This window comes from Bactrocera neohumeralis, chromosome 5 (assembly GCF_024586455.1).
Source record: "Bactrocera neohumeralis isolate Rockhampton chromosome 5, APGP_CSIRO_Bneo_wtdbg2-racon-allhic-juicebox.fasta_v2, whole genome shotgun sequence".
NCBI lineage: Eukaryota > Metazoa > Arthropoda > Insecta > Diptera > Tephritidae > Bactrocera > Bactrocera neohumeralis.
Genome location: NC_065922.1, coordinates 29,712,360 through 30,000,717, shown reverse-complemented (window position 1 = coordinate 30,000,717; position 288,358 = coordinate 29,712,360). Strand labels below are relative to the sequence as shown.

Here is a 288,358-nt window from a genome sequence, read left to right as displayed (position 1 = left end):
CTTCAAATGCGTTGTTCTCAATACTATAATATTTGAACTGGTGAGCACTATACAGGTTATTTTGGAAAAAAATTCCTTTTTTGTTAATTCAATTAATAAAGTTTTGATTAGGACATAGATTATGTATTAATGAAACTAGTTTTTTGTCCGATTGAATTTAGATTAGTCTCCAAGAATTATTTAAAATCATATTTTTTTCACGTCCCTGTCTAAACCTAAGCCCATGAATGAAAAACATTTAGGCGATAACTGCAATCATTAAGAAGCTAATTCTTCAGCAGAAATTTTCTCAATGTAATATTGTCGATAACGGAGAAGGAGCGAAACTCAACTACCTTCAAAAACTGAATCAGATACCGACATAATTAAAAAAAAGTCAAGTATAATATAAAATGGGAGAAGTTCAGAAATTACTTAGCATCTTATACGAAAACCTACTGCAGTTTCAATTAACGAAAAATACGCACATACATCATGAACTGATGCTGACTTAATTAGAAATTTGACTTCTTAGATTCTCAGAAACATGTCTTCTTATAAAACTCAAAATGTTGCGTAAACGATTCTTGCAAAACATTCTTATTAAGCCTCAACTATTTTGCGCCATCATATAGCAATAAATAACACCATTCATTTAATCATCGACGCAAGAGTATCAGCTGCTAGTATCAGGTGCTAAATAATAATGGCTGGCTCATAACATTTTATACAACATTGTAATTACAATTCGGCGCTGCCCAAAACATGTGATGTTTATAAAGTAAATACGAAAATAAAACGTGAACATCGACATAATTGATAATCCGAAATGAAATGAAAAAAAACAGATAAAATAAAACAAAAAGGGCAGCAAAAAAGAGCGTGATACGAAAAAACACAACAGAGTTCTTTGGGACAGCCGAAATACGGGGTGTGCCATTTTATGTGTTGGTAAATAAAAATCATTAGCTTTGAAAAACAAACATAAAAAAGTTTTTGGAGATGTTTATACTATAATATAAATATATTCGAAGAACCTGAAAATCGGTTACTCGCATATTCGATTAATAATATTAACCGATTAATAATGTTACGACTATTCGAATGGTTGTTCTACTGCGACTATTCGAATAGTTGCTCGGCTCCGAGTATTTGAATAAATTAACATTTTTTGAAAACCACACAGATAAAAATTTATAGACGTTGTAAGCTTACTATTCGAATAGTCGACAACCAACGGTTAAACGGATAGTCGAAAATGAGCAGTGAATTGAACGGTCGATGACTTACGGCTATCCGGATACTGCAAACCAAATATTATTATTCGAATAATGCCTTGCTCGGTTAATCCTGTTAGCCTATTAGTTGAGCTCTAGTTTGTACCATCCAACGTTCCCTTCTTAAATTTACGGTTAAAGGTATATTAAGTTCGCTGGAAAGCTTATTACTACTAGAAGGAGACGTTGGAGAAACTAAAAAAGTAAAATAAATGATCAGCGGAACGAGATGAGTTAATTTAGTCCTGTCCGTCTCTCTTTATATAACTGATGAACTGAACAGTTCCTAGTCTGACACATAGATGGTGATACTAGAATGAAATCCATATAATTTTTATGTAGTCCTAACCTACAAAAAGCGCGTGTATAAAATTCACAGCAACCGGATCATTAGTTTGTAAATTTTATCATTTTGAGTGAAGAAACTTTTGTTATTCTGAAAAAAATGTAAAAAAGGAATTTCGAGTGTTGATGAAATATCGCATTTTGAAGGGGGAATGTCCACCAAATCGTTTTGGATAACCGTAAAGTGAAGTTATTCAATATAGCAGACGCTTTAAAGATATAAACTGAAAGTGTACATCTTATCATTTACGAATATTAGGTTATGAGAAAGCTCTGTACAAAGTTGATGATTCAAAGCAGTGCTTGGAGATGTTCAAGCGTAATAAACCCGAGCTTCACGATGAACCCGCTCCAAAGCGTGGAAAAAAATAACAGTCGGCTGGCCGTGCCAGTGAAAATGACGGCAAATATTAATGAATTGGACTTTGAACTGCTTCTGAATGCACCGTATTGTCTAGATCTAGCCCTCAAAGATTATTCTCTGTTCTCAGATGTCAAAAGAAGGTCGCTGGGAAAAATTTTCGTCGAACCAAGAGGTGATCTCGGAAACTGAGGTCTATTCCGAAGCAAAAAGTACTTCAAAAACGGTATCGAAAAGTTGGAGAGCTGCTATAATCAGCATACATATGACTCTTGAATGGAGCTACTACTGTGATCAAATTGAAAAGGTGAATTTTGTCCATTTCATTTCCTTCAAAGTAATCCCCTCCCGCTGCACATTTATGCCAACGAGTTTTCCAGTCATCATAGCACTTGGAAAAATCCTCCATCACGATGGTCATCAGAGCCTTCTTGGATTCAGCTTTTATATCCTCAATTAAGTGGAAACTGTGTCCTCGTAGTGGTCATGTGAATTTGCTGAATAGCCAGAAGTTGCACAAAGGTAAATCAGGCGAATGCGGTGGTTGCGGCACGATATTAGTTGAAAATGTGGTGAAATGATAACGAATAACCAATATATTCAGACATAATAAAAAATCGAAGAATTCACTTTTAGACCCTCACAAAACGACGCGTATTTCAAATACTAGTGAATATTATGACGTGAAATTTAGCAGAGATGTCACTAACAGTACTAACAACTTACAGAAAAAATTACCTATTCGAGAAACACGCGAAGTATAAATTAAAAATTCTGGGTATTTTTCAAATGACCTGTTTTGTGAACTAGTTCTTCAGTTTTCGAGATATCGATCTGAAATTTGGCATACGTACTCCCTCTCTATGAAGCTGCTCATTCGTCGGAGCTATCGATATTGAACAACAAGCATGTTGGTGGTATTCAAATTGTTTTCTCTAAATCAAGATAAATATCTTCTTATGGGCTTTTGTGCTATTATAAATGCAAATCCCGAACCACTGAGCAACCCCAAGGGATATCAGTCGATATTACTAATTACTATTGATTATGATGTTTTGAACACCGTGGAGAAAAATTTTATCACTGGATTTCACGGGCGATACTCTGTATCTCCCTTTATCTGCGTACCCACCCTGTATGATTAACGAAATATTGATGTAATCCTTAAAGATATGTGCTGATAAGCATCTATTGAAACTGTAACATGAAAATTTATCACGAATTGTTGTGAGTAGAGCGATTATTGAGACGACAACACGAATGCAGGTCGCCTGACAGAATTGTCCGTTAATATTTTTTCTTTATTTCACGTCTGCTATTCGTTGTTATTTCCGAAATAAAAACAATTACACACTCGTATTACGTGACATTACTTTACGACGCTCGAATGTCAAAGTATTTGTATACTTATGGTATTTACTTATAAGTTATATTTGTACGTATACTTAAAAGGCTAATTGGTGTGGTGAAATGCGTATTTATTCTATCATACTTATTTTTATTTAGTCTGTAATACAAGTAGAAGTCGCATTTGATGAATGAATGCCAATTTGAAGCGTACTTCGAACACATTGGTTACAATATTTACAGCCGTATTCATATTTATAAACATAAGTTACAATATACGAACATTCTATGATTCTCGGCTTCTTATTGCATTGTGTGATTTTGTGAAATACTAAAAGGGAAGCCATTTTTCATTAACTTTAAGACGCCATTAACCGGTTACTTAGCATTATAACTTGATGCGGTGATTATATGTTTTCGTGTGTGTATGTGCGAGTATAATGTTGAATATTTGCCAATTAGCATATTTTAGTTACTACGACGCAGTTTATTACTGTGATAAAATAAAAAAAAAGATTCAAATATGATCTCTAAATAAACGAATTTATTGAAGAATATTAAAAGTTATATTGTTTCTTTCGGATAATCTTTTTAACCTTTGTTCAGTCGGAACTCCAGATGGAAATACTTTAGCAAAGATCATAGTAAGCTATCTGTTTCCAAATTTGAAAAATATGTTAAAGTAAGTCTCTCTTCTTGTAATAATTTCTGCTCCAACGAGAATTTCCAGCACAGATCTACTGAAAAGTTTGTAAAAGTGTGTAAAATGTTAAGAAGAATTTCCCAAAAATTTTCACTATTGATCTTTCTCGTCGTTTGAATCGCCCATCCTCCTCTGTATATAACGATACTATCGAAAAAGTTAAAGAAACAGTGCTTGAAACTCGAGTTGTTGGCAACAGATTGATAGCAGAGGATAGCAACATCTCTTGTGGATATACTCAACTCAAATTTTGTTTAATGTTTTGGGTATGAAACAGGTATAGTATAGATTGAAGCACTGAAGGGTATCCCAACCGAGGCTTATAAAAAGTGTATGGAATTCTATTAAGCTCTGGTAAGCTTGTATTGTATCAAGAGCCTACGAGTCACTTTAGATCAGATGTATTAAGATAGGCTTTGTTCCTAAGGCATTCGGGGTAACTTAAGCGGCATCGACACGTATTTGTATCCGACCAAGGAGTGCCAAGTTGACAGTGTTCCTCCAAATTAAGCAGGAATGTGTTCTGTCATTACAACAACTACATAAGCATAATGGAAAACTTAAAAATTATTTGTTTTATTTATAGCACCAAGAATAAGTTGATGAAATATGATAAATTTCTTTGCAGTTTTCTCGAGCAATCGGTTAAATATCTACTCTCTACCATATTTAGTGTAAAAAAGTCGCACTAATAAATTCCACTCAGTTCTCCATCACCCAATTAGAGCATTTTCCATACATATAAAAATGTTTAGACAAATTTGAGCCTTTCCTTTCCGCGCGATGGGCTAATTCAAATAAGACTTAAGTACATATTTCCGTAGAAACCATTTTCTTAAAACCCGTCATTAAGAATTTACCGACCACTTTTCTGCTGAACACAAGCGGATTTTGTATAAAAATAGAATCCTTCATTGCATTCATCATAAGAGTTCCGAGTACATTTGACCTAAATTTGTATGACCAAAATGCTTCATATTACAAATACATACTCAAACAACACACATGTTATGTAGTATACATTTGTGTAATGTAATTCGATATGTTCGCGATAAGGCTATCATTTCGCTCATTGAGACAAGTAAATTGGTGGAAAGCTCAGTTTTAACAAGAAAAATCAACAAGTCGAGTAGGCCAAAAGGGTATTAGTTATAAATAGATATGTATATGTATCTCAATAGTATGTGCATATATTTCGCTGTAACTCACACAAATACCAATAAATTCTGTTAAATTGGTTGAAACTTTTCGGAAAAGCCATTGAAACGGCTTAATAAAATACGCCAAGCACAAATATTTGCTCTTTTGATGACGAAATTTCCATCGAGCTGTCCAAAGTGTATATTTGCGTCGAGTTCTTTGCTTTTTTTGCTAGCTGTTTTGTTGGTCGCTGCGTTACGCTTATACGCTACAGTTGCTTGTATGCGCAAATCCCACAGGACACCTGTAAGCACATGCTGCGTCGCGCACTTCTGTCAACATTAGCTCAAAGTGATCCTTGTGCACACGCTGACAGCTGTTTGCGCGCGCTATGTTTACTTATTTGCATGCGTGCTTGTGCATATTTACGCTGTTACGCTTAGCATTGACATTTACCTTACGCCGTCATGGCGTATGAGTAATGCGAACTTTTAAATATTGCACTTAAGCACGACATTGACATCATCAACGGAGAGGATAAACAAAAAAGGAAAATAAAAAAATAAAATTCATAAAAAAAAATAAAAAATAGAAAAAAATAAAATAAAACAAAAACCAAAGCAAAAAAAATTAAAACAACAAAAATACTTAAATAAAAATCAATTATTGAATTTAAGCAAAAGAGAACTAGGTATTTAAAACTAAAAAAAAAACAGCTCTTCAGTATTTCAGTAAATTTTTTTGGAAATTATTTTTTTCAGAGTGTTTTGAAAATAATTTTTAAAATTTTTTTTGAAAATTATTTATTTTTTTTTTTTTTGAATATAATTTTTTCAAAGGGTTTTGAAAATAATTTTTAAATTTTTTACGAAAGTATTTTTTCAAATTATTTTAAGTAATTTTTTTTCCTTTGTCATCTTCATTCATTTATTTATTAGTTTAATTTTCGCTAATTAATTGACTTCATCCGACCTGTCAAAATCCTTATGAATGCGCAATACGTTAATATGAACATATCACTCAATTTCTCCAGCAGAGTGTGAAAATTATTTTCGTAATATATTGCGCGTGTATTCTTAACAACTAGTTGGCATGTTTGAGTAATGAACGAAGCGTTGAACTTTTAGTTGTAGTAAGGGTAAAATAGTTGTTTGTTAAATAACAATAATTTCCTTAGATGAAAATAGAAAAATAATAAAGAAATAGGGACTAAATAGTTGCAAAAGCAGCTCCCAAAAATTTTGAAATTTAAGCTTACATTATATAAAAAAGTTATACCCAAATATATGACAGAATTTAATCATTATTAATTAATAATACTAGATAAAGCAAAAACAAAAATTGTTAGCTTCGGCAGCACGGAAGTTATATTAATATTCTTCATGGTTGCAGTTCTTAAATGATAAAAGGGTATAAAATATCAGCCAGTTTGAACGGCAATTATATGCTATGGCGATCCGATCAGAAAAATTTCTTTAGAGAATGTAGCCAAGTCTTGAGCAGTTATCTTTGACAAATTTCATGACGACACTTTGTCAATTAAAAACTTTTTCCATACAAGCACTTGTTTTTTATTGATCAGCTTCTATGACAGCTATACGCTATAGTAATCCGATTTGGTCAATATCTTCAGAAATTGTAGCGTTGCCTTGCATAATAATTTGTGCCAAATTTCGTGAAGATAACTCGTCAAATAAAAAAAAATTCTATAGAAGAGATTATTTTTTATGGTAGCTATATGCTATAGTGGTTCGATAATGGCCGTTCGGACAAATGAACAACTTCTTGAAGAGAAAAAAATGTGTGAAAAATTTTAGAACGATAACTCAAAAGCTGAGGGATTAATACGCGTATATTTAGAATATAAAAAACATAGCAATAAAAACTTTAAAAGTAAACAAAATTCATCAATGGTAAAATGAAGATAAAATTTGATTAATTTTAAGTAAAAATTCAGCAAAAAAAGTTATTTTTATTCACTTCACTTTATAAGCAAATGAAGTCTAACTAAGTGCGTTTTCTGTGCTTATTTACTGCAAACCAGAAGGGCGAATCAATGAACTCATGCAAAGCACTTTATTTCCATTTATATATACATATATATAAATTATATACATACAATAAGTATCTGAAATTCGATATGCACATAGGTATGTATGTACATATAGTGTATAAAATATGCGATTATCTCTGACGACATTGAACGCAATGGGTATTTTGTCATTCTTTTGTCTTGAGCTCAGCGATAAATGTGTCAGCTTGAAGCCCTTTGGTGTACAAGCTTAATGCAGCTAATGGCTGGGTGTGTGCTTAATATTACACATACTTATACATTTATTTGTTGTTTAGCTAAGTGAGAATGATTAAAGCTCAGAGAAGCTGCTGAATTCGATGATTCGTAAGCAATTAGTTTGCTGGTTGAGTGACTTGCAAGCGAAAGTGAATTGGTTTGGTCTTTCATTTACGTCTTTAAAAGTTCAGTTTTTGCAAGACGTTTTCATTAAATGGCTGCAACAGAGTTTCTTAATTATTACGCAAAAATGCATTTATTTCAAAATTTTTCTTTCCAGTTTCCCTTTGAAGTGAAAGATTTTGTCAGAGTCAGATTTGAAAAGCAGTTACTAAGAGTGTCTCGTATGGTAGCAATGATTAACTTATAGTGCTAACTTCTGATTTTATATATTACCTGGAAAAATTAAAATAAAAGATCGCTCATTTTTTTGAAAAAATCAATTACAGTGGTGTAATGGTGGGTATATATAAAAGTGACTTAAAGGGTGTTAAAGGGTTATATTCGTTTGGGAATTTCAAAAAACTAATCGATACTTTTTGAATATGTGCAAATTTTTAACTTATTATTATTATTTTAATATTTTAACTTCTCTGATTGCCATTCACTTGGGAGTAAGGCTTATTGTCACGTATGGAGCGCTGCTTGGGTAACTAAGCCAAAGCATTTGAAGTCGTGTTGAAGTTTACACCGCTGCATTTAGTGACCAAACAGGTAGCAAAACATACCATGATGCTCATGGCGGCAGAGGATTTTGGCAAAGGGAAGATAATGTCGTCTCAACAAATGAAGATCCTAGGGAAAAACACACCACTGGCCCTTCTTTCATGGCCGGCTTTACGCGTAGGGTAAATTTTACATAGAAGTTTAGATTTACTCTCGGCAGTAAGGCGTAGTTAAATGATTCCACGCTTGACCTACTACTGAGGGGCATCAACTCCGAGTGGTACACTGACGTCTTGAAAACACCGGAAGACATTTTAGCAGACATTGCGGAACCGCATACCAAACTATTCATACATATGGGATGTTTTCCGAGTATTTCCCAAGCAGAAGTCTTTGCTATGAGTCAGTATGCAGAAATCAATCTCCGATCTCAGCTTATGAGGTCAAATTGCTTTTAGTGGAAGAGTTTATAGGAAGGCTGAACCGATTATCCGTTTTCAACCTGTTCTGGGCATAACGGGGTAGCGGGCAATAAGCTGGCCAATGAACCTGCTCTGTGGTAGAGTCTAGAATGATGGGGCCAAAAGCATGCGTTGCGGAACAAAGTCCGCCCCTGTGGCGCTTTATACAGGGCACTCAGGCTCAGGAAACACTTGTCCAACATAGGCATATTCTCTTGCGCAAACTCGCGGTTTTGGACATGGAACAGAAAATTCCAGAACACCTGATTTGAGATTGCCCAGCAATTTGTAGAAACGTAAACATATTTGAAGAAGAATTCACTTTTTTCTTAAAGAAAATATATGTGTGATGGGAGCTTTTTCTTCTCTCAGACCTCTAAAGAATGTTCAATGAAAAGAGAAGGATTTAGAGATTAGTATTCGATTTCTCTCAAAGGTAATTCGCTAACTACCATACATACATATATACATATTGTACTACAAATATGTTATTCAATTGTTTGAAAATATTTGAATAACCGATATATTGCCTCCACGGCGCAACATGTTGCGATAGCATATAAACACCACAACAACAAAAAATATTGCTTAAAACCTAACCTTAATTTAAAAACAGACAACTTCTAATATTTGTAAAGTAAAATGTTAATAAACCTCGCACCATTTCGCAGAAGTGTGAATTAACAAATTCGCTTCAACTGCTGGAAGCCATGAAATTTACCTGCAATTAGCACTAAATTAGTCGGTGAACAAATCAACAGTAATAAACTCAGAGAAGAGAAAAACAATAATAGCCAATATAGGAGTAAATCAGTGAACAGTTCATTGGACGTAAATTGGAAATGCACACAAAAGGTTTCTACTAAACACCAAAATACTTAATATAACACCAATACATACATATAAACAGAATAACCATAAAAAGTATATACAAGAATAAATACAGATGGAAATGCTTAGGTGTTTACAAATCAGTGGTTTTTGCCAAAAGTGAGTAAATAACTACAGTTATGCGTGCTTATCTGGCATTTCGAGGGCTTTGAGGTGACGAACGTTTTTTTGTGATTTTTTAATAATTTTATAAAATGTCAAAACACAGAAAATAAAGCAAATAAATCACTTAATCTGAAATTTGATTTTCAGAAATGATAAGTTCGGATGGGCATATGACCTTAGCAGTGACAGATATTTTAATAAAAATAAAAAATATTCATAAAAATATTTTCAATAAAAAAATTTTAATAACTAAGTATTTGATATTTTTTATCAAGTTTTTGGGTTCATCCAGAAATAGAATTCACTGAACTTTTTTTCGATATCGAAAAATTAATTATTGATGCTTATATACCATATAAAAGCTTCAAACAAAAAAAAAACATAAAAATTTTTCAAAAAAAAATTATTGTAAGTTTTAAAATTTATGATAGATTTTGTAAGTTGAAAATGAAATATTTGTCATTCAAAACGTCTCTATATAGTATATTTGTGTATATAGTGAGTATATACAAAACATATGTACATTTCGTATACATACTTCTCACATGCAGTGTAAATACATGTGTAAGCATTTATCACCTTCTCCCGCTTGCGATATTTGATTTTAATTTTAAAGGCTTTGTTGACGGAAATTATTTGCATATGTACGAATTCCACGCAAATACGAGTATATTGACGCTTATTGTTGTCGTTGTTGTTGTTGTTGTGATTTTTACCCACCACTTCACTACGTTATCACTTGTAGTGGCATGTAGTTTGGGTTTGCGCATAGCTCAGTCCGATAAACAGAAATGTGAACAATCAACTTGTCGGCTTGTATGCGATAACCTCAACAACGGTAAATTTGTATTAGGTCCGTCAGGGACATAACAGCATATGAAGTGGGCATAACAATTTGTAATCAATGCGTTTCGAATTTGGAATTTTCTTTTCACATGAATGGTGATGCTACATTTTGGGCCACCAGCGGCTGGTTGTTGTCGCTAACAACCGAGCAAACGCCTGACTTTTGCTTAACCCTTTCGGGTGGGTGGCAAAGAGAATGGTGGCAAATAAAGTAAAAAATCATTTCAATTTTAAAGAGTGAAGCCAAAAAATTATTGCAAATGGGTATGTTGTGCTACTGGCTAATAAAACTACTAGGTTTCTTCGAGTTATCCTATTTAATATTCGAAATATTTACTTTGAAATTTAGCATGAAGGCAGAAGAGCGATAGGAAATGATGCGCAGAGATTTTCTTCATATTTACTACCAATCAAAACATATTGTTATTTAGTTTATGTTAAGAAAACATCATAAAGTCAAGAAAATCAAGCAATGAAATAAGAATAAAAAAGTCGATATGTCTGACCGTGACCTGGAAAAAATATCAACGGATTTAATAATTTAGGTCTTTTATTCTGATATTCGAATCGATAAAAAGTTTTTTCCTAGATTGGTCTGGTGGTTTTTATTATACAAAAAAAAAGTGTGTAATGAGTTTGCTCGTAATTTTTATAGCCAATCGGAAAAGATGCGGTGATTAACAGAAAGTTTCAAGACCGGAGCATACTCTTGTTGAACCCCCAGAGGTGATCTAACGACTGATGCCCAGAGCATACTAAAATTATGGAGAAATACTTCTCCAGCCTGCTGAATGGCAGTGAAACCATAACACCCATTCCTCAATCGGTGACGATGGATCAAACGTTCCATTGCCCGACCATGAAGAAGTTCGAAATGCAATTACCCGTCTGTATGTACTACCCAATCCGCAAAAAGGGAGACTCTATAATCTGCTCTTACTACAATGGGATAAGTCTCCTAAAAATCTCATATAAGGTTTTATCAATCGTACTGTGTGAAAGATTATAACCTACCGCCAACAAACTGATTTAAGCAATACCAAAAGCTCCATCTGGATCGGGAAGGTCCCATCCGAGCTGTTCAATACCGGACGAGGTTTCAGACAAGGCGACTCTCTTTCGTGCAACTTCTGCAATCTGCTGTTGGAGAAAATAATTAGAGTTGCAAAACTAAATAGAGAAGGTAGGGGTCTATGTTATAATGAACACAAGTATTTAAGTGGCACAAAGGATTCAGTGAAGGTCATGATGTCATCGAAAACTTATCTGATGCTGGAATTTCATCGCCCATCCACCTCTGTTCATGATGATAATATTGATAAAGTTATAGAAAGATTGCTTAAAAATTGGCATTAGAAGAAGATCTCAACATCATGTTGGTAAATGGGTAAATCTTTTGGGTTTGAAGCATTATAATGCTAGACTGAAAAGACTTGAACTCTAGCATGATTGTGACTGTTTTTTTAGCCACGCTCAGTTACCGTATTCGCTATTGATTCTCTAAGACTTTTTTCTGCTTTCGAAACCGAAAAATCGAATTCGGGCAATGCGCCATGAGTCTGGTGAAAAAATCCTCCGTCGTGATGGCCCTCAGAGCCTTCTTCGATTCAGCTTTTATATCCTTAATTGAGTGGAAACGGTGTTCTCGTAGTTGTCATGTGAAGTTGCTGAATAGTCAGAAGTTACACGAAAGTAAATCAGGCAAATGCGATTTACCGATTCGAAAAACACGCGAAATATAAATTAAAAATTCACCTTTCAATTTGATCACAGTAGTATGGTAGATATCAAACTTCACATGAACTTAAGAAAAGTTGTACTAAAAAAGTTTTTATTCTTCGGTTACTCTTAACAATTTTTTGACAATCCCCGTTAGGTATATTACTAGTATGTTAAATATAAACTCTTCAAGCAGATCGGAAGGGGATGATCTTTCGACGGATTGACGGAAGCTGACAGACTTTGTATAGGTGGAATATAGAGAAATGGCCGAAATAAACTTGTTTTGTCAAGCTGATCATTAAACGGTATTATACTATATACCTCTACGTACTATATAACTCGATAAGTTTTATTATTGATTAGTTTTCGGTACATAAATTACTGTCCTTTGCTGCCCGTCGACGACTTTTAGCCCTTTCTAAAATCCACCTATCGTTATGTTAATTCGAAGAAGAGATAAGCATTGTAACTTAATTTATGATAAGTTCTGGAAGTCCTTCTGTTTGCTATTGGAGGTCAGACTGAACTAACTACAGCGGAAATTTTGTTCATCAATCATCGAAGTAACTTTCTTTTTTCGCATCAAATTCCAAGTTCTAGTAAATATGAATTCTATATTATGACAGACTTTTTTCGAGGAGGTAATTATTTAAATTATGAAGTTTTCAATGGGCAGCCGTGCTGTGTTTCTTGACCTTAGTCTTCGACTTATATTCAAAAGCTCCTTTTTAAAAAAGACAATATTATCACGGCATTAATATTCAGAGAGTGAAAAATATTTTTGAATCAGAGCTGTGTTTTTTTTTATATATTCTTGGCTATAAATTGAATATTATTAATTTAATTGAAATATTTTTACAAAAGGTTATTCATGTCAATACACAGGCCTTTCCATTGCACACTTTTTATTTGCAGCTCGGTCATTGTTAATTGTATAAAGTGTTGCAATGCAATCAATTCCATATCAAAGGCAGAATCTGACAGCGCCGAGTGATAGCAGCCACTCCCGAAGCCATCGAGGGGCAGTAAAAAGGAAGCAAATAAAGCAATATAAATGATCTACGGGCAAGTGAAGACACTCGGATATAACTGTATGGCAGATGGGTATGCATTTTATTGCTGCTTGTGTGCAGTTGCAAAGTAATTGTGGAGTGTAAAAGTGTGCAGAAAATTGTCGCAATAGTTTCAAATGGCAATTAATAAAAACTTTTTCATGAATAGAAATGTCAAAATGACAAAAAGAACACGAATAGATAGAAAAATGCGAGAGGGTAGTAAAAGTTTTGCAGCATTTCCGATGTGGGTGGTTATATATTTATGTGTGTAAAGCAGGAAAGGTACATAGGTGTGGTAAATTTCTATAGAGGGGTAGTAGATTACTTTCTCAGACTTACTACGTTGCAAGTATCAGACACATGAAGAGTAATTTTGTACCATACACACAGTAATTTAACGGCAAGAATTTACATTTTTGACATTCACACTGCATTTACAATAGTTTTTGGAGGCAATAGCAAAATATACCAAAAACACACAGTAAACTATAATCGTTGAACTAACATCAGGGAATATAAATTTAAATTTAACTCTCCTCTCCATTCACGTTTGAATATTCCCATTATTTGGTCAATTGCACGATACCGGCAAAAAAAAAATTATGTTCTTAAACCTGATAGATGGCGCTGGTGTCCAAACGATTTTATTATCTTTATATATAAAAAGTACGTGTCCCGTTGTTTGTCCGCAATGGACTCCTAAACTACTGAACCGATTTTAATAAAACTTAGCACACTTTGTCCAGTTCGAACCAACTTAGAAGATAGGATAGTAAAAACAATTCATAAATAACAAATACAGTGAATGTTTTATTAAATGGACGCTCTATTAAGCGGGCATCTCAATTGGCAATGCAAATTGTTGATGTTTATTAAGTAAAATCTATTAAGCGCACAACTCTATTAACCGGAGAGAAAAGCTGGATTTGTTAGGTTTTTCCAATGAAATTTATTTGTATGAACATATTCAAAATTATATCTCAATCCCTTGGATTCTTATACCGAAAAAAATCTTTTCTCCTTTATACGTAAATAAAATTATCACTGTATTGAATAGTTTATTATAATAGTATAATATTATATAGTATAAAATGTATACCACAGCAACGCAGCTCGGATCCCCTAGTTAAGTAATAAATTCCCAGACATATTTACGGACCGATTGAGCTCATGTTTATTAGATGGGGCTAAAAGCTAATGCGACTCTGTCAAATTTGATGCCATTAATTGACAGATAATGAATTTCCATAATAAGAACTTCCACTGAAAAGACATATTTTTGAAGGCTTGACTACGATTTTCATTGAATTTGATCTAATGTGTGCCATCGTTGATTCAGAAGAAAATATGTAATATATTAAGTTTTTACCCCTCTAAGTTCAAATATGCGCATAGTTTGTTTAATATACATATATAAAAAGTCTTAAAATATAGAATTTTTTTAGTTTAAATGCCGTCATTTTAAAATGTTATTGAACTTGACGTAGTGAATACAACACATAATGCAGGAATTCGACGAAAGTTTAAGAAAAACTTTGTCATCAATATATATGTTGGTAAATAACTTCTTACCCCTTTAAGTCCATGTATGATCATAATCCGGAAAAAGTATGTAGGAGGCCTTAAAATTTGAGCTCGCATGTTGTCATTTTAAAATGTCATTGACTTTGATATTGTGAATACCATAAATAATAGGGAAATTTGGAAAAAAATATAGGAATTTAAATTCTTGCCATAATCCGCGTTATATCCCTAAAAATTTACAGATTTTGAAATCATAGCTCGTCATTTTTAAATAATAAAAAATTGGACGGCAATATTGTCAAAATTATGACACGATTGTCATATATGTATGAACAAAAATCAATCAAAATATTACGTGATAATTGCAAATTTTCTATCCCGTATTAAATTCACTGCCGCACGATTATTTGCAACAAATACTATATACTTGTATTATGACGATGTAAACTTATGCAGAGGAATATACAACCATATATTGAATAATTACCCTGCTGACATTCTTCATTTTCTGTACAACTAATTTGAAACAGAAGTCTAAGTAGCCGGTTTGTCAGACTATCTGCTTTCCATATAGTAAGGTTATTACACATTAACTTCCTACGATACCTAGTGATCGATTTTGTCATATCAGGTTCAGTTATAACATGTTCGTACTAGCTAGTTCCAAAAGGATTAGTTGGGCATTTCAAATGTCAAACCACCTGAACTTTGACAGTTGACAGAGTTCGGGAGGTTTTGACGTTTAGCAATTGGAAAAGGGGGACGGTCAGATTGAAATTCTACCAAAAAATATGTAAACGGCAGATTGTGTTACCGCCGTTTCGTAAAAAGAGGCCGGAATATGAGGCGGCAACTCTTGGTTTTTGAACCACGATAAGCACCGTCACATACTGCATTGTATCTTCGTGAATTTTTTTAACAAATTTTCAACCTATATCGCGTCGCAACCACCGTATTCGCTTGCTTTAGCTCTGTCTGATTTCTGGCTATTCAGCAAACACAAACGACCGCTCCGGGAAAACCGTTTTGAGTCAATTGAAGACATTAAACGTTAATCGCCACACATATCGAAGACTATTCCAGAAATTGACTTTAACAACTGTTTCAAAGATACGAAAAAACGTCGACACAATGAGACCAAGAGGCATTACTTTGTGGGGAACGACATAGATTTTGAAGAAAACATAAATTTAGAATTTCGAAATTATGAACAACGTCTTAATATTTTCTCCTTATGTTAGTATATGCTCAGAAACAATACTAAAATGGATTTCCAAAAATTCGTGTAAAACTGGTGCTTTTTGGACCAGTCCTATTTGAATAAGAAAATTCAAGTTGTTAACTAGTATTTTTTCTGACTAATTTGCGCTCTCACAGCAGCGTTGTTGTGTAAAAAAGGTGTGTGCGTTAGCCTTGCCAAAGCAAACTTCAAATTCAAAAGCACAATTTGAACTTGCACATTTTGAAAAGGTTGCAAGGTTGCAGATGCAATACATTGATAAGCAATGCACAAACACGAAAAATAAATGCACACAATGCAATGAGCGTTTAAAGAAAAGATGAAAATAAATGCAACGAAATGAAAGCGTCGAGATTTTGAGCGAATGAGTGCGAGATATTAATGAATGTAACTTCTTCCCTTCTCATTTTTATTTTCATTAATCTCTTTTATGTCTGTGTTTTTGTATGTACTTAGTGGGAAATTGCCACATGGCAAATATTGGGTTTGTGTGCACTAAAGAATTTACTCAAACAGCGGAGGTTATACTTACATATATACACACACATCTAGTTAAATACTTGCAATCGTATGATGTGTGTGTATGTATGTGCACACTCATATTTAGACGCATATATAGACATTTTTATGTGCGAAAGATAAGCCGTTGATGGCAAGCGTCGCAAGTGCAAGTCACGCGTTTCACAGCGATTACCGTGCCACGGGCACGATGCAAGTTTGAGTTTGAGTTGTAGCTTAACAGGAAACTTTTAATTTAATTAATTTAACCACAATGGCACAATCAGTCGACTGCTGTTGCTACATACATGTGTATAAATGTGTGTGCATTTCTCAAGTAACTTAAAATTGAGTTGCATCACTGCAACATATTGCAACAGTTTATTTTACATGCACGAGTGCGGGAAGGTGACGCTTAAGCGCATCAAACGCTATTCAATTTGCCTCTTTACCCTTTCAGCGTTGCAACAGATGTATGCAGAAGTGTACTATTTACACACTTATACACTTTTATTCATTTATACATTAGGTGTGTTCGCTTTTTGAATCATTTACATATTGTTATTGTTTGTGTGTCCTTAAAAATATTTTAAAGTGAAAAAATCAATATTCAAAGTAAAAAGTTATTGGGCATATTTTCAGATCTATTACGAGTATATACAGTATATACAAGAAATATTATACCCAGAACAGGTTATGTTAAGTTTGCCACAAAGTTTATAACACTCAGAAGGAAATGTTGGAGATTCTATAAAGTTCCTAACAGGACAATTGAAAAGTCCCCGGCCTCTTACATATATGGCGTTACTAGAGTTAAATCTGTATGATTTTTAGTTAGTCTAAACCCTCAAAAAGCGCGTAATAAATTTGAGCTGTTGGATCACTAGTTTGTGATTTATATCAGCAACAACTTTTGTTATTGTAAAAAAATGGATAAAAAGGAACTTCCTGTGTTGATTAATATTGTTTTTTGAAAGAGAAAAATACTGTTGAAGCCAAGGTTTGGATTGATCAACATTGCTTGGACTCTATGCCAGGGTAATCGATCATTGAAGAGCGATATGCTATGTTTCGACGCGGGGAAATGAGCACCGAAGACGATGAACGCAGGTGACGCTCAACAGAGATTGTTACCGAAGAAAAAAAGAAGTTGTTCGAGATAGCAGGGACTTTAGAGATACCAACTGAACGTATACATTTGAAGGACAAAACCACCGAAAAAAAAAGAAATGCCATCTCCACCAAGGCAATACACCCTATTACAAGTCAGTGAAAACGATGGCGAAAATTCGTGAATTGAGTTTCGAATTGCTTTCGCATACACCATTTTATCAAAATCTGGATTCCATAGACTATTTATTGTCCGCAGATCTCAGAATAATGGTCGCTGGGAAGAAATTTTCATCGAATGAAGAGCTAATCGCCAAAACTGAGGCGTATATTGAAGTAAAGAACAAATCGAAAATTTGGAGGGTCGCTATAATCAGAGTATACCCTTGAAAGGTATATGTTGAATAAAAAACTGAATTTGAAGAGCATTCATTTTCCTACTTCATCCATAAAACAAAATATTTTTGAAATAGTTGGAAGCGAGATTCAAATTGTTCCATCTGATAATAAGAACAATATGGAAAACCGTTAGGCGGAGGATCTGCCCGTTACAATTAAGAGCTTATAATTGGATCGCCTTTCTGAGAGGTGTCCATCAACCAATTTTTCTGAGTACGAAGCGAAAAAAAAACATTTGGTTATTTTTGCCCACCCTAATATACATATGTAATTCATATACATATGTTGTTCGAGATGATTAAGAAGAAACCAGATTCTTCATAATTTCCTATTTCAATAGCTGTAGGAAAATTTTCTTCTAGCTCCCGAGACTCATTTAAGGTATTACATAGATTTACGAGTTTCAAAAAATGTAAAATTTTCTTACGTAAAATTCAAGTTGATCCGAGTAATAGTTTCGGAGATACGGCCTTGAGAACTTGTGCGCTAGAGGCTAGCTAGGCTAAGTGCGCCGTCTTTAAACGCGTTTTTCTCGAAACTGTGTTTTTGAAGTCGGTTGGCAAGATTTCTCGAGAACTACTCAACTGATCTTCATGAAATTTTACACAGGTCTTTGAGATACAATTCTTTAAGACTTGGATGACGAATTTTTTTTGAGTTACAACTATTTGAAACAAAATCTCGCGAAATTTCAGTGAAAATTTAATTTTTTTGAAAAAATGTCTGCCCAAAATCAAAATTTCAGTTTTTTTGCTAGTTCTATGTTAATAGAGTTTATATATTAAAATATGTATTTTTTTTACTTTAGATGATCCCGTAAAAAGTTATCCTGCCAACGCGGGCGCACATTTTTTCCGAGGGGTCCCCGGAAATGGCGTCGCAATGGCCGATTTTTAAACATTTTTTTTCCAAAAATTTTAGAATTTCATTGTTAATAGTGTATGTGTGTTACAATAAAAAATTCTAATAAAATATCTCATTTTTTATATTTGAAAAAAAATTTAGAAAAAAGGGTGTTTTTTTTAGCCCAGAAAGCCCTTAAAGTTAGTGTTTTTTCAACTCGATGAAACTTGAATAATACTGATGACTGAAATACTTTTTTAAACTTTACTTTTTTATAATATTTTCTGTACCTGAAACTCTGGCAACGACACCTTAAATCAATTGAAGCTATAAGTATAATTTCTGGATCTAAGGAATAATTCCTACAACAAGAGTCAAGGCCAAATTTAACGAGACGAAATTGACTACTTGAGCTTCTTATTTCAACAATAAAGCTTTTCGCACCCTAATGCACTTTCTCGTGCCCGTAGCTACTTTCTCTTCATTTTCTCATATGCAAAAATGCAGCAGCAACAATATAAGAGACATTTCCGACACATATACGCTCATATAAACTTGCACACAAATGCATGTGGTTTAGTTTCTTAGTTAAGTGGTTGCTTGGAAAAAATTCTTTTGAAAATTGCTTTAATTTTTTAACACTGTCACATTTATGATATATTACCGATGCTTTACAATATGACTTATAACGCGTGCACCTATGTAAATATGTATGGGTGAGAATACATGGAGGAAAGCATTTAACGTCTTCCTGTTTGATGTATGAGCAAGCGTGTGCGAGCAGACAGCTCTCTCGCTTAACTTACCTTAATTTATATGGGTGACCATGCATCAATGGATGATTGAAAATTTTTGCTGCTTGTCATGATTTTACTGAGCGATATGCATTTATAAGCGCGCAATTAATTGCTTTGATGGAGTGTAAAATGACCTTGACAAGGCTTTATTTGATTAATCTATCAAAATCTATCAAAAAAAATCGAAGACAATTGGAACAAAGATTATGAGGTATCGAGATGTGATCGTGATTTTGAGACTATAATCTGGAGCTATGAAAGTAGGTAGCTTGCTTATATCAGTAAAGAGTTTTTGGATTTTTGGGCTTTGAACTCTTTGCCATTTAGTACTAGACTTCAAGAGGACACCGCAGCTCCAACCCTTTTAAGTACCAGATACTTACTCTCATATGAGAGTTGCAATAATGGACTTGAACTGCGCTCAAAACTACTGAAGGAGTGCTTGACTACTTTATCGGTAGCATCAGGCTACTTTGCTATCCGACCGGCAAGATTACAATTATGCCGAGCGGAAATTGCCAAATATGTATGGAAGAATGCGAAGCGGTATTATCTAGGTACTTTTTTCTCAACTGTCCAGCATTTGAAGACTGAGATTCAAAAATTTTGATAGTCACACTTTCGGTGTACCGGGGGAAGTGGCTGGGGTTGATATTGGCTAATTTAAAAAGTTTGTGGAATGCTCGTTATATAAGAGTTTGGAACTCCATATACAGGAGTTATGGGTATTACAAAGAACCAGCGTTTACAGGTGTCTAACTCGTTGCCTGTTTTACCTTTGGACCTAACCTTATAACATTCAGTTTCTATTGGGGAGAGTAGGCTAAAACCATATCGTATTTAGCACATAAATATTTCGCTTGCTAAGGATTGCACAATTAAAAAACGAGATCTGGTTGCTAAATAACAAATTATTAACTTTTGGAAATGGCGATCCAAGTAGAGGTACTTTTTTCAATGTTTTATTTTTGAAAGATCATGCCTGAGCCTGAAGAACGTTTACAAATCTTTTAATTTTAATAAGCAATACGGTTTTTCGCGCGGTTCGCTCAACTTATGGTCAATATAATCGGCCCAATGAGCATATTCCATCACCCATCTAGAGAGCTAGCATTCATTATTGAATAATATTCGACCGATTAGACCACGCAGTGAAAAAAATAAAGCAGCCGTATGTGAGAGGAGACACGCGGAAATTCTGATGCATTTTACGTCGAGATCTTAAATTGAAAGCGTAGAAAATCCAGCTTGTGAAAGAAAAGAAGCCGCTCGAGCTTTCCAAGAGATATAGCTTAGCTCAATGAGCTCCTGAAGCCAAGAAGATGAGGCTGATCGATTTCCAACCAAATTTTGTTAAGCGTTGACTCCAATTTCTGGCTCAATGGGTATGTAAACAAGAAAAACGTCCGAATTTGAGACAAAGAGAAATCCAAGATACAAGAGATGCCATTTCATCCATAAAAAACAAGGGTTTGGTGTGGATTGTGGGCAAGTGGAATCATTGGTCCATATTTCTTCAAAAATGATGGCGGTGAGAACGTCACGCTACTTCCAACACGTCGCATCAATTAGTGGATTTATTGGAAGAGCACTTGGGTGAGCACACGATTTCACATTTTGGGCCTGCCGATTGGCCACCAAGGTCGTGTGATATCACACCGTTAGACCTTTTTCTGTGGTGATATATAAAATTTAAAGTCTAGGCGGACAATCCAGCTTCGATTCAGGCCTTGGAGCAAACCATCATGCGTGACATTCGCCAGTTACCAGTCGAAATGTTCGAACGAGTCTTCGAAAATTGGACTCAACGGATCGATCATCTGAAACGTAGCCGCGGCTAAAATTTGAAAGAGATAATCTTCAAAAAATAAATGCCGAAGAATTTTCTTTCGATTGGTAGTAAACATTTCCTAATAAATTTGAAGTTTCTGTGATGTTTATTGAATCTCGAAATGGTCCAAGTTTTAGTATAAATAATACATTGAGGCGAAAACTAAAATTTTTTTCTAAAAATTTAATGGTATATCTACCTTATATATATTTTTAAAAAGAAAGATTTTATAAATTGAAAAATCAAGAAAATTTGGAACAAAAGTACATTATGACTTAAAAATAATATTAGTGAAATTCTTCTAATGAATGTTTACACCTTTATCTTTGTAAGAAGTTACTTCGTCTTTTTTTATTCACTTCAATTGTTAATTTTCCCCGTTGATAAAATGAATATAACCCTTGTAAATGACAACATAAATATTTTTATGCAATGACTAATTGATTCTACAATACTTGAAAAAGCAAAAACAAAGAACATACCACTCTCACGAACAATAGCAGCTGATATGCTCGTCCATATGGAGTAAGCTACGTGTAGAAATCAAGCAACGCATAAAATAATAATAATAATGACATGAAACAATTTATTAGTGAATTTTTGTATCCAACCAACGCTCAATAAAATGTACGCCAAGGATTAGCGATAACAAGACGCAATAAAAACCCCTACACACCAACAACAATAAGAGCAACAACTTAAATAAACTCGCTTAGAGATACACGTTGAGCGTGTGGCATGGAAAGGGATTAATTGCATTTAATAAATTTTATTGACTTACAAGTGTAATGCTCCATTAGTTACGACTAAATATCGGCAGCTACAAACTACAACTATGAGTTGTATGAAACCGCATGAAATCTGGGCAGCAACAAAAGCAGTACAAATACAAAAACAATATAGAGAAAAAGTAAGAAAAATAAAATGCTTAATAGTTAATAAAAGCAAGCAAATCACAGAAAACACTAAACAATTGTGTAAACATTAGATTCAAAATAAATAAAGCCGAAAAAAGTCCAAAACAACAACAAAAGGCAGCACAGCAACGGACGAAGCCAAAAGCAGAAAGCGCATTAACGAAAACAACAAACGAAACGAGAGGAAAACAACGAAATGTTTTTGTGTCTATGCTCGTGTATATAGAAAGGAAGAGGAAGACATAATTCGTTTGCGAGGGAAATGCTGCAGTGCACAAGCATAGCCACACCTACACATATTAAAGGAAATAACAAAAGCAAAAGCTCAAAAAGGCGCAAAAGTAGCAAAAAGTTGGCTGCGCGAAAGCGTTCAGGTGAAGTGGTGGCGCTAATTCATGTTGCCTAATAAAGAGGATGGGCAAACATATACACGCAAACACATTCATATGCACGCGATTACATATATACATACATACAAACAAAAATTATGTACATATGTATATGTAGCATAAACATTGGTCACAAATCCGGAATGTTTGGTTAACGAATTTTATAGTTTCCACATTTTTGGTTTTGTGTAGGAAGAAATAATATTTACCCATGCCACTATTCCCCCTACGACAACTAGGTATTGCTGTTTTGAAAATATACTTTGGTGTACGGAAATCCTTCTTTTTCCATACAACATGTGATTAGTCACATACAAGGTGTATTGACAAATATACTTTGTTGCAAAATTAATTTGTTTTATTTTTATTTTTTTCTCATTTAAAGGGTTAGGCTAATCTCGGATATTCCGAAAATCCGAAACTTTTTTATTATTATATATGTACATACATTTTTTTTTAAATAAAATTTTGGTAATTTTTCATATCAAAAATTGAAAAAAATTTTCATAAGCCCGCAACTTTTCGAGAAATTGATAAAAAAGCTTAAAACTTAAGTATTTTACTAACATATATTGTTTAGTTAAAGTTTTTGGTTTTCTTTTGGATAACACGAGTTCCTGGAACTACATATAGAGCCCTTCTTGAAAACGGTAAAAAAAGGTAGAGAAAAGGTTCAGTACAACCCGTTTTGTATCAAAATGTCAAGAAAAATTTCATATGTTGAAATAACATTTAGTAATGACTGAAAAATAGAAACTCTATTCGTTTTTACTTACTCACAGAATAAATTGACAAAGTTATGCCTTTTCAAGGCTCTAGTCTGACCTAATCCCTTAAAAAGAGATCTTTCTATTTTAAAAATAATTGAAAACTATCACATTGGTAAGTTCAGTATATGTGACCCGGTCTACGAAAAGGGAAAAGGGAGCTAACGTGCGAAAACTAGTTTTCTGGGAAACAGCTGTTAAAAATCTCATCTTCCATCCGAATCAACTAAAAAGAAAATTGATTTTTTGACACCTAAGCCCCCTTTCCGTAGACCAGGTCACATATAACAAAGCAAATAATCACTATTTTCGACGTCTAAATCCATTCCCAAATCAACCGTTAGCTAGCTTGGAGTATAATTGTACGGTTATGTATATATAAATGTTCAAGATGACCAGATGCGTTGAGGTCCAGGTGACTATCCGTCTATCCGTCCGGCCGTACAAGTTGTAAATTCAGTAAAAATTGAGATATCTCGATGAAACTTGGTATATGGGTTCCTTAGTATAAAAAAGAAAATCGAGTTAATAGATGGGCGTAATCGAACCACTGCCATGCCAAAAAAATTTATTGAAAATGTATAAAATACCATAACTAATCACTAATTTAAGCAATAGAACTGTAATTTGGCACAGGGGATCGTAGTAGTGACGGACACCTCTGAGTTTAATTTGTTTAATATACATATCTCCTAAGCCGCTTAAGCTACAATAACCAAATTCGCTCACGATAAATCCCTTTAGCAGTCCCCGTCCACTCCTTATATAATGGTTCCGTTAAAAGCTAGTAAAAGTGCGATAGATCAATGACTAAATATGCCAGAGACATAGAATTTTACACTCGAGATGGTATGAGAGAGCTTTGTAAGAGCCTGGGTAGAAATTGAGTCATGGGTGTGGCATTGCACATTTTTTAGTGAAATCACATATCTCGGGACTCGACTAACCGATTTCGACTAAATTTAGGATATGACATTCAACTCATATTCCTATGTTGTAGTGTGAAAATGGACGAAATCGGATTACCTCCACACTTACTTCCCAAATATCACTTTCCATTACACAAATGAAGAAGCAATTAATATAATGGTATAAAACTTTACACGTATAATCTCTTTCGAATATTCCACCTTATGATCAAAAACTGTCCAAATCCAACTAAAACTGTTCAAGTCCCTAGTTACCGAATGATTGGACCCCAGTGCCTACAAGTATAATTGACTTTTGACCGCAAAGATCGGTCACTATATTAGATATATAGTTAAATTTCGAGAATAACCCTTTCCTGACAACAGTATGTCTGTATGGAAAATATGGGTTTAAACGGGTCAATATTTCCCTGAGCCCCCATATATCTAGTCTAAAGATTTCAGAACTTTCGGTTGACTTTATACTGTATATATTGGTCAATTTGGGATTGGATCATCTGATCGGTGTTTCACACTTTAAGGTTGGCATTGACTTTTGCAAGTTGCAAAAGTATTAAATGTTCGGTTTTTTGCTTCAATATTGGGAGTCAGCTCTTCTTGCATTTGACACTGATCCTCATCGTGCAGCGACTCCAATTCACCATCTTCGAAGGTTTTTGGCTTTTTTCACGCGAACGGTCATTAATATCGAAATCGGCGTCTTTGAAGCGATAAAACCTATCAAAACACTTAGTTTTACTTGGGATTGCACCTCCGTAAACTTTTTGGAGTTCGCAATGTGCTTCAGCCGCCGATTTCTTTGACTCACAGAGGCAAATCAACATTTCTCGCAAATGACGATTATTTGGCAAAAAATCAGATATATTGGGCAACCCAAAGTATGACACATACATAAATAATTAGTAACTTTGTTGGTGGAAACGTAATTAATTTTTCAACTGTCTACGTTAAGTTTATCACGTTTTGTATATATCAACATCGATCACCACTAACTGCTGGAGCCATCTATTGACAAACAGCGGGAACTTAGTCACGCATCAACAATAAAATAACACATATCATCACCTAAAATGCAAAATAATATAACATCAATTTTCATAAGTTAACAGGGAGCTCTCGGCAATAACAGGTAAATATCTTTTTGTTTTTAAAACGGCCTATCAATAGTTAATGGATTCATGAAATTTTAATGCCAAAGTAGTTTAAATGAATGCTCTAAAATGTAAAGTAATATTTATACCTAAATGCAAATATATTTATTTCATATATGTATATTTTATGGCAATTTTTTCCGCAACCGTTGGATGTTTAAAATAAAGTGAATAAAATCGCTAACCACAACTATGCAATATTGATACACGCGTGCTTTGAAATATTTTTAAAAACCTATAAGATAGTTTACACACACACATACATTGAGCACACGCGCAACTAGTTGTAAAATTATATATTTTACTTTTAATGCACGAGATTGCAGTCAATGTAAATCACATTTTGCAATTAATATAGAACACAATTTTTTGTTTGCGAATAATTTCCCTGTGCTGTTATACTCAACACACAACAACACAAATATTTGTGCGCAACTAATGCACCACATATGTATGTATGTATGCATAAATGCATGCATCAGCGAGTAAATTTGTTAATATGCACATATGTTAGAGGGTTTGTTTGGGCACATGTATATATGTATGTACGTTTGTAAATATGTATATATATATGTTTGTATACATGTATGTGGTATGTATGTATAGGTAAGTGTACTAGCTGCTGCTTATAATTCATTAGCTGTTCGTCTGTCCGTCATTTGTGCATTGCACGGACCGTATGAAATAGAAATGTAAACACACACACACATATATATATATACATACATTCCAGCTACTTAGCTCATTTTGCAATATGCAAATAAACTAACTGTCTGTCAATTTGCTATTTTGCAAACCCATTGCATTTCTAAACGTCACTTTGATATTTCTAAAATTTCTTCTGCCACGAAATGGCGCGCTGTCGCACTTCATTTGTACAAAATTAATAAAAGTAATGAAGTGAACTTCAAGTAATTAACGAAATTAAACTTCAAAAGCTTTTGGCTTTTGCCCACCATTTGTTGGTGTGTTTATTTAGCGAGCATATATGTATGCTTAGGTACGAACTTGTAGGCAAATATATACATTTATAGTTGGGTATGTAGTAAATGAAAGCCACTTACGCATTTTAATTGATCTGTTAATTCATTTTATGCGCCACTAACCATTCAGCAGCTGTGATTAATTAGCAGCAATTGAGTACGCGACAGTGGCCGCTTGCGTTGTGCTGTTTGTGTGTGCTGTTAAGTGTCTCACTGACAGCAACGCCCGTCGGTGCAAACGCCCGCGCGGCTGCCAGGCAACCTTGACACTGACTGTGGCTATGCGCGGTTGTTTTTGTTATTTTTTTTTTTTTTCAATTCCAAAATTTTTTTTTTCGTGCAATGTAAAGTATTTAATTGTATACACTAATTTATTTAACACTTTTAGGCATTAGTGGCTGCTACTATGTTTTTGGCACTGACACTTTACTTCGCTTGCTTCACTTGTGGAGAATACTCATACGCACAGGTGGCCGGCGCCGCATTTTTGAAACACACTTGTTGTGGGCGCGCACAAGTTGAAATAACGGAAGTGTATTGTAATATTTTAGTTAAGTAATAGTATGTTTAAATAATTTTGATGAGATTTTTATTTTTGAAAAAAAAAAAACAAAACAAAAAACAAAATTTTTTTTAATTTTATTTTTTCAAAAATTTGTTTAAAATAAATTTCACGTTTAACATTAACAACAAAAGTGTATTGGGATAATTTTTAATATAGTCACAGTATTTGAAAAAAATTTTGTTGTAATTTTTTTTCAAAATTGTATTTTTTCAATTTTTTTTTCCAACATTATTTTTGCTTTTGCGTTTTTGTTGTATATGCGTATGCGTATGCGTTTTTTATGTTTGCTTATTCAAAGTATACATTATTTTCAAAATTTATTTTTGTTCTAAATTTTATTTTGTTTAAAAAATTAAAAAAAAATGTAAATTTTTTTTAATTCTAAATTTTTTTTTAATTTTTTCACTGGAAACATCAAATAACGGAAGTGTATAGCAATAATTATTATTGCAGTCACAGTATTTTTTAATAATTGTAATGTAAATTATGCAATTTTTTTTTATTTTTCAAGAAAATATTTAAAAAAAATTATTCATACAATTTTTTATATATTTTTTCACTCGCAACACCAAATAACGGAAGTGTATCGCAATAATTATTAATAAAGTCACAATGTGTGTAAATTACATTCATACATATTTTTTCCAGATATTTTTTTGAAAAAAAAAAACAAAATTCAAAAAATAATTATTTCCACACTTATTTCAATTATTTAATTTTTGTATATTTTTTACATTTTTAACGCGCACACCTGCGTTCACACATTATATTTACAACTGCTTCCGCACGCATTTACACTTTTTACAAATTTTTTGCCGCTTGCACACACAACTGTTGCGTTGTTGCTGCTGTTTGCTTGCGCTGTTGTCAATTGCTCGTCACCGACTGTCGCCTGTGCGGTTTTTTGACTTTAGCACACAGTCGCTTTTACGCTTTTCAGGTTTGATTTTGTTGTGTTGATGCGCGTACTCGTCCCGTCGCGATGTGTTCCGGTCAACGCTTGAGTGCGAAATGTGCGCGCGCCTTTTTTCCGTCGCCTATGGTCCGTGTTTCGCTGCTTGTGCCGCCGGCAGCGACGCCGACCGCATAACACCAACACCAATGCCACCCACAAGCATTTGTTATTTGTTGTTTTGGTTGACCGCTGTAGCTCCTGCAGTAATTCCAGCCAGAGCGTCAGTCAAAGTCAACACAAACACCGTTGAGCTCATCCGCTCGCTTAGCGGCGCTTGCTGGGGTCAGTACACTGCTACTCTCGCTGTTAGCGCTGTGGCTGCTGGCGTGTGGTGAGAATTTCTGTTCTCACTAGGTTCGTTCTGAGTGTCGCACTTGATTTTTGCCATCACTGTACTTGCGTGTTATGGAATTTTCGATAGGGTTGATGAAAGCTGTAACGGCCGTGGATTTAATATCGATGTTTTTTTAATGTTGCCGGCAATATTAGTGCATTGAAATAAATGGTATGATGATATTAAGTTGGAATAAATCTCTGAAGAACTAGTTCCAGTGATTTTAAATATCAACAGTGAAAATTCTCCGGTATAAATAAAAAATCGGCCAATTAGAATAGCTCTTTGCACGTTGAGTAAAAGTAAAATTTAGTAAAATATTCACAACGTCTTATTTGATATATTATTTGATATTATATGATCAGGTTGTGAACATAATGAAAAATATATAATCGCATAAAAGAAAAAAAGACTAATGAGCTATTAAGGATTAAAGACAGAATTTATTTCGATGGTTACCTAATAGTCTATAAGGAACAAGCAATAAACATGTATAGGTTTTTAAGGACTTCAAAATACCGTCTGATCATATATACCATAAACAATAGACCTTAAATATAATTCTTGGAATAAATACAAACATTGACTTGTAAAAAGGTAAAAAAAAGGTTGTGGACTTGGCTAAATGTAAAGAAAAAGGTCAATGCCCTTACAAAGTGTAAAGGCTAGTGATTCTATAAAATGTAAGCAAAAGGTTCAATGAACCCAAATGTATACAAAGCTTTTTGAATTTTCTAAGTGTAAACAAAGGTTATGGACTTGGCTAAATGTAAACAAAAAGGTCAATCACCTCATGAAAGGTAAACAGAAGGGTCATTGTCCCACAAAATGTAAACAAAAAGGTCATTGACCGCACAAAGTATAAACAAAAGGGTCATGAACCCTATAAAACGTAAAAAACTTTCAGTGAACCCAAATGTAAACAAAGGTTTTTGACTTTTCTAAATGTAATCAATGGTTGTTGACTTGGATTAATGTAAACAAAAGGATCATTGACCTCACGAAATGTACACAGAGGGGTAAGTGACCCAATAAAATATAAATAAAAGGTTCAGTGAACCCAAATGTAAACAAAGGTCATTGGCTTTATAAAATTTAAAAAAAGGGTCACTGACCATAAATGTAAACAAAAGTCTGTTTAAAGAAACAGAGCTTGCAAATCATTGTGTTGGCATCAGAGCGATAGTAGAGGATATCAATTACATCCCTTAAGGATCAACTCAAGACATTTTGATTAATGTTTTGGATATGAAGCGTATCAATTCTAGACTTTTACCAAACAACAAAATTCTTTGTTGCAAAAATGGCGTCGAGTAGAGGTCGCAATAGAGATGGTTGACAACGTAACCGATGTCCCTAAATTCAACAAACATATCATTATTGAAGAATGCCTCGTCGAAAGCCTATATTAAGTATTAGCATGTTTGTATTGACTCTTAGGGAAAATATTAGTGAAAAAGAACTTTGAGAAGTGTAACATAGAGAATTCGAAAGTTCAGCTGTTAAGGCACATTTGGCTTAAAAAAATACATTTAAAAATTTAATAGTCATCGTAACTTCCACTTTTCTTGCTATCTTCCCCGTATTCAATACTATTCTTCAGCAAAATTAGAATTATAGGTTTAAGTGATTGCTATAGAAAAGAGTGCTAGCTTCTGATTTGATTACACATTCTAAAATCGACCCATGAAAGAATATAAGTGACTTAGCTAAGTATAAAAACACTGTCTCTCTTGAGTTAATTTCTAAAAAGAATGGTCGTTAGACGTTCACATATTGTTAAATTAATTTATAAACACGAAAGTTGCTCTTGAGTTGTAATCAAATATGCTTTACTACAACACATTTTATATGGGATTAAAGCTATGTTAAATTACTATACTTAGTCTCTTTAATAAGCAAGTTCTAAGTATTTTGTAAAAATTTTAAATTTCCAATATTTTTATATTTAACGGTCTTCACTTTCTTTAACACAAGCTTTTTCTATAAGCTCAAAGGAACTGTCCAACTTAACATTTGACTTTGAATTGAAGCGCACGAAGCTTTTTGGCTTGCTCTATTGTGCCCTTTTGTTTAGGATGTGGTGAATTAGTGGAGTCCTTCAAAGCTTATTTATGCTATGTTATTGCTCTGTGTAATTTATAAAGAAAAAGAGAAAAACTACATACGCATGTAAATGCACGAACAACCTGTTGATTCTTAAAGTTATCGGAGCATCCGTTGCCAGTGGTGAATTATATGTAATTTGATTGCAGTATTGCATGTAATAAATAAGTATGTAGAATGTCTGTACTCTTGTAACATGTGGTATGGTGTTGTTCACCATCTAATCGAGATGGCTATGTTGTATGTATGTATAAAATAAGAAGGATGATGAGACGTAGTGCAACTCGCTAACAATGCTATTCGTGTAAGGCTATGCCAGCTTGACAGAAACATTGCAAATAAGTATTTCGCTGTTAATGATTATGTTATTTGAATCGGCAACTGTATGAAAAATAACTGCAGAACATCACTGTAGCAATGATATAGTCGGCTACTTCTGAATTACTTTAAATACATCATTATCTTGTAATCACTCAACCAAACGCGACTTTAACCAAATTAAGTTGATCACTTTCTTATTATTTCACCATCGCACAATTGGTGTAGTATTGAACCAGACTCTAATCTCCTTTCTAAAGATCTTTGTGTGCGCAATAGGCAGGTCAAGAATAAACAAAGATATCGAAATAAAATTCAGCAAAAATATTGCTCCCAACATAAGATAAGTATTGCTATCCTAATCTAGTCCAAATGTGTTAGGAACTCCGTTTTTCTTGTTGACTTTATATCTAACTTATCGGTCGATTGGTATGATGTGTATTTAAGTAGCGCCTGAATTATAAAGTCCTATCATAATTTGCTCCAAAAAATAAGTGTTTCTCTGTTATTCGCAAGTGTATATCTACACCACATATTTTTGAACGACTTCTATAAGTATATACATACATAGAGTATATCGTCACCTGAAATGCAAAATAACATAACAACATTTTCGGAAATTTACAGTGGCAAGAATGAAACACGAAATAAAATGGAACATGAGTGAAAGAAAATTTTAATATTGGTTAAAACTGGTTTATATTTGACCGCAGAACGTGAAAATGTTGAACATATGTAATATTATGTATGTAATTCGAAGTAGTCAAGCGAAATCAATAATACACTCAATTTCGAATTTTTTGATGATACGTTATTTTGCATTTCAGGTGACGATATGTACTATATTCCAGCGATAATTAATATAAGTGCAACTTCTCTTATTTTTAGCTATTTTCAATGCCTTCTGTCATGCACTGAGTAATAATGCAAGTTCAAATATAAAACTTAGCAATCATTTATCAAATAACATGTTTGTTGTGAAGATAAAAAACAACAAAGATAACATATAACGTTTTATCTTTAGATAAATTTGATTAAATGCATATGACTTTTTGTAGGAATAAGAGTGGAAATGTATTTTTTGATGAATATTCAGTAGTTTAATAATAAATTACATTTGGATGTAAAAAATTTGAAGATTCTATTGGGCATTGTCTGTACTAATTTTCTATGGACATCGGGTTCAATTCCTATTCAACAGGCTTTTAAAAGTTGTTTAAGCTCGGAAACCGTTTTAAATTACATGCAATTCGCTTATATGTACCTTTGAAGCTAGTATGTCGCATAAATTTTCGATCTGGATTACAAGCGGGCCACACCAATAAATTGATTTCTTTGCCTTGAACTCACTCTTTCGCTTCCTTCGTGTCATGAATGACATTGTCTTGTTATAAAACGTACTCTGTTTCTACAATGTGTTCTATAAATGTAATTAACACATCGTCCAGCAACTCTGTAGACTTTTTTAAATTTTTCAATTTCCACAGCAGTTAGCGGTTTTCCCTTACCCATGTCTAGAACTTTTTTTAATTATCCAAATATCCAATTTGAGTTGTATATTATCATTACTTACTCTTATAATTAAAGAAAGTTGAAAAAGTTTGCAAAAAGTCAGACATAATGGTACTTTAGTAAAGATAAAACAACCAAAAAGTACGAAACAAAAAAATTAAAATTCCGCTATTTGAATGGAATCGACAGACAGAGCCGATGATGGGGTTCTGCATAAAGTGATATGCAAGCTTTAATTCAATATAATGTATTTACCACCAAGGGCGATATACCGATTGTAACGACCTTCCAACTTTCTGAAACTTTGTTTTTAGTATGAGTCTACTTAGGGTCTGAGAGTAGAAAATAGTCGCTGGTGACTGTAAAATTACAAGTGAGACTATCTTGTTACATTATATATTTATAATAAATTTTTGTCGGCTGGCTTGGTTAGATCTATCTACAAAATACACCCATTCAATATTATTTTCTTCCTCTCATAGAAACTGTACATAATTTTCAGGCTGTAACTCAATTAATAGCAATAGGCCTGATTTGGTTTTTAGCTTTTCGTCCCAGCGATAGAGCTGTTGAATTTTTTTATGCTGTAACCTGGGGCTTTAAGAGATCAAATTTTAGAGTATTGTCTCAATAAATTACATATGTATATTTAGTTGCTTAGGCTATATTTTTTTATCTTCCGAACAGATATTCTTTAAAAGTATTATCCTAGATTTAAGAGGATTTTCACTCCTAACAAACTTTCTATATATTTTAGTTCAAACAAAGAACACAAAATCACAATGTTTAGCAATGTTGAGAAGTAGAAAAGAAATACGAACTTCAGAATCATAAAAACTTAACGCCTTATCGACTAGGTAAACTCAGAACGCTTCTTCAATCTAAAAGGGTCTAGTGATCCATGGCTAGGAGTTTTGGGAATGGCAAAAGACCAGCGTTCACAGCTGTACAATTGGGATCCAGGATACCTTAGGATCGGGGATCAGCCCTCTAACCAAAGATTGCCTAAGAAATCTTTACTAATGGTACAGTTGGACATAAAATAATGATTTCATTAGGACATTTAGACAATGTTTTCAATAAAAGGAAGCCAGATGGTCCTATGCAAGTTTCGATATGAGTTTTTATACTTTTTGGAACAGTTATTCTTGATAAACAAGTCCCTTGAAAGGAAAGCAGCAAGAAATGAATCAACACCTCTTCAATAGACCAGCTCTCATATCTGTGTGAAACGGAATCAAACAGTTATTAGGGATTATGTGGCAGAATAGTCCAAATATTTGTGTAGCTACAACAACAATTTCGCATCGAAAATGTACACGTGAACGAATTGCACGCGGATAACGGTTAATCGGAGCGCCTACGCACTGTTTACACATACATAGAAAGAAATAAATCATACAAGTACGCATGTGCTCGCTAATCTTAAAAGCGTTTTATTTAATTGCGCATTAAAGTCGGCAGATAAAGATATGGAAATACACTTAACGCGGCCGCAACAAAGCGGTGATAAAGTGTGGCATGCACAGTGCGTGGAAATCCTACGCCCACGATCCAACTTAGCGCCTACATATGTACAAATGTCGTACACAAACCTACAGTTATGTGAAGTGGGCGGCCGGCAACGCTTGTGAAAGTGCAGAAAGGTGCTGCTGTGCTGCGTCCAACAAATGCCAGGGGTCTACGCTCGCATTGGCACGTACACAACGCACCGCCTGCGAGTGCCCAACCATGTACGGCGACAGTTTGAGAACCATTTAGACAGTCTATCTCCTAATTCAACGGATTCTCGCCGTCGACTGGAGCTTAATTATGCATTCAATGTGTGCACGCAGTTATAGCGCCCACCCGGTGACGGAAAGTTACAAATGCGCTTGACCAACGTGTAATTATTAAATATGTATACCATAGATATCTAATCTATGCACATAAGTACATACGTGCACGCGCGTCATTGCGCTCATCTTTGTTGGAAAATCAAGCTATTGGAATGTGTCTTGAAATTAGACCGGCATTGACCGTTTTCATTGACGTGAGAGATATATTTCGACCGGTGTGTGACGACTTCTTTCATATTCTTTTAGAATCAGCTGATCGAATACGTATAGATCATTCTTTGATTAAAAGAAGGTTTTAGTTGAATTTAATGGTTGTATTGATCTAACACCTTAAAACAATTAAAATAGACACCATAGTTATAAGTATGTAACGGATGATGAGTAGATGTACTTTTTTCAATGGTTTTTTTGTTTGACAAATCATAGTGAGTAGTGTCAAACTGCCATGTCATTTCAATATATTAGTTTTTTATAGAAATTATAAAAACTAAGGAAGGGCTAAGTTCGGTTATGACCGAACATTTCATACTCTTGCAACAGGCAAGGCCAGGGTGAGTTTTCGCCCCATTTTTTTCATTCTAAATACAAATGTTCACCGTTACAAAAAACGCACTCTCTTAATTAAGATAATCTGCATATTGACCAAAGTCACCGGGAAGCTCGAAAATCATTGTATTAGGTATATGGGAGCTAAGGAAAGTACTGACTCGATTCAACCCATTTTTGACATACAGACATATGTCAGATGGAATTTAAAATTGTGTTAAAGAGAAGTAGGCGTAGTTGCCGATTTTCTCATTGTCACATAGCAATGTGAGGGGAATATCCCGTACTAAATTGGTTGAAATCGGTCAGGTGAGTACAGAGATATGTGATTCCACCTAAAAGTGAGAGGTGCCATTCTCATAGTACAATTTTTACCGCCTATAAAGTCTTTTTACACCATATCGGGTATATAATTTAATGTCTCTGTCTGGTCGAAGCGATTTTTGACGTACTAATTTAAGATGAAAGTTCTTCCACACAAAAAATTTTGCATATTCCGGAACAAGTTATAGTTCAAAGATATCAAGTTTGGAGAATTTGGTGGGTGTAAGTAGTAGCACAATCCATTTAAACTACAAAAGCTTTCGGCGAGTCATTAAAGTCGTACGAGGCCTGGCATTATCCTGGTGGAACGCTACATCTTTTCTATTGATCAATTTTGGCCACTTATGTTTGAGTGCATCACTTACGTTGTCCAGCTGTTTACAATACACTTAAGAATTGATCGTAGTATTGTCGGTCAGAAGCTCAAAATAAGCGATACCTTTAAAATACCACAAAACAGACAGCATAACCTTTGTTTGGTGACTATCGGTCTTCGAAGCTGGTTCATTCTTTTATGACGATGATCACATTTTCGTAAACAACACAACTTTCGTCACCAGTAACAGTTCGCTTAAAAAATGGATCACTTCTTTGACGTTTGATAAGAAAGACACAGTCCTGAATACGACGAAGGAAATTTCATCCTATTAAAACATGAGGAACTTATAAGTCAAGCTTCGAAATTAATGCCAGATATGTGCTTGTGTATAGTCGCGTTAGACAAATTTATTTTTGAGCAATCCCTCGAGTTGATATTCGACGGCTTGATTCGACTAACGACTTTATTTAATTAACATGGGCGTCAAGAGTCATTGAATTATGTATCGCAGCATTCATCACCTTAAAATTTATGTTTTTAAAATTTCCTTTGATATTTCAATATACATAAAAATATTGCTATTGAAGCTTTAATCGATTTAATATAGACAAAGCCATGAGTAGTACAACTTGCCACAACTGAAAAATAATTATCACTTCATAGTTATAATTATATATGTAATTCTCACTAGACTTACATAGCTCAAAAGCCATAGAAAGGATATTACATTTTTTTTTCTAAGCAATAGCTAAAATTTTTTTGAATTGCCGTTGTATCAGCATGTCAGCAAAGTTACGTCGACAAAAAATAAATTTTATAGCCAATAACAGTTTAAGTTGCAATAAATCCATATGTGGGAACAAATGATTTTTTATCGCCAGTCAATATTTTTGTACTAGCATCAGCACAAATTTCACTTCACGCATATACAAAAGGTATGTATGTATTTAGCGGTATAGGATTTAGCATTTTTCGCAAATAATTTTTTGCAATTGAAAATAGACAAACAAAGAGGGCATTTCAATTGCATTCGGCAATAAATTAAGCCTCATGTTGTTGGGATCCAACGATTTGGTGAATTATTTGCAACATTCCAATGCCATTTTTATTGTGCTAGAAAATTATTGTCCATACTGTGACATTTGAACGAGGTCTACACATTTTTGTGCGGAAATACATTTGCATTTAATATCGAGTATACGCAGTGGTGTTTAAAGAGCAATTAGAGAAAAAGAAAATTATGTACTGAGTTATCAAAGAAATTTGGTAGCAGAGTGCGGTTGACATGATAAACCGCTAAATTTGCTACACCGATGCTATAATAGCCTTCACAAATCTGTTTTTAAAGCATAAAAGGGGATAAAAATAACTTTATCTTGAATTTGATGGGACAGTTTATATGACAGCTATAGCATATAGTGGACCGATTTGAATAATTTGTTTGTAGATTATAGTGTTGTATTGGAGAATAATCTATGTCAAATTTCGTAAAGATATCTTGTTAAATAAAAAGTTTTCCTTACAAGGACTTAATTTTGACCGGTCAGTTTGTATGACAGCTGCGTGCTATAGTGATCCGATCTAAATGATTTCTGCGGAGATTGAATTATTGCTTTAGATAACAATCTAGGACAAATTTCATTAGCATATCTCAACAAATGAAACATTTTTCCATAAAAGCGCTTCATTCCGATCCTCCAGTTTGTATGACAGCAGTTGTTTGTTCGGTAATAATTCAAAAACCTCGCAATAAACCTTGTCATTAAAGTATAATCAATAATTTAGTTCATTATTTCTTCACACCAACCTTCCTCAACCAAACATTACCTCATTTCCCAAACATATAAACGCACCCTCGTACTGAAAAATTGCAAATTCATCGCATTTTTCCTTCATTGGTGGCCATATATCATATCCACATATTAATATGTAACCAACTAATATCATGCATATGTACATACATATACATATGAATACTAATATTCGAACTTTAGCAATTTTTTTTTGTTTTTGAATAAAAATCAAAATATGCATAAATTTGAAACTAAATTCTTCGCATGCCCTAGGTGAAGCGACTACCTACAACCTTGATTTAATTTGAATTGTTTCTACGATTTGTGGGAGTGTCTATGTCGGCCACTTGAAGGTCTATTGGAAATTGTTTTTGTCACACATAATGTACACATCGGTGTTTTGAATGTCAATAATTATCCAAAAATCATATTATGCACGCGCCTACAGCAACAACAACCTTAAGCACCTGCCAAATGTTATTTTAACTATATACCCAAACATATGTTGTTGTTGTTGTACTTGTAAAAATGTCTATATTATTTATTAGCTACATTAGTAAGCAGATTAACAAATAGTAAGGGAAAGATAGTCGTCTAGTTCGTAATGGTTGCGAGAGATATCGGATTTTCTATGAGTTGCAAAAATTAAATCTTGATGTCTGTAGTATATTGCTGCCATACAAACTGAATTTTCGAAATCCGTTCGTCTGTCCGGCCGTGCAAGCGATAACTTGAGTAAAAATTAAGATACTTTAAAGAAATTTGGTACACGTGTTCTTTGGCTAACAAGTAAGGACAAGTTGTGGGTAATTGGACCACTGCCACGCCCACAAGATGTCATTAACCAAAAACGTAGAAAGTGTCACAACTAATCATCACAATAAGGTACAAGACTGTTATTTAGTACAACTAATTGCAACAGGAAAAGGCATTTATATTGTGGCAAAAAAGCGCTTGGAAATTGTAATTAAATTCCCGGGTAAATGTTTCAAATAAATGTATTTTGCTAAGTTGGTAGGACTGTCCTTAATTATTAAGCCAAATATGAGCACGATCTATCAACCAGATTGTTTACACCTCAGTAGTGTGTTGCGATTTTTACCATGGATAATGGTAAAAGAACTTGTCTCAAATTTTGTATTTCGAACCAAATTTCGTTTGCCGAATCGTTGAGAATGTTGGAAAAAGCTTACGGTGATTCAATTTTATCAAAAATATAAGCCTACGAGTAGTACAAAGCCTTCAAAGACGGTCGAGAGATCATTGAACACTTGCCTCGTTCTGGACGAACTTCGCCTCTTCAACTGAAGGAAATATCAAAGAAGTGAAATGATTGAAAATCGTTAAGAAAGTGTTAGAGAGACGGCTAGAGATCTCGACATGTCTCGCGAGACCGTTCGAAATATTTTGGTGGATATTTTGGGAACGAAACGCTTTCTTGCTCGACTCGTCCCGATAAAGCAGAATTTGTTTCATAAAGAGTACCGTAGACAGGTCTCTTTGGACATGCTTGATCGTGTGAATTCCGATCCTACATTCATGGCGAGCATTATAACTGCCGATAAGACATGGGTTTATGAGTTTGACATGCAAACAAGTCAACAATCGTCGGAGTGGAGGGGAAAAAATGAGCCAAAACCAAAATCAAAAATCAAGGTGATGCTCCTTGTTTTTTTCGAAGTTGGTTTTGTTCCGAAGGGACAAACTGTCAATGAGGAGTTCTATTTGACCGCGAAATCAATTAATGAATCCTTCACGATGATAATGCACCATCGCCTCGAGCCACGATTGTGATCGAATTTAAAGCCAAAAACACAATGAATACCAAAGATCATAAACCGTATTCACCAGATTTGGCTACGTGTGATTTTTTCTTGTTCCCCAAAGTGAAATTGCCGCTCCGTGGTACCCGTTTTCAGATAATCGAAGAGATAAAATAAAATTCGCTGCAGGAGCTGAAGGCCATCCCAAAAAGTGCTTGTGAAAAGTGTTACGAGGACTGGAAAAATTGTTGGCATAAGTGTATTACATCTGATGGGGATTACTTTGAAGGCGACAAAATAAATATTGATGAATAATTAAATATTTTGCGTTTTATTTACCATTTCCGGGTACACGTGAGTTAACTTGATAATTTTTAGGAAACGTGTTTTTGTAATTACGGAGCATATTTCTGCCTAATATGCATAAAATCGGATGAAAACTTGTCTTAGATACCATATAACTAACCAACATTATGTAACTGCAGGTATTTTCCCGGCGTTGATACGGTCAAATAGCAAGAGTACGAAATCTTCGGTTACACCCGAACTTTGACTTTATTATTTGCTTCTATTTAAATATTGTATAATTTTTTTCATAAAACCCGATGCGATAATTTATTTATATTGATAATTTTTTTCAACACTGTACATTCCTGAAAAATGCATTTTACTTTTTTGACTTATATTTCTCAGCTTTTAATGTGTTTTTTTACTTTTTCGGCTTAATGATTTTTTTTATATACATTTGCGTTTTGTTGTTGTATGCATTTTTTTACTTTAGTACTTTTGCAAAGACGGTTAAGCGTATAATACATTTGTATATTTGTATGTATATCATACATTACATGCTTTCATCACTTGTTAGTTTGCATTATACATACATATATGTGGGTGAGTAGATACGCACTAACATATGCATAATTGTACAAACACAGCTACATGACTGTTTGGGAGCTTTGTTTGGTCGGTCGTTATCATAATTGTTACGAGTTCATTATCGGCTTTCGGTGCATGATTTGAATATCAATACAGTTCATAATAAGTTATTGACTATATATATTTTTAAATTTATTTTTTGATGTTTGTGAATTATACTACTTGTACTAGAATAGCCAATATCCAAGAATAGTGATGATTCGAGTTGGGAATATTTATTTTGCATATTTTTTAAATTATTGTTTTTAAATATACATATATATAGTATATATTTCTAACTGTCAAGCGTGATTTTAATGATTTATTTTCGTAATCTTGAAACTACCACAAATTTAAGAAACAAATAATTCAAAATTTGTTGAAGATAAGAGCTCACTATTGTAGTCAGCTTAAAAAGAAATTTTCAAACTTATAAATTTTCAAATTGAGAATTGAGCCATCTCTCAACTTAGCAAGATAACAACACGTGGTGTAAAATAGCGTTATCTTTCTAAGGTTTAAATCACAATTTATCTTTGTATTTGGAAAAATTAAAATCAGAATCAGAATATATTATTTTTCCAAATTTAAATAAGAAAGTTTAAGTTTTGGGTTTGAGATTATCAAAGAAAAAAGGTGATTAATTTTAAATTAAATTATAATATTGTACAAACACCTTTGTATTTAACGAAAGTTTCGTTAAAATGCAAGCTTTTTATGTTCAAAGAAAGCTTTGATGAAAAGCCCAACTAAAGCTTAAGGTTCGCGTCGAAGCTTTTATAGTTGCAACAAATTCCCTAGAGATGGCGCGAGGCCGTGAAAAAGCCAACCCAAAACTTATGACTGAGCAAAAGCTTTTTCAGTGTCCTATAAATAATACTAAAGATGGCGCTTATATCGGACGCAAATGAACATCACATATATGTATATGTATGTCCCCCAGGCAATTCGTTAAAATGTGAGCTAACTAAAACACTTAACTCGAATATAGCTTAATATCGGAAAGATAGGGTACAAAATAGAGCTTGTATAAGCCTGAAGGCTCTCGGCCTTCCCGAACGACATCGTTTTGGTCTATTGGCTCTTGAAAAGTTCCGAGAAGATCCGACGTTTTCGACCCAAATTTTGTTCAGCGATGAGGCCCATTTCTGGATAAATGGAGATGTAACGCAAGCAATCGGAAGAGATTCAAGCGCAATTTCATCCAGAAACAAGTAAGGAAGGGCTAAGTTCGGGTGTCACCGAACATTTTATACTCTCGCATGGTAAAGTGATAATCGAAATTTCATTATCCGTCAGGCCCATTTTTTGAAAATGTATTTTTGTAAAGTTTTATTCCGCGTTAAGAAAAATTGAGAATTTCATTGAAATCGGTCTAGTAGTTGGAATATGGTTCTTTTGTGGAAGAGATTCAATTTTTAAAAAAGTGCAGCTTCCTTTTACCATTTCTTCCGTAAAATTTAGTGTTTCTGACGTTTTTGGTTAGTCGGTTAACCCACTTTTAGTGATTTTCAACATAACCTTTGTATGGGAGCTGGGCGTGGTTATTATCCGATTTCCTCCATTTTTGAACTGTATATGGAAATGCCTGAAGAAAACGACTTTATAGAGTTTGGTTGACATAGCTATAGTAGTTTCCGAGATATGTACAAACAACTTAGTAGGGGGCGGGGCCATGCCCACTTTTCCAAAACAATTGCGTCCAAAATGCCCCTCCCTAATGCGATCCTTTGTGCCAAGTTTCACTTTAATATCTTTATTTATAGCTTAGTTATGACACTTTATAGGTTTTCGGTTTCCGCCATTTTGTGGGCGTGGCAGTGGGCCGATTTTGCCCATCTTCGAACTTAACCTTCTTATGGAGCCAAGGAATACGTGTACAAAGTTTCATCATGATATCTCAATTTTACTCAAGTTACAGCTTGCACGGACGGGCGGACGGACAGACATCCGGGTTTCAACTCTACACGTCGCCCTGATCACTTTGGTATATATAACCCTATATCTGACTCTTTTAGTTTTAGGACTTACAAACATTTCGTTTGTGAACAAAACTATAATTTCGTTAGCAACATTGTTGCGAGAGTATAAAAACAAAATCGCGCAATGACAACCGACTGTTTGAAGCCTGAAATTGAAGCTCGTGATCGCGGTGACATTTGGTTTGAAGGTTTGAACAAGGTACCTCCCACACATCGCATCAATCAGTGGATTTATTGAGAGAACACTTCAGTGAGCAGTTAATTTCAGGTTTTGGCCACCAAGATCATGTGATATCACATAATTAGACTTTTTCCTGTGGGGATATGTCAAGTCTAAAGTCCATGCAAACAATTCCGCTTCTATTCAGGCCTTGGAGTAAAAAATCATATATGTCATGTTACCAGTAGAAATGCTCGAACGAATCATCGAAAACTGAACACAATGGATGGTGCATCTGAGGCGTAGGCGCGGCCAACATTTGAAAGAGGTAATCTTCAAAAAATAAATGTCAAAGAATGTTCTTTCGAATGATAACAAATATTCCCCATTCAATTTGAAGTTTCTATAATTTTTTATACCCTGAACAGGGTATATAATAGGGTTTCGAATATTTTTGTACGAACTTTTACAACAACCAAAGCGAAAAGTTCGGAGGTTTATATCCCAAATATTTAAAACGATTTGGCAAAATAAATTAAAAATTATAAAATATTTGTTTTAATTATTCGTAAATATAAATATGGCCAGCTGGCTAAAAATGTTATTAAGTAAAATAAGTTGTTAATTAATTGTATTAAAATAAAATATAAATAAATTTTTAATACAATGTTCGTATGAATTAAAACTCGATTGATATTTATAAAAATTAAAAAGAAAAATCATATATATATATTCGAAAGATTAAACTTACCCATTACTCTCGGAGCACGATTTCATATTACTTTGAGTTTTAAGACGCTGATTTATCTCTATCTTACGAATAGTTCCCTTCATGTTTAATTTTTATCAAATTTTGAATATTGTGTGTAAGGCATATAAATTTCTGGTCCCACTCCTTTTCAGTAAGCAAGCATTGACACTGTTATAAAAAAGGACAAATATCTAATTAGGGTTGCATTTTTGGATGAAAGTATTATTAATGTTAAACAAATAATTAGAAAAATTAAATAAAATCTCTCTTTAAAGTGGCGTTATTCTTATTTCTTTCGCAGTAGCTTAAGTAGCTCCTACTAAAATATTTTGAGATTTAGAAAGCGAGGTGTATCAAACTCTTTTATTTGAAGTTATAAACCATGGTTTGAGAATTATTGTTTATTAAGTACTTTTACTTTATTTACTGATATGTTAGCAGCAGTTACAGCTTAGTTTCCAATATTTTACAGGGTTGCTTTTAGCCTATAAAGTCACCTGTTATACAACACATAAATTTGTTAACAATAGACTTGAATACGATTCCAATAAACAACATTTTCATATAATAAAAAGATCCGCCGCGCCTGCCATCAAATGAACCACAATAATTATACGAAAATCTCTCACATGCAGCTCAATAAAACAGTTTCATTCTCTCTATCCGTCCGCCTTTCAGTGGTTCGACTTAAATACATGAAAATATAAGTGTCAAAAGTTTTATTGAATTATTGATTGACAGCTGCGGCGGGCGCGCGCAATGACAACGAAAAGGCTTATTTGACAGCCAAGCAAAGGTGGCGGCAGTTAAGTAAAGTAATCCGAAAATGGAAACGATTGATAAGCAGCATACAACTTTATGGTAGTAAAGCGGTATTGAAAGTGAGCAATGTGCCGGTGCAAGGAACTACAATGGCGCGAAAGGATATTGCCTTTGTGATTGACTCACAGACTGCTTTGATTGGTTGCCTGCCAAGTTGAATGCGTATTTATTTAACTTTTATGATATAACTTCCCAAAGGCTTAGAGAAAAAGCTGCTGATAGCCACAAGCATGCAGAAAACAATACAAAAGAAATTAAATATTGGCCAGCGGTTGCCAGCTTTTGAAATATTTCAATTGTTTTCGTATAACTGACTGACATTGATGACGATCGAAAACGTTTATGTTAATCACAAATGAAGGAAAGTTAAACAAAGTCAGTAAAGGAAGACTATACTGACAGACAAAGGCAACTTTGGTTAATGAATAACGAATAGAAAGCAGTTTTAATTATGCTTAATGGCTGTCGCTTTCTATTTGCTTTGAGAGGTACATAGCAGCACAGATTGACGACATATTGTACATGAATATAATAAAATATTTATTTAAGATTGAAGATCTACCTATAAACTATTCAGAGCTTCGGCTAAGGTCGGAATGAGATTTCCAAGCATATAATTGTTTGTTTATTGTGACTGAAATGCGAAATTAATTTATACTCGTAAAATCATACTAGAAGTAGGCCATGCTTAGTGCGAAAATACAAAAAAAGAAAATAAAAATGCTGAGGAAATAGTAATTTCACTGTTTGGGGACTTGGAAGAAAAGAAATTATTCGATTTTAATTGTAAACCGGATGCGGTTGAGTGAAGAAAGTGTAGCATATTTTAGAGATAAATACTATTGCCACTTGTAGCGAGTGTTTGAAAGCTTTTTCATCGGCGCCTAAAGGTATGCTACAGTTCCATACTGATACATTTCACAACCGGAAAAGAAAATTTTACTTCCTCCTGTGCTACAGATCCAGCACAGAAAAAACCCGCATCATTTTAGTGAAATTTGGTTTTGCTGCGTTGCTCTGATTAGCTAGAGTTGCAAATTGTAAGACATCGGAACCGGAAGTAGAGCTTACGTCAACCTTTTATAGTTATTTTTTTTTTGTTTTGAGTTACGTTCTGTAAGCTACTGGCAGCGAAGTAAGCTCTTAGTCTGAAGGAATCCTCCCTATTAGTCGCCTGTTATAAGCAGCATTTTATAATACTTAGTAAGTGCCCGGTTCTACACAATACCAGTGATTTTCGAAATACTATAGAACTGAACTTAAATGCGGCCCCAATATTGCCTTCCCTTGCAGAGAAGAGTGAGAACGGGACGAGGTGGGCAGGGACGCAGATATAAGCTTTTAAACGGATGAAACTTAGACTAGAGAATCAAGTGGAAGGTAGTGTCTTTTTAGCAAAATTATATATCAAGATGACTTCCCGTCTACAAGTCCACTGCATTGACATCCAAGCAGCAATCACCGCAATTAAAGAAAGCCTTCTTGTTCTGACAACAAGGAACATATTTAAAAACACCGATAGTCAAGCGGCTTTGAAATCACTAAAATTCCTTAGGGTTTCATCAAAAATAGTGAAGGTATGCCTTGATTTCTTAGTGGATTTAACCCCCTAATTTACGATAAAACTGCATTGAGTTCCAGAACATACTGACATCCATGGTAACTGTGAAGCAGATGAACTAGACAGAGCAGGCAGCACCCTGCAACTAGAATCCGAAAAAGTGGGAGTTTACTATATATGTACATATGTCACTGGATAATTGTATATATTTAATCGACAAACATTTTACAGATATAGATGAGTCTCGACGCACTCAATCAATAACATGCTCAACAAGCAGGCAAAGGTAGCATCAATGGAATATGGGCCGTGCCTGATGACTTTTGAAACTCAAAAGATTGACATAAGTCCTCTAATAGGAGTGCTAGCAAGTCACTGTCTAATTATAAGACTCGACAGCAGACTAGGAACACCATACAAAAAATATTTTAGGTGTCAGGAGGTAAAAGACGCAGAGACTAAAACATTTTCTATACGAATGCAAGGTTTTTTTATTTACTTTGTAGTAAAATTTTACCTGGAAGCTGGGATTGGTAGTTTTTTTAATAAAAACGTTGTAAATCTCTAAAAAGTAACTAAAATTAATTTATGTAGCCTAATGTTTTTCAGTCAGAAGTGGCTGCTTTTAAAGTAGCAGTAGATTTACAGGACCGAAGTGTAGTTTCGTTTAGTGAAGTTCGATAGCAGAGCGGCGATATTAGTGTTGAGCTCAGGTTAGTCAAGGAATGTCTGTCTGCACTAGAAATAGCATTGTCTTTATATTCGTTTGGGTGCCTGGTCATAGTAGAGTCGAAGGCACCATTGTCTCAATTATATCGAATTGGGAACGAGCTTGGTCTTCGTTGCTCACTTGCACTCTAACACTAGAACTATGAACCTCGAGTGCGCTTAGCAGGCGTTGATCGACGACCAGCTTATGTGCGACTAAGATGTTCTTCTAGCCTAGAGTAGAAATAGCTTTTACTGGATATTGTCCAATTGGCGGTCGCACGTAAATTGTCAAAGTTGTATGCAAGACGGCGGGGTGTAAACATCCAGGCACCTTCTCCTTCAGTGTCAAGCCTAAGCAAATCTGAGGCTGAAACATCTCGGCAGGCGTACTTTCGGCGAACAAACAGGGATAGCCGAAACTGACATTGATCGCCTCAACAAATCTGTGATCGGCTCAAAGTGCACAGGGGAGATCCAACTGAGATCTCACCTTTTAATATCGACTATATAACCTAACATTAGCTATGAATGTATTTCAGTCCCTCAGACTTTCTTCGCCAGAATAATTCTAATAAATTCCAATTCTGTGGTCCCCGAGAGCATTTTTGGTATCTTAATGGAAAACTGTAGCGGAACAAATTTTTTGAATTTTTGAATATTCTAGAATTAACGAAGTAGAAAAATGTTCTATAAATCAAAATTTAAACTCAGAAAATTAGTCAAACTACGGTGTGTGTTAAGTATTTTGACTTTATACTTACCTTTAGGCGTAAACAGACAAATATTGAGGATCTTTATCTTTAATCCAGCCACATTTGTATACTTCTGTCGCCAAAATAATCGCTTTTCGAAACCACCAATCTTGCGAAAGTGTTTCAAAAAATTTTGCAGGAACCTCCATTAAATGCAGCAAACGCCAATTTTTGATTTAAAATTTACATAAAAGTTCATAAAATTATTTTCATCACTAAAACTGAATTTTTATGTCTTGCAGTACAAACACAGATGCAGGTGAAGAGTTGATGATGATTTGAGTATGTTTCTTTTTGAATGCAGTAGATGAATATATGATCTTTTTTTTTTTGTAAATTTCAATATTCATGAATATATGAAAATTATAATGTTTTTTTAATAAGCTTGAAGTTCTAATTTATTTTATCGCGCACTAATTATAGTTTAAACAATTCTTGGAATATTCAAATATGTTTAGAACATTTTTCGGTATTATAGATTACTTATTATTTTTGTAAATTAATCACTGATATGATAGGTACTTTATTTCTTTGCTGTTTCCTTGGGTGCACCACCGCAAGCACCCTGTTGTTCCTCATCATCATCCGTCTGAGCTCCCGCTTCTTTCTTTTCTTTTACAACCTTAGCCGGAGCTGCTGCTGCTGCGCCAGTCTGACATTCAGCGTCTACTTTATACTTTTTAGTTTCCTTATTGAGCTCCTCTTTGGCCTCTTTCTCAGCGGCTACTTCAACATCCATTTTTTCTTGTGGTTTTTGTGCTGCTTGCTCGGCTGGTTTCTCAGCTGATTTCTCTGCTGCTTTCTCTGCCGGTTTCTCTGTTGATTTCTCTGCTGTTTGCTCTGCTGCTTTCTCTACTGCATGCTCTCCTGGTTTTTCTTCTATTTTTTCCAATGTTGCAGCCTCTTTCTTCACTTCACTAGCCTCTTTACTGGCGCCAGAACTTTGCGGTTTATCATCTTCGCGAAGATTTGTTTTACTCCCTTCTAGCGAAGTTCCTCTACTCCCTTCGTCAGGCATATCTGATTTAGATGCGCTTGTGACCTCTGCAGAAATATCTGCATAAACATCATCTTCTAAATTATCGGCACCGCTCATATCAATATATTCAATATCATCCAATTCGCTGAGCCTAGTTAATGGCGCCTTACTCCGGAGCGTGCCGAATTTATAGTGCACCACATGCTCATACAATTCGCCGGGTCTTAGTATAATGGATGGGAAGTGTTTCTGTTAAAATATAAGAAATTGGATTTCTATTTAATGAAGTGTAAGTGAAACGTTTAAAATAAATTTAAAAATTATGGATTTTTTTTTTGGAAACTGAGACGCTTTTGATAAACAGTCACACAAGTCTCTCAATAAAAAACAACAAACACAAAGCTGAAATAAATTAAAAAAATTGAAATTGCCGCCATTTTGCCAGCTTAAAGCTTATCGTTTTATACATTCGTAACGGTAAACTGTGATTGTTTATATGTTTTGTCTTGCTGCTTGTCAATTTTATTTAAGCCTTTTCATGTATGCCATTTCAGTTCGGCTCATTCCACTTGTAATCCGCTTTGTTAAACTTTAGCTGCGATTCTCTTTTACGGTCGCCTTGTCTAGCTGCGTTACAATGATCTGCTGAATAGCCTTTAATATCCTGTCTGTCTTTAGCGTATTATCCTTTCCTTTGACTTTCCGTCAATGTTTCGTTTGCTTTTGTCATTGTTGTATCCGTCTTGTCAGCTGTTTCTGTAGCTTCTGTGTTTACGAATTTCTTTTAATTTTCCCTCAGTTATACACATCCTCAGCATTCTTCCTGTGCCCACAGCCGCTTGTTTGCAAGCGCTTTCTTTGCCATTGTCAGTGTCAGTCACTGTCCGATACTTTGACATGGCGAAATGCTGGCATGCTGGGTGATATACATATGTATACAATGTTTGTGTTTGTATGCGTGTGTTTAATTGTAACCACTATTGAACTCACATGATTGGGTGCGTCGGGATACTTTTGTGTCTCCAGACAGAATGCGCCGTGCTTTTGGTAGGTGGCTTTATCTCTCCCCTTTAGGAGTTTCTGTGAAAAGAAAGTTCAAAACATGATTAAAAGAATATCAGAAGACCGCAAATGTTGCTGTTATAGAATTTATTTATGTGTATCTATATATTATTAATTACTATGTAAATAAATGAGCGGAGTTGTTAGATTATTAGATTAGATGCAAATAAAGAGAATATATGGTATGTAAGTATAAATAACGGAATGATTATTATATTGACATTGATGAAAATTATATAATCTGCCAGTCATGAATTCAGCCATTTCAGAAATGGAGACCATTTTTTACACATTTATGAAATTTGCCTATAAAGGAATTCAAATTTTGGATCTCTTTGACGACAGTAACATCTTATACTCACTGGGCTTTAATGACAGCAAACCCATAACAATTGAAAAAAGTGTAACTACAATATATTTCTAGTCTTATGAAATACTATTATGGTTGAGCTATATGAAGGTATCCACACTTGAGGCTCTCTAAAAATAATGATTAGTTACCACAATTGAGATTTGGACCTTTCCCCAAAACTGAAAAACCACCTTAAGGGCTACATCTATTTGTGAATTTCAAAAAAACGATTTGGTTTTGCAGATGTATAGAGTGTAGATACATATATTTGAGAACATTCTCCGAAAGTTAGAATTTAATCCGGCAAATAGTTTCGGAGATATGAGCGAAGTTATTTGTAAGTTAGGCTAAGCTTGAAATTTTCACACACTTTCCGTCGACATAACAGGCTTTTCAATAGGAACGCTAAAAAAAAGACCAATAGGGACAGCGAAAGACGTCATATTTTTCCCCGTTTTTTCGACATTTTTCTTCAGTAAGGTTTACCATTTCATTTCCAAAATTCGAAGTCAGTGGCTTCAAATTTAAGAGCGCTACGCCCAATTTATGGTCATAATCGTCCTCTAAGACCGAAAATTGAGCGTCTAGTGGAAAAAAGCAGAGTACAAAAAGTTCCCATGCTAGTGAGATAAAGAACTACTCGTAGTCTCGAGAATAAATAAATTAGTCTCTCACACGTCGTTCTCAAGCGTTGGGCATCTCACGTCGTTTAGGAGAATTTTACGAAAAGATCTGGGCCTACATCCTTACACGATCAGTTTGACGCAAGAACTGATTTATTGAATACCAAGTTTGGTGAACGTGTTATCTTCCGAAATGGCCCAGTCAATTGGCCGCCTCGGTCGTGCGATTTGACGTCAATAGACTATTTCCTGTGGAGCTATGTCAAGTCTATGGTCGATTTATGCTTGAAAACCGTCGAAAATTGGGTTCAGCGTTTCATACATCGAGTTTCATACATACAAACACTTTTATAGTGCTTTTATTGAAAACCCCGTTATTTGTTAGTTAGTGGTAGAAATAATAAAGTTCTTTATTATACTTTAGTTTTTTGTGATATAAACTCAACCAAAAGCGTTAAATGTAATCCTGGGGGTATATCAGGCAAACATCAATCCAAGGATGGGAAATCTCAATTTCATACTTGATTAATGAAAATAATTATAAAATTATACTATATTAAATTTTACCGCAAAGAGATGCTTTTATAAGAAAGATATTCTTTCTGAATTTCATTAAAATATCTTATATATTGACCGATATATGCGCTATAAAGTCAACCGGAAATTTATATTAGGTATATATGGGTTAAGGGACGTATTGATCCGATTTTACTAATTTTTGGTACAAGAGCATGCTGTTATCAAAGAAATATTTTCCCCGAATTTCAATACTAGACCTCTCAGATTGACAGATATGTTTGGTAAAGAATTAGCAATATGTACTGGCGTCCACATATTTGTGTTTGTGGCTTTGAAAAGTTATAGTCCAACTTCGACAGAAGACATTATTTGTACACAGTAGGCCGGGTCGATTTGTGGGGAGGAAAAAAAATGGCCCATTGCTCTATGAAAATCATATTCTAGGGATCAAAATAAGATACTTTGCCGAAGGAACCATACCTCTGAAACGAATTATGATGTCCCCCAATTTGGGTCGAACTTTTGGGTAGGGGCAAATTTTGAAATAGAATTGAAATTACCATTTCATTCTTATTACCTCTGAAAGTGAGGAGAACTAAAGCAATAACCACTATGGTATTTCAAAAAAAAAATAAGTGAAGTGACCATTCCAAATCAAAAAGTTTACAATGAATCCACGATCCTCTACACCGCAAGATGAAGCAACTACATCAACAACTATCGAAAACCCAATGAGTCATATACCCAAGCATGATGTTACTGTTTTTGGTGTGTCTACTGATTTGACTGATCTTAATTTACCAACCCATCTGGATATCTTGAGATATTATTTTACTTAAGCGAACCTGCTAAAACAGAACAAAAAAAAGTTTTCCCATAAATCATTCACTATTCAAGTTCAAGATAAGTTGATTGGAATTTGGGAAAAACTTGGTATGGAAATAATGCTGAAAAAAAGTGTATGTAATAAATTGAATAAATTGCTTGACAAGTATCAAGAGCAAATCAAGAGAAGAAACAACACCCAACAATTTACAGAGTATGTAAAATCTCTGGAAACAATTTTTTACATTGGAACATGTAAATGCGATTTGAAGGCAGCTCCATGTGCATGCGGCTGGGTTCCCGAACGCCTCAAAGAGTTCATGCACGATCAACATAATCAGAGAAGACTAACAATGAATGCATTTATGATGGAAACTGAAGAGCAAGGAGCAACGTCACCACCGGTTCAAGAAGATATGGATAGAAGTACAAGTTCACAATACACAGAGAGATACGATTGTTTTAACTTTGCCTTGGTATGTGACAGATTTGGTGTGCCTGACAGAGTAGCATCAGCATTGGGAACCGCTCTTTTGCAAGATTTTAAAATTAAAGATAAGCATGGGAAACCTCTCATCATGGATAAATCGAAAGTTCGCAGAGAAAAAGAGAAATGCAGACAAGAAGTGCTTCGCAAACGGTTAGAAGATACCAATTTGATAGCGTTTTAATTCGATAAGATGATACTATAACGATAGATAAAATTGATGAGAAGTATCATACTAGGATGGTAAAAGAACCTCATCTTGTTATTTTGAGAGAACCCAATTCTGAATTGATTGGTTGCGTAAGACTGAAACATGAAACCGCTCAATACAAAACAACCAAATTAAATGGTTTTTTCAACGATAAAAATATATCACTGGATACATTAATTGGAATATGCACTGACGGTGAGCCAACAAACACTGGCCCACACGGTGGAATTATACGACGATTCGAATTGCTGTTAAAAAGACCATTGCATTGGTTTGTTTGCCTTCTACACTTCAACGAACTTCCGTTTCGGCATTTGTTTGAAGCTTTGGATAAATCAACCAGCACTGGACCAAGATCGGCAACCGGAAAACTGAGCCGTCAAATCGGAACTTGTGAAACTCTTCCGGTAAGTTATTGCTATCACTCATTTATTATAATTGTCAACCATTTTTAATGATTTTATTATTATATATTTTTAGGTAATGGACGGCTTTCAGAAAATTGAGTTGCAAAATATGCCCCCTGCTCCAGAAAAAAAAGAATTTTCCACCGATTCGAAGTATTTATACGACATGGCCCATGCAATTTCTAGCGTCGTGGTTCCGGTGGATCTGGCTAACATCAAACCAGGGAAAATTGTACATTTTCGGTGGCTCACCAAGGCCGCTAGATTATTGCGATTATATGTGACAAAATCCAGATGCAAATTTTGTTTGTTGAATTTATAATTAAATGTTATGTGCCAATGTACGTTCAAATGTATTACAGCTCTGTCGTGTACGGGCATTATTTATCAAGTTCATTGGTTGATCACATCTAGAACCTCGCTTACGCAAAATTGTCAATCAAGTAATTAAAGATCTAATAATTTCATACTTGTTATCAATTAATGAAAATAATTATATCGAAATGTTATACTATATTAAATTTTACCGCAAAGAGATGCTTTTATAAGAAAGATATTCTTTTGACGATTTCATTAAAATATTTATATATTGACCGATATATCCAAAAATTCCATCACACATACAAGGAAAGACATATTCAATTGCTAGCTAGCGTTTCCAAATTTATATTAGAGGTATATGGCGACGGTTAGAGAGGGAAATTGCCCAGTATTGATCCGATTTTAAATTAATTTTTTCATTCACATATGTTGTGAATTATCAAGAGAAAAATATTTTTATAAATTTAAAAATAAAGAAAAACTAGACCTCTGAGATTGAAATGGTGATATGTTTGGTAAAGGGGAATTAGCAATATGTACTGGCGTCCACATATTTGTGTTTGTGGCTTTGAAAAGTTATAGTCCAACTTCGACAGAAGGCATTATTTGTGCACAGTTATCACTTCATTGAGGTTTGATTTCAATATTGCAAAGTGAAGGAATCAGATAGAATTTAAAAGCTTGTTATGTGGAAGGTAAGCGTGGTTGTCATACGATTTCACTCATTTTCATAGGGTGTGATATGAATATTTGGGTAACCTTAGACACCATATATGATTGAAATTGCTTTAGTACTTCCTAAGATATAGGATTTCAACTAAAGGTGGACGACGCCTGACCGATTGTCCCATTTTTGAAATTTTAGAAAAATAAATTTTATTTTTTAAAATTATTTTATTATTTAAAAAACCCCACTAAATAATTTTCTATGACCGTAAAGTGAAGTTGTTTGAGATAGCAGGCATTCTAAGGATAAACAGTTATACAAATCTTTCACGAAATTATTTTGGATGATCTTTTGACCAAAAGCAACGACGAGTTTGATTTGAGATAAGATGTTCAGGCGCAATAATTCTGCGTGTAGCCATCATTTATCCCGAAGGACATTCATATTTTCGACTGGAAAGTTTATGGTATATATTTTGGAATGCGCATGGAATAAATTTTATTGACTTCCTTGAAAATTTCACTTATATGGAAAGGACCGTTAATAGCGACTATTATTGGACCACATGAAAAACTAAACCACCGATAAACGGCCGAATTTGAAGAACAATAAAGTGGTGTTTCACCAAGACAATGCACCGTTTCACAAGTTAGTGAAAACGATGGCAAAAATCCATCCAGATCTGACTCCCAGCGACTATTTCCTGTTCTCAGATCTCAAAAGAATGCTTGCTGGGAAGAAATTTTCGTCGAATGAAGAGGTGATCGCCGAAACTGAGGCCTATTTTGAAGCAAAGGACAAATCGTACTACAAAAATGGTATAGAGTAATGAATCAAAGGTGAAGCAGAACAATATTGAATAAAAAAAAAGAATTTCGTCTAAAAAAAAATACTATTGTCCGTGGACTTTTCAGTTGACCTGTTAGTATTCCTAAAGACAGATACAAATAGATAAATCTGAGTTTAAGAATTGCAGCCGAGCCCGATGAAGAACAGGGCATTTGGAATGATAGTTTACAGGAAAAATACTACTTCATTTTCAATGATAATAATCGAATTTTATTAAAAAATCACCGAAAATAAAAATTTTTTACGATAATTACTATATAAAGCTGACACACATATCATATATTTTCGCAGCATATAAAAGTGACTGCAGGAAATCCACATGCGTGTAATGTACAAGGTGCGTTCCAAAGTAAAAAAAAAAAACAGAACAAATGGTTTTTTCGCAAAATCAATTTATTTTATTCAAAATAGTCTCCTTCTGCTTCAATACAGCTTTTTGCACGGTCCCAAAGCATGTCGAACGAGTGTTTTAGCTCGTTGGCCGGTATGGCCGCCAGTATACCGGTGCAAGCCTTTTGAATGGCCTCTACGTCTGCATAACGCTTTCCTTTCATGGGCAAATGCATTTTTCCGAAAAGGAAGAAGTCGCACGGTGCCGTATCAGGTGAATACGTGGAGTGGTTAATGGTTAAAATGTGATTTTTGGTCAAGTAATCGTCCTTCGAATGTTGGATTTCAATTTTTGGTGTCAGTCAATTCGTGCACACACCTTTCGTAAGCCCAAATGCTAGGTCAAAATGCGATAAATCGATGTTTTGGAGATGTTAAATTCCATTTCCATGAATTTCAATGATGATTTCGGCTGATTTTTGATGAATTCACGCACAGTTTCGATGGAATTTCCGGTGATCACGGATTTTGATTGGCCCACAGGTTGATCGTCATTTATGTCCTCACGACCACTTTGAAAACGTTGAAATCACTCGTGCACTCTGCTACGGAATAGGCAATCATCGCCATAAACTTGTTTCATCAATTGAAGTGTTTCGGTAAAAGTTTTACCAATTTCAAAACAAAATTCAATGCTGGCTCTTTGTTCGAAACTAATTTACGCAGCGATAACACAAACATACTGACACTTAAAACGCAATAACTTCACTTCCAATCAATAAAATGACATGAAATTCTCACTGAACAATCGGTAAAGATAGCAGATTCTAACGCACCAGTCGACACATAGATGACGCCACCAGGGGCGCTAGATTCAAAACGTCCTGTTTCCTTTGGAACACACCTTCTGTATCATATATTTTTCTGTAGGCTGTAGGAAATCAAAATTTACGTTATATAACATTGCAAATTTTTTTCTGCTTATTTCACATTTAATAGTAGCATACCATAGAAATTCGTGGGTCACGTGGTTTAATATCAAAATAATAGCAATCTAGTTTACACGTGCGAATTTATATTTAAACAAAAGACACGCTGTAAAAAAATATAAAAGTCTAGTTCTATGGACTAATCGATTTTTGATACATTTAAAATGAAATATGACGCAAATACGCTTAAATCATACCGGAGCAGTTGAGAAGTGTGTGATGTTTTGCATTTGCCCGGGAGCGACATCAAATGCACATTCTTATTAAAATTGTAAAAATCGGGAGTGGTATAAAAATATATAAATTTATTTAAAAATAAGTAAGGCAGAGCAAAGTTTGGGTGTAACCGAACATTTTATATTCTTGCAACTTGCAAGAATCAAAGTCCGAGAAATTCTTCTAAGAAAATATGGGAGTTGGGGGTGGCATTGACCCGATTTTATCTATTTTTGTCAGTAACACATATTAATAACATGCCACATACTAAAAGAATGTTCCGTGGGTTTCATTAAGGTATCTCACATACAATCACCAATCAGATGGAGTAAAGTCAGCCGGATGTTCGGAAATTTTGATATTAGTTATATTGGATCTAAGGGAAGCATTGTCCAGTTTCTACCTATTTTTGACATTCAGACATGCTATTCTTAGAAAAGGATGCTCTTCGAATTTCACTAACATATCTCACACATTGATGGATATTTTCGATACAAATTTTGTCATTTGGGAATTAGATCCAAATAGTCGGTGTGTGTGGCGGTTGAATTTGGGCAATTTTTGGTCCTAAGGTAGCAGACATCAGAGATTCTATCCGAGCAAAGTTTTATCCCGATAAATTTATTGGAACTTGTTTTGGACAATGGAAAGTGAATGAAACTGGTGGAAAGTAAATGGATTAAGGCATATAACAAGCAGGCATATTATCTTTAGAAATTTCTCTCCGCGACTCGTCTATTTTACAGCAGGGTAAATACTAGGGTCCATGTCGGATGGGTAACAGCCTTTCTGAAGCATAAACAAAACCGAACTTCACGCTGTCACTTACTACTCAAACTCCCCTCGTTTGCCAGTATGTGATGCTAGTACTCATACGACCTGGCGTACCAGCAATACAAATATGCACTACTAATGCATTTTCATTGTATTGAATGTTGGAGTGCTTGTAGACAGAGCAATAAAACTGTGGCCAAAAACTAAAAACAGATTGGAACAGCACTACTACGCTAGGTAAACGTACATAGGTATGTATGAATGTGAAAGTGTGCATGTAAAATGCACTCCAGTGAACGCTTACGACACGTACGGCTAGTCAGCATGCCACAGGCGGTAAAGCTGTCTAATAAATGCACATATATTCCATTTTATGAGTCACATATGCGGCTAGTTTTTGTTTTTGTGCGAATATGGTTGTAATATGTAATCTAAATGTGTATGTATGCGTGTATGTGTAAGGCGGTAACTGTCTGTTTTCGTATGATGTGCTTGGCGCTTGAACGCGCAAACTCTATTTGTGTGTGTGAGTTTTAGTTTGTATGTGTGTGTTTATATGTGCATGTATGTGTTTTCTTGTTTACGCAAGACACATGTTTTCCTAATGAATAACCCTGCAGCCGAGCAAACACGCATGCGAATACAAAAACAATGGGCCAGCGGAAAACAGTGCTTACGGGCAGAAAATAGAAAACCATTGGCTTAAGAAAAAAGTTAAGAAAAAACGTTAACGTTCGGCTGCACTAAAGCTGTAATACCCTTTACATGTGCATTTATTGTAGCATAAAATGGTATAAAATAGTCTTTAACTCGAGTTTGCTCAGTCAGTTTGTATGGTAGCTATATGCTATAGTGCTCCGATCCGTAAAATTTTTTGAGACTTTATACCACAGCCTTGGAGAATAATCCATGTCAAATTTTGTGCAGATATCATGTAAAATAAAATAGCTTTCCATACAAGGACATGTTTTTGATCGTTTAGTTTGTATGACAGCTATATGCTATATTTATTCGATCTGTATAATATACTGAGAGACTGCATAGCTGATTTGGAAAATAGTATGCGCCAAATTTCGTGAAGATATCTCGTAAAATAAAACAGTTTTCCATACAAGGGATTGATTCTGATCAGTCAGTTTATATGGCAGCTATATGTTATAGTGAGTCGATCTGAACAATTTCTTCACAGATTATATCTTTGCATTAAGCAATAATTCCAGTCAAATTTCGTAAAAATATCTCCATAAATAAAAAAGTTTTCCATACAAAGGATTGATTTTGATCGGTCAGTTTATATGCCATTGGCTCCGGCAAATGAGCAGTCTATTGAGTAGAGAAAAAGGTACATGTAATTTCAAATTGATATCTCAAAAACAGGACAGACAAACGAAAATGGTTAAGTCGACTCAGCTCGTTCCGCTCTGACGTTTCTTCTGGTTGCGACAAACTTTGTGGCAAACAGAACAACCGAACCAGAAGAGGGTTAAAGTTAGTGTTAAAAAAAAATAAAAATAAAAAAAACACAACAACTAAAAAAAAAAATGAGAGCACGCATAAAATCATGGTAGGTAGAGACTTGCTTGCAAAAGCGTTTTTCCTCATGCGGCTGCAGCAAAGGCCAACTGCAACTGGAAGTGTGCTGCTCGGTAACGGTATTGTTCTAATTTTCTTCGCATTTTATTGTATTTGGCTAGTTTTTCGACAATACTCCACGTGCTTGTGTGCGACCGAAGGCAAGAAAATGCGCTTGGGTGAGCGGCGAGTTCGGCGCTGCAGCATAAGCACGTGCCAGTCATAATAATGTCCACTTTTCAGCTAACAAAACTGTTTTGCTGCTCGACTGCATCAAGGCATCCTGTTGCACGCACGCCCGAGTACACACACACACACACACGCGCATAAAGGCAAGGCGGCAAGTAGCCACATGCATGAGCGACAAATGTGAAATAAAGTGCAGCGGAAACGGAAATTGTACCATTCCAATCATAAAATACGCTGTTGGCCTTCAAGAAGTGAGCGCGTACGAAAGACGGTGTGTACTTTCGGCTACAAAAACAACGCTAAATATTGCACCAAATGTGATTTCTATTACTCTGCGCTATGAAATTCACTTTGCAGTCGCTCAATTGAATTAATTTCAGAACGCGTTCTAATTGAATTTTAAGCGTAATTAGCGGCGTAAACATGTGTGCAGTTAAGAATGCAGTGCTGCATACAGAAATGCGCTGCATATACATAAGCTGGAGTTGATTTCAAAGGCAAATAAATATGAGTTTTCAATATTTTAAGAAGAATTTATGATAATATATGGACAAAGGTTGGCTATGGTTAAGCCTTTTAAGTATTAAGGCTGTTCCCAGATAAATAAGTGGGAATTGCACCACGACCTAAGGTCTATTGTGCCCTCTCCTAAATCATAACGACTCAGCGAGCCCCAGCATATTGATAAATTCCAATATACTTCTAGGTGGTATTGAGGCGATATGATCCCTATTTGGAAACATGAATGTAGGGGTTCTTTCTCCTGCGCCTACAGACTGCTGTGCAGTCAATTAGCACATTTTCGTGATTTTCAGACTCCATGTCGCAGAATGGCAATTGCACAAGACGCCCATGTTATATTAGCGCTTCTTGAGCTTACAATGGCCAATGTAAACAACGACAATTAGCTTGAGTTTGTTCCTTGCGATGTTGATTACATATTTAAACGTTGTAACCACCCATTAGCAATTTTATGTCTTGGAGTTGTTGCCAATACCTCTCGCTACCTATTCCTTCATCCTTGCCGAGCAGCTCTTGTATGATATGGCGATCAACCATAATGAAAGGTTGGGGACTTTGTGACCGGGCACCTATATAAGATGCACTGTTCAGCTGTTTTATATACTCCTGCAATAGTAGCGATTTGATCTCGTACGCAGAGATCGCCTTAAGTGCCGCCTGACTGTAGTTGAGGATAAATATACTTTCATTGCAATAGTTGCTGTGGAAGTTTATCTTTACTCTTTGACTTATAGCAAAGAGGCTTGGAAAATGGTCGGTAAGCTTCCCATAGGTATGGAGAGTTTGGTGCGTGGTCCTGCGATTCCTGCACCATTTTCCTTCCACGTTTTCGAACCGTCGGTGTACCATTTTATTGTACTATCCCTTAGCAGGCGAGTCGTTGCAGATTCGATAGTTGAAGTCCTATCGAAGTCTGCGATGCTTTCGAGGCCCAAGCCATCACTCCTTATGTGAGAGTTGGTGACACGACCATGGTGTACAACCACCGGATAATTGTTGTCTTGCAGCCCCAGGATTTACCAGCTAGCCGTTTGCAAAGCATAAGTGCCCCAAAGGTTAGGTTCCTGAGGCCAAAAAGGACCTCTTTCTAGTAAACAGGACGATGGTCGTCTTCAAATGGTTGATGTTCAGTCCAACCCCCCAACCCTTAGCAAGACCTAACCCTCTTTGTACTATACGAAACGAGTAGTTCGTCCAGGACAAGGTTCCATAAAAGGGTTAATAGCACTCCACTCTGTGGGTAGTCTCTTGTAGTGCCGAGACGAACTCTGGCAAGATTGAACGTGTCCATTGGCATCTGTGGATTATATTAGTATTGAAGGAAATTAAGCTTTCTATCATACAATTTATCGGAAGATGTGAATGCTGAGACTAAAGAAGCTGGGTATATGGATTGAAGAAATTCTTTCCTTTTTCATCTCAGAAAACTTAGTTCATGTTACCCAAAGGAAACTCTTAATAATTTTTTTCTGGAACCCAAGCATCGAAATCATTGGAGAAGAAGTGCAGTGAGCTTTTTCACGGATGAGTCGAAGCGAGAAGGGAAGGGGGTGTTTTTTCTAAGAACCACTATAGTGTTTTTTCAGCAGAAATGACTGCGATTAAGATAGTGGTATACGCTGAGCTCCGAACTCACTGCGACAGCAGAATAGCAATACTAACGTTGTACTCCCTCAAAGTGCGCTTAAAGCTCGTTAAGGAATGTTCGTCTTCACGATAAAAAAAAACAAACTACTCAATTATTAGACTCGTTTGAGGTCAATTCTAGTTAAATCGCTTTAAACTGCAAAACCGATGAGCTTGCAAGAAGGCATCCTTGTGTCAATTATATCGAATTGGAAACAAGTTTGACCTCTATAGTTCACTTGCGTTCTAGCAAGCGCTGGTCAACGACCAAGTTCTGTGCTATTGTGACCTCTTTTTGGCCTGGACCAGGAATTCCACTAAACTACTTGCTAGGTTCATCTTACAGTTTTCGTAGAAGTTCTCACTGGACTATATCCAACAGAAATTTATGCGGTTAGGTTAAAAGTCTTGTTGGACGCAAGTTGTCAAAGTTGTTGTTCAGTGTCCTATTTTAGCAAGTTAACGGAAGTTGAAACGTTTCGGTACTTACATTTTCGGTGGACTATGTAAGGCTTTTGTAACCGAATCGACCTTTTAACGTAGTTTATGAGGTTAGTTAATCTTATACTGATTTTCTACAAATATGCTTTTTTGGGCTTAAGAAAAATTTTCTTGAAGCAGTATTCTCATTATACAGTAATAACGAAAAATCTTTGTAAACAATAACCCTGTGTATATTAAGTGATCTATGCTACTTGCATCACTCAAAAGAGCACGTCGGAGACCTTACAAAGTATATATATATATATGCAGAAATGATCAGCGTAACATGCTGAGTCGATTTAACTATTTATGTCGATTTATGAACTAACGTTCCTCAGTGTTTGAGATATAGATCTGAAATTTTACAGAAGCCTTATTCCCTTGAAGAAGCTATTTATTTGAAGGAATTGCTGATATCGGACCACAATAGCACCTAACTGCCGTACAAACTGAATGATCGGATTCAAGTTTTTGTGTGGAAAACTTTTTCATATGACGAGATATCTTCATCAAATTTGGTATGAGTTATTGTTCATAGAAATAATGTAATATCGAAAGAAATTATTCAGATTAGCTCACTATAGCATATAGCTGCCATACAAACTGGCCGATCAAAATCAAGTTCTTGTAAGGATTTTTTTCGTTTTCATGGAGGGCATTTTAGTTTCGGTTTAAGCGAAGTTAACATATTTTCTTGTTTCGGTTAAAATTGAACCGTTAAAATCATACGTACTTTAGTGGAAAGTCTTTTGTATAATGCCTCCAGGGCTCTCCACAAGCTGACACAACATACCCTTGATCAGCTCAAGGTGAGAAGTGAAAAATCACATGCGATTGAAAACGATTTAGGGGAAATTCACTTGTCTCATGCACTCGGAACGAAAAAAACAGCAGTGTGAATAATGGAAGCACAACATTTACAAAAAAGTTGCGTATACGCCTTGGGTGTTTTCTTTATGGCAATGCTAACCTTTAAAATTTGTGTTTATATTACCATATACATACATATATTGATTGTAATTTGTTTGTCAGTTTTTCAGCTTAATTATTGTTAACGAAGTTGGTACCTTTGTTGTTGTTGCTTTATCATTTATATTTTATTTTGAAACGTTTATTATTATGGCACTGCGGTTTCGTTTTATATGTATAAACGCAAGCATTAGCTCAAAACTGTTTTATTTTACTGTGAATTCCATTTTCCCCCTTCAGTTAGCCATTTTTGTTTGCTTTTGTTGTTATTACAGCTTTTCCCCAACGCAAAGCTTTTTGTTTGCATTTTTATTTGCCAGCACTGGCGTGAATTATTGTTATTATTGTTGTTGTGCGTTCCTCAATGCGCAAATCAAACAACACTTTGTGCAAGTTTTCAACTTTCTGGCAGCACTCATGCTGCCAACGAAGTGGTCAGCGGCAAACAAGCAGGCAACACTATATGAGCGCGCACCGTGCACTCACACCAACGCACACATACACAGTTATTAGCTGGTACACATTTTGTTTATAAACTCATGAAATGCTTATGTGCATTTATTCTCATTTACATGCACATATGTAAGCATGTACACACACACACTTGCATACATTCAATAAAGTTGTGCTTGCCTCGAACTCATTTGAAAATTTGCTTTGCGCTTTGAAAGTTGCTCAATTGCGGTTGCTGCCACATCGTTGGCTAATTGAGTGCGCCATTAAAGCGTGAGATGCCTAGGTATATGTATGTGTGTGTAAGTATATGCAAATGTATGTATATGCAAGTCTAAATTGGAGGAGCAACACAAAGTAAACAGGCAAACAACAATGCATAGAAATTTCAACAACAAACAGGCGAATTTTGTAAAACTGTACTTAAATAGTTGTTGCTGGATTTCTTTTTTTTTACAATTTTGAGGCTTATCGCCTTTTATTGTTGTGGTTTGTGGATTTCCACATTCCTTTGCCTCCTACGAATGTGTTATACATATTAATAATGAAGTAACTCCAATTAACTTCCTGCAAGTTTTTCATTTTTGCAGCTGGTTTTAGGTAACAATTTTGAAATAGAAACTATTGGGACATACTTTCATCAAATTCTGCTCTAATTTTGTTAATATGGATCACACATGTGAATGAAATAAGCTGCAACTAATCTAAAAAGGTCTTAAAGTTACCCAGAATGACACGGTTTAATACTTTTAGGCTATGAAACCTCGTTTTTGATTAATTTGTAGCTAACGCGAAAATCTTTGTGTAAGAATAGAAGAAGAAAAGTTCCAAGACAATAGCAGAAATCCATCTATTCGAATATCTCTACAACATGTACGAGAAATAGTCCCTCAGTTTTTGAGATATCGCTCTTAATATTGGCCCACGTTATTTTCTCTCCAAATAGCTGCTCTTTTGTCGGAACCGCCGCTATCGGTTGACTAACCTGTAGAATAAAGCTGCCATACAAACTGAACTATCGGAACCAAATATTTGCATGGAAAACTTTTTCACTTCACGAGATATCTTCGCGAAATTCGACAATTATTATTTTTCAAGGAAATATTGGAACATTCAAAGATATTGCTTAGATCGAAACACTATAGCATACAGTTGCCATAAAATATTTCGCATCGATAGCTCAAAAATTGAGCTACTAGTTCGCGTGTATACAGACAGACGGACATGGCTAAATAGTCTCAGCTCCTAACGCTGATCATTTATATATGGTACATATTTTATAGGGTCTGAAGTTTCTTTATAAGTGTTGAAAAATTTATGGGAAACGCAATATACACTGTTCAGGGTATAATTATAAATTTTAATGGATTCTTTATTATTTCAATTTCATCTAATATTAAAAATAGTACATAATGTGGTTAGCCAAACCTTATAGTTGTAATAAAACTTTCTACTTTCTAGATATCTAACCTAATTTTTGTTTTCTGATTTATTACATGTCTACTCCTATAGACGCGATCTGTATTAGAGCGAGGAATCATCATCTATATAGTCAGAGATAATAAAAAAAAGCATATAAAATATTCTTAGAAAACTTCAAAAAAGGCGGTTGATGCATCATGGAATGAAAACACTGCATTATAAAACTTTATGGTAAAATGAGCATTTAGAAGATTTAAAAAAAAATATTTTGAGGTATAAGGCCAAGTCCAACTGCCGTTGCTGCATTATACTTTGGTGATTTTCCCAAAATCAAAAAAAAATCGAGCAAACTATATATTTCATCTTAAAATTTCCATATTTTTTATTTATTTTTCTCTAACTTTTTGAACTGATGCGGAAGGAATATAGGCCAATTGTAAAGTTGATCGTCAATCTTAAAGAGAAATATACATATATTCGGAGGGATGTTTCTCATGAGCTTTAATTATCGAAGTATTAAATTAGCTAATATATAATATATAGTAATTTTCCAAAGATAACGCCGAAAGGTGAAGGACAAAGTCATGTGTAGAAGTTTACACCAGTGAGAAGAATTCTCTGAGCGCTTTTCGCTTGGGAATGGCCTGAAATAATTCTTTTACATATGGCTCAAGTAGCTCATGACTTCCGGTCTTAGACCAAGTATCTCGTGGGTAGCCAAAAAACATTCGTTTGAAGGCGAACTAAAGTGAGAAGGCGAAACATCCCTCGCTGAAAACAACACGACCCCTAAAGAAAGAAAACAGTTGAAAACTCGGCTAAATATACGACAAAAAAGTTTTTATGTTCATAAAATATATGAAAACCTATCTAGAAAAGAAGTAAAATATAACCAAACAGAAGAAATTATACTTGGCGAAATTAATTTCTAAACCAAAGATATTTTCTAGAATTTTTTATCACAATGATATGTACTACGTGTGACTGGAATTACAAATTTTTAACTCCAACTATAATATATAACATCTTAGCATTTATAGGTATTAGTTTCAAATGAAGTTTTACAACATTAAGTACAAAAATGTGATTTGGAGTTACCTCATTTTAATGGTAAACACCACAAACAATTAAAATTTTTGTTTGTAAACACCTGAGCACTGCTACTCGCTACCATTTTTATCCCTCGCAACACCTTGCACAAGGTAAAAAAGTTTTGTTCAGCTAACAGTTAGGATATTTGAAATACCTAAAACTAATTGAGACAGTTATAGAGCTTTATGATGAAAATAATCAGCTCATGCCGAGTGGATTTCTTATGTGTGTCTGTCCATTAGCTTTTATGATAAGTAGTGCAAATATTCTTTAGAACTTTGAGGAGATCGTCACTTTGAGGAGGTCGTTATTGTAGATGAGCTAAAATTAACAATTGCCAAGACCAAAAAATGTCGTTAAGCTAAAGTGAGTATAAGCAGCTAATTATGTGAGCCAAATTGGTTGACGTCTTCCGTCTTCCTTTATTATAGGTCTTTTTACCTTTACCTTTACTGTGTACTACATAAATTAAGCCGCAATGAAGATATCGAAACAAGATTTATTGTAAAGATACCCGTCATATCTGGCACCCCTCATCCGAAAATTTTTCAAACCGGATTACAAACAATTAAACCACAAGATACCGGAAATGAGGACCACTGAAGCTACAACTGACGTTTGATCGAAAATCGGTTAATCTGAGCTTCTTTATACCCTGAACAGGGTATATTAAGTTTGTCACGAAGTTTGTAACACCCAGAAGGAAGCGTCGGAGACCCTATAAAGTATATATATAAATGATCAGTATGTTGAGCTGAGTCGATTTAGCCATGTCCGTCTGTCTGTCTGTCCGTCTGTCCGTCTGTCTCTCCGTCTATCTGTATATATACGAACTAGTCCATCAGGTTTTAAGATATCGTTTTGAAATTTTGCAAACGTCATTTTCTCTTCAAGAAGCTGCTCATTTGTCGGAACTGCCGATATCGGCTTACTATAGCATATATGTAGCTGCCATACAAACCGAACGATCGGAATCAAGGGCTTGGAAAACTTTCGCATTTGACGTGGTATCTTCACGAAATTTGACATGAATTACTGCTTAAGGTAATAATATAATCTCCGAAAAAATTGTTCAGATCGGATTACTATAGCATATAGCTTCCATATAAACTGAACACACAGTTACTAAAAGAAATGCACTTGTGAAGGGTATATTACCTTCGGTGCAGCCGAAGTTAACGTTTTTTCTTGTTTCATAATAACAATGCTAAGACAATTCATATTCGTTTCTATGGCGAATGTTGTTACTGGTGAAAAGTCCCAATGGATATTTTTGATGATTAATTGCCACAGTTTTTTTCTAAAGAAGGACCAGAGTTGTATAGAAGTAGCATAATGAAATTACCTTCAAAATGACAGCAATTTGTTGAAAAAAACGGTGCATATTTGGCCTAAAAAGGGATCATTCTAACTATGTTTAAGTCCTTTAATTTAATGCAAAAATAATGGATTTCTTTCTACTATACTTTTTATCATATATATCGGCTTAAGTTAAATTAAATTAACACATTTCTTTAGATATACTAATTTTGGTGCTGAAAAGGTGTGAAATCGTTTCAAAAATTATCTCAGTTTGTATTTATCTGTAATCGTGACGATTTTACATTTTTTTAATTGACCTGATATGACGTTTTGGCAACACCTGAAAGAATTCCCCACCATTGAGCTTGGCAAGTTTTAAGAGTAACAAAATCTTTGGTCACACCCGAACCAATTGCTTCCTTACTCGTTTCTTAACACATCAGCTAATCGGTTAGATATTTTTCTTTTTGTTATACCATTCAATTAAATTGATGCACTCATGTTTCTCTGCATTCAGAAACACAACACCTCACTCTTGCCCACACTTCCACGAAGAATTCAACACAGTTCACTGCATAGCTTTTAGCTCAACCAAAGCCGTTTCCGCTTAGTAACTTTGCAATAAAACTGCAACGGTATTTTGAGCACTATGATGTTTATTATTATTTTTTTTTGAACCGACCCCGTCTTAAAGTTCTCCCCTTACATAAAGAGAAAACGGCTAATTGCTCGCTGCGCTTGATTGGCGCATTTGGTTGGCTGAGTGAAAAATATTGCGGCATTTATGGGGAGGGAGTGTGGTGAGAATAATGCCGATGTAAGCTCTTAAATACATTTAATACCCACTTTTTATATGGAAATATTGCACTTCCATAATCGAAAATATTTTTATTTTGCTATTAAAGAAACATTGACTTACCTCGCCCTTTCGCTCATCTGGCAGAAAGTTGCCGGTGTAGAATTGCACGCCTGGTTGATTGCTATAGACCTCCATCCAACGACCAGTCGGCTGGTGGACAACCCTGTGAAGACGGAGGAAGACGAAGCGAAAGATTTTGTAATTCAGGTAATTATAAGTAATTAAATTTCTCTCATATTAAATGATAATATTTTGTTATTATTGTTTAGTTTTTTTTTTTTTTTTAATTTTGTACAATCCTTAGTAATATGATTGCTAAACTTACTTTGCCACTCTGGCGATCCCATTCTCACTCACTCCGTCCCGTGTCACACAGTAGTTGTCATCGAAACCCAATTTTCTATCCTCAATTTGGCGTATATGTCGACCCAGATTTTCGCCGCACCGAAAGTCGTAGGCAGTGTGAACGACAGGCAGATATATGCCGGTTGGAATACAATAGTTATCTGTTTGCGTTATATCACGCCCGTATATCGATACAGTGTGCTGGTAAAGAGCCTCCCTGCCGGCATCCTGAAAAAGGCATAATCAAATAATTAATGTGATTTTACATTTTTAATCGTTAAACTCGAAATCAAGATTAATCTCAGAGCTTATGCAGATGAAATCAATAAAAAATAAATACTTCTGAAAACGATTTATGAATCCTTAGCATCCGCTTCGATTTGATAAAGTCTCAAAACCTGATATTTTTGCCTATTATTATAGAGTGTCGAAACGAACAAGTTACTGGCATAAATTAAAGTTGTTATAGGTTTAAACTCAGAAATATGAAGAATATGTTTTCAATGGCGTATGAAATTTGTTCATCATACATAGTTAATATTCTTCGGTTTAGATCAAATATATCCCCATCCCCATTTTGTTCGATAACTGGTCGCCATTTTGAAGATACTTCATAAGGCTACTCTCATAATAACCTTTGTCTCTATTGGCAATAATCTGGGACAGTCGATTTTCAGAAGATTCTTTTGAGGCGTATATTTCACTGACAAAATCAATCCCGTTAGAAAGCAGCAGCAGATAATAATCACACTGTGCCAGGCCCTGACTATAGGATGGTTGTATAAGAAGCGCCCGGAGATTCTGGCGACTCACTATCGATGTGTGGCCAGGCGTTGTCCTTATAGATCACAATTCTTCACCTTTTGGCTGTGGTTGGACGCTTTTGTGGGATTTTTTCCTTCAGATAGTTCAATCGTTTACACTACATGTTTGGCTGTAGGATAGCAGCTCATAGTAAAAGTTCCTTTGCCAATTTCCTCAAAATACATAGTAAAACCTTACTCTTATTCTTATTTATTGGCGTAGATATCGCTTACGCAGTTATTGCCGAGTTTACCACTGGGCGCCAGTCGATTTTCCTTTTAAGTTTTTGGAGCCAATTGGAGGTTTTAATACCCCCTTTTTATTTCTTGATTTCGAGTTTAACGAAGGTTTCGAGGTCCTTCTCCTACTGGTCTTTCCAACGGAGAGGAGGGCTTCATCTGCTTCCCTCGGCGATTACTGCGTCGAATACTCTTAGAGCTGGAGTGTTTTCATCCATTCGGACGACATGATCTAGCCAGTGCAGCCGCTGTTTAAATCACCATACATCTTTCGCAGAACCTTTCTCTCGAAAACTGGTAACGCCGACTCATCAGATGTTGTCATCGTCCATGTTTCTGCACCATATAGCCCTACGGGGATAATGAGTGACTTGAAGGATTTGGTCTTTGTTCGTCGAAAAAGGACTTTACTTGTCAATTGCCTACTCAGTCCGAAGACTGTAAATAGTGACGTGCGAGCCAAGTCGCAAAAGCGAAAACTGTTTGTGTGATGACAAGAGATATTTCGTCCTGCCCTCGTTCACTACCAGACCTCTTAGACATAACTAACGGCCCGGTTGTACATTCTTGTAGAAGATTGTACCTTTTCTCCAGCGATAGATTGAAGAAGTCGCCCGATAGACGCCTTGTCGGAAACCCTCAATCGAATGAGGGGTCTTTCGTGGTCGTGACGGAGCGTTTGCTCAACGTTAGTTTACACAGCCATATTAGTTTCGCGGGGATACCAAATTCAGATAAGCGGCATATTTCATACAGTATGCTCGACAGAACCTTATATGCGATGTTGAAGGGGCTTATACCACGTTTGTGTAAGGTAAGAGTGTAAGGTCTCCCATTTTGTGGATTGGGCAGAGCCCAATAAAATTTTAATCGTCGGATATACGAACTCGACGATAACCATAGTTTTATCGATATTTTCGTCAATCCTTGGTTTCTCTTTGACAGTAATATTGCCGAAACGGTAACGACGAAACCTACATCGTGCATGATTGCCATCAGGACAACAACACTATCCACATTTTTAGCCGCCAGTCATGTATTTTCGTCTATATCGAAGAAAAACTTTAAGATCACGTACTTCTCTTTACAGTTGTTCACCTTTGACGCATGTGCAGACAATTCTGAGTCAAGCAATTACAATTTTAGTATGACCTTTTACTTTTTTTGAGGACCCATATATGTATCTTAAGCCGGCCACACTTACAGATTTCGGGATGCGTGTCACTAAAGTCATGCATTGGATCATACAGTTCACTGATAAGTTCCCTTTTAAGAATCTTCTCTCTCCCGGTTATGGTTCGCGTATAAGGCAGTTTTGGCCGACCAAATCACTAAGGCTTCTGATTTCGTCAGAAGGTCGGTCAAAAATGCATATCCGGGAGGGATAATAAAATAATATCTACACATATATACTTTCAATACTCACATGTCCAGCCAAATTGAAGTACGAATGATTCGTCATATTGACCACGGTTGTTACTGTTGTTTTTGCAGTCATATGAATACGCAAAGTATTATCATCGTGCAGTGTATAACGTACAGTGGTAAATAGTTCACCGGGGTAACCCTCATGACCGTCTGGTGAACGATGACAGAAAGTGACACCATTTTCATGAACTTCCTTCAGATTCCATGGCACTTTATCAAAACCAATAGAGCCACCATGCAAGTGATGGTCACCGTGATTTTGACTAACTTGAATTTCTTTGTCGTAAATCATGAAGTGGCCATTTGCAATGCGATTACAAACACGTCCAATGGTGGCACCAAAGTACGGATTACTTTCATCTTCGTAATCTGAATGGAGAAAAGTGAGGAGAATACGTTAATTAATTTAATCAGATGATAAGATACATATGATTCTCAAGTTTCAAATTAGTGGAACAAAAGTAAGAAAAACATGAATTTTCATGTTCTGTTCGATCGTAGGAAAGCATGAGTGATGTATTCCTCATAGTAAAATTTTTTCTGAGCTCGACAATAGACCCAGACAAGATAGGCAGTAAAAGTCTTTCAAAGGTTTCTCAATTTAAGTGATGATTGTGAGTGATTTTTTTGGAATTTTTTTAAGGACCCGAAATTTGTCATAATGCCAAATTTCTTTGGAACTCCTGGTTGTTCAAAATTAACAGGAACCCCATGAATATTATCACCTAGTCTGAAGACATACAAATGACCAACAGCATAAGCTCTTTAACGCAAAGAATATGTATATATATATGTGCGACCGCAAAAAATTCCATACGAAAGGGGCGCTTAATTCGCTTAGCAGCGCAGGGTTGACGTCCGTGGCTCTCATAAGCTCTCACTTTGGTTTGGCAGCTGGTAAAGCTGCTGAAGTGTGTCTGCATGCGAGAGTGAGTTTGTTGTTGTCGCTGTTTTTGTGGCATGCAACAGACTTACCGGAAGTGACTATTGCATACCAAGTACCACTACAATCATCCGCCATCCGACATCCGACGTCACCTCGGACGCTACATACTCGTATATAGACGCGGCGGGCCACCTCCAGGCGGCATTAGTGACAACCGAGAAGGCGTTTTTTTCAACTCATATGCTAGACAACCGCTTGAGGTCAAGTGGTTTTTGGGTGTGTTTGTATGTAGGTGTGAGTTTTGCTACCCTCGTTGGTGGCCAGTTGTCTTCATTGTTGGCAGCGTCGTATTAGCGCACGAAGCACATGAAGTGACCAAAAATGCAGTATTCGGTGGCTTAGTGCGATGACCAGTGCACACATACCATATCCGGCACATGACCCCATCTCTGTCTGGTTATGGTCGCAGACGGGTCGCACTTTTGCTGAGGTCACTCGAGTTCTGAGCCACTACGGTCGGCCGGCCCTTTGGTGCTATTGTTAGTGTTTTTGTTTTATGGCCACAGTTGCTGTTGTCATTGTTTGCTTTGCTCTCTGCTTTTTCCCCGGGTGTGAATTGCGATTTTTGCTTTTGTCTTCCGTTTCGCCGCTGCAACGCGTCAGTTCCGCTTAAGTGGGAAATTTGTTACCCTCGAAGCGTTACAAGTGGTAACACCAAATTGGCCCTCAACAACGAGTGTGAGTAAGCCGAGGAATAAAAAAAAACAGGCTTGCGTATGCTGGTTCATATGGGAAAAATGCAGTTGGTGCAAAGTACACGCATGCTTAGGAAGACAGACAGAGCGACAGACAGTCAGCTGCATTCGTATGTGAATGTACCGCTGGACAGACGGACGTACGTGGCTTTAGCTGACCACTCCAGATGGCAAAGTGTTTGTGTGCATCCGGTACTTCCGGCTGTTTTTGTAGACTCTACATTCTATTTTTTCCGGTTTACCCTTTTGCAGCTGCCTGCTCCTCCGGCGCCACCATTTGGAACGTTGCTTGTTTAACACAGCCATTGTTTAAGCTGTTTGTGTCATTGTTTGCTTGCCATCAGTGTCAGTGTAATATTTGCCACGCTGTTAAAGGGAAATGTGTTCACGTCACGTGCGGTGCAAAGCATATTTGTGACACTTATGCCGTCATATGAACATACATACACATGTGTGTGTGTATGTGCGTTCATGCATCCGTGACAGTAACTAATACTGACACTTCTTCTTTATTCCTTCCTCTTGCGAGATTTTTGTCCGTTGGCTTAAAACCGTTTAATAGTTTCCGAAATTGTGGCGTTTCAGGTTTTATAGGTTTTAAAGGAGATTTGTCCTAGGCGCGCTTGAAAGTGGAACACTTGTTTAAGCTGAATTCCTTTATGACCTAAATGAAGACATGTCTAGTTTCTATCGATATCTCTTTAGAATATAGCAGGTTGTACGGATTATTGTTGCAATTTCCGTTTGAATATTTGCTTTTGAACGAAATGGAAGACATCTTTCTCGTTGTCCTTGTGCAAGAAGACTTTATGTTTGGAAACTCTTTCGTAACACTTTCTCAGAGGTTTTTTGATTCTATTATTCAAGCTTATGGTCCTTAAATAACATTTTCTTCTATCTTTCTTAAAAAAATTATCAAAATAACATTCGTTTCGATACTTGTCGTGTCAGCTGTTTCAGATACTAAACCGTTTCTACCATAGTCGGGCCAACGAATTCAGACCGGACGCCAACTTTTACCCATACAAAGACTAAAAGCCCGTTAGCATTGTGAAACAAATTTCGGGAGTACTTCAACAGCAAGCGCAAAAATGAATTTGGTGTAGGTGAGGTCTAATACTAAAGACTATAATTTTCTTAGTAGTCCAATGCATCTCATGGAAATAGTTTTACTGTATATGGTAGAGTTTGAGTCGAAAGCTAAAATAAATAGGGTGAAGAAAGCAGCTGCAGCATTTTACACTTGGAAAATGGGGACTGACGCCTCATTTTCGTTGTTGTTGTTTTAATGGATGCCTAATTCCCGTCAAAGTTATCGTCGACGTCATTGAACGGAAGGGTTGCTGTTTCGACAGGGTCGGTCCAAAGGATGATGGGTGTCAGATAAGTGGGGTTGGCGAGGCAAACACAGTGGTGGCCAGTGTTATGCGGAGACTCTTTGCTCGCAGGATATTGGATATGTTGGGGTCTATTCTGGATAGGTAGGAGTTTAACCTGCTGCAATATCCAGAACGAAGCTGCACAAGGGTCACCCAAGTTTCTTGCGGAAGTTTGTTAGGCATTTTGTCTGATGTCACCGACTTAGTTGAGGAATGACCTCTTGATTAAGAATATCAAGGCGGTTCCGTTCCAAGCAGGTGACTGCAATGATGGTGTTCGCGAAAGCATCCCGGCAGGAACTGCTTGGAGAGGAGTTCATTATGCTCCTTGATTGGGAGCATAAGAGCGGCTTTCAAATCACTAAATTATCCTAATGATTCGAAGGAATTGGTGCTACAGAATGAAGAATCTACTAACAGTCAGAGATCATACTGGCATTACTGGAATATCGGAGGATAAGTGAGAACCATTTTGAAATATAATTAGGGCCTAAAAAAGTGAAAGCACGATTGGTTCCAAAATCACTAAATTTTTTTGAAAAAAAGCGTCGCGTTAACGTCTGTGAAACAATGCGAGTATTTTACTAAACATATTATTACTGACAATAAGTCTTGGATCTCAACCCAGAAACAGACGATCAGTCGGCCGAATATCGTAGTAAAGGTGAGCCGAAGCCGGAAAAACCACGTCAAAACTGGGCAAAACTCAAGGTTATGTTGACAATTTCTTTAATTATTGAGGTGTGATGCATTCCGAATTAAATTATTTAATTTAAAATTATGAACAAAGTCTTCCTATCATCGAAGAAGCGCAAAGGTGGCAAATCCGCGTCCGAAGTAGCCAGGCTCGGAGCCGTTGCCTGGTAGACGAAACGCCGATCGTCTGGCAACGCCTTTGACTACCCAAACCACGAAATGGAAAAGCGGGCAAATAACGCCTCAGGATCCTTCGAGCTCTATAATGCTGAGGGGTACCAAATACCCCCAGGTTGGAGGAGGGACCAATCCAAAAAATGAGAATCCAAATGGCTGTGCTGCCTCTCAACTACCGAACGGACGTATTTCAGAGATCCTGCTACAAGACCTAGTTGCTGTGTAAGGACAGAAAAGGAACGGGCTTCATCCTGGCTGCAGCCTACATCCCAAGTAAGGTATCCACACCATCCCAGAGGCTGTGGATAGACTGAATAGTTACTGCAGGCAACATAAGCTGCCCCTGATTCTGGGATGTGTAGCGAACGCCCATCACTCGGAATGGAGCAATGCGGAGTGCAACACACGAGCTAAGTCTCTCTTAGAGTATATTATTAGTAGCAACTTAAATATAGAAAATGTGAGTTGTGAATCCACTTTCAGTACAATAAGTAGGAGGGAGTTTCACGATATCACTTTGAGCAACAAGCCAAAGATATATCTTTAAGAAATTGGGCGTGGGATATTGCCTTAGACAACAGCGTAACCTCCGAAGAAATTTTTCTGATCGAACGCCAATAGCATATGGCTGCTATAAAAACTAGCCGATCAAAATCAAGTTCGGGTAACGATGTTTGTGATCGTTTTTTTGCTTTATGTGGCTGAAGAGTCTGAATAAAAATATATATGTACTAAAGTACTTACCTTGTATTAAATCGAAGCCCAGAACAACGTCTTGCAATTTGCCGGATTCATCTGGAATTCGGAGAGAAAAGATGGCGGCACCATAAGATATGACCTTCGTTTTCGTAAATTTATTAGAAATTTGGATACGTTTTATTAAGATTTGGTTTTCGGAAAATGTCGTCGGCAATTTCAATGACAGTTTATTATATTTAATAATTTTGAAAGCATTTTGCGTGATTTATAAGGGATATAACGGTGATTAGCAAATAGTTTGCATTTCCATATGCGATTCCCGGAACAGTAAAGCGGTGATAAGGCAACATGCAAAAAAACAAAAAATTAATAAAATAAATAAATAAATTAAATATTTAGAGCAGAAAATAAACCAAAAAATATAAACAATTAAATGTGTTAATAGTATTAACTATTGAAATATAACGGCAAAAAACATAACCTTACGAAAGAAATTATAGCAAAGAAACAATTTGCAATGAACAAAGAAATTTGATAACCACACGACGAAACAGTTATATAATGAACCACATTCTCTGCTGCATAAAGTATATTTGTCTATATGCATTTGTATATATATATTTATGAGCACCATGTTAATTGTTGTGTCATATTTTGCCCACACACGCCACATTAACACTTCCGAAAACTTCCGCAGATTCGCAATATGCAATTATTTGAACGCTTTCGGCTTTCTTTCTTTACAAATGACCGCTACATATGCTCCTGCCTCTTACCATACCCACAGTCGCATGCACATACACATATATATATATATGTATATCAGAGGATACATTTCGGATAAATGTTGCGAAAATCCTGAAGAGACTTAATGAAAACATTCAGATCTTAATGCATTGCAGCGGAAAAGAGCCATATCGAATGTGTACCAACTTAAGACCCTTGTCTGGTGGCGGAAGGCTTTGTGTTGCACGTGCTGCATCTGCACGGTTTCTTGTGGTGGTCGTGAGCGGCGGCATCAACTGACACACATCAATTTGGTAGTGTAAAAATATGGTTTCGTGTGGTGGAATAAGGAAAATTTTACATATTATTGCGTTTTGTTGAATCTGTGGATTTCGAAGATTGTGCTTAAGAAGGATTTTGCAATATTACACCGGAAGATTGAGAGTATGGAAGTAATTCTTCAGATCACTCAAAAAAAAAAATTGGAATATGAGGCAGATAAAAAGTTTTTGGTATAGATATTATATACTATATAGTTCCTGTGTAATAAAGCCAAGTGCAGATACTTTACTCGTACTTGTTTTCTTAAAGAAAATTGCACTTGGATCTAATACGCATGCCTTACTAAAGGTATGAGACTGAGAGTGTTTCAATCTGTGTCTCGCGTTATTGACAGAAGCAAGTGCTAAGATGAAGAGGCTTCTGCCCGTTGAGGCTCACTTTTTGCGAAATAGTATTTTTAATTGACTAAGTCAGAAAATTGAGCCTCTCGTGATACGCTGATCAACGTATTGATTTGATCCGCTGTGCTCTTGAGCGCTATGGGTTAAGACTATCGTCAGCAGTTAAATGCTTTCGAAGAAATCATCCCTGCAATAACCTGCTTGAAGCGGAACTGCTCCTAGGAACATCAAGAGGTTATTCCTCAATTACGTCGACGACATTAAACAATACGCCGACGACTTTGGACGCAACAAACTTCCGTTAAACAAACTTCCGAATGACGTACCCGGAGTCAAACCACCATCCGTTTCAGACGAAAAGCTCGAGTTGCCGCGAGAAACGAGTATGACCCTTGCGCAGCTTCGTTCTAGATACGGTAGCAGGTTGAACTCCTACTTATCCAGAATAGACCTCGACATATCTAAAATATGTCCTGCGTGCAATCTCCGCATGACACTGGTCACCTTCCTTTTTGCATGCCCCACCAACCTCACTCATCTGACACCCTCTTCCTTTGGTCTGACCCTGTCGAAACAGCACGTTTCTTGGCCCTCCCATTAAATGACGTCGACGACAACTTAGCGAATCCTTACTAACCAAATAGGGACTAGGCATCCGCTAAAACAACAACAACTGTGGCCAGCAGGTACCCAGGTTAAACACACCGGACGTTGTACTATGACAGGGACATAGCCGAGAAGCTGAACGTCAAACTCGCAAACGACTAGCCAACTATATTCAAAGCAGGCAGTGAGATTGCGAAATTACATCTTCTCGTGGCACTCATCGACCGCAGTAACCCGTTGGAACAGATATCGCAGGAGCGGAGGAAAATAGTGGAGATGAAGCTATTGGAAATCTTCTTCTCGCGATGAGCTCAGAGCCAAATGTACCCATGACTTCATTTGATAGAGCAGAATAGTTTAGCGAAGACAAAATCCTGAAATACAAAGATGACCTATCGCTGACCTGGGTGAGAAAAGCTGTCAGAACACCTCCAATCCTGTGGGAAAACGCAAAACTGGAGGTTGTAGCGTCTTCCTTCGCCTGAGGCAACGCCACTCCGTCGATGTCCACAAAAACAGACTGAAGAAAGGTGAAGTGGAAAAGGAACTCGGTATTTAGGATTTTATGGCGACTTCACTTGTTGTACAGGAGATGGAGAAGGTATCAACTCAGTATTCTGAGGGTCCGAAAATCTATACTAACATAATGATCATAGATCCATAAGCGACTTTACGATGGTGGGAGCAAAGGGTGACAGTGATGAACCTATACTTGCGTACTGCTGTATCTACTATACACAAACAGCGCAGCTCCAAAGGCTGGTGGTTACGCCCAGCAGAAGGAAGCAGACTTTGGTCAATGCCCATAATACGATTTGTGGCAGTACGGACCATAATCAGAAAAGTGAGCCTCAACTTATTTTTGTTGCAAAGTAATCTAGCGGTAGCCAATCGATATGTTGATGCTACGTATTGAGAACCCACTTACATATACATCTTAAGTATAAAGCTCTAAACCAGTAGAGAAGAAATTTTGAAAATTGGAACCAAAAAATTTTGTTTTTGGAACTTTTGACATTAATTTTGAGGTTATGTGAAAAAAGTGTTAATATGAAGGCCCCATGAAAAGTTATTTCGATGGAAAAGTTATTTCCATGGGACTTGTAGTGGTGCCAAAATCGAGATTAGCCGTTGTTTGCCCTTATAAACTCAACGTCCATCTATCGCATCTTTTGTTCTTAATTACCTGGATTTCATTATTATGACTTTCAAAGTATGTAACTCACTTATTTTCATAAACATTCATATGGTTAATAACCAGTACAAACGATATTAGGATGAATATTACAAGAGTTTCTAAACGTCGATTATCTTGGCAACAGAAATTGATTAATTAATAAATCTTATATTTTAAATATTGCTAAATCGATAAAAAATGTATTCACAGGTTTTTTTAAAATAAAATATTGTTTATGAATCCAACACATCTTTTTATTCCCAGTGTTTGCGCTTAATATTTATTTCGTAGATGTATGAGGCTTACACCGCAACCTTTTCACCCTTCTCAGTATTATACTACTTCAACTCGTTAATGCGATGCTGTCCTCGCAGTCATTATCACCACCAATGGAATAGTATATAAAAACTGAGTTCGATAATTGCGCAACCCTTCTCGGACCATATTTTCAATAAGTATTGATTTCGCTGCACTCCTTTTGACTTTAAACGAATTTCCTTTTTTTTTTTTTGAATATTTATTGCTTTGTTTGCAGTGCTGGCAAACTTAAAGCGTTTTTGGGTTACTTTCGCCGATTAACCCTACTAATAGTGTCAATATAATTTTTTGGGTTCTCAATTCATGCCACAGCCCACAACCCACACTTTCGCAATTCACAACCGAAAACGACCCATTCACTCTTGCCTCTAACGTTGTCACTTCTTCGAAAACCGTTTTAACATCTCCCTTAACACGCCTCAATTGTCGCTGTTGCTATTAAGAGGTCATTGGACCCTGATACATTAATGTTATTGTTACCATGTATGTAAGTATATACCAGCCATTGTCTCGGCCATGTGGTTTGAACGGCTGCTTTGGCGTTTTATGGCATGACAAAATTATAGAGTATTGTGCTGTCGTGGATGGAGGCACATGTGTGTACGTTAGGCTTAGGAAAAAGGATTGTTTGATGTCTTATGCCTGTCTTCGGTTCGTTTGTTGTCATTGATAGCTGGTATTTGTTGCGCTGTCGATTTGGAGTTTCGGGGGTTTGGGTGTGCATTGTGATAATAGTCGACTCGTGATACGGAAATGGCATTTTGTGTTATGTCTCTTTTAACTACCTCGACAAGCGGCAGTTAGAGTCGGTTGGTTGGTCGGTCGTTCAGTTGGGCGATCGACCCATAAACCCATCTCTTGCTCTACTTTTGCTTACATGTTTCTAATACTCAATTGTCCAATAAATGTTTGCTTGAAATTGCCGAGGCTGCAACATGTTAATATTCGTCGTATTATTGCAAAAACTACATATGCTGTCTTATGTCTATGTTCATTGTTAATATTTGGGGTTATGGATATTTTGGGATTGGGGCTTACAATAAAAGCGGCGAATGACAGTTACTAATATATGAAACTGTGAACATTTTTGATGGATTAAGACATAACAACTGTTGATATGGATAAAAATTGAATAGGCAAGTAAGCCGGTTGGCAAATAAATAAATTTTGGGTTAGGATTTTAGAAATACGAAAAGGTGTTATTGACGGGCTTATCGCCTTAAATTTTGAGAAATGTGGTAGTATATAACTTTTTTTATAGAAAAATATGACTGACAATCATATACAATTTCTATTACTTAGATCCAACCGATGTACATTCTTGTCTCTAGCTGAGGTCACGTGCTTTGGCCACATTTTCGGCTGTGAAGATAAGGTTTGCAAGGCAATATATGTAGTCAGATAGACGCATAAATTAAAAGAAATGCATGTGCTATTTTCGTTGAAATTTCAATCAATGCTTAAAATTGGTATGATCTAACAGAAACTCGGTCATCTAAACTTCGAGCCATCAACACAATTTGTTCAAGTCTAAGCACGAAAAGCAATTTTTTGTGGACGATTTTTTATGTACTTAAGTAAGATGTCTAGACATGCTCAGCCCACAATCGACATTTTGTTTTAGCCTATTGTTTAACTGCTCCGTTTCAAGGATTCTAGACATTTTTCAACGACGCTATATTTGATAGAAGGAAATGGGCCCATTAGTTAACATCTAAATTAGTCAAATGGGGTTGGTGATTCGAACATATAGAGTATTTCTCGCAAATGTCAACCTCACCTTCACATGGTACCCCCTATTTAATACGAAGGAGGCTCTGTAGATAGAGTAAAGGCGGTATAATCTTATCAATAGAGCGGAAGAAATTACCGGGTCCTGCCAGCCAGGAGGCAATTTAAGCCACGGATCCAGGCTCGTATGCAGAAGGCTAACTTCATCTCATCTTATTGATTATCAGATTGCAGAAATCTATATAAATTAATAATTCCGATATTAGCCGTATGATGTTATACCAGCAATTCAGTATGGGTTGTTAAGAACCATGAAATTAAGATATAAAAAACCGTATCCAAATTCTAATTATTTTTAATTTTATTGGTATTTTTTAGATATTTTGTCTATGGTATTTGTGGAATCCCGTCCTCAAGGCTAATGGATTTTCATAATAGACATTTCTATGAGAATAAGGTTTGAGAAACTGAGAACGAATCCAGGTCAAATGACTAGGAAATAAGTCCTTTTGTCATTATACCATGATTGCAAGTAACAAAAAATTATAATGAATCTACAACTTAAAAGCAACTGAAGCTAAGACACTTAAAGTGGTGGCAGTACACTACACTGGTTCCTCAGGAGCGAGATGGCATACTGCGTTCAAGGCGTTCAAACTCAATAAAAAGTGGTACGAATGTGAGAGAAGTTATGGAAATTGTCGATTGCTGATATTTCAAATTGGCCAAACCAAGTAATTTTTTCAGAAATGCTGAAATTTGTTCGCAAAGTGTTTTATTTCAATTAGAAAACCTTGATATTGCTTATATGCTATACAAAGACTTTAAATGGGGAGTAACCTCTAGAATTTTCAAAAAATTAAAAAAAAAAGTTTGCTCTAAACAATCGAAATAAAAAATATTGTTTCACTGGTTTAATCCGAATACACAGTTCAACAGCTAATCTGGGTGAGAAATTCCAAGTCAGGGTGATGGTACTAGGTCAGTATAGTAAAACCCTCAAAGGGTTTGGCGTTCGTATGTGTCAGTTTTGTTTTATGACATTTTAAATTTTTTCCTTATCTTGATGTTTTTTCGCTTAGTTGTAACATTTTGGCAAAAACGTAGGTTTTTGTTTTTTTTTTGAGACTCGTTTCCCCGAAACTAACTTTTTTTATCTGGCAATTGCGAGCAAATTATTTAAACGATTTTTTTTAACTAAAGCGTATTTTATAGACAATTATTACTCAAGTGCGTGATAGAGATTTTGACAGTTGTTTAACTATTTTGGTGTCGAAAAACACAGGTAAAAATGGCACTTTTTACAAAATCTAGGCCTACAACTTAATTTTTCGAAATTCTCAAAACTCTACTATGCGCTTGATAAAAGCTTCCTGATTAAAAAAAAATTCCTTTTTTCGTTTCAGATAAGTAGCCTAGCTAGGAAGTTGATGACCGCAAAAAATGTCAATCAAAGGGATCTTTGATATTTCCGTAATTTTTTTTTTGAATAAAATATTTTTATTGTGTAGTTCAATAATACCTCTTACAATATTGTCTAATATCGCCTATTCATGAACAGAGAAATTCGGAATTTTTGCAGCAGTGGAGAATCTTTTTTTAAGTTGTCGGAGATCGGAGAAGATACTCCAAAAATATTTAATTTTTTCATCGACATTTTTACTGTGTATTACTAAGGCAAAAAATTTAGGACAATGAATTTGTTACCTCAATGAAAAACAAGAAAAAACGTTAACTTCGGCTGCACCGAATTAATTTACCCTTCACAGTTGTATTTTTTTTAGTAACTATGTGTTCCGTTTGTATGGAGCTACATGTTATAGTAATCCGACCTCAACAATTTTTTCGGAGATTATATTGTTACCTTAAGCTAGTCAATCACGAAAGTTTTCCATACAAGGACTTGATTCCGATCGTTCAGTTTGTATGGCAGCTATGTATATGTTATAGTACTCCGATATCGGCAGTTCCGACAAATGAGCAGCTTCTTGAAGGGAAAATGACGTTTGCAAACTTTCAAAACGATATTTTAAAAACTGAGGGACTAGTTCCTATATATACAGACGGTCAGACAGACGGACAGACAGACAGACGAACAGACGGACATGGTTAAATCGATTCAGATCAACATACTGATCATTTATATATGTATATACTTTATAGTAAAGCCGATGATTCTCTTCTCTAATTATCAGCTCATATTTGAACAGACTTGCGTAGAGGTGTCTAAGAACGTATTTCTCAGAGTACCAAGCAAAATAAAAATTATGCGATTTTTGACCCATCCTAATAAGTATACTCTTACAGTTTTAAAACAATTGATAAAGTAGTTTTTATTTAATCCAAAATGTTGCTTCTTCAAGCTAAGTTTGTCATTTGAGAAAGATCTTCATCGAATCATAAGTATATACAGATTATAGCTCTCACGTCTAGTGCACCAACACAAAGTCTACCGCTAATAGATTACCTTTGGAGATTTGAAGTCATCTTTAACCAAATATTCCACCAAACCTAGGTGAAACCCCTTAAACTCGAATTCGTCGAGTTGGCAATGTCAAGGTCAAAGGAGAAGGCGATCACTAAGATGCCAAGTGTGCTGCAGCACTTGTGCGCTTATCATTGCTTCAAAGTAATTTTCCAAGAAAAATCGCAAATTCAACAAGTGGCACGAGAGCGCTCATACATACATACATACATACATATGTGCCAAACATACATACATTTATACATAAGTGGAAGCTACCTAAACGAAACACTTCAAAAATGTGTCAATAAGCACTTACCTGCACATACGTATTCGTGACATCGTTCACCAAAGTAAAACGGTGTATATGGGCGAGCTCACCCGTAATTGGGTCCGTCACACTGCTAATCATATCCTGCGAAACGTGAATCATTTTTGCTGTTGGCTGCGAGTTTTCTGTTTTGTAAATTGTTTTTCTATTTAATTATAATAATTAAACGCTGCGATGAGCACTTCGAAAGTTTAATTAAATAAAATTATAAATTTTGCCGGCTAACAGTACCCAAGCCGAAAGCACAGCGACGCGAATGGACACACACAACAAATAGCGAACCAAGTGAATCTGTTATTTGTTTGAAGTGTCAATAGTGTCGGCGAGAGGCCAAAAGTGTCTACATATGTACATATGTCAGCATGTGAGCACTTGAGTGCATCGGTGAGAAGATTGAGAGAGGTGCTGGCTGTTTATGTCGTGTAGCACTTGCAGAGCAACTAGCTCGTGAGACTTTTACTTAGTTATTTATTCCGCTATGTCATAATGGCAAAAAGTACGAATTTTTGTTGTGCAATGGGAAATAACTAAAACATTTTAAATAAGTTTGCGTTGAAGTGAACAATATGTGAAAAGTAAATACGTATATGCAGTTAAAGTACCCTGTAGGAAAAAAGAGTAATAAATTGCAAAATAAAAATGGAAGGTGTGTACCAGAGAGGAGAGTTATGGATAAAATATATTATAGGCAATTTCATTAAGAGGATCAGCTAGTGTGAAATAAAAAAATATTGTTTTTTTGCATTTAAATAAGCTAACTGCTCAATTGAAAGGGTCCCTGCCTGACACATAGATGGCGCTACTAGATAAATCCCTAACCTTCGAAACCTGTCGGATTACTAGTTTATGGATTAGATCATTTTGAGTGAAGCAAAAATCCATGAGTGGGATTTCGATTTGCTTCCGCACCCACCGTATTCTCCAGATCTTGTCCCCAGAGGCTATTTCCTGCTCCAAATTTCAAAAGAATGCTTGCAGGGAAGAATGTTTTATCAAATGAAAAGGTGATCGCAGAAACTGAGGCCCATTTTGAAGCAAAGCACAGATCGTATTACAAAAATTGTATCAAAAAGTCGGAGGTTCGTTGAAATCAATGTATTACCCTGGAGGGAACTATATTTAATAAAAAAAAAAGGATTTTGCAAAAAAATGTGCACTATGGTAGGCCGGAGATTTTTCAATTGACTTGTTATACCTTTCATAACAACACACTAAACTTTTAAATTGTTATCTCAAATAATTTTTGAGTTATAGCCTTATGAAGTATAGCCGCTCAATTCAATCAACTCTGTTTAACGTAGGAGACCGAAACTTCGAGCACTATCGATTTTTTCAACGTGGTCTGTACATAGTTCTCTATATAAAGACATATCAGAATTTTATTTGAACAAAAGTCGAATTTGGGTAGGTAAAAAACGAAAAAAATTTCGACTAAAATTCAATTTTTTAAACGGATTACACTAAAAAGTCTTACTATTTTTTGCCCATCTGTTTAAGTGATTTTTGAGTATTAAAAAATTAACTTATTAATTCTCTCATAGCAAACGAGCATTATGAAAGTAATACTATCATATATCAAAAAACGTTAATCGCCTTTAATTCCTACTGGGCCCTTTAAATAACTTATCGCTGGCTGAGTCTTATCAGAGTATGTAGCACTGCAAGATAAAGAGAGTTCACTAAGTGTGAACATTGTACGAGTTAGCAGAGCTAAAGTGAGAGCGCATGAGCGAATGGGAGATCGCAGTCAATAAACTCAATATGTAAGCAGATGAGTTGTTGTGCACAAATAAATGAACATAACGGCAGGTGCTTAATCTAATATGCGGTGCTACAAACAAGTTTTTATATATGTAATGATAAAATTGAACTCTTGAGCTTTACGTACAAGAAAAATTTGCACATATGTGTGAGATTCAGACGGAGAGTGAGAGAATGTAAAAGTTGTTTTGTTTATTGCGGTGAACATTTTTGTTTTCATGAGCTTTTATAGCGGGTATGCCAAATTTAAGTGCAGTTTATGTGCAATTTTAACTAAATAAACACAAATATATGTATATGTACATATACATATACATATATGTTTATTCTTTTCTTTATTAGTGCAGTGGCGGAACAGAGATAACCTTTAAGCGGAATAAATAGAATATTTCCATAATATAAAACATTATTATGTATAGAATATTTTCCGAATAATTTAATTTGTTTTATTTTACTTCACTTTATTATTATTATTATTTTTTTAATTTATTGTAATTGTATTTGAATTTTATCAAATCTTTATTCCCAGGAAAGGATATGTTACACCTAAAAGGAAACATCGAAGGCCACACAATATACATATACGAGTATATACCATATATCATAAGGGGTTAGATGGGTTTAGGGGTTTCAAAAATCGCATTTTTTCATTGTTTTAAAAAATTTTTCAACACCTCTAGGACAATGTCATAAATCAAGTTCATACGAGTAATAGTTTCGGAGACAAAGCCTTGAGAACTTGTGCGCTTGAGGCTAGCTGGGCTAAGTGCACCATCCTCAAGGCGTTTTTCTCGAAACTGTGTTTTTGAAGTCGGTTGGCAAGATTTCTCGAGAACTACTCAGCTGATCTTCATGAAATTTTGCACAGGACGTTAAGATACAATTCTTAAAGACTTGCATGAAGGATTTTTTTTCGATTACAACTACTATTTGAAAAAAAAAAAAATGTCGTAAAATTTTAATTTTTTTGTAAAAATGTCTGCCAAAAATTTAATTTTCAGGTTTTCCTTTTTCACTTTAGAACTTATTTTTGCTTTATTACGGTATTCTCCACAAATAATGTCGCTTCCGCAATTTTAGAGAAAGGGCGAAACTCCCAAAAAACAAAAGGCATGTTTGCATTCCCAAAACTGAAAAAAATCTATTTTAAGGCTCGTAAATTAGGTTAGGTGATGACTACTTATGAGCACACGATTAGTTCCACATCGGCAGCTATGGACGTTTGTCCGTTGTGATTGCTAAAGCTCTTAGGTACGGATCAAAGAGTCCGTCGAATATCGACTAAACATCGAGAGCCTGACACAAATCTATTGAGTTCAAAAAAATAAAAGGGTTCATAAAAAGTATGGTAACTGAGATGCTTCAGGCATTGTCTGGCGAATGCTGGACAGCAGAGGAGAAAATGTCTGGATATATCCACCTATCTTCCTCACTGCAACTTTGGTAAGTTGCGTCCTCCGTAATCTTTAGCATCACCGCCTGAGTGCCAATGGGACAGTGTCCAGTTAAGACGTCTGTCATTGCGGCAATCCATCTGCCGTCAATGTCCACGGGTGCTGTATGGAGAATGGCGTTAAGTGCCATCGCTGATGGTGTATGTAGTACACCACTGATGCTCAACTTCACCAGACAAATACGTCGGAGAACAATATTGGCTTAACTAGGGTTTCGTAAAATCAAAGCACAACTTTTGGTGAGAGCCACCACCGCTTCCCATTGCTCTTTTACAGCAATATATGGCAACCAGTGTCTTCCTCACCCTCTTCTCTATACAGGCTTCCAAGAGAGAATTCCATTAAGGATAAGTCCCAAGCTGAAGTCGAGAGCCCTCCTTTGAGGAAGTGGTGCCTTCGGAATTTTAGATCACCTCGTAAATAAAACCAGTTAAGTTTTATTTGGGTTGATAGCAAAGCCGCTTCTTTCCGCCCAGCTAGTACCACATTCAGATATTATATTAACTCACAGGCGGTTATCAAGATTTTTTCTTTGACCACGAGAACAACATCATCCGCTTAGGCTATCACCTGACAGCCGCGTCTTTGGAGTTCTTTCAATAGTTCATTTACTCCTAAGATTCACAGTAAAAGAGAAAGAATCCCACCTTGCGGGATGCTTTTATTGATTTTTTATTGTGCATGCGCAATGTCCCACTCCGCCACGATAGTTTTGTCACACCGAAGACAGTGTATGAGATAATTTAGGTTCGTTTCAACCTCAAATCCATCCATAGTACCAATGACCCCTTCCGGCCGAACATTGTTGAATGTTCTCTTAAAATCGAGACGGCTTCCTCCAGCCAAGACAAAACTGCTAGCAAAGCAGTGCCTACGGACCTCCGTTTGCTGTATGCATGCTGAGTCCCCAGTAATTGGCTCTCGGTATGTCGCTCCTGATATACAGGTCCATCAATGGGCCTGAAATCATTGGCTTTCGCATGAGAGCTCTTGCCGGTCTATTGGATGAACGCTTCCCTTACATGTCTTCAAGCTTTGCGAATATGGCCTGATTTAACGTAGTTCGCACAGCTGGGGGCCAGCCAACTGCATGACACCTTTACCGATCGCTGAAATTGCGCAGGTGAGTTAGGGAACTCAAAATATTTTCTATTTCTGAAGATTTCAACGCAGGAAACCATAAAATTTATAATTAGTTATTTATATTATGGCCCGATGGAACGAGTTAGCAGGGTGCAAAACTGCAAAATTCATGTACAAAGCGGTAAATTGAAAATACACAATTGATAGAGAAGACTGTAGGAATATGAATGGAATACTCACTAATCACAGTCTGGTGGTGGCACACGCCCGCAATATGTGGCTGACAGATCGAAAAGACTGCTGGAAATGCCTAGAGCAGGGCGCCGGGGAAACAATGAAGCATCTCTCTTGTCAACTTGTCCCGCATTGGCAAGACTACGCTGTAAGCATCTGCAGTCCCGACGTTATAATACACTGGAGGAGGTATCGATAGTGAGGCTGCAGATTCTGTTAAAATTCGCATCAAGCACTGCTCCTTTTGGACTTGGCAACTGAACTCCATCTGATATCGCAAAAGACCAAACTGGTCTATGCGTGGCTTATTGGCCTACTACTTGTAGATTAGCCTAACCTAACCATATGGTTCTAATACCTTTACAAACTCGTATTTTATTTCCATATTTGTAATTGAGAAATCACTTGATATATATTCTACCTGAGTTCAGCTCCACTAATTAGTTTACAAAAATCGCTCAAAACCACAACTTGCATTTAAATTAATTTTGAAAGCCACTTTGGTTTCCAAAATTTAATAAATTTAATTCCCTTTCCACTTCAAAATGCTTTAGTGGTCTTAATTTGTATTTTGCGAAATATTAAAAAAATAGTCATCACTTGACTGCAAATATTCACACTACAACACTTTCCAATTAATTGCTGTTGCGTCAACCAAAAACGAAGCAAAAAGTGTGGAACAAGATCATTAGCTAAATATTACATAATTTATTTGCTCGTGCTTAATCGCCTGCGAACTGCTCTATCTGTGCAAATTTATTTAGAAAATAATATTTGCATCAAGCAAAGTGGCAATTTAGTTGCAAAATTGATAATTTTCGTTAACAAAAACAAAAAATTTTGTGGTTTACAAATTATTCATTCATTATATTTATTTTTATTGTAACAGTTTGGAACATTAAACTGACCACAATCTATTAAACACGTGTGAATAACATTTTTTTCAAACAATCATTAAATAATGCGTAGAAAAAATTGAAAACAGAGATGTCAAAAAACTGGTATTTGAGATAACATATTTTGCTGAAGGCACTGTACACATATATTTTACTTTTTTATATACTTATGTGTGTGTGAATAATGCGTAAAACATATATTTATATGTGAGTTTTCTAATAAATTGTGTTACTCGTCAGGTGCTTTGGGCTTTTTGATAACTAAAATTTAAATGTAACATTTTGGAATTATTAAATACATACATACATATATGACACTTTCTCGATTGTGTTAGATAAAATATTGCATAAGTCTATATTTTTTTCGAAATAATTACAATATCTGTTTAGAAATCTGAACAATTCGCAAATAGTTTATGTAGAAGGTGTTCTACATTAGGCAAAGGAGCTATAGACTGATCCCAATTGTCTTTATATGCGCCTAAAAGTATGCTACGAAACGATTTATTTATTTACGTCTTTTTATTCATTCAACATTAATAAGAAATTCGTGACTTCTACATATAAAATAAATATTCCGCTTAAATGTTGTTATTTTCGCTATTTTTTGTTCAACGTAATACATTAATAGAAGAGGAAAGCAATGGTTTAGCTAATAGCTCTATGGTCTAAATATTCAGTCATACATTGTGCAAAAGTATCCGGAAATTGTAATTAAATTCACCGGGTTTATGATGCGTATTTTGCTAGGTTGGTAGAACTGTCCTTAATTACTATGCCAAATATTAGCGCGATCTGTCAACCAGTTTGTTTACAGCAATTGCTAAAACCGGTACACCTCAGTAGTGTGTTGCGATTTTTACAATGGATAAAAAAATCGAACAAAGAATTTGTCTCTAATTCTGTATTTCTAAACAAATTTCGTGTGCGGAATCATTGCGAATGTTGAAAAAGGGAAGGCCTACGGTGATTCAGTTTTATCAAAAACACAAGCCTACGAGTAGTACAAAGCCTTCAAAGACGGTCGAGAGATCGTTGACTACATGCCTCGTTCTGAACGACCATCGACTTCTTCAACTGATGGAAATATTAAGTGAACGATATGGTGCTTGAAAATCGTCAGAGAAGTGTTAGATAGATGGCAAAAGAGCTCGACATCTCTCACGAGTCCGTTCGAATGATTTTAGTGGATATTTTGGGTTTAAAACGCGTTCTTGCTCGGCTCGTCCCGATAAAGCTGAATTTTTTCAAAAAATACTGTAAACAGGTCTCATGGGACATGCTTGATCGTGCGAATTCCGCATTATAACTGCCGATGAGACATGGAATTATCAGTTTGATATGCAAACAAGTCAACAATCATTGGAATGGAGGTGAAAAATTGAGTGGAAACCCAAAAAAGAAAACTTAAGGTGAGGATCTTTGATTTTTTCGATATTCGTGGTTTGGGGCATCATAAATTTGTTCTGGATGGACACACAGTCAATAAGGGAGTTCTATTTGCTCGTACTTTGGCGTTTACGTAAGAACATCCGTGGAAGAAAAATTCAAGGATTTTATACGATGACAATGCACTAGCGCATCGAGCCAAGATTGTGACCGGATTTAAAGCCAAAAACGCAATGAATGCCAATACGATCAATCATCGTATTCAATATACTTGGCTCCGTGTGATTTTTTCTTGTTTCTCAAACTGAAATTGCCGCTCCGTGGAACCCGTTTTCAGTCAGAAGACCGAAGAGATAAATCAAAATACGACAAAGGGGCTAATTCTGAAATACATGTATAACAACTAGTTCCAATTTGATACTACAGCTGTCTTCATTGTAAACTATCTACATATGTGAATATAGTATTTTGGATCAATTGTAAAAGAAAATGATGGTAGAAATCCATGAATTAGGGTAGAAGTGGTTTTCGCATCCACTTTAATCACCAGATCTGGCCTATAGCGACTATTTCCTGTTCTCAGATCTCAAAGGAATACTTGCTTGAAAGAAATTTTCGTCGAATGAAGAGATAATGGCCGAAACTGAGACCTATTGTGAATAAAAGCACAAATCGTAATACAAAAATTGGAATCGAAAGCTTAGAGGTTTGCTATAATCGGTGTATCATTCTTCAAGGGAACTTTGTTGAATAAAACGATTTTGTCAACAAAATGTGTTTTACTATGGTGGGCCGGGGACTTTTTAGTTGACCTGTTACTTGTTTATTTGCTTTAACGAGCTATGCCTATTTTTAAATGTATACAATCACGCACGTATATTTGAAAATATGTTCTAAAAAAAGGTTTCGGAGATATGAGTGTTTTCGGATTCGCTTGGAAAGTCCTTCAAAATGACTGAACCAATCGACTTGAAATTTTTACACGTCCTTCTTAGCTATATTGCGCAGAAAGAAGATTTTTAATAGTCATTCATAATTTTTAAGCCCCTCCGAAAGGTAAATTTTTTCAAAAATAAACGACTTTTTTAGGAAACCTCGATTTTGTCAAATATTACAATGTTGACTTAATTTTCGCATTGTACTCATCTATTGTATTAAATAATGACATTTATTTGGATTCTAGATTTAAGATAGTATTAACCAGCAAAATATTCCTCAACGCCATAACCATACGAAAAAATGACTTTTGGACTTCTAAATAATATCGTCTGAAATAGTTTTATTGAGGTTTTGGTAAAAATTTTTGATAAATCTAAGATATTCACTTTCGAAAACACTAACCACCATCACAGGTTTCCCGGTAGGTGGTTCTGTTCAATTTCGTGGAGAACGCTTAAGTTTCTGAAAAAAGTTCCAGAAACGTTTTCTGTCAAGTATCAACATTCTGAATTTGCTCGGCAACAGTATTATTAAAAAGGAAAATATGAAATCAGTAGCATCGAATAAAATGTATCTACTCAACAGCTAATATAATATACATGTATGCTATGTACGAATTCGCACTGCGACATCATTAAATTACTAATACAAGTTATGTAAGTCTAAGGTGAATGGTACCGCCATAATCAGTAAGTTTGAGTTTTGAAGCGAATTCCTTAATGCATACTTTAAAAACTAAAGTCGGAAGCTAGATTTTTTTTTTAATTTTTTGCTTCCAATTGGAGCTACATATATTCTATGGAGTGTGAGTAACAATTCCGATTTCACTGTCCCAGAGTTCCAAGGCTCTAATACGAAGCTCGGTTAGACGATATCTACGCGAAATTAATTCATTAAAGGACCTTCACAAAAACGAGCATCACAAAAGTAAGAAAAATAAAAGAGATAAGCATTTATAATAATTTTCTTGTGAGCTCAACGCTGATTTTGTTTTCATTCAGGACCTCTCTCGACGAACAAAGGCCAAACGCGACAAGTCCCTTATCGTTCTCGTTGTGCTATATGGTACGAAGGCATGGACAATGAGTTTTTTGAGTATTGGCAACGGCGAGTACCACAGTCGATGGAACGGCGAACTGTACGAAATATACGGAGGCATTGGCATAGTTCAGCGAATCAAGAGACAGCGGTTGCGCTGGCTAGGTCATGTTGTACGGATGGCAGAGAACACGCCGCTTTGAAGATTTTCGACTGTTGGAAAGATCAGGTGGAGAACGATTTGGCTGCACTTGGTATTTCGAAGCCAAAATAGTGAAGAGAAGAAACGACTGACTGAAAAGAGCACCTCTTGTTAACTAAGCTATAACCGCGTAAGCGGTGTCTACGCCAGTAACGAAGAAGAATACTTAATTGTAATCTAAATAATGCAGTTCTGCTCACCTATCAACTCATTACGCTATATAAAATGTTCCGAATCACTCACTACCATAGAACGTGAGCTCTGAAAAAGATTTATGAGCATTGTTCTAGCGAAATCTTTTGCGTGATAGCTTATCAAAGTAACCTGCATTTTTAAAAACATTCTTTATAAACAATACCTGTACATTCTATTCAAGTAACCTTAAAATGAAATGTGTTATATGTAACTAATGTATCTGTTTAAGTTTACTCCCCGAGCGGTAACTAACACATGTATTAATATTCCTAAATAATACCAAATACCGCGAAACTAGCTTATTATCATCTCCTTTGAGTTTAATTAGAAAACACCGAATCGAGTGCTAATTTGATATGCTAATGAAGTGCTCGAAGCCTTTGTTCAGCTCGGCTTTAGTCCGTAATTTGTAGCGTTTGTTGTATAGAAAGTTAAAGGAGATATCCTTTTAAGGCTGAGAGTAACAATAGAACACACGCAGATATTAATTATTCAATGCGGGGAATTTGACACCAAGCCACTACACACACATGGGCATATTGTGTGATATATAATATGTGGGTGTATCACTTGAAGTTCCAGTTAATTAGACAATGCAATTGACCTTTGGCTATTGGATTTAGAGATAGCTTCGTTAGACTTGAATGTATAGGTGTCTGCTAGAGGGAATTGCAAGCAGCAGTAAAACGCTTCAGGCACTCCACGCCAAGTGTTTCTTTAAGTAACGGAGTGAAGTTGTCTTTTCAAATTAAAGCAGGAGGAGTCAGAAAAGGAAAATAGTTCTTTGAATAAACACTTGAATAGAGGATTCACTAGGTGTTTGTCGATTTACAATGATTGAAAAAATTTGAGAAAAATACACGCCTTTAATATTACGGAAGTTTTATTCACTTTGGTTTTTTATAATGTATTTCTTGCGTAAAACCTCAATCAAGTATTCCCACAGTAATAAGAGTTATTTAGTCGGGCCTTCCATTATTTCTTCGAGCATTGGGCGGCATAGCGATGACTTCGGCACGAATTCGTTTGGCAATAGTCCGAGAACGGCTGGCAAACAATTTACTTATCAACATTCCGTCTTTTCGATAGCCGACTTTTGCTTGTATTCTAAGAGAGATGGACGAGCGGAACCCTAGAATCTACAAGTCTTGAAATGTTTATACGATTTTTTGGATTAAAGGAAATATTAAAAGAAAGGCTCTGTCTCTGACACCTTGGCATTAAAATTTGATTGTCTTGGTTACATTTTCACGATTTCTGCTTAAAAATCTTTATCTGATCATTATCGTTCGCAGAGTTCGAAGGGGTTTCTTCTACTTCTTTATTGTCATATACACCGCTTAGGCGGTCATAGCAGAATAACAACAAGTCCTCAGTTATATTTTCTTTCTTTCAAAGGACCATAAATCTCCTGTAAAACTTTTCTCTCGAACACTCTTAAGGCTGACTCATCAAATGATGTCATTGATGTTCCAAGATAGACGAAATTATCTACGACTTCAAAGCTATGACTGTCAACAGTGACGTGTGTCGATCTTTCTTTTCACGAGTTTTTTACAAGATTCGGCTTAAGTCGAAAATCGGGTCAATAGTATATTTTCCAGGTCTCAAGCCACACTAATAAGGTAAAATCAGTTTTTTGACGGTGAGCTTCAGCCTTTCGCACACTACGCTCGATAAGACCTTATATGCGATCTTAAGCAGGCTTACCCTAAGGAAATGGGTCCCCCTTTTTGTGGTTTGGATAGAGCACACTAAGGTTCCAGTCGTCAGGCATGCTTTTATCTGACCATAACTTGCAAAAAAATTGATGCATCCACCTTGTCAATTCTTTGTTCCCGTATTTAAATCAGCTACTAGATTCTCTCTTTGGGTCCTAAAAGAGCATGCTCCGGTCTTTAAACTTAGCCGCCGCATCTTTTCGTAGAATTTTCGAGCATTCCCCTTGTCGGCCAGCTTCTTAAGCTCTTCATATGCATCTCGGCCTATCTCAGCATTTATCCCAATCCGCTCGTGTTGTGGTCGATCGCAACAATGCGTAGTAGGCTGTCTGCTTTCTCTCCACTACGACAAGATAGTTCTTATGTTCTTTCAACATTTCCAAAAAACTAATGAGATTTTAATATATTTAAAAAGATTCAAATCTTTACACTTCCCGAACTTGCAAAGTCCTACAAGTGATTTTTTTCTTTCTCGGTATGAAACTTAGTAGTCATTTCTTTGAGACGCCCTACACAATTTATTTATTTTGCTTTCAAACAACCCCGCTGTATGAGCCACAGCAGTTGAAGTAGAATCTTGCTGAAAGCTCAAATGTTTTACATCGAGGATAGTCTTACTATACTATTTCACCACGTCTTATAAAATATCCTGCTACAATTTTTCCTGTGATTTTGTTCCCACTGTATATATTGTAAACTTTATAACATAATTTATGGCAAAACTAAATTTAGTAAATTATGTTAAGACAAAAAATTGCTATAATGTATGAATTAGGGTGTTTTTTTAACTATTCGTTTTTTTCAATCCCATCATGATATTTTCTTGGAAATACCCCAAAAAAAATTCCCTGAAAATTTGAGCCCTTGATATTAACATTAAGGACTGGACCAAGGCATGTAAAAGTTTTCCATAAAAAATACTGGACAATCGTGATTTTTTATATTTAAATTTCTACAGCTCAGAGACATTTTATAGCATCGCTTTGACTATGTATATTCCTCAAAATTGAACACTCTACAAAAGTGCCCATTGCGACAAAATCGGAACTCACACCGGCGAGGTAGTACGGGGCTCTAAACCTGACTTTTCCACGAAATTCGCATTTTTTGTATATATCTCGTAAATGACAAGAGCTATAGAAAAAATGTACATGACAAACTTCTAGGAAATTTTATTTGCTACAAAAAAGTCCGAGGTCAAAATCGCTATCAGTAATACTTCTCGAGATATTCGACTTTTTAAGTAAGGCTGTATGGAATTTTCATAGATTTATTAATACATATCATCTATTATACATACTTGTATATGTATTCTAATATGGTAAGCAAACTGAAATTGCTTAAGGAAAATGCTTGGATAAATAAATTCACACAAATTGTTCCATAAATATAGTTCTTGAAATTTCCTTAAGGGGTCATTCCGTGAGACGGCCGTTTTTTAAGGTTTTTTTCGGAAATTTCTATAATTAAATCATAAAAACACAGATCTTTCAAATTTTTGCTATATACTTTCTCACTCCTCTAATCTATACCTTTCCAACTAAGTACATTTAATTTCGGAAAATTATTTTACTAACACATTCTATGAGTACTCTAGATTGGATTGAAGCAAAAATAATCGATTATTTAAAGAAATAATGGTAATGTATGTGAAACTCATCGAGACATTTTTTCCGTATGGATAATATTAATAAAATTTTTGTAAAATAAGCTTCTAAAAATATATTTAGAGTGTTTTTACTAACACAAATTTAAACGTTTTTGATCTTTTCTATACTTTTAAAGTCTATAGTCCCGTGAAAAATACGTAGCTATTGAGTCTGATCTGTTTTTATCCCCACTTTCCTTTTCTCCTTCTTTTCCGTTGACAATATTAAATACATGTAGCTGCAAATTGTCCTTTTATAGTTTTTATTTTCAATATTCCCACTTCATCCATGTAATTTCTTGTAATTTAATGGCATAATTTAATTAATATAAAAATCACAGTTGCAAAATAAATTTCTGTAATGGAGTTTAATGAAAATATTTGCCTTAAATACATTTGCACAGATGCAATAATATGACCACGTGACAACATGCGCCTACAAATGCACACAAATGTATGTATGTGTGTGTGTATAAAAACATAAATAACTGTATAAATGCATATTCGTATAACGCGAATAAACACGCCAAAGTGCACATGTGACCAATATTATCAACAATTCGCGCTGGCAAAAGCGCAAACTGACGCCAATATCCGCAAAAGCTTCATGTTCATACAAATACATGTTTGTATGTATGAGTATGTGTTCAAATAAATGAATGCATACACATGTTTATTTACACTGGTACACAGTTCAAAAGCGTCAAAAGCTGAGTAATAATATTAATAAATTTTAAAATGTACATTTGTAGACACGTGGGTGCGCGGCTACAACACAAACTCGCCTTCCCTACTGGGAGTTGTCGTCCATAATTAAAAGTTCATTGGTTGATCAATTATGGTGAGTGTAATATGAGCGCATTTATATATATATACAAGTATATAGTGTTATAAAATTCAATCTTTTTTTTTTATTTCATTAGTTTATTCCTTTTAAAAAACATAAAAAAACTTAATCGATATGTCAAATGGGTTTTGAGTTATATCCTTTTAAAGGCAGGGACCAGGAAAAGATGTATGGAAAGTTGATAAGTCTTTTCATCAGAAATAAACTTTCATTCCACAAACTGAAGCGATTAAGTATGTTCCTGAGGTCTTAGATTGTTATTCTTATGGGGTTTGGACTGATTTTTTAAATGACCTTAAGAAATAATGATAATATTCCGATTTGAGATTCATAAAGAGCGCAAAACTGAAATGCAGAAAATAACTTTAAATTTTCAAAAAGAATGGCTGAAAATTTCTCAGGTTAGGGGTTACGTAAGTTCCAAAAAAGTTACTTTAAGGCTTCGATAGGGGTCTAAAGAGTATCAACTCATATTAGAAGCTTCTAACAGAGGCGTCATCTTAATCACTTAAAATTCTAAGAAACTGTGTTTTAATACTTTTACAAACACATTATGTTTGAATAACCGAGGAAATCTGCAGGGTGGAGTGCTATCTCCGGTCCTATGAAAATTACCGGTGAGTAAACTGTGAATAAACTTAGACGGAGATGCGCTTAATATAGTCGCACATGCAGACGATATTGGGATCTTAACAACGGAAAAGTATCTACATACTTTCAGCAGTATTATGACCACCACCCTCAATCGGGTCTGGGATTGAATTCGGAGAAAACAGCTCTGTTCAAAAGAAAAAAACTGAAATTCCAAAAAATCCATCCATGGAGGTTTCATTCGATAAATGGTACACACTCTCTCAAGAACCGCAACGAGTACCTCTGGGTAATCTTTGACAGAGAACTGCGGTGGAAGCAGAATGTGGAAGAAAGAATGAGAAAGACCAGCAATGCGTTGTATGCATGTAGGAAGGTGATCGGTGCAAGGTGGGGACTATCTCTATTCTCACGCACAGGTACTACACTGTTGTTGTGAGACTTATTCTGCTCTATGGCGCAGAATTGTGGTGACAAGGGTATCGAAATCTACCTACCAGAAGCCATTAGGAAAAGTTCAGTGACTCGCTGTGCTGCGCATAATGGGAGCTCTGAGTACCACTCCAACGGCGGCTTTTGAACTGATGCTAAACCTACCGTCTAAAGATCACAAGCTGAAAACTGCGCAGCAAAATTGGCGGGGCGACTACTGGTTGCAAGAGATTTTACATACTACATATATAAGCACGGTGGGTAATGGCGGTTTGGCAAGCATAGTCGGTGCCAATTTTTAATTGTGAAAGAAGGTTCAAAGTAAACATAGAAAAAAATAGTTGGCATATAAGTAGATTAGCAGCGCGCAACATATTAAACATTTATATCGATGGCTCGCAAATGGAGCAACTCCGGTTGATGCGAAGATATTTAGTCCAGAGGAAGGTGTAGGGCTGCCTTTTAAGCTGCCGGGTCACTGCGGTATATTTCAAGATAAGGCCTTTACTATGTGGAACGCCTTGAAACTAGTTTATAATGTATCAGCAGGTAACTCCACAGATAAAATCTACGTAGATATACAAGCAGCAAACTAGTAACGAGTAAGCTTTTTTCGCATATCAGCTGAAAGAGCCTTGGGAAGCAGGGCAGCAGTGGAAAGTGTCACACAGGCCTCGAAGGCAATGAGATAATGACCGATATTGCCAAAAATGGTGTATGACTGTCATCCAATATTAAATCAAACACTGGTAAACCCATGCACTGTCTTTACGACGAATGGGAAAGGAGCATGACAGGGAGCCGGTAGATTAAAAATACAAAATTGTTTAAGAAGACTGTAGGAACATGATCGGAATACTCACTAGTTACAGACTGGTGCCGGCATACGACTGCAGAAAGGGATTGACAGATGAAGATGACTGCAGGATGTCATGTCAAGAGCAAGGCATCAGGGAAACAATGTACACTTTGTTTAAACTAGAGAGGCAACCGCAGAAACTATTGAAATTCGTGTCAAGCGCTGGTAGCTTGAATGAATATAACTTGATTCTTTGTTTTTTTGGATTGCATCATATTCTGGGTGAGTTAAACTGTAATTCATTCAGAAATGAGCCAGTCTTTTCAAATTCCTGTCCCAGTCCTAGTCCCACTTATAATTTGAAACCCCTCCGCTCGAAGAATGGCGGAAGCATTCTTCGAACTGGCTACACCTAAAGAAGTTTTAATTATGCCTGTTTTCTCCTTCCATACGCACTATTCGTTGCACACATTTTCCCTATTAAAGTCTTTTAGCAGAAGTTAGTTTTCGAAATATACCAGACCTTACTGGGTTACTTGCATAAAAGCGCATTCAACCATACATAGGTCCATTTATTCGTAGTAATGTTGATGACCGTGTGTTCTATTTTGACCGTTAGCTTTGAGTTGCATATATTTTTGATTTCATTTCCTCGTTGACATTTGTTTATTTGCACTATTATGCGGTTGCATAACGGCTGCTAATGTTGGTTTCCATATATTTATGAGGATTTGATTTTGCTTGAATAGGTTTTTGTGAAAATACGTTAGCAAGTAATTGGTTTAATGCTATTGGTATGACAAATGATTTTAAATTTAGCATACTTTCTTTAAACTCGTCTACTTTTAAATGATGAGTTAAAGAATGGCTAGTTTATCTTGGTATAATATAGTTATCTGTAGTACTATATTTCAGCAAAGGGAAAATCTTCAAAGTACCTGGCTTTATCTGGGTCAAAAAGCCACAAACCAAATCAATCATTATTACGTGATGATAGACCACTATATTGTTGCAGCGAAGATACGCACCCGCCTCTGTGCAGCAAAAAACGTACGTCACCAAACACAAGGAAGGTTCGGCGTCGAGAAACTGCAATCACTACACACAGCCGAACGATTTCCTACTCGACTCGCACTCCTGCTCTCTGAGAGCACTTATCAGCAATTCGGTATAAGGGAACTGTGGGACGGCATTTCAAGCTCCTTACATACAGCTGCAAACGAAATTATTGATTTTCGGAGAAGGCAAAAGAATAGTTGGTGCGATGAGGAGTGCCGCGTAGCAATGGTGAGACTGCCCTATCTCGCAACGTTACAATAGACTAACATAAGATTTCAAAACCGGAGCATACTCTTGTAGAACCCGCAGAGGCGACGAAGGGAACAATTCTACAGGCTGCTGAATGGCAGTGAAAGGAGACGGTGAACCCGATTCCCTAATCGATGTTGATGGAGCGAACGTTCCATAACTTGACCATGAAGAAGTTCGAATAGCAATTACTCATCAGAAGAACAACAAAGCAGCGGCTAAACTGACGTTGAGCAATACCAAAAGCTCCGTCTAGATCGGGAAGGACCTCTCCAAGCTAGTCGATATCAAACGAGGTTTCAGACAAAACATCTCGATTTTCAAACTTTTGGTGAACCGGCCGAATTGACTCAAATCAATATTAGATTTTTGAAGAAGTTTGTGATAGGTTTAAAGGATTTTGTCAATATATACGAGTATCTTGATCCGTACTTAGAAGTTCTTGGTATTAAAGTGGTGTCTCAACCGTCCAAGAGGCAGTGAGTATTTGTCCGTCGTAGTCGGATTAAGGATTTGAATTCAATTGTGAATAATTAATAGAAATTTTAATCCGGTCCAGAATGCCGCTATTGTCATTGAAGCTGCTCATACGCCCTGTGTATCTTGAATTTAGCATGAATCGAGCACCACGCACGGCCAGAGTGTCGCAAATATTCCACAAAAATATTTAAATATCACAATACATAAATTTTATTGGAAAACTCTGTATAATATATAAGGAATCAGTTGAATAAAATATTTCTTTAAAATTGTTTAGGAAGGGAAACAAAAATGCAAGTATTTTGCTTTGACTTAAAAATAAAAAAAAACGAAGGATATAGAAGTATGTATGTACCTAAAAGTCCAATATATCTTGATAATAACACATAAGTAACAGCAGGATCAGCAGCATTCCATTCCATAAAGACATGAGTTCTTCTCTATGGCGACTAGCAAACTAGCAGACGGCCGAAAAAAATATGCAAGCAGGAAAGTAATTTCCAAAAGCACAAAAAAAAACTTTACACAAAAGAGTAAAATGCCAAGAAAAAGATATTCGCAATAATACCTTACACAAACGAATTGATTTGAATGAAGTCCTCAATTGTCGATTCTCAATTTTACTATTGCGATATTGTTAAAATACCAAATTTACTTGGCGCGCGCAAAGAATCAAGCAGCGCATGCAAAAAAGCCAAAGTACAACAAAATAGGAGAATAAGAAAGGAGTCGAAGTCGAAATATGCAAGAAATGTAAAAATTTGCTCAACAATCACTTGCCATTTGGAGGCAAAACGTGAAGTGCCACAAGATTTCGCTGTCAATGTTAACACACACACACACACACGCATAAATACACACATTCGCATGCAAGCGTACTGCTACGAATGTGGTGTGTACACGCAAAGCAGTAAAAAATGCCGAATGCAATGCGAGCAAAAAGTAATGTGAGGATTGGCGCACCGAATGAACGTGCCAAAAGGTAAGGGGGGAAGGGGAGTTTCTCTTTTGAAATTTGCGTTTCTCGTGAGCCCAATCAACAAATATCAAAGTGTTTGCGTGCTTCTGTGCTCGGGTTTCTTCAAGTGTAGCATGCCGCCTTCCCTGGCTTTGGCTCTGCGGCATCCAAACGCATTTTCACAATGCTAGTCGTTGTAGCTTGTTGGGAAATTGATACTAAATTGTATACTTTGGCTGCCACTTATTCCCTTTATCAACATATTTCTTGCGAAAAAATTTGCATTATTAAGAGTGAGGTTCTGATTCATGATGCCGCAGTAAATGCTTTGCGTAGCGACTTGAAATGTTGCAATTGAATCATGTGCACTAAAATAAATTGTATCGGTAACTAGTTATTTATATACCCTGAACAAGTTTATATGAAGTTGGACCCCAAGTTTGTAACGCCCAGAGAAAACGTCGCCGACACTTTCTGACTATATGAAAGTATATTTAAGCAAATAATATTCTATGAGGTTGTTGTTAGGTGGAGGACGCTTGGAAAAACCTAAGTAGCTGGAGCGTGTTCATTATTCATTCGTTATCTGTGCTATACGAAGAGCTACCCCTACGATGGCACCTATAGATATATCTGGTAGGCACATTGAGATGCTCCACTGGTTCGATTGCTTTCCTTCCAACCAAGATCACGGCACCGCAGAACCTTCTCCTGTCGGTTCCGTCGTAGTTAACACAAATGTGTAGGCGGCGCGAAGACATTGGAGAAAGTGGGCAGGGAGAGTAGCTGGTGAAGTCTTCTGCAGGAAGCCCGCGGAATCGCTGGAAACTGCAAAGCCGATGAACTGGCTAGTGATAGCGTCCTTTCCTCACTTCCATCCGATTGGAGTCGAATGGGTCTGCTTGTGTTCTTCTGTTGGACTTTTGAACCATCAGTGAGCACAGCAGGCGCTGACCAATACCTGTACTTGGTCAGGTCATCCAAACTACTGGATCTTTACTAAGATCAATCTCTCCACATTATAGTTGTTTTCACTGGACACTACCCAATAGGTTTGCACGCAATGCGGCCAATTATTCCGCCGGCCGCTCTTTGCCAAAGCTGTAAGAAATAAGGACTGAGTTTTAAATATTTCGGTGGACACGGTTTTGGCGAATATAACGAACTGCTGGAATTGATATTTACTACCTTAGTGTGCTAAGCACAAAACGATTTTTTGATCGATGAGGATGTGGTGATCAACGTTTTGGAGTTTATGAGTAACATAAGAGGCGAATTCCTGTTCTAGTTAGATTCATAGATCTTGAATCAACCCCACGACCCAACTTAGCCTAACTTATATGGGTCAGATAAAGATTCTTCTTTCTATTAGGTTTATGGGATCTAAGGAAAATATTGACCCGATTCAACCCAGTTTTGACTTACTGGCATGCTAATATTAGAAAAGGTTTCTCTGGGTGTAGTTCCTGGTTGACTTAACTCCTTATTTAGGCATTGGTAATCTCATGAGTGGTACCTTAATGAAACTGAAAGAGTATTTTTTTGTGGTAATAAGACATAGTAATGCCAAAAATGGATAGAATCGGTAGGTACTACCTCTATCTCCAAAACACCTAAAATTTTCAAACTTTTTGTTTGTTTTATACTGTATAGGAATATGTAGTAAATATATGAAACTGGTCAACGAATTACCCAAACCCCTATATAGTACACATAATGATTTTTTGCTATTCTCACAATCTTATACCGAATATGTAGGTCATTAATATTGATGAAAATTATAAAATTGGCGATGTTAAAGGCAGTAGCGCTTGCGAATCGAAAGGTTTGTTGTGAGGTTGCATGACGTCGATGGAAAGTGCTAAAAGACTGGGTCTCCGCAAAAAACAAAAAATACTAGTTGCCACCACCTAAAACTTATAAGAAAACGATTTTTGCTTGTTGCTTCTACAATAGTTGGTTCTGTATATAATCAGCACGAATCAAGAGCAAAGTGCGGTGAAGTACTGCCAAGATTGCTCTTTGGATATCCACAAATGCCAATACAATGCAATTGTAATGCCGGATTTGTAGTAGGAAAGATTATTGTTATTATTGTTATGGCAGTAGAAAACCTCTTTCATATCAAGACAAAAATCGTAGATGAATGCTGCTCTCTTAAGGAGGAACTTACAGGTACTCGTATTCTTTTGAGAGTTGTATCCAAAGCTTTAAAGATTTTCTTTAAATACCCAAATAGCTGCTACATACGATTTTTATCGCCCACGTTTTTCTACTGCTCCCCGAACTACTCGCTCTAACAATATTAAGATCAAGAAATGTTGTGTTTGATTTTTATTTAGGACACCTCAGTTTTACTCCAACTAGGTTTATGGTTCTATTCGCTGTTTTCCTAGGTATCCGTATCCACATATAGCTGATGATTTCAGCATATATCAATAGAAGGAGTTCCAATTGGTTACTGTTCAATAGGGATTATTATAGTTTGGCTAAATAAATTGATGAATGTTTGTTTTTAAGTACTTTAGATTGCAATCTCTAAGCACTATCTTCTCAATTCTTCAGCTTTCACTAAACTGATGTGGGTACAACTCGATTTTTATACATTTGGTGAACCGGTCGAATTGACTGGAATCAATATTTGCTATCTGAAAAAGTTTGTGTTAGGCTTAAAGGATTTTGTCAAAATAAACGAGTATTTTTATACGTACTTAGAAAGTCTTGGTATTAAAATAGCGTTTCAACCGTTCAAGAAGGATCCTCGTGACTTTCGTTATGAGTATTGGTCCGTCGTGGTCGGTTTAATAATTTGAATTCAATTGTAAATAGTTAAAAGTAAATTTTATTCAGTTCAGAATGAAGCTGAAGAATCATATTAATATTCTAACCTCATACTAAATGCGTAAAACTTTCATTTTGAACCTATACATCTTTATTTTCTAAAACATTGTTTTTTTAGAATAATTATTATAAGTATTTCTTTTTGTTTCTTTTAAATAGCAGCACAATTGTCAAGCAGCATCAAGCTAACTAGTGCTAATATGGCTCCTTACAATATTCTCAACACTATGAGTGCCTCCATAATCCACCACTTGTCGCCTCTATTGCCATTGAAGTTGCTCATACGCCCGGTGCACCTTGAATTTAGCGTGAATCGAGCACCACGCGATGCCAGAGTGTCGAAAATACACAATAAAAATATTTAAATATAAGTAAAGTGGGTGGGTGTTGCATTTTTGCTTGCTGCTTGCGCATTTCTATGCCGTTGTAGTCGACTTGTTGTTGCTTAAGCGCGTTCTTTTATTTTGTTTTGTTTTTAATGTGTGAAAATCCCTGGCGTAACCTGTTAATGCACGCTTGGCTTAAAACTTTTTGACATTGTTTGTCAAATTTAAGTGAATTAAAGTGTTGTTAATGAAAAAGTTAACGTCACGTTGGTGAAGTGAAGCGCGCTGGCGAGTATTTAACGCTGTATTTGGAGCATAGTTACATATTGAATGGAAATTTGAGTGGATTTTAGGAGAAAGTGGAATAAATGGCTTTGAAAGTCAGGTTGATTATGTGTTGCAAATTGAAACATGAAATTTAATTAACAAATTTTGTAATTATGTAGTATTTTATGGAAGTAGTTTCTAAGTAATGCAAAAAAAAATTGGTTCAATAATTTTTTTTTAATATTTATATATCACATATCTTTATATTTGGTAATATTAACAGATGTTAGATTATATGAGAATCAAATATAATACAAATAAAGGTACATGTAATACGTATATACATATACATATATGTCAGAATTTGTGTATAGAGTCGCAGTCGAGTATACAAATTCGTTCAGCTGTAATATATATCCACAATACTGGTTTACAGTTAACTCTGTGCAGCTTAAAATGGTTTGTTTTAACAATAATTATATTTGCATTTGAATATAAATATCCATATTTCAATGCAGGTACACATAAGTATTAGCTAAACATATGAATCTTAGCTGATTTGTTGTTATTTTGATGTTTGGTTGCACACAGTGGCATATAATATACAGTTAGTGCGGTAAATTTGATCAGAGTATACCAAAATGAAATTTAGTTTCCCTACTTTTATTGATAAATGAAATTATCCACAAATAAAGCGCATACTAAATGAATAATAATAATTTCGAAATAATTGTATAGATATTGACAATAAAATGGACGAATGACACTGGTGAAATAATTTACTGAAATTATAAGTATTCATACGAAGACATACGCCGGAAAAAAGAAAAGCATTTAGAAGTTGTAGAAACTTGCTTATAAAATAAAAAACCAAAAACTGGGTTATGTGAATTTTTCACTTAAATTTAGAGGTTATATGTAAAAAGTCTGTATAAAGGAGTTATAGATCTTTTCATTATCAACAACATTGCCATATAACATTTTTCCATAGGACTCGTAGTTTTGCCGGAAATTGAATAAAACATAAAAGTGCAGCCACAAGCCTTCCTTCATTTTTATGACCTTCCCTCCATTCATTTTTTATCATTTTTAAAGACATTTTTTTGTTTGTTAAGAGGACATTATAGTACAGAATAATATTTGCAAAATGTCAATATTTTTTATATTCTCAGAGCTTATCCATTCAAGAATAAGTCTTTAAGACAATTTGTCAATGTTCTTCATTATTTTCGGAACTGTTTTAATGACACAAAATCCTAACCGACACTAGGCGTAATTTTAGCTGAAAATTTAAACGCATTTTCCTCGATATTATTTCTTTGAATATTTGTTTAAGTCTTACCAATGTATATCGCTTTCGTATTAACTATGATTTACAACAAATTATTAAAATAAAATCAGAAAAGTCAATAAAATCGTAAATTTTTTTTTTTTCGGTCATCCACAAATTAACGATAAAAGTACTAAAGTGTAAGTTCCATTCATAGATAATTATGTATATTTTTTTTATTTTAGATCATTGAGAAGATTGAATTTCTTTCCAAGCCCGACGTCAATAAATTATAATATTGTGAGTTTTAAAATTTGAAAAATTTATTTATGGTATTGCTTTCTTGCCGAACATATTACTGATCAATAAAATTTTGGAATTAAATATATGATCTGCTTTACCCTGAAGCATGAACGCCACTTTCAGTGATGCATAATCATGGAAATGAACCAAATATTAAGTATAATAAATGCGAACGGAGTTATCTTATCGTAAAAATTCATAAACAAAAAAAAAATAGTTTGGATCGAGTATTTTTGTTCTTCATTGTGATGTCTACATATTTAAATGCCTAACTGTGTCTGTATGCAATATGGAAAACTTAAAAAAAATTTGGATATCCCAATGAAATTTGGATTTTAACATACTCTAACTTCTATAACGATATAAAAATTAATACAAAATGTACGTCTGTGACCGGTAAGGCTACGAAATCAGGCTCAGAATCGTAGAAGTGGTTTTAAAAAAAATTACATGCTGAGGAAAAAAAAAAGTAATTTGGTACTGTGAAAAGCCAGTGAAAACACTTTTGCTATTACAACAGAATCTAAAGAACTAACCAAAAATGGACTTTTGCCTAGCTACACCGCTATATATAAACGAACTAATAATATGCACCGATAGTCTCTTCATAAACGCTTTAAAATCTGCAACTTAGGGATATTCTCACAAGGGTTAAAGCTCATAAGGCAAAAATATAAGTACCGCCAGCGCATGTTTAGGTACATCAAAGCAAAAAGACGCACACTCTCATCCTACTTTTTTATTAAATAACTACACCGAAAAAGATATTAAAAGGTGCCTCGCAAACTTCATCAAAAAACAACGTGTCTCTAATTATGAAAACAAAATTAATGCTCATTATAAAACTCTGCACCAGTTATCTCAACAGCATGGCAGTAAATCGAATTTTAAAACAAAACACCAAACTTGTTTTGATGCCACAAAATTAACGCATGGATATTTACTTTCAAAAGCATGCACTTTGCATTTTGCAACATCTAATTATAATAAAATAATATAAATATATAAGAAAACATTGCTATATTATTAAAATATGAAATGTTTATATAAGTAAATTAAAGTACAAAATGGGACGAAGGCCGGAGTTCCTTTTATTTTTTTCTAGTATGTTTGTAAATTTATTTACAAGTCATATTATAATAAATAAATAAATAAAATAAAGTAAGGAAAAGCCAGTTCGGATATAAACGAACATTTCATACTCTTGCAACTTGCAAGGATTAAAGCCAAGGAAGTATGTACCTTTAGGTACATAAGGCTTGTTAGTTAACTAAATAGGGTCGTATGCGAGTTTTCACCCGATTTCATACATTCTAAGCACAAATATGCCGCGTCATAAGATAAGCATGCACTTTACATTTTATTATAATAAAATAATATAAATATCGGTTGATATATGTGGTGTAAAGTCACGCGGAGGTTCGAAAATCTTTATATTAGGTATAAGTTAAGGGAAGTATTGACCCGATTCTACCCACATACACACACAGATATACTTGTACTATCAGGAAAAGATTCTCTCTGAATTTCTATTGTATATATCACACATTGACCGAGCTTCAGCAGTTTTCGTTCGATTTGACAATTTTCCATCATAAGATTGTATACCTCAAACGTACTATTCTTGCAAAGTTTTGTTCCGTAATAACGGTTGAAAAAAGTTGAGGTACTTTCTCTATAGCCTTTTTTTAAAATTACGCGTGAGTCGTGTTAAGCTGTCATGCTATTTTGCAGTATTGTTTGACATTTCATCATGGAAAGACTTACGCCTGAACAACGCTTACAAATCGTCCCACTTAATTACGAAAATTCTGTAAAGGTTGTGTTTCGCGCTTTTCGCTTAATCTGTAGTCAAGATAATCGGCTTACTAAGTCTACTATTGGCAACACCATCACCCATCGTGAGACACAGCATTCATTATTGGATAATACTCTACCCAATAGACTATTTCTAGCTGTCAGTGAGGAAAATAGGGCAGCCGTAGCTGAGAGTGTATACCAAGACTGTGAAGAGTCAGAGATTCGGTGCCGTTCGCAACTACTTACTGGGAGTGACGTATGGAACGACTTGGCCCATTTTACGTCAAGATCTTAAATTGAGTGCGTATAAAATACAGCTTGTACAAGAACTAAAGCCGCTCGACCTTCCCACGCGACATTGCTCGCTCTAAACTTTTCCAAGAAAATCCGACGTTTTCGAGCCAAATTGTGTTCATCTACGAGTATGAGGCCCATTTCTGGCTGAATGCGTACGTAAACAAGCAAAATTGTCGCATTTGGGACGAAGAGCAGTCTAGAAAGATTTAAGAGCTACCATTTCATTCAGAAAAAACAACGATTGTGTGTAGCTTGTAGGCCGGAGGAATCATCGGCCCATATTATTTCAAAAATGATGCTGGTAAGAACGTAACCGTCAATGACGACCGTTATCGGTCCATAAGAACCGACTATTTGATGCCAGAAATTGAAACTCGTGATCTCGGCAAAATTTGGTTTCAAAAAGACGGCGCCACTTCCCACAATGAATTTATTGAGAGAACACCTTGGTGAGCAGGTAATTTCACGTTCTGGGCCGATCGATTGGCCACCAAGATCGTGTGATATCACACTAATAGACTTTTTTCTGTGGGGATACGTAAAGTTTTAAGTTTATGCCGACAATCCCGCTTCTATGCAGGTCTTGGAACAAAACAACACGCGTGCCATTCGCCAGTTACCAGTTCCCAGTCGAAATACTCGAACGAGTCGTCGAAAATTGCACTCAATGGGTCGACCATCTGAGAGTTAGTCGCGGCCAAAATTTGAAAGAGATAAGAGATCGAAAAATAAATGCCATGGAATGTTTTTTCGAATGATTATAAACATTCCGCGTTAAATTTGAGGTTTCGGTGTTTTTTCTTTAAAAAAGTAGGGAATCTCGAAATGGATCAAATGGAATTTTAAGTTGGTTTATATAAGAAGTAAGCAAAGCTGTAGTCCATTTTCACACTGTAACATAAGAATTTCTCAAAATATATGCCTATACCAAGGAATACTGACCACATTTATCGAAAGGTGAATAAATTTCATATACCTGTTCAGTACACATAGGAAAACCGTACTAAAAACTTAACCCAGAACACAATGTGGTTAATTAACACAAATGCTGGCGACACTTTACTCGATTACCTCAAAGCAAAACTATAATCAATATACATACACCACCAACAACAAATGTGCTGTAAATATATATGCTGGTCAGCAGTAAATAACGGTCTGTGAGGCAAGGAAAACAAACACAAACTTATTTCCCAACATAATTAATGCTAAATTAGCTCAACACAATAAGGGTGAAGTCCAAAGAAAGGGATGGAGGAATTTGATAGCAAATGATATTGGTCAAATATTAGGAAATTGGAGAGCCTTTGAACTAAGCCACAACTTCGTCAACTAATACAAGGACTTTGATTAAGGTATGTATATAAATAGTGCCATTATATGTATATATATATATGTAGTGCCTCACTCATATTCACTATACTTTGTACATATGTATATACTATTTACTATACTATACACACATACCTTTGTTTGTTTCGCTTGCATTTTGTCAGCAACTTCCTGTTTGTCTTCAACGTGCTCATATCAAATATGTCATCTGCGCCAAGTAAATATCCTGTGTCGCTGTTGCAACAACCAGGACATGGTTTCAACGAAATGTCTGCTCTTTCTTGGTATAAATCTTGCTTGGACATTTTTATTGGACATCAGTCAGCGTAATAGAGCATCAGCAACAGCAGTGCACAACAGCGATAACAACAATAACAACAAAATGTATGGCTTGAACCATCAACTAAATACTCGTATTGTGTCACAAAAATAACAATAACATTATTGTGCCAGTGAAACTCAATGCATGCAGCCTTTAAAGTTGAGAGTGCAGAGTTGCATTTCGCCTTTCTTTTATATATTTTATTTTTAGTGTAAACTTTTATACTTTTACTGCTTTATTGCATGCCGTTTGTTGGGCGCTTTGGTAAAAAGTTATGTTTCAGTTTTCAGCAAATTTCTTGGAAACTTATAGTGTAAGGTGTACACAAAACTGATTGTCATGTAACATATGACATTATAGTTTATAGCGTCTTAATACAATTGTCGTAAAAAAAATGTTCGAAGACTGTGTTTTCCGTTCACCCACTGTCTCCTTATTTCTCTATCCTACTGCTCTCTTGTTGAATAATTTGGATGTGAAAGCAAGGATAAAGTTAGCCAGCTGAATTCAATGTAAGGTCGGTATCCTTACTTTCCTTCTCTCTTTCTATTTAGATCTAATTATATTAGTCTCTTTGCTTTATGTTAATTGTTTGTTCGATTCGCTAGTCTTCAAGATTTGGCGAATATAACACAAAACAATATTCAAAATAACTTTTCGCAATGCTATTTGGTTTAAGAGATTGTAATCTGTTAATTACTAGTTTCTTCAATTGTTCTATTATACGAGATTTTTTTCTCATCTTCTTTTGGTCGCCAAGGGTCTACTGCTTAGGGAATCCGGTAAAACTAAATACATAATTTTCTACAAACCACTATGACCACCGCTCTAAACATAGTTCAGAACTGGGCACCGAAAGCGGGTCTGGGGTTTAACACGGAGAAAACGGGTCTGCTTGGGTTCACAAGAAAGCACAAAATACCTCTATGGCATACAGCTCTCTCTCATGGACCGCACCAAGTACCTTGGGAGTGAGGAAAGCCAGCAATGCTTTATATGCGTGAAGGCAGATGATCGGACTCTCTCATGCACTGGTGCTAAAAGCTATTGTTAGACCAATTCTGCCTCACGGTGCAGTAGTGTGGTGGTTAGGTGTACGGAAATCCACCTACCAGAAGGCAATGGAAAGGGTTCCGAGGTTCGCTGCGCTGTGCATGAGGTCTTGCTGGCAAATCCAGAGTCAACATCTACGAAGACAGCAAGCAGCAATCAAGGTAGTAACCAAGTATCGCAAATCGGACAGAACTGTGTTGGGAAGCAGAGCAGCAGCAGAAAGTGTTGAGAGAAGTAAGCAACCGCACTTCTACTGGATGTCAGGCCGCGAAGGCATTAATAGAAATGAAATAGTGGACGCCATTGATCAGCTTTGCGAAACCCATGCATTGTCAATACAACGATCTTTACAGAAGCATGGTAAAGAAAATAGAAACCCGATACAAATACACAAAATTCCTATTGGCCCTAAATAGAAGAGACTGTACGAATATGATGGGAATACTAACTGGTTACTGTCTAGTGGCTGACAGATCGCGAAGACTGCAGGAAATGTCTCGAGCAGAGCACCGGGGAAGTAATGGAGCATCTCTTGTGCACTTGCCTCGCATTGGCAAGACTGCCTGTAAGCATCAGGGTCCTCACGTTATGATACAATGGAGGAGGAATCGAAAATGATGCCGCAGAGTCTGTCAAAGCTCGGGCATCCTACGTGCTAAACGATGACTACTCCTCTTTGACTTAGCAACTGCACTCAATCTGATATATCTGATATCGCAAAGGACTAAACTGGTCAATGCGTGACTTATTGGCCTACCAGATTAACCTAACATAACCTAAATAATTGAAATAATTGAAACTAAACTTTCACAGTCATTTACAAACTCAATTCTATAGGAGAGCTTATTGATGTCGCGATCTCATCGACCCTTATCTGAAATCAAATTCAACTTTATTCTGCATGATTTTTCCTACCAGAAAGTACTCAACTATAAAAAAAATGTAGCACGTACGAGTAACACTCCTAATATAATAGGTTATTTTGTTAGCCTCTGAGATTTTTGTGAATTTTTAAAAATTTCACTCTCTTGCTTTCAATTTTCGTAATTATGTCAGTACGGTTTAACTAAGCTAAATGCTAAATGCTGAAAACAGTTACCTTTCCATCTACCTTCGGCAGGACACACAGTTTTGCGAACTAAAGAATGAAGAGGAATATTCCTTATTATAGTTATAGTAAATTTTGAGTTAATTTGTAAAACAAAAATCTACTTCATCGACATAGACTTTTTTGGCGGTCCCCCTAGAGGTCGGCGAAGGGATCAATGGAATCCAAAATTTTATTAAATACTCGAAATTTTATTTAATTATATAAATATTCTTCTCAAAAAATGCAAAATTCATAAAAACCGCGATTTTTCTGACAAACAGGTAGATATAGCCTGTTAAAAGAAATAGAGTAGTAACGCATTATCAAATCTAACCTTACATTTACCGTTCTGTATTTGTACCCCCAGGACCATTCTGACCTGGGTGTTCATTTTCAGTTTGTAAATACTACTAAATAAATAATAAAATTTAATTTTTTTGCTAAAACTTACGAAAACAAAAAGCTGAAGTAATAACGCAGTTTTTCAGTGATGCGTAGTGAACAAGAGCAGCAAATTGACACTTCCGGAGAAAAGTTCTGGCGGCAGCGGAAATCCTTCGTGTGTGACAACGCAGAAGAAATTTCGTTCATTGAATAAAAGGAAGTTCTATATATGTATGTATGTGTATAGGTAAATATATCTTTATATGTTGTTATGTTATGGTAGAGTGGAATATACAAGCACACATATGCATACAATGCCTATATGAATGAAGTAAGTACAAAATTAATTAACCTAAATTCAATTAATACTTTTTAGTTTAACCGCAAGCTATTGTGATTATTTTATATACTTTCTTACTAAGAACATATTTTTCGAAATAAAAAGTACAATAATATCACATAAAAGTTCAGCAGTTGGAGCTCAAAAATAATAAAACATCGAAATTTCCCTACTACATATTAAGTTTTTTATGCTTTCAAGTTCTCTTTTGATTCACAACTTCGTAACTCACCACCTATGAAGGCACTAACAACCGAATTTTTTTTTGGCACATATATGCATAATTGCATGTACATATGTAGGTACTTATATATCTAAACAGGGAAATGAATATTTAATTCCGTGAGCATTCCATTTCAATCTGAAACACTACACGCATACTAATGAAGAGTGGAAAACTGTGATGAATATGTGAATGATGAATCTGTATGTGAACATACTGAGAGCATATATTTGTGGTCGCCAACCGCAACTAAACTACGTTAGCGTGCAATAATATCCTGCAGGAAGTCGCCGACGATGTTGTCAACATCATTAGCAAAATTTATGTTGCTGTTGTTATGTGCCAGCGTATGTGTACTGAGAGGCCACCAAGTGGTACAAATTTCTGTACAAGAACTTGATTTTGATTGGTCGGTTTCGATGACAGCTATATGTTATAGTGGTCCGATCTGAACAATTTCTTCGAAGGTGGAAGTGTTGCCTTGGATATAAATCCACAAAAAATTTCGTTACTTTCTTATTGTTTCTTTGATACTACAAGCGTCTGGCGGTTTGGTACTTCACAAGTGCAGATAGATCGCTATGCACTTGGTTCTTCCATGGGAGGCGCGGTGTTCTGGCTTCCGCTTTCCATCTACGGGTCTTGAATCGAATGCGTCCTTTCCTGGAGAATCATCTTCCCAGCGAACGAGCCTATAAAGTTCGTGGTTCCATCTTCTTGCGGATAATAGTTTTCTTGAATACTCTGTATGCTTTCTCATTTTGGGCCGTCAAAATCCATGTTATGCCGAACTCTGGCGGCTCCTTCTCTGCTCATATACCGGCGAGGGAGTTATGGGTGGGAGGAAGCCGTTGGAGGAGAGGGAGAGAGGCAGTGGGCTTCTTTACGGATGGGTCAAAGCTTGGGGGAAGGTTGGTAGAGGGGTTTACTGTCAGGAGCTCTCTATTAATTCCAACTTCAGACTTTCTGACTATTGCAGTGTTTTCCAAGCCGAGGTTGTGGTCTTTAAGGTAGAAGTAGATTTACTGCTCCGGAATTCAGCCTTCTTCAGAGAAGTGACTATCTATTCAGAAAGCAGGGTTGCCAGGGGTTGGTCAAGAAGTACCTAAACCCGCTAACAATAACATCACAATTCAAGTGTCTTTGTGATAAGACTGGTATGAGTGCCAGGCCACAGCGAAATCGCAGGAAATTGTAAAGTTGATGAACTATTATGAAAAGGCATCCTAGAACCACTATCAGTAGAATGGAAGCTGGTTGGTGCTTCCGTATCCTCTTGCGTTCTACTACTAGATAGCTGGCCCTCGCGAGAGCTTAGTCAGCGCTAGGCCACTATCGATATATGCGCTGTCGCAAAAGCCTTTTGACCCAAAACCGGTAGCAAGAGATCTATTGATCTCTTTGGCCTCAGTAAGGCCAGCCTCTCCATAGTTGTGGGCCTTTTAACATGCAGTCGCGTTATTGACGTCCTTGCTGTAAGGGTGGGAATCTTACCAGACACTATCTCCAGAGTCTGTTTGGAAGACAATGAGGTGGAAACAACTCAACACTTCTTTCTTAACAGCCCCGCGTTTGGGAGGTAAGGACTTAAACACTTAAGACCCCATACCTTCACACAACCCACCGAACTGACGGGAATGGAAATTAAGCGCCTGTGCAAATTTTTATTGGTTACTAAGCATTTTGCTAATTTATAAGTTCGAACATACGAGTTCTTCATTTCTATGGCTTCACCGTACAGTGCACGTGCTATCTCTCTAGATCAGCCATGTAACCTAACCTAATCGAAATAAAAAGGTTTGTTTAGGATACAAATATATTCCGAAAGTGTTGAAAGAAAATTTCTTATCAGGCTTTCTTGTTTTGTCGATTGATCGAACTCAAGCCTTTATACGACAATTTTATTTAGATCAGACAACAATATAAGAATAGAAACTGACCGACTTAAATTTAGATAAGAAGCTTTTTATGCCATTTTATGCTAAAACAAATGTTAAGTTAAAGCATTTTCTGTATTTTTTGTCTGTATTTTTTGACTAAGAATTGGTCATGTAAATGCAGTCTATAAGAAAACATAAAAAGAAAACAAAGCACAAAGGAATCTTGATTGAGGTGAGTAATATTTAGTTCTTCTTAACTGCCTGATGGCCAAGCCAAACTAGCAAGAATTATATATATCGACACATGTATATATGGTTAAATGATTCATATTTACAAACAGAAAAGTATCACAAAGACTTTATGCTTATATGTATATTAAATTGCAAAGATTTATACAAAAATACATATACAAAGAAAATATGTCAAACAACACACGTTTCGCAAATGACAAATGAGAAAAAATTCGAAAATCAACAGATCTGCAACCACGTGGTTAGAGAGCGAGGAGCAAGAAAAATAATACAATAACAAAAAAGCCAGAAACATCGCATGTATGTCAACTCACAAATACATACACATAAATATATTTTCAGACATACAGTTTAGCTGCAAACTAGAATCGCGGTTAATAGCATTTCATTTACCAGCTAAATCACAGAAATCCCAGCAAAAGTTTACTCATTCATACAAAAGCACGCTAAGTTTTTATCTATGTATGTATGTCTGTTTTTGTTCGCCCCTCCCTTCAATCTTGTCTTTCGTGTATTCGCATTGAGCGATGGTGGAAATCAGTTGGCATTATGATAAAATTATTGCAGTCAATCTAATTGCAAATGACTGCGGCAACGCTGGCTATGAAATGTCAACTGACGGCGCCCCCACACAGCAGCGCACATAACCTCAATATATAACCCATTACATACATATGTATCCACAGTGATGTCTGTGTAATGTCAGGATGTCTCCCTGCCACTCACACATACATACAAATATAAATTTTCTGCGCATTTCTCTTAGCAGCAACCACAAATTTGATTGAATTATTTAGAAATTTGTGTAACAGCAGTGATTGGCAAACGGACAGAGACAGGTTGGCTGTCAGTTAAACACGAGCAGGAGATTTTCAGGTTGGCGGTGAAGGAATTAGCAAATGACTGCAGATTTTCTCCAATCGCTCATTTGGCAAACGTGATTAACCGAGTTTTCAACTTTTTTCCGAATATTCGTATTCCCGCAATAGAGGTAATTAATGGTAGCTAGGAGCGGAAGTTTTTAAGCATACACGTGGTTGCAACGTTAATTATTATGGGGAATTGAATTAAGAAATTTTAAGTAATATTGACAAATTTTTGGAATTAAAAAATAAATTAAATATCTATCACCATATCTCTTCTCGCTAATTTTGTGCTCAGCTCTCTTGTAAAGTATTTTATATGTCAAAGTAAAAACTCAATTTAACTAATTTAACGAGCTAGAGTCGCTCAAAAGATTAGTATAACCGCTTGGTATACCAAATCAACTAATTATGCCAGTTTAGTGTATTTGTACCAGTTGTATGTTCGATTCACCACTGATTATGCCAATCGATCATACAACTGATATAAATATACGAATTATATCAGTTGTATGATCGATTTACTACTAATAATGCCAGTTTAGTATATTTAACAGTTGTATACTCGAACCACTACTAATTATGCCAGATAGGTATACTTATACCAGTTTTATGTTCGATTCACCACTATTTGAGCCAGTTTAGTATATTTATACCAGTTGTATGTTCGATTCACTGGCACTAATTATGCCAGTTTAATATACTTAAAGCAGTTATATGTTCGATTCACTACTTGTGGTAGTAATATAATAATAAATTTCAACTTCGATCTCGCGATATTTCTAACATAAGTAATATATATAATTTCTCTATCAAAGTCCTATATATATTCGTAACAAAAATTTATCGTAGTGTGTTTATTAAGTCATTCTTTTGGGAAGGGTTAGTTTGGAAAAATGTTCAATCATCTTTCTCAAAATAGCAAATTTTAAAACCTACAAGTATTATGTTGTTATTTTTGGTAGTATGAGCCATTTTAGACTTGAAATACAATACCAAAGGGAAGTTCTCTTTCGTGGGACTCAAATTTCATTCAATAACTCGATCATGGTTTTGATTTTGAGAATGACATAAAACATACTTAATTTTGTTTTGGGGAAAGATTTTGAGTCGACTCCTTTTAGTCGAATAATTATTCTGATTCGTTTCGATAATATGTAAAGATTTGCGAGGGGTCTTCCTTTAGAGTGTATAAAATGGTATTTTTGGTACTTAAAAGCTATATTATGAAATATAAAAAGTAGAAGATGAATCAAAACAGTTTACAATTGACTTTTCACTTTTCACTTCTAATCGATTGAGTAACCATTCATAGGTCTTACAAAATATTGTCAAAAAACGGCATGATATCTATTATTTCGGGAAGTAACAGGTTGTCTATTTCGAAGCTTCAATACTTAAGAATCACCAATTTGGAAGAATTTCATCTTTTGATTTTCGACATTGGTGGTTTAATGAAAAAAGAAATCAAACAGTTCATTGGATAGCAGAGATTACCATTCTAAGATTACAGAAAGATAATGGTGAAGGATAAACATGGCTTTATGCTTAACGTAAAAAGTCCTATTTAAAATTGCCCGTACATCTTAATGGAACATATCAACAATAAAAATAAGTTGAAAAAAATTTAAATATTTCAAAAGCTCAAACCATCCCAACTTGTCCTTTGCTATGATTTTATACTCAAAAAAGGTTATACAGTCAAACTGGATTAGTGAGAAAACTCTATAAGTGAGAGTTATAGCCAGGACTCGTCATTTTAAGCTCCCAAAACCTCTATTAGCGAGAAACAGAATCCTCTGTAAGAGAGAGTCGTTTTTCCCTCATGGACCTCCGTAAGTGAGAATGCTACTTATCTATACCTCTATAAGCGACAGTCAAGCTTTATTTATTTATGTATATTATTTAGGAGGAACTATAGTTACAATAGGAATACATACATACACAAAATATACACACATATAGTAACAAATGACAAAACAAATTACAAAATTTAACATCTGCTATTATATGGCTCATTCTTAACTTTCGTGGAACTTCCTACAATTGTTTTTGTATTGTTTTCTTGTCAATATTGTGCCTACTCTATTGCGTGGAACTAAATAACGTTGTTATTTTATCGCACTCGGGTTAGCGAGAAACCTCTATAAGCGAGAATGAGATTGTGCCCCTTGAACTCTCGCTTATCCAGGTTTGACTATATTAAATTCACTATAAAGTTTTTACTACCCAGAAGGAAACATCGACGCTGACCATATAAAGTATATATAGCTGTAAACAGTTTGTGTGGCGAGTTAAGTCGTTTTGGATACGTCTTGCATTTTTTTGAGATATTGATCTGAAACTTTGCACACGTTTTACTCCTCAAAAAGCTGTTCATTTGTCGGAACTGTCGATATGGCGTTACTTATATTTTATAGTCATACTAAAGTCCTTGTATGGAAAACTTGTTTATTTGACGAGATACTTTTGATAGAATTTGGTATGTGTATTACTCTTCTCATGGGGAGGGAACAGGTAAAAGCTCCGTTGGATTTTGTGGTTCTACTGAACTTTTGGTCGTCAAGCCAAATCAGCAAACGCTAGTTGACTACCAGCAGCTGTGCAGTAGCAAGGTCTTTCTGGCGCAGGCTAAGTCATAAGACGTCTAGAGAACTTTTCATTCCCAGCAATGTCTACTTTCGATGATTCTAGAAGTTTTAACAGGACACTGTTCGATCGGAATTCATATAGTAAAATAAAATATATTACCGGTTGCCATCTTCATCAGCTGTTTCGAAAAAGATGAGAAAGTATCATTTTAACACTTCCTCTTGAATATCAGACTTTTGCCGGATCAAGGCAAAACTACTTCGGTTTTCATACCTTTAGACATTCTGCGGAAATAGTTAGCGAAAATAGAAAAAAACACCAAAGCAGAATTTTGTGAAAGATTCAGAGCTTTTTTGCCGATAGCTGTTATCCAACTGCAGGAGTTGTTCGTTTGGTATCACAAAAGACTGTACATGGCCCCTTAATGCTTCGGGATCTAACATAATCTCACTGTCCAAGACAATAAGACATTTTTAGTTTACTTTTAGTAAATAAATGGCAATTCAAATTGAAAATTAATTAAGTTTGTTGAAACAATCATTTGATATTTAAATTTTTGTCCCGATAAACATAACTGGAACTGCTTTGTTTTCAGTCTTAAATATTTACATGCATGCATGATGTAGCATGGTAAACGCTTTCTAATTATTCCCACAATAAACATTGCTTCGCAGTCTCTCCAATTTGTTGGACCACTAACGTGTCTTTAAAGCAAATGCTTGCATATTCGCACAACTATTTAGTAGCACGTGTGCATACCTTAATAAAATTGCATATATGGCATGTATACTTGAAGTATTTCCCTTAACTCTGCCCGCTGCTGGCGGTTACCTCAAATGCATTTTGTAAATTTTAAATTTTAATACCACATTTGCAACCCTGCAGTCTTCCAGAGAGTGAGCAGCAAAGATTTTAAAGCATTTCGAGTACTGTGGTGGAGGGAATGTGAAGAGAGCAGGGAAAATTAAATTGCCTCAGAGGAAAAACTTTGCAGGATTGGCACATCCTGTGTAAGTAAGACATTTTTCGCAACACATATCCAAACGCATACATACATACATACTCATGGCAGGTGAATAACACATTATTTAGCTTTTAGAGCACTTACACGCTTACTACAAGTGTGATAAGTCAACAGCTAAAACGGAAGATTATTAATATTTCAATGACTCTCAACAGTCTTCTAAAAATAGTTTGTATTTAGTGTAGCTTTGTAGGTGTGTATACCCTATTTAGTTAAGAGATTGTTTTTCATGTGAGCTTCACAATTGAAGATCGAATAGAAGATGCGAAGAAGACAAGGAAAATGGTGAATAATTGTATTCTCTAAGGTTATAATAGTTTTGTTCAACTAACGGTTTTTGTAACACCTAAAATTAAACGAGGTAGATAGTATAAACAGTGATACTAATTCAGTTTATTCTGTTTAGTTTTCAGTATTTGACAGTATTGAGGCAATTAAATTTAATAAAGAGGTATTATTAAAATTAGACTCGGTTCTGTTTATCTTCAACAACATCTGAGCCAAATTATAGAGCTATATAAGCACATTAAAAGGGTTTGCAACTTTACCACCATTCTTAATAACATTTAGCAAAGTCAACAACCCCACTTCTTATAGACCAAGGGTTGTTGTGTTCGCTAAATGTAAACAAAAGGGTCGTTGACAGCAAAAAAGTTAGAGGTAAACAAATGGGCTCTTGATCTCAGCAAAAGCGAGTGAACTGGAAAGGCTGCTGTCTGGGCTAAATGTAAAAAAAGGGCCATTGACCTCTTTGCTAGACTTTATATCCAGTTCAAGCTAGCAATCATTGTCCAGATGAAATTTTAAATTATGACAAATATGATAATTTCCCCTTGCAATGGGTGAATCATACATGATTAGAGATATCACTTAACTTTGTATAAATATTTCTTGAAAATTTCATCTAAAGTGGACCAAACCTTTTTAAAGACTCTACATGCTGAATACTCGTATAAAGATCTAGCATTATGCTAAAAACGTTGTCTTAATCTCCAGGTGACTAATAAACCTAGACTCGAGAATGGTATATTGAAAGCAAAGTAAACTCAGACTGACCTAAAATTTGTGCAATTTCGTTTAAAGTTTTTTTAGTCACATATTTGTTAACAAAAGCAAATAAAGAACCAATGAAACTATTAGAACAAAACTCGTACATACATTGTGTGATAACTGACGTCAATAAATAATCAGAACCCCCTTATACCTAATATGAATCTGAAAATACTGAAAATATCGGTCTCTCTTTGAGATATATGAACTAAATTCAGAGATAAACTTTTTCCGACAATGATGTGACATTTCAAAAAAATGTAAAATTAGGACAATATTTTATGTATTTTATATTTGTATATCTGGACTATCATATAAGTACTTATGTAGGTATATCGGTCAAAGAAATATGTGAAAAACATTTTGTGTGTCAAAAATTAATTCAATCGAATTCGAGGCCACTGATATTTTTTTTCTTTCATAAAAAAATGTTTTAATAGAAAATAGCAAAACGTAACATCATTTTCGTTTAGAAAATGAATACGAGTAGTAACCCTTATTAAAATACCAAAGTGAAGACTAGGAAAGAGTATTCTCGCAACTGAGACGATGCTTCTCATATAACTACATATTTGTATCCAAATATTTTTTAATTTTTGGATGGTTTTCTTACTGTATATTGTAGAAATATAAGGTTCTATAAGTAATATAACGGTGAGGTCGAATTTTATGTTATATTGATAATTTCTAAAGATCATTGAGTTATCAGAAAGGGGAGTGGAAATCAATGAAAAACAAAAAAAAAATATCAAAATGGCTGTCAATTTCCGTTTTTTCGTGCCAGCTAAGAGGGTTTTGCCCTGTACAGAGGTGTTTTTCCACCACTTGGCGACATCTAGCGACCAGATTTGCCAGCTAGATTGGTCAAACAAATTGCGTGGCCTAGCGGATGCTACATGCTTCCGTTAGCACTATTGAGATTTTTTTTACGGAAAATTGCCTATTGTTGATTTTTAATTTTTACTTAAACTTTAGACTTCGTATTTCTTAGAGAATTTTACCTTTCAGCTATGAAAAAATATTCTTATGTCTTTTTAAAGTGTTGTCTTTTTTACAGAAAAGAACAATTATGTAGTGACAAGTAGTAATTTTTAACTGTCATGTCGCAAACACTCGTGTAAACAGATATCAACGACACATTCGTGTTTCGGCACTACAAGCTAAGTATCTCAGTGGGTCAGTAAAAGTTTTCGCACTTCAGTCTGAAGCTTAAAGTTTATATTTGCTTTGCGTGTGTTCTTTGGTATTTCTGCTAGTATTAAGACATTATTTCTCATTAGGGCAAGTTAAGATGGCATACATATAGAGTAAATACCAGCAAAGAAAGTCAAGAAAGTGCAAAGTGAAGAAATGTTGTCATAGTTTTTTGTTGTTTTAGAAATTTGATTAAATAATTGTGCAAATTGTATGAAAAATCTTTAAATATTTTAGTAGAGCAGGATAAAAATTTTTTTAAACAAAAAAATTGTAGTAAAAGAATGGAAAACCTTGCAAAATAATGACGAGAAAACAAAAATGAAAGAAATAAAATTTACGGGCTTTGTGAGGTCGAGAAGTGGCAGGAATCGGGCGTGGTTGAATTTTTAAGGGTAAAATAAAGGTTTATCTCGATTTACGACAAAACTAGCGGTCCTATGAATAAAATTTACAAACTGGTCTTACTTGAGAAATTCAGAAATAAATAAATTCCGAAGTAAAGAGAATTTGCTAAATATAAAAATATTTCTATGCTACATAATAATTATAGTAAAGTGAAAAAACTGTGTGTTTTGCACTCACCTTTCAGTCATCGGCTTCCAAGCGATCTCATGCGTCCATTTGCGGAATCAATTATGTTTCTCGGCACTTCCTTGGCAGCATTCGATCACCTTGTCCCTCTAATCATTTATAGTCTTGCTTCGCTGCCATTCATCAGCCAGCATGCAACAGCTGTCACTTGAAATATGCTTGAATGCTTCGTTGCTTAACAGCCTTCCGTTGCATTCCACTGCACTTCGGTGTCAATCAGTTGATGCATCGACATCCAGGCAGCCACGCAGGCAGGCCATATGGACGCGAGGTGTCGCAGCTGTTTCCTGGCCAATTAAGTATTTATCATTAAGTAATTGTGACTGAAAGTAAGAAGGTAGGTTAATTTTTTAAATGAGCAATTCTTCAAGAGTAGGTTTCAGCTAAAGATAATATTGATATTTAGTAAACTTATGTAGTTATTTTAATGAATCAATTGTGCAAAATGAATTCTTTTTAAATATCTTAATCAAGTGAAATACTGTATAGATGCCAAAAAGCTATAGATTTAGATAGTGATACAGATATAGAAAGCACCATAATGGAGTTGGATTAGAAGATTATCACCCCAATTTCTGTTTCGAATTAACAGTGAATATAAAAAACTAACAAATTTGGAAACGAAGTGAGCGAAAATCAGACCAGAATCGCCAATAATTCTTGGTCAACTTTAAAAGTTCGAAGTAAGCAACTAAATCGATGCGAGGGATTTATGGGCGTGGCAATATCATTCAAGAAATGCTGCAGTCTGGACTTTCTCGTATTAATTCGAAGTTAAGAGAAAGAGTAGGAGGTCGGGATTTCTGTCGGGAGCTCTCCATCAACTCTAGCTTCAGCCTGCGAGATCACAGTAGTTCCTGTTAAGCGGAGGAGGCCTCCGCGAAGATAGCAATAGATATACTGCTTTGAAGTGCAGCTTCCTTAAGTGAGGTGTACATTCAAATTGATAGCCGGCCAACTATACTGGCTAGAGCACTCTGACTGTACGCTCAAAACTATTCAAGGAATGCATGACCTCACTGGCAATAACTTCAAGCTTCTTCCATATAAGACTTGTATGGGTGCCGCGGGATTGCCGAAACCCTCAAAGCTGATAAGTTTCCCGGGGAAGAAATTCTTCCTCAAATTTCATTCGTTTGGAAGCGTGTTCAGTTTTCCGATGTCTTCTTGCGTGCTGTCGTTCGACCCCCAGTGAGTTCAGCAAGCGCTAGTCAGCACCTAAAACTTGTCCGACTCGGACTGGGTAAGAGTTCTTCCGAACTACTGGCTCTTAAGAAAGACAGTCTCATTGCATTTGCAGGTGTTTTCACTCGACACTGTCCATTGGGTCCACAAGCGGTGTGGCTAAACATCCTGTCGGATGCTCTTTGCTAAAGCTTTTTGGAGGATGGCGAAATGGGATCAACTTGCCACTTCCTCTTCTATTGCTTAGCTTTTTCCAGACTAAGATTGAAATATCTCGGTAGGCACAACTCTGGCGAACGAGCACAGTTGCCGGTATTGATTAATCGCCTTAATAAATTTGTGGTAAGCTGAGGATCTAGTGATCCACTTTTAGGAGCTAATGGGTAATATAAAGGTGTCTTCAAGTAAGATCCATCCTTCAAGCTGAAAATTTAACCGATAACTTCCCTGAACTAGAACTAAATTAATCTTTGCTATACTATGTTCGAAAAATGCTCCAATCTACTTAAAAGAAATCCAGTAGCAGGGATGAAAAAGATCAGAAATTTTATCTGATTTTGCGAACAGTTAAATACAGCTTAGGCAGAACTCACAATGTATCCAAAGATTGTTTAACCAATCGTCTACAAAATGAACTTTCTAATAAATTAAGTCATATAATCAAATTTGACTGGAGTGGCTATGACAAAACTGCACTACGTATTCCTAAAATCGCATAGCGGAAGGTATGGAAGGAAAGGACTTGCTGGAGCAGAGGAGCGGTGTTTTTTTTACGGATAAGTCAAAGCTTGAGGGGATGGTTGCTGGATGAATCCAATGTTGTTTCCACAGTTTTTGGTTTCCGCATCAGTGCAGCGTCTTCCAAGTGAAAGTGGCTGCCATTAAGGTAGCATTGCAGATTGCAGCCTCTTTTAGAGTGGTAACCGATAGAAAAGCAACACTTTAAGCCTTAAGTTCGGTGACTATGCGGTCAGGACCAGCGAAAAGATGTCTAGACTCCTTATCTCTAACATCGAGTTGTTTACGATAAGTGCCTGGCCAATGCTGTACTGTAAGGCAGATTAGCTTGATAAGACAGCTACTTCAGTCTCTGTAGCTGTAAAGTAGGAAAGGGTAAACACTTCATTCGAATCTTGTGGTTTCCTACTGGACTGTTGGGTCTCAACCCAGCTCAGCTAGCGTTGATCAACTGCAGATGGAACATCTTAACAGATGTCAGCTACATCCGCTCTTTGGAAGAAACTGATTTCAAATTTTGAGACATCCATGTGAAGAAGCTGAAATATATAAAAAGAAACACCTAAGCAGATTTTTGAAATGTTCAGAGCATTTTGACGATAGTTGCTATCCAATTACAGAAGATTTTCATCTGGCTTTACAAAGATCAGTATATAAAAAGTCTAAAAGCGATTTCCCTCGTGCAGAGCGATCAGTTATCTAACCTTACCTGATGCCAAAAAAATTCACCTCATTCCCAGTTATAATGTGTTTGATGAATTGGGGGTCCTCAGCTACGCGGTGTTACTATCTAATTCGACTTTGAGAATAAAATTAACCAAAATGTGTTGCGTCGATTCAAAAGAGATACTGAGTTTCTCTGCTATCTTTCTGATGTCAACACATTGATTTTCAGGAGCTGCTTCTTTAACAATTTCGATGTTATCTACATTAACAGAGATGGATGAGGTACGTCATCATTGATTTCACGACCTTCTCTGTACGTTTCGTGCCAATGAAGTTTTTGTGCTCGTGTTTTCTGTAACATCATGATTCCATGACCGTGGCTTTATCGGAAGCACATATTTTCAAGCCATCGTAATGTTAAATCTTTTTCCTCGATGAAAAACTTTTCACGTTGTAAACAAACAACAACCAAATATACACTAATTGACATATGGAGATCAAACTTCTCACGAAGTCCGAGTCAAATTTTGATCAGCTGGTATGTAAGCAGTAACCTTTGTTATATGGTAAGAACTTAGCACAAAGTGATTAAGATGGAGAATATCTTTTGAGTATAATGGGCGAATTTGGACTATTTTGTATATCGTGGACTGATCACTAGTAGATAAAAACTATTTGATCTATTATTATAAATTTTTTTATGTAATATAATGGTTTTTGAAAATCTTAAATTCTTGAATCTGTGATTCTTGCTTTGCTACAACTATCATTTCCAGTCCTAATTGATAAAATTATTTTCCGCGTAAATTCACATTACAGAGAAACACATAACCTCAAATTGTATACTAATATTCTTGTGTATATTAAAATTACCGTTTTTGTTTGCGCAGTTGTAATTGTGTTGACTCATCTAAGTGACAACAAATACAATACACAAGTAAGCATAGTTGTGTGTGTGTGTATGCATTTCAGATCTCAGTAGAACTAACTAAAATTATATACTCGCATGAGTAGTTATTAAATACACACAATAGCAATACTTGGAAGTCTCCATTACTGAGAACGCCTTGAAATATGCTGAGTTATATTTGTGGAAGGAAACTGAGAGTATTTGCATTATTTAAGCAGTTAGAAATTGCAAAACAATGCGCACATTAATTTCATGCTTAAGCATACAACTGCATTGTATGCCTGTGTGTGAGTGTATGTAGATGTGAGCGTTTATCGCATATCATAAGAAGCGCATACACACATACATATGGAAGTATGTGTTAGTTTATTTACTGGTGCTTCAGTCTTAGTTCTCTTAGCTGCTGCTGCAAACAAAAACAATTCGATAATATCTCGTCTCTAATGCTTTTTATACAGTTACGCTTGCTGAGTCGCTTAGCTGGCGCTTGCAAGACCTGCTCCTCCTAAGCATATTAGCATAAATATTGGCATAAGCGCTGGTGTTTACATATGTATATTATTTGTACAAGCCTTGCTTGTGTCTCGCAATAACGTTCATGTCTTATCCCTATTTAGTAGAAGCTGCTTTATTTAGCAAATGTGGAGGGTTAAGCGGTTCAAATGCTGTGAGCGCTATGCGAATGGGGAAAATGCATTAACTTGTGTACACAAGTGAATATGGGGGCAAAACTGATAATATCACAACAATTATAAATTAATTTTTGGGGAAAGTAAAAGTTAAAAATTTTTGGAAAAACAGCAGAAAAATATTAGAATTTATAATAGTAACAGCCAACAAGTTTTTTTTAGTAATCATAGTCATCATATATTTGTTTAAAGCGCCAAAATGTAGGCAACGTTTCCTTTTCATTATGCTATTAAGGGATCATATATGTATACTCGAAAATTTCAAAAAATCGATTTTTGTTTTGTTAAAATTAACATTTTTACTAAGAACCCTTGCTTTTGCGGCAAGATGAACTTTGATAAGGGCAAGGAATCCTTGACTAGTTTTGAGCGAACAGTTAGCGAGCTCACATATTCGTTCTGTGTCGGAGTGCACGCTCACTTCCATGAAAGAGACTATACTTCGTAGCAACTCTCTTCAATATTTATCCTGTATTTATCTCAAAAGGTTTTTTTTTGGTTTTGGAATTAGACATAATTTAAAGCAGAAAAATCTTTCTCATCGCTAGATATCATTTTCTGAGCTTCTCCTGGAAATCGGCGGCGTAATCAAAAGAATCGAACATTTCTCAAAATTATTGAAAGAGTGGTTTGCGGAGTTATGTGTGTATACAAGGAGCATTCCAAAATAAACCGGACTTTAAAAAAAAAACACCTTCTGCTTCAATAGAGTTTTTTGGACGGCCCAAAGCATGTCGAACGAGTGTTTTAGCTCGTTGGCCGGTATGGCTACCAGTATGCCGGTGCAAGAATTTTGAATATTGGGAATACGGGGAGTGGTTAACGGTTAAAATGCGATTTTTGGCCAAATAATCGGCCACAATGATGTCCTTCAAATGTTGGATTCTGAGCAATTTTTGGTCGTCAGTCAATTTGTGCGGAACAAACTGTGCACACACCTTTCATAAGCCCAAATGTTTGGTCAAAATGCGATAAATCCATGTTTTGGAGATGTTCAATTCTATTTCCAGGAATTTCAATGATGACTTCGGCTGATTTTTGATGAATTCACGCACAGTTTCGATGGAATTTCCGGTGATCACGGATTTTGATTGGCCCGCATGTTGATCGTCATTTATGTCCTCACGTCCACTTTGAAAACATTGAAACCACTCGTGAACTCTGCTACGGGATATGCAATCACCGCCGTAAACTTGTTTCATCAATTGAAACGTTTTGGCAAACGTCTTACCAAATTTAAAAGAAAATTCAATGTTGGCTCTTTGTTCGAAGCTCATTTTCGCACCGATAACACAAACATACTGACACTTAAAACGCAATAACTTCACTTCCAATTCATGCAATGTCATGAAATTCTCACTGGACACTCGGACAGTCGATAAAGATAGCAGATTCTAACGCATCAGTCGACACATAGATGGCGCCACCAGGGAGAGCTAGATTCAAAAAGTGTTGACTTTGGAACGCACCTTGTAGTAGATGTTAAAATTTTCGTCCAATAAATTAGTTTAGTTTGAGCTTTTAAGAAAAGCTGAAAATCAAGTCGACCATGCAATATGGTGACCTAAAGAGAGGATCTCATCCTCTTCCATTTCAATTTGTTATACCCATGAGTGAATGAATTATTTCATGATTAGTATGAGAGAGATCTGTAAAAAGCACGAGCTCAGAACCGGAAGAATATACAGTGCTACAAGTAAGTAATGAAGTAAACGATGGCTAAAGTAATTGTGAGTCCCCTAATTGTCACAACTTTGCCGTAAAATGAAAATTTTCAAAGTCGTCCGTGTGACTGTGTTCAGTATTTCATTGTTAATTGGTGATTACACCATATTCGTTAGTAAAATGTAGTAGCTGAGTATGTAAATACATGTAACTACATAAATAAGTAGCCAATAAGCGGCTTGTGGCAATTTTAAATCATTACCCGTACAATTTACGGCACACAATGCTTCCATTTACTCCATACACGTTCGCAAATGATTGGTTTTTGTGGGAAAACTCATTTTACATATAAATGAAATTGTTTTCACGTTGTGCGTTTGAAAAGCCAATGTTCGGAAATTCGTAATGTGATTGTAATTTACATATGAACTGCTTCAATATCAATGAAAATTACACATGCAATCGTTGGAGAATATTCAATTTTAATACTTATGCGATAACTGAAACCTTTTTCGAAAAATAATTTTGATAGAATCTAAAGAGATTTTAAACATGAAAAAACGTTAACTACGATTGCACCGAAGCTTTAGTGACACACTCACAAACACAAAATATTTGTTACAAGAACTTAATATTGGTAGTCAGCTATATCCTATAGTAACCGTTCTAAATAATATTTTCGGAGATGACTCTGTTTCCTCCGATTTCGGAGGTTCCTATAAACAAGCAGCTTTTAAAGGAGAAAAGGACGTGCACAAAATTTTAGGTCTCAAGAACAGTGAGACCATTTTGCTGACACCTGCTTGAAGCAGAACTGAAACTTAATCATCAAGAGGACATACTTCGACCACATCGTCCGCTATCATATGAACAATATAACGCGCTTAGGGAGTTAGGAGTTGAAACAAATTATGATTGATCGAGCTATTTGTCTTGTAACTGTTTAAGTCCCCATTTTATCTTGACACGAACCCAATATATAGTACGGATCCACTATGTAATAAGTCGTCGGATCTCTGTGCATATGAAGTCATACAAGCTCATTTGATATCTTTATGATCGACCCACATTCGTTCGCAACATTTTTGAAGATTTCTGGTCATTCCGATATGGATAACTTATGAAAACTACCCATGTATTAACTGGTGCAGACACAAAGAAAAATGCGATTTTTCTTAAGGGGTCTTAAGGTATCTGTAGAATTTTCCAGACATGTTTTTTTTCATGTTTCATTCCTTAAACTATGTTTTATAATCATATAAGGTATACTGGTACGGAAGGTGTATGACTGCCAAAGTTGCTATCAGACACAGAGAATCTGGGTTCCTAAAAAATCACGTGTCTGAAGACTCGGAAATCATAACACATTTCGATTTCATATACCGTCGAGGGAGTTGTGGGTGGGAAGAAGCCGTTGGAGGAGAAGGGCAGTGATCTTCTTTCCGGGTTTACTGTCAGGAGCTCTCTATCAACTCCAGCTTCAGACTTCCTGACCATTGCAGTATTTTCCAACCGGAGATTGTTTCCATTAAGGTATCAGTAGATTTACAGCTTCGTTGTGCAGCCCCCTTCAGAGAAGTGACCATTCACTCAAATAGCAATGCGGCGATACTATCTTTGGAATCATTAACATTGCGTCAAGGAGTGCATTACCTTGCTATCAGTAGTCTATCTTTAGGAATCGTCAGTGCCTTTGTGATAAAACTAGCTACAGCGGAAACGCAAGAGATTGTAAACTCTAGAACCACTATTAGTAAGTAGAATGAGAGTGGGTCGTTGCTCTCGTATCCTCTTGTGTACTACTACTAGATAGCTGAGCTTCAAGGGAGCTTGGCCAGCGCTGAACTACCACCGGTAGGTGTCGCAAAAGCCTTTTAGCCCAAGATCGATGGCAAGATATCTACTCATCTCTTGACCTCAGAATAGCCTAATTCATCGATTAGTATTAAGAGTTTGAAGTCTTACCGAAGTCGATGCCAAATCAATCAAACCTTATGCCCAGAAACTTAAATGTTGAAGTTTAGTCGCCGGATCTTGAATAACTATTATTTTAATAATATTTAAAAACACTTGTATATAGAAAAACCCCCATACAGTGGCGCCAGTTTGCTCGCTGTACTCAATCGAAGCGTCTGCGAAACAATTTATTTTACACAGGACGTAAAATATTATACCAGCAACATATTAATTCGTACATAGACAAATATAGCTATACATATGTATGTGAGTGGCGCATGCGATATTTGCACATTTTGTATGCTTTTATTTACTAAACGTTAGCCGTATATTGTGGATTTTCAAATGAAATGTCAAATGTCCTAGGGATTTTGGCAACACTTCTGACCCCGGCGAAAAAGGCTTGGACACTGCCAACAATGACCTTGGTCAAACTGCCAGCAGTGAAATTGTATAATAAAATTCAGTATTTAGCAAAAAGCCATTTTTGGCAATATACGCAATTGCCAACGCAACAGGGCGTATACGTAACCTCTAGTCACAGCTTGCATATTTATTTAAATTGAAACTATATAATGCCCGTGGCATGCACTTACATGCGGCATGAGCAAATAAAATATGCATATAATTGAAATTTGTGAAATTGGTGAAATAGTAAATTTATAGTGATATCTACGGCCATGAATGGCGGCCAAAAGTTTAATGAAGCAATAGAAGTAGTCGAGCCAGCAAAGGTTGCGTGCAACAAAATGAACAGCAAAATTGCGTTGAAAAAATCACAGCAATTGCCAGGCTTGCTGAAATGGAAGTGAAGTGGTTAGTTTTGTGTGTGTGTGTGTGCATTCAAATTGATAACGTTGCCATATTTTTACATTCATTTTAATTTTTCCCGCTTTTTATATTAATATTGGACTCTTTTTCTATCTCTGTCTATGTCCGCTTTTCATGACCGTGACTTTGTTACACAAAAGGAAACTAATTAGTTGGCACAATGCGCCAGCGGGAAAACATTCGTTATTATAAAGGAATTGCAAGTTTGAATAGACACTTACGAATACATTTTTTGCAATGAAAGCGATTTTGTATACTCGTAATTGGGTAGATGAAAGTGAAAGCCAAGTACAATATAATTTAAATTAGAAATACGCAACCAATTTTTAAAGTATCTATTCAGCAGCGAAATAACTTGTTTGCTGGGATTTTTGCTCTTTTTTGAAGTATTTTAAAGTTTAGCAACTATCGTATTGACCAATTTGATTTCTACAATATATGGTAAATTCATAAGTATCATTGAAAAAGTGATTCTGATTTGCTGAGAAAAGGGCAAAGCGTAAAATTTAAACATTCTTATTATACTTCCGTTTGGTTGTCTATAAAATGAAAAGAAATATTGTAGGTATTTAATATATATGTATATGTACGGGCCATTAAGTTAACTCAGTAAAGAGTATTAATAATCATTTAAAAAAGTACATAATTGAGTACGATCCTAATAGACATACTTACAGGTTCTGTTAAAGGAATGTAGACAAAGAAAAGGTAAGACCGAACAAAACTCGACACACGCACACTTGGTGGGAAGATTTCCTGTATTCCGTAAAATTTGGTACGTTGCTCAAAATTTTATAAATTTGTTTATTCGATTTTTCTTCAAGTGTTATGTGAGTATGACTGAACCTTTTACACTTTCGTGATTTGCAAATTTCAAGACTTGTTATTTGGAAATCGAGCTGATTTGCTTGGTCGCAAATTTTCAAGTGAGGAGTCTGCTTTAGAAGCTTCCAAAAATCGATTTTTGTTGTTTCTCTTTAAAAAATATCTAAGAGTATGTCCCCAAAGTGATAGATGGGAATTCAAAATATTGTCGAAGTTAGAGGAGAAGTAGTGGCCGAGCGTCTAGCAGGTATATTAGCGCTTGGGCAGAAAGCGAAAACTTTGACGTTCAATTTCCTGGTTTTCCATTTTAACGATTTTTCTTAATTGGCGGGCATGATAGAAAAAAACTAAACGTCGTATGGAATAGGGGGAAAGTTTATTATATTTGGCATTAAATTATCTTCTATTTAAACTAAAAAAAACTAAGAAAAGTCAAGTTTGAACATATTTTTAAACAACATGAACTAAAAAATTTTAGGTCGAAAACCACTTTTTTCAATTTTTAAGAAATTTTAGAATTTTAAACTATTTTTGGAATTTTATTAGTTTACCTAGAAGATAGATTATTAGAAAATATGAATCTCTTTGAATTTTTTGTTGCAGGAGGAAATTGCGGCCAGCATCCTGCCCGCAGTCCAGCAAATGCACATGCCAGATGCATCTGGCAATTGCTTCAAAGATTTCGTATCCAAAATTTTGCGGACGATGTCAGAATATATAGCCTTAAATCCTAGAAATTTCGCTTTAATCAATTACTTCTTTCCCTCCTCAGCCCTTAAAAAAATTCTCAAAAAAATCGATTTTTTCAAGCCTCTCAAGTAGTCTTCCCCCTTAAGACAACGAAAATTTGCATCGATGAATTATACGCATAATCGTTATTTGTGTTAAAAGGCAGGCTGGAATAGTTCCCAAACCGATTAATTTTTAATGATTTATTAATTTTCACCACCAAATTATAATATATCCAATATCATACATTCATTTAATATTACTAAGATACTTTGCATCGACCAATCCATTTATACGGTCTAATGCCTTAGATGAGGTTTAGTATGGAGCCAATTTTAACAACATTATTGCTAGAAAAGGATGCTTTCTGGTTTTCATTAAGAAAATTCACATATTGATGAATAGAGAAGGTATATATTATTTGAAAAAAAAGTAGTAAGACTCTTAAAATAAATTTCACGTCGATGTCTGTGAACCAATGCTTTCCGACAATCAGGATGTCATGAAACATGTTTTTAGTGGCGATGAGTCTAAGATCTATGCTTACGACCCGTAACCAGACGTTTAACCGGCCGAATATTCGAGTAATGCTATTGAAAATTGATTATTTCTGAATTTAAATGAGATTGACCGATATATACAGTATAAAGACCACTGAAAGTTCGAAAATCTCTGTGTGTGGTATGTGGGGGATAGGGAAAAATTTTAGTAATTTTTGAGAACACAATTATTAAAAAAATAATTTCAGTAGTTAGTAGCATGATGTTCACCAGTGACATTTTCTGTAAAAAAATGCAGTTCTGGCATCAGAGATCCTTAAATACTCGTAATTATCTGAAAGACTGAAAAATTAAGATGCGATTCGACCATTTTTAGACAGCAAATGCCACACTTTAAAATGACTATTTGAGCACTGTTTAACTGTTTCTATATCTATATATTAAAAAGTAATAAAAGTTGATCTAACTTAGTATTTTTTTATATTGCTATGAGGAGTGATTTCAGTTCAGTTTCACTTATTTCAAAAATATATCAAGACATTGTTTGGATACACAAAATTGGATTGAAATTAGTGAAGTAGTTGCTGAGATATGGGAGGAGTATACGCTTCATGCATTTTTTGTATTTTTCAACATAACCGTTATATGAAGTGTGGACGTGATTATTATCCAATGTCACTATCTGATAAGATGATAGAAAGAGATATTCTTGGTTTCAAGTTTGGTTGATTTTATTTGAGTAATTTGTAATATATGTAGGTTCAACCTATAAAGAAGACCACGCCGATAGACATAGTACATCCAAATTCAACTCAATGAGCTCTATTTCTATCACGTTAAGTTAAACGTGCTATAAGAAATTCTTTGGGGAATAAATCTTTTATACTATGTACAAAAAGTTGCGAAATTATAATCAGCTTTCTTCTTTGGCTTTCTGGTAGATGTATTTTCTCAAAACTAGTTTTCCTAGACTGGCAGAATAGTCCTCATGGATTTTTTATACGTCGTTTTGAAATGCTGTTATAATCTTTCAGATAGATTATCCAATGAAGCTGAAGAACTTTTAAAAACAAAAGAAAAATACTTCAATTTTAAACAAATAATTTAAGGTAAGTAAGGTAGGGTTTATGGCAAATTTAGACACAAAGATACACTGGTATTAGAAAAATACGCACCCCAATTTTATTAACATGACTCCCTCATTGCCTGTATTTAAAATAATTATTAATCCAATTCACTATTCCATCCGAGTTTTCATAATATATTTCGCAGTATGACCGATACTTTCGACAAAAAGTTCGCCATTGGAACTTTGATCCTTGAAGACTTGAATAGATTTGAACTGATTTGGTTCTTTGTGAGTCATAATTTGGCCTACTTTTAGCGAACTAAGTTCGAGCAAAGTTTTATCCCAATACAGTCATTATACTTGATTTGACTTCTCGAAAAAACAAAATCTGATAATTTCTAAAATTGAATTATTTGGATATAAATCATATACTTGTAGAGTCCTCTAGCATGATCTTCTTCTTTACCGGCGTAGACACCGTTTACGCGGTTAAAATCGAGTTAACTACAGCGTTTCTTTATTTGCTCTTTGCCGCCAATTCGAGATACCAAGTGTAGCCAGGTCCTTCTCCACCTGAACTCTCTAACAGAGTGGGGAATCTACCGGCGGGTACTGAACCCTTAAAACCTTCTCTTCCATCCGGAGAGCATGACATTGCTAGCGCAGCCGTTGTCTCTTGATTCGCTAAACTATGCCAATGTCGCCGTATATCTCGTACAGCTCAACGTTCCATCGACTGCGGTACTCACCCTGGCCAATGCACAAAGCACATTTTTATAGAAGATTGTACCTTTTCTACTTAGGTATTGTGTTCTCCAGCAATATATTGACACAAGTCACACGATAGTAAGTCAGGCAAAGAGCCTGAAATCTCGCTTGGCATCGAACGGCGCGGACCGGTCCTTCCCAATGCTGACGGAGCTAACGGTGTTGCTCAACGTCAGCTTACAGCCGTATTAGCTTTGCGGTGGTGCCAAGCTCAAATTTAGCGGCACAGAGGCAGTGTCTCTTCGTACTGCCGAAGGCGGCTTTAAACTGACGATGAAATGTGGATTGAGTAATTTTCTTCGGAGCTTTTGTACATTATTGAGCACACTTTTGACAATATAGAATATTTCTTTTCGTCACTTTTTTAATTCACATACTTAAGAGTTAAACGAAATTCAATTGCAAAAAACTGACTTTTAAATCTTTCTCCCAGACAACTTTGTCTCTCGCTTTGAATATAAAAAAGATTATTATTTTTCATTGCAGCAGAAGTTATTTCCAAACTCAAACTTTGAGATAAATAAATAAATAATATGATATGCTAACATTGAATATACAAGCAAAAGCTCTGCATGCCCACAAATTTCAATTACATTAGAAATATACTAAATGAAAACCAAGCAATGCCACGAAATCCACCAGTGCTTAGAGAGCAATCACACAATGTGTTGCATTGTACATATTCTGTGATTATTGTCAGTCAGTTATTGCTTGAGGAGACATAAGCGAAACTTTGACACCGAATTGATACATCAGTCATGCCAATAAAGCCAGACTACTTGGCACTTGACTCTCAATTAAAGGGCAAACTTTTGGCAATTATACTTTACTCGTTCATTGCACAGCAGCGAACAATCGATGGCAAAAACAATACCACAGAAATACAACAACAACATATGCCGCAATGAATGTCAATTAAATTTCTTCTTCTGAACGCCATTTTGGGTTGTTATTAGTTCACTGAAAGAGTGTGGAATACAAACGCCCACAATAAGCATACAGACATTTACAGTTATTAAAGTGCGCTTACGTAACTGTTAATGCACTTATGTACAATATGCGTTCCAAAGTAAACAGGACTTTTTAGAGACCCCTTGGTGCGCTTTCTATATGTCGACTGGTGCGTTAGAATCAGATTGTAGTGAGAATTTTTATGTTATTGTGTTATCGTTTTAAGTGCGAAAGTTTGAGTTATCGGTGAACAAAGAGCTTAGAACATTAAATTTTGTTTTAAAATTGGTAAAACGTTTACCGAAACGTTTCAATTGATGAAACAAGTTTACGGCGATGATTGCCTATTCCGTAGCAGAGTTCACGAGTGGTTTCAACGTGGTCGTGAGGACATAAATGACGATCAACATGTGGGCCCATCAAAATCCGTGTTCACCGGAAATTCCATCGAAACTATACGTGAATTCATCAAAAATCAGCCGATGATTTGATCATTGAAATTCATGGAAATGGAATTGAACATCTCCAAAATATCGATTTATCGCCTCTTGATCGAACATTTGGGCTTACGAAAGATGTGTGCATAGTTTGTTCCGCACAAATTGACTGACGACCAAAAATTGCTCAGAATCCAACATTTGAAGGACATCATTGTGAAGGATTATTTGACCAAAAATCGCATTTTAACCGTTAATCACTCCCCGTATTCACCTGATATGGCACCGTGCGACTTCTTCCTTTTCAGAAAAATGCATTTGCCCATGAAAGGATAGCGTTATGCAGACTTAGAGGCCATTCAAAAGGCTTGCACCGGCATACTGGCGGCCATACCGGCCAACGAGTTAAAACACTACTTCGACATGCTTTTAGACCATGCAAAAAGCTGTGTTGAAGCAGAAGGAGACTATGTTGAATAAAATAAATTAATTTTGACGAAAAAACCTTTTGTTCTGTTTTTTTAAGTCCGGTTCACTTTGGAACGTACCTTGTAGTTCGGAGCGTTTAGAAAGTTCGGCTTACTGCTCTTGGGCTAAAGTTGCTGCGCATTTGGCGCTACACCAAATGGCTTTTACACACACACACACACGCATGGACACACATATACCTACAAAGCTGCGCATTGTGATTGGAAAACAATGGAAATATTAGCGCGTATTTGTGTGTGTGTGGTTGTGCGTCTGTATTATTGTGTATTTACATTTCAGCTTATTAGTTTTGCAACAATGTTGAGAGCATTAGCAGTCAATGCGCCGTTAAAACCGCCTTTAGAGCTTTTGTATTGTTTCACTGATTTTAAGCGCATTTGTATTTAATTCTAACAAAACATTTGCGCACACATATGCTTTCTTGGCTTTCTTGGAAATGGTGTGATTAAGGTATTGTGTACATGGCTTAAGCCTACTTTGACCGCGTAGAATGCATTTGCAAAGCGTATTTGTATATGAAAGCAAAGAAATTGCGCATTTGAACACTTAATTAATAACAAATAATTTAATTTAAATGGCAAATAATTAATATTATTGTATGCAAACAATTAGTATTTTCACTTGACTCAGATCACCTCTCCGCTGGGTATATATGCACTGTTTATAAAAGAAAAGAACCTTAGGGCGAAATTCAGCCATATTTCCTCACCTGGGAAGATATCGTATTATTGCGTTATTGTTATTGAAAGCTATCCTTTTTAAAGGCAAAACTACTCAAAAGCTTAAAATCATTAGAAATTCAATTGACAAACAAATCTATGCAATAGTTGCAAGGCAAATAATACGCCACACTCTATGAAGTCTGTAAATTATTCTGATCTTTTTAGATAGAATGAGTTTTTAAGCAGAAATTGGCTCACAAATCCACATCTCGTCAGCCCTATATGCTTTTAATGAAATATGGGTGCTAAGCTACGCTGTCAATCATCTGTTTTGCGATCTTTACTATTTTTTACAAAATATGCAGATCATTTCGGTACTTAGGAACATGTTATTGACACACCCCATGTACAAAACATTAAGAACAAGTAAGGAAGGGCTAAGTTCGGGTGTCACCGAACATTTTATACTCTCGCATGATAAAGTGATAATCGAGATTTCATTATACGTCATTTACTTATTTTTCAAATACCGTATTTTTGTAAAGTTTTATTCCGCTATCATCATTGGTTCCTAATGTATACATATATTATACAGAGAAGGCATCAGATGGAATTCAAAATAGCGTTATATTGGAAGAAGGCGTGGTTGTGAACCGATTTCACCTATATTTCGTACATGTCATCAGGGTGTTAAGAAAATATTATATACTGAATTTGATTGAAATCGGTCGAGTAGTTCCTGAGATATGGTTTTTGGTCCATAAGTGGGCGAGGCCACGCCCATTTTCAATTTTTCAAAAAAGCCTGGGTGCAGCTTCCTTCTGCAATTTCTTCCGTAAAATTTAGTGTTTCTGACGTTTTTTGTTAGTCCGTTAACGCACCTTTAGTGATTTTCAACATAACCTTTGTATGGGAGGTGGGCGTGGTTAAGATCCGATTTCTTCCATTTTTGAACTGTATATGGAAATGCCTGAAGAAAACGACTCTGTAGAGTTTGGTTGACATAGCTATAGTAGTTTCCGAGATACGTACAAAAAACTTAGTAGGGGGCGGGGCCACGCCCACTTTTCCAAAAAAATTGCTTCCAAATATGCCCCTCCCTAATGCGATCCTCTGTGCAAAATTTCACTTCAATATCTTTATTTATGGCTTAGTTATGACACTTTATAGGTTTTCGGTTTCCGCCATTTTGTGGGCGTGGCAGTTGGGCGATTTTGCCCATCTTCGAACTTAACCTTCTTATGGAGCCAAGGAATACGTGTACCAAGTTTCATCATGATATCTCAATTTTTACTCAAGTTACAGCTTGCACGGACGGACGGGACGGACGGACGGACAGACAGACATCCGGATTTCGACTCTACTCGTCACCCTGATCACTTTGGTATATATAACCCTATATCTGACTCTTTTAGTTTTAGGACTTACAAACAACCGCTATGTGAACAAAACTATAATACTCTCCTTAGCAACATTGTTGCGAGAGTATAAAAATGTATTGTTTTTTCATAGTGATAATCAAGAAGTTTAAGAAGATTAGGTGATGAGTTTTCTGCAACCGAGCCTAGTTCTGGTATTACTTATAAGTTGGTAGGCGTATATCCGCCTCATTCTAATCACTATAATCGTTAATCTAATTTGGGATTTTCAAAAAAATCAAATACTTTGGTACTGGTAGGATGGAGGTGAAGAAAGTTCTCTGAGCGCTATTCACTTGTGAGTGGCCAGAAACGATTATTTTATATATGACTCAAGCAGCTCACGACTTCCGGGTTTAAACCAATTATCCTCTGGGTTGTCAAAGGACATCCGTATGAAGGCGAGCTAAAGTAAAAAGGCGTCACTCCCAAGGGTTATGCGCCAAGTTTGGGTCACGCCACGTAAAAAACACGCCCAATGAAAAAACATAACAGCCTCGTATGAAAGACTCACCTTTTGATGACGACCACTGCAAACGTATTACGATTTAAGGGCATGCACCTGAAATCTCCAATCCCTTAATTGGGAGGTGCCGATGCCCAGCTGGTTGATGTCCTCGTAAGAGGCGTACGCCGATAACATTAATATGGAATATGGAATAACATCATTGGGCATAACATCCGCGCTGTTGGTTCTGCTTTCTCCAGGTTGAGCAAAGAATAGATGCAAATGTGTCTGGTAGTGAACGAGGGCAAGACGAAATATCTTCTGCCACTGTTGACTGTCATAACTTTGAAGTCGTAGATAATTTCGTCTATCTTGGAACCAGCATGAACACAAACCACAATGTCAATCTTGAAATCCAACGCAGAATCACCCCAGCCAACCGATGAAAAGAGCTCTGAGAATATTCGACGCAGTACCCGCCGATGGAAGCATGGAAGCTGAGCGTATGAAGAAATATGAGGAACTAAAAGCCTTCATGAATTAAGTTACCGTTTTTATTTTATATAGCACAAGTTCCTCATTGATACCACCTTGAAATAATGGTTCCTAAGATTGACCCCGGAACGCTATTTTTTACAAAAATATCAGTTTACTATAAAGTTGATTTGAAGATTCAAGTATATATTTAATGTAGTCTAAAAGAAAATAAATTAAGATTTCTTCCACCTTATTTCTAGAATAAATGGTCATAGTCAATCTTTTCTTGGGGCTTCAGACTGACATAAAAAATTAAATATTTGTAATACATAATTTTAATAAAAACATTGAAATGCTCTTATTATGATTTTGACACTTTTTTTTATTAAAGTCTGAATACGCGAATTTGTGTAGGTATCAAGAGCATCTTAAAAGGATAGTGTGAAATTAAAGAGAAAGATACGACTTAAGTCACATCACACTTGTGGGCCAGCTGATAAATCTATTTTAAATAAATGTTTTTAGGATCTTAATCGGGAAATTAAGAGGATATGTAAAAATGAAAATTTCGCAAAATATCTTCGATCCCTAACTAAAGGAAGAAATTCCAACAACTCTCTTTGAAGAGCTGTAAAAGATAACAAACACCGGAATCTCAAGTATGTTTCATTAAAATAAGTGTTGATAGTTAGGTCAGAGATAATACAAAAAAAGGGGAATTATTTTTGGATTAAACACGCGTAGATTATCTTACTGTTTCCAATCAAGAAAGCGAAGGAATTCTCGAATTGCTCAAGTAGTGAGCTAAGCGAGGATCTCAAAAATTTTAAAAACAAAAAATTCCCCTGATTACTGCCGAGGTTCTAAAACAGCTTCCTCCAATAAATATAGTAAAAATTTCCAACATTTATAACGCATTTTTTCATCTTAAACGTGTGTTCACTTAGTGGAAAATTGCTGAAGTTACCATGATTCAAAGGTCAGTAAAAGCAGGATAGGATCTGCCTTCTTATAGGCAAACATCACTTTTACCGATCATATCGAAGCTTTTTGAGAAAATCTAGTAAAACGTGTCAATAAAATCATAGAACGAAAAGCATTATAATTCCAGCGAATCAGTTTGGGTTTCGAGCTAAACATTCTTCGGTTGATCAAATCTACAGAATTATTAAAAAAGACTTTGAGGAAAAAAATTCTTTTCTACCGTCTTTTTGGATGTTGCAAAAGCGTTCGATAAAGTTTGCCATGGACTGCTTTTGAAACTGAAACTGATTTTACTGAAACAGCATTATGATATCATAAAATCATATCATACTAGGATTTTCTTATAATGACTGCTATCGAAACAAAAATTAAAAAATTTTAAAAATTTTGGTAATTTTATGCACAATTTTGATCGTTCGAGTAATCCCTCAAACCAATGTGAAATAAGCAGTTTTGAAAAAGGGCCGATTGAAGATAAGCTGATAAAATCAAGCCGTTCCTCAAAAACTTTTAAAACCTATTGAAATAAGAAACTACTTTTTTTTTTAATTTCACACTAGTTGTGACCCTGAGTGCGTCCAGCTTTGCTGTTAAACATAGAAATATAAGTCAGAAGATCGGAAATAAACTCATATAAGCGACACAAGAAATAATACAGATGTATTATATAAAGCTCAAAGTCAATTTGATATCTCAAACTTAAAAAAAAAATATTTCATTATTCAATATATTTAAATTCAATATTCAAGTGCAATTCCCCTAACAAATACCAAATAATTACTCATACGCCCCGACACACTTTTAAATAAACTTTTTGTTGTATCAAAACTACCCACTTTGCTTGCGGATGAACGAGCATGTTCACAGGCCAAGTTTAAATTCTGCTGCATAATTAGCAGAGCATGACATGTTTGAGAAAGTTATAAAAACAGCAAAACAAATACAAATAACAATAAGTGAAAACAATAAAAACTTTGAAAAACGTTACAGCGTGCGCACAGTATGCTCCGACTTAATTAAAATATACAAACACAGAAGAAACAAAGCAGCAGAGAATTGAAGGCAAAGTCATTAGATTATGCCTAAGACTGCTTAAACATAACAGTAAACAGTACACAAAGAGCACTCACACTCTACTTATATACACACACACACTCACACACCTGCGTGCTGTTAATGTGTTTGAGGATTTCTTCAAATTGCTTTAGCCAAAGCAAACAAATGAAGCTATTGTATTTGATTTGCATGAACATAATTTCGGTCACAAACAACAATGACAATGCTGAGAATATGAAACAATAAAAAAATTAGAATTAAAAGATTAAAAGCAAGTAAAAGTTCACATACGTATACAAGCCATGCTGAAAACTTGTGATTGTTTCGAAGCGGGGAAATGTAGCATTAACTTTTACTTACTGCTTTGGGGGATTACGCAACCAAAACAAGTCGTTACACTTGGACAAATGTTTGTGTTTTGCTTAAGGCTAAGTATTTGACTTCAGTTGAAGTAACATCAATTTATATTTTATTTATGCATTTTTAGTGTTTACATAACCTACAAAAGTGAAATATGTGAAACGTGCGTTAAACCTAAGGCAGGACATGAAATGTCTAGGATTAATTTCGAAGCTTGAAATATATTTTTCTCATATTCTTACAGAATGAAAGTAACGCGAAGAAGTTAACGATTGTGATTTGCTTATCAAACGTCAAAGTAGTGATCCATTTTTGAAGAGTACTACTGTTGAGGAGAAGTGGGTTGTTTACAAGAATTTAAAGCGCAAGATATAATGATCTAAAAAGGTTGAACTAACTCAAACCATTTTGAAGGACGATAGCCTCCAAAAAATGTTATGTTGTCTGTCGTAAAATGTGAACAAAAGGTTGAATGACTCCGTAAAATGTAAACAAAAGAGTCACTGAAGCGAAATATAAATAATGGTTCTTGACTTTGCTAAATGAAAAAATAGTTCTTTACTTAGCTAAATGTAAACAAAAACGTTGTTGATCTTTTAAATCTAAACAAATGGACATTGACGCAAAAAACGTAAACTAAAAGTTATAGAAATATAAACAGAAGATTCATTGACCCCAAATGTAAACAAAAGTTCTTGACTTTGCTAAATGTAAAGAAAGGTTGTGAACTTGGCTTAATGTAAACAAAACGATTATTGACTTCATAAACAAAGGAGTCATTGACCCAGAAAATGTAAACAAAAGTGTCAGTGACCTTATAAAAAATACACAAAAGATTCAGTGAACTCAAATAAGAACAGGGGTTCCTGACTTTGTTAAATGTAAAAAAAGGTTGTGGACTTAGCTAAACGTACAAAAAGATCACTGACCACATGAAATGTAAACAAAGGGCTTCACTTCACCAAATGTATATAAAGAAATCAGTGACCCCATAGAATATAAAGTCATATTGTTACTGGATACTATTAGAATAGCGAAACAAATGCTATAGGTTTATAAGAAATAGGGTTTCTTTCACCAAATATCGGAAAATATTTGTGTCTGTGATTGTGGTTGCCACCAAAACATATTTATACATTTTATGCCAGAGGGCTCCATATTATTTAAAAATTCTATTTATAGAAATTTAGTGTGTGGAGCCTAAAACGCACAATTTATGAATAAGGAATATTAAAATCATTGAAACAAATATTCACAAACAGTTTTGACTTTTCAACACGTCAACACTGTTGGTAACAAAAAGGTATTTCATTTTTTGCTTTGTCTTAAAGAAAGAACATATTGAATTGTACTTTACAATGTGATCAAATATGACCCGGACTGGTGTATTTAAACTGCGTGTGTAAACCAATCGATAAACATTTTTTCCTAGATTGGTATACACTTTTTCATGTGTATGTAAATTTAACCTTAATATGCCAGTCAGAGTGTTTTTGGCAGCAATTTGGTTAAGACGAGGAAAGCTTCTGATTTTTAGTATGAAAAAAATTTGACGAGAAATTTGATTGAAATTTTCTGTCTCCAATAGAATCTCTATATTTCTTGTGGATCGACTCAATATATTTTGGTTAATGTTTTGGGTAGGAAGTGTGTCAATGCTAAAATTGACGGAAAATGTCTGAACTTTTTGAAAAAACGACATGAAGAAGAGGTCGTGAACTCTACATTCATCTCTCGCATTACTGCTGGTGACGAGACGTGGGCTTATAAATATCGCGTCGAAACTGCTTAACGATCTAGTGAATGGCGCTTCAAAAAGGACATTGAACAGAAAAAATGTTTAAAGGTGATGTCCGTCGTTTTCTTTGAATACAGTAGTGTGTTTCACCAAAAATTCATTCCACAGTATCAAACATTTTGAGGCGTCTACGTTAGGAAATTCATTGTAAAGGACCGGATTTTTGAACATAAAATTTATGCGGTTTTCCCAAACACCAAATGAGAGTCATCGCTCAGACAATAATTCCTCCAGATTTCCTCCAAATATACACGTAGTATACTTTACAGGAGATGCTTAGCAATAAATGTGGAGAAAAGTGTGTTATTAAGAAAAATATGTATTAAAATGTTTTAATTCTTAATAGTTTTGGTCAAAAGTAATCGGATGTGGAAATTATTCTATTATAACTATTCTAGGCTAGGCAAGTACTTAGAGTAGTTATGGAAGAACAGAACACAACCTGCTTTTAAAGGTATTCACATAATAGTTAATAATGTAGAAGAGAAATTTAAAGATAAACTCTTATTTCTCTCAGCGTATTGCCTTAACAAAATGTAACTTCTGTTAAACTTATTTTGAAAATATAAAAAGTGGAGTATTGAAAGTTCATTCAACTGTTCTTAGCACATGCAATCAAAGTAAATACCTTGCCATATAAACAGAATTACCTCGAACAATAATAAATTGAATTAAAAATTAATTTTAAGAAAAAACATCGCTTGGGGCTCGTGTACATAAAGTATGTATAACCGCACCGGCTAGCATTTCCATCTTGGTATTACAAAAACCTTTGTGTTAAACATAATACAAAATATATGGTTGTATATATAACACAATAATTGCTATTTTCTTTCAATTCGATTTACGTTTTATTTTTCTTATTACCTATTTCCTATGTCTTATTTCTATTTTTTTATTTTTCTATTAAAATTCAAACTTCAAATGCTTTGTTTGCGGAATAAAAGCAAAGAAACTTCTGCGAACTAACAAGTGAAATATTGTTGCAACATGAACGCTTAAAGGAATGACACGATCAGCTCAGCAGCGGAAATGAGTAAAATGTAAAAATCAGTCAAAACTTTTCTATTACACAAAATTACTTCCTTATTTCCGCGTATTTTGCATTACATGGGTTTTCTTCAATTGTTTCTTGTTATTTATGCTCTGCTTTCAGTAGAAATAAAAAAAAATTTACTAAAAGTTCCATTTTCCAAAAGTGAGTCAAGTTGAGTGTTGTTTTGTTAGATGGAGCTAAGATGAGGAAATTACTTAAGTGTAAAGCCGTAATACACCGTATTTTGTCGATTTCCATTCAAATATATAATATATGTATTATTTTTAGTGAGTTAATTCAAAAAACAAAGCTTTTAGGCATCTTGTCTAATGAAAAAAAACAGGAAAATATCAATTTCGGTTGCTTACAAAAGGTTCCTTGAAGAGTTTGATTTTGACCGATAAGTTTATAAGGTGATCATATGCCATAGTGATCCGATCTGGACAATATATTCGGAGATTGAACCGTAGCTTTAGATAATGATCAATGCCAAATTTTGTGAAAATATCTCTTCAAATTCAAGAACTTTTCATACAGCCATTTGATTGCGATCGTCCAGGGTGTATGGTAGCTATAGCTATAGTGATTCGATCTGAACATTTGATTCGGACATTACACTATTGACTTAGACAATAGTTCATGTCAAATTTCGAGAAGATATCTCGTTGAATGAAAAAGTTTTCCATGCGGCGGCTATATGCGCTAGTGATCTGATAACGGCAGTTCCGATAAATGGGCTGCTTCATTGATAGAAAAAGACGTGTGCAATTTTTCACAGTTTCTGAGGTTCTATCAGAAATTTTTCACCACGGTTTGGTAATATACAGACAGACAGGCATGGCTAAATTGACGCAGCTCGCCATGCTGCTCAATTACGACGTTTTATTCTGAGCGTTACAAACTTCATGGCAAATTTAATATGAGTATCTTTCTTATGGTTCCAAACTTCGCAAAACGTGAAGTAAAACGAAAATTGATCGAAAAAAAACCGAAAACTTATGGAGGAAACACTTCGCTTGACAGAATTTTGATCTTATATTGGTAGTTGCTACCAATCACATAGTATGACACCATATAGTGTTGGAAAGGCGAGGTTTTAATCTTCATTTAACCAAAAAAAAAATTAATTTCGAGGAAGTTGGAAAAAAATTACAGCTATTCAAAAATGAGTGAAAATAATGAAGAATTCGCTGTATTCTGAAATTTTTATATAAAAAAGGCAAGAATGCCACGCAAGCCACCAATGAAATTTGTGAAATTTACGGAGACAATGCTGTAACAGTTCGTGTAGCACAACAATGGTTCGTTCGCTTTCGTTACGGAAAGTTCGAAATTTCGATTTACACTGATGGAACAATGTCTCTAGCGGAAAAATGGCAGAAAGTGGTCTACCAAAATGGTACATATTGGTTTATTTAATTATCAGTATAAATATAAAAAAAATAATTAAAAATTTGATTACAAATACGAAAAGACTTTTTCGACTATCCAATATATCGAATACTATGTATGAGTTTTAGTAACAGAAGACATCGCTGGAAAGTATGAAATAATTATCGAGGCCATTAAATTTGGAGTTCGTACAACTAAAGTGGTTTCATTATAACAGATTTCAAGGATAATATATCATCCCATAAACACGAAATTCAAATACATATTATCTGTGTACCTGGTCATTTAGGAATAGAAGAAAATGAAAAAGAGCTGAGCCACTCGATTGCACCTGTAAATACAATCCCTCTAACTATGCCATTCAGCTCCTTCAAGAGTTGTTTGAAGCAGTGTACTCTAGAGGAACACCTTAGGTCTTGGACTACAAGCAACACAGGGTATACTAAGTGAGCTTAGTATTATTATAGGGGTCATTACCTACCCTTAAGATCTCTCCTTCAAAAAATCATTATCATGATTAACATTATCTATACGAATACCCAGTATTCAGCCGGATGAGAAGAGATATATTCCACGGCTGCCAATACTCTAACTTAGGAGTTATGGAGCAGCTGGAGTGAAAATAATCAGGTTTTTTACCAAATCTATCAAGTTGCCACTTGACCTACCGAAGATTCAAACGTTATTGTTGTCAAATTTCAACCACCGGAGTAGTGGTTAATGAAGTTGTAACTGTACTCATTGCATTCCCGAACTTGTAAAATGACTGCTGAGAAATGGCTGTCAGATTACTGATGTGAGATGGATGCTGTTAGATGAATGATTTAAAATTAAAATCTGATTAGCTGCTGTTAAATAGCTGGCAGCTGATTGTAGGAGGATTGATGACAGAAATTACCTTATACTTGATCCCAAAAATATAATACCTAAACCCACACATGTATATCAAAAATGGACAGCGGAGGTTATTTCTTTTTCCTTATACTTACGTTGTTACCAATAATTAAACGCCAAACCAAGTTGAATGTCTTGACTTACTGGTATGAGTCGGTCACTCTATTTTAAGCTCATTCGAGCTGTTTTAATAGGTATCAGTTAGGCAGGCTTTACATAAACAATAAAACACCGAATTACTTTGTATTACTTTGAGCAGTTCTTATCAGAAGACAAACAAATGACATAAACGGGAAGGCATCTCGAAAAAAGGAAAATAAATTACAATTTTAATAGGAAACTTAAACAAAAATGAGCAGTCATAACTCTTCTCCAACACCAACTTGAAGCCCCGAAACATGAAAACGTTCACAACGTCAGTTGTGGAAGACGTGATGTGCCGCAGCTTTTCTTATCACTTTCAACGACAGTGTTGGGAAAACATTTATGCACAACACAAATAGGTATAAAAAAAACTTCGGAAACTATAGCAAAAACTTGCTTGACCCGCGTCTATAGTACAGCTTCGGTACCACCCTCGGTAGAAGCAATTGTAAAGTAGCCATGTTACACGAAATGAAAGATATTTCGAAGAATAACTGAGTAAAGAATGTATGAGCGAAGCGGGCGTGTCTGAACCGTTATTCTTGCTGTGTGTTTTTTAATGACATTGTTTATCGTCTGTGTGTGAGCACAATGTCAAATATCTTTCAAACAAAGTGTCCATTTTGAATGTGTGCCTCTCGAAACGAAGAGAAATGACTGCGGAAGCATAAAAGTAAATTTCCATATGCGCGATAAGCAAGAGCCAAGTTTGGGTTGAGAGATAGCGCGCATAAGGGCAATTTTATATGCACACAATGTACAGACACCCTCACCATTTGTAGGCAACAGATTAAATGCGTAAATTTACACCTTGGTGCGAACCAAATTTTGCATATAAAAGGGTGAGAAAAATGGGTGGTACGAGAAAAAAAAGCTAAGTTAAGAAGCCGCTAACTTTCTTTTCTCCAATTAAGAAGTAAAGTTCTCTCTAGACGAACAAAAACCAAACTCTATAAGTCAATCATCATTCCCGTCTTGAGATCATCTGATGAGTCGGCCGTAGGAGTGTTCCAGATAATGGTTTTGCAAAAGAATTATGGCCTGTTTTAAGCGGCGTCTACGCCAATAAAGAAGAAGAAGTAAATAATATCCATCAATAGTATTATTCAACCAAAAGACAAAACAAAAAACATATGTAACACCCTGTATATCGAATAAAGTAACTAGCGTAGACAAAAGTGGCTACTCTATGGCATATCGTATGTTGATTGGCCTCTTCGGCCATTCGTTTCATTGTCTGTGCACAACCGACGGCAATTTGTTATGTCAATGAAATTATGAGACCTTCGGGTATTCATCATAACAGAAGTTGACAAGTTTTGCTGCTCGCCGCGCCACAATCCCCCACTTTACATATACACTTTTAAACATTTTACTCAAAGTTTGTCACTTTCATGCGCAGCCGAAAGGGGCAATGGACGTGAACTTGTCAACAACCTAGCCGTCTACGAGTGTAGCGTAGAGTTTGTAGAGTTTTACAGTTACTATGTTGCGTTTGATACTTTCTTTGCGTAAACACTCGAAGATTGTGTGTATGCCAAAGGTATGGCGGCCAATAGTATATGCTTAGGCAGGTCAGGTCACGTAACGGTAATCTCCTTTGCTAAATCTCTGGCGCTGAAATTCTTCATTTTAATACATGCAAAGACCCTCACACATCGGCTTACAGCTACACACATTTGTATGTTGACAATAAACTTTTACTTCAGCAGGTTTTTTCTCCGATTCTTCGCATATTTTTCTTTTGCGCTCTTTGCGATTACTTCCTTTTACTCGCACCTGTAATCATTGCTTTTGTCCCTCGGCATTTAGGTTATTGTAATAATTTGTTTTGACAATGTTTTCTGAAGCGCAACTTTGTCGTCTTTCTTCTGCGCTTTGCACATGACATCCCCTGCTACAAGGTAATTTGTATTTACGACCCCCGTTGCGAAAATTGTTCGTAATTTGATAGAGATGTAAATACTCTGAAGATGATACGATGAAACTTTAGGAAATTGTTGACGGAATTTCTCACTGTATTAGGACAACTTGGTAGTAGCCAGACGAACGAGGTTTCTGTAATACAAGGTTTGCTTAATCACTCCCAATAGTGCTTCGATTATCATCAGAAATCATTAACGGCTCAATTTATGGATTGGTTTCAGTACAACTTGTAAGAGATATGTAAATGACTGCGTTAAAATGGACTTTATTTGACTCGAAAACTTTATAGACTGAGATGTATGATCAATATTCCAGCAATGAGATTGTAATATATGGAACTAATGAAGTTATGTCATCTTGCCTTCAGAATTTTAACCGACTATGCGCCAATCTGTCTGAGAAAAACGTTCCTTTTTTAAACTTTATCGATACTTAGCACGATCTCAGTCGGTCTTGGAAATAGTGGAAAAATTTTTCCACTTTCTTATCTACATATATTCTGATAATTAAATTTCATCTACAATCCTATGCTTCATAGTTCAGTGAATACCACTGTTTTTTTTTTCTTTTTATATATTCATAAATATTAGTTATACATAGATTGCTTGCCGATCATCACTGTCTATTGAACAAATTTCCCAACTGGGTATGTAAGCAGGTAAATGGTGGCATTTGCTGAAAGAATGTTTTAGTACTTCCTTTTCCCTTGTTTGATTGCATTTCCACTTTGGCACACATTTCTCACTCCTAATATCTATCTGCGCTCCACCATTATGTCATAATTTACTATTCGTCCAAGGCGGTTGTGAATTATGAAAATTAGAGCGTGACATTTTGAAATCAATGGAAATATTCTGATGAAAATATAAACATATTTCTTGCAATATTTCCGCATTATTAGAGAATTTTGTTGACCTAATGACCCCATTTATTCGACAAATTCTCTTACTTTCAGCTGTGTATTTCGAGAGGAGGGGCTACCACAGGGCGCACACCGAAAATCATATTACTGTTATGGTGAACAAATATTGCTTCCTCGAATCCATCGGTAATCGCTCTTCCATTCAAAATCGTGCTTGGAATGGATAACTTTCGCCCAACTTTCCACAAAAAAATCTGTATATGGAAATTCCGGGCATTGAAGATTGACTGTTTTAAAATTCTAAAGATGCTTGCCTATAATATTAGTATGCAATATTAGAAATTTTATGTATATCATAATTTTCTCGGTCCAAGCAACGCCATACTAAACTGATCGTGAGGAATGTAATATATCAAACTAGCACCACTGAGGCGTGATCACTAACCGAAAACTTACATCCTTATGTCTTATAATTTTGTAAGTGGAAAGTTACTTTTCCGGGTAAAAAAAGAAAATAAAAATGGTATGATATTGAATATAGGGAAAACTTAATATAAAGGGTGTTTTTTAAGACATGTGGTTTTCAAGAAGAAAAAAAAAAACGTTGAAATTAGCTATATTATAAAGATAAGGGTATTCTAGTCGAGAGACTCAATTCACACAATCGAATAATTCCTTCCAAAACTTCAATCGTGTCGGTCTTATCGTCGTAGACAAGCGACTTCACATAATCCCACAAAAAATAGTTAAAAGGTGTTAAATCCCACGATCTTGGAGGCCACGCCACAGGTCCATGATGCGAAATAATGCACTTACCAAAAGTTTCCTGCAACAAATTGATGGTTTCGTTGGCACGTAGCGTCGTCTTGTTGCAATCAAAGGTCGTCTACATAAACTTCCTCCAAATCAGGCACGAATCAAATCATTAATCATTTATCAATAGCGGTCCGAATTAACTGAATGGTATGGCTGGCTTTATTCTTGATAAAATATGAACCAATGAGCCGCTCTGTCTAGAAAGGATACCAAATGATTTTTTGAGGATGTAACGGCGTCTCAACAGCTTATGGATTATGGATTATTAACACTCCAAATGCGGCAATTTTTTTTATTGACATCTTATTTTTTACCAAAAGAGTTCAAGCCTCCCTATTCAAATATGTGCTGCAAAAACGAGATCTATTCTACATTTCTATGTACATTTACATCACGCATTTGCCTTAACGCTGAACATTTACATACAGTAGCGGACAAAAAAACTGGACACTTAGTTTTGATTTTAAATCGATGAAAGTATAATAATAATTATTTATTATAGTGAGTACATTATTCACCTACAATAAAACGCTATTATTTAAATTCCTGAGTCTACACATGGCTGCATATAAAATGAAATGTGAAAAAAGTCCACAATTGACTGAATTGATAAGGCCACAATTTTGGCTTTGCGATCGCAAAACTTGAGTATACGCAAAATTATTGATAAAATAAATTTTAGTAAAACCACTGTCGGTTCTTTCCTTCAGAAATATGCGAAAACTAAGTCTTTAAAACGCAAAACTGGTTCCGGACGCCTGAAGAAGACTACTAAAATTTGTATTCAGAACAGATTTAAAACAGCTGAAGACATCAAAAGCGAAGTTCAAGAAATAAATGGAACCGAAATCAGTACATGAAAAGTTTGACGGCGCTTCCAAGAAGCCGGACTAACTGCGTGTCGACCTGCCAAAAAACCAGAATTGACGGTAAAAATGTGACAAAAACACCTCCATTAGGCGAAACTGCACAAAACCTAGAACAAAGAAGATTGGAAAAAGGTCATATTTTCAGATAAGCTCAAAATTAACAACTTCGATACAGACGGAATGTTATACGTTGGCAGAAGAATTGGTGAACGTTTCAATAATAAGTGTGTCAAGCTTCTGGCAGGGGGGAGTCAGATGTTCTGGGTGTGTTTTTCCCGTCATGGTGTTGGAAAGTTGGCTTTTATTGATGGAAATGTTAACGCTATTAAATACCAACAGATCTTACAGGAAAACCTGGTCCCTTCAATTGAAGAGCACTTTTCCTATATGGACAACATAATTTTCAGGATGATTCTGCGCCATGCCATCGAGCCAAATCGGTAAGTAACATTTTTTATATTACATAACCTTATTAACATTTCATTCCTACAAAGATATGATTGATACACATTTTAATTTTTTTTCAGATAAAACAAGAAGAAACGTTAACTTCGGCTGCACCGAAGCTAATATACCTTTCATTAGTGCATTTCTTTTAGTAATAATGTGTTTAATTTATACAGAAGCTATATGCTATAGTAATCCGATCTGAACAATTTCTTCGGAGATTATATTATTACCTTAAGCAGTAATCCATGTCAAATTTCGTGAAGATACCACGTCAAATGCGAAAGTTTTCCATACAAGCCCTTGATTTCGATCGTTCGGTTTGTATGGCAGCTATATGCTATAGTAAACCGATCTGAACAATTTCTTCCGATATTACATTGTTCCCTTAGAGAATAACCTGTGCCAACTTTTGTGAATATATCTTTTCAAATGCAAAAGTTTTCCATACAAGAACTTTTTTCCGATCGTTCAGTTTGTATGGCTGCTATATGCTATAGTAAGCCGATCTGAACAATCTTCGTATATGACATTATTATCTTAGAAAATAACATGTGTCAACTTTTGTGAAGATACCACGTCAAATGTGAAAATTTTCCATACAAGCCCTTGATTCCGATCGTTCAGTTTGTATGGCAGCTATATGTTATAGTGGTCCGATATCGGCAGTTCCGACAAAAGAGCAGCTCCTTGAAAAGAAAATGATGTTAGCAAAATTTGAAAATGATATCTTAAAAACTGAGGGACTAGTTCGTATATGTATATACAGACAGCCAGACAGACAGACAAACGGACATGGCTAAATCGACTCAGCTCAACATACTGATCATTTATATATATACTTTATTGGATCTCCGACGCTTACTTCTGGGTGTTACGAACTTCGTCACAAACTTAATATACCCTGTTCAGGGTATAAAAATATTTAGCAGTATTGGGAATTTTTTCACTGTACCTGCCTGGGAACAGTCCTGATATACATATGTAAGCCCGATAAAAAACCTCTGGCACATCATGTAAGCGCGGATAACTTTGTATACTTTGAATAACAAAGAAGAGTCCAAAGACTTTGTCAGAACTTGACCGAATAATTGAAGACATTTGGTTTAACGGTATACCGGCACAAATCTTACAGTCGTTAGTTGATTCCACGACCGAACAAATAAAATCGTGATAAGAAACAAAGGAGGCGCCACGAAATATTATGTGAAGACATTTTAGTATCGCAATCATTATTACTAATTTTATTAATAGTTTTTATTGTATTGGGTTTAGTTTTACGAATATTGTATGTAAGTATCATATTGGAAATTGAAATATCGGTAATATTTTGTTTCGGCTTCTAATAAAAATGGAAATATTTGTTTTGAACTGAGTTATTTATCATTGTTAGGAATATTTATATAAATCAAGTTTCGTGATTTTTTTTTTATATAATTCTTATTTTTAAATGAAATCAAATGATAGCATATTTCCTGCCCTCTTTTTTTGTCCCCTACTGTATATATTTTACTAGGTCTTCGATGTTTCGTTCTGAGTGCTACAAACATCATGGCAAAAATGAAATATATTCAGAGTACAAAAATAAAGCTACCAATTTTCAATTCAAAAAAAATTATATTGGCGATATAGAGGAAATCAAAATTTTTATCAAATTTTTTATTTAAGTCGAAGCCTACATCAAATACAAAACACTGTTTCTCATGTCTACAGGTTTGCTCAAATAAAGAACGATGGCAGTAAATCTTACAGCATTTCTTAATTCATATTACAAACAAACGAAAGAGCGTATAGCAACCAAAAAACTGTAACACAAATACTAACACTTAATGCCCCGCCAATAAATTTTACCTGTCCGTTTGTTCATTGTCGGACACTTCCTCTTCCTTCATTCATGCGCTTTCGCCTGTCTTATGCAGAGCAACAATATTTGCTTGCTAATACACACACCCATCCTTACACATAGCTTTGTGTGCGTAAACGGAGTGTATGTGAGTTGACGCTGCTGACCCTCATTTGTCATTATTTTGTTTGAGTTACAGTTTCCGTGTATTTTTCTTGGCCTCAAAGTTTTCTTTGCCAGCCTCGGTCACTGCGGCACAATCACAACAACAACAACACCGCCAACTTATCTCGCCTTTCAACACAATGCTGCCTACGCGCCGACATTCTTCAATAGTTTATGGTATTTTGTGGCGAAGGTGAAAACTTGCGTCTTCCCAGGAAGGTCTGTATGTGTGTATGGCTGTATGGTTGTATGCATGTTGACCCAATGTTTGAGGTCAGTTTGTTGGCCATGTTTGCTATCTCGGTGTGACCCAAAAATTAATTTACCTATGACATGGAAAGCATTGATACGCCCAACAACAAATACAACTAGCAGCATAAGGATAGTGAGAGGGAGAGCGTGTGTGTGCGAGGGCAGCTTGCCTTTCATTGTAGTGAAATTGAAAAATGCGAGAATCCATCAGAAAAGGCCAACAAGTGCAACGGTGCGCCCCAACTAATTTGTATTTGGTATTTGTAGGCAGAGTAGTAGAAGAAGACCAACAACAACAACAGCAGCAACAATAACAGCTCGACAAGGACCTTCACAGCGTGTTTGCCCTCAAGGCGAGCCGATGATTGAACGCGTGCGCACGTGTCACTATTTGAGTTTGATTTAAATGTCCATTGCCAGCGGCGATAATGTAGCCGATAGTGATGACAATGCGTGTAAGGTCATCTGTGGATGGTTGACAACGCTGGTAGTAGTGGTAGCTGGTGTCATATTGACCCTCTGTCATTGCCATTATCGGTCCCTTGGGTAAGTGTGCAGCTTGCAAATTCACTTATCGGCCGGCCTTGTTGCTCGACTTTTGTTTAATTTGCATGTGCGTGTGTGTATGTGTGGGTGAGTGCGTTTGTTTGTGTGGCGTAAAATGCTTTAATGCCGATAATATCTGTGCGTGTCTGTGACAAATGCTTAACTTTATTATGTGTTCAGTGAATTTGCTTATTTTCACAAGCCTTTTTCCTGTTAACAATTTCCTTTTCAACTGCATATGGTTGGGTGTTTAACTTCGAATATGTGTGTGTGTTCAACTATATACGTGTATGTGGCTGTGTGTGCCTTGGTTTTTTGGCGTGTTTGCTCGGAAGCGTGCATTGAAATTAGTTGATTGTATTAGTTGCGGTCGATTGAATTGCATACATGCGCCATTTCTTTGATTGATGTGCGGAAGGCAATGAAGTAAAAGGGTGCCTTCGGTTGGTCAATCAGTCGTTCCTATTAGTTAGTTGAATTGCACTGATTTCGATCTATACAAATTCGCATTTCTAAAGTAGCATGGAAATGAGTATGGTGTGGGGAAATAAAATCTGTTTTCAAATGTTTCTGTAACCAAAAATGGCTTTAAGCTGGAAATAGACACGCTCTAATGGCAGAAAAATGGGAATGGCAAGCTAACAAGGTATCAAATTAGATTATTTGGACAAAAAAAGGCTTGTGTTGAAACTTCTTGATCGACCTACCTTCAAGCGAATTGGCGGGAATTCATTTATGCTGCCTTAAGGGCTTACATGGGTTTGCGGGTTCCAAAAAATATAATTCTTTTATTGTCTTATTAAATTCAACAACACCTCTAGAATATTGTCCGAATTTTTCAAGATGATCCGAGTAATAGTTTTCGATATACAGTCTTGATATTTTGCGCTCTCGAGGCAAGTTAGGCTAAATGCGCCGTCCTTAAAGTCGTTTTTCTCGAAACTGTGTTTTTAAAGTCGGTTGATAAGATTTCTCGAGAACTGCTCAACCGATTCTCATGAAATTTTACACAAGTCTTTGAGATACAATTCTTAAAGATTTGGATGAAAGATTTCTTTTTCGATTACAATTATTTACGCAAAAATTTCGCGAAATTTTCTCTGAAATTTTCATTTTTTTGGCTAAAATGTCTGCTAACAATAAAATTTTCAATTTTTTTCTCTCGTTAATGTTTTAGTTCAAACATGTATTTTTTCACTTTAGATGATTACAAGATCAATATCCTGCCAACGCAGGCGCATCTTTTTTCCGAGGGATAACCGGAGATGGCGTCGCAATGGCCGAATTTTTTAAAAAAATTTTAGAATTTCTTTGCTAGTAATGTTTGTAACAATAACAATTCTAATAAAATATTAAATTTTTATATGTGAAAAAAGGCTGTTTTTTATCCGATGAAACCCATGTAACCCATTAAGAAATTTATGATTTGCTCAAACCACTTCTTCGATATGAGGGTATTTTTATATTTAGAGACATTAGCTGCAAGCATCTGTTTCATAACTCAACTTAGCCTGGATTTCAAATTTGACTATCCGCCAACAAAAAAATTTGGTCTAATTGATAATAGGTGTTTTTTAAATTTTGTTTGAAGTTTAAGAAAGGCAAGGTTTTTAATTTACCCTTTGATTGAATTCATAATATTTCATAATATTTGTTGTATTAAAATTTCAATTCGATTGGGGCAAGACTAATGAAACTATGAGGCAAACCTTAAAGCGAACTCCCCACGATTCACATTTTCAAAGGCATTGCCTTTCTTAACTTCAAAACTACTACACTTATCCTATTGAAATATTGAGTACAATTTCTGTATATAATTTACCGGGTAACGAAGAAGAGTAACTTGCAAATGTATAGATAATTTTTATTTTAAAACTACAAGTTAGCCGATTTTTTAGATAAAAATCGAGCTCTTTCCTTCAAAGTGTCCTAAAATAATGAAAAATGGAATTTTAAAAAGCTCTTTCTTTCTTTTTCTTATCTAATGAATAAATCCTGATTTTTTTTTATTTCGGGTGATACAGCATCAAATTATGTGGGGCACCGCAAACCTATTTTTTTCCTAACCACGTTATAATAAGTGCTGCTATTGCCGTATTTTTAAATATTTCTTCGTCAAAATTTTGCATAAAATTCATCAAACATCAAACTTAAATATGCTGTTAGTTACAATGCAGGGATTTTAATTGTGTAGTCACAGAAAATTCTGAAAGACATACAAATTAAGGCCAATTAACCTACTCGAACTTCGTCGGGTTTAATAATAATAAAAACTAGGCAAAACACTAACTTCGGTGTCAGCGAAGCTATAATACCCTTTGCAGGTGTATTTGTATAGCATAAAAGCCTATAAAAAGATCTTTGTCCTGAATTTGAACAATCAGTTTGGCAGCTGTATGCAATAGTTGTCTGATATCGGCGATTCCGACAAATTGAGTAGCTTCTTTGTGAATAAATTACGTGTGCAAAATTTCAAATTAATATCTGAAAAACTCAGCGACTAGCTCGCATGCATATAGACGTACAGACGCACGCAGGGTCATGGCTAAATCGACTGAGTTCGTCACGCCGACTTTTTATATAGTAAATATACTTTATAGGGTCTCCGACGCTTCCTTTTCGTTGTAACATACTTCATGGCTTCCTGATCAAGGTTTAACACGTAACGGGAGTTTTGGACTGATTTATCTAGTCTCATACATAAAAGCTGAAGTTTGAGTTTAAATTTTGACACTGCATTTGTTCTATTAATAAACCCATTGACTGATGCGATGTGTAGATTTCTTAAAACAAAATGTTGATTCTACCGGCTACACAACCTACACCAAAACGTTTTTTTTTTTCTGGAGGAAATGGCAACTGTTCAATCTCTTCATTCTCAATGCGGCAATTTTGCTTGTTTACATACCCTTCGAGCTAGAAAGGGGTCTCATCGCTGAACAAAATTTGGCTCGAAAACGTCGGATATTTGATATACTATTTTAGTATTTATAACTTAAAAGTTGAACACTTAATATATATGTATATTGGATTTGTGTATAGTTGAAATACCTTCAAGCTCTAGGCAAAAGTTAGTATTGTAAAGAGAGAGGTGTAGACAGGGTGCGAATGCTGTTGAAGAATGAGTGTTCAAAACGAGTAATGATTGAACAAATGAAGGCGTAAATGAGCGAAACGGTACAAATTTGAAATATTATCGAAATACTAAGGAAATGCGCAAGTCAAACGCCATCGGCGACTAAGAGTGAGAAAGATAAGATGGTGTAGAAAGAACTTGTTAGACATGGAGAGGAAACGAAAAGAATAGACATGGAAAACGCAAATAGTACAAACGAATATTTCTTCGCCATAACGGCTTCAGTAGTAGCAGTGCCTAATGTCTTGCACTTCGTCCGATTGGGATCATTTCTGGTGGCATAACGACACATCGACTTCGTGCGCCCTCTGACTCATAACCTCTTTATTACGATTAATTCTTTGAGAGTATGAATGAAACTGTAAAAAGATTACCCTCGGATTTGGCGGCTGAAAGTCGTATATAAAAATCCATAGCATGGAAACTATGGTCTGAAGATTGTCGTGATCGCAAAGGTCTCTTTGCAACTCATGGCGAACTAGAGCGAAATGGAGAATAGAGCGAAAAGTTATATCTATTCCAATTAGAATAAAACATGACTCAGACATCAGACTAATTGAAGATTGATCGCAAAAGAAGTCAAATAGTCCACCAGTGCAAAGGAATTTATATTGAGTAAGTAAACTCCTTCGGAGAAAATAAATAAGATCAAATGAGTAGTGTTTTAAAAGTTAAGAATTCTGTAAGAAATAGCGAAGACGCTGAATTCAAAACAGAGAATATTTAAATACCCATAATACCCATGCATACTTGCAAGTATAACTCCCTTGTATTCACTACACTCGAACACCAGCTCACAGTTTCACTTATTTGCGAAGGAAAGCCACCCGTTTTTAACATCACCAAATTGAGTTCATTAAAAAGCAAAACTATATGCAACATATAGTATATAAGCGCACAAGTACTAAGGAGTTTGCTGGAATATAAATAGTTCTTCCTATGCAAACACAAAGTTCCTTCAACTGAAAAGTAATGCGAAAAATACTACACAGCAACTGGCACTATATCAGTGGCCAGCTCCCGCCCTTCACCACAGCAGACTGTCAGACAAACCCACACACACACACGCACACACAGTTACTAAGCCGCAATTTTCCAAGCGCGCTGCTTCAAGCCCTCGCACTGCAGTGCTGACCAAGTCGTAAAAGTTTATAAACTCAGCACAAGGACGACGACAGCAGCGGGTCCGCACGCCAAGCGAAAGAATGCAGCGCAAAGATGCGCACCAGGCAGACTGTATTTGATTGTGGCGCAAAAGCGAAAGTGAGCGCGCCAAAAGAACTGCCAATGCAGTTGCCGTCGCGGCTTTGCTTTCATACATACGAAGGAATTTCCTAATTAAATTTCGCTTTTGTAAAGTGCCAACTGAAAAGCCCAATGAATGCACACATTTACATATAAATAAATGTGTAAATATGTTTATAAAAATGTAAACAAGGGCGAAGTAGCGCAGAGGGTTCGCTATGCAATTATTTTGTAATTTAAAGGATTGTTTTTGTGCTAATTTTCAGTTATTATTCTTGGATGAAGCGGCTTTGCCATATTTTGTTTAAGTGGACTTAATGAATGACGTATATGCTTTAAGAGAAAAAAAATATTTAGTAAGGCATTTGGTCGAAATCATTACGATTGGAATCAGCATTAACACCAACAACAACGTCAGCCTTGAAATCCAACGCAGAAGATACTTCGGACTCAGTAGGCAATTGAGAAGTAAAGTCCTCTTTCGACGAACAAAGACCAAACTCTACAAGTCACTTATCATCCTCGACCTGCTATATGGGGCAGAGACAATGACAACATCTTATAAGTTAACGTTACGAGTTTTCGATAGAAAGGTTCTGCAGAAGATTTATGATCCTTTGCGCGTTGGCCACGGCGAATATCGCATTCGATGGAATGATGATGCTGTACGAAATATTTGACGACATTGAGATAGTTCAGTGAATTAAGAGACAGCAGGTTACGGGAGAGTATTCGACGTAGTACCCGGCGGTGGAAGCAGATCAGGAGGAAGACCTCCATTTCGTTTCAAAGACCAGGTGATGAAAGACCTGGCTATCAGTTGGCGCCAAACAGCGAAAAGGAAGAACGACTGGCGCGCTGTTGTAAACTCGGCTATAACCGCGTAAAAATTTCATTGCTTTATAACAATACAGCATTCTAGTTTTAAGACTTAATGCTTACACCCTGATCCTAATTCTTGAGCCGAACTAACCTTACTATTTCGGGTAAGTTCCTCCAAATGGCAGTTCCTTCGCCAGCTGCTCATATGAAAATTATTTTACAGATATTATGGGGTTTTCGATAAATGAGGTAAAACTAATCATATGTTGTCCCGCTTTAACCTCTATTCCATCGCCGCCACAGAAGTTACAAATTTAAAAACTCTAAAATTCAGCCGTTTTACTTCGTGCGCTCTCTGACTCATAACGACCAGAGAAATACTTAAATATATCCGACTTTGAATTACCATTATTAAATTTTTTTTGCATAGTTAGAATTAGCCGATTTAGGCTAAGTACATAGCTTATTATGGTCATCTTGAAAAATGAAAACTTTTCACCAACGAAATCATTTATCATAGACAGAAACAGGTGGTAATCATTTGGTCGTGCTTTCAGAGCTTCTGACCACTCATTATCGAAGTGAGTGGCTTGGCGTTGTCTTAATGGAACACAATTCCTCACTTAGTAACCACTTCCGGATGATTACTTTCTTCAGACGGTCCGAGTTAAGTGTGTAGCCGTAAGGGAGCATCTCATAGCAGATGATTTCCTGAAAATCCCACCGAATCCGCCATTGCTTGCACCGGCTTAGCGTGATTCAACCAAGACCGTTTTCTCTTGACGTTTTCTTAAGGAATGGAACGATTTTGGTTTGTTTCAACAACGATTCACAGATAAAAATTCGGTCCATGAGGTGTTCCTGCGTCATCTCGTGAGACACCCATGCCTTGAGCTTCTTTTTGTGACTAGCCTTATTGAAATAGTTTCAAATAGAGTTTTTTAAACTTTGGTTAGTGGGAAATCAACAAAGACTTACAAGACAAAGCTTACAAGACGGTTGGACTAGATTATTGCCATTGTTTTATTGATTTTTTAGACTATTGGCCTTACAGAGCGTGGAGTATCTTTAACGTCAGAAAACCCAGAACGAAATCAAAGAACCGTTTGTCTGTTGCAGTATGAGGTCTTTATATGTATAATATTCAAAGCTAAAGAAGTTTTTCTCAATGAAATGAGGGATGGGAAGTTAACCAATTTTAAAATGGGAAGAAAATCGCAGTATGACAAGCTACGGTACGCGGTTTTTAGCTGCACCCTCTCTAGATTGCGTTAAGAAGCAAACCGAAGAGGTCTAGATCTAGCTAATGCCATCAAATTAAAAGTTTAGTTTATTCTCTTATTTCTCTCCTTAGCCCGTATTAGATTGAATCTTATGCTGTTGAGTTTGAAATCGTGTTTGATACTCTTTAAATAGTTCTAGGGAATGGCTCAGCAGCATTCTTCAACTTTTTGGCCACAGACAAGGAGCAAATTACTATATAGAGACAATAAATAGTCGGATGTTATGGCTATAGTTCGCATGAAGTGACTCAAATAAAAGAAAACTAACTAAAAATAACTTAGAAAAGGTTTTCTTTGCTTTAAGGATCATGTGCAGAAAGTAATGACTTTATTTTCGGCTTTATCGACTGGCGAAACTTAAATATGGTTTATTTACCGGCCCAACTTAATGGATTATTTAGACAGATATTATGTACAGTCATGCTCGTCGTGCGGTCTCCTCAAGAATTGCAACGATGGTTACAGTGTCAAGAAAAAAGAGAAGATCGCTTTTGCGCAAACGCGTCTGAGGCGGAACATCGAAGAGGGATCACTAATTTTTTAATTCCGACCTAATATATGACGCAAGGTAAAAAAAATCCCTTTTGAAAAAAGTTCCTCTCGCCTGCTCTTGTGCATATGTATGTATGTATGTATATACTTGTATATAGAAATATATAATATCAACCAAACCAGTGAACAATAACAACAGCAAATGCCAACAATCAGCCGACAAAGAGTGCATCCACAAATAGCTTTGAGTAGCAGCGCATGTGGATGAAGTGGAATGAAATGAAGGGAAATATGGTAAAACCAAGCAAAATAGATGAAATTTTTCAATGCAGCTTCAAGCTTGTTTTGTTGTGGGCGTGTCAGTGGTAGCACCGAATGTTGAATGAGGGTCAAGTAAAATTTAAAAGAATCTATGTTTGTTGTTGGAAGCAAAAAATTGTATTTAATTGTTAACGCACAACCTTCTGCAAAGCGCATTCGCTGAATTTCAGACGCCCGCCTGTCTGTCTGTAATTGTGGGCGTAAAAATCGCAATAAAAACCTGAATGTAGCAACTAAAGCAAAAGTTTTTCAGTCTCCGTTAAATTGGCAATGTAATGGAATTTGCAAAATTAAAATACAATTTACTGCAGCGGCTGCAAACACATGGAGATGGACAGTAATTGGCCCGTAAACAAATGCAATTGTGGCAATAATTTGGATTTTTAACTTATAAGAGGTTGAAGCTCCGCATTTTAGTTGGAATCATAAATACAGCCGTTGGCAGCTAATTAGAAATGCTCCGTTTTTTATAGATGGCTGATGAGTATAATGATACAAAATTTTGATATACCGTTATTTATATTACTAAAAGTCTTGCATTGTTCATGTTACTCCATTTAATACTAAATTCACTCTGTTTTGTAGTTGTGAAGTTAAAGCTCTTTTAATTTTTTCCCAAATAGTAAATGCGTTACAATATAGAAGGTGAATTATGTAAGTGCGACAGCTAATTAGAAACAGTTGTTTAAAGAATTAAAATTCCTCAAGCTGTTAATTTTTGTTAATAATATTATTGGTTTCTGGTAAGGATGTGTTTCAAAGTTGTGGTTTAAAATGTATTATTGAAGTTTTTTAATATGGAAACGCTGCAACTGTACACCTACCCTTCGCAGCTACATTTTTGACCTTCATCGGTCTGGAAAGACGTGCAAAGAAATTTCGTATAAAATCAAATGCTAAAAAAATTTGCTTTGAATGTCCTTAAGCATATACAAAATTTTAAAACTATTTTCAATATTGCACGCAAAGAAAAAATCCGAAAAACTTCAACAAAAATATACCGCAGAATTAACACTATCTTCCGAAGTGACCCAAAAATAGAGTTCCACTGACATTCTATGTGAAATTCAAGATGAATATAATGGCCAACTATTCAAGAAAACAATTTCCCGGTGTTTGGTCGTATCTGGACTTCACGGCAGGGAAGCACGCAGGAACCCACTTCTGACTAAATTTCGTAGAAACGACGCGTAGGCTTTGCCAACTCTGATTGGTCTAAGACAACAAATAAACGAAGGTATGTCGCTTGGAACGATGTAACAAAAATGAATCGCTCAGGTCCTGATGGTCGAAGTCATATTCGTCGTCCGATAATTCAATAATTTGATCCTCGCTATGTTACACGCGTAGTTGAGTATGGTGGAGGATCAATCATGGTGTGGGAATTTTTTTCCTTGGAATGAATATTAAACAAGCAGAAATGCGTCGACATCCTAAAAAATGTCATGTTGCCATGGGCTGAGGCTGTTATAAGGAAGATAACAATTCAAAGCATACGTCTAAGTTGACACAAAAGTTTTTTAATAAAAATTCTATCAATGTTTTGGAGTGGGAATCGTCCAGCCCAGACTTAAACCCTATAGAACATCTCTGGGTTATGATAAAAAATCCATATGCACCAAAAATATTCCAAATATGGATGTTCTTTGTGATGAAATTAGAACGGCATAGCAAGTTACACCATTGGTGCGCTGTCAGAGTTTTATAACGTAAATTTGGAATGGATGTGAAGCAATATTTAAGAAAAAGGGATAACCAACAAAATGCTAACTGAAAGTAAGCAAGTATTTGTAATATGTATCATTTTTTTTGTTGATAAAATATTTTCGTTTCTAATTAGTTGTCGCACGCAAATCGTTGATTCCATGATTTTTGTTAAAATCTTCAAAACAAAAACGAATTTTAAACAAAAGTTTTATTATTAGAGTTTAAGTTTAACATAGGTTTCAATAAAATAAGTGAAAATACAAAAAATATACGTGATTTATTGAAAAAATCCATCATTTATTTCAAAATAGGTGTCGTTTCTAATTAGCTGTCAACAGCTGTAGGTACTTTGTTATTAATATGTTTTCTGAGGCCGCTGCTGACTCGAATATATTTCATTTTCGACGCCCGATTTTCGACAAGCTTTTGCTACAATTAGGACCGCAAATAATGGTCTAGCGGGTGCTACATCTCTAAATCTTGAGAGGCCACGCCACAGGTCCACGATGCGTTCATGAAAAGTTTTTCCTCCTATTCAATCACATAAAAGTCATCTATCACGGCTCAATGTATTGCCATTTCCATTGACTGTGACATTATGGTCGACTTAACTTTTTTGAAGAAATTACGACTGACGAATTCCTCTGCTCTTAAAGCACACTAAACAGAGACTTTTTGAGGATGTAACGGCGTCTCTTCAATGGCTTGTGGGGTATCATCTGTTGGTTGACTTCCTAGTAAGAGTAAGGGCTGACATCACCTCCGTTCAAGAAGTGCGATGGACGGGATAAGGACTGAGACGAAGGTTCTTGTGGCGTTTACTATAGTGGCTATATAAAAAAGCACAAATTGGGAGTGGCATTCGTGGTGGGTGAGAAACTCCGTCGTCGAGTCCTGACATTCGCCTCGATGAATGAACATCTAGTCATAATCCGCATCAAAGTGAAGTTTTTCGGCATATCGCTGATTTGCGCCCACGCCTCGACCGAAAAAAGGGACGAAGTTACCAAAAATGTCTTCTATGAGCGCGTGGACAGCTGCCCCCGTCACGATGTCAAAATCGTGCTTGACGACGTGACGAGGGTGGACAAAGAAGGTATCTTTGGCACAACAGTCAGTTAATTAAGCCTCCGTAATAAAACATCCCCATTTAGATTCCATCATAGGAAAATTGATCAATCTACCTGGCTGTCTCCGGATTGAAAAACCTACAACCAGATTGATGATGCTGTGATAGACGGTAAACACGTCTCCGGAGTTTTATATGTGAGTACGCTTCGAGGTCCTACCATTGACTCGGACCACTATACGCACCCGCGTCTGTGCAGCAAAAACCGCAGGCGAACGATTTTCTACTCGACTTACACTCCAGCTCTCTGAGAACAATCATCGACAACTCGGTATAAGAGAACTGTGGGGCGGCAAGTATATTCTACCAACAAGAATTTACTTCTAAGAGACTGTTAAAATATTCTGAGCGAAATCTCACCCAAAAAAATTTTTTTGTATCAAATTTTGTTCAAAATGCAGGAAATGTATCCACTTTTTAACGGAAGAATTTTAAAATATTTTCAATGAACTACTACTTTCTGCTTTTCTGCTAAATATCTGTACGTATATCTACCAGACCAAAACGGCCAAGCTTGTTTTCCATTTCTAAAATATTTTCAATTAACTTTTTATTTTTAAATGCATTTGAACCCTTCACCTATGCGTAGATATGTATATATGTTTGTAAATAAATAAAGTTTTGCATATGTTTGCCTACAGTTCGTATGAAAATGTTCCCTTTCTATTCGTATTCCTCGTTTTTGAGCCGATGGCGGCTGTTGTGCGTGACACGTAACGAACTCTTTTGTCGGCGTCTGTTTTCACTTCGTTTTAGGTGAGAAATTTTTCCAATTTAAATTCAATGATTTTGCACTGCAGTGTACATTCGCACTTCCGATGGCATTTCAATATCGAAATTCCTTTAAAACAAATGTTTAATTAGGTTTGGTTTGCAAATATTTTGTACGCTTTGAAGTAACGGAACGGTGGCAATACTCACGCAATTGCATTTTATTTCGAATTCTGCCTTGTAAAAGGGTAACTTTTAATTGAAGTGTACGGATTTTAATTTCATTGGATAGTGAAATTTTTAAATCACTCCGTATTTTAGAAAAAAATAAAAAGAGAAGAGGCTGTCAATCAAATATATTGCCAACAAAGCCTCAAAGAAAATTAGAAGAGTGGATGCTTTAGGAAAATAATAGATATACAATCTTTACGTCAGTAACTAATAAATGAAGTATTTTCTAAACCATACCATAGTCAAACTAATACAGGGGCGGATCCAGAGTAGAATTTTGGGGAGGGAACTATATAATTTTGTACTTGCATTGATTTTTCTTCGCGGAGTGTCACTTATGATGCAAACAATGTATAACTTTTAACTTTTGAGGAGGAACTCTCCGCAGTTAAGACCCCCTTCCCTGGATCCGCCCCTGAACTAATAATTTCTTTCATGGGGCTCACCTGCTGAGATGTGATAAAATGTTTCATAGTTGTTTTTCTCGCTGGATGGATGGATTATTTCAAACCACATAGTTATATAGACCCTTCAAATTATAGCAAAGTATATTTTGACATGCTACGTCATATGGGGAGCTGAACCTATCAAACATGTATTGTATTGTATTTTGCTGTTACGCTGGTTCCACAAAAAAGAAACCCGCGAAACTATCGTAATCTATCTTTTTACACTCCGATCCGATTGTTCAGTTTGTATGGCGGCTATATGTTATAGTGGTCCAATATCGGCCGTTCCGACAAATGAGCAGCTTCTTGAAGAGAAAATGACGGTTGCAAAATTTCAAAACGATATCTTAAAAACTGAGGGACTAGTTCGTATATATACAGACAGACGGACGAACAGACGGACGGACAGACGGACATGGCCAAATCGACTCAGCTCAACATACTGATCATTTATACATATACGTACATACATATATATACTTTATAGGGTCTCCGACGATTCCTTCTGGGTGTTACAAACTTCGTGACAAACTTAATATACCCTGTTCAGGGTATAAAAAGAGAGATAAGAGGACATTGTAATTTGAACTAATCTGGACTTTTAACTTAGCTGTGTCTAAAAGATAATGTATTTCGTATATTTTCATAAAGTATATATATCTATTTCGGCATCCCAAGGTAAAACGCAAAATTTTTTTCCTTGAAAATTAATTCGCAAATTCCCTACTTTTTTCTAAATTACCTTATTAGCATATATCAAAAATATTGTTGCGATTGAATGATGACAAGCCATGACATGCATCATTTTGACCTCCCTTTAGCAGAGCACTGATAACTTCTTTTTGGAATTTTTATTATTATTTGTTTAAACTTTCAACTATTTTTATTCAAAGGTAGCTTCAAGGACATATAAGCTATCTCATAAAATGAAGTAACTAGATATGTGTGGGTCGCTTTTTTTTTTTTTTTTGAGTTGACCAATCTTCTTGTTAGGATATTATGTATGAGTTCGAATCATATGAGTCTTCGTGTATATGGAATCATATGATGGCTCGATGGGGTTGACTCTGCTATTTGCATCACGTAATAATATATTTTTCTAAAACTGCGACGTTTTGATCAAACGAAAGCTATATGTTTAATGTATAAGAAGCACAAATTATAACATGTATATCGATAGTTCGCACGTATCGGCTCTAGTAAGCAAATATTGGGTAGTCGAAAAAGTCTTTTCGTATTTTGTCAATAGATGTCGTTGCAGTCGTGCTACCAATCACATTGTGTCATACCATACAGTGTTGGAAAGATGAGATTTTAAGCTTCATTTTAAAAAAATTAAATTCGGGGAAGTTGAAAAAAAGTTACAGCTGTTCAAAAATGAGTGAAAATAATGAAGAAATTCGATATATTTTGAAATTTTTGTATAAAATAAAAAAGGGAAAAAGGCCACGCACGCCACCAATGAAATTTGTGAAGTTTACGTAGACGATGCTGTATCAGTTCGTGTAGCACAACAATGGTTCGTTCGTTTCTGTTCTGGAAACTTCGAAATTTCGATTTACACTGATGCAAGTTTTACGCTGATAGAATAATGTCTCTGGCGAAAAAATGGCAAAAGTAGTAGACTAAATTGGGACATATTTCATTATTTATTAGGATGTCTGTAAAAAGAAATAAGTTGGTTTGTCTAGAAATACGAAAAGACTTTTTCGACTACCAAAAAAAAATAAACCACTTTTGACAAGCTCGTTCAGCCATAGCGTATTTACCATAAAATTGCAACAATATACAATGACATTTGGCTGAGGTTTTCTTCATATTGAAGTAATGATAAGAACTCCCAGTAAGAAACACCTTTTCAGACACAAGGTTATTATTATTTACAAGAATATCAATATTTCAAAGCATAAAGCACATAATGGCACAAAGAACAAATAAAGCACCGATATCTTTCAATATTAGCAATTCGTGCTGAACCACTCTCCAAAAGCGGGTGAGCCAGTAAGCTGTGACTCACTCAACCAAGCAACCAGCGCATTGGTGTACCGTCGCTTTGGCATCATCATTGAATTGTGGCAATTGAAACGATTGGAGCGGTAACAACAAAAACCCAACACACCAACCACGTCGCGAGTAGCAATGCATTTCGCATAACGGTAACGAACATACAACAGTAACATTTACAAAAGAGAAGTTGCAACAACAACCTATAGTCTGTAGCAGCGCTCGACTTTGCGGTCCGTTGCAGCGCCACATTAGTATTTGAGGCTGTCAAGCACGTGCCAATAACAACAATAACGCAGCGATAATAAAAACAATAACAATGCGCACAGATACAAAACATTAATCGGTAACATGCAACAACAATATGTAGCACCGCTGCTGCAACAACTGTCAGCCACCCATAAAAGCGGCTATCGGCTACAGCCGGGTCCGCAAGCCATTTAACACCAAAAGTACGGTAGGGCTTGTGTTACAACCAAGTGCAGAACTGTAGGGTGGGGCGCCACTGCGTGGAGGGGGGCAGCATGCGCGAGTGGTTGCGGATTGTGGCGCTTCGCCGTCGCCAACGTCACTGTTGATTGCATTCCGATTTGTGGTTATGGTGGTTGGCAGAGTGTGCTGCTATAAATGGCCGCCCGCTGGTTGACACGGCGTATGCGCAATATTTGATATCAATGCAAGCAGTAAAATTTAGCTTGAGTGAGCCGTTAAGGGCGCAGCTTGTGTAAAAAATATATATTAATATTTATTTTTGAAAAATATTTACAAACGTTTCTATAAAAAAAAGAAATGTGCGTGATATGAAAAGGCCAATACATTGGCTTGTTGGCACTGACAAAGCTCACAATATTCATATATTGCAAGTATTAAATATAGGAAAAAGTAAATACTAACGAAAAACTGGTACAAATTCCAACTGAAATTCATAACCGAAGCAAATAAATGATGTTAAAATCAAAAAAACAAAATATCTGTCAGTCACCTATCTATATTTCTGCCAATTATGATACTTTGTTGTTTTCCATGAGTTCTATAAAATAAAATCCACATATATGGTATTTGTTATTTTTGTAAATTTTAACCGGCGTATACTGATCTTCAGACTATATTTTTGATATAGAAAAAGCTTTTCAGCTGATATTGTTGGGTTGCCTTTAAGCTATCAGAGCTATTAAACACTCATCAAAAGATATTACAGAAGGATACGAGTATATACTACACAAATAAAATGAGTATCTTTCATATACTTTAATTATCAGTGCTAGGTCTCGCTTATAAAGTGGATGCATTGGAATTGGGGCTGAGCCCCGTAAATATATGTATGATCTGAAGTGGTTCCGATGAAAGACAATCACTCTCCTAAAGATGCCCGCTTTTTGGCGATTGCTTCCTTCTGACAACCCAAGAGTTGAGAGCTTATATCCAAATTAATAGTTTGGTTCTAAAAGAGCGGCTCACAGTAGATGATTTCCTGTCTACTCCACCAAAAACAGAGAAAATCATTCTTGGCCGTCAATCCTACCTTGGCCATCGTTTGTGCCGCCTAAGCGCGACTTGACTGAAACTATTTTCGATTGACGTTGTCGTAGGTGAGACACTTTTCATTGTCACTAACGACCGATTCAAAAATGGATCGATATTTTTCTATATAGCAGCAATTCGTAGACGGTTCATCAGGTTTTTGGAATTAACTCGTGACTCGCCCATATATACATCCTTAATGTAAAGGTTTCAAACGATTATTGGTGAAACTGTTAATTATGGAATTCTAAACAGTGCTTGCATGGTCGGACTCGACGATTGCTTCTATGTATTTACCAATATTTTTTTCATAACCAGCCTCCTAAGTTCGTAGGTGCGTCGTCAGACATCGTCGCTACCTAGCTTTTAGTTTTTCGACATTAGAGCTTCCAGAGCGTGGTATATTTTTGATATAAAAATTACCGCAACGGAATCGATTAAATCAAATTAAAGACCTGCCACGGTACAGAGTCTTGTTCTCAAAAACTGTTAGAGAAGTTTTTTAGTACAAAATCTTATATTTAGTATCTATGGACTTCACTTAACAGGCGTTGATCGACCTGCAGCTTCTGTGCTACTGCGAGATCTTTCGGGCATAAATAAAACATAGAATATCTACTGAACTGCTTGCTCTTAGCGAAGTTCAAATTACTGAAATAGTAGGAGTTCTTACTAGAAATTTCCAATAGGTATTCATGCTGTAAGGCTAAAAATCCATTCGACCGAAAACTGTCAAAGTTGTATGGAAGAGATTGAGGTGAAAACACCCAGATACTTTTTCCTCCATTGCCTAACGTTTGCAATACTGAGACTGAAACATCTCTACCTTCGGCGAACCAGTAGACATAGCCGAAACTGACAATGATCGCCTCAACAAATTTGTCATCGGCTCAAAGACTTTTGGCGGTTTATGAGAACCTTTATGATAAAATTTTTGTAGGAGTTATAGCTACCACAACGAGCCATCATTTTAAGCTGTGCAAGTGAAAACCTTATTAGAATTAACCATTTAACCTTAAGCCATGCTCCTACAATGCGAAATACAGATAACTAAAGCCTTCTTTAGCAAAATAAGGAATTTATTTTCAATATATATGTAATAGGTCTTATACATACAATACACATTAAAACTTATATGTGGTATTTGTATAGAATGAATAAAATTCACAATTATTATGACTCCTGGGATACCTCTTCTCTTTTTTCTTGAAATATTAGACAGCTTCTTACGGTCCAAAGTACCAAGTATTAAGTAACGCAGTTCCCAAAGTTCTCAACATGGTGAATTTCGTCTGGATTGGTGTAGTTTTCCTCAATATCTGGAAATTCTCTTCAGAGTTTTGAATTTTCAAAGAAGAAACAATGATCCTGGTTATGAATCTGCTTTAAGGCGTATTTGTTCAGGAATAAATTATTTTGTTTTTGTATATATTGAGCAGTCGAAAAAAACTTTTCGTATTTTGTTAATAGATGTAGTTGCAGTCGTACATTTCCAGTGCTACCAAGCATATTGTGTCATACCATACAGTGTTTGACAGGTGAGATTTTAAGCTTCATTTAACCAAAAAAATTAAATTCGGGGATTTCGAAAAAAGTTACAGCTGTTCAAAAATGAGAGAAAATAATGAAGAAATTCGCTAAATTTTGATATTTTTGTATAAAAGAGGAAGAATGCCACGCAAGCCACCAATGAAATTTATGAAATTTGCGAAATGTATCAGTTTACGCGAACACACTGGGTCGCTCGCTTCCGCTCTGGAAATTTCGAAATTTCGATTTACACTGATGGAATAATGTCTCTAGCGGAAAAATTCTTCGTCCAAAATGGTACATATTTGTTTATATATTTACGAGTATTATTAAAAATATAAAAAAAAAATCAGTTGAATTTTTATTAGAAATAGGAAAAGACTTTTTCGACTACCCAATATAACGCAAGTAGTACATACATATATTTGAGAATATTATTCGAAAAATTTGAGCCGGCAAATAGCCTCAGAGACTTGGGCGTGTTTATGAGGATTTTTATCTTTCAGTGCGTGTTTTCGGAAACCACGTTTTCAGAGTTGGTAACGAAATTTTTTTAAAAACGGCTAAACAATCGGTTTGGTATTTTCACATGACCTTCCTAGATAACTATTAAGGTAATGATCGAGGAAAAAAGATATTTGACAATAACTCAGTATTTCATAGTGATTAACACTCTGAAGTACAAGGTTTATGGATGTTTTTACAAGAAACCGCGCTCTTTTATTGATATTTCTTCCCATCAATACTTATCAACATTAATAATAATAATAAAGCTTTTTGATTTTTGGATTCTAGCTAACTTTAAGTAGAAAAATCTTACTAAACCCGCCAGTAATTTTTTCAAAGGTCATTTTAAAGATCAGCTACGAGATTAAAGGAATGAAACGTTTTTCAAAATTAATGAATTTCTTAAATAAATTGCCTCATCAAAAAAACAAAAAATAAACAAACAAATTAGATGAGTTTTTTTCCTGCTATGCAAGTGGCTATAACCCTCCCTTTGAACTAGTTCAAACTGATTTCGAACGCATTTTTGAAATAAAATATATTCCATTATGAGTTTTATTAAATTCTAAATGAAATCTGGCACTCATTTTCGCAACTGCCTCGACACATGCCAACCAAAAACTCCAATTAAGCTCAACGCTAAAGTGCAACTATAGTTGAAACAACAATATATGTAAATATGTATGCACATATATTCGTATGTAAGTAGTACATGTCAGGTGCACCACCCACGTCGTCAACCGGCGTTCGCTGTCAGTGTCGATTACAAATAAATTCAACAAGCTTACAAATATTGAATCATTGCGAAGTGAAAGCCGCGACAGCAACACCAACAAATAGCGCGATATTCCCTCTAGCGACCGATTGATGTTTCATGGATGGCCCAGACCAGCAAGTTAACCTCTGTAAAATTTGGTTTTACACCCAAGTTGAGCTTTTGCATTCGTAACTCCCGTTGACAAGCAGCGAATGCACGAAAACATACAACTACAACAACCAAAGTTCAAAAAAGTTAACATTAAAATAAACATTGCGAGTGTTGCAAATATAAATACAGTTATCGAACTATAGTCCACGGTGGCCGGTGTTCATTGCCTCTTCAACGCTTTGTTGGTAGCCATTTATGGTGAAAAGGGGACTACTGCACTACTGCTTTGTGGCGCTGATGTTTTATGTAATGTTACAGTTTAACGCAATTTGGTATTTTTATGTCGAATGGTGGGATTGCATGATCCTCTGCTATATTTTACATACAAACAATACATTTTAAGAGAGCTGTGATGCATATGATCCAAATGTTCGGTTGGGGAAGTGAGGAAGAGAGTTTGTTAGTACGGATTGTGCGACAGAGATGAAAGGTCTTGAGGCACAATGGATATAATAATATGATTAATGGCTTATCTAGTAAACGAAGCAAAAAATATCTGAAGGCAAACATAATCAATTCTGATATTTGAATACACTCGAATATGGTAAGGTGTAAGATTTCGCATTTCTTTCTACGAAACTATCTACAAAATCGTATAACAACAAAGTTAGTCCTAGTTAGACAGCTAGCCAAAAGAGAACAGCGGGTTGGCACTGTAACCGGGTGTCGGTCTTGTCGATAAATCTACGCCAGTCGTCTCTGCATATCGCAGGACTTCGCTAGTTGGAGATTTCAAGTTTCGCCAGGGCTGTGTCCCTCTGAGTTTGGGTCGTGCGTTTTTTCGTCGGTCATCACAGGGAATTGAATCGTACATTTAGCGAGCTGGATTGTTTGTTCCGCTTCGGACAACAAGGCCAAACCAAAGCCTCTATATTTTTGTGTTATGTCCATGTCGACGAAGAACTGACATAGTTCATTATTCCGTCGATTCCGGTACTACCCATCCGTAGCGGGCCAAAAATCTTTCGCCTAACTTTTTTCTCAAACGCTTCTAAAGAAGAAGAACAAAGGCAGGACGGGAATTATCAGTGACTTATACATACAGCGTTAGTTTGGTTTTGCGAGAGAGGGTTCATAAAATTTAAAATCATTTGTTTGATGAAGGTAATTGGTCTTGAACTCGTTCAGATAATTTCATTTAAATGTTCAACGCGGCACTATGTCCATTCAAAGTCCAAGTATGCAGCAGTTTCATGCTTCAACAACAACACCAATCTCGGTATTGTCAGCATAGGCTAATAACTGGTAGCTTTTGAAAAGTATGGTGCCAGTACGGTTGGGGTCTGGAACGTAGATTATCTTTTTAAGTGTTAGATTAAAGAAATTGCACGGTAAGAGATAACCTGATCTGAAACTTCTTTTGGTATATAACTGCGCGGGGAGATCCTTCCCTATTCTGACATAGCCGAATACGTTTTGTAGGGATACCAAATTCAGAAGTTGTGACATAGAGTCGATTATTTCTTGTGGTGTTAAAGGTAGATTTTAACTCGAAAAGAACAATATCTGGTCAATGGTTGACTTAAAAGGTTAGAAGGCACCTTAGTTTGTTGGTCAAGAAGTTAGTTGACTTGCTTTATTAGTTAAGTAATAAGACGAGATGGTCCCAATCTAAAACAAGTAAAGAACATTTCATACTCTTACATCTTGCCAGGAGCAATGACAAGGAAATAACTTCAGGTGCAAACGATTGTAAGCTAAATAAGGTCTCGGGAAAATTTTCATCATTGTTTGCTGATATATGCCGCAAAAGGTCACCCGGAAGTTCGAAAATCATTGTATTAGTTATATGGGGACTAAGGGAAGTACTGACCCGATTCAATCTATTTTTGAAAAACATACAGACTCCTATCAGGAAAGGATTCTCACTGAATTTAAATTATATACATCACGCACTGATCGATTTTAACGGTAAAAAATCAATTATAGGTACTGGGGTTCACCTATTCAGTACTGAAGAGCTTAAGCTGTTTCGGTTTCCTGCTTCAATGGCACTATTGATGCAAAGTTTTATCTAGATGAAATGATGAATGTTACCCCAGAGATATCTAAGCAGGCTGGCGCCCCTACCGACGACTAATTGTGACCTCTGCTCCTTTAAAGCCCTCTCATGCCGTTTCGGTGGTAAAATTTATTGTATCTGTTCCATCTAGTTTGATATTTCTTTATCATTAAAAATATATTAAAGAAATATATTCATTACTCATCTTTGAAAAACATAATAGTGTCACTTCGTTTTATCATTAATGTTTTTTTCATTTCTTAAGGTAAGGATTGATGTATCCTCTTTAATTACACTTTACCATCACTAAGTCGTTGGCCGTACTACACAAATTTTCCAGTTGCGGTTTACAGCCTGGCACAAAACTCAGTTTTCACTTTGCCATTTTCATTTGACGACTGTACGCATTTACATATATACATACAGACATATGTACTTGTGTGCTCAATTTGTTTGCGCGTGTCGATTTGAATTTCGTTGCCGACAACAGCAATGCAAACGACATGTACGCTGGCATCCATAGCATACTTCATGGCGCTGAAGTGTTTCAATAATTTTGCACAGGCAATGAAATTGGCAGAGCGTATTGACATTGCAGTTGTGAAGCGTAAAAGTTGACACGCAACGAACTTCATTCACCGAATGCGCGGCGAAGTTTTCATTGAATTTTCTGGCAGAGAGAGAATTTTGAAAACTTTGTTTTGGAAACTTTGCGAGCAAGTAGTTCGAGTAGCTTAATTTTACTATTTCAATTCTCATATTTGAAAAATCGATTATTTTCAAGTGTTCATGTGCTCGGTGGCGGTTTTTGAACTAAGTGAGGTTATGTTGAATCGCTAAATGTAACGTTGACGCCGATGGAACAAAGACCGGTTAAAGGCACTACAACTAGTGAGGCCATGCTTTGTTGAGAGCGAAGATATCTTCCGATATATACTGGACCAAAAAGGTCTTACGATTGCCTGCCAGCAATTTCATGTGGAACTTGTTTAAATTTTTTTTATATATAGAGCTACTGACGCTGTGTCGAGTCCATGTATTGTAACAGAACTTTTGGCAGTATTACGAACCAAAGTACATAAAGGTAGTGATGCCACTCTGTAGCTATAATTTAACTGAAAAAATTATTCTCTGAAAAAACTTTTAATAAATTTCCCTTTTTGCTGCACAGTATTTTCGCTTTCTTGCTGAATTACGCCGTTAACGCGAAAATGCTTTTGGGAAAATAACACTTGCGTGTGTGCGTGTGTGAGTGTGGTATGTCACAGTAAATGCAAATTCACTTTTGCTACTTTTGTTTTTGCTGCACAACTTTGGTCTGTCGTTGTTTTTGCTTGTTATGTCACAGTTGTTTGGCAGTTTGTTTGTTGGCACACTCGCCGCGCCTGACATGTTTTTCCCTTCGCTGTCAACAATTTGTGCCGAACAACATTTCGCGGCAGCCAGCGAGACAAAGAAGTCAGCAACCCGTTGTGATGCAATATTGATGGCAGAGATGCTATTGTTGTTTGCTATTGTTTCCACCTGCATAACCTGCATAACTTCGAGCCAGTTTTTTGCAGTACTGCCTTATTTGTTAAGCTTTTTTTTTTTTTGGAAACAGTTGGTCATCTTTCTGTCTCTGTGTTTGCTCGCGTTTGAGTCCATATTTGTTGTTTGTATGATATATGTATGTATGTAATATTGCTTTCAGAAATATCTGTTTCATTTGTGACCGCAAATATTGAACAGTTATGTCACGCACTCAGGAATGTAGGAAACCAGTGGAAATGATATTACTTCAGTAAACATTTGAAAACATCGAAATCAGTTATATAACTACCACTAGCTATATTTCGAAATTCGACAAAAGGGATTTGGTAGTTCTCAATAATATTCATATACAATGTTTCCCAATAAGGGTGATAGATTTATTTAAAAAATCTTTTATTTACCCTTAGCAAAGACAACAACCCTTGCGGAGGTCGCTCAGTTTTTCTCATTTCAATTACCCTTTTACTTACATTTTGTGAATACAACAACCCTTGGTCTATGTGGTTCTTGACTTTGCTAAATGTTATTAAGAAAGGTTATAAAGCTTCTAACCTTTTTAATTTGTATGTATTTCATTTAGATCGATAGTTTGTACAATATATATATATATATACACATATATTATAATACAACATTTTAAAAGGAGTATGTTGAATCTGTATTGAATGTGATGACTTTTTTATGGACCCTGTTACTATGACTCTTTTGCTCACTGGCTTTTGCTTACTTAATTGTTGAAAATGCTCTTGTATTAAGGTAGATTCATTACAAATACTCGTGTGGGTGGCCAAGAAAAACAAGCTGCGGAAAGCTTTCTCCTTACGTGTCTTTTTCAGTATATGTGATTCATTTGTAGAGGAACAACAATCTTTTTTTTCACTCAAATATGTCATACTTTGTGCCAGTAAAAATGTGTTTTTCGCAGACTTTTGCTTTGTTCCTTTAATATGAAGAAAACCGCAGCCGAAAATCACCGCATTTTGGTGGAAATCGATGCTGAACATGCTCCGGCTCAGAGAACAGGACATAAGTGATTTGCACGTTTTATAAGTGGGGATTTTTGGTTAGGAAGATGGAGAAGTCCGGCAGCCAAAAGAGTTTGAAGACGAGGAACTGAGAGCATTACTCGATGAAGGTTTTTGCCAAAGACAGATGGGCTTACATTGCTTTTAGAGTCAAAAGCCAGCAAATTGTGTGTCCTATGAATTGAATAGAGACGTTGAAATTCGATTTTGCATATCTGAAATGCTTTTTAAACGCTAAGAAAGGCATTTTTGCATCGAAATGTGACTGCTGATGAAAAATAGATTCATTGTAACAATCCCAAAGTTAAAAAAATCCATTATGAAACCTGGCCAACACGTCAAAGTCAACGACAAAGCCGAATATCTATAACAACAAGGTAATACACGGTATTTGGTGAGGTCAGAAGGACACGTTTTATTATGAGCTTCTAAAACCCAACTGAGACCATTAATGTGAAATACTACCGACAACAACTCATCAAATTGAAGCGAGCGATCGCCAGAATTGCTTGGTATTTGTGGCTAGATAAAAGGCAATTATTTTCCATTGTAATTGGATGAGCTTCCTCACGTTAATAACTATTGAAAAACAGCGACTGGGAATTTTGCCTCACCTGCCTCAAAGTTCATACTTTAGCCTTTCTGACTACCATTTACTCCGGTCGATGTATAACACCCTTACTCGAATACCGTTTACATCAGAACAGGGTACGAGTATTAAAAATTGGATTGTTTCCTTCATGTCCGTCAAGCCGGCGCGTTTCTTTTAGGATGGAGGCCAAAACTTGCCAAAAAGATTAGAAAATTCTATAACTTCAGATGAGCTATGCTTTGGATAATACTATTGTATATGGCTCAAGCCTCAGAATCTACAAACTTTTTCAATGATTATTTCAATTATAAATGGAAGAGTTCAACGGTATCATATACATTATATAAATAGCAGTTCTGGTAGTGGTTAGTTGACCAATACTATTTTCTCCACTTACGTGAAAAAGAAAAAATTAGGTAATTTGAAAATCCTAGTTGAAGTCGGTATAACTTTTTATTCCTAAATAGTAAAATTCAAATGATATCGGCTGATCGTATAAAAATAGTCGCCGAGAACGAAGTGTGCTTACTAGCTCTACAGTTAGATTTAAAAACATCGAATTGGAATTTATTTCTGACATAAAAATATTCCTAATAATAGCCATTTGCTTTTCCGGCGAAAAGAAGAGAAAGAGACAGGTAGAGAAAGCGCATAGGTATACCTACAATTAGCAAGACGTAAGTATGTAATTGAAGGTTTAATTTTAGTGGTATGACCCAACTATCCAGCTCCTAATCTCCGTCTTCACGCATTCTCGTTCGTAACAAATTTGCTAACGAGAATAGAATTTATTCATACTCCGTTCCTAAAATGCAAGAAATGAACTTGTGACAAAGTTCACATTTTACTTGCAGGGTCGTAACACCTTATGCGCAAATAACTATTAAACTTTACGATTTCCCGATAAGAGCGGCCACCGCCCACCAAATAACCGATGCTTCCCACGAACAGAGCTTGCGCCATTAACATTTTGCTGTCTCCCGCTTCTCAATCGATTGTTATCGCTATACAATGGCGTTCGTGAAGGTCCTTCGCTCTACACAATGTCTAAATCGACAAATATGCTCGGTTCCTTCCGATACTGCTGCTGACCGTTAGCACACGGATACGCCAGCAACAATGAAGCGTGGCGTCAGTCGCGTTGCCAAACGATGCGCGACCATTGTGGACGTGTTAAATTAAAATGAATCACCAAACTTACCAGCCGCGCCGCAGTTAGCTAGCTTAGGGAAGACATGCAAAGCAATTGGCGCAGCCCCACGCATTTAGTGCACATCCTCACAGTTTTGCCGGCGTAGTGCCGCCCTCTCAATGTCTGCTGGTCGCACGCGTCCGTCCGCTTCATTTACATGCAAACTCGCGCAGCCTTCGATTTGTTCGCCTGTGTTTATATTTGGCTTTTGATTTGGTCCATTCTAATTTGTTTAGCGCTGATTTGGTTTGACTTGGTATTTCGCGATGCCCTTCCAATTCAATACTGCGGCAACAACCACCGCCACAACAACAACAGCGTTGCGTTTTGTGTTTTGATTGCGTTGAGTTTAATGTGTTTCTCTGTTTCGCTTTCGATGTTTTTTTCGCTTCTCTTTGCAATTCAATTGCGTCTGCGTGTGTGTATGTGTGTGGCATACTGATTCGATTTTGACAATGTGGCATGCCACACACGCTCAATCGCACCGTTTTATGGCACTTGTTGTGCTGCTTAGCGTTGTTTAATTGCCAGTAGTAAAGTGCTCTCCGCCTTTATTTCGCGTTACATTGCCGAGAATGAAACTTTAATTGCACTCATCATCGACTGGTGTACAAGTGGCAACGCCAATTGCTTTGATCATAAAAATTTAGTCGACTGAATGTCTGAAGGTCAAGGCACTTCGCATTGGATAACAGTTACCACAACAGATTCGCTGTGTGAGTGTTGTTTTTGGTATTGTGTAAAAGCAATTTAACAAAGAGAATTGAGACAGGGAGTGGGTGGGTATTCCAACGGTTTTTGTAGTTCAGAGAGAACAAGTGAAAGCAAGCAAATTTAATAGATGAAGAATAGAATAGCAAACGAAATTTTAATGAAGCAAATCAGAATCCAGGTCTATGATAAACTGTTTTCAAGCGATGTGAAACAGCAATCATCCATAAAATCTACGATCGTAGAGTGAAACGTCTAGAAACTATTGATTGAGTGGTTGTAACTCTTTTCATATGATTATGCGTTAAAGTCATACATAATAAGGGTGACCCAATTCGAGGTTCCCTACTTTTTTAAAGAAAGAACACAGAAATTTCAAATTAAATTCAGAATGTTGGTTATCATTCGAAAGAACATTCTTTGGCATTTATTTTTTGAAGATTATCTCTTCCAAATGTTGGCCGCGAGTACGCTACAGTTGGTTCATACGTTGAGTCCAATTCTCGATGACTCGTTCGAGCATTTCGACGGGCAACTGGCGAATGACACGAGTGATATTTTGCATATGGCTTCGCATAGACTTAACACTTTACATATCCCCACAGAAAAAAGTCTAACAGTGTGATATTACAAGATCGACCGGCCCAAAACGTGAAATTATTTGCTCACCGAAGTGTTCTCTCAACAAATCCATTGATTAATTAGATATATGAGAAGTGGTGCTGTCTTGTTGAAAACTAATACCGCCGAGATCACGAGCTTCCCTTTCAAGCTTAAAATAGTCAGATATCATGGTGCGGTAACGATACGGTTACGTCCGTGTTGCTCCGGTGTAACTTGTTGTTATTTTGTTGAAAATTTTGTAATGCTTGTTTCATAGAAATGGTATTACATTGGTAATGAAAAAAAATCGATTCCACTAGCTTCTCTCGAGGCGAATCTTCAGCAGCAAATTCATTAGCCATAGACAGGAAAAGGTCGTAATCACCTGGTAATAGCTTTTGACTATATGGTGAATACCAACCAATCTAACGGAACTTCTGGCGACTCAGTACCGATGCTTGTGATGCTTGGTGAAAGTTGGTCTTTTTTGCCTAATTGTTTCTTTTAGTTGGTCCAATTGACCACACTACGATAATCAAAGGAAACAAAGGTTCTGTTGACCACACAATGATAATCAAATAAAACAAAGGGCATCACCTTTGACTTTGACGTGCTTATTGCGGCATTTACTACACGTCGTTTCGCAAAAAAAACTTAGATCTTTTGGTACGAGTGTATCACTATAACGTTTCAAACCCAAATATTAATCAAATTGGTTGAGTCGACCAATACGAGATTTTGAGATTCTCTACCACATCTCTAAGGCTAACATGATGGTTCCGACGCTTCGTCATAAAGTAGTCTCCTCGAAGCACTTCTGCACAATTACTGACGATTCTGTGGCCCTGATTCCATTGAATTTTAATCAACCTCGATGTTATTATTTTGTGCATGGTAAAAGTCGTCAGACAAATTTTTCGCATCTCAAACAAATAGCTGTCAAACACATGCTAATTATCACATGAGAACAAAATTCACATGAAGTTTATGTAATGTTATATCAAAAAAACAAAAACAAAAAATGGGCTAGTTCGAGTCAAATTTTACCGAATACTATGTCTATAGACGGGAATTTTTATCCGAAACAAATTCTATCAGATAGTATATCTATATGCGGAACTTACTTTTTTATGAGTCCCATAAGAAACGGTGGATTATAATATGGTATATGATCAAATTTGACTCGGACTAGTTCATTTGTTTTTTGTTTTTGGTTTTTTTTTTTGATATCGTTATGTCGTCCGAGTCAAATTTGATCATATCCTATATTTATAAACGGGACTTATTTAAGAGTCCGAGTCAAATTTGATCAGATCGTATATCTATATGTTTGAATATTTTGGCTGCGGTTCAGATTTTAGCTGTAGAGCTAGCCTATCGTTCTCAAAAAAGCTTTTGAGATTGCATAAACTGTCCTGTTGAAAGAAAACGGTAAAATATGATGCATTTTCTCTTTGTAGGTGTCCATCTTGGTCGAAGCATCGCTAATTTGTGTAGCTTAGTCTTTATATATCAGTCTAAGTTTGTTTGCCTCCCCACTAAAGTTATTTATAAATTCATTCATTATTACTCAAAAATCACAAATATTCAAATAAAATCATATAAAAACTTAAAATACTTTCAACTCACAAATATAAACCAGATTAGATTTAATTAAAGAGCAAAGCTGCATTGATATGTCGAGAGCTTTCTAAAATGTGCAAACTTTCTATTCAAATAATATTATTTAAAGCTAAATCAATCGCACTGATGTGAATGGGTTATTTAAAATGTGAGTATGATTGCCCTTTATTTCAAATTAAAATCCAACAAACACAAAAATCAGCAAGAAATATTCGTTACATTGGGAAATTGATTTGCTCAATTAAGCCAAATACAAACGAAATAGAGAAATACACAGAAAACCCAGCAGAGGAAGAGAGAGAAATTGCAAGCTTTTAGAAAAGTTTCATATTAGTTTTCTATACTACACAATTAACGGTTCAAGAAAAAATATAAATAACGCCCACTGTTGTTAGTTTTTCTGGGACCAAACGATGTAATATGAGTGTGTTGAGCACAAACTTTCTTTAGGTTAGCCACAAAGTAAGTAAGGTAAGTCTTTAAGCAATATCATAGCTTTGTTCTTTTTTAACAACATACATTTACCAATGTTTAAAATATATATGGCGGCGTTGTAAGAAATATTATGAGAACCCAGTTGCTTAAAACCAGTGGTCCAAACTTATCTTTAAAGCCTTAAAGTGTGACTAATGAGATTGCTAAGAGAAGAAATATGAACCTCTGGTTCCACCGGCCTAGTAAACAAAACAAATCGTTATTTTTTCTGGATGAAATGACAGTTCTTGAATCTTTTAATGTTGCTCTTCGTTCCAAATGTGACAATTTTGCTGAAGTGGTCTATTCGGTCGAATATTATCCTATAATGAATGCTGGGTCTCAAAATTGGTGATGGTGTTGAGAATAGTAATCTCAGTGTGCCGATTATGTTGTCCATAAGTTGAGCGAAGCTCGTGAATTTTCGTTATAAATTTCAACGATTTGTAAACGTTGTTCAGGCGTAAGTCTTTTCATGATGAAAAGCCAAACAATACTGAACAAAAATAACACGACAGCTTGACATGACTCACGCGTGATCTGTCTAAAAATTGCTATTGAAAAAATACTCTACTTGATCAACTGTTAGAAGTCAAAGAGCTCTGGCGCTCTCACTTACTGATATGTATAAACTTGAAGAGTTTCTTAAGCTACAATAAGATTTTTTGTTGCTAGAAATTCATGAAAATTGATTTCAACAAAACGAAGTCAACGGATCAAATTTGACCCGGACTGACGAAATCTTTAATTATACTTTTAAAATAGGCTCTTTTTGAGAAAATACTAGCTTACCAACGTATAATGGAATTTACAATTTTTTGGCAAATACAGTAACTGAGCAATAACTATCGCTTCGTGTTTCGCCAGAAAGGATTTTTTCGCCCACAAATCCTGTCGTTTACGAAAAATCGCTTCACGTAGACACCTTAAACAGGCTAAGTGTTATTCCTTACTGACCTTTTGTGCTATGGAGCGAATTCATAGTGAACCACACTACAGTGAATGAAGAATTCGAAGAGCATCATCTTGATTTTGACCGACTTTGGCGTGGTTATTATTCCAGATTCGGACAGTTTCGGTGTCATATTCATAAATACACGTATTTTCACTAGTAACGATACGTGGTAATCATACAATGGGTTTCAGTTACCTTGTCAGCCATCTTTTTTGCGACCTGTACTACATGTCGTTTTACAAAAGATTTCTGGCATAATGGTCTTGAATATAGTTCAAAAAAACGTAGTAGAATATAATGAGGAATGTAGTTATGGAAAAGTTCTCTCAGCGCTATTGACTTGGAAGTGGCCAGAAACGATTCTTTTACATATGGCTCAAGTAGCTAACGACTTCCGGTCTTAGACCAAGTAGCCTCTGGGTAGCGAAAGAACATCCGTTTGAAGGCGAACCATCCATACTCAGGGTTTTGGGCTGGGTTTGGAACTCTGCACGTAAAAAACGCCTCCCCATGAAAACGAAACTACAGTCTCCGCGCCGTTGTTACCACGTAAGTGGTGCCAATATAGAAAAAGATAATATATTGAAAGCTGCTAAACGCCAACTAGTTCAGTTCTAAGGAAAGTTGGACCACATTTCATTTGGTTTGACATTATTTTTACCACAACAAAAGTTGTCCCGACACACAAACTAACTCGTGCACATAATAAATGTATTTGTCAGCAACACATGCAATAAATTTTGAAATAAATAGACGAAAATTCATTGCAGTCAATAGCAAATCGGTTTAGCCATTTTGTTATTTCACTCGATTTTCATTTACCCAATTCTTGCCACTCTACCGCTCTTACACATTCGTGCAGATTTGTTGGCATAAAAAGCGAGTAGCGATATATTGCTGCTAACGGCGTTATGGAGTTCCGGTTGTTGCTGCGCGCTCGTTCGCTTCCAAACGCTATTGTTGCCAGTGTTGCCGCGCTGCTTATTAATTATGCAAACACATATATTCACGTGTAAATGTGTCAAATGTCAGCGTTTTCAATGAGGGTACAAATGGCCAACAAACACACGCCCAGCACAATCGCATAACAATTGCCCGAACAACAAAGGATGAAGGGGCTACAAACACACACGAGCGCAGCGAGAATGCCGTAATGACAAATAAGATTTTATACAAACTTGACATTGCAATAAATAACAGACAGATGGCAACCATTGCAAGCAGCAATATTACACAATTCAATTCCCTCGAATGCCCCGCCATTTGTCGTTTGCGATAGCAAATGGAAATTTGCTGCACAAATTGCGCTTCAATTGCCAGTAAATATTTTATGTGCGACAAAACGTTCTAATTAAAAAATCATTAAACACCGTAAAATAAACGAAAATAAAGCAAAAACCAGCTAAAGCCGGCAATACCAACAAAGGAGGATTAAATGTGCAAATAAAAGTGGGAGAAAAAAATGTTGTTGATCATTAAAAAATGTTATATTTCACATTGAAAAAGCGCATATTATGGTTGAATGATTGATGAGCGCTAGTTTAATAGCATGCAAATACCACTCACACAGATTTGCATTTTGTAACGCCAGTTGAACGTATGAAATTTGGTGGAAAAGCTGATCTACTTAAATTTCTGAGTGAATGCATGACTCTTTGCTTTGCAGCTTTTCGGAGCTTTTGAGGGACATTAAATTGTAGATGTCAGAAAAATAAAAACAAAACAATTTTAATGAAGCTTCAGCAAAAATAAGTTTGTCTCTCGTTTTGTTAAGCCGCAGCGTTTATATCGAAGTCCGGAAAAAGCTCTAACGTCGGTGCCGAGAATTTCAAGCCAATTTTCGTTTCTGTTGAAATCATTGGAGAGGCTCAAATATTTGTAAATTAGAAACAGAATACCCAGAGGTAAGCTGTTAAAGGTCTGACATGCCTACAGCAAAGGCAAGGCAGTAGACTCTGCTTTGCACTATGTGGTGTCATAGTCTTTCCTGCGACAGAACGGTCGTGGATAAGAGGAGTACGGGAATCTCGAAAGGTTAATAGGGGCATCCTACAGCTGGGGTACTTGCCTACTGCTCTTGATATTGGTGGTTCATGACCTATTTATAGATATCGCTGAATCAGACAGGGGTCGGTTGACAGCCTACGCTAACGACGTTGCTTTTATGATAAAAGGAAATTTTCTAACTATTGTCTACGAGCTAATTAAAGCGCTTCTCAAGGAAAAAAAAATTAGTTAAAAATATTTTCTGGCGCTCAGCATGCTCTAACAATGCAATAACCAAAACTATTCGTCATGTTAAATATGAAGAACAATATGGACGACAGCTTCTTGATCACATACCAAGTCTATGAACCTGATAATGCAAATTATAGGGGAGAGAAAAAATTTTATGATGTGAATGTCTTATGCTGACATTTACATTTGACTACTCCTACTTCCCTCAAGCGTCCCAATAACATTAACTCAAAAGCCAGATCCATTAACCTTTATGAAGCAGGAAGGACATGGCATGATGATAAACGTATAACGTGTTTTGTTGGGCGAGAGGGGACTCTTAATACATGTATGTTATTTGTGCACTATTTGGTGATTTTTAATCAGATGTCGATAAGAAACTTTATTCAAAATTATTTATTTTCCGGTCTTAGTATCCTACGGGTAGCCAAAGAACATCCGTTCGTAGGCGAGCTAAAGTGAGAAGCCAAAACGTCTCCTCCCCAGGGTTGTGCGCTGGGTTTTGGATTTGCCACGCAAAAAACACTACCAATGAAAAGAAAAAACAGCCTCGGATGGGAGCACCCTTTTTGATGACGACCACGGCAAACGTATTAAAGATTACCATTTAAGGACATGCACCTAGAATGTCCGTAAAAGTAAAAGTAGTCCAAGTCCAAGAAGTGCGATGGTTGGTCCAAGGACTAAGACGAGTAGGTCCTTGTGAGAAATACTACAGTGGTCAAAGTGAACAAGTGGACGATGTGAACAAAGATGTCTTCTATGAGCGCTTGGAGCGCCCCATGAGAGCTGTCCCCGTCACCATGGCAAAATCGTGCTTGACGACTTTAACGCCAGGGAGGGCAAAGAAGGTAACTTTGGCACAACGGTCGGTAAATTCAGCCTCCATGATGAAACATCCTCAAACGCCGTGGCTCGAAATATGGTAATCTGTAGTACTGGATTCCAGCATAGGAAAATTCATTAAGCACCTGACTGTCTCCGAATCGAAAAGCCACCAACCAGATCGCTCATGTTGTGAAAGACGGAAGACACCTCTCTAATGTTTTAGACGTGTATACGATGCGAGGTCCTAGCATTGACTCGAACCACAATCTTGTTGCAACGATACGCACCCGCCTCTGTGCAGCAAATAACGCACGTCGACAAACACAAGAAAGGTTCGAAAAGCTGCAATCACAACAGACACCCGAACGATTTTCTTCTCGACTTGCACTCCTGCTCCCTGAGAGCACTCATCAGCAACTCAGTATAAGGAAATTGTGGGACGGCATTTCAAGCTTCTTAAGTACAGCTGCAAATGAAATCATTGGTTTTCGGAGAAGGCAAAAGAACAGCTGGTTACGATTGTAGAGGCGTATCGCAATGGAGAGAAAACATACTGCCTACCTAACAACTTCGTTTTTAACTACTTGAAAAAAAATTGGAAATAATATGGAAAAAAATTGTTATATGAGACCTATGTCTTCAAATAAAGCTTAAATTTAGCCGCTTTATCAGGACTTTGTACCCGTTTCGGAGTTGGGTGTACTTAAAGAAAGCATTAATAAAAAATTCTTTAAAAACCATTGAGCCTTATTCAAATAATCTATTATTTCTTGCTCCTGGAAAACGGTTAAAGAATTCTTAATAAGAACTTTTATTATTCTTGAACTTGTTAGCAATAACGTCAAGTCTTCATCACTTTTGTTGAATTTTTGCTAAATTTTGGTTTTTCTATGCGGCTTCACTTTGTGTCATTTCATGTGACGGTGTCTATTGATTTGCGACATTTTTGGATCTCTTACCCGTTCATACATAGCTGAACGGAGCTTTGCTTGCCATACAATAGTCTCAACTCTTTTCTGCTTCTGCTTTCATGACAGGATCAACTAGCTGAGCGCAATTGTTGCTGCTATTTTTGGCTTTGCACTGGTGTCACTGGTTTCACTGGTGTCGTGTATATACGCGCAATGTATTGTTCGTCCCATTACCGTTGCTCTCGCTTGGTGTTGCCGTTCGGTTGCAATTTCGGCAGGAAATTTGCCTTTCGGTTTATCTTTGCAATGCTGTCGTCGTCGTTGTTGTTGTTGCTGTTGTTGTTATTACCACTTTCATTGCTTATTGTCATTGTTTTTGATGCTGCACTTGACGCTTGCACCACAAGTGCCTACTTTTGCCGTTTGAAGGCAATGCACCTGACCGTGTTTGACATTTTAATGCACATTTCAGATTTGCAACGCCTAAGTGTATGCTTTAACGCTTCCTCTTGCATTCATGCACTCACATATATATACATACGTGTACGTGCATTATTTGTGTGCGTGTGTTTGACTTGGTGTCAGCTGCGTGTTTGTGCTTGAGTTTGCTCTTGTCATTTGTGCTCACATGTCACACGAAATGTGTGTGTGTGGCATGTACTTGTAGCATTCAACATTGTTGAAATTGATTTTCTTAGCAGAGATTGCATTCAAGCCGAGTTTAAAACGTTTAAATTCTTTGGCAACAAATTGTTCGTGATGATGATATTAGACATGCCATGAATTTTGTCAGCAAACAAAGAATTCCCCAACAAAGACTGCCGAAGTGTCGGGAAATCAAGTGAACGAATGACCAATAAAAGTCGTTAAATTGAGAAACTTTGTATATACATAGAGAGGGACGGAAAGTGGGTACCGTATAAATTCAACTAAAAAAGAGAAAGTATAACTCAAGGCATTTTTTGGAACTCTTTTTTTTCTAATATATAGTACAGAATTATGTATAAGTAATAATAATATTTTTTCCCGCCTTTCTGGCATTTCTCTTCTGTAAGGTTTGTCGTTTCATCATGGAAAGATGTACTATCCAAAAACGAATTTACTATCGAAATTCGGAGTCAGGGGCCTCATTTTTAAGAGCGCTACGTCCAATTTATGGTCGTCATAATCGTCCTGTCAGGTCAACAATTTAGCGTCTAGTGGAAAAACTGTACAAGATGTTCCCCAGCCATTGAGACAAAGAAGTGCCCGTAGTGTCGATAATATTGTTGCCGCTTGCGCATCAATTGAGGAAGACCCAAATTAGTCTCTCACACGTCGGTCTCAAGAGTTGGGCATCTCTGTGATGTCGTTGTGGCGAATTTTGCACAACGATTTCGGCCTAAATCCTTACAAGACCAAATTGACGCAAGAACTAAAGCTCGTGAATTGGGCTGAGCAACAACTTGAAAGTGATTCGGGTTTTCATCGAAAAATCGATGCGATGAGACTCATTTCTCGTTGAATGGTTTCGTCAATAAGAAAAATATTGGTCAGGCAGTAATTCACACGTACTCCATGAGTCACCATCGCATACCGAAAAAATTACTGTATGGCTTATGGGCCGGGGCGCTATTGGGCCGTACTTTTTCCGTTATGATCAAGATTGGAACGTTACTGTGAATGGGAACCACTACTGCTCAATGATAACTGAATATTTTAGGCCCGAATTGAGTGATATGCACTTGGACAATATGTGGTCCCAATAGGGCGGCACCACAAGCCACACAGCGAATGTCGCAATCAACTTATTGAACACCAAGTTTGGTGAACGTGTTATCTCACAAAATGGCCCAGTTAATTGGCCGCCTCGGTCGTGCGATTTGACGCCTTTAGACTATTTCCTGTGGGGCTACGTCAAGTCTATGGTCTATGCCAAGAAGCCAGCGACGATTGATGAACTTCGTACGAATATCGAACGTGAAATTGCAGCATTATCGGCCGATTTATGCTTGAAAACCGTCGACAATTGGACCTCTGGACTTCTGCAAGCATGCCGTGCTGGCCATGCAAAAGAAATCGAGTTCCATAATAATGAAATAAAGAACTTCTTTTTATTATTGAAAAATCCTTTATAAAAAATGCACCTGTCTTCCGCGATTTACAAATTGAGAAATAAAACCATAAGATCGTCAGTATCACTTAAAAAATTCCAACAGCAAAGCTCAGAAGCTCGTAAAAATGCGGTAATTGGTATCTTGGAAATGTTTTTTAGAGAATACCCGGCTGAATATTGGACCAAGACTATTTTTTTCGAAAGATTTAGTCATTTACTGGTAAAAAATTTCTAAATTAGCTTGTTTGGCTTCGAAATTCAAAATAGAAAAAAAGCAAAATCATGATTTGCGTTTTCCAAGAAAAATCGAAAAAGAACGTGAATGCCCCCTATTTTTATTATACCCTGAAGAGTTTAAATTTGCCACCAAGTTTATAACCCCCAAAAGGGAACGTCAAAGGCTTTACAATGTATGTATATACTTATTTAATTGACTAGCCTTTCCCTAGTTGTGGGGCTTTCAACAGACTATTGTCCAATTGACGTCCATGCTGTAAGGTTGGCAATCTTACCAGACGCCATCTGCTGAAGCTGCATGGAAGAAGATGAGGTGGAAACAACTCAACAGTTCTTTCTAGACTGTCCCGCGTTTTGGAGGCCAAGACTAATACACTTGGGAGAGCATACCTTCAGACGCCCCATCGAAGCGGTGGAAATGGAAATCTGTGGTTCCAATGTTCAAACTTCTATTGGCTACTAAACGTTTTGCTAATTTATAAGTTCAAATACAGGAGTTCTTCTTTTCTATGGCTTCACAACATAGAATATAGCAGTTCACGTGCGAGTTTCGATCAGCCATCAATCCTAACCTATACAATTGATCACCGTCAGGAACTGATTCGATTTAGCCAAGCGCCTCTGTATATATTCAAACTAGTCCCTCAGTTTTTGATACATCGACCAGAAATTTTCCACACGTACTTTTTTCACCAAGATGCTGCTTATTTGTCGAAACCATCGATGTCGGACTACTAAAACATATAGCTACTATATAAACTGATCATCGGAAACTAGTGCTTGTTTGGAAAGCTTTTTAATTTGACACGAAATGTATCGTGTATTATTGTCTAAAGCGATTATGTAATCTCCGAAGAAATTTTTTAAGATCGGACCACTATAATATTTAACTGATTTTTCTACTACAAAAATGCATCTGCTTCGGTGCAATCAAGGTTAAGATTTGTTCTTCTATTATATTTTAGTTTAATTAATAACCTCAATTTCGAAATTCAAATTCTTCGAAAAACGAATAATTATATTTTTTCATTTATGACTCGAGCTCACAAAAAAGTTTGGTTTAATCCAGTACATACACATGCAAATGTCGTAAAAACCTTTCAAGCTGTCTTTAATCACATTTTCAGATATCACAGCTTTATTGGTATAATATGTTTAAGTGACAGACAAGGAATTAGTCCAATACCCAGAAAAGAGTCTATTTTGCCTCATAGTAGAATATATCAACCCTATTGTCTGTTCAGGAAACAATTAAAACCTGGCAAGATTAAGAGCAACATTAACCTACAGATTACGAGTGTATCACTTTAAGTTTCGTTTTTCAAATAAGAGTATACAACCAATTATTTTCTTGATATTTTCAAGAAGTTTGAAGTAACATTCACTTTCCCTTCTCGTTTTCAAGGTTATCAAAAGTTATTTCATTTGCTGTTCATTGCCAAAAAGTGCAAAACTAATATTTCTATTGCATAAAGAATACCACAAAAATGTTGAACTTGCGCAAAATACAAAACTTTTCAAGCGTTTGTTTCACCGCTACCACCAACTCACAGCAAAATTGGAAAATAGTGCTGTAAGTATATATTGTTTCTATATCATCAAACAACCACAACAGCATTCCGCTTTACGCAATCATTATCGCCTACATTGCCAACATCGGCAACAGCCGGAACAATGCTATGGCAGCTGGAAATATGCAGCAATGTTCGAATACTTCGTCAACTATCATGGCCACTCCGATGGCTATGGACGCGCCTCATTTGTTGCAAGAGTGCTTTGGCAACACACTGGACGGCATTGGACGCAGCCAATTGGCATTGCTTGTGTGAAAAGCTGATGAAACAGCCGAACACACCCACATGCCAGCATAATAATATGCAAACACACACACACAGACAGCGTGATGCCGTTGGAATCATACAAACGGGGTAGTATACCAACTATTGGCATCACCGCAGAGCGGCAGCAGCTGCAGGCAATTGTATTTTAAATACCATCAAAAATTTAATGATCCATGCCGCCAATACACAGTTTAGTGAGGCATTTCTATATGGGTCTATGTTTTAAGAATATATATATACATATATGTAATGGAGCATTTATGTCTGCGTTTGTATAAGAGGCTTGTGGCCAGTTGGCTGCTGATGTACTGATGATGGAATCATAAATGTAAGCTGGCGAGCAATCGCTTTTGATAATTTCTAATCCGATTTGTGGTGTCGAAGCATGAAATAATAAACAATATTATTGTTTATATACTAGTGTCTACAGTAGGTATTTATATGTATATGAGATACTATGTAATTTATACATATACTTATACAATTATATTATCGTAGACTGCCATGAAAGTGAAGGTTGCTGAGTATGAAAGTAATTATTTAATTGAATATTGCACGCTCTTTAAGACAGGCAATTGCTTTAAGGTTATGTTGAATACTGAAATTGGAATTATTTAGTGAAATTTGTCAGTGTTGCCACTGTGCATTATTTCCACAAATATGGCTTTGAAAAATAACTTCAAATTTATTTTTAATATTCATAAATATTACGGCAGAAATATTTATATATATATTTATTTATTATGAGTCAATATACTATTTCTAAAATTTAATTCGTATTTAGAGAGAGACCGAAATGCGTAAGTACGAAGAGCTGGCCGACTGAGGTAATGCTCGAAAATTCGAAAAAACGCGGCGACTAACAGAAGGTTTCAAGACCGGAGCATATTCTTGTAGAACCCCAGAGGTGTTCTAGTGACAATCGATGACGTCCATCGTCGGCAGACGTTCCATTGCCCGACCATGAAGAAGTTCGAATAGCAAATACCCGCCTGAAGAACAAGAAAGCGGCAAGGGCCAACTATCGTGGAATAAGAGATCGCGTATAACGTTCTATCGAGCGTATTGTGTGAAAGATTAAAGGTCAGCGTCAACAATTGGACCTTATCAATGTGGCCTTAGACCTAGAAAATCAACAACTGACCAGATATTCACCATGCGCCAAATCTTGGAGAAGACCCGTGAAAAGAGGATCGACACGCACCGCCTCTTCGTCGATAAACGCCACTCATTATTCTCGTACTACTATATGATGCAGATGGACAATGGCAATATCTGATGACAGTGTCTACACTGGCTGATGATGACAGTGTCTACACTGGCCAGGCCATGTCGCCCGAATGGACACAACACTCCAGCTCCGAAAGTATTCGACGCAATACCTGCGGGGGGAAGCAGAAGAAGAAGGAGACCTCCACTCCGTTAAAGAGACCAGGTAGAAAAGGACCTGGCTTCGCTTGTAATCTCCAATTGGCGCCACCTTGCGAAAAGAAGAATCGACTGGCGCCGCTGTTGTTAACTCGGCTGTAACCGCGTAAGCGTATTTATGCATAAATAAATAGATTCCATGGGTTAGGGGTCAAGCCCTCCAGTATTTTCAAAAACTAGACATTTTTTTGGCTTAAAGTACAGTCTCCTCCTTCAACTGCATGCCTAAAAACTTGAACTGCTACGTCCCAGAAACTTCTCTTGGTGGCTTTTTCTCTGCTCACATACCAACGAGGGATATGTGGGAGAGCCAAAATCATTTGAGAGGACTTGCAGTTAACTTTTTAAGAGATGGGACGAATATTATAGACCTTTTAGAAGGGAAGTGTTTTGTATTAAGCTCTCCGTCAAGATTAGTTCCACGATGCCGGAATACTGTATTGGTTTTAGGTAGAAGTGGCAATAAAATTACTTCTCTTATATGCAGCTTCCTTCAGGGGGGTTAGTATTCACTTCGACAGCATATCGACAATATTACCGTTGAGCTTACGAACTGTCGTTTAAAGCTAATCAATAACGAGAGCATCAAGTTAATTCATTATCACACTCGTTTGGGCGCCCTGTCATAATAGAATTAACAAAAATTCTAAAGCCGATGAGCTAGCAAGAGGTGGCGCCCCGCTTATATCGGAGTGGTAACGTGTTTGATCTCTGAAGTTCTAGTACAAAACCTACGGACCTCACGTGCGCTTAACTGGCATTTCTCGGTAACCGGCTTTTGTGTTATTGCGAGATCCTTCCGGTCTAGAGTAGATCTCAGGAGGTCTACAAAACTACTTATCCCTAGCAAAGTTCATCTTGCCGCATTGGTGGAGCTTTGCAAAACTGACTGACTTTATTTCGGCAGTCTCATCATCGGCTAGGCAGGTGACATAGCCGAAAATGACATTAGTCACTTTAAAAAACTTGAGATAGGCTCAAACACTTCATTTCTGAGGGTCTTATGACACTACAACGAACCGGGGTTATAAGGTGTCCAAATTAGATCTCTTTTAGAATCGATCTCTTCCAATCAAAGTTGGAATTGGGGTCCTCATATTTGGTATCTGAGGTATCTTAAAGGTACTATGTATTCGTGCAAATTGTATTCCAATATATTCGTAGGTGCTTAAGTTATAGACCGGAAAGTAAAAGATTCAGATGGAATTTAAAATTACGTTATATGGAGAGTAGGAGTGGTTGAAGTCCGATTTCATCCATTTGGTAATAGTAAAATAAGAATATTACGAGAATGTGATGTACCAAATTTGATTGAAACTGGTCGAGCAGATCCCAAGGTATGGATTTCACCTAAATATGGGCAGTGCCACAGTCATTGTTCAATTTTGATATTGGCTCTTATAAAGTTAAATAATACTTTTTGCATTTTGGATTAGTATAAAAATGATCAACGGAGCCCAATTTGGTGGTCATTAATTTTTTTCCACGACAGTCAGGTCTATGTATTCGGCAAGGACCCGTATTTTAATGAATGGAAGAACCAATAACTCTGCAGCATTCTAAATACTATTAAAACATCACCAACGGGTATCACTACCCAGAAGAGCGCTATAAAAATTGACATGCTACCATAGGTACTAAAAATATGGGTAACGATATCACAGCTTTTCACTCGCTAAACAAAATTGCAGAAAAAATTCGATTAGCTATTGTTTGGCAGCGCGCCTAGTTGATAGTTCCGAGTAAAATTCGTTATACATTCCATGTAGTGCAATTTCCTACGGCTTTTGTTGCTTCCAATTTTCCAACATTTCCCATCACTTTAACTTCGTATCACGGCATGTATCAGGCGATATATCGGTGTGTTGTATTTGCTCTTTGTATGTGTGAATGTCACTTTAGCAGGAGCAGCGCTTTGTTCGATGGTTGCATGAGTGCTCCGTAGCATATTTTAACTTGCAACACCAACAAGTGTTTTCCCGATAATTTTATCGAAAGTTGCTGTTGCTGTTTTTTCGTTTTCTTTTCACTTTCTATCGCCGGCAGAAGTGTGAACTTTGGCACTTTGTGCACTCTGCCAATTGTTGGCAAAAAGCAATTACGCGTAAAAACTTAAATAGCTTTGGCACTGAAGCACTATCGGCGTTTTCTCATTGAAAGGCATTGTGGCGAATATGTATGCATGTCTACTCTCAGCACTCTCAGCTTGATCTCCTATAGATATTTGTAGATAGTTGAAGTAAAGCGGAAGAAAGTGTATGGAAGTGCTAATAATGCGCTTAGTACAGACTATATGTACTTGAGGACCATGCAAAGCTTAATACGTTAAAGAAAAGATGAAAAATATAGAAAGGCATCGTACTAGTCACCTACAAAGTCTTAAGGCATTGTTATTGAAAGCCCGTGCCTATTATGATAATTTTAATTATCTTCTCGAGTACCCCAGAGGTTGCTTACAACTTCTTTGACTAAGAAAGAGAAAGAGACCTAGAAAATACTTTTTATTTTTTTTTTTTAGTTTTATGCTGAAGATTCTACATTTGAAAAACCACAGATAATTTTCAATAATTCACCATTAAAAGGTTCCGAGATTTCAGCTATCGATTCAAGTTACGCTATTCTTAATTTGGTTTCCCACTATAACAACAATGTAAGTTTTAATGTTGAACTGAGCTGAACACTGGCAGAAATAGCATACTAAATAACCCATGAACTGTTCGAAGCAAAATTTTTAATAATTTATAAAGGTCTGAAGTAAACGAAATGACCTGAGTGGCTTAGACCTGGTGAGTCCATAATAGTCCAGGTTTTTACCAATGTACGAGGATATAAAAATGTCAAACTAGTCTGACTGGGTCCAACATAGCTCTCCCAGTGGGCTCTTTTTTCATTTTCTAAAGAAATTTAACATAGTAATGGATATATTTTTTGTAACGTCAAAAAGTAAATATTTCAGTAAATATAAGACCTACTGACTTTTTTAATGAAATTTTTATTATAAATTGAGATTTTTTAATGAAACCTATGGTAAGATTGTTTTCGATATTATGTCAATATGAAAGAAACAATTAATACATTAAATAAAACAATACGGTCTGGTTAAGATATAAATGTTAAGTTTCTATCAAATTTCGTGAAAGAATTTTTTTTTGTGAAAGATAAAAATACAAAACCCAAAAACTTGGTTAATTGAATTTATCACATTAAATTTGAGGTTATGTGAAAAAAGTTTATGAACAGAGGTTATAGGTATTTTCAAAATCAAAATAAACACTTTTTAAAAGGTCATTTCTTTATTTGGGTACATGGCAGTAGACTTGGAATACCATCCATTGACTATTGTAGAAGCTGTCAAAGGAGAAGAAAAAACTGCATTTGGAACATATTCTGAATATTGTGAAGGAAGGCTTTCTTCACGGTGTCTCAGAGGTTGAAAAAATAATTTTTTTTTTATTTTTTTTTTTTTGAGGGATAGAAATAATTGATTACAGTGAAATTTCTAGGGTTCATAGTTTTATATTTAAACATCATTCACAAATTGTTTGGATACGAAATCTTTGTTATTCTGCCTTTGGGAAGCAATTGCCCGATGCATCTCGCATGTGCATTTGTCTGACGGCGAGCAGGATGCAGGTCGCAATTTCTATCGGAAACAAAAAATTCAAAAAGATTCATGTTTTTCAATAATTTATCTTCCAGTTGAACTAAAAAAATTCAAAAAAAAAATTTTTAATTTTACAAATTTTTTTAAAAGTCAAAAAGGTGGTTTTTGACAAAAAAATTTATTTTATGTTGTTTAAAAATAAGTTCAAATATGACTTTTCTTAGTTTTTTTTAGTTTAAATAGAAGATAATTTTTTGCCAAAGATAATAAACTTTGCTCCAATTCCATAAGAAAAATTGTGAAAATGGAAAACCGAGAAATTGCGCGTCAAAGTTTTCGCTTTCTGCCCAAGCGCTAATATATGTACCTGCTAGACATTCGGCCACTATTTCCCTTCTAGCGTCGAAAATATTTCGTATTTCCATCTATAACTTTGGGGAAGTATTTTTAGATTATTTTTAAAGAGATCTAAGTAAAAACCAAAATCGATTTTTTGAAGCTTCTAAAGCAGGCTCCACCCTTAAATCAGGACAAGGCTAGATCCCACACATCTTTGATGACTCGGCAAAAACTGATAGATTTAGATCAAAACTCCTTAAATTAAGTACAGTTTACTTGTCGCAGTTTTTCGCCGAGAAACCAGAAAAGTTTGACACTGATGAAATAGTGCCTCTAGCGGAAAAATTGAAAAAAATGGTCGACCAAAATGGTACATATTTGCTTCATTTCACTTCATTATAAAAATAAAAAAAAAATATTGAAATTTGAATAGAAATACGAAAATACTTTTTCGACTATTCAATATATTTCCAAAAATAATGTGAATTTTGAAAATAACTCTTATAGACACATTATTAAACAGTTAAACTTAAAATAAAAATCAATTTACTTATTTTCAGACTAGACCTTAAATGTTAAAATTTTGCTGAATTAAAGAAACTTGTTAGCTGTTGATTGAACCTCAATGCCTTCACCGCTGACTCTCATCTACATGTGTGTTCGACAGTCTTGATTACCCACAGTTTTAAACTAAAAGTTGAAGTTCAATTGCATAAAACAAGCACAAATCACACACAAACACACACATAAATGCAACTGCCACATGCCCTAGTACACAAACGCATTTGTAGAGAGAAGTGTCTAAGGATGCAGTTCCGCGCATATTTCTGCGAAAATTCCCACACATTGCTGCTGCACTGTTTGTAATTCGATTTCGCCTGGCTTTCTTACAATTCGAATACTTATTACAGAACTTTGCTGCTGGTTTTTTCTTTCTTCGGTGCTTAAATGCTGCAACTTCTTTGGTATTTGCAATTTTCTGCGCTTCACTCAACCGTAGTGTGTGTGAACAATGGCGGCAGCAATCAGCAACATCAAAGGCGTCATCACCAACATCACTTACACATATGAGCGTACATTCGCCCTATATATGTGTGTGAATATATGTATATGTCTGTGTGTGTGTGTGTTTGTGTGGCAAATTGTATTTGAAAACGCTTGTCGTTCGCTAATGTGTTAACATTCTGCTACCCCGCGCCTTGCTCTCCATCCTCACAAACACACACCCACACACATACTATACACTCACACATGTTTACGCCCGCTGCAGTGCGTTGTTCACAACTCGTTTGCGTCGCGAAAGTGAAAAACTTTTCCATTGACTGTAAATTGAAGTTTCAATGGAATTTTGTTCGCAGGTTTTTCCCAGCGCCAACTATCAACTAAATATTCTTCCCGTTTCTAAGTGATTGCAGATCTTCAACTTTGCTTCTTAACGCTGCGCTTAGTTGTTGTTCTTGTTGCAATTTTGCATCTCATGCATATGCCGGCATGTGTCTGTATGTGTGTTGATGTTTGTTGTTGTTGCATTCATTTCATTTTCTCCTTCACATTTTCAGTTTGAAAGTAAGTGGATTCTTTCCGACTACTTACGCTGATTTTTATTGTTGTTGCTGCTGTTGGTGTTACTATTTTTTGTTTCTTCTTTATTTGTTTATCTTCTATTTAAGCGGAAACGGAAACATGCCTTTGTGTATTAGCGTTAACGTTTCTCTTTTACACTTTTAAACTTCGTTTTAGGCACAAGTGTGTTGTGTGTATGTGTGCATGTGCGCGTTTGCCTGTGCGTAGCTGCAACATTTGATCTCATTTTCTTGGATAAATGTAGCCAAACGAGTTCTTTAAGTGGCAGTAGCGGTATTTACGCGAAGAAAAGTGTTGAAATGAAATTAGAGAAATTTTCTGCTTTGATAGAAAAGTGTCTGATAAGTTTTTCTCTGTTGCCTCCAAAGCAAAATTTAATAGTAGAAACTGGCAATTATTTTGCTGCAAGGTACTGAACACATATGCAGTCTAGTATGTTCATCAAAATATCTTGTTAAAAAATGAAATGGAAAAAACATTATGGAACGAAAGCTGATAGAACCGTATTTAGTGTTTATATAGTTTTTTTAATCTAAGTTGGCCTTAAAAACTTATACGGCAAAAGAAAGAAAAGATCCCGACCGGTATCGTCTATATTTTTTATAAAATCGTCTCTAATTCTCTGAAATGGCAGAAACGTTAAGTAAAATTAGGATAACGTATTGCTTGTTATCTTCCGATATGGTTTATGGTGGACAGCGAGAGACCCATTCTCTGAAACCTAAAATATCTTCTTAGGACTCGGAGAAACCACAGTTTATTTATTAGAAGGGGAGCAGTGGTAGCAGGTTACCGATGAATGTTCCATAATTGGCTGCTTCTTTTCCACTTGAAAGTTCTATTTTGTTACTTTACTAAGTACCTATCGTAAGAATCCAACGTTTGTTAAATGTTTATAAAGGTCTAGTATATTAAAAAAAAAAATAATAATAATAATAATGAATATATTCATATTTCGACTATAAGGTATACGAAAATATCTTCCAAAAGATTTTTTCGAAATTCAAATTCACATATTTTCAAAGTAAGTTAAACATTCTTCAAATTTTAAAATCGAAATTTAAATTAATAGCGTTTCTTGTAGAAAGAGAACAGAATGGGGAACGCTACAACTTCAATCTTTAAACGCATATTTCTCAGAATGGTGTTTTTCAAAACGCTTTCCACTCTCGGAGGAAGATTTTTGAAGGTATCTAGTTCCAATTTGGAGAGAACATTTTTAACGTCTTATCGCTATGGAAATTTTTATTTTTTTTGCTTTAAAATCTTCCTACTGTCGAAAAAAGCACCAAATTCGATTATGTTAGTTCAAACCGCCGCCATTTTGTCAAATTAAAAAAAAGAAACAAAAAAAGCTTCCATAGCGTAATAAATATCAACTTTTCTTCGGATTAATAATCTTTCTGAAATTTTTGTTTTAGATCAAAATTGCGGCTCCAATCGCAGACATCGTACAGGACCTTTTTGTTTTACGTGTAATTTCAACAATTTATTTCACTATTATACACCCAATAAATAAACATATAAAAACCATTTTGTATTTGTCATGAATGTATTTATTTATAAGAAAAAAATGGTACCGATTAGCTAATTTCAACATTAAAAAAACATTCTCTCAAATTTTGAAATCGAAATTCTAATTATTACGATCGCTACAGCGGTTCTTGTAGCAAGGCAACAGAGTGGGGAACATAACGACTCCAATCTTTAAACGCGTTTGTCTCAGAATGGTGTTTTTCAAAACGCTTTCCACTCTCGGAGGAAGACTTTTGAAGGTATCTAGTTTTAATTTGGGGAGAACATTTCAATGTTATTCGCTATAGCGCTATGGAAGCTTTTATTTGTTTTTTGTTTTGAAATCTTCCTACTGTCGAAGAAATGGCCAAATTCGATTGTTTTTGTTCAAACTGCCGCCATTTTGTCAAATTGCAAAAAAAAAAAAAAAACAAAAGGCTTTCATAGAGCGATAGCGACTTTCCTACAGATTAATAATCTTTTTGAAATTTTTGTTTTAGACCAAAATTGCGGCCGCAATCGTGGGCATTGTACAGAGCTTTTTTGTTTTACGTGTAATTTCAACAATTTATTTAATTATTGTACACACAATAAATAAACATAAAAACACCATTTTGTATTTGTCATGAATGTATTTGCGATTAGTTAATTTCAACCTTAAAAAAAACGCGAAAATCAGTGATTTTTCGAGGGTCACATTGAGATGATCCTTAAGAATTTTCACGTATTAATTTTATATATATATATATTTATTTTCTGAACACCTCTCCACAGTATGTACCAAAATATAAGATTTCCTTACAAGAACCTTGATCGGTCAGCTTGTATCACAGCCATATGTTATAGCGACTCGATCTGAACAATTTTTTCAGAGATTGCACGACTGTCTTGGATATTTGATGAAGTTATCTCGTCAAATAAAATTGTTTTCCTTAAAATAAATTTATTTGAATTGTTCAGTTCAGCAGCTATTTGCTGCAGTGGTCCGATATCGACCATTTCGACAAATGAATAGCCTCTTAGTGAGAAAAAGATGGCTGTAAAATTTCAGATCTCGTTTGCAACTTATTATTTCAAGACAATTTGTGGTAAAAATTAGACCTAAATACATACTGTATTGTTTGCCAAAAATTATACTTTTTTCCAAATCATTCGATTAATCACGAGCTATACTAATTTACTAACCGATGAAATTTGAATTTTTGATTTTGAATGAATTTTTCGTCTGTTATGCTGATGACGTCGAGGAGACGTTTTAGCGCGGTGCTTCTAAAAACCAACTGCCAATGGCTTCTTTTCTAAATATTTTTTAGGAAAAATTCGCAAAATATTACTCAAATACGCTCTTGGATATGCTTAAAAGTTGTAATAAATTAATTAATTTATTATGTGTAAGAACAATTGGTGAAAATAGGAATTTTTTCGGCCGTCAGAACCCACGTAAGCAAAATTTTTCAAATACCTATAGTGTCTTGTATACTTAAAAGTTACTTACAAGTTGCTCATAAACCCATTATAAATTCTCCGATATTTAATGATTCAATATTTCGTTTACAAAATTCAAATATTTTGGATTTTAACGTCAGAAGGTTTTTATCTTTGAACCCTGCAAGTTATAATACATCATTCTAAGCATTTAGACTGAAAAAGCTATAACTGTTCATGTTTCATGCTCCATATTTACGGAACTATCTGGCGAATTCACACCTCTACGAAAACATGCGGAAACTTGTTTAAACATGTACATAGCAAAATCTTAAGAACTTCTTTCTTGAACCGCTGTTTTCAAGATGAAAAATGCTCCGAAACGGCTGGTGTGTTTGACTTGAAATTCTCACCCGACCTTCTTAGATATATAGCGGACATATGTCAAGGAAAGTTCGTAGGAATAATGTGGTTGATATTAATTTCTATTGTTTGAGCCACTCTGAAGAATTGTTTCACAAAACCCGACTTTTTTTTGGGAAGCAAAAAGTGGTCGACCAAAATGGCACATATTCTTTTATTTATTTATTTATTAGTATAAATATAAAAAAAAATAAGAGGAAGTTTAATTAGAAATCCGAAAGGCCTTTTTCGACTACCCAATATATTGTAATAATAATTTTTTTTTTGGATTTGAATTGGAGAAAACATCTTTCTTCGAAGGCCCTTCTGTCGTTCGGCTTCGGCATCCAGGAGTTCAAATTTTTCAATATGAATCACCTATTATTATAGTACATTAAATACGGTAAATGTTTAATTATTTATTAAATAAAATGTATCTTAAAAAAGATACACAAAAAGCCTGACTTGCAAGTGAATACATTTGCTGCTTCCAAATTAAGAAGTAAAGAGAATATTCAGCACAATAGGCCACCTATGTAATTGTTATTCGACTAGCTGCATAAGAAGAGGGCTTAATATGTAGATACGAGATTTCGAAATTCTAACTAGCAACAATAACAAATATTTGGATGCATTCAGATTACCAATATCCAAAATAATTGCACAGCAAACAGCTGTAAGTACTGTATAACTGTAACTAAATTCAATTTCATTTCCTTAATATTTCGAAATTGTGCTCCAAAACCCGGAAATCGATTATTACAACAACACAGCTGCATAACAAGTGGCGCTGTTAATTTACTATTCAATCCTACCTAAATTATGGTGCAGCTAAATGTGAGACAGTGTGGTACAGGGAGAGCTGCCAAAACGGAGAACAAATAATCGGACCCCACGCAACACAGTACCGTTAATGCAATGCGCTTCGAGGAAATGAATTTGGTGTTTCCGCTATCAATGAGAAGGGAATGCGTTTTAATGTAGCTTTTTGCTGCAGGTGTTTGCTGCTAGCGCTCATGATTGTCTCCATTGTAGCGCTCGTACGTATGTTTAATTACATTTTGGTTGCGAATACTTTCATGTATGTATGTGAGTCGGTAGTAAAAGGGATTGCAATGCAAGGGCGCATCATTATCTTTTCGGTTTAATGTGCAATCACGTACCAGGTGTGTAGAACTGGGTGAATGCTGAAACACGATATGGAAATTAAGACGAGCCGTGTGCTATAAAATATTAATATCGTAGAAATATACGCGGATAGTTGAATAAAACACTGATTTTTAGAATAATAATTTTATTTTTTTTTGTTTTTCAAGAGAATATTGAAATTCTCTATAAATTAGCATCGTCAATTTGACACTACAATCGGGTGTCGGTCTGAACTTGTCGATAAGCCTACATTAGTTGTCCCTGTATGTACTAGTGTACTTTCTTTCATACGGATACCATATCCACGAAGAGCTCATACAGCTTACCATTCCGACGAATCCCTTCGCCAACGCGTAGGAGGCCAAACATCTTGCTTAGGACTTCCCTCTCGAAGGCTTTTAAATAATGCTTCGTCATCGTCCATACTTCCGCGCCTATATCGCGATGATACTTCGATTATGTCAGAGAGGACTTTATTTTTCTATTGCCTGCTGAGCCCATTATAGCGCCTGTTGGCAACAGTTACTCTCCTACTAATTTCGTGTCCTACGTCGTTGTTAGTGTTTATGCTGAGTCGAAGATAGACATAGCTTTTCACTGATCGAAGTAATAACTGTTAATAGCAACTGGTGGCTCTTGTGACAGATAGTGCCAGTACGGTTAAGGTCTACAGCGCCACTATCTCTTCAAGCATTAGATGGAAGAAATCACTCGATAAGGTGTAATCTTGCCTGAAAGCCCTTTTGGTATCGAACGACTCAGAAACGTCCTTCCCTATGATGACGGAATTGATGGTAGCGCTCAACATCATTTATTTAGCTTAGCTTTATTCAAGGTTATTGTGAATATCTGGTCCACTGTTGATATACCAGATCGGAAGCCATACTAGTATGTTCCAATCACTTTGTTTCCGATGGGCTCCGTATTTCACATAGTTCATTTTATTGCTTTTTAGTAATCCATAGTACTGACATATACTGTTTTCATTATAAGCCCGTTAATTGTTCTGCGGAGACTCGTGTCGTGTGGAGCGACTTGGCGCGTTTTACGTCGAGATCTTATACTAAAAGCGTACAAAATACAGATTGGGCAAGAGTTGAAGCCACTCGACCTTCCCATGCGATATCCCCTCGCTCTATGGGCTACTGAAAAGTTCCAAGAAGGTCCGAAGTTTTCGAGCCAAATTTTGTTCAACGATGTGGCCTATTTCTGGCTCAAAGGTATGGCATTTGGGGCGAAGAGGAACTTGGAGGTCTTGGGCTAGGCTGAAACAAAAACATTCAAATACTTTCTTGATTATTTAATACAACTCTCTCTTGTTGATGAGGTTAGCAGGAATAGATTTGTAATTGATATTACCACTTGATAAGTGCAAAAAGTCACTGTTATATCAAGCTTCCTCGTGCTACCATACCAATTCACAAGCAGAGCAGTACACAGACTCGTATCGATGACGCGCCGGAGATTGACAGCGATGCTCTTTGTGGTTGCACATATAGAGGCAAATAGACTTTTGGACGAGTGAGCAAACAAAATTTGCATATTGTGATGAATTTCTAGTGAAAATCGGCTACTGAAGTTAAATAACCTAAGATGTTTCTAATTTCCTTTACAAAGAAAACTAGCCATTAGTGAAATTGATATCAGCTGTATAATGTCTTCATAATTAATTCAATAAAGAGTGATATGCTTGAAAATATTTAAGACTTGTGGGAACTATGATTGATATGTATGTACTTTATGTACAAATAAATGAATTTAATTAAAGAAATTAAAAAAAAAAAAAAATGTTGAAACAATTCCAAATGCTTTTGAGGAATAAAAATTGAAGAGTTTATTTATGTAATATGTATGAAGGTAGCTTAAGTCTATAACATATAATAAATATATTTTCTCTTGTATTACTCATTATTACCATGAAAAATGCTATCTAAATTGAATTTTTGCCAATCGAAATTCATTTGCATGCAGCTGGTTGCACTTATTTATGCATTTATTTCCTCGAATTCATTTTTACACACATTTATGCGCTTATGTTCAAGGCTCTGATAATATTTGAAAAACAGGAAATTACCAAATACCACACTGGCGTCGCACTGGCAGAGCAACGCATTTGTTTAAGTGATTTATTGACAGTTAAATAGCGCAGCTAGCTTTAATATTGACGATTGAAAAGACTATAAATCATTTGACACGTTTCTACATAAGCCTTTAGGGTTTCTTTGATTTATTTGACGCATATTTGCTTTAATTTATGTCGCAATTCATTTTTGGTATGCAAAAGTTGCGGTTGTTTTCTTTAAAACTTTCTTGAAACTTTACAGAAATGAACTTTTAACTATTTTGGTATTTTTGACAGCTGCTTTAAGGTGAGATTTGGTGGGAAGTTAACAACATTTATTATTAGGTTCGCACTAAGGGTTCATATCAATATACATATATAAATTTTTAGAAAACTTATTTTTTTTTGGCATCTATATATAGTATTAATTAAAAATGTACTCCGAAAATTTGGAAATTATCCGGAAAATTATTTCGAAAAAGACGGATTTGTTTTTTAACTTAGTGCAACAGTCATGAACACTGATACTGAAAGTTATGGGCTTATGTGGGTTGTCTAATTTCGCGCTCAAATTTCGGGCATATTTATTACGATGGATTGCAAAAAAGCTACAAATGCTGTATGCAACAAAATGTATAAAAAAATATTATTATTTATAAATTAAATCTTCATTAATTAATTCTTAAACTTGGATATGAAAAGAAAACAGTACGTTGAAAAAAAAACGCGTCTAAAGTTGACTCATCGACGTGAATAGCCAATGAGGGAACAGGTCAGAGGCTCGATAAGTTGTAAACAAACATGTTTTCGATGAAGTTCTTTATAGGGTATATTTTTAGTTATATCTACATTAGAAATGCGCAAAAAATCGATTTATTTGTAACGCGATAGTAAATGATCCACTAAAATATATATAGCATGTTATTAAATTCAAAAATTTCCAATGGCTATATCGGTTTGGCTCTCGATTCTTACCTTCTGACAAAAATGTTCCAAATGTATCGTATAATCAGTATTTTATGTAATAAAACAAGGCAGGTTTGAGTATTATATAGATAGAAGAATGCCTCTTATATCACAGCATGATATCTGTAACCGGTCTGACATATATGTAGATGGTCCATTGGAATTAAATTCATATAATTTCTGGTTAGCCCCAACCTTCAAAGGCGCGTTTATGTGTACTTAACAGCAGTCGGGTCTTACTTGTGAATTATATCATTTTGAGTAAAGCAAATCTTGTTATTGTGAAAATATGGATAAAAAGAAATTTCGCGAATTGTTACGGACGAAAACATCAACAAAGCCCAAAAAATAATTTTGGATGACCGTAAAGTGGAGTCGTTGAGATAGCAGACACCTTAAAGATATTAACTGAACGTCTATATCATATCAACAAGATGTTGATGAACAGTGTTTGAAGATGTTCAAGCGTAATAAACCCGAGCTTTTGTGACGGTATGATACAATGGATTAAACATGGTTCAATTATTTCATTCTGAAGTCTAAGCGACAGTCATCCGAGTAGACTGCACACGATGAACCGCTCGAAAGCGTGCAAAAACGCAACAGTGGGCTGGTAAGGTCATGGCGTCCTTGAAAAAGGAAGAACCATCTACGGTGGCTATTACATAGCATAATTGAACCATTTGAAGGACGAAATCGCCGAAAAACGGCCGCATGTGAAGAAAAGGAAAGGAATGCTGTTAGTGCACTGTGTCACAAGTCAGTGAAAACGATGTCAAAAATCCACGAATTTGGGGTCGAATTAGTTCTGCTTCCACCGTATTCTTCATATCTACTAGCTCAAGCGTTCTCAAATCTCAAAATAATGCTCGCAGGGAAGAAGTGTTCGTCGAATGAAGAGGTCTTAGTCGAAACTGAGGCCTAGAACAAATCGTACTACAAAATTGTATAGTTGAAGAGTCGCTATAATCAATGTATCACCCTTGAAAGGAACTATAGTGAATAAAAAAATAACGAATTTTGTCAAAAAATGTGTTTTACTATAGTAGTCCAAAGGCTTTTCAATTAATCTTTTATTCGGCGATCGGATATGGGAAAGGTATTAGCTTATTTCAATAATCTTCCTCTATATCGTTCATTAAGTATTTGATTGAAATAGAGAGGATAACTATAAAATATTAGCGAAATGGGGAGCATAGTTCTGGCATTAGAAAGAAAATAAGGACTGTATAAAACGTCTGTAAATCTAATCGATATATTTTTGAGGTTATGATATAATAGTGGTTCTCTCCAGGTTATTTATGACTTTTCTAAGAGATTTGTCACCATTTATTTGAAATAAGAAACAGAAATGATCAAAAAAACGAAATTACATCTCCACCGAGATCTCAAAAAGATCTTGAAGATTGGATTATATAGATATTAGATAAATGTTTATTGACTGAAAAAAATTTAATAAGTTGTTTCCTTTTTACAATATGGGCAAATTTAACAACTCATGCAGTTTCTTCGGACTTTAGCCAATGCTTTCAACCAAATTCATTATGCTCCTGATTCAAGTTGGTTCTTGTAACTATTGTAGTAATAATATTAAGCAAAACATCAAGTAAAAATGTAATATTCATGGATCAGTCACGCAACGTCGAGTAAATAATACGAATATTTATGAAATCGCAATGTTCTTTGTATATTTACGTTACCCTATAAAGTAGCACTATCTTTTGACAAAAGAGAATGCTGATTATTTATATAGCACATGTTAACTCCCGTTGATGGGGTGTGATCTATTACAAACTGGTCTAAAGCCGAACACCGTTAATCATTTCGATGAATATATAATTTGGACCACGAACCAACCATCCATCCAGGCAACCAACCAAGCTGCTACTTTAAAGCTTTATAGCCACACTCTTGTCATAAGGAAAAGAGCGGCCAAATTTACATGGGCACACATAGCCACGCTGTGACAAAGAAAAGTGCAACCGACAGCGACATTTGTTAGTTCAGCTGGCAAGTTGATTCTTTTTTTGTCAATTTTTCACTTTTGAAAATAGCGGTTTAGAGACAGGCAGGCAGGCCGGCATTCTTCGGGAAAAATGAATAGTCGAAAAAATTAATTAATTGCAAGTAATTTTATGCAAAAGCGCATTTTTCGTTGTAATGACCAAACATTTGTTCTGACAGAAGGACATACAAAGGATGCCTCTAAAAAGTACTAAAAATTAATAGAAGAACAAAAAAAAACGGGGCAGAGAGTTCTTTTTTTGGCCCTTATATCATCAACCACAATTGCAGCAAAGGGCTCAATTGCATTGCGCTTGTGTGAGTATGAGTGCGGATGAGTGCATGTGGTGCCTCTGTATTAGTGGATTACGAGTGTTGCAAGCAGCAGCTGCGGCTTTTGCAGGCGCGGCAACTCTGCGGTGACTGCATATGCGGCCGTGGCAAGTTTAAATATTCAAATTTCGCCAATGAAGTGTGAGTATGAAGGCCGCAGTTGTAGTATGTACGTGTGTGTATGTGTGAATGAATGAAGTTCAAGCTGCAGATGCAGGCAAGTGCATGTCATTGGCAGGCATGTTAACCCAATAGGAAATGTTAGAAGAATTAAATATATTTTTTCTGATTAGAGAATTTGAAATATTTGGTAATATATTGGGAGGTCGAAAAAGTCGTTTCGTATTTTGTCAATAGATGTCATTGCAGTCGTATATCTCCAGTAGAACCTATCACATTATCTAATTTATTGTTGGAAAGTTTTCCATAAAACAACTCGATTTGGATCGGTTATTATATATCAGCTGTGACCATTAGTGGTGCTATATCGTGGACGAAATTTCAGATTGTTATTTCGAAAACTGCAGGACTATTTCACGGATGTAAAGACAGATGAGGATGGAGTCATGTGTAGGAGCTCACGCAAATGAAGAAAGTTCTCTGATTGCTATTCACTTCGGAGTGGCCAGAAACGATTATTTTACATATGGCTCATGCAGCTTATGACTTCCGGTTCTAGACCAAGTAGCCTCTGGTTAACCAAAGAACATCCGTTTGAAGGCAAGCTAAAGTGAGAAGGTGAAACATACTCTCCGCAAACGCCTCCAATGAAACGGAACAAAAAGCCTTGGAAGAGAAACCGCCCTTTTGAAAGGCAGATGAGCGGACAGGCAGACTGACAGATTTTGCTAAATCAGCTCAGTTCATCATACTGATCATTTAGAAATATAGGTCTTCGATACTTCTTTCTGGTGTTATAAACTTCGTGGCAACATTCAGGGTATGAATATAACCATTTAATGGTCAAAATGCTAAAAGGATGGAGTAAATAGGAATTGACTATTATTCCATCAACATGCAGTTTTCAAAATTAAACTAGAGGAACAAAAAAAATGGGTCCTGGCAAAGAACTAGGACAAGACAAATTCTCCTTAAGGCCAATTTTCAACAATACAGTTCGCTATAGGCTTGAATAGTTCGGAATCGATGGAATGATGAGCCCCAGACTATACGTTGATGCACAAAAACCTTTCTAACAAGATCCCAGAGCTGTTACCTCGTCAAAATTAATCAGAACTATTCCTACTTGCCAAAGCTGAGCGATTCTTCCTTCAGACGGTTGAATTGTCAAGGTTAAGAGTTTGGCTTTATAGATACAGTTCATAGGAGATCTACCCCTGCCAATCCCACCAGCTGTATAGCAAAACCTTCCTGAACGTTGAACCCGGTTTGGACACCTTTGTACGCGCTCACCATAATTCGACCAAGATCCGCTTTTTATCACCAATTCGCAGCTGAAAATTCCGTCCTTGACGTTTTTGGCGTTATCTTGTGTGGCATGAATGTGTTGAAACAGCTATTTATGCAATGGTCAGCTCTTGTGCAATGCAATCGCAACAGTACTTGCATATTAGTCAGCCGACAATTTCCATCTTAGACCAATTGCTTGACTGGATATTACAGCTCCAGTATAACCCTAATGTTGTAATCTGGCAACTCATAGCTGTATCGTTAAGTTTGATATTTTTTATGTTACATATAAGCACTATTTTGTTGTTTACTTAAAATATTCATATCGGGTAAAAAATTAAATTAAACCGCAAAAACTTTCACGCAGTAATTTTTAAAATTTTCCACGGTTTTTTATTATTTTGACTCAGAAATTGTGTATTGATAAAATCAATGAAGTTTTTGGCGATCAAGACCAGTGTTTATCGATTATAGTATGGTGAATCCAATCGATGTCGTTGATCATTTCAAGACGAATTTCGTAAAGGTTGTCCAAAATCATTTGTTTTTCAGGAAACTATTGATGTTGTGCGCAAACTGGTATTGCCAGATCGTCATGGCTATAGAAATTTTTGTTTCACTTGGGATCCCACACAATTTGTTGATCGTTCAAAAAAAAAAGGATTGTGCCGATTGATCGAGAGAAATGTTAAGAAAATACGATAACGATTCTTCGAAACATCTCTTTGACATCGTGACAGGTGATTAATAGTGGACTTTCGCGTATAAGCCCGAATGTAAAGAGCAGTCGACTGTATGGGTTTTTTCAGATGAGCCCATTCCAACAAAAGTTGTGTACGTAAGAAGCACTTCCAAACAAATGGTTGCCTGTTTTTTGGAAAAACGGAACATGTCGCAAACATACCATTAGAACAAATCAGTACATTTTAGTGCAAATTCTGAGTGGTACATAACCATTTGTTTGCCAGTTGACTTTTAAGAAATCAGGAAAACCAACCGCCGAAGATGAATAACCCGTCATCACGGCAATGCGTGCTCTTAAACATCGACTGGAAAAACTGAATTTTTGAGCACTCAGAACATCGATTTGACGAGTAATCAGCAGAAAAGCCCTAACCAGACCCCAATGAATCTATTTTACACACGTACGTAATAAATTAAGAGGTCAACATTTTTCTGCAACTGAAGAGGCGGTTGATGCGTTCAGAAGGAGATACTCAATCTGAGTGGCAAAAGTGCTTGGAAAACTGGTTCAAATTCATTCAAAAGTGTATAGACGTTAGTGGAGAATATTTTGAGGAACAATAAAGCAATTTTCGATGTTTAATATTTGTTTTTGTTCCTCTAATTACGAAAAAAAAGGCATCCTACGCAAAAAGCATACTATTATTCTAGCTACAAATATAACTCCGAAACAGGTTACATGGTTTTACAGGTATCAAAAAATAGATGTTTTTTATTGTATTATTAAATTCTACAATACCTCTAAAGTATTGTCCTAATTTTTCAAGTTGATCCGAGTAATAGTTTCGGAAATACAGCCTTGAGAACTTGAGCGCTCTGAACGTGTTTCTCTCGGTTGGCAAGATTTATCGAGAGCTACTCAACCCATCTTCATGGAATTTTGCAAATCTCATTGACGAAGGATCTCTTTTCGATTACAACAATTTGAAAAAAGAATGTCTCGAAATTTCCACTAAAATTTAAATTTTTTTGTAAAAATGTCTGCTAAAATTTAATTTTCTGTATTTTTTTCTTTCGTCCAAGTTCTTAGTTTTAAATACAACAGGTATTTTTTCACTTTAGATGATCCTGTAAGAACCAACGCGGTCGTATCTTTTTCCGAGTGGTTACCGGAAATGGCGTCGCAATGACCGAGCTTAAAATATTTTTTCCAAAAATTGCAGAATTTCTTTGTAAATAGTGTACATTAACTGTTAAATTCTACGGTTTGCGGAATAAATTATAATAAATCAAGAAATTTGGTCTCAGCAAAGGAGGGAAAGGAAACTTCTTTCATAAAAGAGGGATTCAACTTGCCATATAAGATTTAGATATTAAAATTTTGGGTCACAGTTTTAACAAATTTAATAAATAACCTAAAGAAATCTCCTCTGGTAGCTTCACCTATCTTTTTTCAACTATTTCCTGAACTATACTTTTCGAAGCTATCCTTTCACATCCCTCTAAAATCACACAGTTTTCTCTACAGGGCTCACCTAAATATACATACATGTAGTGGTATGTTCCTCTGCCTCTATGGCCAATGCCTGTCAGTCGCACTTTCTTTGCCCAAATACAAATGTTAACACACCAACACATACAAACTACGCGTGTGCATGTGTGTGCCTCATGTACAATTTTAGTATGCATGTGAGTGTGTTAATTTTTGCATATTCTGCTGCATTGTAGCTTTTGTGGTACAATTGCAATTTAATTTCGCCCGGCAGCACCAGCAACAGCAGCAACAACGAGTGCGACAGCGACTTGCTGCAAGTGCAGCAACTGTTGCCACTTTTACCACAGCTAATACTGCTGCAGTTGTGCACCGCTGTCGACTGCTGCCACTTTTGTGGCAGCTAACAAAGCTTTTTAAACGACAGCCAACACTCGCTCACTCTCCAACACACACACGCACACACAGATACAAGTATAGAGTAGAATTTGTATTATTTATTGTCCATTTTTAATTAAATTCACTAGAATTTGCAGCTGCGTAAATGTTTGCCTGTCGCCCCTTTAGCGTCGCTTTTTAGTGGAACTCGTATTTGGCATTCTGCAGCCCGTATTTTCCATCGCCTTTGACTTTTTTTTTGATCAAATTCTCGCTCTTACTATTGTGATGCAAATGCTGCGGCGGTGAGCCAAGTAAGTTGAAAACTCATTTAAGTGGCAAATTTCCACAAATGAAGTGTAATTTTTTGACTACGAGTTTTCAGCTGATGGCCGCCGTTTTTGGTCCACTGCAACTTCAATTATTTAATATTACAAAGTTGGAAGTTCGGGGAAGCTTTCAAAATTAATTGGCGGCGTGTGCTGCAGGTTGGGCTACAGTTGACCTTAGCGACTAGTAGAATTAAATTATAAGCTCAAAAGCGTTTGAAAATTAGTAGGGAATAGAGTGACACGTGGGTCAAGGTTGGAATAAAATTGTGCTCCGGTAAGAGCTGAAGCTTTACAAAAACTATATACATGTATACATATGCGATGCTTTATTTATTTTGGAGTACATGTCTGCGAAAATTTGCTCCAGACTGACGAAAAAAAAAATATTTTCACGTCTTTAATACAAGTCTTTATTGTGGCTCCTTCCGAAGCAAACAAGCATGATCACTCTTAATACGAATTCCCATACTCTTGCGATAAGTATCAGTAGAGATGCTTCTGACAAAGGTAGGGTTCTCAGCTACGTTGTCAAGCGTATCGTTCGTCTTTGTTGTGACTCTAGCATTGACAGTCTCCATACCCAAAACTTTAACCTAAATGTACTGTGTCGATCAATAAGAGATGACAAGTTAGTCGGCGAATTTTCTGATGCAAACACGAAAATAGGCAAGCTTTCGATGAATCCACGTCTTTAAACGTATGTTCGTGGTAAGGCGAAGTCCCTAAATCACTTCTGCTAGATTTATAATAATTACAAACTCGTTTTTATTTTCTTCTATGGTAAAAATTGCAAAAAAAGTAAGCAATTATTTGCCAAGCTCAGTGAGATCAAACATCGCACATCGAACGATAAATAGGATTGTGCCAATCTGGAAAAGAATTCTATCGATTCGGTCTGCGCTCGTAGTATAAATGGTTCTATCTACCGTTCGAAGGACGAAATCAACGAAAACTAGCCGCATTTGAAGAAAAAGGAGGTGCTGCTTCGCCAAGACAATACACGGTGTCACAAGCCTGCGAAAACGGTGGCAAAAATCGATGAATTGGGGTTCGAATTGCTTTCGCATTCACTGTCTTCTCCAGATCTGGCCCCCGGCGACTATTTCCTGCGCTCAGATCTCAGCAGAATGCTCGTTGAGAAGAAATTTTCGTCGAATGAAGAGGTAATCGTCGAAACTGTGGCCTATTTTGAGGCAAAAAATATATCGTAATACAAAAATGGTATTGAAAAGTTGGAGGACTGTTCGGTCTATCACCCTCGAAGGGAACTACATTGAAAAAAAAAAAAACAATTTTTCCCAAAAAGTGGCCGGTAGGCTGCGGACTTATTAGTTGACCTGCTAAGGTGTAGAAACGCGAAGGATACGTCTTCGAGAAAAATATTATGTAGTGAATTTAACGTTTACTGCGTCCTTTTTAATAGTACTTTTAAAGATTCACGAGTATTCTTTCATTATTTAATTATTTCACTACTGTATCTTTTCTCGTATAAATCGTTTATAGAATATTTCTAAATCATTTCCAACAATAGTCGATTCCCTCTCCACTTGGTGATATTTTTTGAAGAGAACCACTTTCCACTCAAGTTCTTACTCAGTTCAATTTAGCAGTTCTCGTAAAATTTAATCCTATGTTGGTAATTAAAGTTAGATAAAGATCAATGCAGATTGCTGAATTTCACGTTTTATAATATATCTTCTTCGGGTTATTCTTAGATCATTAGATTATTTCACTACTCTCTTTATATGATGGAGTCAGGTCTCAAGTTACTACCTTCGTATGATAAGCAGAAAAGCAAGGTTTATTTGCCTGTACATCCATCTAAAGATATATCAAAGAATTAAATGTAGTTTTAGATTGATGCGAAACCAAGTATGAGTTCCATGTGAACTCAGTAGATGAATTAAGTGATTAAAGCATTATTGTGGTTCAGTTGGTCTGGAGTTTTGCTTTATTACATGTAATGCGATAATTCTTTTAAGTTAATAGAGCATTGTGTTAGCACGTACGAACAATCTTTGACAAAGACTACACTGAAAACAATTAGAATACTTTATGGAAAAGATAGGGGAGCTAAAAATAAACTGATTTGATTATTTCAAAATTAAAATAATATCATACTTTTTATTACTATAAACCCATAAATCAACAAAAAGAAATTTCATGAAATGATATTCAAATATAAAAGCTGCTTTTTTTTTATAACTTTAACATTCTATAATTTCCAAAATTATTGAAAGTTAGAAATTTTCAGTGTTTGTTAGTTCATACGATAGAGAGATATCTAGAGGATATTCAGTTCAAATTTCATGCAAATATACTAATCAGAACTTGAATTATCGTGACGAATGTAACGATAATAAAAATTTCGAGAGAAAAACTGCTGAAACCAATTTAATTGTCATGACACTAAAACCACTAAGATTCATAAAAATAAAATTAATTTTGAAAGAAACCTTTTAGGGATATATTTGTAAATATTTTGAGAACTCATTTTTGTTTAAGTTATAGACTAGAATACCCCTTGATGGCATTTTAATTGAGATGATTTTCTGTAAACTAAAGAAAGATGCAATTATTGTCAATAAACGGATATCAATGCTATCTTTAATATCAAATAATTCTAATTTTTTTAGAAATAAATTTCAACTCTTATATTTTTCAGAATTTTGAAACAAAAAAATATCTAAATTTATTTTCAATCTCAAAAATTTTTTAATTTCCGTCAACTAACCTACAATTCTGTTATTTTTCAAAATTGCTTTAACAAAATTATATCTCACAGTGTCGTGTCTGCTTCCAAACCAAAGCAGGTAACTACTTATTTGTCCAACAAACAATGCCACGAGCTTGCTCTCAGCATAACGCTCCTGAATAATTAAAAGACAATCTACTCAAGTTGCACACAGCTGCACATTTGTTGTAAATTCGCTTTTGTTTAATTCGTACAATTCTCTGTTATTTCGCCACACTCGGAGTTGCTTTGTGTCGGCGATTGCCCAACGCTTTATCCACTCACGGCAGGCAAATCCAAGGCCGGACGAAAAAATTCATGTGGCCAGGCAAGAGAAATTAAAACGTGCCATTGTCCACAACAGATTGAGATATTTGCTTTGTGTGAAATTAAATGGCGCATGCCGCATGCCACATGCTACATGCCGAATTTGTGGTATAACTACAACAACAGCAGCAATTACAAGGCAGGTGCGATGACCTCAACTGTATACGTGTACCTGTGTAAGTATATACTTTGAAGAGTCTAACTTTTTCTATAGTTGCACGGTCTATTTGAAGCGGAAGCTCCATCTTTCAGGACATGTTTACATAGTTAGTTTTGTGGCACGTAACAGGATTAGTGGAATATTTTATTTACATGCATTTAATGTCAAAAAGTGGCAGCGTTAAGTCAAGTGCACGGATTTATTAGTGCGACTTGAATGCTTTTCATTTGTATTCATTTGTTGGTGGCTAATCAAAAGTGGCAGCTTGCGCACACGCTTCACCGTTATACTACCCAAATGGCGCATTAAGTTTAATTTCATAAGCTGAGGGTTTTTCTTGCTTCTGTGTTCGCATGTGTTCTGAGAAAGTGAGTGAATACGAATAAGTGCACATACTTTTTGATTAGTTGGCATATACATATTTAGAAAAGAAAGAAAGAAGGTGGAAAGTTTGTGGAATCAATATAAATATACTCGCATATGTACATATATACAATTATATCTAATATAAAAAATAGTATTTGTAACGCTTATGGTTGCAGTTGTCGTAAGTATAGCTATAGAACTCAATAGATGACGCTAAGTTCAAAAAATTCGAAAATCATAAAAATTAAGTAAAATATTTATTTAACAAAGTTGATGGATTCGATCACAGCACACATGAGAAGCTTTTATTAGTTTAGTTTGTATGACTGCTATTGCTATAGTAGTTCGATCGGAACAATTTGCTCGAAGATTGTAGCGATGCCTAAGATAATAATCTGTGCCAAATTTTGCGAAGATAAAAAATCTTACAAGAACTTGAAAATCAGTAGTTTCGATTAAGGAGTTTCTTAAGGAGAAATGGGTGTATGCAAAATTTCAGATCGATATCTCAAAAACTGTGGGATATACCTTTTTTAGAGTATAAATATTTATTAATCAATATTGCGTTTTGTACGAGTCATGCTCAGAACTGGAAGTATTCAGAAATCCTGCTGTGTAGGAGCGGCATCAAATCTTCGAATTTTTAATTAGAATTAAGGCACAATTAAAAAAAACTATTTTAAATAATGATGTTATAAATTTTAGATACATGTAACTAGATCGCAATTTAGTGAAGTAAGAAATTTTCAATTCAAAAACTATTGACTGAAAATTTTTTTTAAATGATTTCAGGGCTGTTTCCTTCCAAAATCAGTGAGATACCTAAGAGGCACGAAAAATATACCATATGTTAATTCTAGTAAGACGAGACCGATGCCAGTCGCGAATAAAACCAAACTACATCAATTTCAACTTCCCTCACTTGATGGTAGTACAATTCTTCTATCCCCCAAAGCAAAATATTTGGATGTCGACGTAGATACCAAAAAGTTTTGAAAAAATAGTATTCAGAAACGTATTGGAAAAGCTAATATAGCGTATTCAAAAGAATATACAGCAAAATCTGGAGACTAAAATCGAATATAGTTCTGTGTATACTATATATACGGCCGTCATTAGATCAATCCTTACGTATGGGGCACTGGTTTGGTGGCCTGCATTGAATGAACAATATAAACAACTCAGGAAGTTAAATGTAATACAGAGAGCAGACTGTGCAGAGCTTACCGAGGATTAAGTCATGACCGATAGATACGTTTAATGTGCTCCTGCATCAACTGCCCATAGAATATTTCATACGAAAAGTAGCAACATTTTCTGTTATTACAATCAAAGAGACAGGAAATTGGAACATGAAAAGTTGTAAACATAGCGTTTTTCTGATTCAGCTAGAAATAAATCTAAATAGATCATACAAATCCTACCACGGGTCGATTTCAATAGTTACTTCCTCTAGATGTGAATATAGAAGAGGTTTAGTAGGTAGGAGAATACTATATCAATTTATACCGATAGGTCCAAAATGGACTGCGTAGTAGGAATGTGGGTATACTCCGATGATCTTGATATCTCTTTACCCTGCCGTCTACAATACTTAGCTGGTATATCCCAAGGGGAAGTACTAGACAATGAGAAAGCCTATGGATTTCTACAGAGCAACTACGACAGCACACAAAAAGCCACCATATACACAGATAGCCAGGCGTCATTACCAGTATTATCGTCGCCAAAGTTAAACTCCAGCATGACCAACAACTGCAGAAGGCATTGGCATGTCAACTCCACTTGTTCATAACTTGGGTTGCCGGTTATAGGAACATTTTCGGCAAGAAAAAAGTAGGCGAGTTAACCAAGTCTTGTGCCTCATCTAGACGAGTTCGAAGCGGAGTTGAAACCGTGGCCTCTAGGAAGAATCAAGATGGAGCTAAAATCGAAATTTTAGCTATTAACTTAGAACTGATGGAAAATTACAAACAAATCAAAGATAGCGAAATAAATATGGCCAAAAAATTACAAGACAAGAGCTGAAGACTCATTAAATAGTTTCATAAAAAATAGATATCAACTTACAGACCATTGATGTTTTTATAAAACATTAAAGGCGTTAAAATGAGAATACTTCATCACAATTTTTGGCGCAGCTGCGAACTCGAAGTGAGTAAGGAAACGGTTATACTCTTCCTCCACGAATGACCAGCTCTATCACAACCCCGATGTAAAACACTTGGAACCCATTATGTACCAAACTCGAATGTCTCTCAAAGATCTTACCAATAGTGTATCAAAATGGCACATTTAGCGCTAATTGAGTCCGAGGGGGTGTACTCTTACGTTCCTACCTACCTATATCTATGATTGAAATAGCAAAAAGTGAAACTTTAACGTTTCGGGAACGGGATAAATTTTATTTTAAAGTACATATGAATAGCTATCTAATGATCTTTGACTAAAACAATTCATTGAAGGGGCTATTCTCATGTAATCACTTCGAAAACTCGATTTTTTTTTGTTATATTTTGACAGTGAAAGCTATTGAAAACATGCTGTGAAAAATCCAGACCGAAAATCATATTATTTGATAAGTTACAGCTCATAGTCGCCGACGTGTCGTAAGCGACTGTCTACCAGGCGCCATGACAAGTCTGCAGCTCTTGAAACTTTAAACGCATTTTTCTCGAATCATCATTTTCTGAAACTGTCATGGTCCTAAAAAAAAAGTATTCAACCGATTGCTTTAAAATTTAAATATGTTCTTCTACTCATTTCTAGTAATCTTTCCTACCAAAGTTGTTTATTTTCGAAAATATTTTCATATTTTTTTTAATGATTTTTAACGAAAAAAAACAAGATTTTCGTGACTTTTTTTTGAAGTTCGACATTTTTTTTTTTAAGGAAATTGATTATATTTGGTAGGGACGATAGCCGCAGAACTACTGAATAATAATCCATTCAAATTTTTTATTTCAGACACCATGAACAGCCGCTATCACCATGACCAGTGAACTACTTTTTTTGTTGGGGACTACTTTGATTTAAAAACAATATATATTAAAAATGTAAAAAACGAAAAAAAAATTTTTTTTGTACATAATCAATCAAAATACAAATAAAAATATATTAAAAAATTAAAATGATTGAATTTTGTTGTCGCATAAAAAAAATTTTCCTAAAAAATGGTAATATGTATGCGTTCACATGAGAGTACCCCCTTGAAACAAAGCCAAGTCTTTTCTGTAAATTGTTATTAGACAAATCGGCCAAGGAGATTGGCTGGTATCGTGGGTACCAGTTCAAAAAACACCTTTTCTAGAAAAACGCGTTTAAAGATCTTGCAAAATTAATATCATCGCCAGCTGTGCGATTCGAGCGCACGATACCTTACGGCGGATCTCATTTTTAAAAACTTTCCATTACCATCTGTGTCAAAGGAAGATTTCTACGTTATTATTAAGGGTTTAAAGTAATAAAAACAGCAAACAAATTTTTTTCGATGTTTTGAAAAATTTTTACCCTACCCCCTTAATTTATATTTTGGTAGACAGAACAAAACTTTTCTTGTGCCCACATTTATCTCAAAACGTAATGTTTCGAAGCAAAACACAGCAATCTTTTCCAAGATTTCTAAAAGGAGATAAATCTTCCTTGAATACTGTGACTTCATCAGAATAGTTTGTACTTCTTTTCATTTCCAAATAGACAGTGAATAATGAACTTTGAAAGTTAAAGACTAATTAATCGATTTTCAAAATATTCTTTTTGATCTCTCTTTGATCAAATATTTTTGGTATTTTTGAAGCCGTTTTGTTCTTGCAGATTCAGGTAATCAAAAACATAAACTTGGCATCCATTACCAGAATTCCATTATGAATTTACTTCTAGGAAGCAAAGGTAAGTAATGACATGTTTCGTCAGAACAAATCGCAGAATGGTACGTTGTGAAAAATTCTTTCGTAAAGGCGGTTTCGTTTTGCCTATGTTAGGCAAACCAAACAAAATCCCCGATATTAATCCATTTTTTGCCAATACGAGGATAAGGGTTAGAGCCAGCAGAGATTTTCCAAAGATTTCGCTTTAAAAAATTTATATCGACTAACAAAAAATTCGATTAAAGTCCATTCAAATGTGGCTTCACACAAAAACTAGTTTTAATAACATTTTCTAAAAAGTTTGTGGCTACAAACATTTAAGTTCATTAAAATGTATGATTCACCAATATCAATCAATAATCAACATATTTCGTTTGAATCAGTTTTCAGGAATTGCGGTCAGTAGAGCTGCCGTAGCTCAAAAATCAGTGACATAAAAATTGTGCAAACGGTTTTTAACCCACAAACCAGCGCATGTAAAAATATACCGACAAACATTTTTATTTTAATTGGAATTTCCTGGTATATTTTTTGCTTTGTGCAGAAACACGTGTAATATTTGGTCATATTTGTTACGCCATATTTTTCCTTCAATTTTGTTTCGAGCGAAAAATTTTAAAAGCCTTAAAATATTGCCATGCTGTAGAAAACAGAATCAGCAGAAATGTGAACGTCGGTCAGCCAGCGTTACGTGAGGACGCTAAATGGTTGCGGGATGGGCGGCGGGTGAAGAGCGGAATATAAGCGCTAAAACGTACATAAATCAAATTTTATTTCCTGACTGCAAGCAGGCGAGGCGCAAAATATTGCAAATACCCAAATAACGGCGGTTACGTATGTATTCGAATTGCAATGCTGTGACCAAGCCCATGTATGCACACGTGTACATATGTGGAATGCAATACCCAGCTGGCTGGGAGCCCCAGCAGCAAAAAATGTAGAAATATTGGATGGAAGCTGTTGTGGATGGCATTGTCTTTTCATTATAGTGTAGGGTATGCAATTTCTCATAGTAAATTTAGTCTAGTAAGTAGGTTGAAATACAAAATCGAAGAAATCTTGACCTGAGAAAAAAATTTGAAATCACAAATTTTCAAGACTCAGCTCAGATTTTGTTGATAACAATGAAGAAGACCCATGAAAACCTTTTCGTTTAAAAATATATAAAATAATGTTCGATAATCTCTTCCTTTGGAAAAGGAAAGAAAATTTCAGTGGAGCCACCCCGGCATATTTGGATTAAGGGTCTGTTCTCCAGCGGTGCGACAAGGACTGGGAATCAGTGTTGAAGCAAGCGGTTTGCTATATAATTGTGTATGAAATTTCATACTAGAAAGGTTGCGTGCTGGGTTTTGAACCCGCACACCCAGTGGCGAAGTGAAAACAGTCTCAGCTGACAGTCCCCACATTTGATGATGACCATTGCAAACCAAGGACTGTGATTCAGGGGTATGCGCATGGATTGTGTGATCGATGAAATGGGAAATAAGGCGCTGCTTAGCGGATTGGTGTCTTCGGAAGAGTAAAGGTTGATATCATCGCTATCAAAAAAGTGTGATGGACGTGAAAAGAAAGGAGACGAATAGGTCCTTGTAGTATTTACCACAGCGACCATATACTCTTAAAGGAGTGCTAAGTCGGTGTGTGAGTAGTGATGGGAGAGAGACTCAGTCATCCAATTTCGGTGGATAAAAATCTAGCCACAATCTGCATCAAAGCGAAGTCTTTCAACTTAACACTGATTTGCGCCTACGCCCCGACGGAGAGAAGGCTACAAGTTCTCTTCCTTCGTGTCCTCGTATATAGTATGGAGGCATGGACAATGACAATTTCTGAAGATTCCTTAGAAACTTTCCAGAGAAATGTGAGTATCCGAAGCGATATCCACCGGTGGAAGCATAGGAAAAGGAAGAACACAACTCCATTGTATAGATCAGGCAGAAACTGGCCGAACAGCGAAAAGACGAAGAAGACGTCGGCTGTACTCGTATAAGCGTTGACTTATAGAGAGGAAAAATAAGGCGAGGGAAGAGCGTTCTTTCTCCAAAGAAAGTGTCGATAAAAAATAATTTGAAAGGTTCCATATCTAAATCCGCTCAAGAAATTTATATATTCTCCAAAAATATATTTTATGATCAATTCGTATTACAACAACAATTTAAAAGCGAAGCCTATTTCTTTTTTCTTCAGCGTGAGTTGTCTTCCTTGAGATTCAGTGTAGTGCCACAACCACGAACGTATTAATGTGCCAAGAAAAGGGATCGACTATATTAGGCTTCGGGTGACCATACTAACGGAGTGTTATCCGAAAGTAGCTAAAAATTGAAACACCGTTAGAAAAAAAAACAAAAATGTTGGTTAAGAACTACGAACATTCTCTACCGAAAATCTAGGAAATGCTATAGTTTAGAAAACTATTCGATAATAAAAAATTGTAAAGATATGACAGTATTATTTTTGATCTCCGACGAGTGTAGTGGATTTCCTACTGGGCATACTGCAAGTGGAGACCTTTACATCTCAATGCCTATGAAAATACTCCCCACTTTGTTATTGCATTTGTTGTGATTGTTGTTCTGAAAGCCGGTGACACCGTGTGGCACTACAACAGCAACAACAACAACAACAACAACAACAAAGCACAGTGCCGCTGCAACGATTTTACGCTATCAAAGCCGACGATGACGGCGATATAAAAAGCCGCTATGCTGCCATTTTAAGTTATGGCACATTGCACTCAGCGCGGGCTTAAACACAACAAACACATACACACAACGTGCGCTGTGTGTCGCTTACCAGCACGCCCGTTATATAGGCGCTGCCGTAATAATTACTTGAAAGCGCGTGATTTATAGGAATTGTTTGGAAAACATTCCCGCAAATAAACAAAAATAAACAGGGGAGAAGGAAAATACGCGACATAAAAATTTCCAACGCTCATACATGCTTCTATTACAACGGTGATAGTCATATTTTTGGAGCAAGTTACCGCTGCTTGATTGCCCTGCGGCTGTGGCGGGAATTTTGTTTTCGAGCTCGTTTTTTTATTAGTGCTCCATCAGCGTGGCACTCTAGCGGAAATTTACTAAAACACAACAGTAATTAATTTTATAGTTTTTGCACCTAACTTTGCGTGTGTGTGTGTGAGTGTTTGTAGTCCTCTAGTTGTAGTGGCGCTTGCGCCGAAGCGAATCCATGACGCTTTTCGCCTCAGCTAATTGTTTGTTGTTGGGAGACAAATAGCTTTTTGGTAATCAATTAAATTAATGTGTTTATAAAAGTTGGCAATTAAGCTGCTGAGAGCGAGATATGCGACTATTACGAATTTTCATTACCCCTATTAAACGTAAAATTATGAAAGAGAGAAAGTTTCGGCGGTTATGAAACGGATGCAGGTGGTTATGACTATATATTTGTACGTAGATAAATGGGTAAAATCAACTAAATCCCTGGCTCCACTGCTTGCTGAAAGCAAAATATATGTGAGCTCTATGCTGCGATGGTCTTCTTAGGTATCATTGAAATATATGTATGTGGTTTGTGATCTAATAATGGTATTTTCCTGGAAGAATATACATAGATATGGCTATATGTTTTTGGATAAATTTGTGGTCTCAATTATTCATATTAGGGTGGGTAGAAAACCGGCGCATTTTCGCTTCGTACTCTGCAAAATAGGAACTCAGTCACTTCTTAGAAAGTCAGTGCAAGTATCAGCACTTAATGCCGACGGAGTTTATTTTTTGTTCAATTACAACTATTTTAAATCAAAACGTCGAAAATATTCACCACATCTTATTTTTTTATTTATTTTCCTTTTTTCGTGTTTCCTTCGTCCAATACCTAGTTTATGGTCTTAATTAAAATTTTTCTTGTTTACCTGGGAAGATCTTGAAGAATTTCTACTGTCAACGCGTAGGCACTTTTTTGCCGAAATACTTCAGGAAAGGTTGTCGTAAAAGCGGATTTTTAAATATTTTCCTTTGTAAATTATCTTTTTGCATAATGAATCTTTAGAATAAAGATTTTTTTAGGAAACCCTTGTAGCTCTTGAAGAGTTCACACTTGTATAGACTTTTTGTAGGTGTCTAAGAACCTATTTTTCAGATTACTAATCCAAAAGAAATATTTTTTTTTTTTGACTCACCCTAATGACAACATGTGTCAACTAAATCCCTGGCTTACGCTACGGTGGGACACTTGATGCTGGATAAGTTTAGTGTAATTAAATAGACTTCTTGGGTAGCATTGAAATATAGTTTGAGATCTCCTTGGGCTCAAATATGTGAAGCGTAAATGGGTTAGGTTAGAATAATAATAGTTGTGCCCGGAAGATTATACTTGTTTTCTGAAGAATGACCGAGTGTTTGCTTTCACTAAAGTCATAAAGTATGAACTTGTGTGTAAAAATGCTCACGGAAAAGCATTTAACCTTAATCAATACTATTCAGGAAAAATTATATTTCTAAAGAAGAAGATATATTTTTAAGAAACTGAAGTTTGATTTAATTTAGAAAAACCACAAATACAAGGTCTGTCGCAAAAGAAACAGAACTTTTTAAACATAACTGTTTCTGTTGGCGCCACCTATTGGTGGGTATATGAAATAAAAAGCCTGATCTCTTGTTGACCACAATACCGTGAGGCAGGGTCCTGGCGCCTGTTGCACGATAATGCGCCGTGTCATCAGTCGACACTTGTCACTGATTTTTTGACAAAAAACTCCATATTAAGCATTAATCACTCACCCTACTCACCTGATCTGGCACCCTGTGATTTTTACCTATTTGGAAAACTTCATTTGCCCATGAAAGGACACTGGTTTCATGACATTTCAGCTATCCAAAAGGCGACGACCGATATTCTCAAGAGCATTCCGAAAAATGACCTTAAACACTCATTTGAAATGCTAATTGACCGGGCTAAACGCTGTATCGAAGCACAAGGAAACTACTTTGAATAAAAAAATATAACTTTTGAAAAATATAAATTTTTTGTTGTTTTTCTTTTGCGACAGACCTCGTATACATACTTATATAAAAATTCATGAACCTGTTTAAAATATGTCAAAAACGAAGCTCTAGTTTTAAGGCTTGTATCGCTGCCTTGAACAATTATTCATACCAAATTTCGTAAAGATTGACATAAAAGAACTTGAGACTGATCGGTCAGATTGTATGAGAGTAATATCCAATATCGGCAGTACCGATAAATAGGCAGCTTTTTTGGGAAAAAAGGTCGTGAGCAAAATTTCAGGGAGGGACTATTTCATGAACTTACATGATAGGTGTACATACAGACGGGCATGGCTAAATAAAGTAATCTTGGCCCGCTGATCATTCATATACATATAAACTTTATGGGGTATCTGAGGCTTCCTTCTGAGTGTTACAGAGCTCGGAATAAGCATAATTCAAAGTTCTCAGTGAAGTGGAAAGCGAAGAGGAGATCACCAACTTTACTATATGTAAACACAGTCAATTAATGAGCAAAGTAATGAAGATGAAACTGATGAATTGGCAAATTTTAAGATTCAGCATCGAAATTCTAAACACTTTTCGAAATACCAAAAGAAAAACGTTTGGCCAATGTATATGCCTGCAGCTATGTTAAGAATAAAATACCGAATAAAGGCAACATATGTATACATTTCAAATAATAACCTAACAAAATTTATAAATAGTGTATATTGGGTACACATATCTTTAATTAGGGTCAGGTCAGCCTTTTTCAATGAAGTTTTTTCTGAATTATGTATCTGATAGAATAATATTTAAATGTTATGAATTCACATAATCAAAGAAAATACAGATATAAATATGGAAACTTATGCAATGAAGAATCACATAACAAATATTAGCTTTTTGTTTACATATTCGAGTATAAAATAAAATAAAACTACACAATAAAAATATACAATTCAATAATAATAAAAAAATTTAAATACTTTCAAAATTATATGTAAATATTAAAAAGTGCGTACTCACCTTACCTGCTCCATTTACAAAGATCGTATCGTCTGCTTGATGTTGACTGGTTTTCCGCTTCACAGCTTCTTTTACTCCTTCCATTTTCATTGCACTTTCACAAACACTTCACTTTTCGAATGCACAAAACACATTTTTTTTTACATTTTTCACCACTATAAATTTTTTTTCTATATTTTTCACCACTATAAACTTTTTTTTCTATATTTTTTCACTATAAATAACACTTTATTAAACTTATTTTATATATTTCACCTCACAACTTCACTGCACTTATTTTTCAAACACTTTACACACACATTTAATATACACAACACGACCGGCTGCCAGCGAAAACACTAATGAGAAAACCGAACTTGAATTTATTACGATAAAAAGTACTGTGCACCGATTGTCGTGCAAAATATAATGATTTGACGTCATTTTAGCAATGTTTTTGCATTAACTCGCGCTTAAAAGTAGGCAATACATATCTTAATTGGACTGCCATATAATAGATTGGTGGCAACGATGAATGCGCTGAAAATTGAAAAGAAAATGAAATTGTTAGTTTTTCATAAGTTTTCAGTTCTTTTTGAAAAGTAATACTTTCTGTATAAATAATGTTATCTATATATATAAAAATAAGTCCGTATATGTACGTCGCCGAACTAATCATAAACGCGTCGTGCGATTTCAACCAAACTTATACACTACGTAGGCAGTGGCCCATATATGATTTATATGAAGTTTGGTTGAAATCCGATAACGCATGTGTGTGCGGCGCGTATGTGAAGTGAGTGTGTTTTTGCCGCAGGCATTTTTGGTACCGCATACAGCATTCATTAGTATTGAATACATTTTGGTCGTTTGTGAATTGGAGAGCATTGCACGGAGTGATGCAAATAGCAATTTGTTATCATTTCTCTGAAATTCCTGATCAGGAAATCTATCCAGGTTTATTTGATGTTGTTACAAAAAGTATGATTCATGGACCATGTGGTGTTCTAAATATTAATTCGCCATGTATGAAAGATGGGAAATGCACGAGTTATCCCAGAGATTTGATTTCCGAGACAATTAATGGAAATGATGGTTACCCATTGTATCGCCGACGCTCAACAGATGATAATGGCAAATCAATCAATCTACGAGTCAATAATCAAGATATTACAGTGATAATAGGTGGGTTGTCCCCTATTGTACTATCAAAAGCATTCAATGCTCATATCAATGTAGAATATTGCAATTCTGTTAAATCGATTAAATATATCTCCAAGTATGTAAATAAAGGCAGCGACATGGCTGTGTTTGGTGTTGCAGAGAACCGAAATGATGAAATAACACAATATCAAATGGGAAGGTATATCAGTAGCAATGAGGCAGTTTGGAGAATATTATCGTTCCCAATTCATGATCGAAATCCGGCAGTTATTCATTTGTCAGTACATTTGGAAAATGGACAACGTGTATATTTCACAGTTGATACTCGTACTGCACAGCAAATTGCAGAGCGACCACCATCAACTACATTATTATCGTTTTTCGAATTGTGTCAAAATGATCAATTTGCAAAAACATTGCTTTATTCACAAGTACCAACATATTACACTTGGAATGCATCTGGAAAGAAATGGAATAGACGTAAGCAAGGAAGACCAGTTCAAGGTTATGCTGGCATTTTTGAAAGTGATGCCATTGGACGTCTCAACACAGTGCATCCCAGTCATGCTGAATGTTTTTATTTGCGTCTATTATTGATTCATGTTCGTGGGCCTACATCTTTTTTGAGTTTGAAAAGAGTTAACGGCCTACAGTGTCACACTTTTCGTCAATCATGTCAGGAATTGCATTTACTGGAAGATGATAATCACTGGGATGCGACACTTAGGGATGCATCAGCAACAGGTTCTCCTCATCAAATACGAACATTATTTGCTATTATTATTGCAACATGTTTTCCATTTGATATAATTGCAATTATGGGAAAATTTAAGGATCTTATGACCGAAGACATTTTGCATCGAATGCGCCGAATTGCAAGAAATAACGATTTAATGATTACACTTGAAATGTTTAATGAGGCATTGATTATCATTGAAGATATTTGTTTGGTAATTGCAAATAAAGCATTGATACAACTGGGTTTGCCAGCTCCAAATCGACCAATGCATGATGCATTCAATCAAGAAATAAATCGTGAAAAACAATATGATTTCATTGAGTTGACCATATTTATAAACTTGAATTTGCATAAATTGAATCCAGAACAGAGATACGCATATGATACCATAATGAAATCAGTACGAAACAAAACTGGAGGAATGTTTTTTTTCGACGCTCCAGGAGGAACTGGCAAAACATTTCTGATGTGATAAGATCGCAGAGTAATATAGCCTTGGTACTTGCATCGTCTGGAATAGCAGCGACGTTATTAGATCGCGGTCGGACAGCCCATTCTGCACTTAAATTACCACTGAATATGAATGTAAATGAAAATCCCACCTGTAATGTTTCCAAAAATTCGGGAATGGGCAAAGTCTTGCAACAATGCAAATTAATAGTGTGGGATGAATATACAATGGCCCATAAGAAATCAGTGGAAGCGTTAGACAGGACATTGCAAGACTTGCGTAGTAATGATCAACAGATATTTGGTGGCGCTTCGATTCTGTAGGCTGGTGATTTTCGTCAGGCATTGCCTGTGATTCCCCGTTCAACACCAGCAGATGAATTAAAAGCATGTTTAAAGACATCTTATTTATGGAGACATGTACAAATACTCAATTTGACTACAAATGCGCGAGTACAAATTCAAAACGATCCATCGGCCGACACATTTTCAAGGCAACTGTTGGCAATAGGCAATGGTCAACTTGCTGTTGATCGTGAAACTGGCTTAATCACTTTACCAGATAACTTTTGTAATATTGCACCGACAAAAGAAGAACTGGTGTCAAGTGTTTTTCCAAATATTGCAGAAAATTATCGCAATCATAATTGGTTAGCTGAAAGAGCTATACTGGCCGCTAAAAATAAAGACGTTGGTCAAATGAATGCAGACATTTTAACCCATGTTCCTGGCGAGGTTGTAACATATCAATCAGTTTACACGGTTACGAATCAAGACGACGCTGTTAATTATTCGAAAGAATTTTTGGATTCATTGGATTTACCCGGATTTTCACCTCATCGTTTACCATTGAAAATGGGTGCTCCCATTATTATGCTTCGAAATATATAGTAAATCAACCACGATTATGCAATGGGACAAGATTAGCGGTTAAAAAGGTCATGAACAATTTGATCGAAGCAACAATTTTAAGGGGAAAGTTTAAAGGTGAAGATGTATTGATTCCACGAATTCCAATGATTCCAACAGATTTACCTTTTGAATTCAAAAGACTAAATTTGCGATTACAATAAATAAAGCTTGCTTTTCACACGGCCAGTTATATGTTTCGTGCTCACATGTTGGCAAGCCTTCAGTTCTCTTTATCTACAAAACAACTCATGGCAAAACTAAAAATGTTGTCTTCGAAAGAGTTCTAAGTTAGTTTGAGTGATACATAGTCTAAGATTGTAAGAAACTAGAATTAAAAGTTGAATAATAGGGAACAAAACCAGCTTAATTAAAAACAAGTGTGTTTCTTTTCTTATTTTGTTTTGCCGTGCAAAGCAGGCACCGGGCCCGCTAGTATGTTAATAAAAATTTTAAGTCTTCAGAGAAACTGATGCAGTTCAATATCAGGTTACAATCGTTTTTTAAAGTGCTTAAATACTTATTTTAATTTAGATATTGTTTGCTGCCAATTTTAACTTCTCATAATTATCAGCTTTTTCGTTCGCTTCGAATGCAATAATCTCTCTTCTAATTACTTCAGAGCTTGGACCTTTATATTGCATCATCTGATCTGTCTGACCCTTACCAAATAGCAAAAAACATTTTCAATTATTTTAATACCAATCTTTTTTATTGCCTTTAAAATAGGCTCTTGAGCCGATATTAATATTCCAATGGTTCACTCAATATTCCATACACATTTTATAACCCTTGGCTGAGATAGTCTGCAGTGTTTTTAGCGAATTTTAGTTTTTCGTCGCCTCAGTTACGTTGCCAAGCATTTCTTTTGTGGCTTCTACTGGACCACGTTTTTGAATGATATTCAGATCTTTTACTACGAATCTAGTTGACATGTTTCATACCCAAAACATTAACTAAAACGTGTTGAGTCCATCGTTAAGATATAGTGAGATCCTCTGTTATCTCCCTACTGACGATACGACGATTTCCAAGCACTGTTTCTTTCACTTTCTCCTTATTATCGTCATTAACAGAGGTGAGTGAACGGCTTGGATGAGGTGAGTTACCGATGACTTCACGACCTTTACTAAATGTTTTGTGCCACTCAAAGACTTGTTTTTATGATAAAGTAGGCTCCAGAAAAAGCTTTTGCAACATTTTCAAAGATTCTCTAGCCGTGAATTCATTGGAAATATATAATTTTAAGTACATTTTTTGTCAGTTTTTTTCATGGTAATTTGAAGAGGTGGTATTCGTCTTTATTTATCTTATAAGCAGCATAAGTTATGAAACCTTTTTATATCTGTCAGATACCTTGAATTATTTTATTTTACTTTATAGGAAATGAGTTTAGTACTTTTTTTAACCCGCGTTCCGTATTTATGAAGAATACGAGAAAAAGTGCTTGGTGCCATAAACCAAATCAAATAAAGTCAGCCTCAACTTCAAACTAGAACTTTTTCCTTTCCTGGGTCTGAAGTGTAATGTTTAAGGGGTTACATGGAATTGCAGGTTTCAAAAAAATCTGTCTTTTAAAATACCTGTAGAATACTGTTCTAAATTTTCAAATTTATCAGAATAACAGTTTTGGAGATACAGCCTTAAGAACTCGTGCGCTCTAGGCTAGCGTCTAAGTTCGCCGTCTTTAAACGCGTTTTTCTCGAAACTAGGTTTTTGAAATGGGTTGGCAAGATTTCTCGAGAACCACCTAACCGATCTTCATGAAATTTTACACAAATCTTTCAGATACAATACTTAAAGACTTGTACGAAGGAATTTTTTTCGATTACAACTATTTAAAGAAAAAATGTAGCGAAATTTTCACTAAAATTTTCATATTTTGTAAAATTTTCTGCCAAAAATCCAATTTTCAGTTTTTTTCCTTTGTCCAAGTTTTATGTTAAGGTTTTCTAACTGAAACACGTACTTTTTCACTTTAGATGACCTTTTTTTCGGAAGGTCACCGGAAATGACGTGCAATGGCACAGTTTAACATCCTTTTTTTTAATTTTAGAATTTCTTTGTTAATACATAGTGTATGCTTGTAACAATAAAAAATTCTAATAAAATATTTCATTTTTTATATCAAAGGAAAATTGCTGAAAAAAGACTGCTTTTTATCCGAGGAAACCCATGTAGCCCCTTAATTAAAGGAAGGAATTGAACGGCAAAAACTATCTTCCAAATTTTACAAGTAGTCGATTTCGTAAAGCTCCATTACCTGCCTGTTTATTTATGTAGCGCTATAATATTTTCTTCAAAGACTAAATATATCAATTGTTTTGCTTATCTGCGTATGCCAGATTTTGCCTTCTCCTGGATATTAAACAATAAAAAATAAGTATGTGAACTAATTTTTATGGTAAAGTGAAAACGATTTAATGAGAACCCGATCACGTTAACAAAAGATACCAAAAAACAAAAGGCAAATTAGTATTTTACCGTTATTTTCCATCAAATACAAATTTTATTTTTGTACATTTATCATCACACAATTATGAATTTTGGTAAATCCGGAGAAAACCAAAAAGATAACAAAGAAACGTAAATATCTGTGCAGTGTCAGGTGCCCACTTCACCTTTACGTGCAAAATCAACTCCATCGCGTGAATCTGAATGTACAGTTATTATTTTATGGCCACAATGAAATTGCAGACGGACCTAACGCCAATGCTGCGCATGCTCCAACTGCTACAGATACTACAAATGTACTCATTGACTATTCAATTAACATTGCCAATACTGAATAATTGATGTGGTCTGGACCTGTTTGGGTGTGGGAGGTGTTTTTTGCAAAATTTCTTTATGTTCGTACTCTTGTGCGATTTCTAGTCTAAGAATTTTATATGCTCAGCAATTGAGCAGCAAATTGTGAAAAAGCACTGGCAGCAAATGAAGCTGTAGTGGAATCAGAAGAAGAAAAAGAGAAAGCTGCAATGGTTCATTACCACTCTGCGTTAGGTGTTTCTAGTGGCTCAAGTGCGTTTAAATGGAACTCAAGCATTTAAGAAGCACTTTGGACCGAAGTGGAGCGAATTTAAATCTGCGATTCTCTGCTGAATCGAAATGAAATCAAACCATTTCTGAACCGAATTGTAACAGGAGACGAAAATTCTATCAAATACGGTAATAATGTGCAAAAAAGATCAAGGTCCAAGTGTGATGAAACTCAAAAGATGTTGGCAAAGCCAGGATTGACGCCTCGAAAGGTTATGTCGAGTGTTTGGTGGGATTGGAAAGGAATCATCCGCTATGAGCTGCTCCAGCCTGATCGAACGATTGATTCTACATTTTACAGTCAACAATTGATAAGATTAAAGCAAGAAATCGAAAAAAACGGCCAGAACTGACCAACAGAATAGGCTTCGTCTTCCACCAGGACAACGCTAGACCACACATATCTTTGATGACTCGTAAAAAAAGCTTGGCTGGGAAGTTTTGATGCATCCACCATATAGCACTGACCTTGCACCATCGGACTACCATTTGTTTCGGTCAATGCAGAACTCTCTTAATGGAGTAAAGTTGGCTTCAAGAGAAGCCTGTGAAAATTACTTGTCGCAGTTTTTCGCCGAGAAACCAGAAAAGTTTTGCACTGATGGAATATTGTCTTTAGCGATAGAATGACAAAAAGTTGTGGACCAAAATGGTACATATTTGGTTCATATATTATAAATACAAAAAAAAAAATAAGATGAAATTCGATTAGAAATACGAAAAGACTTTTCGACTATCCAATTTAGTCGAAATCGACTATTTTTACGTGATACAATAAACTATTAGGTGAACAAAACTATTATACTCTGTAGCAACATGTTGCATGAGTATTAAAATGGTATCGAAAAGTTGCAGGGTCAAAAGTTTTTGCTACAATACTCGATTTTGGCTGGCGAACGAAATTCGTCTTTGAATGACCAAGACCTTAATCGAATTCGCCATACCATCGATAAACATTGGTCCTTGATGGAGCTTCATCGCCAAAAATTAAAATTAGATTATCGATGCACTATTAAACCAATGTTCGAAGATGTAAAAAATAATCGAGTAAATAAAAGAGCGATTTTTTGGACGAGTTGAATATTTTAAGTTACTGCAAACAACACAAAAGCGCTCGTACGTCAAAACGTTCTGAGTAGACGTGCCATGAAAAATATCAATCTTTGCGATACATTTTTGAGTTACAAGATTGTCTCACTAGGGTTGCCAAATTCCGATATATAAAAGATAAAATACGTACAAATTAACGGATCAAAATCATCGTTTTTATTCGTACCTTTGGTTTTTGGCATCAAAAGCCATACATGAAACAATATCGAGCTCTCAAATGTAAGTGCATTAACCTCCGAAGAACTTTTAAAAATTATTTTTTATTTTTTCTTTTTTGAAGCCACAAATCCGATCACCCTAACATTACACAAAAGATGCACAAACTTTTTATAAAACAAATTTGTACTTTATGTTTTTTATGCGTCTGCTCATGTAAATTATTTCAATTCTTTTGTAGCCCAACCGCAGCTGTCGTTTATTTATTTATTTTTCAATGCTTTTTGACAATTACCAACTTTTTGTTTCGAAATTGTTTTAAGCCTGCACACACACATGTCCATACATGTAGTATACAAGTATGTGTGAGAACATAAGCATAAAATATGTATTTTTCGCTTTTCGAATTCAATGTTGTTATTTACTTTTTGTTGTGTCGTAGTTGTTGTTTTACTTTTCATGCCGTTCATTCCAGTGCTCTAAATGCAAATGTTCTATTTCGACTAATGAACTGTTTATCGTCGCAGAATTAAAAATCGCCCAACTAATTTGCATTTTATTCTCGGCTTAATTAGAATTTCGTATGGAGGGCAATGTTTCTTATGCTCCCAGCGCATAAGCGTTTGCGAATGCTTGTGTATATACTTGTATGTATATGTATGTGTGTAAAGTGCTTAAATTGAGAACGAAAGTTTCGAGCGCAATCAAGTGCGGATATGAGAAGTCCGTATGCATTGCATTGAAAGTACTTGTGTAAATCACAGTTAATTAAGCATATAAGGAATGATCTAGGCTTGCTTGAGACGACTCTCATACGCATGATCAAGGCAACTAAATATATTATATATATATATTCATATAATATATAAATCATATATCAATGATGATTTGTTTGCAAGTGATGTGCTTTGCTTCCGAACTGGTCCAAATATAATTTGGAATATCATATATCAATGATGATTTGCAAAAAAAAAAACAAAAAAAACGTCTTCGGTGATGTGCATTTCTGTTAGTAACTATGTGTTTGCTATAGTAATCCGTTCTAATCAAGTTTTTTAGAGATTACATTGTTGCCTTAAAAAATAACATACATCAAATATTTTGTCAAATAATTTGGAATATGTTCAGCAGCTATATGCTAAGTTAACCGATCTCATGTGACCTTTGGAATCAATGCACTAGTTCAATTGGCAGCTATATGTTATAGTGGTCCGATATCGCCAGTTCATATAAAGAGAGAAGAGAAAATTACGTTTGCAAAATTTCAAAACGATATCTTAAAAACTGAGGGACTAGTTCGTATATATACAGAGAGACAGACAGACGGACATGGCTAAATCGACTCAGCTCGACATACTGATCATTTATATATATACTTTATAGGGTCTCCGACGATTCCTTCTGGGTGTTACAAACTTCGTGACAAACTTAATATACCCTGTTTATAAATATGTAGTGTTAACGATACATATTCTCAAGAAAGAATGATTTTATATTTATAATAATAATAGTGCAGCAAAAAACTTAGAGACCAATCTTAAGTAAGAGGCATAAGGTTAAATAAGAAGGAAAAAAACACTTTAGCTCACTGTGGTATGAGTATCGTTTAATTTTTTTCGTTTTTTGGGCAACGATAGACCTTATAACTAAAACTAACTCCATGGTGGAACTAGACCTTAACAAATTAAGAACACAAACAAGGAAAGCGTTCAGTGAAAGTTATAATATCTAATTTGGCAGCCTTACAAAGAGATCATGTAGGTATACAAAAATCGTCAAGAAAGCAAAGGCAGACTAATGGCAGTATTTCTTTTCGCCAATAGAAACTTGCAAAGAATTCACCATAAGTAAGATACCTTGCAGAGGTAACACCTATGGGCCAAGAAAAATGGACTAGGTGTTAACCTTAGTAAGACGAGACTGATAGGCAGTAACGAAAAAAACCAAAACCCCTCAATTTCAACTTCTCACATACTTACAGTGAAGTATTTGGGTGTCGAGGTAGATACCAAATTGAAATGGAAAATGAATATCGTGAAACGTATAGGAAAGCTTATATAGCGTATTCCAAAGAATACTCAGCAGAAACTGATCATTAGACCAATCCTTACATATGGAGCACTTGTTTGGTGGCCAGCATTAAATAAACATTATAACATCAGGAAGTGAAATGGAATTCAGAGAGCAGCGTGTGCTAGTACCGGAGCATATACATAAGTCATGTTCGAATGATGCGCTAAATATGCTTCCGCACCAATGGCACATTTTCATACGTAAAATAGCAATACTTTCTGCTATAGGAATTCTGCTATAAGAGTTATAAACATATATCGAAATCTAAATAAATCAAATTATATCCTCCCAAGGGCGGACTTCAATAGGGACTTCCAGATGAGAATACTCTTCAGACGAGAATAATGAATAGGTTTAGTAGGGGAGGATAATACTTCCATACCGACGGGTTCAAAATGGACCACAATGTAGGGACAGGGGTATATTTCGAGTACTGGATATCTCCTTATCTTAGCGTGAAGATGTATGTACATCATGCAAGCGGAACTACTGGATATAGAGAAGGCCTGTGAAGTTCTATTATATAACTGCGGGAGAATACAAAAGGCAACCAGTTACACAGACAGCCAGGCGGCACTACCAGCCTTTTTGCCGCCAAAGATCAACTGTAGCGTAGTAAAAAAACAATGACGGCTTTAAGCTCACTGCCAGGTCAACTCGACTTATCCATAATTTGGGTTCCAGTTCATAGGCACATTTAAAGAAAATGCGTTAAAAATTGGGAATGCTCCACAATGCATGGGTGACAGTACAAAATTTATAAACAAATTTTATGATAAACCGAATAGAAAGAGAAAAACACCTATATATAAGAACATAAACTTTCGCTGTGTCCAAAATATGAAAATATCTTATAGAATATAATGTATGCATATACGTATAACTGTATTTGAAAACGTAACTGTCAAACGCTTTCGGTGGAAAAGTCTTTGCTTGTTTGATGGAAACAACATTCCTAGAAATAGCTATATACATATGTACAAACGGACATGACTAAGATGATTTTAGAGGGTCCTCGATGTCTTCTTCTGGGTGTGCCAAACTTCGTGTCAAACTTAATATACCCTGTTCAGAATAGAAATGTATCACAAGAATGCAGTTTGACCACTGTTGAGTTGAACAAGAAGGAGAGCGAGGCATACCAAGCTCAATAAAACCTTATTAGCATAAAATGCTTTGGTATTGAAATGTTTATATTCTACACGTCAGCGAAAGAATAAGAGAAACAAAAATGCTAAGTTAATGCCCTCGTATTATTCGTGAAAAAATTCGTAACCATCATACATACATTTATTGGTAAATTACTCTGAGGGGCCTCAATGTAAAGGGGTTATATACTGGCTTTAACAAAGGTTTCAGAAGACTGTTTTTATCGTTTGAGTCAATTATTAGAGGTGTATAAGTATAACTTTTTTTAAGACAGGTGAGAAATGGTGATTGGTAAGATTGGTGTCAGGTAGAATATACTTGAGTAAAATTAATACAAATGTACATATATTGTATGTATAGTATTACTCTCTACCAACTCAATCGAAGCTTTATTTTGAAGAGAGTTTATTGTTTTTCATTGAGGACATGACCCTTTGTCTACTTACGTAGTTCCATACTACGCACACTATATAATGTATTCCAGTAAGACAATCGCATACAGTGTTAGCCATACTATTGGAAGCATTTACTCATTACAATATAACGGGTGGAATGAGTTTCTTTCTGGCATTAGACTAAACCATTTCATTTTTTAAAGAAAAAATTAAAGATATGGACAATAAAATATGATACATTAGCATTTTCCTACACTTTCACTGGTGTATAATCTTTTACGGTCAAACTTATGTACATGAAAGATGATAAGAAGGATCAAAATCAGATCTTCGAAAAAAATTTCAATTTCAAAAATACTGGCCCGATTTTGACTTCAAGCCCGTAATTTTATCTCTTAGATACTTTGAAATTAATTCCAGGCGTTTTATGTGCTTGTTAAGGGTCGGGTTAGACAAATTTAATATTTCAGCATTTTCGCGAGAAACTTATTCGACGAGGTGGTGCATTCTCAAGATCGAAATTGTCGAAACGAAATTTTGCAAAAGAATTTAGACATTGGCGTTGGGTAAACACATCTTCTACGTACTTCTTCTGTTTTACTGCTCTCCCGTTCTTTTTCGCAGAACCTCTCTCTCGAAAACTCGTTACGTCATCTCATCAGATGTGGTCAACTTCCATGCCTCTGCACGGAAATAATGAGTGACTTGTAGAATTTGGCCTTTGTTCGTCAAGAGAGGACTTTATTGCCGAATCAGTCCGAAGTGGCACCTGTTGGCAAGAATTATTCTGCGTTTGATTTCGAGGCTGACGTTGTTGTTGGTGTTAATGCCGATTCCAAGATAGACGATATTATCAACCACTTCTGCAAAGCTGCAAATTTATTAGAATGCACCGATATTGAACCACTATAGTATATAGCTGCCATAAAAACTAACCAATAATAATCATGATAAAGGCTTTTCTAAGTCTTGATTAGAAGTTAATGCTGTAATCCTATATTTAAGAAATATGTAAAGTATTTCCAATTTCGTGCCCACTGCTGTGCATGAATATGCAAAACTGCTAATTATTTACAACAAATCAGAGCACTGGTCAACGTACGAACCGCTTAATGATAAATTATTTATACAAAACTAAGAAAAGGGGCCGATGAATTGTGCGCGCTTGTAAAAAAGTTCAATTCCAAGTTTACATGGCGCACAGGCGAAGCTCATTTCAACTGCAGACGCGACAGCGAACACCTTGAGTAGCGCGCACCATCACTTCCCAAGCAACTGAGCCGTCGTACTTTGTCATTTGCGTGTGCGTGAGTGTGTGTGGATTAGTGTTGTGTGTCATAAGTAGGCAAATAAATATACGCAGGCGTTTCAGCAGTTTCCTTTACGCACGCGAAAGTGATCAGATGATCAACGGAAGTGTGGATTGGAGTATAAAATTTCGAACAGTACAGGGAACCGGAATATTAACAGTACAGGACAACAGTGTGAAGTGGATAAAGAGTGGTGTTTTTTTTATATAAAAATCTATAATTAAAGCAATTTAACCTTGAAGAAATAGAAGTGAATGAACTCTGCTGCTCCATAAGAAAATTTTAAGTTTCGATTTTTTTATATATTTTTTTTAAATAAACATGGCTTATATAATCAAATATATTTATCGGCTATTGCATGATATATTCGAGCAGCACAAAGGTATGTTAGCCAATTACAGTTAAAAATTTCAAAAACCCTATTGGGATATCCTTTTCCTTGCAGATCCGCGCGTGCAACATTTGCCGCTGGTGGGCTCGCCGCTGCCCGTGGCCGTTTGCCTTATTGCCTATTTGTCCTTTGTTTTGCATTACGGTCCCAAATGGATGGAGAATCGAAAGCCATTCAACTTGAAATATATCATGCGCGTTTATAATGCGATACAAGTGCTTGCCAACTTAATTATATTTTTTGTTGTGAGTATAATATACATACATACATATGTATAATCATGCTTTCTTGTGTGTGCGTGTGTCTGTGTGTATTTTGTGCATGCTTGTGGCTTTTTAATGTGGAATTTTTAATTTTGTTAATGGCACCACTTCACTTCACTTCAGTTACTTTTTTCTATGTATTATTGATTTACTGTTACTTGTTTTTTTTTGCTTTTCTTTCCGGCATTTTCTAACCAGGGCGTACCGAATTCGTATATGCGCAAGGAGTTCAGCTTAACATGTCAACCGATTGACCACACCAACACCGAGCCCTGGATGTGGATAGTCATTTATCTTACCTATCTCTATTACATCACCAAGTATTTAGATTTACTTGATACGGTAAGCCAACCACTGAAAGGTTAATACAACTGAGCATGTATGTGTGTGTGGCTGGGTAAGTGTGAATATGTTGGTTAGAGAGAGTACCCTTCACAAGAGGGGGTGTGCCAATGGTCTGTGTGGCTTTGAAGTGTGCATAATTTATTGGTGTAAGAAGTATCTTAAAAGTGATTAAGTATTTAAACTTAAAATATAATTTAATTTTGTAATAGTGAAAGTCATCCGAATATAGGATTTTCTAATGACAGTGATATGATTTCTTTTCAAAAAACAACACACTAATTGTTAAGGAAATTCAAATGTTTTTTATTCAATGTGAAGTACAATCGATATAATTAAATTCTCAATATATCCTCACTAAAATGGCCTGTATGATATCTTTTGCAAGAACGAATTCGATGAACAAATTCAATTTTCGAGTACTTTTTCCACTAAATCGATTCCTATGTTGTGAATACCATGTTCAATGTTGTCTTCTAACGCTTAAAGAAAGCCCGTATTATTGCTAAAGACCAAGGACTTGAAAAAACCCAACAAGAAATAGTCTAATGATCACAACTTATTAGATTCAATGTTACTACTTCTTAAAATAATCGAATCTCCAAACTTTTCTTGTCATAATTCGGTTGTTCACGTAGTGCCGTCTTGTTGGAAGCAGATCTTCTCATGATCAACTTCTTCCAAAATTTTTTATCAAAAAATATTTCAAAAGAAATCCACTATTCGAAGACACCGAAAATACATATTACAATAAAATTTGGTATCTCACTAACCTATATTATGGGTCGCAGTTAGACTTAGTTTAATTTTCATATATTTCGCTTCGAGTCTGAGATAACTATATTCAAATCTCCTTTGATATAATTAAAGCTGAGGCTAAATTTAGTGCAGAGTTGTGCATATGAAAAATATATACTAGAGGGTGGGAAATTAGTAAATTGGGGTACAAGGTTCAACCCAAAGTCATTCACATATAACATATTTGACAGTTTATCGTTAGGAAGAGAGTCTGAAATCACAAAAAAAGGTTTGCTTTTAATTTTTAGGGAATAGAGAAAAAAAACTTGAATCCTCGAAAATTCCTTTATTGTTTTTCAAAATATTCTCCATTAAGATCTATACACTTTTTCAAGCGATTAAATCAATTGTCGAAGCATTTTTGCCACTCCGATTGAGGTATCTCCAAAACATGTCTTCTGAACGCATAAGTGTTGACAAACGTTGACCTCTTAGTTTATTTTTTAAAAACGATCAAAGTCATTCCATGGCTAGTCAGGACTATACGGAGAATGATTCATCAAATCGATGCTCAAGAATGCAGTTGTTTGGCCGATGTGTCACAGCTCGCATCAACCGTCTTCGGCGGTTGGTTTTCCCGATTTCTTGAAAGACAACTGCCAAAAAAAGTTTTACTGTTTAGTGGTTTGGTTGCTTTTGACCATTGTATGAGAGCCAACGTAATTTTTCTAATAGTCAAAAGCTCACTATTGAATATATGCTGATTCCACTGATGTATACAATTGTCTCTATATCACGAAAGGCCACATGAGTATCTTGCAATATCAGTTTGCGCACAGCACAAACAGTTTCTGGAACAACAACTGATTTTGGACGGCCTTCACACAATTCGTCTTGACCTCGATTGAATTCACCGATAAACACTAGTCCTTGATGGAGTTTCATCGTCAAAAATTGAATTAAGGTCATCCAAGCACTGTTGCTGAGTTAATTCTCGTCGAAAGTTGTAAAAAGTAATCGCTCGAAAATTTTCGGGGTTTAATACCATTTTTTGACCGAGATGAATATTTTAAGTTACTGTAAACAATAAAAATAGCGCTTGTATGTCAAAACGTCCTGGGTGTGCCTAACATAAAAAATTTCAAGGTTTACGTTAAAGTTTTGAACTGTCAGATGGCAATACTCGGACTGCATAATCCCGAAATATTAAGGGAAACCACGTGTTACATATGATATATGAGTACCACTTTACTCGAAAAGATGTTTTCATTGAATTTTGTGAAAATAAATCTCGCACTGACTGACAATATATTCAGTATATCGGTGCAGAGGTAATTCGTGGAGCAATATCGCACCTTTTTGGCATCAAACTATTGTATAATCAAAATTATAATTTCACTTAATTTTGCTAAAATATCTTATAGCTTTTGGACGATATAGCAAAAACTGTTATTTATCATACATACTGGCCAGTATTTACGATATAAAATCAACCGGAACCTTAAAGTTTTTATATAACTTTTATAAGTTTTCTTATATGCATAAGATATATGAGGCTAGGGAATATTTTGATAAATTTTGATCAATTTTTATCCATTTTTGGTATTACGGCATATCATTAACAGAAACTAATGCTCTCAGAATTTCATTAAGAAATCTCACAGATTGTTCATACATAAGTTAAAGGGATTTTTCTGAATTTCATTAAGATGTCTTACATATTGACCGATAGAAGGGGTATAAAGTCAACCGGAAGTTCGAAAATATTTTTATTAGGTTTATGAAAGCTAAGAGAAGTATTGACCAGATTTACCCATTTCTAGCACAAAGACCTGATGTAATGACAGACCTCAGTAAAACATCAGCCATATTTACTGCAGTCTACATATTTGTCTGAGGTCTTAAAAAGTTATAGTCGGATTTCGATAAATTTTGACGTAAGCTGACATTTGTCCGTTGTCTGAAAGCTATCCTCAAGAGGATCCCATTTAGTATTGAATGCATTATACAGAGAGCTGCCCAGAGAGCAGCAACTTTTGGTTAAACCACCGAGAATACAGCTCACTGAATCTTTAAAGTAAAGAGAAACCACTGAGGATGCGTTCCTTTCTCTTAGTACAGACAAAGTAAAAACGCAACAACAACGTGTGAAGCACTACCAATCAATAAGGTCCATAATGCTAAACTCAGCACAGATATAATGAAATGTTATGCCAGCCATAACCGTAAAACAAATCTCTCTACAAATTTATATCACTTCAACACTAGAAAGTTAACTGCATTAAAACAATTAGTCCATTAAGGTTAAAGCACAACTTTCTTCGAAACACTAAGCCATGCACACAAGCGCACACACACATACATACAAGTATAAAAACGCTGGCAATTTATGTTTAAGTTTATGAATGCAGAAAAATCTCAAGGTGAGAATGCCGAGCGTATTATATTGCAGCAACGGTAAACATGTCGAGTATCAATTCGATTTCTATCAACAAACAAAATTCAATTTTCTATCGACATTATCGCAGACAGCATCAAATTGCTTGTATGTGCGTGTGTATATCAGAATATGCAATAGGTGTGGTTTGGTTTAGATGTTGAATGTGTGTGTAATTGTATGCGCCGAGCTGAAGGCCAAGCTATAAACGTTTTTCATTTCGGTTAGTCTGGCAGGCAGCTGCCAACTGGCTTTAGACAACGCACTAACACCAATGAAACGATATATGGTGTATATGTAGGTATGTATATATACAAGTAAATAGATTTATATGTACATTTATGTGTAGCCACAAATCTATTTGTTTTTGTATGTATGTATAGTGGAAATATGGAATTTCGCTGAATAAATTTATTGCTTGTATTCTTTAGATTTGATTTCGTTTGCACTTTTTCACATTCCGTCTTCCTCTTTTTATACCCTGCACAAGACATGTTTTGATATCTTAAACAAATCAAAGTGTTTATAGCCCCCAGTCGAACACGTCGGAGAGCCTAAGCGGATATACACACGAGCTGAGTCGATTTACCTTTACCCATGTGCCTGTTTATATACATGGGAACTAGTCCCTTAGTTTTCGAGATATCCAACTGAAAATTTGCGTATGTCTTTTTCTCCTCAATAAACTGCTCAGTTAACAGAATCAAAAATATCGGATCACTATAGCATATAGCTGCCATACAAACTGATCACTCAAAATCAAGTCCTTGTATGGAAAACTTTTTTATTTGTGAAGCTATGTTCCCGAAATTTATCGTGAACTATTGGTCAGAGTAATAGTAATATCTCCGAAAAAATTGTTCAGATCGGACTATTATAACATATAGCTGCTATACAAACTGACTAATGAAAATCAAGCTCTTGTATGAAAAGCTTTTTCATTTCATGAGATATCTTACCGAAATTTATCACAGAATATTATACAAGAAAATAGTAAGATCTCGGAAAAAATTGTTCAGATCGGACTATTATAGCTTATAGCTGTCGTACAAACTGATCGATCAAAATCAAGTCCTTGTATGGAAAGCTTTTTCATTTTACACGATATCGACCCAAAATTAATCACAGATTATTGTCTAAAGCAATGCTATAATCTGAAAAAAAAATTCAAAATCGGACGACTATAACATATAGCTGCTATACAAACTGACCGCTCAAAATTAATATAAATATAATTTTATACCCTTAATTTTATAAGAAATGCACCTGAGAAGATTATTATAGCTTCGGTGCAGCCGAACTTAAAGTCTTTTCTCGTTTCTTTCTCTTCTTTTTTTTCCGTTTCTTTCAACAACACCTCTCAACTTGTTTACTTGCAGATTTTCTTTGTGCTGCGCAAGAAAAACAATCAAATCACCTTTTTGCATGTTTATCATCACGCCGGCATGGTTTTCGCTGTTTACGCGTTCACGACCTTCTTGACAGGTAAGTTTCGCCGCGTAGCAACACATGCACATACAACACTGTGCCATGTTCAAGCTACAAATTCAGCTTACAATAGCGTTAAAAATAACTAATAAGTGAATTTAGTTAAAGAAAATATTAATTTGCAATATATTTCACTTTCTCTCGCGCCCACAGGCAGTCACAGCACCATGATAGGCGTCATCAATGCCCTCATACACACCGTCATGTATGGCTATTACTTTGTGACGTCCGTGTGGACCGTCAAACGCGCCCTCTGGTGGAAGCGTCACATAACCCAGCTGCAGCTGCTACAATTCGGCTATTTATTCATACACTTTTTGATGGCCATCGTGCGCAACCATTGCCAACATCCGTTGATTATATCCTTTGTCGGCCTTATACAGAATCTATTCATGTTTGCCTTGTTCCTCGATTTCTACTACAAGGAATACATAAGGAAACCGAAATTGCTGTCTAGGGAGCAGCAACGTCAACGTCAACAACAGCAACAGCAAAAGCAGCTGCAAAATTCGCAGACGCCTTCACAACAGCAAGGCGACGCGGCAACGCAACGCAAACAGTCGGTCAATGTGCAAACACCGTTAACCTCCGTCGAGTCGGATCAATGCGAGCAGCGTCTGCAGCAGACATGCGTCACGCAGACGTCCGAGCAATTGAATTCAAGTGGCAATACGGCAAGTGGGAAGCAACTCCCAGCTGTGCCAGCGTCTAGTTTGCATAAAGCGAAATATAGTTAAAGTAATATAATCGTGGATTTTTCACTTCCGTTCATTTGATTTTTTTCTTAATTATTATTTTTTATTTAAACAAAATGCTACACTTATTTAGTCTTTTAATCAAAAATATTTTCTGTGTAAAATAGTTAATTTCAGCAATGAAGTATTAAACGACCGAATTGAGCGTTAGTGTGCTTTTGATTAATGAAACTGAGTCTTCGTCATAAAGCTTGATAACTTTATCGGTTCTTTATTTGAAACGTTAGATTGGTTCATGACACTACTTTTTGAACTTTTTGGAGGTGGTCCATCGAAAGTAAGTATAACTCTTCTGTTTTCTTGACGTAGCCCCACAAAAAATAGTCTAAAGGCGTTAAATCGCATGATCTTGGTGGCCAACTTACGGGATGGCCATAGAAAAATGGAAATTATTTTATTAATTGCTCTTAAAAAATCAGACTCTTCGTTTTCGTGGGATTTTTAGTGCTAGAGTTTTAAGTATTCTGCTAATTTGCTTACGCGAAAATGGAAGGGGAAACACAACGAAATCAAATGGTTCATAGGAATGTGGTAAAAATTAGGGTCCACATGTCCAGGTATAAGGAAAAGCTAACTCAGGCTCAGCCAATAGAACATATGAGTTTCATTTTGGAACCTATTTATTTGAATAGAATAACCTTTAATAGTGCTACTCGTACAAACAATCTGTTTCGCAAACTTGGCATAATAAATGGAAAGATGAAGAATTAATGAATCAGTGTAACTATTACAAGAAGGACCGAATCATGTTGTGAAACATAATGTCATATTTGAAAACCATAGCATATAAATTTAGTCGCAAATCGTGATTGTAAAAAACTCGAAGTACTGATAAAGAGAAAAAGCATTAAGAAACCTGAGCAAAATATCTGATAAAAGACTCTTTCAGGGGAAAGACCAAGCAATACAAGAGTTATAATCAAAAGCATTAATCTGGGCCGACAAATACAGCCAATAGAGTTGACAGTTAATTTTTTAACTATACATATTCAGGCAAGAGTTAGAATACTTCTTCTTCTTCCTTTTTGGCGCAGACACCGTTTTTGGGGTTATAGCCGAATTAATAACAACGCGCCAGTCCTTTTTCGTCCTCGCTGTTTGGCGCCAATCGGAGATCCCAACTGTAGCCAGGTTCTTCTCCATCCTGACCATTCGAATGACATGTCTTAGCCAGAGTTGCCGCTGTCTTTTAATTCGCTGAACAAGTCAATATTATCGTATATCTTGTACAGCACATCGTTCTATCAACTGCGGCATTCGCCGTTGCCAATGCCCAAAAGACCATAAATCTTCCGCAGAACTTTTCTCTCAAAAACTTGTAACGTCGACTAATTAGATGTTGTCATCGTCCATGCCTCTGCACCATATAACAGCACGTGAATAATGGGTGATTTAGTGTGTTTGGTCTTTATTCGTTGAGAGTGGACTAAAGATCAGTAAGTGTACCAAGTTAGGTTTAGGTAATGATTAGTTTAGGTTGTAGGGTCAATATCAATCGCAGCCACTTCGCTAGGTTCTTCGAAGGTGTGTCTACCGAGATAATTCAATCTCAAACCAATCGTAAGCTGAGCATGGGAGGAGATAAATACAAGATGATTCCACCTCGCTTTCCTCCATACAGCTTTTACAAAGAACATCCGCATTGGACAGTGTTCAGTCAGAACATCTACAATGGCGGCGATATTAACTATGCTTAGGGCAAGTAGTTCGGTAGACCACTTATGGTTTAAATGGTGTCAGAAGGATCTCGCAGTCGTACAAGTTCAGGCTGTTGACCAGCGTCCGCCAAACCCACTGGAGGTCCATAGGTCCAGCGTTAGAGCGTAAAAAGAAATCGGACAACCGACTGACTTCTAGTCTGATGAAATTGGGGTAAGGGTGACCTCCCTAACAAGCTCGCGAGCATTGCAGTTGCCGGTGATTCCGCTGTGACGGGCCGGCCACACAAGTCTAATATGGAAAAGGTTGAAGCTGGTTCTAATGAGCCATGGTCAAAACCAGTATAGCCGCTCGGCTATCAGAGTGTATGAGATCGTAAACGGCGTTAGGAATTTTCCTTTAACAAAACAGCTGAATCGTCCGCGAAGGCAACCAATTGCAGCCTCGTTAATCAAGTTCCTTCAAAAAGTCGTTTACCACTACGATCCAGAGGAAGAGGAAATGTACGCCACCTAGCGAAGTGCCCCTATATACTTTCGGTAATGTCCGCGCATTCTGTCGCGTAGGAGACTATAGATGATATGCATGATATTAGCTTCGACCTCGAATTTATTGAGAGCACCAATAACCTCGTCCGGCAGTAAGTAAGTAAGCCGCCTCGATATCAAGAAAGATACTATAGTATTTTTTATAAGGGTTACCTCAAGTCAGGACACTACCGAGTAAATATAACTCAGTGTCGACCGACCCACCTTTGCTATAGGCATGCTGAAGATATTTCTTGGACCCTAATCAGAAGTCCTTAGCAGTGTCATGAGAACTTTCACAGGCCTTCGAGATGAACGCCTTCTGCCTCCAAGCCACCGAAATGAGGTCTAAAAGTCTGAAAAGCTGTAAAGCCTTCTTTAGACCCCAATGGTTAATTCTTCCGTAGGTGGGGAAAATGAGCATCCAGGAGAAGCTGTGGCTATCCTCACTACTTACAATCCAGTTTCCAACCTCATTTCTCGAAAACTCCGAGGGTGTTGGATTTTATGCAAGAATATGCCTAAAGTAAAGTAAACGAACTTCTGACTGATATAGCAAGAAGAAAAAACGAAGTCATATACATAATTTGGTAGGATCTGCAAAATCCACAAAAGGGGTTAATGTGTTGTCTGTTTGAGACAAAGCCTTTCAATATCAACTAATATTATTGAGTTGTGCTTACACAAATTCACTATTTACAAAAGATAAATAAGATGGATGGGTTAGAGACCGTCTGAACTCAGATCGATTTATTAAAAACACACCATCGTAACAATTCAGGCATTAAGTCAACACTAGATGAACACAAAGTAAGTCTATTAGCATGTTTACTCTGACAGACAGGAAGATCCGGAAAAATAAATAGTTACAGAATAGAATACCCTAAAACACTCATCTTACAATATATAATATCGGTCCTTTTTTGTATATATGTATGTATAATTACAAAGCAGAAAATACTAGCAACTCTATTTTCAATTAGTCCACAAAATTAGCTTCCTAACAACTCGTAGCTGAAGAAAATAAGCTTCATATTTACTGCAATTTAGTCCTTGCTATTGTGCTGACCATGGCATTTTCACCCACACACACACACATTTCTGTTTGTATACATCTGTGTATTTGTGTTCGCATTAAAGGATTGAATTAATTTATTTGCTTGTTTGCCCGATTCAATATATTGAAACAAGATACGAGTGGCTTATTGCCAATGCAGTCCAATGCCATTACAACCATTGTGGTGAGACACATATGAATATTCAACAAAAACAAACATCATTGATGTGCGGTTGGAGAAGAACGAGTGCAATTTTGCCAAGCCATATTTACTCTGCAATTTCTTACAGCGTTTGCGACCCACTGATTTGAGTAGAGGCAATTTTATTTAATAAAAATTTATTTATTTCCACTGCGTCATTTTTTGCTTTCATTATTATTTGCTATTGTATTGTTTTTTTACTATTAAAGTTGTTGTTTGCAATTATTTATTTGCTAATCGAATTACGAGAGCGAGCGATTTGAGTAAAAATTACTTTATTGGTCTGCAGTTTAAAAAGTGCTTACTGCAAATTTTCACCTTCAATTGACTTTTTTTGCAATATTTGTGGAAAGGAATATTAATCAATCATATATTTTTCATTGTCAAACCAATATTGTACGTTTGACTGATATTCTTTTAATATAAATATTATTAAAACAACAGTAAGACAATTAATAGAGAAGCAAATAATAAATTAATAGCAGCAAATAGTAAGAAGGGGACGTCTGATAATCATATTATTATGATGGATATCTCAGGAACTGAAGTGAGATTGGATAGTGAAGATACACATATACCAAGTTCTGTCAAGGCATCTCAATTTTGACTTGTGTTATTCTTACATGATCAGACGAATCAACAGTCATTCAGAAATATCTTTATCTGGAGACCTTGAACATATTTATATATAGTATATCATCATCTGGCGCTATAAGTTTAAGGTATTACAAACATTTTGTATTATTTTTGTGAACAATTATGGTACTTTTATATGCAAAGGAATAATATAGTCATTCGAAAGAGTTTCTATGCACATATATTGAACATGCAAGCTATCATTACAAAACAATAGTTCTTTGCACGAGAACTTTACATATAAGAAATGCTGTCAGAATACCTTCTTTAAAGAACTATCTTTTGATTCTTTCAAACTATTTCTACTCCTAATAACCGCGTTAGGTTTGCATGAAAGAGCTACACAATAACTGCTTCTTTTATTAAGGCTATATTAAAAAACAATATTATTAAGACTAATCGAAGCACAAAATCTATTAGAACTCTTATACACAAAACTTAAAACAAACTTATGCATATAATTTATCTTCAAGCTACAAGTATTAGGTTGTCAAAAAAGTCTTGCGGTATTTTTTATTGAATTTTCAATTGTTCAAAAAATTGGTTACGATAATGCGATTCAAGTCAAATATGCGCCGTTTTATTCGATGACGCGTTCCCAACGAGATGCCAACTTCATAATGCCCCTCTCATAGAAGCTCGCTTCCCTAGTGGCAAAAAACTCGGAGAGCCAATTTTCACAGGATTCTCTTGTGGCCAAGTTCAGACTACCAAGCGCGTTCGCCATGGACAGAAACAGGTGGTAATCACTTGGTGCGAGATCCGGACTATACGGTGGATGCAAAAGAACCTCCCATCCGAGCTCCCGGAGCTTCTGGCGCGTCACTAAAGATGTATGTGGCCTGGCGTTGTCCTGATGGAAGACAATTCGGCCTCTGTTGATCAAAGATGGCCTCTTCTGCATGAGTGCTGCCTTCAAGCGGTCCAGTTGTTGGCAGTACAGGTCCGAATTGAGCGTTTGGCTATAGGGGACCAGTTCATAGTGGATTATTTCCTGCCAATCCCACCAAACACACAGAAGAACTTTCCTGGACGTCAATCCAGGCTTGGCCATCTTCTGGGCCGCTTCACCGCTTTTCGACCACGACCGGTTGCGCCTTACGTTATCGTAAGTGACCCACTTTTCATCGCCAGTCACCATACGCTTCAAAAACGGGTTGATTTTGTTGCGATTCAGAAGCGATTCGCATGCGTCGATACGGTCAAAGATGTTTTTTTGCGTTAATTCGTGTGGCGCCCATACATCGAGCTTCTTAGTGAGTCCAAGCTTCTTCAAATGGCTTATAATGGTTTGATGACTCATGCCCAGCTCTTGACCGATGCTACGGCTGCTACTATGCCGGTCTCTTTCGACAGCGATTTTATCGCAATTTTCGACGACAGGCCTTCCGGAGCGTGGCGCATCTTCGACCACCTCTACACCAGAACGAAAACATTGAAACCATCGTTGTGCGGTGGAAATGGAAACTGTATCTGGTCCATAAACTGCACAAACTTTATTGGCGGCTTGAGATGCATTTTTGCCTTTATCGTAGCAGTACTGTAAAATATGCCGTATTTTCTCTTTATTTTGCTCCATGTTTGCGACGCTATAACTCACGAATCACTTAAAAGAAACGACAATCAATCAAACACGTGTTAGCGCGTGAAATGAGCTTTCAAAAAAGATATAGCATGACCCGATGCGCCGAATAAAACTAGAACTACGCGCTTTCAGCGCCAACTAGCGAAAATACCGCAAGACTTTTTTGACAACCCATTATATTCATCTCGTGCATTGTCTGCTCGTAGTCCTGAGTGACTTTGGAAGCAAAAACCTGAAGAAGAAGAATAATTACAAAATATTTTGTACGCCAAAACCTAGCGTACACGAAAGGGACTCATACCAAAAACAAGAAAAACACATTAACTTCAGCTGCACCGAAGCTGTTGTACCCATCATAGATGTATTTCTTGTAGTAAAAAAAAAAATATCTTTATATGTATGACAGCTATACTAGTATAATATGGTATAGTGGTCCTCTATCGATGGTTCCGGCAAATAAGCAGTTTCTTGGTGAGAAAAGGACGGACGTGAAATTTCAAATCGGTATCTCAAAAACTGAAAGACTAGTTCGCATATATACAGACGAACGGACAGACAGATGGAGATATGTAGCTAAATCGCCTTAGTCTAATCGGCAGTCATCCGAGTGTACTGCACACGATGAAACCGGTCCAAGGCGTGGAAAAACGCAACAGTCGGCGGGCAAGGTTACGGCTCCAGTATTTTCTGATCCAAATAATTTTTATGGACTGTCTTGAAAAATGAAGAGCCATCAACAGCGACTGCTATGTACATAGTGTTATTGGACCGTTTCAAGGACGAAATCACTGAAAAAATCCGCATTTAAAGAAAAAGAAAGTGCTATTTCACCAAGAAAATGCAGCGTGTCACGAATGACTAAAAATTATGGAAAAAATCCATGAATTGCGCTTCGACTTGCTTCCGCATCCACCGTATTCTCCAGATCTTGTTTCCAGCGACTACTTTCTGTGCTCAGATCTTGAGAGAATGACGTTGGAAAGAAGTTTTCGTCGAATGAAAAGGTGATCGCCGAAACTTAGGTCTATTTTGAAGCAAAGGATAAATCGTGTTACAAAAATGGTATCGAAAAGTTGGAGCGTCACTATAATCAGTGCATCATCCATTAAGGGAACTATTTTGAATAAAAAAACGAGTTTTGCCAAAAAAATGTGCTTTTATGGTAGACTGGGCACTTTTAATTGACCTGTTATATATTTTATAAGATCTTCGACGTTCTCCAAGTGGATATCTAACCGTTCCACTAAGACTATCAAGGGATTAAAGAGGCAATTTTAAAGCTTCTTTGGCAGACTAAAAAGAAAAAAGAAAAAAAGCCGTTCCTTTTCAAAAGCAACAGAAAAATTGTGCGTAGTAGGAAATGTTACTTTGAGTATAGACTTATAATTTGTGGTAAATCTGTGCTATAAGATGCGTATACTCTTGAATCCCTAATTAATTTTATGTACTGAACTGATCCAAAAACTGCGACAATTTTTTTTTTTGCACTGTTCTATCAATTAAATAATATTTGTAGACTTAAAGTCTGATTTTGATTTTTTTAAAAAACCTGACTGATCTAACCCTCAATCAATTAAAATAGGTGCATAAATAAGGATACGTGACCACATCAAGTCTCAACTTCATAACACTGACAAGCAGTCACCATACTCACCTCTCCAATCATCACAGCTTACAATCCACATTCACTACACATCAACCAACCACATCACCAGCTGATTAAATAAGAGAAAAAGGAGATCTCGCAGCGACTTCAACTCGTGTGCAGAATATCGTCCCGGAACTTTTAATAATTTTTTATATTACATTTTTACCAATAATTTATCTAGAATTTCACAGTATCTAGAATTTCACGGTCCGATTCTAAGTCTTTTGCAAAATTCGAGTCTAAATTGTCTCTATGGCCGTTTCTACCTAATAAAATCTCTGCAAACTGAGACAAAATTGTTCAACAAAACACGAATAACAGTACTTGAACGACTAAAATTAGTACAGGGAGAGAAAACGAAAAAAATTCGCCTCATAAAGGACACGAAAACCAATGCGTTTTTTACTTGCAGACTATTTAAGTAAAATTGCAATAAACTGTTAAGTTCATAATTAAATAAATGTTAAATTCAGTTTGTAGATACTATGCTCAATTGCGCGCTTTAATGTTTTTAAATGAAAATCATATTTTAATTTTATGAGCGTAAAAATTAATTGCGCTTACTTAGTTGATTTACTATAGTCATCAAACCGCAGGATGCTTCATAAAAAAATGTTTTCAGTTTTTTATTTTGATTTTTATTTTTATTTATGTTTTTGTTTTATTAAATAAACGAAAAAAGCGCATTCGGTGCGAAAAAATAGGGTGAATAACCGCAAAGTGACAGCGCAAAAGTCCGCAACAGACAGGGTTGATGTGCATTACAGATGGCAGTGATTTAAAGTCGCCGCAAAACAAAATACTAACAATGCGAACAAAAACAATTATGTGGGAGAGCGAAAAAAAGAGGAATTCATTTATGCTCAACATGAATTTACAAAAGTTAAGTCATTTAACACCATGTAATGCGAAATGCTGAGAAAAAATTCTATTTGGATATAGTACATACAAGTTCACAAAAAATTTCATCAAATCGCTGCTAAAGAGGTGTGAAATCCCAACTATTTTATCCAAAAAAATATAATTGTACATGTGGTTATTACTCTCGTATTAAAATTGTAGCAAATAAGGAAGAGCTAAGAGTGGCTGCAGCCGAACGTTTAGAACTCTTCGCATTTGTGAGGAAAAAGTGCGTATGAAGTATATCTAGGTTCCTGAAAACTTCATCATATAAGAAAAAATATCTCTGAAGATTAATAATTATAAGGGAACTGAGAAGGGTCTCGGACGATATCATCTCTGTTTGTCTTGAAACTAAAGTATGCTCGAGAAAATATTTTCATCTAATTTTATTGAGATAACTCACATATTGGAAGAACGAAATTAATATGCTTGGCACATGAGATCGGAATAAAATTGAAAACAAACTTTTCCATATTGGTTAACAATCTCACTATCGACTTTATTACTTTGGATATCAAGCCAACCGATCTACACACGAACCGAGCATACTCTTTTAGAACCTCCAAAGGTGATCTAGTGACTGACGCCCACTGCATACTGAAATTATAGAGGGAACACATCTCCAACCTGCTGAATGACAGTGAAAGCATAGCACCAGGAGATGGTGAACCCCATTCCCCAATCGAAGATGATGGAGCGGACGTTCCATTGCCCAACCATGAAGAAGTTCGAATAGCAATTACTCATCTGAAGAACAAAATATTGGCGGGAACCGATGGATTGCCGGCCGAGCTATTCAAATATTCTTTGCAGAATTTAAGTGTGCTCTGCCCAATCTACAAAAAGGGATGGACCACAATCTGTGGCAACTACCGTGGGATAAGTCTCCAAAAAATCGCGAATAAGGTTCTACCGAGCGTACTGTGCAAAAGACTGAAGCCCACCGTCAACAAACTAATAGGACTTTATCAGCTTAAGACCTGGAAAATCTACAATCGACCAGATTTTCACCATGCATCAAGTCTTGGAAAAAACCTTTGATTGGAGTATCGACACACACTAACTCTTCATCGATTTTAAAGCCGCCTTCGACAGCACGAATAGGGTTTGTCGGTATATCTGAACTCGCCGCAAACCTTAAACGTCTATGCAAACTCGCGTTGTATAGTACCAAAACCTCCGTCAGGATCGGGAAGGAAGTTTCCGTCTTAGTGATGTAAACATCCGGCAAACTTATGGTTAAAATACTTTGTTCAAAGCATAAGTATTTACCTAATATCAGATGACAGTGGAAAGTAATAGTCCGTTTACGCGTATATAATACCAATTCCAATGTATCAGAGAGTTTGGAAATAAGTAGCTTATCCCAAGTTTTACCTAAAATATGGATGGACTGACAGATATTGGAAAATCAATTAGTCTTGCTTTTCAAATATTTTTGGCACACATAACTCTATATCTTCCTAGATAATTTTTAGAATTCACAAACAATCGTTAGACCAACTAAACAATTATACTAACCGAAAATTGTTATGAGGGTATAATAAATGTTGGATTTAATATATGTATAATATAGTCATGGTAAATAGACGCTAGAAAAAGTGAAATAACTCAATTATTTTGTTAAAGGAAAATCCAAAAAATATGCGATATTAACAAGAACTTTTTGTGATTTACTGAATAATTGGATATGTTTTGGAAATTTAAAGCCAATTAGCACAATACTTTTTATTTATTCATCATATCACTATGCACCATTTTTAAAAGCTGAAACCATGATATTTTCGAAGCTTTATGGAAAGACGCAATAACTTGTTGAAAATAAGGTATACAAGTATATCTGCTTTAAAGAATAATTCTTTGAATCAGTCAAAAAGTCGTGATTTTCTAGTCGATAGTGGAGTAAAATCAGCAATGCGCTGACATCATCCTGCTTACTTTCTTGTCGGCTTTTAAATTTCTTTCTGCCATTTTAAATAGAAGTTCCAACTCATTTTATTGCCTTTAGCTATTAATGTGAGTATCTCTTCTTAAGGCGTCGGGTGAGCGACTTTTTGAAACGCGTTTTTGCACAAAACAATTTTTTATTCAACTTGCGTACAAGTAGATAGGATGGTAGGGCGCATATCTGACAACGCACCCTGGTCTTTAGGAGGTCTATAGCGAAACCGCTGGGACTAAAATTTCGCATTGTATTGTGATCTCCCTGAACCACCCTGTGCACCTGAAGGAGTTCGTCAATACAAAAAGTGTTATATGTGCAACTCGCGAGAGATCATCATTGCACATACGCTAATTTGCAACAAATCGTTTTCAATATTGGCAGTAACTTATATGAACTTAAAATCGGATAATTTTACACTCTTGCAAGATGTAGCTATAGAGTAACTGGGTGACTGTAAGTCCGTTCGTCCGTGCAAGCATGAAAAAATGGACATATTTTTATGAAACTTGGCATGCGCGTTCCCTGGAAAAAAGAAACGAGTTCATGGATGGGCATAATTGGACCACTAACACGCTCAAAAAACGCCATTAACTGAAAACCTATAAACTGCCATAACTAAGCACTAAATTAAAATACAGAATTGTAACACAACACAGGGGGTCGCAGTAGCACTTGTGGGTAAAAAACTTTGAAATTGTGGAAACGGCCCCGACCTCTATTTGATTTAATATACATTTCTCGTGAAACTTTTAATGAAATTTTAATTTTTTGTAAAAATGTCTGCCAAAAACTTGTTTTCAGTTTTTTTCTTCTTATTTTTCACTCTAGATGATCCTGTGAGGAGTTTTTCTGCCAACGCGGGCTCATCTTTTTTCCGAAACTTTTAATGAAATTTTAATTTTTTGTAAAAATGTCTGCCAAAAACTTGTTTTCAGTTTTTTTCTTATTTTTCACTCTAGATGATCCTGTAACGAGTTTTTCTGCCAACGCGGGCTCATCTTTTTCCGAGTTTAAAATAAATTTTTCCAAGAATTTCAAAATTTCTTTGTTAATACAAGTAGTGTGGTTGTTTGTAAAAATAAAATATTCTTATAAAATATTTAATTTTTATAAGAGAAAAAAGTTGTACTGTTTTTACCCGAGGAAACTTATGTAAACCTTTGAGCTACATTAACCAAATAAGGACAAATCCTTTAAGGACCTTTATCAACACTGTAAAAATGGATGAAATCGGAAGATAACTCCCCATATTTTACCTCCGAGATGGTACAAGAGGCTTTATGGGATTTATGGTGAAAATCGCATTTTGCGTTGTGAAAATTGCATTTCTATGTGAAAATCAAACATTTTGCAATTTGAAAATCACCACCGTATCCAAATCGAGTAATTAATACAACGGAATACAACTACTACTAATTCTTTTAAAATATGTCACCTTACAACCAAAAATTGTTCAAATCCAACCAAAACTGCTCAAGCCGAAGGTACCGAATATATGGACCCAGTATCTATAGTTGACTTTTGAGCGAAAATATCGAACAATGTGTGAGATATGTAACTGAAATTAAGAGATAATCCTTCTCTTGTAATGATATGTCTGTATGTCAAAAATGGGTGGAATCGAGTATAAAGATTATCGAACTTCCGGGTGACTTTGTAAAGCATATATCGGCCAATGAAAATAAGAGAACGTGTTTTGTTCATAACAGTTTATCTTAGTGCCTAAAATAGGTAAATTTGAGCGAAAACTTGGCCTAGCCCCCATATAACTAATGTCAGGATTTTTTGCAAGACTATAAATGTTCGAGCTCATCCGAACTTTTCCCTCCCTTACTTGTTTTTATACTCTCGCAACAAAGTTGCTAAGGAGAGTATTATAGTTTTGTTCACATAACGGTTGTTTGTAAGTCCTAAAACTAAAAGAGTCAGATATAGGGTTATATATACCAAAGTGATGAGGGTGACGAGTAGAGTTGAAATCCGGATGTCTGTCTGTCCGTCCGTCCGTCCGTGCAAGCTGTAACTTGAGTAAAAATTGAGATATCACGATGAAACTTGGTACACGTATTTCCTGGCTCCATAAGAAGGTTAAGTTCGAAGATGGGTAAAATCGGCAAACTGCCACGCCCACAAAATGACGAAAACCGAAAACCTTTAAAGGGTCATAACTAAGCCATAATTAAAGATATTAAAGTGAAATTCGGCGCAAAGGATCGCATTAGGGAGGGGCATATTTTGACGGGGTAATTTTTTTGGAAAAGTGGGCGTGGCCCCGCCCCCTATTAAGTTTTTTGTACATATCTCGGAAACTACTATAGCTATGTCAACCAAAGTCTATACAGTCGTTTTCTTCAGACATTTCCATATACAGTTCAAAAATGGAAGAAATCGGATAATAACCACGCCCACCTCCCATACAAAGGTTATGTTGAAAATCACTAAAAGTGCGTTAACCGACTAACAAAAAACGTCAGAAACACTAAATTTTACGGAAGAAATGGCAGAAGGAAGCTGCCCCCAGGCTTTTTTTAAAAATTGAAAATGGGAGTGGCGTCGTCCACTTATTGACCAAAAACCATACCTCAGGAACTACTAATCTAATTAATTTTACAGCAAAATATAAAAATATGTAAATGACGGCTAATGAAATCTCGATTATCACTTTATCATGCGAGAGTATAAAATGTTCGGTGACACCCGAACTTAGCCCTTCCTTACTTGTTTTATTAACTTTTTGTGGTCTTCAAATACAAATAAACAAATGAGAAAAATAATTGATAGCAAAAAGTTCAAATTTTCTTTATCAAATGCCAAAAAACGCTCGAAATTCGAGCCTCTAAACCAGAATATCACTTTTTACGAAGTCTGTAGCTTTATTTTAATACAGTATATATTCAAATAAGTATTTCCATTTTTTGACAAAATTCATAAAATTACACTGAGCTTCTATATTAAGAAAATGCAACTTTTCAAATATCAAAAAATTAATTTCCATTCCGCTCGAAGCAAAATTTCCTGTCATTATCGTAATCGTTATACGGATCTAACTAATCAAAGCTTCTAGAACAGCATAGTTTCCAGCAAAATACGTGTGTATGTATATGTGTGAGTATGTTTATGGAAACCGAATTTTCTTCGCTGCTGCAATTCAGCAATTAATTTGTAATTTGCTGTTAAATTAATATTCGGCAAATTGTGATGTTAATTAAGTTCAAGCCAACGCAGGCAAGCCACACACATATACAAGCCAGAGCATATATTGCATATCCGCAGGTCAAAGTACAAATTGGCAAACTGCTTAGTTCAGGTGCTGCGTTGGTTGGTTGGTTGGGGGCCCGGCTGTTTAGGCAAATTGAAAATGGCGAAATTTTGTGTCGCAATGCGGCGTAAAATCGCAAAATTTTCAATTTCCTCAAACTGCAGCGCGATAAACTACTTATTACCCAGTTAATATTAAATAGGAAATAATGCAACAAAAACAGCAACAATTAACAAAATATTACTACATTTCATATGTGAGGTTGCGGGCTGCACATGCGCGTGTGTATATACATATGTATGTATGTTTTGTCTTACACCTATTTTGCTCGAACATTTTGTGTTTTGTTGTTGCTTTTGTTGGCATTATATTTTCATCGTTTCTGGTGTATTTGGTTTTTTTGGTGTGCACATTAGCTGCCATACTTAATCAGCGCGCTGTAAGCTTCCACAAAATTTTACAATTTCACGCTCGCCTGCCGCAGCTTAAGGGGCCTCTCACAAGCCCGACCGGACGACGTCACACATCGACGCCGCTGCTGCAGCGCGTGCAAGGCAACGGGATTGTTGCATGTCGCAAACGCAATTTTCATAACCCCTTTAATTAAAAAGCCTATAACTATGCCGTAAATTATTGATCAACTATTAATTAACTAGAAAAGCAATTTTCGGTGCCTTCGATAGGCAACAACTCGGACAGCAGCAGCGCCGGCAGCCAGCAGCTGTACTTAAATATCTTTCACCGCTTGCCTGATTTTTGCCGGCCAACATATTAATATCCGCATAGAACACCTGTGAAGGTCCTTGGTACTTTTGACAAACATATATATATACACACAAATGCAAACATATATACATATATACACATATATACATATAAACACATATATACATACATAAACACCCTGTAACTGGCAGCACAGCCTTGCAGCCATTTTATATATTATGTACATCTCCGCTTCTTCATTTCTCGTTATTACCGTTTTCGCTCTACACGCTTGCAGTTGCTTTCATGACCGCCGCACCGAGTGCCAATCCGAAGTGTAAAATGCGACTTAACCTAGGTTAGGCATAAAAATATTAACACTTTAGCTGTTGCTGTTGCTATCGTCCTTGTTGTTGTTGTCTTTGTTGTTATTAGCATAGTCACTTTACTCCTGCCACGTGTCGGTTTTAACTGCTGCCAGCAACGCAGCACTCGTTAGTTATGTATGTATGTGCGTTTGCATGTGTTTGCTCCGTTATGCCACCTGATAGGCAGTCAGTGTCAGTCGCCTGTTGCCTGTCACATTGCCTCAGTCTATTTTTCTCTTGGTGTTTGACATTAGTGTTGGTGCAGGCGCTTACACGCTCGGTTGGTTTGTGTCTTTTAGCTGTATTCGCACACACACACATTTATAAAATGTACATATATACTGACATTCATAAATAAATGTATGTATGTATATATACTTATTTATATATATATATATACTTTATGTTTATGCTTGTGTGGAGCTGCTGTCGCATGCTTGGCAATCATTAACACACACTTTCAGCTGAGATCGCCAGTGAGGCAGCAAAGGTTTCGTAACAAACACAGTTATTTGGTATACCTATGAATATGAGTGCCGTTTTCGCACAGTGGAAAGGAGTCATGAAGTAGTTAGCTGATTATGTATGTATGTATAAACATATGTAAATTATAGTAACTCATACTGCTGAGGCCTTCAACAGGGGTTTTATACACTATACTCATGAGCTGGAACTTCCAAGATCTGACACTGAGAAACTACTACAATTTCTGTTGTGCCTTAAATAATACCAGAGACGGATATATTTATGTAATATAAAGGTTAGGTTAGATTAGGTTAGATGGTTGATCAAAGATCGTATGTGGACTGATATATGTTTTATAATATAAGGGTGGTGAACCTGAAAATGTTTAATAAAAATCACACATTCAAATTGTAGTTAGATGAGAAGAGCTTTACTTTCTACATTGGCGCTTTAAAAAAAAATTATTCGGTCAATTCAACATCAGGGTGTTCTTAGCTTTTTCGCTACTAAAGTCCACGAAAACTTCTGATGTTGCTGAAGTTCCTTTTGGGTGGTAGTTTAGATTCCTCTACTCAAATCCTGTTAGTAAAAGTGAGTCTCAACTAAGTACCATCCACTTAAAAATCCATTATGGATTGACTGAACACATTTTGGTCAATTCTTTGAGTATGAACCGTGTCAATGCTAGACTCGTAGCAAAATACCTGAGTCTTTTGTAAAACTGAGATTGAGTAGAGCTCCCCAAAGAGATACTTGAAAACATAGCCGAGGATCTTACATTCATAAAAACGGCGCACTTAGCCCAGCTAGCCTCGAGCGCACAAGTTTTCAAGGCTGTATCTCCGAAACTATTACTCGGATCAACTTGAAATTTTAAAACAACAGAGATGTTGTAGAATTTAATTAGACATTAAAAAAACTTGATGTTTTTGAAACTCGTAAACCCATGTAACCCCTTAAATGCATCATGACTGGGTTTTATGGATACAATGTCGAAACTCTCCAACAATCTAGCGAATGACGCTCCAGAAATATTCCCCAGAGCCTATTTGGAAGACTATAACAAAGCTTTTTTGTCAGTCCGAGTCAAATTTGATGGTTGGTAAGTTTAAATTCATAAATATCTTAACGAGGTTCCACGGTCTGTGAACCAAAACTCAGTGAAACGACAATAAAGTAGTGATAGAAAATATTCAAATAATTTTGAGGAATGCTTCCGAGTTGGGGGCTTTTATTTGAATAAAAAATCCGCTGCCACACAATTGGTCATACTCTGTCATAAGAGTGGAAAACATACGTTCGGACCGATTCAGAAGCGATTTGATTAACTTGAGAAGCTAGTGTGAACTCCTATACTACGACCAAAAATCTCTTGTTGAGCTGTAACTTCATGAATTCTGTCAGATATAAAAAGTCCATCTGGTCAAAAAAGTCATGTAATTAATGTCGTCCATTTTTGGAAACCTTATCAAAATTTCAATTATTGAGGATATTTCGATTTTTCTGAACCCTTATGAATCTAGTACTAAATGAGTGTTGGAGAGAGCATCTCCGGCAAAATATGATGGAACTGAATTGTAATTGCTCCCTCTAGAAAATTGTGTCTAAGTTGCAGAATAGTCTCCAGAGATGCCCTTGTAAAAGAATACAGCAGACTAACCTGACTTCATCGAACCTTTGACATTAGCATAACTTTCTGTCAGTGTCAGAACTTGGCTCTCACTTTACATTAAATAACTTTTTGACATATTTTTATCTATATTATGCAAATAAAATACACTTCTTGAACAAATATTTACTATAGTTTACGTTTAGACCAGTTATTCTCTCAGTGACTTTAGCAGAAAAACTGAAGAAAAAGTCATCTAAACTATTAAAATATTTCACAAGTTTTTCATTCTCTCCTCTCTCATTTTCTTTTACCTGGAACAAAAGCCGTTAGCTAGCAGCTACAGAACTTGAAAATTAACAAGCGAATTTTTACTTTAAGGACTAGCCCAAAGGTAGCGAAAACTAGAAAAATCAAAAGAAACAAAGGAAATAAAATATACATGTATAGGACGATTCTCTTTTCCATCTGAAAATCGTTTAGTTAGTGTGTACTTTACTTTGATTTGATGAACTGATAATGGTGTGTGACGTAGTTATTCCTAGTAATGCCGAATGAAATCAAATTTCTTTCCTAATTAGTTACGACATCGTTTTAGTCAAGACGGAAATCACGTCTTGGAGATACGACAAATGACTCAAGGGAGGAACAATATGCGAATATATAAAAATCATCATAAATATAAAACTCAATCAAAAATAAAAATGTTGAATATTGGATTGTTGAGTAAGCAGCGCTGAATATAATATATTTTCCAATAGACGGGGCTACTAATCTGTATCTAGCGCTATATAAGTGCGATCCGTTTTGATACATATATGACATTATAGAGATAAGATTTCGTGCTGAAAAAACTTGTCAGTAAGAATCGCGATGCGCCGGCTCAAGCTGGGATTGACGATAAATAAAATGTTGCTATGTTTTTGGTTTGATTGGTAGGAAATCATTCACTATGTGCTCTTTCTTTAAGCTGAAAGTCTTAACTCTGACCTGCCAAAAATTGGTCTATCTGAAGGAAGTAACCAGCTTACCGTTAAGGACAACGCCAGGACACACACATCGTTAGTGACTCTCCAGAAGCATCGGCAGCTTGGTTTGGGATTTTTAGTGAAGAGATTCGAGAGCTGTCACTTCACCAGAAAATAAAACGGTTTAGTTTGGTTTATGGACCAGTGAAATCATCGATCCACATTTATTCAAAAATGATGCCGTTGCGAACGTAACCGTCAATGGCGACCGGTGTCGCGCCATGATAACCCCTTTTTGACGCCTGAAATTGCAGCTCCTAATTTCAGCGACATTTTATTTCAACAAGACGGCGCTACTTCTCACACATCGCATCAATCAATGAATTTATTGAGAGAAAACCTCGGTGAGCAAATAATTTCACGTTTTGGGCCGGTCGATTGGCCACCAAGATTGTGTGATGTCACACCGTTATGCTTTTTTCTATGGAAATATGCAAAGTCTAAAGTGCATGTGAACAATCCCGCTTCGATTCAGGCCTTGTAGCACAACATCACTCGTGTCATTCGACAGTTACCAGTCGAAATGCTCGAACGAGTCATCGAAAATTAGACTTAAAGAATGGACCATCTGAGAAGTAGCCACGGCCAATATTTGAAAGAGCGAATCTTCAAAAAATAAATGCCAGAAAATATACTTTCGAATGATAATAAACATTCCCCAATTAAATTTGAAGATTATGTGTTTTTTCTTTTAAAATTTGAGAGCCTCGAAATGAATTACTCTTTGAATCACACCGATTACCAGATTATTTTTATCTGATTTGTATTTTCCTTATAATAAACCCTGGATATACCAAACCAACCTCTACAAACAATAAACAAAATGAAAATGGAAAGTCCTTGCCTCTCAAAACTCATTTATAAAACTGTTAACAACAAGACTTTGCTGCACTGTGCCGCACACAAGGCTTATTTCATGCCATGTAATTTGTATTGTAATTCCTCTGTATCTGGCAGGCTTAATTCACGGATGCTTGGCTGTTGGAGCGCAGTACCAACACCACACACACCCACGTACATACTTGTATATATGTAGGTATAAGCATGCTGAATTTATGAGGCTGCTTTACAACTGATTTTTCACACACAATTTTTATAGAATTTTATATGACTGCAAAGTTTAAATACCGCAATTTCGTGTTTGTCGGTGGCGTGCGCATTAACGCCGCCAGCGAACTGTGTGCGATCGCATTGAACTGGCAGCGTAATGCGAGGTTGCCACCTCTATTTACATACAGCGACTACACACGCGGCTGTAATGCGAGAATTCATCACCTGTCAATTTGACTCGTTCACAGCGAGCAATTTGTATTTCGCAGGTTTCAAGAGAGGACTACGCAGTGCAGCAGCGAAGACTGTTAGGGATTGATGAGATGCGAGTATATGTATGCGGGTGTGTTGGGGATCAAGTCTAGTGGGTTATGTGGGCTTGGTTGAAATTGAAAAAGAATTATGTAAGCTGATGTATTTATTTATCTGAGTACTCGGCGAGCAATCGCATACTCATCTCGGTGTGTGTATGTAAGTATACGCTTACATATGTCAAGAGTTGTTAACGCAACTGAAATGGAATACACACCATCCCCCCTTAATGGAACTCAATCAATCGCGCGGTTAGCAACAGCAAGTGCGCCCTCAAAAGCGCTCGTGTTGGATATTGAAACAATTTTTGCCACATTTGCAAAGCTTCCTAATCAAATTCTTGCTACCGTTACTTTTGCCACCAACACAAATACACGCATGCCACCGCGAGCTTACTCGCAGCGACTTTACACCGTCTTCCCTTACTGTGATTTTTCATTGGATTAGATGCTCTGATCTCGGTTATCTGGCGCGTTGAGTAAACACATAAATATGTATGTGCATAATTTTTCGCTTGAAGCTTCACCGAGCATCATGCAACACTAATTTTTTGCCTCAGCACTAAATGCTTAAGAGCTTCTTGCAGTCAGGACGTAATATTAATAAATAAGACTCACTCGCGATTGCTCACCTGCGCGCTGTTGCACGCTCACAGCACCATACACATATACACATACAAATATATTTTTATATGTGTATATGTGTACGTAAGGTCTTATGATATTTGGTTTTCTGCTTAAGCAACAGGAAGTGGCTTACCGGCAGCGGATATGCGAGTAACTTTGCGTCGCCTGCGGCGTATTTTGGTGCTCAACTCAGATTTGCAGCACGCTAAGCTGTTGCTGGCAGCTGAGAGAAATAAGTATGTAAATATTCTTGAGCTGCTTGTAGTCTTGATATATATATGTATATATCTATGTCATTTGCTGTTGGTAAAATAATGTGGAATCATATCTCCGGCGTTCCCCTTCGGCATCGTCTTCATTAAGATCTTTTCATGCAGAAATTTCCCAGAGAATTAAAACACTGCAATTTTTCTCAAATAAAGAGGCAAATGTAAGTGAAACATTAGATAACAATTACGAATTTTTTCTTAACATGAAAACAATTTAAAGCAAATAGATCAGATGGGTATCTTTCCAACAAAAATTTCCATATTTCTTAAAAGCAATACAAATTTTTTTGTAAATAACGAATACAGAGAACCCTAATCAATTTCCATACAGAATATGCCCCTAAAATATGTATCATCTTGCTACAGATTACAATTGTTTTGTTCACTTAATGGTTTTTTGAAACACCAACAACTCATTGAGATAGATATTGATTTTTTATTTATTATTTTATCTATATTCATGAGGATATGAGTTGAAATCCAATAACATAAGTAAGAATTCAACTATCATGATGAAACTTTGTTTTTTTAGTAAAATGTCGAGTGGCAGATTCGCGTAATCAGACTTTTGCCACGCCCCCAAACTACCATAAAACAAAAACTTATAAAATGCTAAGCATTAATTGATATACAAACCTAATGAAATATTTGAAATTTATGTACTTAACTCATAAAGCTCTAAAGCTATATCAATGGAACTGCTGAGGACAAATCTTTTCAGTGTGAAAATGGGGTTAGTAAAATCGGGTTATAACCGCGCCCAAATGGATAGGTAAAATGTTGTATACCACACCCCATATAAAAAATTTTGCATTCAATATAATTTTGTTTCTTACAGAGTACAAATGAAACACCAATAAAATTCTAAAAACCACCAAATAAAGTCTAAATAAATCTTTGCTCAAATAGTACATTTAAGGTATGACATCTCACGTCTAAAAATTACTGAAATTGGAACATAATTTATCAAGACTCCAGATAACTAAATATATTAAAACCTGAAAGTCTGTGGCTGACTTTTTACCAATAAATCTGTGAGATGAAACAATGACATTTCGAGAACATTATTTTTTGGTAAAATTTGTTCTGGGGCTGAGAAGGAGTAAAATCGAGTCAATGCTACCCATAGCCCTCATTTACTTAATATAAAGATTTTCAAAGTTCAGGTTGAATCTACATACACCATAGTATATGTCACAGTATCGGTCAAATGTGATTGTGTTAATGAAAATCAGGGAGTATCATTTTCTGATAATAATATATCTTGATGTCATAAATGGATAAATTAGGGTCAATATGTCACCTAGCTTCCAGGGGGACGTATATATCCATCAATATATAGTATGTATAGTATGTTGATTATGGTAAAAATTATAGCACAATGACAGGAATTCGTTCCAAATGTCTTGACACCGATTTTAGAAATTCTTGAATCTATTACTTCTGATGACGGCAATACTGGAACATTATTTGGAGGATATATTACAAGACGAAAACGAGGAGGAGACCAGTATTGCAGATGGTAGTTAAAACAATGAAGAAATTGAAATTGAGAAAATAAACGACTTCATGGCCACTAACAACAGTTCACGCAATAATACTTAGCCTAATTGCCACTGAAAGCTTAAACAACATTAAATAAGTACCTCCGAATTCTCCGTACCTGAAAGACCAGTTGCGGTATTTTTTGAATCATTTACAATGCTGCCCAAAAGCACAAAGTTTTAAATTTGAAGAATTTTTATAGGCTACCACGAACTTCTACGTTGAAAGGATTATTGGAGTTCAAATGAAGATTTGTACTTGCAAATTATTAGTAAGAATATTATTCGCAATAGTTTTGCCGAAATTTTGAGTAACTCACCGAAAAATAATCAGGATATACTTTGCAAATTTCGACCTATGATAGATGGGTTAAACAAATTTTTTGGACAAGTATGCAATGGAACTCATAAACTTTCAGTGGATGAGTCGATGATACTATTTAAAGGACTAAATTTTGTGGAACGATATTTCCCAATAAAGCCCATTAAAAGTGGGTATAAATTGAGGTACCTGGCTCACCAACATGGTTACTTTAAAAAATTCTCTGACTATCAAGGCAAGGAGGAAAAATTGGAAGACAAGTACACAGGTTTTAGTCTTGAAAAAAGAATTGTATTATTAATGACTGAAGAATGCGGAAAAAGAAAATGTTTTTTGTCTTATAACTACTTCACATCAGTTCATCATCTGGCAAACTAAAAACGGAAAAGTTTTGGCTTGTACTACTTTTCATGCCAACCGAAAGACGAGTTAGTGATTTTAGATTATCCCTTACGGGCGTAATTTTCACACAGTGATTGGATAAAAATGCGATATGTTTGGCATCCAATTTCTTTGGGTTAGAATCTGCGACCGTTCCAAGAAGAGATCAAAAAGGGATTGACTATGATTATTTTATGGCTCGAGTTGTTCAAGTCCATCAACTGCGAATGGTTATGGCCTTGACAGGAAATCTATAAAGTGGTGGCAACGAATTTGCGCTGCTAGAAATTGCGTTCGTCAATAGCTATGTGATTTACTGTCAATCGTTTGAGAAATGTACGCTTCTACAATTCAGGAGATCTATTACAATTAGGGTTGATGACCCAAAAAGATGTCAACTTGAAACGGAAAAGCTTGCAATCTAAAGGCGACGATAGTTCTCCAGGCGGTTATTCCAAGAGATGATTGGCCAGTTTTCGTTAACATACAATGGTGTGAATTTTATAGTTTGAATAAAATCCAATCTAAACCTTACTGCAAATGTACTCATTGTTGAGTTTATTTATGTTGTAATGATAAAAAGAACTATTTTTCAAAATACCATGGAATGAGCTAGTACCTACCGCTTCAAAATATTAATAAATCGTCTTATCATATAAAACTAAAAATGTACGGTTTTGTTTGAAATTTTAACAATTTAATGCTCACTCATAAGTACCATATATTTTAAATATACTTCCAGATCTCCGAAAATATCTTAACTTGCTATTTTAGTTCCAAATACATAAATAAGCAAGTTTTATAGTAAAAATCCGAATTTTAGATCTCCTTCATATCTCCGCTAACAAAGTGTTAAAAAGTTTCGTTCGTCAAAATTTGTGACATTTTAATGAAATAAATTGGACAAGTTTTCTTAACTACTTATTATGTGCCTAAATGCTTAATTTGTATGTTCTCTGCCTTGGTCTAAACACCATTTCCTTAATATAATTATTTTCAATTTTCTGGTTAATTCTTTCTTGTTATTTCCACTATATTAAATATAGCTCTTTTGGTTTGAATTTACATTACATGTTTGTTCAATTGAGTCAAAGAGTTTGCTTTTGATATTGATATTTTAAACACGAAGCAAAATAACAGCCAGTGAAAATCAATGGAATAATCGACAGTCTTACCGGTTACTGGTTTCAGCCGACGGCGCCATGTTTTACCGCAAAGAAATTATTCCGATAAATAGACTGATTCTAAGCGTAGGAAATACAATTATCTAAGTTCGAGGAAGGTGTGCTTGAGATAAATACTTAGTCATTAATTTTCTTCTTTTTTGGTGAGAATCTCGTCTCGGTGTTACTCGAGGGTTTTAAACAAAAACAAATACTTGGAGTAGGAAAGAAGCTAAGATTCTTTACTATATTTAAAGAAAATGTTGTTTAATTTCGTTTTATAAGATTTAAAAGTTTTCAGTGAGAATTAGTATTCAGATCTTGATCTTGGCAAAATAATACTAGACTTCAATTTGGATATATAAATTTAAATAGTTACACCCTTCTGTCTCTATTATTATCGGAAGACCTATTAAATTTGATCTTCAGTTTTGAAGACTTAATGTAACGACGGTCAGAAGATAGGAGCCATCTGGAACATAACCCTTTTTGTGGCGAGTGTTTGACACAAGTAGTGCTTAGGATATGCAGACCTATTGGAATTAATGAAAATCTGTTAGGAAAAGTCTCAGGAAGCCTTCGTTAAATAAAAGAATCTTTTTAACGAAAAAATTTCCGGCAGCCATAAATTAACAACTCAAAATTAAAAACATAAAAAAATGCAAAACTTGAGAATCCCTAACAAAGCGCTTTGCCACTCTTCAAATTAATTAGACGTTCTATAAGTGCCACTTTTACGAATATAAAGCTTTATCCACTAGACAGGCTATATCAGAAAGCAGCAACGAAATAATTAATTCTATTCCAACCAATATCAGATACCCACTTCGCAGCTCGAAAGACAGCGTAAGCGATTTTGTAATGAGAAAACTTTTTTGAGTAGCTGATCGGATTTTCATTGCAGCTGCTAGAACAGTAAAGTGTAATGTAAACAACTAGCACATGCACACACACACACAGCTACATGTGTCTTATACACATACATATACACATATAGCAACACAAATATGCCATAAGTTTTCTACACATGCAACACCAAGTCAGCGGCGATATCCTTGCAATCCGGCCAAATGAGTTTTGTAGTGCCAAGAAGAAAGCGGCAAGCAGCAAGTGCATGTGCAAGCAGAAGGAGCAGAAGAAGAAAAAGGCGTTGCCTGGCGTTCGACCAACGTGCCGACCGCCGGCACAACTTTCGCTATGAATAGTTTAACTTTGCTGCAGCGACGCGCTGAGAAATTTCTGCCCCCAATTTTATGTTTACCAACGAGCATACTTAGCAGACCGGTGGCGGCACCCATAACCTCACACGTCCTTAGCACACTTTTCTCACTACCGCGCGTTCTACCTCCTTCCATCGCACTCTTCCTGCTTCCTTCCACTCTCCGTTAGCGTAATCGCTCATTTATATCCCTCCAGCGTTGTCTTAATTTTCCCTCATTTCGTAGATGAATTAAAAACCTAAATGAAGGCGAAATTTTTGGTGGCTTGGAGCGGCAAATTTTTCCACAACAACACCCCTAGATACCCATATTGCCAACGAGATTTCCAAACTCGACACTCTTTTAGCGTCGGCAGACCGCCAAAGCGGCTGAAAACTTTTAACAGCGTAGATGCTAGCGCTCTTTTGTGGCAACTTTAAGAACTGCTTTGGCGACGGTGGCGGCGACGTCTGCCAAAGTTCGCAAGTGAGTTTGCCAGCGCAAGAAGCCAGCGTTTGAGTGGGCACTTGCATATGCATCTGTTGTAAAGAGCTCGCTGTGGCGCTGCCGCGCTGGAGCTGGTGGCTGTCCAAGTGTGCGGGTATTTTAAACCGATTAAAAATAAATTTCCAGTTTCAGTTTTCATTATTGGTTCAAAATTATGGCAGAAGACTGCAGTGCGCTCGCGTGCCGCGGCGGAGACAGTTGCCTTGGCAGGCGCCATTATGCATCTTATTGGTGTATGCCCCTCAATCTACATTTTTATGTGTGTGTGTGTGTGTTGACACTACATCTACAGCGTATTGTTGCTTTTGTTGTGGTAAAACTTACGCAAAGCTGCTTTGCGGGCTATTTTCACACAAAATGGTTTGACTAACAGCTCGGGCATAAATGATACTTCACCTATATTTGCTTATGCACATACAGCCCTGCAAGTACGTATGTATGTATCCTTAAGTATCTGTGGGAGAGTTTGTGCAGATATATTTGGCTTTAAATAAATTAGTAGTCAGCGGATAGAAGTCAATAAATGTCTTACAAGAACATAAAAAGCGAACTTGCTTTAAAGTAAAATATTTGTGTGAGTTTCAAGCCGGCTAAAGAGATATACGGTTATCTCTATCCCTAAATTTGTACATATTTCTTTCTATTTCTTATATAACTTAAATAAAATATGTAAGTTTCGGTTGGCTCATAAATCAGGTTTTCTACAATTTTATTAAAATATGAGGTTTAATCAAATGTTCGGAAAAATTTCAAGAATACTCGCAGAGACCCCGTATTATATTTTTCATATTTATGTTCAAGTCCTACGTGTTGAATTAAAGCTATCCTCAAGTCTCTGCGTTTAATTTTTCGAAGCAGTGCTACCAACTAATTGTATATTCCTTCCTTTTAGTTGGAAATATTCGACATAAGGTTTGTTACAAAAATTAAACTCATTATACGTAGTATATGGGAGTTGCAGTAGTATCAACCCGATTCTATCTATATTTGCAAATCCTAGTATGTGGTTAATATATCTAAGTACATAGATTATATGTATATGTACACACATACTAAATAATAGAAATTGCTTAAAGCAAAAACAGAAGTTGACTCACCCGAGCTTTGACAACAGTTGAACTAATAGCTCATATTCTCACAAGAACTTCTACTTTCTCTTCACTCAATCACTTCAAACTTCAAACAGCAGCTAACTGAGTGAGCGCACTCGCTACTTCATCGCTGACAAAACTTTGCACAATTCATGCTGCAACATGCACCATTTTAGCACCGGCAGACCGCCATTTTGTAAGTATGAATTGTCCAATCATTTATACAATCATGACATGTTTACAGAATTTATTTAGTTAAGTTCACACAAAAAATTTAAAAGTATATACATAAACTTTTACAATATACATATTTATATATATACATATATTAATATTTATCAAAAATAAAATCACTCTCGTTGCAAAAATTTATATAAAACGCACCGATCGGAACTTTTTAACACCGACGCCACTTAACCGAATGACTACACGCTCTGGACTGAGCAAATTTGACGATCGTTGACGGCTTTAAAGCTCATTTTAAATTTTGGAAAGCCTGAGATAATTTTACCAAAATCAAAAACAACTACATTAAAATAGTAACATTACTATAAAAGTAAAGTTCTCTTGTGATCTCTTCTTTTGCTTAAGGATATGTTCGCCACTCAAATTCTCCAGTACCCAGAAGTAAAGCATACATATTGGAAACTCCTTATATTACAATTGAAAGGCTTTCAAATTGTAATACTCTCTTCTTGTAGTATATTGAAAAGAGTCATTTTAATCTCTTAGCATATGTTCACTGTGCAGTAAAGTCGGCCGCACAGCAATACGAAAGTACATGACGCAGGTGAAAATGCAATATGAAAAGCCACTGAAGGAGTAACGAATGATTCTCTCACTCTCTGCTTGTAATGCAGTGTATTTACAGTGCAGTGAAGTATGTATATGAACGATGTTGGAGTTTTTTTTTGATTTTTAGTGCACAGCAATGATTCTGAGAAAAGCTAAAATTCATATTAATATAATGATGAGAGTAATTAAAATACATTTTATGTTAATTGACTATGACATCTTTTACCCCATTCCTTCCCACTATCCTATTTGTAGGACACCATAGTAAATATTTTTTTTTTCAAAATGACCGTTTATTTTAATTCACTCTCTAGAAATTTATATTCATGTACTATTTTTCTATTATAATATTATCAGTGCTATTAAAAGTATTAACATTATTTTAATATGAATTTTTAAAACTGGTCATATATATGTTGTAAAAAACTTACTTTTTGTGTCAAATGCGATGCTTTTGCAGTGATTGTTTTATACCTTATGGCTTAAATACGATGATAATTTTAATAAAATTGATTTTCTTATAAGCGTTTCTTAATGAGCATATATAGTGTAATTTTATGAGAGTAATTAAAATACATTTTATATTAATTGACTATCGCGACATCTTTTAAAGTCTATATTTCATTTCAGGCATTCCGTAAATAGTTAATATAGTAAATATGTAAATCAAAATCAGATATAAATTTTGTATTATAAAATTTTTTTCTTGGCATAAATTTAAGGTAGAAGTTTGTTATGTATATATTCCCTTTAGTAAACTTTATTTACTTCATATATTCATCTTAAATATAAATGTCCTTTTAAAATAAATAATTAATGATCATAATGGAAAAATGAACAACTGGGACTGCAATCACGTAATAAACTATGTCAAATTTAGTGAAGATATATTTTCAAATAAAAAAGTTGTCCGCACAAACACTTGATAGCTATGTGCTATAGTAGTATTTTTGGAGTTACTATCAGTAAAATTCGCTCTTTCGTATTCATTGAGATAACTCACATATTGGCCGATATATGCGGTACAAATTCACCCGGAAGTTCGAAAATCTTTATATTAAATATATGGGGGCTAAGGGAAGTATTGAACGAATTTTACTTATTTTTGTCACAAGGGCATGATGCCATCAAAAACATATTCTCACTGAATTTTAATTTATTGGCGGTTTGTGGGCGTGGCAATGGCTCGATAACCCCTATTTGTCAAGATATGTGTACGCAACTTATTTCATTAATATATCTCAATTTTTTCCTCATATATCCCATATATTAAATTAAGCTTTGAAAAGATGTTTATTTCACCGGAATTGTGCCCTTTCTTACTAGCTTTCCTCAGATTGGATAACCATTTTTTATAATTGTGTGAAGTTTTATCTCTATATTACAAATGTTGCAGAAGTGTTTTGAGGACCTTACTTTATCAAGAACACAATTATTTTAGTTCCACAAAGTTTGCAGTGAAAGTCCTGAAGTCATCGAAATTTTTCTACATGCTCTGTGATAACAGAGCATCTGAACATTTTTCATTGGATCGGCTCTACACATTCTGGTTAATGTTTCCAGAATAAAGCATGTCAATCTTTTGCAAAAAAAAAGGTGATTGATAACTCAGCTGAGGACACTACATTCATCAAAAGCATTACCACTGACAACACATGAATTTATCAATATGACACTTTAAAACAAACTAACGAATAAAATACCAAAAATGAGAAAAACCAAAAACTGTCAATAAAGGCTATCAAAAACCAAAACTTTGCCTGTCATGAAAATTCTATAATTATGATCACAATTTCTCAAAATCATATCAGAAATGCAAAATTTTTAAATAATTTTAGACAATTTTTCATTGTCTCCCGCTTATTTGGTGCACTAGTATACGTGGAGTTTGGAAACCTAAGTATCTTCCAAAAAACATCTGTTTGAGCTAAAGTGAGAAGGCGAATCATCCCTCCCCAGGGTTGTGGACTGGGTTTGGGACCCGTCACGTAAACTAACACACCCAATGAAAAGATCGAAAGAGCATCAGATAAAATTGACTTGGTACTATATTGAAAAAAAAATACGGCGAGTTTCCATAGACTCAAGGCGCTGTGTCGGATAATGAAATTTTTCAGCAAGCTTTTTATAGTTCCAAAAGGGGTTTAATTCGACATACATATGTAGAGAATTGGAAATATCAGGAAGATAGATTTTAAACTATTTAGCATAAAATTCTAAAACATTATATGAATTCATATTGAAATCTAATCCCACAGGAAATCCGTTGTCAACTCCTAACGCAAAATTATCCATTTTAATGTCGCCATAACATTTTGTGGCTATTTAGTTTGTAACAAACAGGCATTTGTTGCGGCATGCTATTATTACCAAATGGAATTCAAATTAGAAGTCCACATATCATTGGTCGCTTATCGCTCATTAATTTCAGAAACAATAGGGCAGCAGTAGTGTGTTTAAGTAAATTAATCAATATCCTGCATTCCGTCAACCATTTATGGGGAACAACACTAATCAATCACTCAATTGTGCCGCTGGTTAGGCAGTCAATTGATCAGCAGCTAAGCCACACGTTGGTGCGTTAGTGGCATTTCGCGTTTATGGTTTCACTTAGTGATTTGTAATGTTCATTTATGGCCGCTAGTATGCGTGCATTATATAACACACATTTGTAATTGCCAGATGAAAGTGGTGCTTTCATGAAATGTGAAACCAATTGACCTGATAAATTCCAAACGAAAGCAAATTACATGCAAATACAAGCACACACAGAGACATTTCGCTTAACAGAGGCATACAATTGCCATTTAAATTGTATAAAAAAATGCATTTTCATGCTAGGAAAGGAATGACAATAAATAGTTTGAACAACTGTTGCAGAGCGATAGTCTGCTAGCCGCATATTCCATGAAAGCAAATCTTCAGATGAAAAATAGTTCAGTATTTACATTTGCATCCGGTTGAGAGTATTGTTTAACTACAAATTATTATAACGGTATACATACTTGTATATGGTCTACATTTATAGAATTCTATTACTAATTTCTATAGCTTTTGAACTTTTTTAACCCATTTACGAGTAACCCACGACTAAACTGGGCAAACCAGTTTGAAATCGCAGTCACGAAAACAACAAAACTTTTATATTTCGACTTTATATGCTAATATAAATGCTCCGAAATTAGTCCTATGTGAACTCAGGGCACAAAAGCACCTATTTACATATTCTAATATAAATAAATCACTTTGTTTGAATTCATTTTAATAGACCTGAAGACTCTGAGGGTTCTAATTTATTAACCCTGAACGGGCTTCGGTATTTTGCTCCAAAACACGATGATTACTAATCAAATGGACTAACAAAGCACATCCAGGGTTAAAGATCACCGCCAGATATTACGAACACAAATTATTTAGATCAGCGAAAATTTCAAGATGCAGTGTTATTTAAAAAACTCTCTTTCCCCTTGGTTAGTTGGTTGATTGCAAAGCCAGGCACGTGAGCGTCAGATCGCAATCATCTGCATTTCGATCTTCATTAGGTTCATTTTAATCGCGGTTGGTTACCAAATTAAGCCTTAACCAACAACTAAGAGGATTTGACCTGATTATTTTCCACCTCAGTTGCTCAATGTCTCTTAAGTTGGATCATTGGGAGCCGTGGAATATGCCCGTCACATACGGCTGAAGGTTAAACATTCGCCTAGATAATGTTCCAGTGCCTCATCATCCTCCGGGCGTGCTCTGCATACCGCCGACCCCATTTTTCTCATTTTCTGAAGGCAGAACTTTAAGGTAGGTGCCCTGTGAGGAGCCATACAAAGTCCTCAAAGATATTTTCCACTTAGTTAGAGCTTTTATTGGAGATAAAAAATGATAAAACTTCTTGTACATTTGAACATTAAGGCGATTTTTCTATTCGGCGAAAAACTTTTTTAAACAAATATATAAAAAAAATGCTCCATTTAGAGTTTGGTCAAAACTACAGTTGAACAGTATTAATAAAATAGTTAAGTTAAAACAAGAAAAAACATTAACTTCGGTTGCACCGAAGCTAAATACCTTTCACAGGTGCATTTCTGTTAGTAACTATGTGTTCAGTTTGTATGGAAGCTATATGCTATAGTTAACCGATCTGAACAATTTCTTCGGAGATTACATTGTTGCCTTAGAAAATAATATATACCAAATTTCATGACTATATCTTGTCAAATGTGAAAGTTTTCCATACAAGCATTTGATTCCGATCGTTCAGTTTGTATGGCAGCTATATGTTATAGTGGTCCGATATCGGCCGTTCCGACAAATGAGCAGCTTCTTGAAGAGAAAATGACGTTTGCAAAATTTCAAAACGACATCTTAAAAACTGAGGGACTAGTTCGTATATATACAGACAGACAGACGGACATGACTAAATCGACTCAGCTCGACATACTAATCATTTATATATAAACTATATAGGGTCTCCGACGATTCCTTCTGGGTGTTACAAACTTCGTGACAAACTTAATATACCCTGTTCAGGGTATAAAGACTTTGCTCGGAGACCATTATATAGTACTTAATCGTCGAAAAGTCAATACATCCTCAGAGAGGGTCAAAATTTAGAGCATGTTACTGGCTTAGAAAAAATTACTGAAAACGACATTTTCGTTACCGGAAGTTCTACAGAAGCATGTTTATGACTTTGTACAGAGGAAAATTGAGAAAATGTCTTTGGCGGTTTTTCGGTTACAACAGCGACCTCGAGATAAATAGAAAATCGGAGTTTAATCTATTATCTTATGATCAGACACGTTAAGGGGTTAAAACCACATTTGAATTTCATAAAATCGAATTTTGAATTATTTTTTTGAAGTTGATCCGACAAATAGTTATGAACGTATTTGAAAGAAATTTTTAACTTAGTGTGAAGGGCTCCCAAAGGAAGTATGGCTGACGCGCTGTTGTAAACCTGGCTATAACCGTGTAAGCGGTGTCTTCGCCAATAAAGAAGAAGAAGAATGGCTCCCAAACATAATTTTTTGAGAAAAACAGTTTTCAGAGTCGGTGAAGACAATTTCTTCAGAAAAGTTTGACTGATGAAGTTAAAATTTTTACATAAACTTCGTAAATTTAACAGATATTGTCAGGTAATCATCATAGAACACTACTTATGGTTTCCAAGAAGCCGCCATTTTGTCAAAAATTTAAATTTTTCTTCGATCTGAATTCATTTATTGTATTTATATATTTTCTTGTTCTTGGATTTGGGATAATTTAAGGCAGAAAAATCTTTCTCACCGTCAGAAACTTTTTCACGGAGGTCCTTCCATATATTGTCGACGGCATCAAGGAATACCAAATTTTTCAAAATGAATCATTGATCATTAAGGTATTCTATAAATGTACATAATTTTTATTTACTTATTGAATAAAACGCTACTTCAAAACAACTCAGAAAAACGCTGTTTATCTACCTTGAAAGTAGACATAATTCTTAAATTTTCAGCATACTGTGTAAATTGTCAATATACAAAATTTGGTAGAAGTACTTTTGTAATTCTAATTAATTCTACTAAGTACCCTCTTGCCCACATTTCATCACATAAAATATTAATATTTGCATGAGCCTACACTGCTGTTACTTAGCGCCTTCTGCAGCATTTACTTGGACTACCCTTACCCATTTAAATATGTAAGCGCATTAATAGGTAAATCTGTATATGTATGTATATAGTCACGATGGTACAATAAAATTTATGAGCGGTAAGTGTTAAGTTGCATGAGCGTGAAAATCTGCTGGAGCGCGCTGCTTGACAGGCAATTTGTCGAATCAAACTGTCAACTGCTTAGTATTACAATATTTTCACATTTTCTGTTCGCGTACATGTAATCGCACACTTTTCCCCCCAACTCATACTAAAAACACATTAAATAGTCAGCCGTGTTGTGTAAGCAAAATGTTCGCCCCCAAAAGCCAATACTCATTCATCATTTATGTGTTGGCCATAAATTACAAGAAAAATGTAATTAAAATGGCATTAATGCATATTTGTAAATTTTCAACTACTCAGCGAATAAATGCAAATAATGTCAACAGGGCACACATACACATATATACATATATATTTATACAAGAGTGAATGGTTTACATGTATGTGTGGATTTTATGTAATGTGAAATTTTAATTAATGTAGCAATTAAAATGAAATTGTATAAATTTCATTAAAGTTCACCTGGTCAGTTATGTAAATAAACGTTGCAACACTCATTACAGCATGCGATGGGCTATTAATTTACTGTAGATTTTTGAGATATGTGCTTACACATATATAAATAGATTAACATATGTTTGATAAGTGAAAAATTGGATGTACGAAGTTGCTATCACTTATGCTATTAAATATTAAGTAAATCTACATTTAAACTTTCTCTATGTTGTTAGCTACTTTTCCTTAAATTATTACATACCTGGTGGTAATTGAGCACCTCAAGCCATGCGATGAAAGTCGGCTAAAATCCAACAAAGTTGAAAATTTATTCTAAAATTATTAAAAGTTTTTAATAAATTCTGTATTTTTTTATTACAAGGGTACCTTTGCCAAAATCAGTGTTATCCATAAAGAGCAAGATATTATTTGTTTCCCGAGAATCGATTGTCGGCCGAGTCTTTAAAAAGCATATAAGTCAATCGAGCTCAATTACTTTCGAGCCATAAATGCATTTAAAGGCGAAAAATCTTTGACAAGCCCAAAAAGCAAGAAGTAAAGAATTTAGTTTGGAATTCTATTTTATTGACACTCCAGATATAATACCTAAATGGATAGAGAATAACACGGTTATATTAATATTTTTATTATATTATGGTAGCAGGTAGAAACTCCTGATATTATTTGTAATATATTTAATGAATAATATAATATAATATTAATATATTTAAATATTATTTGATATCCTTTTTGAATATTATTTCAATTTTGTCTCTCTAAATTTTATTACAATAACAAGTCAATTAACCACGTTTATATCTTCTCATGTAATAATGCCATTCTACTATTTGGTTGCTTGAGCTTTGGAAAATACGTGCCCATTTTTTATAAAGATATTTAGTTTACCAACGCTTTTAATTTTTTGGAAGCCGATTAAATTAAGTTGAAGAATTCATACAAATACGCTCATATCATCCAAATTATTTGCGGGATTTTCTGAGACAATTCTCAAATATACATATGTATATACTTTTTCTATATATTTAAAAAAAAAAATAAATTTTTTAGAACTGTGACATGTGAATATACATATAAATTTAATTTGAAACCAACGAAATCAGCCGAAGTTAATAATTACTCGAATTTCCGCTTAATACTTGGCCTTCATATCATAATCCTTCTTATTTGTCTTTTGAAACATAAAAGCAGTTAAATGAATACAAATCATTATAAATGTGTATTTTTAAAGTGCAAGTTTTTATATATGTATGTATGTAGGTAAGCATATTTACGCTCATACAACTTTTGCAAAAATAAAAACTAAAAATTACTCAAAATTAATATTAATTTTTTTATTTGACTCACCCTGCTTCTCACAATAATTTGGTTACTAATTTCACTAACTTGCTCACGCTCAATCGCTCACTCTCTTCAAATGTCAGCTAGAGCTTGAGTAGCGAGTATTGCGCTCGTTGCTTTAGTGTTAAAAAAAATTTTCACAATTCATGCCAGTAAATGCACAATTAAGACACCGAAAAACGACCATTTTGTATTGAAACATTTAGTTTTGCATATGCAAACAAAGAATTTATGGAAATATAAAAATCTTACGCACTCTGAATTTTTGTGAGAGTAAAATATTTACTAATGAGCACAATATCAACACATTTATTCTAAACACTTTTAACTTTTATGAGTTGCACTTGTTTTAAATGGACTAATAATGATCCAAACCAAAACTTGAGTCAGCGCAAAGACAACTTAACCGGTCGACCACTCACAGCGTAATGAGGAAATTGGATGACCGTTCACGGATATAAAGATAAACGTTCACCTGCAGTTTGGAAATATTGGAATAAGACTTCCCGGAAGAATACGATCAGCTCAAAAGTATGCTACAGTGATTAATAAATATCTTTTGGAACGTAAATATCGTACGCTATTCTCTCTCTCTGTCCCGAATTTCTCAGACGCAACTGATGTTTTATAAGAGAGTAGTTATGTATATTTCGAAATTGGAAAGTAAGTTTACAGGAAGTCTTGAAGACGTTGCAGCTCAGACAGCAAGGCCACGACGCATGTGGAAATACGAAACTAACTGCTATACGAAGAGTAACGAGTAATTGCCACAAGAGAGAGGTTATTCTTTTGTTTTTTTTTTGCTTATATACATATATTCGTATGACATGGTGATTCAGTGAACTACTTAAATATTCCTTTAACTTAAAGTAATTCTAAAATCTCTAAGTCCAAACACGGGATTGAAAGGTTCAAAATTAATTTTTAATTCCAACTACCCTATTGGAACAAAATTCTGTATTGAAAAACAACTTAACACCAATCTTGTATTTAAAAATTGAAAAAAAAAAAATCTTTGAAATTACAATTACATTCAAATGATTTATATTTTATCAATTTCAAAAACGATTCTAGCATTAAAATTTTAGTTTTTAATTTGAAAAATCCAAGTGAAAAATTTATTTATAACTGAAAATTCAAAATAAAAATTGAAAATTTAATTTTTTAAACATAAGTTTTGAATCTAAATTTAAATTTTAAAAATTATCTAAATTTTTCTGCTTAAAAATATCGAAAATATAATTTTTCACATTTCAATATTTCTCTTATTCAATGTTCCTGGAGAGTTTCGGTTTAAACATTTACAAATTATCATAATTAAATTTTAACTTTTCCTATGCATAAGAAATGTACACAAATCCTTATAAAAAATAGTATTACAACTAAATTTATATAAATAAATATGTGTTTATGTACTTACGTACAAGCATAATAAAATATACCAAAGAGAAATCGCTTAAAGCAAAAACAGAAATTGACTCACCCGAGCTTTGACAACAATTGAACTAATAGCTCATATTCTCACACGAACTTCTACTCTCTCTTCACTCAATCACTTCAAATTTCAAACAGCAGCTGAGTGAGCGCACTCGCTACTTCATCGCTGACAAAATTTTGAACAATTCATGCTGCAACATGGACTATATTTGACCGACAGACCTGAATTGTCCTTTTATATATGCAAAGACACCTTTACAGAAGTTAAAAAGCTAATTTAAAAAAAAAAAAAATTAATACAAAAATATATACACGCACTATTTAATGATGTTTAAATGTGAACTTTTATCAGAAATAAAATCACTTACGGTGCAAAAATTTATATAAAACGATCCGATCGCAACTTTCTTAACAACAACGCCACTTAACCGGATGACTACTTACACTGCACTGAGAAAAAATTGACGACCGTAGACGGCTTTAAACTTCAATTTAAATTTTGGAATGTCAAAGAGAATTTTTTCAAAATCAAAAACAACTACATTAAAGAACTAACTTTACTATATTATGCGTAGCCCATAAAAATAAAGATCTCTTGTGCTCTCTTCTTCTTAAGGATATATTCTCTACTCAAATATTCCAGTACCCATCAAGTAAGACATATGTACATATATGTATGTATATAAACTGATATATGTATGTACATACATATGTTTGTATATGCATACATTACATATCCGGTAAACCTATTGGAAAGTCCTTCTATTACAATTGGAAGACTTTCATATTGAGACATTAATACTCTCTTCACCTGTTATATAACGAGTCAATTCAAGTTCGTAGTATAATGTTCGCTGTGCAGATAAGATGGCCGCGCATCAGTATGAAAATGCACAGGTGCGGCAGCATCACGCAGGTGAAAATGTCATACAAGAAGCTAACGAGAATCGAATGGTATACTCTCTCTCTCTCTTCTCTTAGAATGTAGTATAATATGTACATATGTGAGTAGAAAGAGCGATGTTGTAATTTTGTTTTTTCTTGTTCATATGACAAGGTGAGTCAGCTAAATACCTTAACTCATTCATAAAATTGGATATACATATTCTAACGATTTACATTTTATCAGTTTTAAAAACGATTTTAGCTTTAAAATTTTAAAATTTAAATTTTTAATTAAAAAAAATCAAAGTGGAATTGAAAATTCCAAATTAAAAATTTAATTTTTAATCTTAATATTTTGGATCATAGCTTAAATTTAAAACTTTAAATTTAAAAGTAACAAACCAGATTGTTACATAGATTTTTCTAATTTATAAATGCTTTTAGATTTTTGCTAAATATTACTGGCGGGTTTCGGTTTAAACTTTTACAAATTGTAATAATTAAATTTTAACTTGTCCTATGCACGAATCCTTATCGAAATATATTACATGCACGTAAAATATTTAATATAAAAATATATTTACGTGCAAGTGGATATACATACATACATACATACAAGATAATAGAAAATGCTTAAAGCAAAAAAAGAAATTGACTTACCCGAGCTTTGATAACAATTGAACTAATACCTCGTATTCTCACACCAACTTCTACTCTCTCCTCACTCAATCACTTCAAACAGCAATCAACTGAGTGAGCGCACTCGCTACTTCATCGCTGACAAAACTTTGCACAATTCATGCTGCAACATGCACCATTTTAGCACCGACAAACCGCCATTTTGTAAGTATGAATTGCACTGCTATAAGTAAATGTATGCGATGATCATATTTACAGAATTTATGCAGTAAACTTTTCACACACAAATGTATACCATAAACACATATAGTATACTATGTATGTATGTATGTATACGCACTATTTTATGACGCTTATATGTGAACATTCATCAGGAATAAAACCACTTTCGTTGCAAAAATTTATTTAAAACGAACCGATCGGAACTTTTTAACACCAATACCACTTGATCGAATGACTACACGCACTGGACTGAGCAAATTTTACTATCGTTGACGACTTTAAAGTTCATTTTAAATTTTGGAAAGTCGGAGATGTTTTTTCCAAAATAAAAGAACAACTACATTAAAATACTAACTTTACTCTATTATGCGTGGCCGATAAAAATAAAATTCTCTTGTGCTCTCTTTTTTTTGCTAAAGGATATACAATTGGGAGACTTTCAAATTGTAATATTCTCTTTTTATGTTATGGGTCGAGTTATTTTAATCACTTAGGATGTGTTTGCTGCGCAGGCAAGTTGGCCGCGCAGCAATACGAAAGCAACTCAAGTAACTAGTAGCGAATGATTCTCTCACTCTCTTTTTTTGTAATGCAGTGTATGTATGTACTATATATAAGAAAAAACGATGTTGTATTTTCGGTTTTTAGTGTTCACATGACAGGGTGATTCAGAGAAGAGCTTTAGTTCATATTCATTTTCTTATGAGAGTAACTAAATTATACTTAATAATGATTGACTATCAGGACATCATTAAATGTCTAATCAGTTATATATTTTGTATTATATAGAAAATATAGAAATTTGCTTAAAAATATGAAATGTGCATATTCACATTAGTAAACTTTATTTAATTTATATGTGCATCCTTAATATTATTATTCTTTTTAAATAATTGGAACGAATGATCAAAATAAACGAATGAACGGCTGAGATTGCGCTTAGGCAAAAAACTATGGCAAATTTTGTGAAGAAATCTCATAAAAAAAAAGCTGTTCCTACAAACACTTGTTAGCTAGCTATGTATATGCTATAGTCGTCCGATATCGGCGCTTTTCACAAATAAGCAGCTTCTTGGAAAGAAAAAGGGCGTGTATTTTGTAGATTGATATCTCAAAAACTGGGGGACTAGTTCACAAATACACAGACAGACGGACATGTCTAAATCGGCTCAGTTCGTCATGCTGATAAAATAAAATAGTATCATGATTCACTCGGTTGCTCACAATAGTTTAGCAAATAGTTTCTCAAACTAAGTCATTTTCTCTCTACTCTCTATCACTGCAAACGTTATGCTGCTCCATTTTTTTAAAAGTAGATCGCCATTTTGTTAGCGTGAATTGATCATTGTCTTTTTACAAATATTTTATACATACATATACTATATATCACTCATACACTGACTTACACACAAGGTCATTACATGTAATATAGGGGAGTTGGAGTAGCATCGACCCGATTTTATTTATTTTTGCCAATACTACATATGTACTATTAACATGGCTCATACTAGTAAAAAGTTCCCTGGGTTTCATTAAGGTACCTCACATACAATCACCAAACATATGGAGTAAGGACAGCCGGATGTTCGAAAATCCTGATGTTAGTTATGGGGCTGGGTCAAGTTTTCGTCCGATTTTATGAATTTTTAGGGATACACTGTTATGAGTAAAACCCTGTCTGTAATTTTCAGTAAAGTAAGTTATGCATTCATCAAGATTTTCGTTAAAAAGTCAACTATAGGTACTGGGATCCACATATTCAGCACCAAAGGGTTTGAAAAGCTTCGGTTTGATTTTGGACAATTTTTGGTCATAAAGCACTTTTTATGCAAAGTTTTATACCGTTATATTATTTGCTTCTTGATTTGTGTATTGGAAAGAGAAAGAATTAAATGGATTTTAAAATTTTGGTATATGGAAAGTAGACGTGGTTGTTTTCCGATTTCGTTCATTGTGATAGAGGAACGTGACAAAAATGTCACGTGCCAAATTTGGTTGAAATTGGTCACTCCTTTTGAAAAGGGCAGTAACCCACTACCTTTATCAGTTTCATAAACATATGTATGTAGCTCATAAAATAATTAGGCAACATGAACCAAACTTGTTCAGGATAATCTTCTCGGTTAACTTTGATAGTGTGAAAATAAATCCACTTCCATAAAAATTAAAATCGCTGGGATCTGACGATTTATTTCCGGCTTAATTTCAGCGGTCTCAGAGGTACATAAAAATCTGGTTAGTAACCACTCTTATATGAGTTCTCGTTATGGAGGAAAGTCAAAGTAATATATGTACGTATATACCAAAGTCGAGTAAAACCACTCATATAAGTCCAAAGGACTTCACACAAATTTGAATTTCTTTGTACCTCTTACAAATAATTGGAAATATTAATAGAAACACAGAGAAGAAACAAATTAACTCCAGAAAAATTGGCAGTACACCTCATGGAGGCGTGTCATTTTCATTCGACATCCTTATCGAACATGGTGGAAAAATGCTACAATTATGGTTACTTCACTTATGACAACTTTTCAAACTTTAACAGATCGCTTACTGTTTATATAGAATAATTTCGCTTCAAAGAAGATATCGGAGCACAAATAGTGTCACTAATCCGTGACGACTATCCCTTAAAAATTATCGAATCTGACAAAACCATATCAATGGTTCATATATCGAATAAAGGATCTCAGTAAATACGGCTGACTTCATACCAAAGGTATGGCTTATAATATATCTCAATGAGAATATGTGGGCGTCGTATTGAAAATGGATCTTTATACGCCTAATTTAATGATTTTTGCTATTCCGGTTAACTTTATGCTATATATCGGTCCGTTTTCAATTTTTTTAACAAAATTTAGTACGAGTTTTTTCTTGGAAATAGTGGAGTGGAATTTAGTGCAAAAGTGAGTAGAATCAGCGATATTGAAGTGTGAGTTAAAACAAAAAGTAAATTAAATTAAGTCCAAACTTTGCATCAATACATCTCTTTTAGAGATTTTCCATATTTCTGACGAATTAATATCGATATATCGCTCATTAAGAATGATATTTTAATTGAAAGAAATGAGCATGTTTTCTTGATTTATACACATATGAATCAAATAATTCCAGGTCTAATATAATGATTACTCTCACGGTCTACCGAATATAACGGTTAATAATTGAAATTTTATATTAACATTAGTTAAAAATTCTATTGTTGGCATTTTTTCCCCCTCTGAAACTTTTCTCACATGCTTCTCTACCTGTAAGCTGCTCATTTGTTGGACCTCCAATTTTGAACTGAACCATAGAAACTGGTAGATCATTTTATTTATCCTATATGATGCTACAATCCTCCAAACAATTTTCAGATCGGGAAACTGCAGCACATAGCACATAGCTGCCATAAAAATTGATCGATCAGAATCAAGTTCGTCTAGTTCTTGTTCTTTCTTGTTTTATTTGTGGAGGATATTCCAGCTTCAGTACAACCGATATTAACGTTTTTCATGTTTCACTTGTAAAATGAAACCGGTCAAAATCCTTAGTTACCTATCCTAAATATACTGATCGTCGTCCCTCTCATTTATTCTAATCGGTCAATACATTCACATGTAAATACAAATAAATTCCGCTGCAACCGAATTTCGCTCTTTCTTACTTATTCCAGTCATCGACGCATGTATTGATTCATTCGTTTTTGCAGTGTCATTTTAGCAATCGTCCGTGTAAGTCGTGTCGTGCCAATCCGAGTTATAATCAGTGTCAATAAATGTTTATATAGTATTTAATTTTGAAGTGAAGTGAAGCTTGCTGCATATTTCTTTTAACATAATTCGTGTCTTGCTATTTGTATCGTATATGCTAAATAATTAATTATTTTAATATGTTCGCGCATCGGTGCTAAAGTTTACGACGCAGTTGGAAAAACAAATTATAATCAAAGAGCAATGAGCGGCTCTCTCTCTTGGTTTGTCGTTGCTGCTTTTGCGTTATGTGTACGAATGTATGAGCAGGTGAGTTGAGTGTTTCTGGTTTATTCGTATCAAAAGCAAAGCAGGATTTTTTTAATTCCAGTTCTTAAGTACATACATATGTATATAGTATGTTCAATATACATATGTGTGTATATCTACATGACCGAAATGTATGCAATTAAAAAACATTTCTGTAAAACAGTTTCGTCCATAACGACTCTAATAACTGATTTTTAATTTTCTGTGGTAAGATTTAAAATATATAATGTTAAATTCAAAAAAATTTCTACTAGGTCTAGGAGGTACTGCAAAATTAATTATTTTTTATGAAATTGGGTTGAGCAGTCCTAAGTTATAGTCGGGTTTTGGTTGCGTATTTAAAAAGTTATGCAAAAAATGCCAAATATTCGGAGAAAATTAGCGCGTGATCATAAAATTCATTAGAGTTTAAAATGTAAAATTTTAATTAATGTTGCAATGAAAGGAAATTTTATAATTTTCATTAAACAATAAATCATGCACCTGATTTTTGAGATATCTAAATGTACACACATATGCTTGATTAAAGAAAAAATGGACCAGCGAAGTTGCTATCACTTATACCATTAAATCTTAAGTACATCTATATTTAAACTTTCTCTGTGTTGTTAGCTACTTTTTCTTAAATTATTACATACCTCATGGTAATTGAGCACTCAATTCATGGGATGAAAGTCGTCTAAAATCCAAAAAAGTTGATGATTTATTCTAAAATCATTAAAAAATTGTAATAAATTCCATATTTTTTATATTACAAGGATACCTTTGGCAAAATCAGAATTCTCCCCATGAAGAGCAAGATATTATTAGTTACCCAACAATCGATTACTTCGTACATAGACCGAACCTTTGAAAAGCATACAAGTCAATCGAGCTCAAATTCTTTCAACATATAAATGCATTTCAAGCCGAAAAGCTTTTGACAAGTCCAAAAGTTCTAGTTTTGTAATTTATTTTATTGGCTCTCCAACTGTAATACCAATATAGACTAATATATTGATATTTTTATTATATTAAGGTAGGAGGTAAGACCTGCTAATATTATTTGTAATATATTTAATATACATATATAGTAAAATATAATATTAATATATTTGAATATTATTTGACATCTTTGTTGAAAATTCTTTCAACTTCGTTTCTTAAATTTTATTTTAATTGAAGTTGGTCTCAAGGAGAACTCCGCAAAAAGGCGCACTCATCCTAGAGATCGACTAAGGGATCAGGAGAGCTCAAAATTCTTTAAAATCAATAGAAAATTATAAAAGTACAATAATTTCCATAAATTTAGATATTTTTATTTATTTGGCAAACAAAATATCACCAAAAATTATGTATCTCAAATCATAATAGATGAATACAGGTAGAGATCGAACTAGTCAAAAGTTCGTTTTTTGACGAAATGGCGGCTTTGCAAAACAAAAAGTAGTTTTTGCGCCATATTTACACTTCAGATTGGCTAAAAAATCGAAATTTTTTTCACCAACTCTTAAAACAACGTTTGGAGAAGAACGCGTTTAAAGGTTTGAAACCCAAATTCTTTCAGATGAATAATTCGTACAAATACGTCCGTATCACACAAATTATTTTCGGGATTTTCTGAGAGAACTCTCAAATGTATGTACTTTTTCTCTACATGTACATATGTATTTATGTAGAAAGCAAAATTAATTAGTAATTTTTAATAATTACCCTAAATCCCGCTTAATGCATGGCCTACATATCAGAATTATCCTTATTTATTTTATGAAACATAAATGCGCCCATATGAATGCAAATCATTATATGTAAATGTATGTTTTCACAAGTACAAGTTTTTACATATGTGTTTGTGCGTATCTACACTCTTACAACCCTTGCAAAAATAAAAACAAAAAATTGGTTAAAATTTAATATTAAATTTTTTAGTTGACTCACCTTGCTTCTCATAATAATTTGCCTGTTAATCTCACAAACTTGCCCATGCTGCCTCTCAATCGCTTACTCTCTTCAAATGGCAGCTAGACATGGAGCAGCGAACGTCGCACTCGTTGCTTTAGCGCTAGCAAAAATTATCACAATTATGGCCGTATAATGCACTATTAAAACACCGAAAGGCAGCCATTTTGTATTGAAATATTTAGCTTTGCATATGCAAACAAAGAATTTATGGAAATATAAAAATCTTACGCACTCCAAATTTTTGTGAGAATAAAATTTTTACTAATGAGCACAAGATCAACACTTTTATTCTAAAAACTT

The 288,358-nt window shown here is 35.6% G+C and overlaps 2 protein-coding genes and 1 long non-coding RNA gene across 3 annotated transcripts; 1 reads left to right on the top strand and 2 right to left on the bottom strand.

Annotated features, from left to right (window-relative positions):
• Window positions 1-46,956: 46,956 nt before the first annotated feature.
• Window positions 46,957-82,415, bottom strand: LOC126758875 (galactose mutarotase-like). The gene is made up of 7 exons (XM_050473293.1): window positions 82,126-82,415; window positions 74,147-74,240; window positions 69,508-69,878; window positions 67,019-67,266; window positions 66,754-66,856; window positions 48,563-48,652; window positions 46,957-47,821 (listed from the first exon to the last, which is right to left on the bottom strand). The coding sequence occupies exons 1-7, from the start codon at window positions 82,237-82,239 to the stop codon at window positions 47,117-47,119; spliced, it is 1,725 nt and encodes a 574-aa protein (XP_050329250.1). The 5' UTR covers window positions 82,240-82,415; the 3' UTR covers window positions 46,957-47,116.
• Window positions 82,416-121,418: 39,003 nt separating this feature from the next.
• On the bottom strand, window positions 121,419-278,152 carry LOC126758889 (uncharacterized). The gene is made up of 4 exons (XR_007666909.1): window positions 277,956-278,152; window positions 277,831-277,901; window positions 225,636-226,154; window positions 121,419-121,732 (listed from the first exon to the last, which is right to left on the bottom strand). It is a non-coding gene; the product is annotated as an uncharacterized LOC126758889 (long non-coding RNA).
• Window positions 237,988-244,672, top strand: LOC126758878 (elongation of very long chain fatty acids protein F). The gene is made up of 5 exons (XM_050473297.1): window positions 237,988-238,490; window positions 238,554-238,744; window positions 238,961-239,104; window positions 243,659-243,764; window positions 243,921-244,672. Exons 1-5 carry the CDS (start codon window positions 238,430-238,432, stop codon window positions 244,502-244,504), a joined length of 1,086 nt encoding a protein of 361 aa, XP_050329254.1. The 5' UTR covers window positions 237,988-238,429; the 3' UTR covers window positions 244,505-244,672.
• Window positions 278,153-288,358: the final 10,206 nt, after the last annotated feature.

What these genes read in the sequence shown, in the direction of transcription:
- LOC126758878 (XM_050473297.1), top strand. Translation starts at nt 238,430, where the DNA reads ATGGCTTATATAATCAAATATATTTATCGGCTATTGCATGATATATTC. An exon ending in TATATTCGAGCAGCACAAAG is followed by an intron (nt 238,491 to 238,553) that starts GTATGTTAGCCA and finishes TTTTCCTTGCAG; the next exon opens with ATCCGCGCGTGCAACATTTG. An exon ending in ATTTAGATTTACTTGATACG is followed by an intron (nt 239,105 to 243,658) that starts GTAAGCCAACCA and finishes GTTTACTTGCAG; the next exon opens with ATTTTCTTTGTGCTGCGCAA.
- LOC126758875 (XM_050473293.1), bottom strand. Translation starts at nt 82,239, where the DNA reads ATGATTCACGTTTCGCAGGATATGATTAGCAGTGTGACGGACCCAATT. An exon ending in GGGCTTCGATTTAATACAAG is followed by an intron (nt 69,879 to 74,146) that starts GTAAGTACTTTA and finishes TTCTCCATTCAG; the next exon opens with ATTACGAAGATGAAAGTAAT. An exon ending in GGGATCGCCAGAGTGGCAAA is followed by an intron (nt 66,857 to 67,018) that starts GTAAGTTTAGCA and finishes CCGTCTTCACAG; the next exon opens with GGTTGTCCACCAGCCGACTG.